Source organism: Pangasianodon hypophthalmus, chromosome 17 (assembly GCF_027358585.1).
Source record: "Pangasianodon hypophthalmus isolate fPanHyp1 chromosome 17, fPanHyp1.pri, whole genome shotgun sequence".
Taxonomy (NCBI): Eukaryota; Metazoa; Chordata; class Actinopteri; order Siluriformes; family Pangasiidae; genus Pangasianodon; species Pangasianodon hypophthalmus.
This window is the reverse complement of record NC_069726.1, coordinates 14,718,929-14,942,102: the sequence shown is the minus strand read 5'-3', so window position 1 is coordinate 14,942,102 and position 223,174 is coordinate 14,718,929. Positions and strand designations below refer to the sequence as shown.

The 223,174-nt window shown below is 37.8% G+C and overlaps 11 protein-coding genes and 1 long non-coding RNA gene across 19 annotated transcripts; 8 read left to right on the top strand and 4 right to left on the bottom strand.

The window, feature by feature from the left end:
* The first annotated feature begins 1,199 nt into the window (after positions 1–1,199).
* proser1 (proline and serine rich 1) lies at positions 1,200–11,181 on the top strand. Of its 2 annotated transcripts, XM_026941967.3 has the most exons (12): positions 1,200–1,781; positions 1,958–2,023; positions 2,828–2,896; positions 3,017–3,111; positions 3,221–3,314; positions 3,666–3,776; positions 3,879–3,962; positions 4,092–4,170; positions 4,740–4,832; positions 5,905–7,249; positions 9,126–9,267; positions 9,447–11,181. In XM_026941967.3, the coding sequence occupies exons 1-12, from the start codon at positions 1,737–1,739 to the stop codon at positions 9,591–9,593; spliced, it is 2,370 nt and encodes a 789-aa protein (XP_026797768.1). In that variant the 5' UTR covers positions 1,200–1,736; the 3' UTR covers positions 9,594–11,181. The 2 variants fall into 2 exon arrangements, with proteins under 2 accessions (XP_026797768.1, XP_026797769.1); XM_026941968.3 differs by lacking the exon at positions 4,740–4,832.
* Positions 11,182–12,846: 1,665 nt separating this feature from the next.
* On the top strand, positions 12,847–18,814 carry stoml3b (stomatin (EPB72)-like 3b). Its single transcript, XM_026941675.3, has 7 exons — positions 12,847–12,985; positions 14,939–15,039; positions 16,043–16,115; positions 16,545–16,627; positions 17,492–17,695; positions 17,858–17,992; positions 18,278–18,814. The coding sequence occupies exons 1-7, from the start codon at positions 12,937–12,939 to the stop codon at positions 18,464–18,466; spliced, it is 834 nt and encodes a 277-aa protein (XP_026797476.3). The 5' UTR covers positions 12,847–12,936; the 3' UTR covers positions 18,467–18,814.
* Positions 18,815–19,122: 308 nt separating this feature from the next.
* Positions 19,123–26,798, bottom strand: LOC113543478 (solute carrier family 46 member 3). The gene is made up of 7 exons (XM_026941707.3): positions 25,893–26,798; positions 25,429–25,640; positions 24,016–24,702; positions 23,102–23,348; positions 21,970–22,053; positions 19,759–19,915; positions 19,123–19,418 (listed from the first exon to the last, which is right to left on the bottom strand). Exons 1-7 carry the CDS (start codon positions 25,915–25,917, stop codon positions 19,316–19,318), a joined length of 1,515 nt encoding a protein of 504 aa, XP_026797508.3. The 5' UTR covers positions 25,918–26,798; the 3' UTR covers positions 19,123–19,315.
* A 168-nt stretch (positions 26,799–26,966) lies between these two features.
* Positions 26,967–87,441, bottom strand: mtus2a (microtubule associated tumor suppressor candidate 2a). 2 transcript variants are annotated; one of them, XM_053241224.1, is made up of 15 exons: positions 86,240–87,441; positions 61,063–63,118; positions 60,090–60,363; positions 56,102–56,308; positions 44,379–44,537; positions 40,464–40,562; positions 37,115–37,404; positions 35,588–35,654; positions 34,749–34,963; positions 34,019–34,124; positions 33,831–33,904; positions 33,572–33,670; positions 33,379–33,498; positions 33,101–33,201; positions 26,967–32,390 (listed from the first exon to the last, which is right to left on the bottom strand). In XM_053241224.1, the coding sequence occupies exons 2-15, from the start codon at positions 62,875–62,877 to the stop codon at positions 32,042–32,044; spliced, it is 3,975 nt and encodes a 1,324-aa protein (XP_053097199.1). In that variant the 5' UTR covers positions 62,878–63,118; positions 86,240–87,441; the 3' UTR covers positions 26,967–32,041. The 2 variants fall into 2 exon arrangements, with proteins under 2 accessions (XP_053097199.1, XP_053097200.1); XM_053241225.1 differs by having other exon boundaries at positions 33,101–33,198.
* On the top strand, positions 46,365–49,335 carry LOC113543606 (uncharacterized). Its single transcript, XR_008304464.1, has 2 exons — positions 46,365–47,884; positions 48,366–49,335. It is a non-coding gene; the product is annotated as an uncharacterized LOC113543606 (long non-coding RNA).
* Positions 87,442–88,096: 655 nt separating the features above from the next.
* On the bottom strand, positions 88,097–104,575 carry slc7a1a (solute carrier family 7 member 1a). Of its 5 annotated transcripts, none has more exons than XM_026941773.3 (12): positions 104,387–104,575; positions 98,280–98,709; positions 97,174–97,332; positions 96,808–96,979; positions 96,148–96,281; positions 94,719–94,941; positions 93,665–93,804; positions 92,239–92,341; positions 91,719–91,924; positions 91,352–91,503; positions 90,226–90,334; positions 88,097–89,993 (listed from the first exon to the last, which is right to left on the bottom strand). In XM_026941773.3, exons 2-12 carry the CDS (start codon positions 98,647–98,649, stop codon positions 89,806–89,808), a joined length of 1,956 nt encoding a protein of 651 aa, XP_026797574.3. In that variant the 5' UTR covers positions 98,650–98,709; positions 104,387–104,575; the 3' UTR covers positions 88,097–89,805. The 5 variants fall into 5 exon arrangements, with proteins under 5 accessions (XP_026797574.3, XP_053097382.1, XP_026797577.3 ...); XM_053241407.1 differs by lacking the exon at positions 93,665–93,804 and adding an exon at positions 93,224–93,360 and having other exon boundaries at positions 104,387–104,572; XM_026941776.3 differs by lacking the exon at positions 104,387–104,575 and adding an exon at positions 100,800–100,999.
* Positions 104,576–106,894: 2,319 nt separating this feature from the next.
* On the bottom strand, positions 106,895–126,729 carry paxbp1 (PAX3 and PAX7 binding protein 1). Its single transcript, XM_026941818.3, has 18 exons — positions 126,295–126,729; positions 123,463–123,585; positions 120,495–120,674; positions 120,160–120,378; positions 119,764–119,867; positions 119,002–119,219; positions 117,242–117,431; positions 116,213–116,336; positions 115,471–115,573; positions 115,185–115,300; positions 114,669–114,868; positions 114,238–114,385; positions 113,826–113,947; positions 113,184–113,260; positions 113,022–113,088; positions 111,447–111,593; positions 111,173–111,327; positions 106,895–107,554 (listed from the first exon to the last, which is right to left on the bottom strand). The coding sequence occupies exons 1-18, from the start codon at positions 126,587–126,589 to the stop codon at positions 107,437–107,439; spliced, it is 2,706 nt and encodes a 901-aa protein (XP_026797619.3). The 5' UTR covers positions 126,590–126,729; the 3' UTR covers positions 106,895–107,436.
* Positions 126,730–133,112: 6,383 nt separating this feature from the next.
* LOC128320991 (ferroxidase HEPHL1-like) lies at positions 133,113–134,437 on the top strand. The gene is made up of 3 exons (XM_053241483.1): positions 133,113–133,208; positions 133,496–133,715; positions 133,903–134,437. The coding sequence occupies exons 1-3, from the start codon at positions 133,113–133,115 to the stop codon at positions 134,040–134,042; spliced, it is 456 nt and encodes a 151-aa protein (XP_053097458.1). The 3' UTR covers positions 134,043–134,437.
* Positions 134,438–136,793: 2,356 nt separating this feature from the next.
* On the top strand, positions 136,794–158,281 carry hephl1b (hephaestin-like 1b). The gene is made up of 19 exons (XM_034312502.2): positions 136,794–137,037; positions 138,121–138,365; positions 143,452–143,664; positions 144,970–145,194; positions 145,316–145,570; positions 146,470–146,641; positions 146,806–146,936; positions 147,235–147,366; positions 149,122–149,327; positions 149,506–149,650; positions 149,862–150,074; positions 151,771–151,978; positions 152,815–152,954; positions 153,090–153,218; positions 154,129–154,235; positions 155,223–155,442; positions 155,601–155,740; positions 155,889–156,048; positions 156,993–158,281. Exons 1-19 carry the CDS (start codon positions 136,865–136,867, stop codon positions 157,064–157,066), a joined length of 3,288 nt encoding a protein of 1,095 aa, XP_034168393.2. The 5' UTR covers positions 136,794–136,864; the 3' UTR covers positions 157,067–158,281.
* A 4,232-nt stretch (positions 158,282–162,513) lies between these two features.
* Positions 162,514–176,857, top strand: slc43a2b (solute carrier family 43 member 2b). 2 transcript variants are annotated; one of them, XM_026941742.3, is made up of 15 exons: positions 162,514–162,622; positions 163,216–163,429; positions 168,474–168,759; positions 168,844–168,899; positions 169,005–169,081; positions 170,687–170,779; positions 171,005–171,138; positions 171,578–171,774; positions 171,974–172,117; positions 172,319–172,336; positions 172,872–173,001; positions 173,464–173,596; positions 174,979–175,052; positions 175,168–175,291; positions 175,519–176,857. In XM_026941742.3, the coding sequence occupies exons 2-15, from the start codon at positions 163,270–163,272 to the stop codon at positions 175,678–175,680; spliced, it is 1,788 nt and encodes a 595-aa protein (XP_026797543.3). In that variant the 5' UTR covers positions 162,514–162,622; positions 163,216–163,269; the 3' UTR covers positions 175,681–176,857. The 2 variants fall into 2 exon arrangements, with proteins under 2 accessions (XP_026797543.3, XP_026797545.3); XM_026941744.3 differs by lacking the exon at positions 172,319–172,336.
* A 1,994-nt stretch (positions 176,858–178,851) lies between these two features.
* On the top strand, positions 178,852–205,180 carry pitpnab (phosphatidylinositol transfer protein, alpha b). The gene is made up of 11 exons (XM_026942079.3): positions 178,852–179,029; positions 182,689–182,719; positions 193,839–193,984; positions 194,113–194,204; positions 194,851–194,858; positions 195,451–195,525; positions 195,626–195,709; positions 197,103–197,180; positions 197,266–197,376; positions 199,858–199,980; positions 202,339–205,180. The coding sequence occupies exons 1-11, from the start codon at positions 179,013–179,015 to the stop codon at positions 202,384–202,386; spliced, it is 813 nt and encodes a 270-aa protein (XP_026797880.1). The 5' UTR covers positions 178,852–179,012; the 3' UTR covers positions 202,387–205,180.
* Positions 205,181–207,545: 2,365 nt separating this feature from the next.
* On the top strand, positions 207,546–222,206 carry inpp5kb (inositol polyphosphate-5-phosphatase Kb). The gene is made up of 12 exons (XM_026941704.3): positions 207,546–207,677; positions 210,258–210,356; positions 211,182–211,290; positions 212,355–212,471; positions 212,621–212,796; positions 213,360–213,471; positions 213,612–213,721; positions 217,412–217,619; positions 217,883–218,020; positions 218,194–218,277; positions 218,371–218,475; positions 220,105–222,206. The coding sequence occupies exons 1-12, from the start codon at positions 207,631–207,633 to the stop codon at positions 220,174–220,176; spliced, it is 1,377 nt and encodes a 458-aa protein (XP_026797505.3). The 5' UTR covers positions 207,546–207,630; the 3' UTR covers positions 220,177–222,206.
* The last annotated feature ends 968 nt before the right edge of the window (positions 222,207–223,174 follow it).

Here is a 223,174-nt window from a genome sequence, read left to right as displayed (position 1 = left end):
ATGAACACAATGAAGATATATTCTCAGAAAACCTGCTTAAGAATAAATTGCAAGGGTAGTATCTATGAACAATTTTGAAATGGACTTCTTTAAATTTACTCGGAATAAAAAATCTGTGAGGAAAGGTCCATAAGTTTTTCAGATCAGAGTCTGGATAACAGGTCCTCCATTTAGATGGAGGAAAGAACATTTCTGATAAAGAAGTTATTGCATTTTTTATCTAATACATAAACTCCATTGAATGCAAGTGTAGGGAAATGGTTGTTTACACAGCCATAATATAAATGCACTTTAAACAAATACTTTTACTCATCTTATTAAACTCCCTTAGTGAGATTGTTACACCTTTTAAAGACACGAAATCAGGAAAGGAAAGAAGGTCCCCGTGAGCATTGAATAAATCAGAAGCAAAAAAAAAAAATAAATTTGATTCACTCATTCAATGAAAAAAAGTGATTTGTTACCAGACAATATATTTTCATTGTTCCAAATAATACACGTGTGCAGGGAGAAATTATGTTTAAAAGCAATCTTTCAGGATTCTGTTTATGAAAATTTGAGAGTTTGATAGGTAATTTACTACACTTAAAGTTACAGGACAATAAAAATTTAAGGCCACCACAACATTTGAAGATTAGGTTAGGGATCTAAAACCAGGGTAACTCATTATTAGATGAGATTAGATTCTTAATCCAGTTAATTTTGAAAGTTTGGTTTTAAAATCTAACACGTTAAGACCACCCTCCTTATAATTTCTCATCATAGATTCCCTTTGAACACATTCTGTCTTATTTTTCCAAATAAAGCAGAATAGCAGAGAGTTAATAGATTTGATAGTTTTTTGATCAGCATAAAGGGGAAAAAGCAGGATAAACTAGGCGTGATATGCCCTCAGCCTTAGTCAACAGGACTCTCCCATAAATTGTCAAGTCTCTCTGCAGCTAGCAACATAAAAAATTCTTTAATATTATCTAGCCTTGGCTGAAAATTTTGATGGAGACGGTCTGAATCTGATCTGCAGATATCAACCCCTAGATATTTTACATGACGTTTAATACCATCAACAGAATTTTTATTTGAATTATGTACATATAAAATTTCACTTTTGTTGGAATTTACTACTAATCGAAGCTTTGGAGAAAAGATTAAATTCTGTTTTGTATTTTTGAAAGTCAATTTTTTAAAAAAAAATGAGAAAGGGGTCCTAACACAGGAAGTGGTTACACACTTGGACCTCCTGCAGCGAGAGGCTAGACAGCTAGCATAGCTAACAACAGATGCGAAACAAACAAACGCGAAAAGTATGCTTCTGTGATTCAGCTGTTTTGTGCAGCAGCGCAGATGCATCCGGCGATATTCCTGTAATCATATGTGTAGAAGAGAAGTACAGTATATCATCACAGTTATGTTTTTGTGTGACCTGCAGTCATGTTATCAGGCTAGCTAGTCAACCAACAAATCAATAACTAGCTAGCTGACAAGCCAGCTAGCAAAATAAACGGTTGTTCTGCCAAAATGAACTTGCTGAGCTAATTAGGTTAATATTTTGGTTATGTATGTAATGTATTAATGAATTGCTGTTGTAGTAATCTATTGGTTTTGGTTTGATGACTTTTCTTTTCATTGATTGCTGCTAAAATGCAATAGCAGGACTATTTTACATTCACTGAATTTTAAATGAACGACCTCGAAGCTAACTTTAAATCGACCAGTTTGTGATTGAGAAGCTATTTAAGATGGATAAGAAATCTTTTGACATCGTTTTGGACGAAATAAGAAAGGTAAAAGCACATTTTTACGATTTACACCAACCCCTAAAATGTGATGCAGTATGCTAAATGCATGAAACCTGTTACGTTTTTTAGTTTGCACTATAAAAGAGAAAGGAGCTGTTTTTAACACAAGTTTTTTTTTCCCTTTTCTTTCTTTCTTTTTTTTTTTTCTTTCTTTTTTCAAGTGTGTTTTGACAGATCAGCGGATTAAAGCAATCGAGCAGGTGCATGGATATTTCTCCAGTGAACAGGTACAGCTATAGATCATCTCTGAACTGCAGCATTCATCAACTTCCTGTCCTGGAGGTTTTAGTGATTTCCCTGCTCAAAAAAACACAATTTGATATGTAAATCGAATTGTAAATCACCAGGATTAGTTGGTGTAAGATAGGTTCTGTCTCAAATGGTGCACCTGCTGTTTTGTGGTTTTGATTGGCACGTACTGGCTGTAGGATGCCCCATTTCTCATTTTTTGGTTGAGAAGAGAGTTCACTAACCCCCTCTGTATGATGTTAACATTTATGTTCTGTTTGGGTTGAAACGACACCTTTTTACCAGTACTTTTCCAAAAAAAAAAAAAAAAAAGATATTCTTTGCTTTATGTGCTGTAACATGTATAAAAACAGTAAAAAGTCAATAAGTAGGTGTTATTTTATCCCTGCAGTAGTAAGGTGAAATAAAAGTAAATGTCGACCACTAAGGTAATGTTACTAAATGCCCTATTCCTTCACTAATCTCTTCTACTCCCAACTGTACATACACACCTGTAATTGGGGGAAAAGGACATATTGGATATTTTTAAAATGACTGTATAATATCATGTAATATCACGAAATATCATGAAGACTTCAGAACTGTCCCAGATGCTTGTACTTGCTTCTTCAACATACAGAATTTGAAAAGGTTTAGGGTGCTATTTGGGCGTTAGAGTAGGGAAAACTCCAAACATCTGGAGTCCAGCCCTCCCGAACTGAAATTAGGAAATGCTACTGTAGTGCTTTGGCATATGATTTGCTGTGAAACTAGTGCTGATACCGTGACTGTTCCATCTTTAGGTGATCGACATTCTGAAATACTTCTCCTGGGCAGAGCCTCAGGTGAAGGCAGTGAAAGCATTTCAGCACGTAAGTTCAAGATATTTTGTTAAGATTTTAACACAGTGCAGGTGTGAGATGTCCTTGTACAATACAATGCAATGCAATGGGGTAATAACTGATTCCTGAAATCTGTTTTGTTATTTGCAGAAAATGGTGGCCATCCCAACAACCAAGGTTGCAAACATCTTGAACACTTTCACATTCTCAAAAGACAAGCTCATGGTGCTGGAGCTTATAGCTCTGTAAGTGATTTAACTACATAAAATACAACATGCTAATTGTTTGTTGAATGCATTGTTTATCATCAAATGCAAGTATCTGTTTTTAATAGCAGTACTCTTTCCGTGACAGGAATATATCTGATGCCCATAACTACTTACCAGTGGAGGAGCAGTTCCGCACTCACCTGGCAGAGAAGAAACGTGCACGACGTATCCTTGAACAGGTAAAACGTGCAGTCTGCTAAAACTTAATGCTGTAATTAAGTTTGTACCTGTCCCATTTTTTCCCCATTTTTTTGGATGGAATTTTAACTATATCAGCATTGCTGTGGCTACTATAGTCTTAGCCAAAATGTTTCTGCCAGGCCTAAAGGCAGAAATAATGGCACAGAGACTGATCCAAACATTTGACTAGCTGAGGAAATATGATATTCATTCTTACTTTGAACATTTAGGAAGATCATGGTTTTGCAGTTTTTCCTTTCAGCTTGTTCATATGTGATAATTAACTGTGCACTAAAATTGTGAACCAGCAATACACACTAAATGCATGTGTGGTGTGAAACTCTGTTCAGGTGTGTAAGGTGGGATGTAAAGCCCCGGTGGCAATGGTTTCCTCCTGTGGGATGATCCCTGGGAACCCTTATCCTAAAGGCAAGCCCAGCCAGATCACTGGAACCTTCCCTGTGAGTACTGCTCTCTAAAAGTTTAGATTTCTTGAGCCTTTGGAGTGTGGTGATTGCAAGAACAAAAATCATGTATATGCAACACTTTCTGCAAATATTCAGGGATTCCCTCCTAGAAAAGAAGGAGAGGAGGTGAGTACAGAAGGGAAAGGGATTGCGAACCGCATCATTGGACCCAGCAAACCGGTGAGTCTCTTCTATCAGCCACTTAGTTTCTTATTATTTATGCTATTTTGTTGTCACTGTGATATTTCATTTGATTTGCTGAAAGACATGAGAAACAATCTTAGCGTTTGTGGTTTTATTTTTTAACAGTCTCCATCGACCTACAATCCGCACAGGCCTATACCTTACCCGATTCCTCCCTGCAGGCCACATGCCACCATCGCACCAAGTAAGTTTTTCTTATATAGCCAAACAAAGGCCCTTGCACAGATAGACAGCAAGTGTAACTGCAGGAGAGAGATGTGACCCAGCATAGAGAGAAAGAGACGTTCTGTGTTGCTCCTGACTAAAAAATTGATAGGAGGCTCTACTCTAGCTACACAGATATACTGTCTGATCCATATTAGAGAGGAGCAGAGTGAGAACCAGTGAGTGTAAGAAAGAAGCAGGAGGTGGGTAAAATCTCACTATGACTTCTTTGATTAAGCAAATGTAAGTGAAATATATAGACGATTCTCTTTCTTGAGGGGAAAAATAGTACAACAGGGAGCACTCTTTCCAAAGAGAAAGTCCTACTATCCAGAGAGTGAGAGAGACCTAAAGAAATGCGACTGGATAGTCAACAGTTCTCCTCCTTCTAGAAAGACAGACATCTTAATAAACAGTGAAGATGAGGTGATTTAGTGAATGATAGTAGAGTTGTATAGTAGAGCTGATCTGTATGTGTTAAACTTGGTGGCAAGACGATATCTTGGAGTGTTGTACCCGGAATCCAGTAGGTTCTGTTCCCCTGCTCAGGTGCGTACAACAACGCAGGCCTGATGTCAGTGGGAGGGGTCATTACAGCAAATGTGCCCCCTCCACCCTACACTGCCACTCCAAAGTCAGCAGGTACGATAACTGCTGCTGCTACTGCAATCACTGCTGCTCACTGACATGCTAACTTGCCCTCTGCTAACTGCGCCTGTGCTAACTGCACCTACCCTTTTCTAGCACGCAGTCCTTGCCTCCTGCACTCAGCATGCTGCTTAATAGACCTGAATGATTTAATCAGAGTAATTTGAAAGAGTGCATTTTTTTTTATCACTATAGCTTTGATTCTAACGTAGTCTACATTAATAACGTTTAACGTGTTAAATGTGTTAACATGTGTTAACATGTGTACATCACGGCCACAACCCACCTAACACAAGAGATCTGAACTAATTTTGGCTTTGCAGTATTTTACATGGCTGCTAATTTGACCTCCAGTATCCACAGAAAACTATGGTGTGGTGTTGTTTTACAAATTTGTTTTCTCGATTTAAAAATGAAAACTAAGATAATCCTATTCCTTTCTCAGTATTTTCATAATTTGTCATAACACTTGTTGCATTAAACACTGAAATGTTTTAAATTGAATGTGGTCCTAGCACTTCATTACTGCTAAAACAGGTATTTGTAAGAACCCTTAGGGGTAAATACATGGGGATGTGTATTTTGGCTGAAGTTTTCATGGAAGGTTTTGATTGAATTAGTAATATAATTAAAATTCACTTGGATAATTTTTCATATTTAGTAAGTTCTTGGATTTAGTTGACATATAAATACTTGTTAAACCTGACTGAAGGAATTGTGTCATAAGGGGACACTGTAGCATCCAAAATGTCAATACAAACTTTGAACTTTGAACTTTGACTTGAGACACATACAGACTTTCTGGCTTGATTTTCTGTGGTTTTGCTAAGTAGGACAAGATTTCTTTGCTATTAACATTGGTTCCTTTTTCAGCCTGTAGGTTTTTGTAGCGCTTTAATACTTTAGGTGGTGGTTTTTAAAAAAGAGGTGATACTGTGGTCAACTAAAAAAGCATTTATTTTAAAGCTTTGCATGTAGCGCTTGTGCCAGTAGACCTCATCAAATAGATATTTAATTTCATAATTTCTCTGTCTTGCCATTAATAATTTCCTCATGTTTATTCCAGCTTATGCTCGACCTGCCAGTCTACAGAATCCTGCCTCCGGTGTCTCAGCCACCTCAACTGTCTCACCTACCAGTTCGGCTCCTCCTACCCCTGTCAGCTCCCAGCCTCAACCCACCACTCCAGTCACCCCCGTTTTCCCTGGTGTGGTCTCTTCTCAGAGTCCTGTTACCCCATCTCCTGGCCCTGCCCCAACTTCTTCAGTTATCAAAAGCCCTCCTTTGCCTGCTGGCTCTCCTCAGGTTACACCAAACCCCAGTGGTCATAGCACCCCTACTCCCACTGGCCTACCGCCTTCTGGCAGGAACACTCCCTCAGTTATCAGAGCCCACACCCCTTCTGGCACACCCGGTATACCACCCCCACCTTATGGGACATCCCGCTCGGGAACACCATCAGGCATTACCACTCCCAAAGCAGCAGTGGATCCTTCTCAGAGTATAGCACTTTCCTCCTCCAAGGTCTTTCTGTCTTCTGCTGAGCCTCATTCAACTCCTACTAATCCAAAATGCTCTAACAGTTCAGTCATTCGCAGTTACACACCAGCAGGAGCGCCACCTGGACGTTCCACTCCTTTACAGGTAATGGGTACCTTATCCTCAGGTGCCCCAGTGGCCCCGTGTACACCCAGTCCCAAACCATCCTCTGGCACATCTCAGCCTGGCACAGCTAACCCTGCCTTGTATAGTGACCAACCCTCAATCTCAGTGGTCCAGCATGGTGGAGGCAGTGGCAGTAACAGTCCAGTCCCCTCTGCCTTCAAAGGGCCATCATCCAGGTCAGGCACACCCTCACTCAGCTCACTAGTGATGCCCAACTCAGCTGCCCTGGCTCGTTCTCTGGGCCTGAGCCACAGTGCAGCCTCTCCTTTGGGCACTCTAGGCTCCCAGCCTGGAGGCAGTCCTGCCACCCCATTCCAAGGCATCTCTCCCTTTCCTACACTGTCCACAGCATCACCTCTTACTGGCGCTCAATCTTCCATGCACTCTTCAGTTTCTTCAGCTCCACCAGCTCCTTCCATTGCATACTGTGACCCCACTGGGGCTCCCTCTCCTTCTCCCTTTGGCCTTGGACTCACCACAACCCCCTCCATGATCCCGGGCTTGGCCCCAGGTCAGAGCCCTGCCTTCCCTGGGTTTGGGGCTTCAGGTCCTCCAGCAGCAGGCAGTCCTGTGCTTTCCTCCTTTATGGGGCTCCCAGGTGCCTCTTCCTCAGTGGCCACAGTGGCTCCTCTCCAAGCAGCTGCAGTGGCGGCAGCAGCAGGTGTCCCCTCCACCTCACCTGTGCTTCCTGGCTTCGCTTCCGCATTTAGCCCCAACTTCAACCCCACTTTGGTGAGCCAGCCAGGGTAAGTGTGTGCAAGTTTACAACACAGTTTATCAAAAGTTACAAATGATATCTGCGTGGTCTTTAGAGCAATCTATAGTTTTCTGTTACAGTTGAAGGTACAATAAGAGTCAAAATAAAAGGCACGTCAGGGTACGTCATGTAGCGTTGATTTTGCATATCAATTAGGTTAAAGGGTAACTTAAACTTTCTATGGTTCTGTTTGTCGGGAAGGAGCATTATTATCTCTTAGATTCCAAGTTTTATTGGAGTTCAAATTTGCCAGGGCAAAGAGCAAACATTTAGACTGTTGTCCAGTCTCATGCAGAGATATATACACCCCTCACTCTCGACACTGAATATGACATGGAGGGTTGATAGAGTGGGAAAATTAGTCATCACTGACATAAATCATGTCAGGACTTTTTCCATCCTCGGTGTGAAATTACAACATATAAAAATTAAGTTAAAAACAATCAGAAATATTTTAGGGAAATATTAAAAAGTTACAATAACCTGGTTGCATAAGTGTGTACACCCTTTCGTAATTGGGGATGTGGCTATGTTCAGAATGAACCAGTCACATTCAAAAGTAATTAGCATTTATCATCTGACTAACCCCAAATAAAGATAAGCTGTTTCTGTAAGATTTTCTTCACATTTTCTTGGTTTCGTCCAACTGCTGAAGCCATGGTCCACAAAGAGCTTACAAAGCATGTATGGTGTCTCACTTGTTGAAAGGTATCTATGCTGAGAGGGGTATAAAAGAATTTCCAAAACATTAGATGTACCACTGTACACCGTAAAGGCTATCATCGACAATTAGAGAAAATGTAGCACCATAGTGACATCACCAAGAATAGGATGGACCTCCAAAATTTATAAAAGGATATGACAAAAACTTACCAGGAAGGCTGCCAAGAGACTTATGGCAGCATTAGAGGAGCTGCAGGAATGTCTGGCAAGTACTGATTACTCTCTGCATGTGACAATATTCTCTCATATTCTTCACACGTTTGGGCTATGGGGTAGGATGGCTAGATGGAAGCCCTTTCTCACAAAAAACATCCAGACTAAATCACCCCAAACCATGTTGCAAAATGGTTATGGTCTGATGAGACCAATTCTAAAAGGTATAATAATTCCATAATTCTAAATGGAATTACATCACCAGAAGAACACCATACTCATGGTGCAGCATGGTGGTGGCAGCATCATGCTTTAGGGCTGCTTTTGTTAAGCCAGAACTGGGGCTTTTATCAAGGTGGAGGGAATAATGAATAGATACAAATACCAGTCGATTTTTGTGCAAAACATTCAGGCATCTGCTAGTAAGCTGAAGATAAAAAGGAATTTCACCTTTCAGCATGACAATGACCCAAAGCATACATCCAAATCAACAAAGAAATGGCTTAACTGAAAGAAGATCAGTGTTTTTGAATAGTCTAGCCAGAGCCCAGACCTGAATCCAGGGTGATCTGATGTGGGCTGTGCACAGGAGAAGCCCTCAGAATATGATCTAGAATGTTTTTGTAAGAAAGAGCGGGAAAATATTGCTAAGTGAAAATGTGCCATGCTGATAAACTGTTACCTACAAAGACTGAGTGGTGTAATAAAATCACCTTCCATAAAGTATTAATTTATGGGTGTGCTCCCTTATGCAACTAGGTTATGTAACTTTTTCCTATTATTGCTCTAAAAATAGTATGATTGTTTTATACTTAAGTTTTATATGTTGTAATTTCACAATGTGGTTGGAAAAAGTTCTGACATGATTGGGGGGGTGATTATTAAATTACCCTTTTACCTAATTTTACAGTTTACATAGAACTGGTTGGATTAAAAGTATGTACTTATCTTTGAGATTTGTAAGCATTGGTTTTGTTGTCTGTGTTTAGTGGTGGTATTCAGGCCCCAGGAGGGGCTGCCTTCCCTGGACTGCTGTCATTTCCTGCAGGAGTTCCTGGTTTTTCCTCCAGCGCTGCTCCTGCAGCTCTCTCAGGCCTCCACAACCCAGCTGTCCAGTCAGCTTTGCTGCAGGTACCAATGACCTATAGGACACAATTCATCAGTTTACAGCAAATCTAATGCATTTTACTGCAGATATTCCTGATAGTCACACACTGACTATGATGAAATATGGCATTTTATGAAACCTTTTTTCCGTTTTGGGTAATGGCACACTGGTCTTCTTCTAATGTGCATGTCTTGATGTTTAGGCTCATTCTGCATCAGCGTTGGAAAGCTTTCCTCCTCAACCTAATGGCTTCAGCAGCTACCCTGCAGGGACACCATTCCCCCCTCCAGCTGCAGGAGCACCCTTTACCCTTCAGCCCAGTCTACATCCACAGCTGGGCTGGCAATAATCAGTTATAGGATGCACTGTGATATTAAACATCCACAGTAATATCATGGACACTTCAAAATACCATCATTACCCTTGTGGCATCTCTTCTGGGGAACGTTGTCTTGCTTTATATGTTTGAAAGCGGCATTGCATGCAATAACAAATGTAACAATTCAACTTAAAATTATTATGCTAGTATTAAAAAATAAATTTTTGTGATTAACACTGTAACACCAGCTGAAAAGTGTTAAAAGAAAGGATAAAAGAAAGTTTGTGGTTACCCTGAAAGGAAGACTCCACCCTGAAACACATTAAAAACTTAATGTCCCCGAGTGCAATCCAGCTATAAGAAAGTTGTGCTGAGTTACGGAAGATACACGGCTCAGCTAGTAGGTGACCCACAAGACAAGCATAATAGCGTTGATAGCGGTATTAACACGAAAATTTAACCTTTGGGAGCTGATCTGTTTAAGCAGAGTGTAGAGGTAAGGACAGGACAGCTGGATAGACTTAAGGACTAAAACGATCTTTGGGTAGAGATGAAGCAAGGGCTGATTCCCACTGGCAGTGGCATTGCAGTTAGGAAACCGTTAGCCAAAGTGAAAATAGAGCATGTTGAAAGAATTTGAAACTAACAAATGTTAACTCAATTTCATTATAAATAAATCTTGGACATCATTGAAGATAACATGTTAATTATACAGATTAACATACGAGTCATTCAAGGTGGATTTTTCCTTTAACAGAAACACAATGTTTTAAACGGGGATTTAAAAAAAAAAGTATGATATGAAAACTAAATATTGTTACAAGCGCTGAGAAAAGAAAGCACTCAGAGTTAGAGTACCTCATTGGGCTGAGTGGGTGGAAGGGTGCATGAAATACCGAGTGTGACATTAAGAGCTTTCTCAGAATTAATGTGGTCTTTAGTGAGTCAGTGAGTGTGTAGGGGGCGTTGTTTTTTAAATTTTTAAAAAATTTTATTTAAAAAAACACAATGTTCAGAGCTACCAGACAGTGAGAGGGAGTAAATTGAAAATGTCTTTTTTGATCTGCAGCTCTCTTACATATGTGCTAAAATAAGCAATGATAATGATATAATTATTTGAACATAAATCAGAAATGATGGAGTGTACGGGATTAATACTACCGTATTGTGTGGTGTTAATTTTGTTTGTTTTTTTTAATTCTATTTAGAAGTAGGACTTTTCCTTAGTTTAACATAACGATGATGTTTTTGAACCACCGAACCATGTTCAAACTGTGAAGAGGACTATCTTGAGAGTTTCCTCACACTTTCCTAAAAATCTGCGCAAGTTAGAATTTCTTCTATTGGTAATATACTGTATGTGTAAATACCCTTGAGAAACGAAAGCAGCTGTTAAATGTGTGTGTCGGGTTTTGATTATTTTATTTTATTTTTAATTTTTTTTTTTTACTTACTTACTGGTGTCTGTATAGAAGGAATTGGGTAAATAATATTCCCTGGACTAGTCATGGATTCACACGTGTTTTTAGATGAAGTTGATGACTATCAAATACTGTACTAGACAGAACAGTAGGTGTAGGCTGCTTTATTTCATATGAAATAAATACATTTTTTTCTACATGCCTGCTTTTCAGTTAAAACTGTTTAGATTTTGTACAAATTTAGCGCTACACAATGCAACATGCACCAATAACCACTAAATATATTTAATTGGAATTTAATTAAACATCACTTTCAGGACATGAGGTGATTCGTGAACCAACTTGAATCAAACACTATTCAGGATCTCTTCAGTCACTGCTTGAGAATGCTGGATGTTTTTATTCTATTTACTGTATATTTGTGCCTTTTTATGGCATACATGGCATTATGTGTTCAGGTTGTCTACGTGTCTGTGTGTCCATCCGAGATTCTTGTAAGTGCAATAACACAAGAATTAGTGGTTGAATGATTATAGGATTTATATGGAATTATTACTGTAACCAACAGATGAACTGATAGGATTTTGGAATTGATCCAAACAGGATCAGGATCACAGCAAGATCAAATTTATGAGATATTTTTTTCTACAATAGCTTCTGTGCTGTTTGTCATACCAAGATATTACGTGCACGGGTGCAGCTCTGACCAAAATTTTATGAGGAATCAATAGTGATAATGTCGTAGTACGTCACATCCTGTATTGTAGGCATGTGATCATGAGTCACAGAGGCCTTTTCACCTATTACTGCATGATATTGCTCTGGTGTGCAAATTAAATTGAAATGAAGCTTGAATTGTAACGGTAAAAATTAATTCCAGTTCGAGAGTTTGTTTCCCCACATTTTGCTGTTCCACTACAACAAATTCCAAAGATCAAAGGAGTTAATACTCAGGCAAGGGACTGTAAAAATGGAAGGAAAAACAAATGGATCTCAACAAGTTTCAGAAACAATTTAGATACACAGAAGAGAACCAAGGACTAAGTATATGTGGAAGAATAAGCCACTCTGCTATATCAAGTGTGTGTGTGTGAGAGAGAGTGTGTGAGAAAATACACTATATGGCCAAACGTATGTTGACACCTGATCATGACACCCATAATGTGCTTGTTGATCATCCCATTCCAAAACTATAGACATTAATATGTAAGATTTTGGTGAGTTGCCCATTCAGCCACAAGAGCATAAATGAGCTCAACACTGATTATCAGATGAGGTGGCATTGTCATTCTGGAATAGGTTTGGGCCCCTTAGCTCCAGTGAAGGGAAATTGTAATGCTACAGCATACAAAGACATCCTATACAATTGTGTGCTTCCAACTTTGCCACAACAGTGTGGGGAAGGTCCACAGGCATCCACAACCTTTTGGCCATATAGTGCATGCAAACTGAGTGGTTTCTGTCTTTAACTAGTCTGTGCCTTATTTGAAAAGCTGGACTCAAAGATAAATAGATCTTATTGGATAAAGCAGGTAAAACTGATATTTTCTTAACATTCTAACCTTTTTTTTTTTTTTTATACGCATTAGTGACTGAACCAGTGGACAATACATATCCTGCTGATCACCAGATTTTGGGAAGCATGGAAAATCAGAGGGAGGGAGAAATACTAGATTTAATATCTGAGTAATGGATGGATAATTAACCCAAATAATTTCACAATTCTAATCAAAGGAGAGACTACATTCATATTTGTGGAGGTATTAGAGCCTTTCCGGTAAAAACACCTCGAGTCACGAGGCACTTTTTTCCATCTGATATTTCGTAATTTGCACTCCTGCCATAAAGCCACACCTCCACAGTCCGTAGTGTTTTAAAGCAATGACCGTTTCCCTCAGTCCTAGGTAGCACTACTCATACAAACCTCTACAGGGACACCTTGCTATACAGACATGGGCGATCAAAGAGACAGACAAAATGCAAGCACCCAAGACTTAATTGGTAAGTCAATATCAAATTTTCTATTTTACTTATCACTCTTTCTCTTTTTCTGTTTACATTTATGCATTAAAATGCACTGTATGCATGATAATATGCTTGTTTAGTCTAAACTTTTATCACGGCATGTTTATTTGGCTTCTGAAACACCTGCGATAGCAAAGTTTATGTGTTTTTATCTAAGGATACATATCACATATCTGTATATATAGTTCAGGAATATCATTATTGTGGTTGTGATAAGTATGATTAGAGACAGTACCATTGCACTTGACAGTACCATTGCACAAATCAACATTTGAACTAGCTCAGAGATCATGAGAAGCAGTTATAGAGTAAGAGAAAACCTACTTTAATGCTTCTTTAGGACTACGTTTAAATAATTGTTTTCTGTATCTGTCTGCGTACAAAACACAAAACAGTGCAACTAATTTGAGTTTTTATTACTCATGATTATATATAGTACTGTATGTAATTACGTATTTGTCCTTGTCTTACATTTTTTGCACTTAAAAGACAAAAGCATTTGTTTTCTAATTTTATACTGAAACATAGATAAGGGGCTAAATGTATCACTTCCCTCCACTCAGCCTTGATAAGACAATGTACAAAGTTGATGGAACTAAAATCTAACTACAGGAAACTACAAACATAACTATGAAACAAATAAATGTGAGTGTTGTTGACTATTAGGTTGGAAACTCTGCCTACAAAGCACACACTGTACGGGAAAGGGTTAGACATCTAAAAAACACATCAGCGATCAGACCAACCCAATTTATGATTTTACTGTATACTTAGCAAACAGTGTTCTTTCTAGGCCATCAGCAATTCTTCAACTTTACACCCACACATGCAGATACACATGCCGCATGAACCCTCTGAGGCTTCCCTGGTAACATGTTTAATAAAAAAAATAACAGAATGAAAGGAAATAGCACTCTTGGAAACATATGGGTGTAAGTGATATTTAGGGCAAAAGACTATTAATGTACAGTACATAAATAAAATATCTTAATAAGATCTTTTAGAGCTAAAACTATACATGAATATTCAGCTCCAGTCTTTAATTATACATGAATGAATTTAAAGATTAAAACTATCAGGCCAAAGAGTGACTATAGTTTATTTGGCTCTCCTGTAAAGTCTTAAAAAAATATTATGCTATATGAATATTAAATCTTTGACATTACACAAAAAGTTTTTTCCTGAAACTGAGAAAGGAACAGAAAGGGCTGCTTTATAAAACACATCCTCTTTAGCAGAGCCTGCACGCACAGAGCTCTGTCTGTATCATAACATGATAAACACAACAACCATAAATCATGTTTATGACAGGAACTTCTCACACCATGTGACTTGCTCCATAACCAGAGCATGCGTTTGAGCCTCGTGACTCAACCAGGGCTCAAAATATTCACTGATAGGAAGTTGTGAAGAGAAAAATGTAATAAATAAATACAATAATAAAGTATAATGTAGTGACCTACTGTAAAATTATAGGTAAAGGTATACAAAGGAGGAGCATATATAAATATTAATTGACAACCCATTTAATAAAATGATTTTTAAAATATTGTTCTAAAAATCAGTAAATTATGTTTCATCATTAATATTTTAAAGCAAAAGTATTCAATCCACAGACACTGTACAGATCAATTGGCTAATTGGCTTACAGCATTGAATTCGGGGCTGTGAGAATCAAGAGAAAATGTTTAGAAAATGTACTGGTTATTCCACGATGAGACTGAATACCACTGATCCATAGGAAGTGAGTTTAAAAATTAAAATGCAAAATGTGGCTCCCTACATTTCTTTTCTATTTTTATAGATTATAGAGAAGCTTTAATTGACTATTCTGTAGAGATGAAAATAGTATGAATGCAACTGACACGGAATTAATCCTTCTGTCTGTCTGTCTGTCTGTCTGTCTCACACACATTCTCTTGTTTACAGATGATAACCAGGGCCTTGGTGTATGTGGATGGATCCTTGTTATTCTGTCTACTATTTTGGCAGTGCTGTCTTTCCCCATTTCGATTTTTATTAGCCTCAAGGTACACAAACACACATTTTAATGGAACATGCAAAAATTATATGTTTAATTTATCTGACAAAATATCAAAAAGACTTACAGATACACAGAGCTGTTTTATTCTGGCTATTCACTCTAGATGCATGGCAATAAGCATAAAATAGACAAAAAAGTAGAATCTGGAATGCAAATGCAGTCAGCTTCAGAATTACTGGCACCCTTTGAGTGGACAGACAAAAAGGATTTTGTAAAAGAAACATGAAATTAAAAATCTCCCATAATGCCTTTTTTTAATATTAGTTTTCTTCTAAAAGTATGTGTCAAAATTATTGACTAAAGAATAATAATGAAAGAATATATACATGCAGCCTTGAAAATGTTTTTAATTGCTCTCAGTATGCAACAACAGAAGCTCTGTTGTTGCCTTTTAACACATTTACATAGGTAAAATCTCTTTGGCATCCCTTACCCTGAGGAGATTTCAACAGAAAAAAAGACAAATGGTTGTTAGGCTGCACAAGTCATGTAATGGGTATAAAAATATATAGACATTAAAAAATACCATTAAGTACAATCAAGGCCATAATAAAAGTTTAAGCAGTCTGAAACAGTTGGAAATAACCAGGAAACAGAGGCATGAGCAGACTACACAGCTGTATGGAGCATCATGAAGTTGTAAGCATTCAAAATCATTATTAAATGCCTCATGCATAACAACAAGCTGTTTGGAATTTGGAAGAAATAAGCTTTTCCTGAGAGGATCTCACAAAATGCATCACCTGAACTTTACCAAACATCATTAGAACTGAAATTACTACACTATGAATCTCAAAGATGTATCCGTACATACACAATTGTGTGACCTATAAAATATTGAATGCTTTTTACTTATCAACGAACATACTGAATCTTTTATTTATTAGTTTTCATTTCATTTCATGGAATGTTAACCTATTGGAATATGTGAGCATATCATTTCCAAGCATAATAAAAAAAGACAATCATATTCTATTATGCTTTTATAGATTGTTAAAGAATATGAACGAGCTGTGGTATTCAGACTTGGCCGCATCACAGCTAGAAAGCCAAAGGGACCAGGTAAGCCAGTTTACTACTTCCAGTATTATAACTTTTACTACTTCTTTTCCAGGATTGCATGCCTTTCAGTGTTTAACAAGCATATATAGTTGAAGCTGTTATCGAATGTTTGGATGGTGAGCTCTCCAAAGCTTAGTTCCAGTGCCACAACATTTATAGATGGGTGACCACATAAAGTGTCACATAAATCTCTCTAACATGTAACTTCAAAATCTCCCATATGTGTTGAACTGGGTTGAGATCTCATGACTGTGAAGACTATAACATTTGATGTACATTATTTTCATACTCATCAATCAATTGTGGATGGTCGCCCGTGTGTATATTAGCAGCCTAAAAATTACTATTAAAATAAATGTGTGATTAAAAAAAAATTAATAAATAATGAACTTTTTTTAATGAACCTGTTTTTTTCCTTGCCACTTCTAGGTATATTCTTCATCCTTCCCTGCACTGACAGCTTTGTAAAGGTGGACATGAGAACAATATCATTCGACATTCCTCCTCAAGAGGTAGGTTAGACTGAGGATCCAATCATGAGCATAGGACAAAAGCACATTCAAGTGTACAATACATACTGTACAATCATTTAACATGATAAGTGATTTAACACTAGACTTTACACTAGAGGGTGCAAGCAGACAGAGCCATGCCTCTAAGTACAGAAGTTATATACTTCATGACACCACTTCTACATTGACTTTATAAAGATAAAAGCATCAAAGGCACTGGCAGGACATTATAACACATACAACAAGATCATCGAGATATCATTCAGGCAACTTCAGTCTACTGTAATAAATTGATCAATTATGTACAAGAACAATATAAAGCGAGAATATTTTTTGTTAAACCCCTAGATGCAGAGCAAAAAGTCCACAGGGTCGAATGGGACCTGATCCAGCTTCTCCTATCTGGGTCAGAGTCAAGGCCAAAAAAAGGGGGTGGAGAGAACTTGTTAATTTCAGTCTAGATAAGTGGGTTTATTGTGTCGTTTCGTGTTGTAAAGGGTTGCGTGGGTGTGGGTTAGAGGTTATTTTTAGTATTAGGATTATCAGAGGAGTACTAAATATTAAATATTAAATAGCATTTTTAATATACGGGGCAATCATTTTTGAGCAATGTTTGCATCTTTAGACTTATACACAAACTGGTTAATACAGTATATACTTAAAATGTTTTTTTTTATTTTGCTGTCATGCCATAAAATGCAACGTAATATTTATTTGAGAAAGTCCCACTAGTAATCCTGACTTTAAGGACTCAGTGCACCCATTTCACCCCTTACAAACATGCCTATGCATACAATACAGGTATATTAAATACATTTTGTGTTTTCATGTTACTGTCCTCCCTCATAACCCTCTTGTTCATAGATTCTGACAAAGGACTCGGTGACAATAAGTGTGGACGGAGTGGTGTATTTCCGGGTGAATAATCCCATTGCCTCCGTGGCAAATGTCAACAATGCTGATTACGCCACACGCCTGCTTGCCCAGACTACCCTGAGGAACATTCTGGGCACCAAGAACCTAGGTGAGGTTCTGTCAGACCGTGAGGCTATCTCTCACAGCATGCAGGTGAGAAAAAAGACAAAGGTGGGGACATAAATACATTTGACAACAGACTCCTAATAGAAATCTCTTTATTGATCCATTTAGCATGGAATAATTTACTAATTTCTTATGTCTTCATTCACATTTTTCTTACCATGCCTAATGCAACCCACACTTTTCCTGCAGATGATTTTGGATGACGCCACAGACTCTTGGGGCATAAAGGTGGAGCGTGTGGAGATAAAGGACGTGAAGCTGCCTCAACAGCTTCAGAGGGCCATGGCAGCAGAGGCTGAGGCAAGCCGCGAGGCTAGAGCTAAGGTAAGAGTCTTCAACCTGCAAGAATAAAGCTGATGTGTTCTAGTTATTCTGGCATGCATTCATTTTGGTCCTGTAATATTCTGATGGGATATTTACCCTTAAAACAAACCACCAAAGTAAATGAAATGGAGGCAGCAGTTTATATTTCACTACAAATATGAAGTACAATAGAGTCTGGAGTAATCCTCATCAATCAATCATTAAGCTTATTGCTTTCTTATCTTCATCAATCAATCATTAAGCTTATTTTTTTGAAATATTAAACTGTGTCTTTTATTTGTACAGGTGATCGCAGCAGAGGGAGAGATGAACGCTTCACGTGCTCTGAAAGAGGCATCTCTGGTGATCGCTGAATCTCCCTCTGCCCTACAGCTACGCTACCTGCAGACCCTCAACACCATCGCTGCTGAGAAGAACTCCACCATCATCTTCCCACTGCCCATGGACATGATTAGTCACTTCATGAAAAAGTAAAATCCGATACTGACAGACTCCAGATGGTCACTCACAAATATGAATGTTTATATTTTACGCATTCATTAAGAGGACTATGTATTACCTTGAACTTCAATGACAAAAGATTTCACGGCTTAATGTTTGCAGGGCTATGTATTATTGCTGATACTGTGTGATGTTCTGTGAAAACGGATCCCCAAAGAGACATTAAAGAAACCCAATAAACAGTTTAATTATTTTAATATTTGCTACATTTACAGCTTATGTATTTACAGTCCCCTCCTAAAATATTGGAATGGCAAGGCCAATTCTTTTGTTTTTGCTATACACTGAAGATACTTAGATGTAAATATCATTAAAAGAAGGCTGAATTTTGAATAAACAAAACAAAAGAATTGGCCTTGCAATTCTAATACTTTCGGAGGGGCCTGTATGCCACATATTTTACAATATTACTGGATATACTGGTTATCTGTAGGTAATAGATTTACTGTATATTACATTGGATTATGATAATATGTGATATATTAATGACCTTACAATGATTAGTACATTATTTTTAAAATAATAATTATATATATTTTAATATATATAAAAATATGTCTTATATTATCTTTTTTATATATAAAATCCTATGTAATTGAAAAGCTTGATACATTAATAAAATAGAGCAATGGTCCAATAATTAATTAATTTTTCAGTGACACTGTCCATCAATATTACATCACAGTGAAATGAATGACTGAAAGATTTTCACAGTTTCAGATCTAAAACATGCTAAAACATACACCATTTAACATGATTAATGCTGTGCTTATGTTACTAAGTGCACTACACTGTGAGTAACAATTTGTCTCAGTAGTTATGCTAGTGAGGTATCTCAGAGCCTGTGCTGTCCTCACTGTCATCTTCAGAGGTCAGAATTTTGGACTCCTCCTCCTTCATGTCCAGTCGCAGCCAGAGCATAACACTGAAAAACATAATTAGAGGAAAATTTGGTATATAGAATGCTGATGGCTTTCATATGATATTTAACATGGAAAAGAATAAAAGTTTTTAATCAGTGTATTATTAGCATTAGCAGGAGTGCACTAATCAACCTGCATCAACCTGCAATATTGTTAGCTGCAGTTACAGAAAAATGATCAACACCTTCTGCACAATCAGATTTGAGAATCTTTGAGACTTCAACGACACAGTTGCATAAGCAAAAACACTGCAAGTTAAATAACATTGTTTTTGTATAGAAGGCATGAAGTAATATTGCATTCTTAATAAAAGAGAAATGCATCTCTAATTTGTTAACTCACCCAATCAGTAACACTGGTATTAAGCTAAGACCAGCAGCTAGAAGGAATGTGAACCCAGAGAACCAGGAGATGGTAGCAGCATAGATGCTACTGAACACTGGGAATGCCACCCCCATACTCAACATTTCCATAAAGGCCATACATGCAAACACAGCACCTATAGATGTGGTGGAGAGAGGAAGAAAGACACTTAAATGACCATCTGGAGAAGCAGCAGATTTCTGTCCTCCACTGAACAGTGCTGAAATGAGAGGAGAAGGAATGGAGCTGATAGGGTCTATCCTGTGCACCAGACCTCTCAGTGTTGAGATCAGTCCATATTACACTTCAGTGATGTACATTACAGTACTGATTATCTTATGTTTCCTTGTTTCTTGGAATTCTATTGGTTATCAATGTGATTGGTGTTTTTCTTATTTTGCTGCATTACAACCTGGACTTAAAATAGATTTTTATTTGGATTTTACAAAATGGACCCAACATAATAGTCCAAATTGTTTAAGTGGAGTGAAGAAAATACATTGTTTAAAAAAAAAAACTGAAAAGTTGGGAGTGCATATGTATTCACCCCCTTTGCAATGAAACCCCTAAATAAGCTCTGGTTCAACCAGTTAACTTCAGAAGTCACATTATTGGTTGATTAAGGTCCACCTTTGTGCAATCAAAGTGTCACATGATCTGTCATATGATGAGATGATAAATGATAAATACACCTGTTCTGAAAGGCCCCTGAATCTGCAACACCACTAAGCAAGCATCATGAAGACCAAGGAGCTCTCCAAACAGGTCAGAGAAAAGTTGTGTAGAAGTATAGTTCAGGGTTGGGTTCAGGGTTAATATTCCAAACATCCCAAGGAGCACCATTAAATCCATTATAACAAAATGGAAAGAATATGGCATCACTACAGACCTGACAAGAGAAGGCCATGCATATCAGAGATTTCAACAAAGACACCAAAGATAACACTGAAACAGCTGCAAAGATCCACAGCGGAGATGGGAATATATGTCCATAGGTCCACTTTAAGCTGTACACTCCACGGAGCAGGGCTTTAGTGGCCCCACTCTGTGAGTGGCCAAAAAAAAAGCCATTGTTTAAAGAAAAAAATAAGAAAACATGTTTGGATGTTCCGCCAAACATCATATGGCGGACTCCCCAAACACCAGAGAAGAAGGTTATCTGGTCAGATGAGACTAAAATTGAACTTTCTGGCTATCATGAGAAACGCTATGTGTGGCACAAACCCAACACTTCCCATCACCCTGAGAATACTATTCCCACAGTGAAGCATGGTGGTGGCAGCATCATGCTGTGGGGATGCTTTTCATCAGCAGGGACTGGAAAACTGCTCAGGATTGAAGGGAAGATGGCACTAAATACAGGGCAATTCTTGAGGAAAACCTGTTTCAGTCTGCCAGAGATTTGAGACTGGGATGGAGGTTTACCTTCCAACAGGATAATGACCCTAACATACTGCTAAAGCTTGGGTTGGGGTACTTATGCACACTCAAGATTTTTGTTTTTTGTCTTAATTATTGTTTCTGTCACAATAAAATATATTTTGCACCTTCAAAATGGTTGACATGTTGTGTAAATCAAATGGTACAAACCCCCCAAAAATCAATTTTAATTCCAGGTTGCAACGCAACAAAACAGAACAAACACCAAGGAGGTGAATACTTTCACAAGGCACTGTATTTATTGACCATTCTCAAAATTACTATTTTTTTCCTAGCCTTTGAAGAAGGTACACATAGGTCTTATATAAGATTTTTCCCAATTTTGTGTAATTTTGATTTCACAAAAACATAATGTAATATAATAAAATAACCATGAAATAACAGCATAATCTCTTCTAAATAAAAAAAAAATCAAAACCGAGTGAACAGTGAAACACACTTGAAAAAATGGTGTGAGAAAATATTTTTGTAATATAAATATTGTACATTGTATTGTATAAAATATTGTAAAGATTTATTGTATTACCGTATAGGCTACAAGTGTGCACGGTGGAGCCAATGCCAAATCCTGCAACACTGGGTGCAAGGCAGGAGAATTCACCCCAAATGGGACACCATTCCATCGCAGGGCACCATGCACACACTCAGTGCAATTTAGCATAGCCAATCTGCCTATGCTTTTGGACAATGGGAGGAAATTTGAGAACCTGAAAGAAACCCAGGAACTCGGACAACATGCAAAACTCTTACCTTGTTCAGAGCTCAGCACCAGTTTGGACATCATGGAGCGCATCACAGGAGCAGGCATGATGGACAGGAGTAGAGGAAGTCGCACTGCAAGGCCACAACACATTACTGCATTACTGCTGCACACTTCCTGCATTACTCATGCATTTTTGCTGTTTTCTTTACTGTCCACCTGTTTGTTTAATTAATAGGTTATGTATTTGTGTCTACCCATCACGGCCCTAATGGCTCCCTTATGATGACGTTTTTAGATATGCCATTTAAAAAAAAATAATGTCATGAATAATGTCATAAAAACATAATGAATGAATAGGGCAGTATGAAGCAATGACATGAGTTTACCTGCGCTAAATCCAATGCAACAGCAAAACAAAAATTAAATAGGTATGTGGTCTGAACAGGGCTACCCAGTTAACAGCTGATGGTTCCAAATCCATTCAGAGTATGCAAGCCCACTGAGATTTTATTTTATATTGAAGTAAAATCACTGAAATATATATATATATATATATATATATATATATATATATATATATATATATATATATCTATAGCCTAATTAATCATTGTTGGCTTTGCAAAATACACAATCATTTCTGTAATACATAATATTTATGGATCCACATTCCCTTTTGATTGGTGAAATATCTTAAACAGTGGCCTATCTCTTGTAATTACTATGTAAATGGGCCGTCTGGAGGTCCTACATCTGTACCTGGAACATTAGCTAGCATACAAAAAATAAAACCTAAAACCAATCTTTGGTGAACTTTGAGAGACTAAGAAAATATTTTGGTGAACTAGAGAGACTAAGAGAATATTTTGGGGACAGCACTCACTTTGTTAACCAGGATATTATGGAATGGTTCTTAAACACATAACTGAAGGGGAACTAAATGCTAATAGTAAGAAAACCTTCTGAGTTTGCTGGAAATAACCTGAAATGACAGTTGCTTTATGCTTATTAGTTTCAGAAAAAAAACAGTAGTATCTCTTCTGGTGCAGTAAGCCCATTTTTACAACAGCAGAAAAAATAAGCTTGGTGTGTGCAGAGCATCCAACAAGATTCAAACTTGTTTTTCTTTTCATAATGTCCATCCATCTCCTCTCTCTCTCACTAGTTTGTTTTACTCACCCAGAAACATAAGCAGTGTGGTCTTGGCAAAGGTGGCCATGAAGAAGCCAGTGGCCACACTCAGTAGTCCAAGCAGAGTGATGTGAGCATCAGGCAGCCATCGTGATAGCAGGGACACACCAGCAAAACTGCTCAGGTAGATCAGAGTGTTAAGAGCAGATCCATAGCCAATGAGCACCTCACTCCAACACAGCGGAGGATTCAGCTCATACAGGAGAAAGATGGACATGGCACCTAATTTGGAAACCTGAGGAATAATACTAAAATAGTATTACTAATAGTAATAGCAATACTAATGGTAACAACTATTTACAGCAACGTCTATACATTTAAAATGTGTGGGAAGAAAACACCACAGACAAGAAGAAAAAAAAGTATAACCTGAAACACAAAAGGAATTGGAAAGGAAAATAAAAGTAAAAACAATATAGAAACAATAAATAACAATACTTAAGTAATACTACAATAATTATTAATAATGGCAACAGTAAATTAATCCTATCCTGGATTTTACAATCTTTACAATATTTTATACAATATATATATACAAGTCAATACAACACTGTATTAAAACACAATGAGGCAGTAATTGAAGATCATAAAACTGTTTGAATATGAGATTTATGCAGATGCTCAGCAGTTAGGAGCTTAATCAACAATAAAAATGATTTTAAAAGGTTGTTTCAATATTCTCTATACTACATTTACTCATTTAACCACACATTCATTCCAATGCCATATACAGTATATTTGATTGGAATTGTTTTAATTCATTTCTACATTATTTTAACTATTTTGCTGTATAAAAGTCATAGTATGAAACACTATGTGAATAATATTAGGATTTTAATCAATTGTGTATGTATCATGAAATCCAAACCAAGATTTAGATTACTTGGCTATGTTTTTATCACCTTGTAGAAAACAAAGGCACTCAGGATGAGCAGCAGCACTGCATTTCGTCTCCTTGTAGAAGCTGCAAAAAGCAAGTAGACACCATGAAAGCGCCTGGTCATAACCTGAGACGTAGCTAGTTGAGGAGACTCAGCAACTGCCCTGTGGCTGGAAGAGCTCTGGTTAGGGGTCAGATTTTGTACTGAAAGACCCTGAGGCTCCTTCAGGATCCCCAGCACATACATCAGGTTGAGCAGATGAAGTATGGATGCTGAGAGGAATGGCCAGCTGAAGCCAGTGGCTTGAATATAGAACCCAGTGCAAAGGGAGCCGAAACCAGACAGCACACCTAAGACCATGTCTAGACGAGCCATTCGAACAGTCTTCTCTCTTTTACTATTCTCAGCCAGGTCTTGTCCACAGCAGTCAGCCACGTAGGAGAAACAGCCTCCAATCAAAGTGCTTGTACCCCCAAAAAACCCAGCAAAGAAAGCAGCACCCAGAAGGTAGCTGAGGCTGAGTGAGTACTTGCTCACTATGAAGCAAGTGAGTGTGAAGAGAAGACTGCCCACCAAAGGGGGCACCATGGCCACCTTGCGGCCATGGGAGTCACTGTATGACACCAGAAACAGCGAGGAGACCAGGCTGGGAAAGAGGAAGCATAGCTCAGTCTGGATGAGGAAGTGAGACGTCTCCCTCTGCACAGCCTGCCACACAACCAAGTGCAATGAATTAGCTGAGACTGCAAAGAGATCAAATGACCAATAATTAAAACACCTAATGGGCCTGTGTACAATCACTCTGTAGAACAAGTTCTAAATGTGAGCTTATATAGGTACAAAGAAGTTATAGATATTCAGAGAATAACTGGATTTAAGTGCTTGGCATGGGTTAAAGACAACAATGCTAAAAATGGGAAAAACATGTAATATGAATTAATCCACATGGTTTCACTCTTGCAAATACATAACAATATGCACTCTTAGTTAACAGAGGATTAGGGCTGGGTTATTGTTCTTACTATTTTTTTTAAAAGATGAAATCCAACCACATTGTCCTAGTTTGTTTGGATTTAAATGATTTGAAAGATTAGATTAAATGAAAAAAACTCAACTTTCTTGTTTTGAAATTTCCAAATTGTGTTGTTATATTTACAACTCCCTATTTATTTATCTGTAAGCAGTTCTTGGACATGAAATTTTGCTTAAGTTTGCTTTCCATTTAACCTTCATTTAAAAAAAATTCTTTATATACATATATATTTGAGTGTATAAAATTATAATGTTTCATTTACTGTTGTTTTACTGTATAACAGTGCAAACCCTATTCATCTTTTACCTATTATATAAAAAAGTTTCCAAAGTGACAAAATGAACTTTGTAACTATGATCTTACAGGACAGGGAAAGCCTAAGGGCTGTGTGTGAATCCTACCTGATGAATACTCAGATTGGTGTAGTTGTTGGAGCAGTGAGACTGGTTTACACTGACAGGAAAAGGAGAACCACTCAGCTGTTCCCACAGCCTCCTGTAGACATACTGCTGTAGTAGTGGGTAGGTCATAAACATGGCAAAGGCATGCAGACCCACCACGGGCTCGATCACAGTCACACACCCCATCTCACCTCCTGTTCTGCAGTCAGGAACTGTGGAGCGACAAATAGCAGAATTTAAATTAATATTTTGATACAGTGCTGTCTGTGGAATCTCCAATTCATATTCAACTACCTACAAACATTTGCTAAACTCTAAGAAGCTTAATTCAGAAAATGCATCTAAATCTTCTCACTTCATATAGGAATATAGGAAATTAGATTGATCCAGTTAAATAAACTGCATCTGACAATAATACATACCATGAGAACACTATGAAAACATATCAGTGATGTGATTCTTACCTGATGAAACTAGAATGCGATGCATTTCCACCCATTTCCACTCTTCTACTTCTTTACCATACACTTTACCTCCTTAATTAATTCATAACCTTTATGTGTTACATTCTTATTTCTTATTCCTGTGTAATAGATGACTGTCTCTTTAAACAGGTGAGCTCCTAAAGCAAGCAGAAGCAAACACTGCTCTGCACTGCACTGCTCTGACGCTCTGCTGACGTTTGTTTGTAGAGGAGTTAATCCCCAAAGAAATACTCCTCTGTGTGTGTGTGTGTGTGTGTGTTTTTGTGTGATCACTAGAGGGTGAGGGGTGAAATGAGATATGCCGACTTACAAAATGGCACAGCATAAAGCGTGAGTAAAAGTTGGCTACCTACATTGAGAATTAATTCATAAAACTTGCATAAATCTTTTATAAAGTAATGCTGAAAGATGATTTACGGAAGGCTTATGTTAAAACTCGTGAGGAGATTTTTCATGTAATTTTCATGTGGTGTTTCTCATTTCTTTAATTGTACGTTCTCGGTTCCATTATTTGTTTTCTTTCCCCACATCTTATCTCCTTCCCCTAAGGACGAGAGAAACAGATGCAAGAATCCACCATGGGAAATGTCTTTTTCAAATGAGATGCTCTTAATTACTGAAATGTTAAATCACTGTCACTTATTGATACACTTTAGCCAAGCTATACTGCCTGTTCTTGTCCATAATGTAGAGCTAAATAAAATTAATCACTTACTAAATAACATTCTAATAACTTATATTTTTCCTTCATAAAGGCACATTTATTGAGAAACATCTGTCAACCTTCTGAGCTTTTAAAGAAGAATTAAAAGTATTTTAGATGTTGTCATTTTAGTGTCAGATAGATCAATACTGTAAAATATTGTATTGGCCATAATTATAATACCACATGTAATTCTTATTTTTCCCTTAATTTTAATTTTCTGGAGCTCCTGTCACTGAATTGCCATGCTTTGTATATGTTGTCCTCAGTGTTAAGAGGATAAATGAAAGAAAAAAAGATCACACACACATAAACACACTCTAACTCTATTTTTACTACTGTAATATTTTATTTAATATCCACCCCGCCCAAAGTGCATACAAATGTTTTGAGATATAAATACTTTCCATTCATTAAGATTAATAGTAACTAAGCTACAGTTACAGATACAGTTACAACTATCACAAAAGAAAGATTAAAAAAGCACATACACAGAAGAGAGATGATCTGCGCAGACAAACATGCACTGCTGATTCCTAAGACACAATAAATATTATGTACACAAGTGGCTGTAATTTCCAGTCACCGGAATAAGGAAGCAGAATGGAAGAAAACAATGATGGTGAGATTCTCCACAAACATGTAGCCTGTGTGCAGTGATGTTTTTGTTCTTAGTGAGATTTGAGATTTTGTTCTGTAGAAAAGCTTCAGGCCCTGATCCAGGTTTTACCCTTCGTGCAGTAGCACAGAGTTGTCAGTAGTTGTCAGAAACTGAGGTAATTAACCCCTTAAACTCTTGGCTTATTAATCAGTTATACGTCTTAAAGCATATTGTTAAGTAACTTCTATGAATTATTCAGTTACTACAGTAAAACTAATAGGAAAGGTGAGGAATGTAAGTTCGTACACAGAAACGTGTCCTGGAGTTTAAGGGGATAAAATATTTATCATATATTGATCATATATTTATAACATTTATGACTGTACATAATATTATGTAACATTAGTATTATAAAGTTCCATCTAGGTGAAGCTCAAATGCCAGACAACAGTAGGATGTTACTAAAGTGCAAATCAGGATGTTCTGAGAGGGATTCTTTGGGTAATATTTCTAATATTTTTATATTTCTCATCACAGCTTGGTTGGTTCGAAGGTAGAAAAGTTTCTTTGTTCAATACTGATATTTTGAATCACTCATTTATTTCCAGTTATATATAGAAATTTAGTATGTTCATATTGAAATATGTAGCTGATCTCTAAAAACATTCTGATTTGAGAATTAAAAGAGGTTGTTTAGGTTCTGGAGGGATTTACGATATAAGAGGCAGAACACAATCTCTAAATGATCATCCGTGTGACATAATGAAAACAAATGAACTTAATCCAGCAGTGATCCTTATGAAACATTCAAAGAACTGCAGTAATATATAATAAAAAACCTCCTCTGTTTTTGCTGTGGTACAGTAAATCAAGGCACATTAATCCAATGTGTATTAGGTTCAGTTGTTCCTGAATGATTTTAAATGTAGAAATATTTATTTGTAATAATCCATATGCTGGTATAATAACTGTTGTATAAGAAAAAGTACATTATATCCAAGTTTAAATCAAATTTTTATAAAAATTTACTTAACTGTCTTCTGAAATGTTTTCTAAAAGCTACCTGTAATGATGATGGCTAATTTATAGGTCCTGCTGTGCACGTTTGATGTAACCTTGTGACCATCTGTGATAACTGGGTTATGTTAGCAAAAACAGAGGTTTTTTTTTTTTTTAAAGAATTTCAACAACAGAGATTGACTACATATCACTGACAGAACATTGTAAAAAAAAAAATTTAAAAATTAACGAGTCAAGCCGCAATACAACACGCAGTTGTACAATGAATTAAAACTCAAAACAATCAAAAATATTTCCATACAATGTAAAAAAAAATAGTCTCTAACCAAAAACATTCTCATTCCTACAAGAGTGTGCTTATTAACAGACCAATCCAGAAATCATAAGTTCTGTACGCTTTATTTAAGAGAGCAAACAGAACACAGCTTTTTATTCTTGTTAGCTGTTCTTGAATTAACCTATGAAAAGCACCAACAGACATTGATATTATAGAAAAAATACCAGTAAACATCTGACAATTTTCTTTAAGAGCAGTATCAAAATTGATTACGGAAATTGGAATACCTTTGAAACAGGTAAATATATGATCTAAAACTGGACATAGAAAATTTCCAATTTTAAAAATTGTCTGGTGTGAGTTATCAAAAATGAGTAGATGAATCTATTTTTTTTTCTCACCTAATGTTCAGTTCTGAAATGCAACATTTTCTTCACAATTCACACTGTGTAACATTTTCTTCAGTCTGGGTAAATTATTTGCTCAGTCTGTGTAAATTATTTATTAATTAATTTTCATCAGGTGGAATTTTTATTGCTATAAATAAATTGACTAGGGCATGGGTCAGTCAAGTGTCAGTCAGTAAGTACTAAAAACATTCTGGGTGTATTTCTAAATCGAATGAAACATGCTATTTCATTATCAGAAAAAACTCCACTATCTAAAAAAATCCCTGAAAGTTAAAATACAATGGCATTTTAAGACATTTTTAGGCTACATTCCCTTCTAGTTTATTTATACAGAGAGGATAATTTCTATAAGTAATGCTACTCTACACAGTTAATAATAAGTGTTATTATAAATAGAGATAAAACAGCTTCAGTTAGTCAACATTACAATAAAAAATTTAATTCGTCTGTCATTCTCAACTGACAGTGTTCTGTTAGTAGAGAACAACAAGCTTACCGTCAGTACAGCAGTACACATATGAAAAGTGATTTTGGCTCACTACTGAGGTGTAGATCATTCCTAGTATTATGTATATGGAAGCTTTTGGACCAGAGTCCTAGTGTCTATATTTACTACAATCCCAAGTTTCACAAAAGAAAGCCTACAAGGCTTTTACGACACATGCACATAGCAAAATTCCATTACAACACCATACAAATATTACTATTAAAAATGACAAATAGCAACCTTTACAAGGAGAAGTTCTTGTAGTATCTTTATACACTGCCTGTCTGCTGTGTGTGGTGTGTGTACCATATACTGAGAGACAGAACTTATATTTAGCCGGTAAGAAAGTTGAGTAGATATGTAAATGGCGACTTGAGGGACATGACCCTGAGCAGCAGCCATTACAGACAAGACTGGAAGACCAGAGCAAGTGCTGTGTTTAAAAATGAGCTTATTGAATGGTTTGAGGTTACACAAAATTGACATTTACAGACAAAACTGTTGACCTCCAGTGTTCAAGCAAACGAAGTACAGCCAGTTATAATGTTCTTAAACCTCTGATTTTAAGTTGAAGCTTGGCTAAAGCATGGTGTCATAGACCTCTGGCAGACCAATATAAAGACCTGGATACACTAAGGGTAAAACAATCATATTTTGAGTGTTACACACAATTTCAGTGCGGTAAGCATTATGACAAATAATTAGTGTGATACTAATATTCATTCTGACAGCTGTTGTGGGATCTTAATAAACATTAATGATATTCTGATATGAAATTATATATATATATACCTTCTCATGTTTGAGATGTATAAAGGTACAGTTTGAAATTTCTGAAATTTCAAAGATATTAAAAAAAAAGGAACTTGTGATTAACCATCCTCTTTGTTTCAGTACTGTCTTTGTTTCTGGCTTCTGTTTATATTCATCTGAACTAGAAATGTACTCTGTCTAATCAATGAGGCATTTACAGTACATTTTAAAGACATGGGGATCAGTGGGTGGTGTATATGCAAAGCTGGTCATTGCCTAATTACTGTCTGAAAGCATGATCTGAACAGCGCAGCTACCCAGGCCACATCAGCAATTTTGTGACCTCTTGAAGGGCCAAAATCTAAGGCTTTTATGTTTTTTTAAATGTATTATCACAAGTGCATCTGTTCTCTAATCTGAATATGAAACTGAGTCAACTTACCATATTTATTTTTGTTTCATACTGTAATGGTGACAAAAATGTATTGATTCATACTACACTATCTTTAAAGTAGCTGTCACTATCATTATCTTCACTTATCTTTCCATCAGCTTCTTTTTTCATCATTTTTGGAGGCTGCTACACTGGGTGATGCATTGCAGTATTTGAAGGCAATCATTATCTTGAAGGCCACTTAGCACTAGACATGCTTCTGAAGGTTTTTAGATGTGCTTCATATGCAGCAGCAGAATTTTTAACCAGCGTTCAATCCACCAAGTCTTTTAATGTGAGCCCACACACCCTGTTGTGTTTGTTTTAGGTGCTATCTCTATTAAGACCTTAAAACTCCACTTTCCTTAAACTTATAACTTATATAAACAGTATAACTTAAAATTATACTGTATAATGATGTCATGATTGTGAAACCTTTAGTTGCAGAGCAATACTGTACATATAATAGCGATAGGAAATCAGAATAAACACAAATATGCAAATCTTCTATAAATGGCCCAAAATTGGTTGTCCCTATTCCTTATGTTTCACAGATATTTAGGCAATAGCTTACTTTGTAAAAATTCAGTTATGTCAGTGGTGTGAACAGAAGTGTGTGGTGTGGATTGAATGTATGATTACACTTATGCAACGTATTTGGTATAAAATCTAGGTCATTCTGCTCCAGTGTGAAACGTGTAGTAGTATACTAAGATTCAATTCTGATTTTTTTTTTTTTGCAAGTTTGCACAGACCTAATGAAATAAGGCAGCAAGGTATACTTAGCCCACAGACCCTTGAGTTTGAAACCTGTGACTCCATCTTTTCTTCCAACAGTGCATCCAGAATTTAAGGTCTGCCAGAGACCTGAACAATGCCCCAAGCAAAACTGTATAATTGTAATGTCTAGGGATAAAAGTACAGTAACAGTAGAGTTTACTATTACATACTGAGTGAGATCAAAAAGTGATGAATGCTGATAACCTGCTGGTGTGCTGATCACTAAGAAGGCTGAGAAAGTGTGGGTTGGATACAAAAGGCTTCTGCTGTAGTATATTGTTGTGTTTGGCCCCTCTGTGTCCTGCCTTAGTATGAGCAGGGTGTAGGATTTAAATGCACTATAGAGTACTATAGAAAATTCACTGCTCATAGAGACACAGTTACACTGATTTAACAGTTGTGGTTGACATATCAAAAAGATTTTGGGTCTGACATTCAGAAGTATGGACACAATCTGACAGTCAGAAGCTCTGTCTGGACACTTATCTCGGACAAATGCGGACATTTTTCAAACTCGCTCCATGATTTTTTTCCCCACCAAAATCAATGGGTAACAATCTTAAACACGACACAATTATAGCACTCTGAAAGACTGAAAAACAGGAAAGAGTGATGAAACAGGAAGTATAAATAAGAGCTGACTTGTTCATTGTTTTCAAAGAGCTTATCTGGGTAGTGTGTTGGCATTGGGGACTCTTGCTGGGGAGCTCCTGGCTGCTGGTGAGGCTCTGTGAGTCGGAGTACCCGGGCCAGGAGAACCCACTTTATGTGAAGGAGTGCAGGGTCCAGGTGAATACGAGTGTGTGGGAGTTCCAGGGCTGGGAGAGCCAGGGAATGGGGGATTTTCAAACCCTGGGAAGAAGACTCTGTGGCTGGGGGAGGAGGAGGGAGAGAGATGGGGACTCGTCTGCAGAAGCCACAGCAGCTCTTCATTGTTACGGCTCAGACGCTTCTTCTCATTGGACTCCCTCTCCACGTGCTCCTGCAGGTTAGCGTTCTCCTCCGAAAGCTGCCTATGATAGGCATCACACACTAACAGTCACACTCACACAGTACATTTCAGAGTGCACTTCATCGCTACATGTGCTGTTATCTCTCTCAGGTAACTCCTATATAGCTTCTTCTACTTCTTCAACAAGACGATTTCAGCCTTCACAAAGTAACAGTTTTGCTGAACACAGAGTACTGAAAACCATGTCCAGAGTTGGCAATTTAAGTCAGCCTTTAAATTTAGAATGTATGTCAACAGATACACAATTTATCCATATTTAGAGTTGTGTTATGAAGGTGTTTAACTTCAAAGTTTTAGGGCGCTGTTTTTGTGGTCACACTACATATGGACAAGCAACACATGTATATTTTTGGAATCTTCTGCATATATGTACTAATCATGTCTGAATGCATTACAAAAAATAACATTATGTTTAAAGAACTGAAAAATTAGTTTCTCTACAAAAAGCTATTAGAAATATATCCTGGGAAAATTAAAAGTACTGCAGTGCTTTATCTAACAATTTCAATTTTATATAAGGACTAATTATGTAAGGACTAATTTTTATAAAATAATGCTTTCTTGAATTATAGGCAACAGGTTCAGTACAATTTTGTGTATAATAGCAGTTTTTGTCAGTGTACTCAAACAGTTCCAACTGTAAAAAAATCTATTTTCATTATTTAATGAAATGTTAATGAAGACTGAAAGGTTATTGCTGTTGAGGATTACCTGGACAGGGCAACATTGCGGTCGATGCGGGCCTTCAGGTCCTCGTTCTGCTGTTGTAGAACCTGCACCTTCTCCTCCAAGTATATGTTCTTTTGGGCCTGCTCAAATGATCAGGTAACCACAGGGCTCCCCATTAAATTCTTATACACTTCACATACATCCACTATTCCATAGAACAATTTTGTTAGAAGATGTGGGTCTTACATGTGCCAGTGTCTAACCTTCAGAATAGATCATCATAAAATATGCCAATATTGGAACTTTATTTTAGAGCTTACCACTTTCTCCAGGTGGCAGATCTTCCTCTCCTGGTCATGTATCTGCTGGTTCTTCATCTCCAGAACCTCCTTCAAGCTCTTAAGGTCTTGCTCAATGTGCTGGTATGGGGCAAGAGCATCCTAAAACACACAAATAAACCCATTAGAATCCTCACAAATCATTTAAATGTGTTAATGTTTGAATAAATCGTACCAATATCTGCTCATCTGCGCTCTTCCTCAGTGCTTCTTCAAAGCGTTTGGCTTTGTCTTGTAAGGCTCGGTTCTGAAACGTCAGCATGTCAACCTGATCCTAAAAGACACACACTTCACTGTAAACACCTGAAATGGTTTATCTTAAATCTGTTAGAGTCCAACAATGCTTAATGTCACATCAGCAGGTCACAATATTAACTGATATGAGATTTAGGTAAAAAATCTCAAACTTGTCAGTTAACTGCATGTGACCTTACCTGAAGGGAGAGTTTATGCTTTTCAAAATCATTCTCTAGAGTAGCTTTCTGTTTTTCATGGGCTTTCCTCAGGTCTGAAGTCAGGACACAATACAAGCAAGACATAAGTACAGTGATGCCATTGCATTCCGAGTGCAGCGAGATACATCAGGCCTAACAGATAAAATTATCAAAATGTGAACACACACCTCGCATGGTCCTGGCGTGCTCCTCCTGTAGACTTGCCATGGTCATGTTATGCATGGTTCTCAGGTCTTCCAATGCCGACTCATGTTGAGCTGTTAACTCTTCAATCTGCAAAGAAACAAAAGAATTTTAGACTTAAACTGATATTCCCATTGTTTTTAATTACAGTATATTTTTACAGTATATTGCGTCTTTGTATCTCTTTCTTTTCTAACCTGCTACATATACAGTATGTGATGTACATTTTCAAGTTCTATTCTTAGCTGTGCTCTTTCCTTTGGGAGATGGCAAAAAAACAGGATCAGCATATAAGGCCAAAACCTTTACCTAGAGAACTGCTTAGAACTGCATACATGTCAAAAAGCCAGCTGTCTTTATGTTCTCTTAGGGTCAAAATATCTCATAATAGCAATTGTTTTTAAAATAATTATTTTCATATTACAGAGATTACATTCAGGTCTTTTTGACCTGAGGGTAAGAAGCTAAAATGATTAGTCTCGGTTGTATATTCTTTCCAATTCTTATATGCATGTATATCTGCTACTAATTAAGATGAAGAAAAATATATTGTGCACTGCTATACTGGACAATTGCACTGCTATAAACTCTGTTGTTGCAAAGCAGTGAACAGAATAAGAGAGTTAAATAACCATAGTAGTGGCCTTTCATCAGTTTAATTGTAGTCTTAAGCAGATCACAAAAACTTACACACACATACACACATACACACACCTGCTCCTGTTGCTGGGTTCGCAGTTCCTCCACATGTGACTGGTGCTCAGCTCTCAGGTGGTCTGTGTCAGAGGCGTGCCGTGTTCTGAGCTCTTCCTCCAGAGTGGCAAGCTCAGCCTCCTGCTGCTCCTGGAGCTCTTTCAGCTGAAGCTCGAAACTCTGCTCCAGCGCAGACTTTTCCTTCTGCAGCAGCTTCCATCGTGCAGCAGTGCAGGCTGGCCATCATGAGGGAGAAAGAGGGCAGACTCAGAATATATATATGTATATATATATATATATATATATATATATATATATATATATATATATATATATATATATATATTTTGGTTGAAAAACTAGGGTCAGTTTTTCTCCTATGCTGATCAGTTCTGCTACAGTATTTTTTGAGTGTTAAATTAGATCGGCTGGGTCTGCATCCGGACTGCAGTCCACCAGTTTATGACCCCTGGCCTATGATAACCCACCAACCTAATCTCTTCAGACATTCATTAGAATTCAGACAAGTAAGTTAGTATGATATATTGGATTACATTCAATTTCATACTAATAAACTAAAAAAAAAAAGAATACAACTTTCACCCATAACAATAACCTCTGAATCTTTTCATACAACTTGAATCATGTGAATTGTAACAAAGTGTAGAGACACATCTCACAGATGCAGAATGAATACTAGAGCCTACAGTCTAGTTTTTTTTTACTATTTACTGTTATTGTAGTAATGAAGAAAAGGTCAAAGTTTTAAACTCACATATGGTTAGAAATGAAGAAATATACAGGTGCATGTATGGTATGGTTTACACCCAGACAAACTGAAAGAATTACACAGAACTTACCCACTTCCTCCTGAATCCGGCTGAGCTCCAGGAACAACTCCTTCTCTTTCTGCTCAGCATTTTCACTCTGAAATACACACAAACACACGATTGCCCATCCCCTCATCCCGAGTGATACGCCTACTTGCTTGCCAGCTCATTACTGCAGTGTCAATGACAGCATGGTACTGACTTATATTTTATTCCATTACATGCTACATATACTATCTCAACTATACTACACTGCATCCTACTGCTGTAGCTGCAGGCTGAAATACTAAACTGATACTCATCTGATATAATAAAGCTTTTGCTGTGTGTTTAACATTTCTGTTCATTCTGTCTCAAGCTTCATCCTTCCTCTATATTAAATGAAACTTGATTACTCCACATTAAAGACGCATTTCCCGCTCTCATAATGGATAGTCGAATATCCATTGAATAGCTTTATACCAGTATTAGGCAGAAGGCACATACAGTACATAATAAGAACAAGGCTTTATTTTTAATCTCATTTTAGACTCATTTGAATTGTCTTATTATATAATAATTATATTTACAAGCATATATTTTATAACTTATTATAATGCTCTCTGGTGAATTGAAAATACAAACTGTTGAGTGGGAGTGCATATCTGCATAGATGCTGGTGTGTGTGTGTGTGTGTGTGTGTGTCTGCCATCTAGATCCATACAGAACCTGATTAGCATAAAATTAACTGTTTCATTATAAGGGTCCTGGAAAGCCACATGTGTATTTTTCTTTATCTAACACACCAATTTCAGTCCATGAAGGTCTTAATAATTATCTGAATAATTAAATCAGGTATGTTGTGGCTCTCCAGGAGTGAGGTCTGACACCTTCAGGATAAACAACACAAAGAGCTATGGAAGAACTAAATTATTCAAACTGCACTGTCCTTTGTGAACACCAGAGGGCACCATATAAAAGCCAGCCCATGTGGGTTCTGTCTAATGCTCACAGTTGATTTTTCAACACAGTTGATTCAAATTTGATATCAGCTAAGGGAAGGAAGTCATTTCTTCATACTTTCGTGGAGGCATTTCAACAAATAAAAATTTGAGTGCAGTCTGAATTGAGCAAGATACTTGAGAATGTTGTAGTGGAGAACAGAAACTCCATTTTGTTTTTTTAATGTCTGGAAGAATATCGTAATATAATATAACAAAAAGCCTCAATGTAAATATTCTTTGTACTATTAATATACTATACTTAAGAACTGTCTAATCACTGAACATCCATAAAGAAACACAAGCAATGCTTAATGAAGGAAATGTGCTTGTTAAAGTACAGCTAACTATTTCATGGCTGCACACAAGGCAGACAAAATGACCTGCTGTCACAAGTAATATTTTTCATGTATTTATTTGTCAGGCAACTTCATCCAAAAGCCTAATACTGCACTAGCACAATTTGTAACAACATGTAACCTATAAGTTAAAGATGACCTGTTTAACATACGTTTTTCTTTGAGATCCTGTGTGATTTTACTGAGTAACTTTACATACTGAATTCTGCTATCAATACCTTCAGACAGAAGTGCTGGGTGCAGATGGCTAAGACATCCAGACCCAGCATGGTCCTCTTCAGCTCAGCCCGGAGAGCCAGCAGCTGTCCATTCTGCTCTTTGCATTTAGCCTGCAGCCGCAGCACTTCCTCGTCTCGCTTCTCCTGCTCCTCTCGCTCTTTCTCCTTCCTCTGTGCCTCTTCTTTTTTCTTTTCTGAGCCTGGGGAGACGCTGTGTCCTGTAACTGGCACACTGGAGCCCCCAGGAACTCCAGGGACCCGTGTTGCTGCTGCCCTCTGTCTCTGCAGGACTGGAGAGAGGAGACCAGTTTCATGCAGAAGGTAAAGCAGGTGTCACAGCTCATAAACTGTGTTTCTCTCTGAGAACCTGCTGAGTTCAGTTTAACACAAATCTCTTTATTTGTTTGTTAAATATGAGCTGTAAATAGGCCTCTTGTTCTGCAGGGAAAAAAAAACTAATTAAAAAGGCTCTGTGGACACAGCAGGTGGACACTTTACCTTTCTGCATGTCATAGAAAAAGGCCACAGGGTTCTGCTCCAGCAGAGAGTATACACACCCCTATAGTGACATGTGTGTGTCTGCACCCTATTGCCCTAAATGCTTCACCACATGTCACAAAGTGCTTTTAAATCTGAACTTTGGTTTTACTTTGTATTTTGTGGCTGCAATTTTGATTTCAACATCCAAATTTGGGATTTCTGCCTGTTGAACCATTGAACAGCAGGCAGCAAGAAATCCGTCTTAACAACTTTAATCAAAATTTGTAAATCCATTACTGTTATACTGACTGATAAACATGCTTGTACATTAACCTCCATACACAGATTACAGGAACATAAGTCAGAGTGACATAAAGTGCTACAAGAGGGCTCATGTATTTCTGTAATGAACACACATCTACGTCTACCGTGTGTTCACACACACAAACACCCACATGTACATATAATACACGCCACCAGAATGGTTTGCCCTACAGTCATGGAGTCATCTCTATGACAACAGAAGAAAAGTCTTGGAGTCTTAGTAATAAAACAGGTCTAATAGAGGGGTAAAAAATGTTTCTCACAACTCAGAGGTGACAATGTGACAGAAGCTTTTAAGGAAAGAGATGCCACTCTTATGGGGGAGAGAGAGAGCGAGAGAGAGAGAGAGAGAGAGAGAGAGAGAGAGCATCTACAGGTTCATCTGCAGGTCAGCTCACAGATTTATACACTATTTATTTTATTGTAATATAGGAAGTCTAGTAACACTTGATGGTATGTACACTATATAGCCAAACATTTGCAGACACCTGACTATCACACCCATATGTGGTTCTTCCCCAAAATGGTGTCACAAATTTTGGAAGCACACAATTGTATAGAATGTCTTTGTAGGCTGTAACATTACAATTTCCCTTCACTGGAACTAAGGGGCACAAACCTGTTCCTCTTCCCCCTGGGCACATTGTCATTATCACATGAAGACATGTTTTGCCAAGGTTGGAGTGGTAGAACTTGAGAAGCCTGTACAGAGCCCTGACCTCAACCCCACTGAACACCTTTGGGATGAACTGGAACCGTGACTGCCCCCCAGGCCTCCTCTCCCAACATCATTACCTGACCTCAATAATGCTCTTGTGGCTCAATGGGCAAATCCCCACAGCCACTCTCCAAAATGTAGTAGAAAGCCTTCCCAGAGGAGTGGAGGATAACAGCAAATTGGGACTAAATCTGGAATGGGATGTTCAACAAGCACATACTTTATGAATGTTATGGTCAGGTGTCCGCAAACTTTTGGCCATATAGTGTATAAAGTAAATGAATGTTAATGTAATCAGAGTCATAGCCCCACTGTAAGCCGACACTTAATCCATGAAAATGTCAAATTTCAAAGTGCAGAACCCCTCTAAAACCTCAGATGGGTAATGTACAATATTATACCAGGAATCCCTCCTAAAGGCCCCATCTTGCTAGTGTGTGGCACTTGTGCAAGTTCATTTTGAATTGTCACATTTGCATAATGAAGAGAACCTATCTGTCTGGAAAACAGAAAAGAAAGGGAAAACAAGAAGAGGAAATGAGGCAGAACTGTGATAAGTGATGGCAATAATCTAATAATGAAATAATTAAGAATGACAACTGTAGGCTAAGCCATAAATAACGTAATGCTAGCCCAACATCCTTCTGTCAAGCAAGCTGCTAGGTATTAGTTGGCACTCGGTTTGAAGCTCAAATGTTAATTATTTAGCGAGAAATCATTATTATTATCATCATTGTTATTATTTTGGTAGAAATCATCATTCGTCTTGATAATTTTTGTCATTTTATTGACAATTTGTCTTGATAGTTTGCTATATACAGAGTACGCAGAATGATGCTAACACTTTCAGACAGTTATCTTATAGTTGGTTCATTGTATTGAAGCATACTATATACCTATATGCCTATAGTTTGGATTAGGGAATTATTGTTTTTTTTTTTTTTTCTTATCTGAAAAGCAGACAGCCTCTTGTATAATCCCTGACTAGAGCTAAATTAAAATACATGTGCATCTTATAATAACTATAAGAAAGGTATCTGTGTAGCAAATGGCAATAAAGAGAGAAAAAATGCCAGGACAGCCCATTGCAATTTCCTACAAGTTAGTAATGAAATGTAATATTATGTAATGGATTGTATTGCAAAGTATTATTATGTAATACAATATGGTGTAATGTATTTACTAAATGGTACAGTTGGTAGTACTTACAGCAATCACATAAAGAGGAAATGAGGATTGGTGGATAGACGGTGAGTATTTCAGACAAGAGGGATTGTGAGCTTTGACTTGATTGGCTGACCTGGACCCCTGTGGGGTAAAACTGTGCGAACAGAATAACCATGTATTTCCCAACAGATGCAACTCAATTCCATATATGCTCTCCATCTGTCCATTCCAAGTAACATTCTGAGTTTTGAAGTAAATCATATGCTTGTTACCTGCAATTCATGTAAGGCATATAGGGTTTTAGGGGCTGTATTGGCTTACGTTGTTTTTTCATGTACATTATAACTATGGGAATTGTAGCCTAGTTGCATCCTAGTTTGTGACCTACCGAGCCAATATCAGAATGTATTTTTGATAGACTTCAAAGCACTATTGTAAGTCGCTCTGGATAAGGGCGTCTGCCAAATTCCATAAATGTAAATGTAAATGTAGCCTGCATCTGCGTTGTGGTTATGTATCAAATTGAACTTTTAGTTAATTTTTTTCATGTCTTAACTACGCCCTGGAAATATATTGTTTTATAATCAATGCTGATCACAAAAAAAAAAAAAAAAAACCTGAATGATGAGGTTGCTGAAGCAGGAACGATCTTTTTCTCACCTGGTGACTGAGGTTTCGGTGAAACAACAGCCAGACGCTTCGGGGATGAGAGCGCCGAATGAGAGCCTTCAGAAGTCTTCTGAAAGTCTTTGCGGGAACCTAATATGCATAAAAAGTAAACAGTCAATAAAAAGTTAGTAAAAAATAGTGAAAGAAGAGGCTGCTGTGTATTTTAGCTGGACACATAGATGTGTCAGAGAGCTGCAGTTCTGTAGACACATTTCTCTGTCCTTCTCTCTCTGTATTACTCCATGGCTGTGGTACCAGAGAGAAAGATCAATTTCAATAAGGTGCAGTCAGGCACTAAATGAGGCAGTCTCATGCTCCTTTAATACCTTAGCCTAGCTGGAATGACATGCTGTGACCCTGACACACACTACTGCACTCTAATACGTCCCTCTACCAGCACTCGTTGTGCCGATTCCACAGTAGCTCTGCTATGAAATTGCATCACCACATCATATGCACTGTGTGACTCAGGCAAGGCAAGTGCATCATAAATCAGTCACTAAATTCAAGCATTGAATTAATCTAATAATATTACCTCATTTTTTGGACATAGCAAGCAAAAGACACAATTTATTACTTTGATTTCTTTATTATTAACAATAATTAATAATAATAACAACACCATTTCTTTTTTTGGTCCCAAAGCTCCTCATTACTGTTAACTCATCTCCACATGAAGCAAACAACCACACAACTAGACCCCCAGGCATGCGAGCACTAAATCCAGATGCTCCCAAAACCCTAACATCATCAAGTACACCCCACACTATCCCCTCAAAAATATATCCCAACACTTGAGGCAAGAAACTGGTGTGAATTTAAGTACTGGAGCAATTCCTAGATTCCATCCTTTTCAGACCCAGTGAATATAGTAGAGACTTTGAAAAGTTCTGTAGTAATTATTGCCAACAGCCACCACAAGCAGCTCCTGCTAAGATTCAAACCCATTTCAACACTTCCTGCTGGGTTAGCAGCTCTGGCAGCCCTCCCTCCCCCTGACTCTGGAGCTCCTATATGGCCACACACACTGCAGGAACAGGAATCTGTGCTTAAAGATTAATGGGCTGAAGAGTGAGAGTGGCATAGGGCTGATAAAAATATAAGATCCAGGTCATGTTCCTGCTGTCTATGCCTTTTGTTTATTATTGTTTATAAAGTAGAAAGCAAATGTTTAGAAGATGAGCAGAAAGACCCTGCAGCATCAATAAATATTCTTTCACTGGGATAAGCATAACTGATAGGGGGAAAAAAGGAACACACTGGGTAGAAAGACAAATGACAAGGACAAATACCAATAATAATAATACACTGAGCTTGGTTGGTTATAGGTCTTAATTTAGGCTTAATAATATTGTTTTTGTGTGTACATTGCATACAAAGAAACAAATCAAGGTATCAAAAGCTATCAAAGCACATTTATGTCACCATGTGAATTATTAGAATAAATTATTCTATAATTAAATTAATAAATTATTAATAAATTAATATGATTGATGTTTTTCTAAAGAGTTTGGAAAAACATTTTGATGCTCTTACTTATGAGGAGAGACTGAGAATTAAACAGGAGGCCAGGCCAAAAGATAAAACAGAACATACACATATGTGCTTCCCCTATTTTCCCCAAACTACCAGCCATCACTGGTCTCTGGCATGCCAATTTTATGTACAGGAGCATGAAAAAAATGACAGTATCAGCATTATTACTGTATGTACACTATGCATACACTTGTGGGAACCTCACCATCACACCCATATGTGTTCCTTCCCTAAACTGTTTTTCACAAAGTTGGAAGCATAGAATTAATTAGACTGTTTTTATATGCTGTAGCATTACAATTTCCCTTCACTGGAACTAAGTGGCCCAAACATCTTTCAGCATGAAAATGCCCCTATGCACAAAGTGAGCTCCATGAAGACATGTTGTGCAATGGTTGGTGTGGAAGAACTCGAGTGGTCTGCACAGAGGCCTGACCTCAACCCCACTGAGCACTTTTGGTATGATTGGGAACCCCAACTGCACTCCAGGCCTCCTTGCTCAACATCAGTGCCTGACCTCACTAATGCTCTTGTGGCTGAATGGGCAAATCCCCACAACCACGCTCAAAAATCTAGTGGAAAGCCTTCCCAGAAGAGTGGAGGTTATTATAACAGCAAAGGGGGACTAAAGACTAGAATGGGATGTTCAAAAACACATATGAATGTGATGGTCAGGTGTCCACAAACTTTTGGCCATATAGTATATATATATATATATATATATATATATATATATATATATATATATATATATATGCATCTAATAGTACACACAGGCTTAATGATCATTTTATGTGAAAAGAAAAAAGGAGATTGATTAACAACCAGTGCAGGCAATTTTATTATACTAGACATATTTAGATCACCCTTTTTGTTTACACAATATTTAGATAGTCCAGAGTAGACACTCTACAGTCAGTAAACCCCATATAGACTGTTAACAACCTGTCATCAGCCAGCAAATACACTCATTTTAAGCAATTTGTCAACAGTTTATGGTTGTTGATGTTAAGTAAACAATGTATACACTCAACATCTCTCTTTTTTCTTTCACATTATTTCCAGTTTATGGTTGTCAATGTTTATTAGATCATCTGTAGTCTATCAGCTTTTCTCTGGTCCTGTCAGTTTTAAAAGCAGTTCACATGTATTCTACTGTGAACATGTTGTTGAAAGGTAGATAAACATTTTTGGCATGCAGTACATACAGTATACTCCTGCTGCCTGTTGTGATGTCAATGCCTGATCCTGATACACTTCTACTGCTCCTCTCACCCTGCAGACCTGCCTGATTCATCCTGATGCTGTACGTCTGATTCTCTGGAGTTTTCTGTACTTTTGACTCACTTTCTGCTGCTATGGATGGTCGTTCATGGATACCCTATGTTTTGTACTTCCAAAAAAACAACATATGCCCAAGACTCACCTTTTCTTCGGTTGATAATCTTACTTGGAGAATGTAGACTTACGAACTGCTGTAGACTTATGAGAATGTAGACTTATGAACTTATGAACTAATCATAAAGACTGTGATACTCATACCAAACATCCTTTCAACACACTTAGTTCTGTTTGCCTTTACTCTTCTACTATAGACTGTAATGATTTATAATCCCACCACGTGGTGTCACTCAGAAGAGGATGGGTTCCTTTTTGCATCTGGTTCCTCTCAAGGTTTCTTCCTCAGGGAGTTTTTCCTTGTCAGTGCCCCTCTGGCTTGCTCATTAGGGATCTAAATATAAATCTACATCCATATGTCTGAAAGGCTGCTTTGTGACAATGTATATTGTTAAAATCTTAGACAAATAAAATTGTACTGAGCTGAAATGAAGCAGATAAAATGTTGCCCCAGATTTTATCATCTCAGCAATATTGGAATAATAACTCTTCACAGCTCAGCAGGTATACACCATTGGTTACTCCACCCACTGCAATGCCTGTAAGATTAATGACATCATGGTTGCTGTGGTCACTGGAGTCATTATTCATGCTTGACAACCTGTCCTTACTCTTCAGCTTGACACTTAGTGACAATGATGTGCCTCAATAAGAGAAGCTCCCATAGGTTTGCAAACCTCCCATCTGCTGGGCAGCCAACCTCTTTTCAATCTATACACACTGCAAAAAACCCTTTTAAAATGCAGCTGCCAAAATTTGCACTTCAAACTTGATTTCTAAACACAGCCTTCAAGGTTCTATCTTGAAATAATGATAGATACTATTGATTTAGTATAGATGTAACCAGTTGGCTGGAGGGGAGGTTTGTTCATGGCATAAATAGCAGTATTTCTGGTTGTGTGGATTTAGTTTTTTTTTTCATCTTCTTATCATGGAAAGTAAAAGTTCTCAGGCTCTTTTCCATGTTCTTACCGACTGGAGAGCCTGGTGGAGGAGGCAGCAGTGGGCGGCGGGTGGGTACAGGAGTGCTGGGGGGCTGTGGGCTGCTGCGGCATGGCACTCTCTGCCCCTCTCCACATGAAGCTGTAATCACCCTGTGGAAAGGGGGGTCATCGCTCACATTGCCAGGACCTGTTAGCAAACAAACAAATAAAACACATCAGTTAGCACCTTATTAAACAGCACCAACAAAATAAGGCACTGGAACCAGTCTTATCAGCCTTTCCTTAATCCTGCTTTCACTGACAGCAACTCCATAGCTTTCATTTGCATTTCTGCTCTTGAAATCATATAGTGCACGTCAGTAACCTCAGTTATATTACTCAGCATGCACTGTGTCCTAAACGAACCTCTCCATTTCTAATACATTGCAGGTGCTTTTGTGTCATGGTGCTGTGAAAGAATGTACAAGTCCAATGTCTTTATTAGACATCACCATGGTAGCTGGAGTAAAGAGAAGGAGTGGATCACCTTGACCTGTTGGTCAGTCAAAATCAAAGAAAAAAGCAGATGAACCAATGCAGACAGAATGATATCAGCCCCTGCTCCTATGAAGGATGCCTCCTTTCAAACACACCAGCATATGCCACATCCTAGTGAGCATTGTGTGGAACTGGGTAAGCAGCTAAGAGTCATAGCGGTACAGATTTTCTCACTGCTATACTTCTGTGTAATTATCTAAATGGTAGTGACATTTACAGAACACCAAGGACAACAAGACTCTATGCACGTCCCTCCATAACACTGCCAGAGGAATAAAGGCTGAAAGTTATGCCTGACAACGCAAAATCAGCTTCCATCCAGTTGGACAGCATATGAGTTCTGTGATCAGGAGACAAGAGTTTAATTTCCTGTCATAATAATTCCCAATTACGCACTCCCTATTATGCATACTGTAAATGTTTGGCGAGCTGTGAACTGGCCAGTGGCTTAATAAATGTTGGCACACAGAAAAAAGACACAAAGAGCCCAACTCTTAAGTTCCCCAGAGGAAAAAATTAAATCCTTAATTAATGTTAAACTAATACACATTCACTCTCATACACATGGAGCATACGAGTTCTGAAGAGAACCAACCGCAGAGATGACTCTACTTGTAACGAATGCAAAGCAGCGTTGACATTTTCCTTATAATGAAGACAAATGCACAAGTGAATAAACACGCAAGCTCCTGTTTCTGACTTAGAAACACATGATTCATAATTTACTATAGATGGCATTTTTAAGGAAATGATAAACATATAATTTGATTTGGTGGAAGCTGTATAGGAGAAGAAAATTATGCCATCAGCATTTTTTGTCTCAGGTAGAAGCATTTAGAGAACATGCAGTGTGGCAGAACAAAAGGAAACAGAGTCTCAGGAGAGGGAAAGAGGGGGAGGGGGAGAGAAAGACAGAATGAAGATGAGGTATCGGTGGTGGGGTGAGGAAGAGGGGAGTAAGCTGATCACTATTGAGTGTTAAATGTACACAGTTAGAGGAGAAAAGGTGAGAAAAAAGTAAACAGAGACAAGCAAGAAGAGGGCTACAGGGATATATACTCTATGAGGAGGATATAGAGAGAGTGAGAGAAAGCAACAACTAGAGGGTAAGAGAGAGAAACAGAGGTGGTGAGACAAAGAGAGAAACAAGAGAAGGAATGAGGTGGTACACAATTTGAGGATTCAAAAGACAATTAACACAATTAACACAGACAAATAAAACAAATTAAAAATGGCAAGATTTTGACTTTTGGACATACAGATGGAAACATCAGTAATGCTTTTCCACCACAGCAGGTATTCCAGTCTGGCAAACACACCGCAGACGTGCCACCATAAGAAATAGGCTGCCATGCATTATTAACCATGAATCATCAAGCCAACACCCACCTTGAAATGACAGTGAGATGCATGATGATAAAGATTATGCAAAGCAAGCCATCTACTGCCACATGTCAGCACGGTCACCAGAGAGGAAAGGAGAGCATCGGGCCCCCGGCACACCAATTACATACTTCAGTCCAACTCATGGCAAACTGACAGGCAACCAAGTGGTAATTTCATCAAAGGTGTAAGCAGCAACTCCAAATTAAGGAGAGAAATAGAGGAAAAGAGAGAAATAGGATTGGAATGCTGCTGAAAACCAGCTGTTGGAATGTATTTGAAAAACAATTTACTCAAGCTAGAGTAGCGTAAATAAGTTGTCACTCTGTTTCCTTTGAAACATTTAAAACTGTAGATGCCTTATAAATTGGGCCATGGATTCTCATTTCTCTTCACTGTCTCTGACATTGCTGCTGCTAAGCACTTGGCGCATTTGATTGGGTCTCGATATGGAATTATTTAAAATTTGCACATACTGTCTTTTAATTGGCTTACAGTCTTCTGGGGTGTTAAATGCATTATTATTTTTTACTCTGTTTATTATACTAAAAAAGTACCATTACCGTGAACCACATACTCAAGTACTATAATGAGAGTACATGTAGTTTGTTACTTTCCACCGCTGGTGGTAACCAAAGTCAAATAACAAAAAGCAGCATATTTAGAACACTCAGCAGGTAGAACTGACATGTCAGAGAATTGGAAAAAAGATGACAGTAGAAACAATACACGTCAATTTAACATATTCTCAGAGACAAAGAGCATACATCCACCAGAGTATAGCACAGTCTCTGCCCTGGCAGACTGACAGAGAAAGAAAGTCTCAGTGGAACAGACACTGCGGAAGCAGCAGAGCGGGGTTTGTATGAGGTTTTGCAACCGTACAATGTGGCAGATATCATGTGTATGAATGCCATAAAATCAGATGACAAGAAAGGGGTTAAACACAAAGACTGTGGAGGTCTGAATAGTACAAAGTCTCTGAAAAAATCATTTTAGGAGAATATCACACCCTTGAGATGTGTACATGACATTATAGCATTTATAGCAACCTGCATAAATCCAAAGTGTAGACCAGCATACAGAATGCCATAGAGAAATAGCCATAACTGCTTAACAGATAATGGGCTAAAAAAATACTTGCAGTGAAAAGTCTTCTATTCCACCAGCCAGTACATTATGTGCACTGAACATACACTCCTGGGCAAAAAATGGGCACAAAATGGCAAAATTTTAAGCTTTTAAATCATTGGTCAGGAAATTAGCAAGAATTAAACAAATAGATAAAGGACTATCTATTTGTTTATGGGATAGTTTTTCCCTTTGATTTCTTTAAATGTTGAAGCCTTGTGGCCCTTGATGGGCTGCATCAGGTGTGGCAGATAACCAAGTAATGACTAATCTTTTAAGAAAAAAAAAACATCCCAGAAATTTTTGGAAAAATTTGTACACCCAAATATGTGTTCGTTTGAATTTTCTAATCATTATCATAATTTTACCTTTACCTTTGCATACAAGAAGACTTTATAAGTGAATTTCCCTGTTTCTAGCTTTTCCCCAAACAGTTCACTGCAGCAAAAGAAAACCAGCAAATGGTGGCACAGGAGCTCTCAGGTGTGCATTTGTTTAATTCCTGCTAATTTTCTGACCAGTGATTTGTTGTTAAGATTATTAAAAGCTTAAGATTTGCCATTTTGGGCTTGGCCCAATTTTTTTTTCTTGCCCAGGAGTGTGCAACACTCAACCTATTGGAGGAAATAACTACTTTATTCTAGGCTAATGCTACACAGAAAAAGTAGGGCTATACGGACATTGGCTACCTTAATAAGTAAGGCACTGGCAGCAATGAGCTGCTTATTATGTTTAAAGCTCTGAAAGGTTTAGCTCCTGAAGGAGTATTTTCCATCCTGAGCACTTCTCTCGTCAGAGGAATGAGTACTATTAATCTAGAGGATCACTCACAGCTCAGCTGGTGGAAGATATTTTCTTACATCATGATTAAACTGTGGAATAGTGACATTCCTATACTTCTAGTTATACATTATTCAGTCATTGTAGATCGTGTAATTAAAGTACTTTCTCATAAATACTGCAGTTTCATCCTGAGAGGTTGGGGTAATGTGAAGCAGGATAACTTTATGAGTCAGTGGAGCTCTAGTGGTGAGTAATGCTATAATAATATGATTCATTTATATTATATGAATTTCTTAAACCCAGTGTAATTTTACAAAACCTGCAGACAGCCAAACTGCAATATTCCACAGACACAAACAAACCTTTCACTAACACATGGGGAAAAAAGTATGTAAAGAGGAATAGGGATTAAGGATGGGTAGTCATGTAAGCAGGACTTTGTAAGCAGGACTTTGACAAGTGGACTCAAATTGGTTGCCAGTGTAGCTGATGGAAAGTAGAGTAGCATGAGTTGATATTTTAGTATGGCTGAGGACTCTGGCAGCTGAGTTTTGTATATAATGAAAACATTATTAGGGTTTAGCTAGAATGCCAATAAAAATTTAATTAAGACTTTCAATATGAGGGAGTTGTACAGGGCCAGTGTTTCAGCACCATATGATTTATTTGTGCAGGTGGACTGCATCTTAGCCGTGTGTGAGACTCTCTCATAGAGCTCTTTATCTCCCTTCCTGTCAGACTAAAGCAATAATACAGAAGCGCAGCAGAAACACATGAGCCAAAACACAGTTAGGCTTTTAAAGTTGGAGAACTCTGGCATTTCTCATTTCAGGGAGCATGCGTATATACATACATGTATGTATGTATGTATGTATGTATGTATGTGTGTGTGTGTTAGGATCTGGCTATAGGCTCCAAAGGCTGTTAAAATGGCTCATGATCCAAGGAGGGGATTGGATTAAAGCATGTGGAGTAATTTGTCCTTTCTGTCTAGAATCTGAGCATCAGACTATTGGAGCCCTGGCCTGGATGGTCCTACTCTGCCTATGAGAGCAGAGCCAGCAGTGTCTGAGATCTTTAGTCATGCACACTGCTGATGCTTTGGCCACTGATGGCTAATAAAAGTATTTGCTCTGTCATGGCTCAAAATATTTTAAATCATCATGTTCTGCTTATTGTCACATGGACCAGGAGCTATATTTTTATATAACTATATGTTTTTATGCAATAGACACACAAAAACAACTTCATAAAAGGTACTTGGAACAAGGGATGAACTCAGAACAGGTGCACACATTAGGTAACAGATCAATGACAAGACATGAGAGGAAAGAGGACAAGCACATGGCAATGAAAACAAAAATTACATGCTTGTCATGATTGGAACCACATCAGAGGAAAATTCATGACAATTTTGACATGGACATGTCCTAAAGACACCTGGCATTTTGAAAGGTTAATAGTTCTAAGCAGTTCCTGAAAAACACATGTTGGGCTCATGCTAATTCTTTCATTCTGCCTCTCAAATGAGAGATGAGTAAGCCAGAGTGGGCACAGCACAGCACAGCACATATATAAACAGAAAAAGAAATTAGCAATTTAATGTACCAAGGATCAGGTATATGCATCAGATCAGACATGCAGACTGCCCACTTTGTCTGAATCCATAAATACTAACTAGAAAGACAGAGAACGAAAGTGCAATGGCGCTAAGTAAAGTTTATGGTTTGTCCAAAGGAAACCACATCACATGTGCTGTTGTTGAACAACATTTCCAACAGAAATCTAACAATCCTTTAACAACTAAAATAATGCACCATGACTTAAATCATACACACTACAGTGATAACATTAAATATGCACAGAATTCTATGCTTTCAGTCCACTTCTGATATTTAACAAGTGCACATACTGTATATGATCCTGATATGACACCACAATAAGCAGTTGATTAAGCTGGCTTGTGTGTGTGTGTGCTGCCCTTGAAGAACCATCTGTTCTCACCACTGACGATGACTCACACAATCAAGTGTGTGATAGACTTTCCACTCTCTCATTATACGTTAACACAGACAATCCTCACACAAACATTGTCCTCACTTTTCATTTCTTGCAACATCCTTTCTAGCTCTTCCCACTACCTCTCTACCCTTATACCCCACCCCCTGGTTCTCTCTTAGTTCTTTGAGTGGTAATGTGATGTACAGGCTAAATTTCACTCTGCATGCAATCATGGCTATGCAATAGGCTCGTATAGCGAAAGGTTGGATTTGGACAGCATAACTATTCATTCACATTAGACATGACAAAGTGGTTATTTGATTAAAACTTGAACCCATATCTGTGTTAGTAGAAACTAATTTAAATGAAACTCATATCCAATAAAGATATCCATCACCAAAGCCTTCTCCCCATAGACTTTTATTTATGAAAGATAGCCACAAAGCCACCTGGGAGTTTTGGTTAACAGAGAGTCAATATCTTTATAGAATGACTGTCGGACCTATGCTTTACCTCTGAAACACACACTTCCCAGAAAATCAATCAAAATTGTTTCACCTTTTTCAATCAAAATTGTGTCACCTTTTTTGTCAAAAAGGCCATTCTTTCCTGTCTTCCCTGGTGTGTGAATGTAAGACAAAGCCCACCTATCAATGCTGATGCTGTGATGAAGAACTTGAGATTTTTATGAAGAACATTTTTATAACTGTGCTCATTAAATCTGCTTGGAAAGCACAGTGCCTTTTTCCCACTAAACAAAAATACAGGAACCTCTGGTACTCGAACCAAGGTTTTTTTTTTTATCATTGGCCATCAGTACATTAGCAAAGGCTCCAGTTGCATGGTGAATGTGAACTGGCTGCTCAAGATGCATAAATGTTTAATTCCTCAAAAACTATCCCTTAATAACCTTTGTGCACAAATGTCATGTGTTAGTGTAATGTTGATAATGCCCTTACTAAAATGGGCCAAAATTAGGCTACAAATAATTAAGTGGGTTGTTACCATGGCAGATGAGTGTTTGGCGATTATAACCTGGGTGTGTTTTCTTTAGAGAATAGCGCAAAATAATCAAAACATAGGCACAATTCATTCATTCAAAAACACAAAATGGCATTAAAAAAGCATTAACAAAGTACATTGCCTACACATATTATGATTTCATGATCTCAATTTTGTAATTCACTGTCATGTTACATTGCCCAATTTTCTACATTAGCAAAATATACAAAATAGTCCATATAAAAGTGCTAATATTATATATATATATATATATATATATATATGGAGAACATATTGTTCAACAATATTGATCCAGTGGAAAATAATCATGGTCCAATTGAACAATATGGAGAAAATAAAATAGAACTTATTTCCTTTTTGGTACATTCCCCCACAGTTACAAGTGTTCCAGCCTGACACGAATCACAGCAACACGACAAAGTGTATACAAGAGCCTCAGTTATATCTCATGATACCTCTGTGCAGGACTGTCTAAATTTGAACTTTTCTTCAAGTCCCTGAGGTCCTTACTAGTGCAATAACAGCTCACATTCACACAGATGCACACACAGTGAATGGCCATTGTGTGCACTGTAGCACAGAATAACAGAATACAATACCTGCCAGCCATTTGCTCACTCCCCTGACATTAAGTACAGGGATGTAAGAAAAGTGTGTTTGTAGTAACAGAAAGAGTAAACTGGTCTACCAATCAGTCCTGCACATTCACTGAGAGCTCATATGTAGAGTAGAAAAAAATTAACACTGTAGATACACCCTGAGAGAGAAGGATAAATAAAGCAAAATGACTTTGTCTGATGTAGTGAGAATGTAAGATGATAACAGCATCCTGAAAGGTTTGAATAGTCAAGTAGCAGCACATCATTTTTCTTTCCTCCTCTCTCCAGTCAATCTTGTAGACAAACAAACAGTGGGGGTGAGTCCTCCATCATTGCATAAAAGGTTCTGTGGCCAGAGGATTCGTTAAGGTCAAACGATGCTGGAGCCTTTCAACATCTCACAGCAAGAGGCCAACTTCAAACAGAATCTACAGTGAAGACATTTAACACTAGCTAACTAAGGTTTCTATTACATATTCACTGAGACTATATATACAGAGACTGTTCAAAGAACAAGCACATCCAAAATAATAATACATCAGAGGCGTGGATTAAAAAAACAACCAATCCACACTGGTTTAGTTAGTGCCAACTAAAATACTTCCACAAAAGGGTGATATTTTAAACTAAATGCACATTATACATGCACACAAATCAACAAATACCTAACAGGTACTCACACTCCAATCATGCCAATTAATTACATACATACACATTCAAATTACCAACAACTTTACTAACAATAGATTTCCTAAATTATTAGGAACAATAAGTATCATTAAAAAAAAAAACAGACACAATCCAAGACTATTCAACGATTAGTCTTCCAGAGCTTAAATCTTAAATATTTTTTAGATATTAATTATTTTAGATTTGCATTCATTTCTCAAACCATTGGACAACAATAGCTGAACCATATACAGTATATTTTCCATTCAGATGTGCTTCTAGGGCTAAATATACCCTAGCTTGCTTGATGTAGTTCCCACCTCCTTGCTAGAGCCTATTCAAAATATTTAACATCTAGTGCCTATAAATGGTCTTCACGTACAGTCAGGAGAGTGATTCATTTGGCATTAAAAAATGCAACATTTAGAGCCTATATTGTAAGTGCTACAGACCATCAGCAGACAGTGTGCTGTTGACAGTGAGAGAGTGTGATGATGATCATGATGATGTGAACTTGATAAGCTTGGTAATGTAAACAGTGCCTTAGTAAAAGACAATAAGAATAATGATTTGCAACACCACTTTATTGCATGAAAATATCTTTCTGGACTGTTCTCAATTACAATTTAGTACTGAATATGTTTATGTTTATTCCACTGTAGATCACTGGGATGCTTACACATTTATGTTACACATATTATATTGTATAATTGTCCTATATACTTCTTCATCATTCTTAAAATAATGCAAAAATGGGCACAAACTGCTACATCACTATATATGTGTATGTGTATATGGATAAAAAGATGTTAAAACTGACCTGATTTAATTTAAGAATAGTCATTATGGATACCATGATTACAGTAGTAATGATGGTAGTTAATGGTATAATAGTGAGGATTTTGTTGGTGAAAGACTATGACAGTGATTGTTAAAGCAAGGTGACTCTAGAGACAATGTACAGGGTGTCCCAAAAGTCTCTATACATAGGGGAAATTGTGTCTGAAATGTCACTTACTCAACATTAATTTATTGTTTATAGAACTCACAATCGTGTTAAGCTAAATATCAGCATGGCTGAATCACAGCTGTGCCAATATTCAGTAAATAAGAGTAGAGGTAGAAATGCCAGCCTTTCAGCATTGTGTGTTAGTTCTGGCACTGACAGTTCCTAAACCTCAGTTACATCACTCCGGTTCATAATTGGTCTAGAGGTCTAGAGGTGTGTGTGGGATTGCTTATTAATCTTGCTGATGCAGTGATTTTGGTAGAAGTCAGCTAAAAAAAAAAAACACTGACTCTACCTTTAACATGCCTACACAACATCTCCCTGTCTCCCATCTCTTTCAATCTCTCTGAAACCACAGTCCACACATATCATATAACATGCAGATGCAGTGTGGCATGGTAGAACAGAGTCGAGGACTGGATCAGCATTAAGAGGGAAGTACGAGATCAATACTGAGTTAAGGCTCAAGCAGGACTGGCTGTAACGACAGCTTAATCAATCTGCCTGCTTCTGCAATAATATTCCACACTCTCCAATTCAAACCCATTTATCCAATTACAAGTCAGCCTACCTCTATCAGTTCAGACTCACAAATCAATCAAGCCTCATTCAGTCTCAGGGACCTGAACTCAGTGGAAACTAAGGTGCCTTTGACAATCCTGGATCAATAATTCACACCATTACAACCAGGCCAAGATACAATCCAGTAATATGAATGCTCCAGAATCTCTAGAAGATTCCCCATAAATGCTTCTGTTTGCTTAAGGAGATAGATGAACTGATCAGTGGGATGTTCTCATAGGGTGTGTTCTCTGTAAATAGATAAATCAATGCACACAGTCATCATTTGAACAAATGTTAATCAGTGACCTAGTATATGTGATTGCAAGCAGAATAATTGGATCAAGTCGTACATTGCTAAATTAATACAGTAAATAGAATTGTTAATATTAAATGTTTTAGTTCAATTGTTTGAGAATTAGGTTTTTGCAGGTTTAGTCATATTCTATGAACAATATCTTAATATAGGCTTATTATAGACTATGTTTTAGGTATTTATTATTTTAGATTTGCAAACTAGTGGACAAAAAGCTAGACCATATACAGTATCTCAACCATTCAGATATGCTTCAAAATCTCTGGGGGTTAAATATTGCTTGCGTTGTGTTATGGCCACATGGGTGACATTATGTGATATAATTGCATGTTACTGGTACAGTCTGCTGGCACCACACATCAATTAAGCAGTGTTCCTTTTTTTCTTAGCTACAGGCCAATCAACATAATTAGCATCTAGTGCTTATAATTGGTCTCAACATGCAGTCAGGAGAGTGATTCATTTGGCCTTAAGCAATGCAGCATTTACAGCCCAAGTTGGAAGCACTACAGACAAACAGCCCTCTGTGTTAGGTTTATGTATGTTCCATATAAGCTACTGTGTACTTTGTTATGTGAGTATGTTGAAATGTAAGAATTCTAATCCTTCTTGCTGAGCAGCTTATATGAGGGATAAGAGGACTTTATATGTAAAAGGAGAACCACATTAATTATTTATGAGATGTAAACTGTGATATATATGGCAGAAGTATTTTTCTGCTGACTTTGGGTGATCTTTAGTTACATTGAGTTTGCATTCTCATGTTCAACCTACCAAATGAGAAGAAAAAAGCTGTTCAAATTAAATCCCATGTTAGAATCTTTGCTCATTCCAGTCTCTCACACCTTACCCAGCAATTTCACACAATGAGTCCCCCCCCCCCCCCCCCCCACTTTTCCATTTTTCACTTTCTCTCTGTCTTCCTACTCTTCTGTGATAGCTAAGGGGTTCCTCATCCTCAGAGACAAGTGATGATGATGTAATTCGTCCCGTGACTCATTTTGTCTTAGACTCTATGGGACACAGTGACGTCAACTGTATCCAGGGGAAACACATGGTGAAGGAAGCTAACCTTGTGTCACTTAGGGACAAAAATCCATTATAAACCCATCTACTACAGTACATTTACATTGAAATGCCAGTTTATTATTTATACCAAGCCTGTACCTAACAGCCATTCTCTAACCTGTCCATTATTGCAAATGGCCTAAAATAACCACCACGGTCCAGATATTATTTGTGCAGTAGATCATTTTCAGCACAGCAGTGACACTGAGTTGATTATAAAACACCTCAATGCCACAGAGCAGTCTGTCAACTAAAAATATCCAGCCAAGAGCAGTCTTGTGGTCAGAGACTGACAATCAATGATGAACAGTATGTGTATGTGGAAAAAAAGAGCTATAGTCTCTAAGTGTATACCTACAAGGTGATTCAATGGGTAGATATGTCTAATAAAGTGGCCAGAAACTGTACACAGTTTTTAAAAGGCCAAACAAAACTGCTGTTAAAAATACACACACAAGCAATCACCATGTCCATGTCATTGCTGTGCTGAGAATGACCTACCACCCAAACTTCAGCTGGTCAGTGGTCCTATGTGGATTCCTCCTGATTTATAAAATGGGAAAAGGGGGCCTGAGGTTAAGCAATAGTAACAGATGGGCTAATTTTATGTCCAAAAAACTGGCAATAATAAATTATATTTAGTAAAAAATTAAAATCTCTCAGTAACTTACGATGTGCTGGTCTGCACGGATCACTTCGTGTGCTGTCAGTGGAATTGTTGCTGGAAACAGAGGACACACTGGAGCTGCGGACGAAGCCAAAGGCAGCAAGGCGTGCTGCGGGGAGGCGGGAGTAGCCAGGAGGTCGGAGGCCTGATGGAGCTGGCTTGGGCAAAAGAGATTTAACAGCCAGTCCTGCTGATGGTGCCTTCCACTGGTCTAAAAAATGAACAGAAAGGGTTAGAGGAAACTAAGGCACAGAGTATCTCTTACATATCCTGTAGGAGAGCAGTAGGTTTATCCAAATATGTGTGCATGTCTATGCTGAGTGCATTAGTTGGCTCCAACTCCTTTTGGTCATCTTGCTTACGTTTCAATATTGCCTGCACTTATGGACAGCAGCTGCATTGGTCTTGTGTTACATTTTTTCCCTCAAAAAAGCACAGAATTTTATTTCATAGTTCCATCTGGCCATTTTATTTCATAGTTCCAATCTTTCTTTGTTATTAAGTTCAGCTTCACTTCCTGCATACAGAAGATATCTCTAGCAGCTCCTAGTGCAAACAGTCCTGGTCTGCATCACCTCAACTGCTTAGTCCAGCACAAATTATTGAATTGTCAGCACTATATGACATCTTGCATTGCATAGAAATACATATTGCACTTCTCTGAGCTATTTCCCCAGTGAAAGCTGTAAAAGCATGCTCTAGCTCTGGTCTGCTCTAAAGGGTGTTAAATATAACAGTGTCAAGAACTGAAGGTCTCCAACAAACCTTGAGCATAAATTATGTGCCCAGGGTCTTGTATTGGGAACATGACAACAGCCTTCAAGCAAACCTCCTCTTCCCAAGTAAGTCCCCTCGGTGTGAGGAACAACTAAACACTTCGGCTTAAGCCTATTGCTGCAATTACAGTGTTCTTTAAATATTATTACTTGTCACACTGTACAAGATGATCAGTGCACTCTCAGTGTTGGTCCCAAGCCCGGATAAAATTGGGGAGGGTTGCGTCAGGAAGGGTAACCAGCGTAAAAATTGTGCTAAATCAAAAATATGCGTACCAATGATCCGCTGTGGCGACACCTAATGGGAGCAGCCAGAATAGGAACAACAGCAACACTGTACAAGATGATCCCAATAAAATATTGGTCAAATTCTATAACAGACTGTATTATAACATATGTTATCCATGTCAGATTATACAGTCAGGATAACCATAGACAGACTCATGCAGGTAACAGGCTCATATAAACAGAAACATTCTTCAACATAAGTTTGAGGTAATAAGGATATTTTTCAAAGTATATTTTGCCATTGCCAGCTTTATATTTAACTGTTTTGTGAGTTTCGCATCATTTTCTGCCATCTTCCCATTGGTGGCTTTTAGACAAGCATCATAGCAATGGGCACACTGAAATTTTAATAAAAAAAAATAATAATCTGACCCTTTTAGAACATAATCAGCTGTCTTTAGGCGCAATGGCACTAAATCAGCTGCCAATAAGCATGTCATATTTTTGTGTTCTAAAACTGCCAATCTCATGACCTAAGAATTCTTTTATGATGTATGATTTTTTGTCTGCAACAACAAAATAAATTCAGAATGAAAATCGTACATTGTAAATGCAGCTTAAGACCAAGAAAGGGAAGGAGAAAACATATCTGTACACATGCAACATATCCACAGGGGTGAAGTTAGGTCACCTTTCTAAGGAACAAGCTGGCCATATATTAGGCAATGATTTGGGGCAGCTACGAGTATGATCCCCTTCTGACTCCTGGAAATAAATCATCTCTACTTCTCCCTCCCACAAGCCATGCTACTGGAGTGCTGCATAATGCATTCTGAATGAGCAACCCAAGAGGGGCACAAATCACGACCTTTTCTCACTATTCCTTTCAATCCTACTCTCTGATCCTATCAGTTTAAGAAAAATGCTTTGTGCATATGCTTGGATGTGGTGCACACACACATACAAACACAAACACACACACAAACACACACAAATTCACACACAAACACATCAGGATTTTTAATGAAACTGCAGCCAGTTCTCTCCTTGGAGCAAAAGTTGTGATCATTAAAGATAAATGTGTTCCAGCTTCCTCCCTCATCCCCCCTACTATCTTTCTCTCCTCTCCTTCTGCCTCTCTCTATAGACTAGAGGGGAAACCAATGTCTCATAAACATTCATTTCCAAACCTTGTGTTACATGCCTCTGCTTTCCTGTCTGAGCAAACAAATGTTTCATAATGCTTTGCTATATTATTACCTTCATATGCATTTTGTCTTTTTGTAGGACAGATTTTTGATATTGTAAGACTAAGCAAAGACAGTTAGACACTCAGAGCTGAAGGAAATAGCCTTTCAGTCTTTTCCTGAGCTAATAGGTGTCATTTGAATGTGAGGCTTGGAGTGAGAGAAAGACAGAAATTAATGCAATTTTGATTATGGAACTTTGAAATTCATTGATTTGTCATTAAGCTTTAAATTGCATAAATGTATCACTTCATAGCAGCACATTTCCTGCTAGAATCGCTGCTGTAAAGAGACAAATATATTTAGGATTTAGGATTGGAAAAAAACCCTTTTTAAACAAGTGCAGCCAGCTGATGTTAAATAACGACCCCCCAATTTAAATAAAATTTAAACTAACTCTAAATATGTGCTAGCAGTTACAGTGAAACTATAGAATCTGTTCTACTTACTAGGTAATTTAGATATAATGTTAGAAAATATATGCTCTGATAAAACAAATTCGGATGACACTTTTCTTTTTTTCTTTTGTTAAACATTAAAAAAGGTGGCTAGTGACTAACTGGAGGTGTTGGTCAGTTTCTCTATATTTCAAACTTTTGTATTAGTAGTTTTTATTTTCTATATTTTTAAAAATCTGTTGTGAGTTTTAGAGTGCTGTTTAAGATCTTGTGGAATGAACACAGTTACACTGCAGCAGGCCTGCATTGCATGGGCACTGCTACTTGATCAGTCAGTTACAGTAAGATCGAGCTAAAAAACAAGCTCTTGTTGAGAGGTTTTGCTCTTTCATCTGGTATTCAGGTTGTTACACTAACAACCTTGGATTCTATCTTAATGTGTGCACTCTCCACTGTGAGATTAATATGCTTGATGGAGAACAGAGCAGCACAACCCACATTACAAAATGTTTTCCACAACTAGCTTCCAGTGGCATTTTTCCTCAGGAGAGGGCAAAATTCCACTGTATATCCTGTAGCTTTAGGGTCTAATTTAAATCAGTCCATTCAGAAAGGTCCTGTAATTACTATATATATCAGCAATTGAACATAGCAGTTGAAAGCAATTGAAAATCTGCTGTCTGTACACATCACTATTTACGTTAGTGTGCTGTATCCTGTGCCACTGTAGAATGCACTAGCAGAACATAAAGGCAAATATTGCCTCAACTGATGTTGTTTAAGTATTATTTACTTTTCACATCACAGATTTGCAGAACCTCTGGGGCACACGGCACAGGAAAAAACTGTATTCTGGTGAGGGCATAATATGATAATAATATGCAGATGATGGACCCCATGGCTCCATGATGTGACAAGGTTAGTTTGAAATGATGGAGTTGTATGTGTGTAATTAGAACCAAGGTGCGGAAAATATTTCATAAAATAATTCACCTTTCCAATGTGCTGGAAAACTCAACAGCACAATGTAAGGATGCTTCTGTAGCAGCCAGAAATTCATCACCATCTACACTCCCTCAGAGAATTCAGCTAAATTCTGTCATGGGTAACATCCCATCACAGAACATTTTCTCCCTTGGCAACCTAATAATAACACAATAATGATTTACTGTACAGTTAATAAAGACTCCTGCTCGGTATCTCTAACCTTTTCACCTCCATTTTAACACATCTCTACATCAGACTCATCCCTTTCTTGCATTTCTAATTAATTCCCCCACCATTTGCTTATTTGCAGTTTCATTTATGTTTGGTACATTGCAGTAAAATTAAACAGGCATCACCTGAAGCCTCTGGTGGGCTTTGAGTGGATGGGGTCACTAATGAGGTGGCTTGTGCAGTGACTGATGGGGTCACTGCCTGCACTGGTTGACTGAGAGCTAGAGGTGACTTCTGCACTGTGAAGATCCTGCTCTTAGCAGCAGCAGCAGGGGATGGAGACTTGCTGACAGCACCCAAACCAAGCTGGGGTCTCAGGGTTCGAGGAGGCTGTAAAAATCCCCCTGTTTCTTGAGTTACTGTCTGGGATTCTGATAGATCCTTGCTTCCAGAAGCAATCTAAAATGATGCAAAAGATAAACACACATAATTATAACGCAGTTGTCTTAAAATGTATCCATATTTTTCATTCATTCTCATAAAATCAACATTTTAGATGGCTTATGTGTCAAGATCACTAGTATGTAATATTTAGGTCAGCACTATTTCAGTGATGAATGTGGTAGGAGGCTGACAAATTGTGTCTAGCAACAGAAGGGCTACAATAATTGATAACAATAACTGGTATATGATAGGTTATTCTGATGGAAAAAAAGGCCAATGATGTACCTAATAAACTGGCAAGTGTTTCCTCTAATGCATAAGGCAGTGCTTCTCTTGCTTTTTCTAAATGCCATTTTTATAGTCATCATAAACTGTCAAGTACCCCTTAGTGTCAAGCACTGGCTTCATGTCTACCCTGTTAACGTAGATTTATTTCTGGTTGCTATAGCTTTCCTAGCAGCAATCAATGCTTGAAGTCTCTATTAATTTTCTCAAGGTGACCTCTTAACTCTAGCCACTATATAATTATTACAATTCATTCAATTATTCAATTAATACAAGGTAAATTTATATAGATATTGCTGTACTATTAGAATCACAAAATGGAACAATCAACATATCAATTCTTAGATATATAATTTAGAATCCACATAGCAGTACATCCTCTCAGCTCTTGAATACATAACCTGCTTTATTGGTGTGGAAGTTCCTTACCGCTGCAGGCAAATATTTGTTGCCTAGAGAGCCATAGAAGTTGTTTGTCCTCCCTATGGCTTTGTGGGGCATTGTGTGGCTGGAAAGCTTTGTCCCAGACACCATTGACTCAGGAGATATATAACGAGCCTTCTGCAGCTCCTGTCTGTACTTGTCATATAGCAGGTTAGAGGCACTCAGCACTGGAGCTCCAGGAGCCTCGTCTGCTGGTGTTTTGGGGTTTGGAGAACTGGTGGGGTTTGAGAGTTTGGTGGGTAGTGCAGAGACTTCATATGGGCTATCAGTGGCCTGGGGCTTCATCTGTGGGCTCTTGCGTATATAGGTGATGATTTTAGGGCGAACACTTTTAGGCTTTGGGGGGCACTTGGGTGGAGAAGAAGTTACAGTAGAGCTTTGTTGGGGTACAGGGTTTTGAACATTCATGTTGATGGTGGTTTTGACTGGAGGTCTCAGGCCAAAGCCATATCCTTGAGAAGCACCATAACCCAGCTGAGGGCCTCTAGAAGGCACTCGGCTTCTCCCAGGAGACACTGGAGGACGTCTCTGAGGAGACCCCGTACTCTTAGGAGATGGGGGCGTTGAAGGCCTGGTAGGGCTGCTGTAGGCTCTGCGGCTCAAATGACTCTTCCTGTCCAGGGGACTGGCAGCATTCTCAGCTGAACCCTGCCTTCTGATGGTGGAGCCCACCTTGGTAGAAGTCTGGCTGTGTTGGATCCCTGAGCCTGAGCTAAGAGACTGGGCATTACTATTATTCTGCACTGGATCCTTTAGGTCCGGCTGATGGATGCTGTTTTTAGGACCTCTGTCTGAGGATGGGGAAAGCCGATCTTCTCGAGGGGTGTCTTTATATGCCAGATGTCCTGAGGTTAGCTTTGGCTCCATTCCTGGAGAGAGTGGACGTACAAGCTGCCTGCAAGAAGGTGGCACTCTTTCAATGTTTCTCTGGAATTTGGAAGACAGGACATTCTCCTGTCTGTTGTAGCCTTTGTCTGTACTCCAGCATGGCCTGTCTGTCAGACAGTCGCCATTTTCAGTGCTTGATCTATGCTCATGTGTTGGATCCTGAGGCAGTACTGTAGAACTATGATTCTGATCCCTCTTTCTGGGTTGCTCTTTGCTTTGTGTGGAAAGGATAGGGGATTTATTTGTGGCTGGCTGCTGGAACTGGCACTTCTCTGAGGTAGGCTTGCTGGGTAGGGAAGAAGGACACTGTGTATGTCCTGCACTGTCAAGAGCACTGGCCAAGCTTCCACTGAGGTTGCTCACTGTTGAGAAGGTGGGGACAAAGACATTGCTCTCTGAGTTACTACGTGTCTCTCTCAGGCTCCTCCTTCCTCCAGACCGAGAGGCAGACGTCCTGAGGTCCAGAGGCTGAGTACTTTGTTCTACATCAATATCCTCACTGTGGTTGGCATTTTGGTCTCTCTTGCCCAAGTCACTGGCAGGGTCCAAACTTATGAGAGCAGACTGTCTCTGACAAAAGTTTTTCTTTGCACAGTCTTTGCTTCTATCGTGATCTCTCACTTCTCGCTCTGTTAGAAAAGCTTCCATCTCCTGACACTCTAATAATTCAAACTCTTCAAGCTCTGGGTCCTCACTACGGGCATGTGTGCCCCAAATAATAATCCTTTCCTGAGTGCTGCTGTGTGACAACAGGGGAGGTATTAAACTGCCTCTCTCAGTGTGGCTTTCCTCCATAGGGATTTGGTTAGCATTGGCATCTCCATCAGGATAGAGGAAAAGCTGCTTGTTGTTGTTCTTTATTTCCTTGTGCATACTGTCACAAGGACCCCCTATGTTCTCTTCCCCACTCATGTTATACAAGTCCAAGGATCTCTCTCAACAGCTTCTCACTGCTATGGGATCCATTAAAGGCTTCATTCCCCTCTTGGCTTTTATGTTCAGTCATGGAGTGAAAACTTAAAATCTGATCTCACATCCTTCCCATCTTTGTTGGAAGTTAGACTTTTGCTGGGTCTGACGTTCTGTTCTTTTCTCAGACATGGTGCTTAATTTTATTTCCAGAATTAATGAGAAACATTACCAACCATCGTGCCTAACCATGCGTGAATAGAGAGAGAGAGAGAGAGAAAGAGAAATAAAATTAGATACAAAATCACCATTCATATCTGTTACACATCTTATATCTGAACATATAGCCTACATGTATTAATAGCAGAAAATACTAAGCTTTATCAGTTAGAGGTGCTTGATCTCCATTTAAATATTCCTATTATTTGCATTGTGAAAATAAAACACATCATAACAGCATATTTCATATTCTGCTATAAACAATGATTTTTTGTTTTCTTCATAAGTAAACAATATGTAAACACTTTTTTATTAGAAGTGTTTTTTTTTAATAAAAAAGGTTATGTTTTAAGAATTCTGTCAGATATACAAGCATCTTTATCAGTTTACCATGAGAAAAGAAGTGTGATTTCATCTGTCTAAAAAAAGTTAGCAGTCTAGATAAAACTTTCCAAGAAATTCATATATTTTGTTTGCTCTTAAATGAGTTATTTGTTGAATGTGTTTAGAACCACATAGAAACACCAAGGACACAAGAAAGACAAGAATATTGTCCACTGCAGGAGGCTTTTACCATGCAATGGTATTCTGTCATTTTGAATGCACTGTATATTAGGTGGGTTTTTAATGAATACAGTGTATAAACATTATTTTGTGGAATACTTAATTTTTACACTTTTACACTTCTACAGGGTTACGTGTTTATATTAGTGGGATAAAAAATTAAGAAGATGCCGCAATCTGGGAAGAAGTTGCACACTCAAATTAAAGGAAGAGAGTGGATGGAGACTGGGGAGACTGATAGCACCATCCGTAAGAAGGACAGATAACAAGACAATGATCCTCACAACAAAGAAGCACAAGTCAATCAACTTTCACTCATTTCCATTCACTAAAGGTTTCAAGTAGAACCCATATAAAAAGCCAGACACATTATTCATCCAAAGTGAGGAACCGTTTATCTAAGAGTGTATCACTTGTATTGATAATCTAGGGTTAGGGTTAATGTTTACATATATGGCATTAGCTTAGAGACAGTACCCAAATTCTACTGCAAAATGCTGGAAATGTTGGAAAAAATGTCTTAGGCATTATGATATAGTCAACAGCCTCAACGCTCAGCACCCTGTTAATAAGGAACACAATATTGATAGTACAAATTGTATCATCCTATTGTCCTTCAACTTATGCCAGGTCGAAAGTTAGGTTTTCCAGACTTTAGGTCATGTTCTCCTTCCTTGTAAAAGCATATAATCACGTCTTAGCTGAGTAGGCTGACAGGGATATGATTGGTTTGTCATAACACAGCTGGCTTCCCTAAAAATGACTCACTGTGCATGTATCGGTCACAGTGTCTTGAAATATATGCTAAACTATGCTTATCACCGCCTAATTGTTAGATGTCTGCAAACTCTTCTACTTTGTCCCTGCTAGTAAATCACATTTTGCTGCTAATGCATAGGAAACGTTCACTTCATGGCACATAGGAAAAACCCAATGTAACTAATTCATCATGCTGCAGTCTCTACAATAAAACCAAAAGTAGTTAAGACTAGTCTATTTTTGTACTGTATAAAAAGGTTTTAATGAATGAAATCTTGGCACCCACAAAATATGCTAACATTCATTTCATATCATTTGACCAGTGATGAAACTAAATTAAAATGCTATTTGCATGCTATTTGATCATTTGCATGCATATAGTATTATATTTGTGTGCCTGACAATAGAAGCCATTTGTCAAGCTAGTTCATATGCTGAACTGTGTGAATCTTGAAAATGAGCAGGTGGTGTTTGTGTCTCAGGATACCTGCTGCTAACTTAGGACACAGCAGACATGCCAGGAAAAAAGATAAAAGGAACGAACGTCTTCCCAGTGACATAATGTAGCTCTGTCGAAGTTAAAGGAGCGGTTTGTAATTTTAAACCCCCATAAGGAAAATGGCTATTGGAATAAAAACATGGACAAGCCTTCTCACCTTTTCTCCACCTGCCCTTGAAAGAAAGACAGCCACTTTTTTCTTCTATACATTCATAGAGAGTATTGTGAGGATGTTTTCCTTGCATAGCCTAGCTTGTTAGCATGCTGGGACCAGAGTGCGTGGTCAGCCATGATACAGCACCACAAGAAAAGAAAGGGTTAAGGGACCACAGGGGCAGCTTGACAGGGCAGTGATTTGAGTTATTGACCTTCTGATCAATAGGCCAGAACCTTAACCACTGAACCACTGAAGTTTTTGCTGACTATAGATCACAGGCAATCTAATTGATGACTATAAATGAGTTGTGTATGCATCAAACAAACAACTAATAGTGATGAAATCTACAACACTGACTAGCACAGATTTATAGGGGTATCAATACATATTGTGTATCAAATTGGTGTTTTTAATGCAATAATTTTGGCACTGTGAGCTTTTTATTTAGACTTGCACCTGTGGCATGATAGTCAGTCAGTAAAGTAAAATGTTTTTATATAAATGACTTTTCGAGCTTGCTTGCCTCTTTAAGCTTTGCTCTGGTCATGGCCACTTACACACATGCTCAGCTCATGGCTCATGGGGTAATGGAAAGAAAGAAAGATCACATCAATATACAGGGAAACAGGGCTCAGGTGTGGTACTTTAGTCATTAAACCTGTAGCTCGTCCCCAAACACCACCCTCGCACTACGACTCTAGCCACTCCCCCACCTGTTACAGTTAGTTACACTGATTGCCTGATAGAACATGTGATTCTTATGAATGTACACAAGGAAGAGATGCAGATGGTACAACCCCAAAATAAACAAACCAAGTGTAAAATGCATTAAATGCATCTTGCACTGCATTTAAATGTACAGTACAAGATTCATTCATTAGGTTAGGACTTGTTACAAGTGTATGCAAAGCATCCAAAATATAGGAGAATCATTGCAGAGAAATTCCAACAACAATTAAACAAGCGGAAAAATACATCCCAAAAGGGCTGCCCTGAATTTGCTGCAAGTCCGTGCTCAGCCGGCTTCCTGCTGCGTATAAAACACATCCGCGCAGCTTGTAATTACATCACTATCCTCTGCTTTTCCCACCTTTCATCTTACAATTACACCATCTTTATCATCTCTCACACTTTGTTTTCACCTCGGCAAGAAGGGAAGCAGAACAGAGAGAGAAGCTCAACAGAGATAGTGGAGAAATTAGAATAGCAGAGAGATAAATAAGAAAAAGATACAGAGCAGACAGTAAGACAAGAGAGAAACAGAGAAAACAATTAAGCAACATAGAGAATGAATAAGAAAAATATAGACACAGAAAAATTGAAAAACAGAGTAGATGGAGGGGAACAAATGATGACACAAAAGAAGAAAGAACGGACCAGACAAGGAGAAGCAGCAAAGCATGCGCTCTGACATTCAGTATGGTCCTTTGGTACTGATAGATGAATGAAAAATGATCTTTAAAGGCTGGGAGACTCACAAGGGGCTGAGAGAACATAACATGTTATTTTATTAATAACTATGAGAAAGTAACTCAAAAACAGAATGGATTATATTAAACTGTGCTAAAATTTACAGTACATGTTTAAGCTCTTGCCTTTTACTGGGACACTAAAATATTCTAGTTGCTTTTTCTTGTCATGTGCAGACTCTCTTTAAGCCCTTATTATCTTTATAAAATTATTATGTTGACATGGCATTGCACCATTTGCTATTAACTTGTTTGGTATTGATTAAAATAATTGAAAATAAATGAAATAGTAATTGGAAAAATTATATAAAAAAAAAAAAAAAAAAAGGCAAGTACGATAATTAAAATAAAATACAATTTTAATAAACTTCTAACACAAATAAAATTTAATTACATCTTTCTCTCAATTTTTATTCTCTTTAAAGTATCAGGGCAACTAGCCAGTGGTCTTCATCTAATCATGGTAAACAGGAAGCCCTTTTTAAATCATTTCATAGAGAACATGCTATTCCAGTAATTTAACCACAAAGTCGATATGAAAATCAATAGTCAGTGAAATATGAAAGCATGATCAATATTCACCATACAAAACATAGTGTGTTGTAAGTCACTACACTGCTACACAGCTATAATGGCAATGAACCATAAATGTATTGACCATGGCCAATCAGGAGCAATAACAATAATCTTGCTTTTCTGCCATGTGCCATTTTATTGTTTGCTTTCTCTCATGTCAGGGACCAGGGCTAATCACGGTGATATGGGTAGAGTGGGCAGGCCACAGAGGAGTCCAGTGATGAGACAGGATATGAGGAGGAGCGTGGGGTTGCTCAGAGACTTGGCCAGGTTTATAAGCTTGTTTGTGTAGTGGCAGACACTCTCTGGCCCTCGATGGAGCTAATTAAGCTTAGCATAAAGTTAGCAACAGAGACCTCCTGGAGCTGAGGTGTGGAGTGCTGCCTGAACTTGTCTTCAAAGCAAGTCTTCACGTTTTCCTCTTAACACATTTCTTTGATAGCTCTCTCACACACGTTTCTTCCATTTTCACTGAACCCAAACATAACCATGTATTAGGTTTTTCTAATGTATTGGGGTTTCTTTTTTTATCTGAGGAAATAAATCATCTGCTGTCCAGTCTTTCTTATAAGGTTAATTTCCCTATAGATTTATGCAATTGAGTTGCCTGTAAGGAGTAGCAGCATTGGAAAGCAAAGCATACTGATATAGCCACAGTCAGCCTCAGTCTGTATCTTCTGCACTCATCTGGTTTGGACGCGTCTGGCCAATTCCCATGTTGACTAAACCCCACTTAATAACATTAGGCAATAAATAGCGGGCATTTCTTCAATTACCCAATCAATGCAATGAGTTCAAGGATATGGTGCTAATTAATTGAAAGCATAAGAGCTCTCAGCATTATTGATGAGACTCTATGCTCATCTCCATATTTCTGCTGTCACTTAACCATGGAGCAAGCTATGTGTGGAAATGGGAAGAGCAGTTAAGCTACACTACTGCACACAACCTTAATTCAGCGAAACTGATGGTAATTGAAGAGACACTTTTTCCTGTCTTAGACTCAGTGTATGCTTGTCAGTCATTACCAAGGGCAGAATTTTGGGGCAGAGACACAAATGAGTGAGACACAATAGCAAAGAGATGTGGCTCAGTGTGAGAGCATGGTGTAACTAGGGAGAATCAGGAATATTTGGCTTCCATTAAATTATTCCTGAGTTTGAAAAGAGGAAATAAACTATTACTTATCTGCAGAAATGATAGGTGTTAAAATATGCAGCAATGTTGCAATATGTCTTTCCATTTACTGTATGTTGCTGTTTCAGACATCATGCTGACATCATGAGACATCTTTAGTTTGGCATACTAACCTATATTACAAATCTCATATCTGTAAAAATGCAGTTACATATAACCAGAAAAAACACACATTGTAATAAAAACAGTTGTCTGAAAGAAAGTAAAAGAACTGGTAATAAGCTATTGGAATATTCATAAGCTATTACAGCTGAAAGAGAAGTGTTTAATTGAATAATTATCCTAAATCTTAATAAATGCTGATGTATTATGAAGGTATCTTAATGAGATTTTAATATTCAACTATTTTAAAAAATGCCATATAAGGTTGACTTGTAGATTTGAAATTATACTGGGTTTCTAATTTTCATCAAAATGTTAAAAAGCAAAGCTGGTATTCTGGAGAAGCCCTTTATACAAATCATTTTTGCAGTACTTGCAAACTGATATTTGTTCCCCATCACACATTATTTCACACTGTACTTCTGTCAGGTTGTTTTCCACCATTTGTGGAATTTCACAGTGTGTGAGAATTTGATGTTGTGACAAGTGCATTTATTCCTGGTCTTACAACCATCATAAGATTGGTCCTCTTACTTATTACAGGTCCACTTAAAAGCAAATAGCAACAACCCCTGCAAGCCCAGCTAAATCTACCAGTCTTGCTCAATGCTGCATCTTTGTTAGACTGATCTCCAGCCTTGCCTTGCTGCTCCTATTTTCTGAAAAGCAGTATAGCTTACAATACAATTATGCCTTTATTTTAATATCAGAAGTTTTTCTGCTCTTTTGTTAAAAAAACAAACAAAAAAAAAAACATGTACACTGTATACTGTTCTCCCCATGTCCATGTCGTGATTTCTCTGGGTTATCCGGTTTCCTCCCACCTCCCAAAAACTTACCGGTAACTAGATTGGCAACTCTAAATTGCAGCTAGCTGTAAATGAGTGTGACTGTTATAATTGCTATAAGTTAAATGTGTTTTGCAGGCATTCCACAACATTAAATGTAACTATAAATTAATAAATAGTGTTGTGTGTTGTTCTTTAATACCAAAAAAAACAGTGTTGGCAAATTGCTGTTATAAGAGGAATTAAAACTTCAAAATGTTCTATTATTGGAACATAATCCGTTCATGTACAGCTGTATCACACCACACTGTTGTTGACTGTTTTCCTATACAATACTACTACACTGTGTTTTATTCCTTATTTAAGTGAGGTAAGGAGTAAGTGTCAGTGAATGTACCACAGTGAAACACTGGATTTGGTGTGCAATAGTGAATTCTGAGTCGGCATCCGTTCTCACTTTAACAGAGCGGGACCCTCGCTGCAAAGAGGCTGGCCTTCGAAGGGAGTACAGCATAGCCATGATCACTTTAGCATGAACTAAAAAAATAAACTTGATAAACTGTCCCACATTGCCTCAGCCAATTTGACTCCATAGTCATGAACAAATTTAATTTTTCAAACCCATTCTGATTTGTCAATGAGTTTTGTCAGTGCTGTTGCACTGAAATGCTGAGAATGCATAGGAAAAAGAAACCTGAAGTTTGTGTGCAAGCAGGATGAATTTGAGTGTGTGCACAAAATTTCACATAATTTCAGCTGTGTGTTTTTTTCTGCATAGGCTAAAAGCAAGCTATTTGACTTCAGTAATGAGAGTAATACCACTGACTCAAGTGTTCAAGTGCTATTCAAAATAGGGCCAAGCAACTGAAGCAGATCTATGCATGTTGGCAGCTTACAAGCAGCAGATTGTCTCCTCCAAACTCACTGCTACATTATGGCAAGGCCATGTCATAGCTAGTGCTAATTTGCACATTCTATCACATTTATCCTTACATTTTGTTTTGAATCAAAGCTATATGTTCAAATCATGTTAACTTTAATCGTCTACCAACATTTGCAAAAAGAAATTCAAACAGCCCTCACTCCAAGTCTACAATTAACTGTGTGTCTGAATGACACTAATCAACACTTATTTTATTCTTATTTATTCATCTTCCACAACCAAATGCTGTGGTTGGAAGTTGTGTGAGAGATAATTGGCACCCTTCTAGTAGAGGACGGTAAATATTTGCATTCTGCATGCTGATGAAAGCAAGTGCTCCATATTTTTTGTATTGAGTGTCATCTGGGCCATCTGGCTAATAGCAGCATACGCAGATGCACAAGAGTGAATGAGTGAATGGGTCAGTCAGTGACTAAAGGAGTCAGTTGGTAACTTGCCTTATTGCTCCTCCTCTGTACAACACAAATATCATACCCAGTGACACACTGCCTCACATTTGTGCACTACGTGTATGTAGGTGTGTGTAAATGTGATTGGACATTAAAAAGGAAAGGTTGTTAATATGAAAGAAAGCTACGGGTCTGTGGTGAGGATGAAAACAGCATGTTTTTCATCATATTATCCCAAGACAGTATTACAATACAGAACAACATAACAATAGTACTCCATCAACCCAGTGCATATTACCAAACTGATTACACTAGAATCAGTCATGAGGTACCTACATACAGTAGCAGCATCTTTTATTCTCTTCTAGTAGAATTGTGTAGCTTTATAATGCAGACAGGGGGTAATATAAAACGAGGGAATACTTTGAGACTTGAAATCCTGTTATTATGAAAATGATTCCTGGGGAAATGCCTTTTGGGTTTGGTTGCCATGACAACAGGGTGTCTGGGCAGGTGCTGGGGAGCTTTTCCTCAAAGTTCAAGATTAGTACTGGGAGAAGTTGGAGGCTGGACAGTGAATGGTTTCAGCTTCTCTCTGATTGAGAAAATCTTCCTCTATTAATCAAGAGGGACTGAATTGAAAGGGCTGTATTTGGTGCTGGTTTGCCCATCTTTTCTTTCTTGTGTCAGGAAGACACAACCTTAAAGGCTTGCACAATTGTTCATACTTTTTACTTTTACTCCAGCCATGGCTCCTCCCTGGATAATTTGGCTATTTTCCCTTGTCTGTTGTGCTCTCATTACCTTATATTTATATTTACCTTGTTAGCTTATATTTAAAAGTGGATGATAATTTTCCTCTTATTTCTCTCTGTTGAATTTATGAGCTTGGCTGTGCATAAAATTGAGGGCTTCTGGAAATGTCAAAATAAAACTAATTGGCAATTTCATCTTCCTGCCTCCAGCTACCCACTGGTACAGGATTATATTCTCACTGCTCCTCAGACACTTCAGCAATATTTACCGAAAAAAGAACAGACATCTCTGAAAGAATGATGGAGGTTACAAAACACTTTATCTCCAATGAGGGAATTTGGTCAAGGACAGCTATTTTTAGATCTTTATGGCAAAGTGATGTGCATCATCAAGATAAAGGTGAGGCCAGTGAATTTTAAGACTGAACAATATGTTCAGTAAATTCTCAGTAAATGGCAGTTATCAATAGTATGTTTGTTTCCTCTTAAAATGCAGATTAAACTTTTGAGGGTATATATTTTTAATACTGTTTGCACTGTTACTGTTTATTACTAAACTGTATGAAGACAATTTGAACCATGTGCTATTTTGTTCATTCATTCATTCATTCATTCATTCATTCACTTTTCTTCCACAGCTCCTGTGGGATCTGTGGTGGCAACAGGATAAGAAAGACTTCTCTATCCTTAGTCACAGATTCCACTTCCTCCTGGGGTCCCCCCAGACGTTCCCAAGCCCACTGTGAGTCTTAGGTCTGCCTTGGAGTCTCCTTCCACTGGGAAAGTGGACAAGAGGATATCCGTATCCAAACTCTGATACTACTGTATAGTACTTTTCATAATCTGACCACACTGAATCATCCTTTATTGTCACCATCGTAATGTTCACTGTGATAATTACTGGCCTTTAATGTCTCCAATATCAGAATTGCAGAAAGCAGCAGACAGAGAGGAAGATTGAGTTTCACAGAAAAGGAGAGTCACTTGTCACTGAGCGATTGATGTTGTCATATTACCTTGATAGAAAAAGGTTAACCACGTTTTAAATCTGAATAATGGATTTAGAATGAGCAGGGAGGTTTTTGTCTCACAAAGCGTGCTCATAGAGAGTTGTATGGATCATCTCACTGTTGACTGGACGGAGGAGAGCTGGAAGAAGATGAGGTGATGAGAGGAGGAGATGAGAGGAGAGGACAGAAGAAGGATCACCATCAAGATCCTGCAGCTTTTCATTGTACACACTGATTGCACATGAGCTCTCACTGCTGTGGCCCGGGTTCGATTCCCGGCCAGGGAACCAACCCCAGCCACTGGGGTTGCATGCAACAGTGTGCTCTCAGTACCGATCCCAAACCTGGATAAAAATTGGGGAGGGCTGCGTCAGGAAGGGTATCCGGCATAAAAACTGTGCCAAATCATATACGTGGACAAATGATCCTCTGTTGTGACCCTTAATGGGAGCAGCCGAAAGAGGAACAACACCACCACCCAATGCTCTAATACCATCAACATACTCATAACACATGGTATCCTCTCTAATACCTGACTGAAAACATGTATACCCCAATTAAAAACTGTTATCAAACATATGACTATCGAATACTTTATATAACCGAACACCAAATCGAATTTGTGTACTTTTTATGTTTGCTAGTTTAAAGATGGTTTAGGTTTAATTTCCAAATATTAGTAAAATTACAGTTCCTATCCTAAAACCTGTGATGAACATCATTAATAAATGTCCAGGTTTATATCTTTAGAGCCTGTGACAAGTTATGATTCACTTTACAACATTTTAATGTACTGCATATACTTCAAATACACAACAGAGTTACTTAATCCATATTTTATTCTATTTGTACAATATAACAGGTGTTATATGCACAGTGTGTTTACTGTATGTGTGATATTCAGCAATGCATCATGGAGAATTAGGTCAATAATCCATGCCAAATGGACAGCTGGTGTATTGACCAGGAAATAAATTACACTTGACTTAATACTGACCACTGTGAGAATAATGTATTACAATATCAAGAAAGATTTCAAAATATTGGTAGGAAAAAAAAATCTTAAAAACAAAACAATACAAGCAAAAAAAGGGGAAAAATTGAGCTAACTCATTGTACTATTCTACCATTGTAACGTTTTTAAAAAAAACCTTTATTCCATGCTATAATATTCTAAAATATTCTATAATATTAGTCTATACATTTTGTAAGCATTGGCCCCAAGAGTAAACAGCGATCACCAGTGATTGGTATAGTGTGCATTGAAGAAAGATATTTGAGAGGGAAAAAAAGAAAGGTCATATGGTAGCTACACAACTGGCATCAAAAGATACGCACATAACATACTTTTACATTATTGTTGATTATATTATTGATTATATGATTTGATTTACACATGCACTGATGTGAGTTTCATCGTTCAGACACACCAAAGATCAAACTGATAAATGTAGAACCTTTCTGCAGAAATTTGCATATGCTAATTTTACATTCAAATCTGACATAACACAACATTAATAAGGACCATTGTTCCCTTTTTCATCCATAAAGGAAAGCAACACACCAATAAAATATTTTAATTGTTTATAAAATATTTGTGTCTGGGTGCGAAACCTCTATTCACCCTGTACTTTCTCAGCCTTACTCTTCACCTGACCTCTTTCCAGCTCTTCAAGCTAAACCTGATTGAATCCATATTGCACAGACACACGCTGACACACACTACTTCAGCCCAATGTCCTGCTCCACTGCACAGCACAGAGACCACCACATACCCTCCCCACACATACACACTCTCTAAAGCCAATATCCACCCCATTTAACATCCATCCTTTCCTCCTATTCCTCCATTCATTCTAACCTGTTTTCATTTCCAATTAGTGAGAGCTTCTAATATTATCTCATTTAATTGCTTTGGGGTACCTCAAACCAAAACACACTGGAATAGTGCATTTATGCTTACTGAATCACAAATGAAGGGTAGGTCAGAGTGTTAAGGACAGGCATGAGGGAGACAAAGAGACTTATCAGAGCCGATGAAAGCGCAGCCTCAGCAGCTGCAGTGCAGATGCACAACTCATTGATCTGAGAAATCCTCTAAATTCCTCTCAGTTCACAGACACTCAGTGACCTCTGGAAACTGGAAACATGGACCTGCCTGAGACACTTAAAAAAGGAAAATGGTAAATGAAGTAAATGATGGTGTGGGTGTTACAGTAAAGCCCAATTTACAGCCACACACATGTAATGTAATATTTTTTCATGGTTAATTATGAGCATCCACATACGGTGGACACTTTTCTTTTGTCTGTGTGGTTACATAGTGGTCATTACAACCTTGTGAGGAAATCTTTGTTCTGTTTTGTATATGACTGTGGGTCATATAGGGATGTTAGGCATGGTTTAAGAATAAGAAGATGAAAAAATAGGAATGAAAATGCAGAGATGGCACGTGACAGTAAGGACAATTCTATGAGAACATTACAGTTGATCCAATACAGAGGTCACTTAAGCATCACAGGCATATATTCTTTAAAGTTGAACCAATATAACTCTCACTTTCAATCACATCAATCAAATCAGATGCCCATCATGTCAGGAATAAGTGGCAAAGCACGTAATATCTGTTAATATATTGTATAGATTTGGGCCTCACAGCACAGTGGAAGCACCACCATATTGAAACAGCTGGGAAAGTGCTTCTGGTCTCTATAACAAGATTTCAGTCAACACATCCTCCTGCTGAGCCCTGTAAGCTCCTTGCCACCAAATCCATCCTCATTATGTCGCATGTACATCCATTTATCAAGCACGTAATCAGTAATGCGTTTATCAGAAAGGCCATGCTGGTGTGAAGGATACAGAGCAAACAGTGAGACCTTATTGCTGTGTGACCCCCTAATAAGATTTAGGAAAGATAAACAGAGATTCAGCAGGCAGCATGCACCAACAGTGTAAATTATATGAAGATGCACAGGAGCATTTTATCCCTTGTAATAATAACAAAAATAAAAATAAAAATAAAAATAATAATAATAATAATAATAATAATAATAATAATAATAATTACTGTTATTGCTCATAGTGTTGAATACATGAGACCTTCTGGATAAAAATCATTGCTATTCAGACTGCATAGACTAATATTTGGAAATGTAGAAGCAAAACACATTTTATGGTTCACTGCTGATCAAAAAATATCAACCCTCTTATTATGAACACTTTCCTTTAAAGGGGGTAAATGGCATTAAAGATAGCAAGTTGAGCTTGGTATGAACATGGAAAATTGGGACATGTGTGCCTATTAATAATTTAATTATCAGAGATAAAAGTGTCACTCAAGTGAGAAAAAAAATCACAAGGATCAAATTCTGTCACAAAGACATACAGAATTTGAATGTTGAGCTGCTCAAATTCATTAATTGACTTTTTTATTGCATTCCAAAAAAAACCCCTTTAAATTCTACTAATCACTTTCAAAGTCCACAACACAATAAAGCATGTGAACACATTTTGCCAGAAACACTTTACACACATGAAAGTTTGGCAGTCCGTATATTCAGGTGGTGTTGTAAGCTGTGCACTTCTGGCATGTGTGTGTGCCATTATGCAGTGCAAAAACAAGTGCAAAGACCCACCCACACATGCACACACATACACACACCCACACCCACACCCGCACACACATACATACACACGCATGCGTGCGTGTCAACACACTTCCAGACAATAGGAACGTTGTTGCCTCTGCTGAGTTTTGACATCACTGTACCACACTGAGAAGCACATAGCACGTGAACACACTCACGCACTCACGCACACACACACACACACACACACCTCACCTTTCTGCTCACAGTCATCTTTGTTTATAATGGCGTTTTTCCAGCTCTGCTCACCGCCCACTATCTCCTCACACATGCTAACACATACTGAGATGATGAAAACCCCCAAAACACACACACACACAAAAATCTGCAACTATCAATAATCTTCAGTAATGCACTAAACTGGGTTTCATAATTCTAATACTAATTCTATTTTGTGTGTGTGTGTATGTGTGTGAGTGTAAATATGCTTGACTTCCATTTCCCTTCGGGAATCAATAAAGTTCATCTATCTATCTATCTATCTATCTATATTCACACCAGCACCTATCGCTTGCCCTTGCATGAAGAAACCGATACACTAATTAATAATAAAATCGCTTTTGGCACACATTGCTGGGACAAAGGCAAAGCGTAGAGCCCTTCCCCCACCTCCTGCTCTCTCTCCCTCTCTCTTTCGCTCTCTCTTGCATATAGAATGTCTCAGGATGGTGCAAATTATTAAATACTAAATACACAGCCAGACACTCATCCACTAGAGTGAGCTGAGGCCAGCTTTGTCGAGACTCTTAGAGGAAATATACAGTCTACACAACAAATCATTAGTCTTCAGTGCCTTCTTCTATAACTCTGAGACCACCCCCCACCCAAACATAATCCATGCCGACTCCACCTGACAGATGTGATCCTGTCCCCTTTGTCCTGGTGCCTGATTTCTCTCCCTTACATACATAGATCTTCATAAACTAGTCAAGTTCTCTGTAACCTAAATCTACACCACAGTCATGTTGCATATGAGACTTCCTTTAAAACAGATGGGCCTTCAACAGTATTATGACAGAACACAGCAGATATCTTTGCAAAATCTGACACTGGCTGCCAGCTCTCACAGTCCATCAAGTGAAGCCACAACAGGACTCCACAATGCTCTTCTGCTTGAGCCTAGTGAAAGGGTAGTATGACTGTAAGTTTTCTGTCCTGTTTAATCACCATCAGTAAAGGAATACTACAGTGTTTTTCAATTTAATCTCCATATACCATATTTGTAATAATTGCGCAGTTACTAAAAACAACAAATTAAAACCTGTTGACAAGTATAATGGACGTCTTAAGGCAGTGGTTAAATTCCATTAATAAACATTCATAAAGTGCAACTGTAGCATAATACAATTTCAAAACTGGCCTCCCATCAAGGGTATATTCCCACCTCACACCCAGGGTTTCTGGGACAGGCTCTGGATCCACCATGGCCCTGCCAGGAATAAAGCAGTTATTGAAGAATTATACTCTAACAATAAATATATTAGGCTGGGACAGGCATGAGAGAAAGAACCACTTTTCCCTGGTCAGTCTTGCAGTGGATCTGGAACCTATGAGTGTAAAGTGGGAATACACCCTGGATGGGACACCAGTCCATCACAGGGCACCATGCACATAAATCTAGGGGCAAGTTAGTGTACCCAGTCCACCTATGGCATGTTTTTGGAAAGTGGGAGGAAAATGAGAAAGAGAACCCAAAGCAAACCCACGATGACACAAGTAGAACAGGCAAAACTCTGCATAGAGCTCAGGATTGAACCGGGGACCCTGGAATTGTGACCTGGCAAGGCTACCCACTGTACCACCCATTTACTGACTGCACCCAAAAAAGATTTTAATTATAAGTAAGTGAGTCTTGAGTAGACAGGTTGCTGTTCTTTACTCAGTAACTTCTTTACAGAAATTACCGTCAATGGAAACCACCTGTCCACTACAATTGCGCTAGCAAGAGATTCAGTTAAAAATGACTGAAGTATTCATTTAAAGATTTATTTATTTATTTGTGTATTTATTTATTTTAAAAAAAAAACAATAGTTTTAGTATCACAAAATTGGTAGCTGTGAAATTTTCTTGGTTCCACCAGTACAATAACACAGGATTGTGTTTTTTTTTTTTTTTTTTTTGCTGTTAACATACTGATGGAGGTACATAGCTCCTAGGAGGAAAGCACCTGGAGAGTTTAAAGCTCTCAGCAGTCTGGACAGGGAGTGCAGGAAAGGAGGAAAGACTGATCTAATAACCATCCAGAATTTATTAAGCTTTCTCATTTTCACCCTGCGCTCTCTCTCTCTCTCTCTCTCTCTCTCTCTCTCACACACGCACACACACTCACTCTCTCTCTCCCTCTCTCTGACCCTCCCTCTCTTCCAGTTTATGTGTGTGCATAAACAAAATATCATGGTTGAACACACACAGAGGTGTTTCTGCAGCATGCAAAGAAGAGGGGCAGAGATAAAGAAATACTGCAATGAATCTGCACCATGTACACAACAAACATGAACTCACATACACATGCAGTGGGTTTGGACAGTATTCAGACCTCTTCACTTTTTGTACACTTTACTGTGTTATAGATTTCATTTTAATTTAGATTAAATGTACATTTTTGGCCATCTACACACAATAATCCATAATGAGAAAGCAAAAATAGGTTTTTAGAAATGTTTTGCAAATTTATTAAAAAAAAAACAAAAAAAAAAAACAAAAACTGAATGCTGTAATTTAGATAAGTATTCAGACCCTTTATTCAGTGGTTTTAGAGGCACCTGTAGCAGCAGTTACAGCTTGAGTCTTGATGGGTAAGTCTCTACAAGCTTCCCACACATGGGTTTGGGCTGTTTCTTCCTGGAATATCCTTTCAAGGTCAATCAGATTGGATGCAACCTCCCAATGTATATTCTATGGCATTCGAGTCTGGGGTTTGGCTAGGCCAGTCAAAGATATTCAGATATTTGCCCTGAAGCCATCCCAGCGTTGTCCTGGCTGTAAGCTTCAGGTTGTTGCGACACAGCAAAATCCCCAGTGCTGAATTAACAACCAGAATGGTGATTTACTGGAGTTCATTTGTGTCCAATTAGACATACATAACACTGTAGGGTGTTGATTAAAAAATCTGGGTGTTGATTCAACACTGGGGATTATGCTGTGCTGCATGTTGAAAAGTGAACCTTCACCCCAGTCTGAGGTCATGTGCACTCATGTGCAGGTTTTCTTCAAGCTCCTCTCTGTATTTAGCTACATTCACCTTCTGACCAGTATCTCCATCAATGCCGCTGAGAAGCACCACCACAGCATGATGTGGTCAAGTTCATTAGACCAGATAATCTTTTTCCTCATGCTCACAGAATCATTTATGTGCCTGTCATATGCCTTTTACTCAGGAGTTGCTTCCATCTAGCCACACTACCATAAACGACTGATGGAGTATTTCTGAGATGGTTGTCCTTCTGGCAGGTTCTCCCATCTCTGAGGATGACTTTTGAAGCTCTGTTAGAGTGACCATTGAGCTCTTGGTCAACTTCATGACTTCTAGGCCGGTTACTAGTTTGTGCCTTTCTAAATTATGTCCAGTCAATTGAATTGGCCACAGATCTAAAGTTCTAAAGACATCTCAAGATAATCAAAGCAAACAGAGTGCATCTGAACTCAGTTTGGAGTTCCTTAGCCAAGTTTCTGCATATTTAGCTAAATTATATATTTCAGTTTTCAATTTTAAGAAATTTGCTAAATTATCTAAAAACAAATGTTTGCTTTGTCATCCCGGGTTATTGTGTTGATGGCCAAAAAAGTTCATTTATTCCATTTTAAATAATATCAATAATACAGCAAAGCATGCAAAAAGTGATGGAGGCTGAATACTTTCCAAAGCCACTGTACAGTATATGTAAATTCACATGTTTGGCACAGTGCCTCATGTCACTTCTGGAACACAGACAACTTAATAGAAGAGATAGAAGACCCCCGAGTACACAAAGAGACCCTCACAAAGCAAAACAGGAGGGACACAATGGTGAGATGACACAGGCTGACAAGTGGACCTGCCTGTATGTTAAATACACACCACACTCAATGAGAAATACAAACCTTCATCACTGTTCCTCACTAGTGAGCCGGCAATCCGGTTCCTCAAACCAAACCCCTTAATGTCTGCCATCACACCACACCAATGCATCAGTGTACAGAAGAAGAGCAAGGCTAGATGTGAAGCTGATGGAAGTTAAAAGGTCTTTCTTTCCTATAATTGCCACTTCTCTCCTACACTAAGCATGACAAAAAGCCATAATCTTCACGTTGGCATGATTAATTAAAAGTAGAATGATTCTGTTCATTTACATATGAAAGCAGTAAGATTGAAAGAAGGAAAAAGAGGAAAGCAGAGGTGGTCAGGGAAGGACATTAATGGACAGAATGTTAGAAGAACAGTTTGCTGCTATCGAAAAAGCAGACGCTATTGTCTAAGCAGAAGAAGCTGTACTACACAGACTACTATATAATATACAAGCTTTTCTAATATACAGCCAAGTGCAAAGGTTTGCATACCCTTAGGAGAAAATGAAGAAGAACAAAGAAATGTAGTTTACTCCAAAAAGGCATTTAGTCATTCTTCACAGATTGTAATAATGTTTTAATGTTTTATATAAATTTTTAAAGCTGTTTTGTTTTTAAATGCAACAAGTATACTCTAATAGCGATGCCAACCCTTTGCCTTTAATACTTTTTTTTATACCCTCTAAACAACATTTGTATTTGGGATCCTATTACTTTTAACATTCAATCTTTTCAAACTAGTTTTGTTAATTATCACTTATGGTTTGGATTGTTGTAGAATACATCCTCATTTCATAAATACATACATACATACATACATACATACATACATAAATAAATAAATAATCAAGAACTAAAGGTGAAAGCAATTTTTGCCCTTGAATCTATGATAAGGGAACCTGATTTTCTTGTTTGGATAAAGTTTATATGGGTGGATATAAGATCATGATACAAACACTAATTGTGTTTTAATTGCAGTAGTAATGATAAGCACATTCCCCTGACACACCATTGATCTCATGAAGACACTAGTGATCTGTTAGAAATCCATCAAAGATCTGTTAATTAACTCAAAAACCAAATAAAATACAATCTTACGATCACAACATTTGTTCAATTTGGATAAATACTGTCTGAGAAGAGAGGAGTGGAGATGAGAGCACAAGAAAAGGAGAGGAGAGGAAAGCAGAGGAGAGGAGAATAAAAGTAGAGGGGAGGACAAGAAAAGGAAAGGAGAGGAGAGGACAAGAAAAGTAGAGGAGAGGACAGGACAAGAAAAGGAGAGGAAAAAAGAAGGAGAGCAGAGGAATGGGAAGGTGAGGAGAGGACATGGGAAAGAGAGGAGAGGAGAGCAGAGGAGAGGAGACGAGATGAGACGAGACGAGACAAGAAGAGAGGAGAGGAGACAAATCAAAAACACAGGAAAGTAGTTGTAGAGGAGAATCTGTAGAGCAGTTGTTTGGCTCTCCAGAGGCTATAAAGGACTTTTCACTCTGTGAATTTCTTTTATAGAGGAACAAATAAAAATATTCACTTACTGAGTGATTTAACATAAAAAATATACTTCTGGTACTTAATATCATATGTTCAACTATGAACTAAAAACCAATGAATGTATTATTAAAGATAGGGTTCGGTTTCATTTTCAGTGCAGTACTTACATTGATACATTTTGGTTCTTTTAACTGTAAAATTATTACTTTGTTTTTATTTTAAATAGTCCAATATATGCATATATAACATATGTGCCTGATATATCCCAATATATCTTCCTGGGGTGGGTAACAGGGAGCAACGTCTCCACACCCAACCACTATTCCCATGTGTGCAATGCCCTTTGCACAAAACAATGTGCTGTATATGCTGTACAACATAAGACATTAAAAAGCATTACTGACCTACACATTTTTGTAAAACACTTACAATATTTCTAGCCTACTGTCTACACCAGACATTCTGGCTCAAAACAACTTGTATGAAATAGGCATCAGATACTACTGTATCTGACACTAACATACATCTGATACATATTATTGTAAGTTATATTTTCTACCTGCTATGAAATATTAAATTACACCTGGACAGTGACCCATGAGAAGCAAAGATGAAATTAATTTTGACTTCTGAGGTACGTCCAGAAAAGTGTCGATAAAATAGTGCAGTTCTCTTCAATTGTTTCAACATCTAGGATGATTACCGAGTTAATCATATTTAAGACTATGCTTGCTTAGAGAAGATGGAAGAGAGAGAGAGTTTAATCATTTTGTTTTCAGATCCTCTTACAAGACATATCAAATGAAACCAGGCTGGTGTGTGGGATTGCATTCTGCAGAACCAAGCTTTCATCATGTGGGTATAAGCACAAAATCTGAAACTTCAGCCAGAAAAAAAACAGCAATGCAGTTCAAAAAACAACGCCAGAGAACCAACATGATTGCACTCCAGATGCAATGACAGCATCTCTTTTCTCTTAAAACAGCAACCACAGGCATGATGGAGTCACTGAGTCACTGAAACACTAAACCAGCTCCAAGAGCAGTACTGGAAGTACAAATGCAGAACAGCACAGAGATTTATGTACCTGCTTCCCTATGTACATGACATTTAAGTAGAATTACACTGGTTAACCAAATACAAATCATTCTTAAAAAACAAAACACAGTATATCATTCATGCTTAGTATGAGTTATCCTGGCAGCACAGGGTCAGATTTTCAAATTCTTAAGAATTTTCATGAACCAATCAAGGTGAAGGTTAAGGTTAAGGTTAGAAAGACAGGCAAGGTAACAGTCTTATGAAGTCTTTTTGTTCAAGTAGGAATTTTCTATTCAGTTGTGGTGGCTGTCAGAATATACACTCACTAGCCACTTTAATAGGTACACCTGTATCCCTGTTCATTCATGCAATTATAAAACCAGCCGAACATGTGCCAGTAGTGCAGTGTATAAAATCATGCACACAGAGGCCAAGAGCTTCACTTAATGCGGCTTGAACAAGCCAGTCCAAATGAAAAATGCTGAGACAGAGAACTTCATTATTGCTTTCATTGCAATATTGCTATTGAGTTTTTTGTTGTTGTCGTTGTTGATTTGATATGTGCTAAAGCTGACATGAGCAGAGTCCTGAGCTGAAGTCAGCAAATAGCAATAATTAATAGTGATGAATTTGAGACAGGATCTTGAGGAGGAGACTAGAGACTTCACTGAAGCATGGTGCTGTACCGTGTTGGACATGTGTTGGGGGAGGGTTCAGGAAGATACAGTGGGGTAAAAGCCAACACAGAACAGGCGCAAAAAAAAAAAAAAAAAAAAAAAACACACACAAAACCAGGGAGCAGTGGAAGATTAGCTTTCTGTGCTCACATTAACCTCTACAAAAGCATATGAGGTGCTCAACCAACCAAAAATATTTATCACATATCCAAGAAGAAAAGGAAATCTCCCCATGCTGCAGAAGATCACTCTTTATTTGTCTAACTAGATGTTGTTGGAGCCCCGAAACATGCTGGGAGTTCCATTAAGGACATCTCCATTCTGGTCCTGCATGTGGACATTGTACAGTAGATTCTATTTAACTGGCAGGTGGATCACAGGGTGAGCAGGCGGCAAAGCCCTTCTAATCTACTATAATCATTAACATAAGTCACTCTGCCCTCTTTGTCTTTATGACCCTCGCTCCTTCTCTAGCTCTCAGGCTTCCCTGTGCATTGGCTTCTTTTACTTGTCAATTAGCAACCCTTGGGACAAACTGCTGTGCTATGATATATTTCCAGAATGAATGATGAAAAGCTTAATTTCTTTCTACTCCTATTTGCTGCTCTGTATTTCTGCACTGTCCCCTATGAGTATATGTCCAAAGTAAAAGCTGAGACATATAAATTTTCATAATATCCACTCAGGGGCCATACATCCTACCATCACTGACAGCAACTAATAAAAATCCAGGTAATGGAAAAAGTAAAAGTGGTGAAGAGGGTTTTACTGCATCTGCTCACACACAGATAGTACTTGAGAAGGATTTTGCCTTTCATGCACCTGAACTCACACATCCTCAGCTTCACTGCCAGGTGATGCAAAATGTGACGATGTGCATCATGGAAATGTGCGATTCACACTGCAGAAATCAGCATTTTATTCATTAAGCATCTAATGTAATTGCACTGTTTGAACACCAGAGATCCTAATCTGCACAACCCATGTAATTAAAGTATATATAGAGCAAGCTGGTCACATGATCACATTCTATTGTGGAGAGCCTGTGCCATTACCAGGAATCATCTGCACTTGTGAAGTGAGACCAGCCATGTGCCACCGCAATCTACAGTGACCAAGAAAGAGGCTGTGGGACCCGGGCATTTTAGCCAACTTTGGAGCTCTATTACTAGTTAAAATGACACCCCAGGTGCTGCTACGGAACTCATTATGTTTCAATTGATCATTTTCCCTGGGTCAGGGGCTTTGTTATTTCAATCAAATGTTTGGGAGAAAGTACAAATTTATTATTCTTTTAAGATACAGTGAACATGTAGTACATTTCGTTTACAATATTAAACCTCTGCTCATAGCAATTTTTGATTTATTTAGTTTCGTACAGCCATAAATACACATTGTGTTGTACTGTATATGTTTTAGAAATAAATGTCTTTTCAGTCATAATTTTTATGAGAAATTGAATCAAATCATGAAGCAAGCAGCAAGCCACGAAATCATGACTGGAGCGTATCGTTACACTGTGTGTAGGTAACACTCTTTGAGACAAAAAAAAGAAAAAGAAACGGCTCTTTGAAGTGAAGTGAAGTGACCTGTGGCCAAGTATGGTGACCCTCGGGATTTATGCTCTGCATTTAACCCATCCAAGTGCACACACACAGTAGTGAACACACACCGTGAACACACACCCGGAGCAGTGGGCAGCCTTTTTGCTGCGGCGCCCGGGGAGCAGTTGGGGGTTCGGTGCCTTGCTCAAGGGTCTCACCTCAATCGTGGTATTGAGGGTGGGAGAGAGCGCTGGTCATTCACTCCCCCTACCTACAATCCCTGCCGGACCTGAGACTCAAACCCACGACCTTCAGGTTCACCTTCGGGTTGCAAGTCCGATTCTCTATCCATTAGTTTGGAAAAGGTTCTGCCTACAATCCTTTCTGATAAAGAAACACTATACACATAAACTCTCAGAAATAAAGGTACCAAACTGTACCTTTCTTTGTCACTGGGGTCAAGGGTACATCTTTTGTACCTTTAGTATGTATGTTCACCTGGAAACAAGAATACGGTGTAGCTTTAAAAATAATTTATCCTTAATGATCATTGATGTACCACTGAGCACTACTCTATAAATCAAATTAAGGGTACACCACATGCACCTTGCCATGTTATGTATCACCCAAACTACAAGGAAAAGTATAATTTGGTTTGGTACAATAGAGTCTATAACAGAATCGAATGTACTAAGCCAATGACAAGATGAAATATGACATCAAATAACATCACATTCTTACAGATGAAGTATTTTGAATGCAAACAGGATATTTATTGTGGGCCATAAATTATTCTCAAGTAACAATATTCACCTGAATAACTGTTGATAAATGAAGGAATAAAATCACTTTTTTGGTAGTAGTCTCAGACTTTCTGACACTACTGTATATGTTATATTGTTATATTCTTCTGGTCTACTGGTTCTACTGCGAAAAAAAAATCTAAACAGAAGAAAAATGTACACACTAGATCACAAACAGAATATGACACAACTGTGCACTTCTTTCTCGTGGTTTGACAATTTCGATCTGTTTATATGCTGCTAGGAACTTTTACAGAATGCAAAAGCCCCAGACCCCTGCCGTCTTTGCATTTTTCCTTTGTTTGATCCAATTTTTTTTTGTTTAAAATAAAGTTAATGCAGCAGGCGAAGTGCGATTCCGCGCCAGTGCATAACAAGCTCTCTTTGTTTCCACGGGCAGCCTGGACGCCCCCTTTTACCGCCCACCAGTCTAACGAGGTGTCTTTGGTGAAACAAAGAAGTGCAGCACACATGCACACACACCGCCGTACACACCAACACACTCATGAGCAGCACTGAAGGACCATGTGGACACGGTGCACTGGCTCATCTAAGCCTATCACTAGCCTATATATATATATATATATATATATATATATATATATATATATATATATATATATCACTTATTCTCACAATTTCAGTCATGCATCCAGCTGCAGTCATCAGTAAATGAACACTTACCTAAAACCAGTAAAACCCCTCTTGGTTCGCCGAGGTGTGAGCTGGGTAAAATGCCGCGATGTGATGCTCTAAACTGAGCATCCTTTCCTCCTCCTGCCCACCTTTCTCTCCTCCCTGATGCTGTCTCAGGTCCTCTTCACTGTAGCGTGCTTAAACTGCGCCCTCTATCGGTGAAAGCCCCAAACAGCACAAATATCCTCCAGGAGCGGCGCGCGCGTTACAGGCAGCCCGCCGTCTCCTATCTGTCTGTCTTCTTATGTGTTATCTGTTATCTGTAGTCCACTGGCATGCAGAACAAACCTGTCTGAAATTTGTCTATTTGAACAAACTGTAGTGGTCAAAATATAGGCCTATGCATCGTTAGGAACTCATCAGATAAGTTAATATTTCACCTACACTGTATGGCCAAAAGTATGTGGACACCTGACCATCACATCCATATGTGGGTCTTCCCAAAATTGTTGCCACACAGTTCAGGATTTCTTTGTATGGTGCAGAACTACAATTTCCCTTCACTGGAACTAAGGGGCCCAAACCTGTTCCAGCATGACAATGCCACTGTGCACAAAGAGATGTCGATAAAGACATAGTTTGCCAATTTTGGAGTGGAAGAACTCAAGTGACCTGCACAGAGCCCCGACCCCAATCCCACTGAACACCTTTAGGATGCATGATCCCTGACTTCACTAATGCTCTTGTGACTGAATGAGCACAAATTCCCACAGCCACCCTCCAATATCTAGTGGAAAGTCTTAAAGGAGGTTATTAAAGCAGCAAAGAGGGAAGTAAATCTGGAATGGAGTGCCAAAAAAGACAATGTGGGTGTGATGGTCAAGTGTCCATAAACTTTTGACCATATCGTGTATGTTGTAAAATGATTTGGTCTCCCGTGTTTCTGCAGTAAGAGCTGCCACACTTACTAAACCTTTTGTGGCTCATTATGAACATTTTGTTATATGTAGATTTAGTTACTTTGTGTAAGTTGACGCATGTAAAAGAGAAGAAAAAATGAAAAGGTAGAAGGACTGATGAACTCAAGGGAGTATATGGCAAAGTTCTTGGTTTTTTTTAGAATAGCATTAGCATATATGCAAAATGTGGTTAAGTAGCGTTCATGTTAATATGAGGACAATACGGATCTTCTACTGATTTACAGTATCACTGGAAAAAAGGAATGGGAATATTCTTTTCTTCTTCCAAAGAGTTTCAGAAATTTGGAATATAGAGATTCATATATAATCTCTCTCTCTCTCTCTCTCTCTCTCTCTCTCTCTCTCTCTCTCTCTCTCTATATATATATATATATATATATATATATATATATATATATATATATATATATTAAGGTAAAGTGTAGTTATAGTGGGCTGTTATAGTGATATAATGGGCTGAAGGAGACAAAATAGTGTTTTTGATACTTTACATTTGTTCAAAATGTCTTTTACCTTTAATTTCCATACATACTTATTTGGAGATGTAATATCAGTGGGACACATATGATACCTCAGTAGCAGAGTAACCTACATCATCTGTTACCAGGGTTCTAAGTTTGTATGAAAGTGTGTATAAAGTGTTCAAATGCCTCATCTGGGGGTGGATTTGAAAATAGCTTGTAGCCTAATATTATGGAAAGTGAACAGTCCAACATAAAGAAGTTAACTAAGTTAACAATTTAAAGCAATATGAAATGCATCAAAATTAAGCAAATCTCTTGTGTATAATTTACAGTACATCTGTACTTAATTACATTACAAACCCCTTAGTACTGTAATGGCATACTTGCACATAATTATATGACCCTGAACAGGCAGTATGGCTATTCTTGTAATATAAAGATATAAAATAAAAGAATAAAAATATAGCTAACATAATTTTATTTACAGTACCAAAGGTACTGTATATGGTACAAGGTACAGTGATTTGAGCTACAGCACATCTCAACTATTTCAGGATTTTATAGTACACAAACAAAACAGCAGAAATGGTCCAAAAAACAAAAAACAAATACTCTGTTCTAACATGACAAAAAAGAACAGTGAGGTGTAAACAGCATTACATGATTTAAACCAAGAAACATGTACACACTCAATGGGCTGTAAGATTACTATAAATCTAGTTGTTCTCTACAAGGGAAAAATAATTCAATAACTCTGGTTAAGAAACCTGAATTCCACTCACAGCTCAGCTGGTGGAAGACTGCATCTAATATGAGTTGTTTTGCAGATATTCTACAACATCAAATGTATCTATAAATATATCGATTAGTATTAGGTGTCATTCTTTAATAAATGTAGTTGTTGGAAAATTACTGTGGTATAAGAGGAATAAAACACTTTGGGATATGCTTCATTAGGATGTCGTTCATTACACCACCCAATTAAGTTTTATTCCTTAATTATAATACCACATGCAATTCTTTACTGGGCTTAATTACGACTAATGAAATCTGTGGCCTTTTCAGTGTGGGGTAATGTCAGGTGAATGTGGTTATAATATTACAGGTGATGTGGTTATTACATGACTGATACTAATTTTTATAAATTTGAAGTCATTTGTAACTGTAGATCGTAGATTACCTGATGCATGTTATCACACATACTTTGTTTAATCTTTTAATCTTTGGAATCTATGTAAGGCACTTAATTTATCTGTGTTAGGAAACCACAGGAGTTTACCACAGGGGAAAAATTATGTCAATGTCTGCCATATCCTCATTTATCATGATTAATCTTATTAATATCTTCAACAATAATCAGCAGCTTATGGAGAAGTTTCTATTACCCAAGCCTGACCTAAAAGGTTTTAGTCCTACAAACTCTGTTCAAATATTCTTGAGATGACTATTTAAATTAGCAGCCTCAAAAACTCTACATGAGGCAAATAAGTCTGTAAAGAGCATCAATCTTCCATTTGTGTTCAATACCACTCCACCAGGTGGCACTACCAATAAAAGGTAGCGAGGGCTTTCTAAAAATACCTGTTGTACTAAATCTGGATCAGAGCAGCTAAGGCTAGCAGATAACGTTTCAGAAACCGAGTGTGGTCTTAAACAGAATATTAAACAAGGAACACTAAGCCATGTGTGAAGTAGATTTCATTATTAAACAAACTAAACTATTAAATAGAGGTCCAAGGAAGGCAAAGTGTCCCTGATTTGGTTGCGACACTTGTGTGTATGTAACATTCTAATTCAGTTGTAACGTGTGTAATTTTGTAAATGTGCAATCAGATGATGAAGGCTGCCATCAGAGAACACAGTGGTCACTGTCTTGAACTGGACACTCAGTACATAACTGAACCTAACAACAATTTCTAAGTTGCCTTCGGACAAAATGTCCTTTAACTGTTCTTGTTTCTTTTTTGGTTGAAAATTAGAATCCCAAAAATCACTATCCAACAACAGGGCTCTCAGCCTCTCATGAGGAAGTGAGTTATCTAAATCAACCACAATGCTGCATCTCCTCATGCTCAGTCTGATAATAGTTTGTGCTCATCAGCGGCCCTGAGTGTTGCGGTTCAGAGAGAAGGTCAAGCAGGCAGTACTGAAGCTCATCTGATCCTCAATATCATATCTCACCGTCTTCATCATCGCCATCCTCCTGTCTGGTGTAGAGGAACGCCTCTTTTTCAGGGGACATGGCATCCCGGGGAGTACTGGTGGATTTACACACATCAGGCTCTTCGTCTGGACTGGAATGAGTCAGAGCACCTTCTGAGCTGTGCCATATTCCATAGCCAAAGTAGATAATAAAGCCTGGGAAGTAATGAGCGATAATGAATGGAAAGTGTGTTACTGAGCATATTGAGGCCATTATAAATACTCCTTTTTAAACCCTTATGAAAGTTTTGTACAATTTTTCAAAGTTACATACAATTCAATTAAAATACTATACAATTCTAATCCAAAAAAAAAATGACCAAGAACATAGTTTTACAAGTTTCCTGATTAGAATATGTTTCTCTTTTTGTATAATAGTCACACATACCAATTAACATCCACACAGAGAAGCGTATCCAGGTCCCCCTGTCCAGCTGCATCATCAGATAAACATTAACAAACATGCTAACCACAGGGAGGAAGGGTAACAGAGGCACCTGCAAGCCAAAATGTCAAATCATTAAAATGATGCATGCATAAGTGATATTTAGTAGTATCACTATTACTAGATTTGTAACATAAACCTGAAGTTGTGTCAGGACCATTCTACTAAATGCCAAAACCACTCACTCAGCCCACACACACTGGTAATATTTGGCACTCTGTTAATTAACCATCTGCTTTGGCAGGGTTGTTTATCACGTTTAAATAATTCAAATAAGTCTCAGTGTGTATTTCTTCTATACATGTGTCACTTGTACATCTCCTTGCAAATGCCTATTTTCTTTTTTTTGTCTCAATAGCTAGACTGTAGCTTAGCTAGACACACACACACACACACAGTGCTCTTGCAACACTGAATTGCCTTATGTTTCTTGCAACAACATAAAATTAATACAAAATAATTAATTAACAATAATTAATTAAGGGAAACACTGTGGTGCAGTGGGTAGCACTGACACTTCACAGCTCCAGGGTCCCTGGTTCAGATTACTGTCTGCTGTTTTGCATGTTCTAGCAGTGTCTACCATGTTGGTTTCCTCCAGGTTCTTTGGTTTCCTCCACATCCCAAAAAGATGCTGGTACATTGATTGGCTTTGTTAGATCGACCCTAGGTGTAAATGTGTGTGCGTGGTGCCCTGCAATGGACTGGAGTCTGATCTGGTGGTGCATTCCCATCTCGTGCTCAGTGTTCCTGGGAAAGGCTTCGAATACACTCTGACCCTGAACATGATAATGCAGTTACTGAAGAATGGATGAATGAAAGAATGGAGAGGGTAGCAATGCTCCAAGGTCCCTGGTTTGAAACCACAAATTTCATGCCTTATCCATATGTGATTCATACCTATGACATCATGACACTTAAGGTCAAAAAAATGGTCCAAACCAAAAGTGTAAAAATGTCAGGATGCGATTACATGTGGATTGCTGGAGGGTTCACATTTCCCTCGTTCCCATAATTCTTCTTTGAAGGATAACAAGTAAAATAGTATAGGGTGCACAGCCTTACTCACCTTAAACGAGAGCTTGCTTTTACTCTCCGGCTGCCTCCAGATGATGAAAGTGAGAAGGAGACAAACCATGGCAATCACAGTGAGGGTTGCTATGCTCCAGCTGGCAGTACCACCCTGCACAGCCACGATGCAGAAAGCCAGGATAAGGAAACCTGCAGCCCACATACACACAAAACAGTGTATTGCGTACATTTGTGTGTACACCTCAACATGCAGTTGAGTTTACTGTGTGGCTACAAGCAGATCATCCTTAGCTGGAATAAAAGCTAACGTACTGTAAACTAAAGTATGATGCAGTGCTACTGAGAAAAAAAACCAGGGCAAAAATGATAAAAAGGAATCATTTTGTCCATCAGTCAAGTCCTACCAAGCAGGCTTGCGCAGACATTGACGGCAGAGCCAGAAAGGCCAGACGGCTCTGTGTTGATAGGGAAAAGCAGCGTTTTGAAACTGAATCTCTCCTCCATGCCAGGCAGAATGCCCATACTCGTAGTACTAAAGGATTCTCTCATCTCCAGCTCCTCGTGTGTGCTTGCCATCTGGTAGCCCTGAGTCGGCTGATCTGGTTGATACCTGAAACACAAAGACTTTTCACCCTTAGGTTTTTTCCACAGTGATCACATTTGAGCTAAGCAATTTCTCAGTAAGTTCTCATCAATAATGGGGTTATTATTTGTGGATAAATATAGTAGTTAAACTAAACTACAGTTTCCAAAATGTAAGTACTGTATATTATTGATATTGGACACCAAATGTTGACTTAAAACATGACCTACCACTATTTCTTAGTAGTAGTAAATAGAAAATTTTTGTGTAAAATTTATACTATTATTAAGGGTAGTATGTACTGATAACTCAAAGCGCACAAAGGAGGTGACGCGACTCACCTGAGCACCAGCACACATGCAGCAACCAAAGTGTAAGCCAGGAGCGTGCCGATAGACATAAGATCAACCAGATCCTTTAGGTCAAACAGGAACGCCATGACAGCTGTGACACAGCCACAAGTGCACACACATACACATTATTCAGGATTGGGAAGAAAAAAGTCAAACAGTACATGCTCCGTAGATGGATATATTTTTAATAAAAGAAAATGATACTTAATCTTATAGCTTCCAGTTATTTCACACAAGCAATACAAAAATATAACACTGTAAATATTCCCACAGCAAATTGGACAGTATTTGTGACTAAACAATAATATCTGTAAATAGCGTTTCTACATCACCTAGTGTTACCAGGAACATTTTAAATGTAGAAAGTCAATCATGTCAGTTGTCCTTGTAAATTTCCAAGGTTTAAAAACACAAGCACAGCCCATTAAAGACTATCATCCACAGGAAAGGACATAGAGTAAGATGAATAATTGACCTTGTTTTTATCTCTGTTTACATCTATCTGTAATGTCATGGGACAACTTTCCATGCTACATAGTTTCCAAAGAGCCATATTCTCTTACAGTGTTAAAAGAATTCTGATCATTCTTTGTGCAAGGCAAAAGTGAAGTGCCTCTTGACCCCCAGTGAAGATTTAAACATCACCCACGTATTGGAAAGACATTGTCTTCAAAAAGGCTTGATTTTGAAAAAGAAAAAAATGGGAAAACAAGGTGGCTACTAAAAATAACTGGTTTATCAATCCCTACCATATCAAATTATACCCACGAGTGCAATCTGGTTGATTGTGATTTGTCATGACTACCATGGAGTCTAAACCACTACAATCCTTTGGCAAATTTACAACTTAAAGGAAACCACTCCTGTCCTAGAAAGGTCTAAACTCTCTGTTTGTGGTGTAAACAATAACATGGTAACTATGACTACATCAGAGGAAATTTTCCACTCTTCCTCTGGCGGGCTCCGCTCTTACCGGACAATACCCCTGCAGCCATCGTGGCAATGATGGGCGTCTTCCTCTTGCTCACACGTGCCAGAAAAGAGAATAGGAGACCATCTCGGGACATGGCATAGATAATACGAGGGAGAGGAAACATGGAACCCAGTAGACTGGGCATGGGAAAATTGGTGAGGGGAGGTGATGGGAGGTGTACATTATAACAGACACAAACAGAAATGGAAAAAAATAAGCCTTTGCGGCAGTTGTGGGAGACATGGAGTCTATCATTTAAAAATGTGTCAACACGCAAACAAGGTTTCTGACTCCAACAGAGAAACCAAACAGACTCCCAACACCAACTACACATGATGAGATACTGCATGCACCATGACAGTCAGAGCTCAAAAGGACAGCTGAATTGAGTCTCATACTCAGGGCCAATGCAATGTTAGTAGTATTAAGAGCCTTTCTCACCCGCCAAAAAGCCAGATGTTAGAGTAGCACGTAAGGGAGTTTTTGTTTTCGGGTTGATTTCAGCCATGTATTTGAAGATGAGCCCGTCATCTGCCATCGCCCACAAGACCCGAGGCGTTGGGAACATGGTACCAATCAGGCTAGCATGAGAGATTGGGGAGGAGAAGAGGCCATGCAATGCATGTGAAAAAGTGACAAACTGCATTCACTGTCCTATGGCAAAGTGCATTCACAGTCAGTGATGAAACCCAAACAGCAGACAATGCCACTGTGGTTTCATCAGAATAAGCAGTGAACAAAGAGACACACAGTTCAGTGCACTTAAAAATAATACAACTTTTGCTTTTCATAGCAAATAAGCCTATGATTACATTGCTCAGAAGACAAAGAGATGCGTTCAAAACATAAACATGATTTCTGGTTTTCTTTTTCTCAAATCCATTTTTATGAGTAACTATAAAACTTAATTATTAAATTATTTGATCAGTACTTCTTTTTATACATTTGTGAACATCTGTCACAGAAAGGAAAATTTATACCATCATATAAGAAATTCATTATAATGGTTATTAATGTATGAACAGACATGTTTTTAAAATATATACTATGAAACAATTTATATAAGAAGTAGTATGATAGACTTTCCTAAAAAAAAAAAAATAATAAGAGAAATCAACTTAGCTTAAATAAAGAACAAGTAGTTAAGCACTATGATGCATATTTTTAGCAAGGGGGTCATATGTACAACCTCAGACAAATATACACATGCAATGCCATGCATGCATGCACAGGGCACAGTGCCATATCACCTCCTTCCACTTCCTGTTACAAGTACTGTACATTCATGCGTAATGAGATTTTAGAAAATTATTAATAAGTTTAATCCAAATCAATTTTGAATTAGAGGTTCTCTGTGTTGCCAGATTTAATATGATGTATCAGTTCCTATTTCTGAAACATAGAGGAGAAAGAGGAAAAGGAAGTGGTGCTGAACTGAATTCTGCTGTTCATACAACATCCGATTCCATGTATATAAGCTTAGCTTCATGCTTACCTGGTGGAGAGGGCACACAGAGAGCCTACAGCCACTGCGTAGGTGGCTCCCTCCCAGCCTACATATTTAAAGGCCACAGGAATTGGGCTTTTCCTATCCAGCATATAGTACGGCATCATCATAGTGAGAGCAGCTGAAACACCAAAGTAGGCGACGAAACAGATGAGGAGAGAGGAGACGATGCCGATGGGGATGGCCCTCTGAGGATTCTTCACCTCCTCACCTAGGAGATATTTAAGTGACCTATGTGCAAAAACTGCAATGTCTTCACTGGCATCATATGGCATGGAACAGTACAATGAGTTCAGAATCATTTCTAATGAATGACTCACTGACAAAAGGCAGGTCTGGAAAGCTGTAATGCAAATTGTTCAGCCACATAGAATGTACGCATTGCAAATACAAACAGAAATGTTCCCAGCTTAACCTCTGAGAAAAACTGGCACACACACACACTGCTGGCATCAAATAACCTTTTTTTTCCCAAAAGCAATTAGAGTTGAAGCATCTGAACCCTATTCTTGTAAAAGGTCTCAGGGAAAGTATGCATCCTGAGGGGCTATTCTATGAAGGTAGACAAAGAAAAAAACTCATCAAATCAAATTTTCATGCTTCATTTATTTCAAAACATGCTTTGTGCTTTACATAATGACAACTGGTCTGTGAATCCAGCTTTGTGAGAATGTTAAAGTACAAAGTAAAAAAAAAAAACTTGATCAAGTTCACATTTTAATTAATGTATCATACTCCATAATTAATTAACATGTAAGTAATTAATTTTATACCCTCTGGACAGATCATATTTTCTCATATTTCTGCTCATATTCTTGGCATTTCAGTTTTTCCACAATTAAACCATTATCAGCAGTGGCATCTGCAACATGTAGACTTTGGGAGATTAAGCCAGATTTGACAGTGAGCTCTGTGTATTTTCTGGCACTGGTGTGCAGTCTGACTACACTCACTGTACTTAGGATAAGATATGGGAGAAGACTGTTGCTGCCAAAAGCAAAATAACATAGGAAAAGCCAAATGCCTTTATGGAGGGGGGTTGGGGGAGAGGGGTATGAACCAGACCCAAACTCAGCAGTGTGCTCTGGGAAGAAAGACATGCCCAGGCAAACATAAACCCAATTCCACCAATCAGAGCTGAAAACACAGGGGTGTGAACATAGCTGAATGTAAAATATAGGGCCAGGGGTCAGCAAGTGCTGGAGAAAATGAAAGCTGTTAAGAGAAAGGGAACTGATGCAGAACAATATAAACATTTAGTGTGGAGATAACCAGCCATAATTCAAAAGCAACTGAACAACATGCTACTATGTCATAAATTTGAACTTAGCTAAGTGCTAGTGAGCCTGTTTTTGGAAAAACATTACGTGATTAGGAGTTTCTACTTCCATCCACTGTCTCTTATACACTTACTCACCTGTTGTGGCAATGCAGTCAAACCCAACAAAGGCATAGAAGCAGGTAGCAGCTCCAGAGAGGGCTCCGGTGAAGCCAAATGGGAAAAATCCACCCATTCCCAAGCTCTCAGCTAACTCCTTGGACTCTGTTGTACTTTTCAGGGAGGAGAAGCGAGAACAAAGAGAACATTATTTAACATAATATGTTAAATGTAGTTCTGTTTGGTCAGAAGATTGACAAGCTAGATTTTATTGTATTTTTGTTTTATTAACTAAAAAGTGATGGGGAGGAAAAAGAGAAACTGGCATATACTGGAATATACAACTGCTTATACCCACTGTAATATAACTGATAATATGTCATTTGTGTAATATGATGTGTTATTCTTTAATAAATAAAAAAATATAATCATTGACTGGTTGCTGTGGTATAAGAGGTCTTGGAACACAATTAACTTTGGGTTGATAATGGCCCTCTGCTTCACACTGGGATGTATCGCACCACGCTATCGATTATTTTCCTAAAACAGCACACCCTGTTGTGTTTTATTCTGTACATATTCCCATAAACCCCACACTACATCTCTGATATAAGCATGGAAATAGCTTTAGAGTTGATGATGAACCTGCTGTACTGGGAAGCACAACAGAAAGGAGATCAGCTTCTGCATGCTGCTCACTTGAAGCCTGAGGAGTTGGTGGCATTGAGAATCTCATCAGGATTCAGTTGCCAGTTCTTGAGTGTGCCTTTGACCAGGCCTGATACCACCATGAACAGCAGCACCAGGACATTGATGCAGGTGAAAACCTTATTGACAGTGGCTGACTCCTTCACTCCAAAGGCCAGCAAGCCTATGTAAAAAAAGGAACAATCATAATATTCATATTATAATAATCTGATTCCTTGTGGTACACAGACATCACCTTAATCATAGAAACTGCAGCAATTCCATAGATTACTTTTGAAATAAACTCACACAGTATGTGTTTGTGTAAACTGTGTTTGTATTACATGTCTTATTAAAGCTGATTAGCCATTGAAGTACCTGTGAGACACAGAATGATGGCCACTGCGAACATATCCGGGTACTCAGCCAACACACCTGGGACCTTCATGCTCATGTACTGACGACAGAACAACTCAATTTGTTTGCCGATCAGCTCATCAAATGTGGCACTCCAGGCACGAGCTACACTGGATGTGCCTTTCCAATTAGCACAGGATGAGAGAAGGTGCAATAAAATTATGTTGCATGGAAACTGTTCAAATAATACAAAAAGTATTTTATAAGGCTAACTTAATGAGAACAATTCATCAGAGTCTCAATATATGTCCAGGAAAACAGAATATAAAATAAAGCCTAAATTAGCCTAAATTCAACATTTAAGTTGTTTTATACACTCATAGGCCACTTTAATACCTTTATATACACTTACTATAATAACTTTAATACACTAACACCTGTACCCCTGATCATTTTATGAAATTTGAAATTATCCAATCAGCCATTCATGTGGCACAGCAATGCATAAAATAATGCAGATACACGTCACAAGCTTCAATTAATGTTCAAGTTCACCTAAACTGGATAATTAACAGTTGGAACAACATCATCTGGCCTTCTGCCAATCCTTAATTGTCAAATTTGGGTAAGTCTGTGTCCACTGCAGTCTAAGATTCCTGTTCTTTGCTGACAGCAGCAAAGAACTGCTGATGTGGGCCCATCTGCCTTAAGGTTGAATGTGTTGTGCATTCTGAGATGTTTTTCTGCTCATCATGGTTGTAAAGAGTGATGATTTGAGTAATTCTAGCTTCCTGTCTGCACAAATCAGTCTGGCCAATCTTTTGCAGAACTGCCACTCACTGGATGTTGTCTGCACCATTATGGTAAACTGGAGATTCTGCTGCATGTAAAAATCCAGGGGGAACAGTAGCGTATGAAATACTCAAACCAGCCAGTCTGGCACCAACAATCATGCCAAGTGTACATGGCTTCCTATTAAAGTAGCCAGTGAGTGTATATGCACTTATATTTTTAAATGTACAGTACATTGTTATTTATATACATAATATCCACTTTATTAGTTTTAAATGCACTTAATGAAAAATTGAACTGTAAGTCTGTATAAACCTCTGTATGCATGGCCCTACCTATGATATAAGAGAGGATCAGATTCCAGCCAGTGATGAAGGCCCAGAGCTCCCCCACTGTCACGTAGCTGTATAGATACGCTGAGCCTGTCTTGGGTACTCGTGCCCCGAACTCAGCATAGCAAAGGCCAGCAAGCACTGATGCCATGGCAGCGATGAGGAAGGACAGCACTATGGCAGGCCCCGCATTCTCCCGTGCCACTGCGCCGGCGAGGACGTACACCCCAGCACCCAGAGTGCTGCCCACTCCCAGAGCCACTAGGTCAAATGTGTTAAGACATCGTGAGAGACGAGAGTCTTCCAAGCTGCAATCCACCACTTTCACCCGCAGCAGCTGCTTGCCAAAACTCAGAAGCTTCTGCAAACCCATGGCTCCTCCAATCCAGTTTGATCTGGCCTGACCTGATCTGTTTCCTCACACACAGCCTACCTATGGGAATGCCAAGAAATGAGTAATGGAAGTGAGATTGTGTGCAATTTTAATATATTGGTTGCCAAAGGAATGATTGAACAGCGTGTTAACATTTCAGAGTTAAAGCATTTTCAGCAAAGGGATGTTTAAGCCACACTATCTATTTCATATTTCAGTTTGCATGTTAAGTTCTTTGACTGATTTAGGTCCTTGGCACATGTTAGACCATCATTTATCATTTATTGCAGATCAGCATTAAAAAAATGGAACATTTTGTGCTTCCAGCTCTAGAGTATGAAATGGCAGCAGGAAGCGGCTGTGCAACGATTTATGGATTCAAAAATCTCCACTCAGAAAACAACGCAATTCACGTTCCCTTATATAAGAAGGCAGGTGAATGAACTCAACCCAAAACAAGCAAATACAGTTCACCTTAAAAGCAATTCTAGAACAGCAATGAGTCCATGTAGTCAAGAGAAAGATTACAACAGAGCCAAATGATGCAACACCAAACGCTGACTATGTAACATGCTATAGAGTTTGTATGCTAATAGCCACAAGTAATAGGAAAAGAGGAGGAAAATCCATTAAGTGTGTTAACTACTACAGAAGCTAAACTATTTTACTCGTTTTACTCATTTTAAGCTTTTTTCATTAATTGGATAAATTAAGAGTACAACAATGCAGCAAAATTAAAGCATTTACTGATTATTCACAATTACTTCTGTCCTTAAACTTGATTAATGCATGATTAAGAGATAAAAGGATAAAGTGATGCCATAAAACAAAACAACACAGAAAGGCCCTCATCCATTGGTATTTTAGATGAGAAAATGGTGCTATAAAATATGTCAGAGAGTAAATGAAAGCCATGTTTAGGGTCTCTGGCCCTTTAAGATCTCCCATGTGGAACATACATAGGCCTGGACAAACCTGTCAGAATTATACTTGCTTGCGGTCAATTTTTTGTACATTTAAAATATTACTAAAAGCTGAATTAAAATAAGATTAGAGTTATTAGTAATTGTAGAGTTATACTAAATGCTCACACTGTAAAAGTGTTAATCAGAAATGTATTTTTTTTGCCTTAGAGTCACAGAGAGTTTCTCTTGTGTTTCAATAAGACATGCCTGCAGCAAAATGCAATCCTCAAGCAGAAGCAGAACAGCTGTTCAGAACAACTGAAAAAAAGCGATAACACAAATGACTGGCAACTTGACAGTTTGCTGACAGAAAAATCCCTGAAACAAATCAAGTTCATGCACATTTGGGGGAAGCCAAGCAGCCTCAATAACCTCTCTACCACAGCAAAGAAATGAGGAATATAAGAGCTTTACCTACTGTTAACAAGTACAAGATCTATGTATGAACTCCTGTCTACCAACGACCTCAATCTCCCTCACTGCTGCCCTACAAATAGCACATTGACACATCACATGTTCAAGTTATTCCAGGCAGACTCTGTGTATATGCGTGTTCAGTGAGGCACATTCACGTCTTCAACTTCCAAAACCATTCTAAGAAACACACACTCGCAGAAGTCACTGGGGCCATGTTTAACTAGAGAGCACAAAAGAACAAATGAAAATGGCTGTTGGACTCGAATAAGTTGCAGAAACAGAATAGAAAGAAAGCCAGTATATACTGAAGTGACCTCAGTGGGGTCCAAAAGTCCACACTGAAAAACTGGAAATAAACTAAAAGTATAATTATTTAATTATTTAATAATTATTATAATTATTTTGAACATTTTAAAACAAAAAAAAAGGAAATATTGAATATTATGAATATTCAATATTCAAGATTATGCACTATCTCTAGGTCACTATTTAAATATAACCAAATTTGTGATATTAACCATTTTAAATCCTTTGTAGAAAAGATAAGGTTTTCCTTGTGTCTTATTCTTTCCACTGAAGCATGTGTTCAGATGAAACTGCCATGGATTTGATTTAATATAGATTGACTCCACAAATTTGGGGAGTCCGTGCCAGCTGGACTACTACTTCTCACTCAGGTAATGGCTGATAATATAATTTATAAAAAAAAAAAAAAAATTCAGTGGTCTCAGACACTCCATTAAACATTTTAAGTTCTCTTAAAAATACCTTCATTCTCAGTTGTATTTAATGACTGCTCAGATAGAGTATAGTCAGTGACCATATGTCACTTGAGGTTAAAGACCCACTCGCAGATGACCTCTTTTTCAGCCAGATCACACTCGCACACTCCAGACATCCAGAGAACGAAACAGCATGGCACGACATTCCACAGAGGGGATATGAGGCTGTGTGCGGTGTTCATTTATGGTGATCATGGAAAGAGCTGAGGGCTCTAAATCAATCTAGACAGTTCCAGCTGGAACTAATAGCAAGGTAGATAGTTGAACATCTAACATGAGCAGGGGTGTGGTGCGCCACTCTCCAATCATTTTGCAAGGCTTTGTTATGGTGTATAACATGCAACACATGATATCAAGGTTCTGGTTAGGTCACTTTTAAAAACCCTAAACACAAAAGTATAGCAAAACTTATTATGGTGTTCTCATTAGTGAAGGGAAAGTAATATTGTAAAATATATTCATGAGCTAATGATCCAATTACAGGAGCTGTTTGACTGTAATATGTTGGTCGAAACCATACGTAGCTGTCATCTTACAGACTTGGCACTTTTAATGTAGTTTGGAAGACTAAATAATTTGTGAACACACTCAACTTAAAACCAAACACACACCCCCATCTTTTAGACCTTCTACTGAATGTCACCATTACAAGATTATGGCAGTTTTATGATGCCTGACTAAGAGTGGAGGTAGAAAGATCATAAAGGAATATTTCATCCAGTCATCATGGTATACCAGTATTATACCTGTGGCAATGACAGTGACCTTCCCATCCACCAATCCACTCACACCAAACTTTTAATACTTTACTTTAATACCTGACCAACATATTTTTAATGCCATAGGTGTAATTTGTGTGCATATGTAATTAAATATCAAGCTTATATTACATTGTGTAAATTATACAAGTAAAGTAAAATATACAGTGAATATTCAGGCTCTATTGCAGTCACTAATGCTCTAGTCAAATTACAGATATGGACAGTTACATATCTTGGAAGGTCACACAGATTTGAACAGAAGCTCAATTTCCAGCTCACATGGGGATCAGTGCCAACCGCTAGAAGGGTTACCCATATTAGGCTTCAGGTCAAGTTCACACAATACTCCCAACACAGAAAGACAAATTAGCTGTCTGACTTTCAGAGTGACATTAAATATATACAGTGGTCTCCAGAATTATTGGCACTCTTCATAAAAATAAGCAAAAATGATTGTATAAAATAAATATTACACAGAATCATTCAAATACAATAATCCTGAAACAACAGGATAAAATATTTATATTTGCTTTAACAAAAATCATTCTAATGAGAAATTTTTTTTTTTCAAAATATGTGCCAAAACAACTGACACCAAAATCAACCTTTTTTGGTCATGCACAACATCAGCTGTTTGGTGACTAAAGGAGACTGCATAGAAGGAAAAGCACCTGATACCCACTGTAAAATATGGAGGTGGATCATCCATGTTTTGAGGCTCTTATGAAGGTTGATGGCATCATGAATTCTGCTAAGTGCCAGGACCAAACATCCAAATTAAAGAAACACAAAATCTGACTGTCTAGGAACACTGAGTGTGAGGTGGGGACACAGCCTAAATGGGACATCAGTCCATCAGGAGATACGCCCCGGATCCACCGCTACCCTGATCAGGATAAAGTGGTTACTGAAGATGAATGAATAAATGAATGAATGAATGATCTCAAACCTGTGGTCTGAATGCAATAGTGGAAATAATTCTAGAGGGCACTGACAAAATAACAAAAAGGCCTATAACCAAGCATTTTTTCTGGATCAAGATAATAAAATAGTAGACAGTGTAACTACCATGAAAGAAATTTTGATCTTTGAGTGTGACACACATCATCTAACAGGCCAAGATTACAGTCCAACAGTGTCTTTCATAGTGGAACAGGACTGTAGTTCAAGTCTTGGCAGTGGAACATGAAGGAATATCAGATCAGTGCAACAAGTCAGCCAAATTCTAATCCAGGGTGATAAGCACTTATCTGCCACTATCACTCATACCTTCTTATTTTGTGTTGTTACAGCTTTTCTAATAAAGCTCTATTATTATTTCTATATTATTTCTATATTTGATTCAATATGGAGATTTTTTATTTACTAAGATTTAACGAAGCGTTTCTACGAGGGTGAGAAATGAAAACCTTAAATTGCAACATAAATTAGAGAAATAGACATTTTTTGTTTTTCTTCTAGAGGATTCCAGACTCTCATTAAGCGCTGGAACACTTGCACTGAACGAAACGGAGATATGGAGATGACTTCTCTGACACCTTTATGTAATAAAAGATATAAAAGATTAATGTTTTCATTTGACTCACCCTTGTAAAATTATGTTTCTACACTCATAAAAGCGAAGCAAAATCAAAAGCTCAGTATTGCTACTGCATACAAAGATATACTGTTGTACTTAAAAATATGTCTGGGAAAGCAGCCATAAATATAAATACATAAAACATAAATATAAACGGCTGCTCCTGGCTCTGTAGTATTTTAGGTAAATCCTGTCCTAGATCCAAATCCTATTATAAATAGTACTTCTCTCACAGTGTAGCTCCATATGTAATAACCATTAAAGATGAAAGCATTTTATAAGCTTCACCAGCATTGCCCAAACTCAAGAGGTCAGAATTGTTCATGTTTTCTCAAAAGGCTTGAAACACTACAGGGTATATCCAATACTTGTAAAAGTCATATAAACACAGAAGTCAGACCTGCCCTATTCCAATTAAAAAAACTATTTACAGCATGATCTGTGTTGTTGTGGACACAAAGAAGGGATGGAAAACTTAGATCTTTACGATAAACGGTTCATTCTCATGTTTCTGAATGGGAAGCATGCATGAAGGGGACGGTGGTAAGGTCACTGAATCCAAAGATTTTAAAATAATATTTACACAGAACACAGCTAAAGAGCAACGGCCCCAGGCGCGCATGCGCACTGTCAACTTTACAGCCAGAGTTCACAGTAACCAGCTGCATTTTCTCAACTAACAGTTTGTAGTGTAAATACTGAATAAGATCATGTACCTGGTAAAACAAGGCTGAGTGAGTCATTTTATTTGTATTGTTAGACCACTTGTTTGTGGAATTATGTCGTTTTTAAAGGTTAACTTTTTCTTGTCAGTAAAATACAACTTTACAGAAATAACTGATGTCAACAAAGAGTGTTTGTCTGTTGTTATATGGAAGGAAAACATACTTCCCACTTGTAATACCGGCATTTTAAGATGTATAACCCTAGCACAGGCTGCTGTTTTGTATCAGGAGGCAGGAGTTGGCTTATGGAGGTGTAAAAGTGCATTAAACTGAACTGGCAGTAGCTACAGGACGCCACCTCCGGTACGAGTGAACCATTTTCTCCCGTTACACCGCTTTACTACAGCTACCTTTCAACACACAGGGCTGAAATGTTCTCATACACCATGTGGAGCAAAAGCTTCTGACTGACCCACTGCGTGCTTTAAGCTAAAGACATAAAAACATCATGTAGAATAAGCCAAGTTAAAGAGCCAGCGCTTTTTGTTTTGATAGAAACGAGTCTTACCTGGAAGCCAGTTTGCGCCACTAGCCAGTGACTGTACACTCAGAAAAATCTCCTCTCTTCAGGAAAGACTGTGTGTTTTGGAGGTTCTTTTTTTTTTTTTTTTTTGAGGAGCTCAGTGTGTGATTTAAAAAGAGGCGTCGACTTTCGCCTCTTTCTCCGTGTTTATAGGAGCGCTCACCAACTCCGCCCGAGCTTTCTTACTGGCGAGGAACTTGACTAGCTGCAGATGTCATTACATGCGCCCACTAGCCACAATATTATGTATCATCACTCATCAACCTTTCTGTCAGGTGCGTACTACACAGGTGCACATTGTAGGTATACAGTAGCCCATCCATTGCTATGAATAATTTGATATCCCTGGGTGACAGCACCTTTGCTCACACCTCCAGGGTTGCGGGTTCGATTCGCGCCTCTGCCCTGTGTGTTTGGAGCCTCCATGTTCTCCCTGTGCCTTTGGGGTTTCCTACCCCAGTCCAGACAAACACGTAGGCTGATTGGCATCTCTAAATTGTCCGTATTGAGTGTGTGTATGATAGTGCCCTGCGGTGGGTTGGCACCCCATCCACGGTGTCCCCTGCCTTGTGGCCCAAGTCCCCTGGGGCTCCCCGTGACCCTGTGTAGGATAAGCAGTACAGAAAACAGATGGATTTATTTGTTATCCCTCTACCCCATCCATCAACGCAAAGAACCATCATAGAACCAACACTCACCAGATATTATTTGTGTTTTGGTGAACCATTCTCAGCACAGCAGACAAATGGATATGGTAGTGGAATGCTAGTAAATGTTGTGCTGTGAATATATCCTGAGTTCTGAGATTTTTTTTTTTTCCCCAAACACCTTGTCACAACTATGATAAGAAACAAGCTAAAAATACAGTTGAGGCCAAAAGTTGACATACACCAATTCTAAAAAAATTCACAATTTTTCACAACTCGACACATTTCATGTTGCCCTACATTGCCTGTGTTAAATCAGTTAGGGTATCTACTTTACTTCCATAAGAGGTCATTTCAAAACAATAGCTAAGAGAGAGATTTTTTAGCTTGCATTTACTATATCAGATTTTCAGTGGGTCAAAAGTTTACATATATTTCGTTAGCATTTGGTGGACTTGTCTATTAGTTGCTTAACTTGGGGATAGCCGTCCATAAGCTTGTTGCAATACTTTGCCAGAATTTTTGCTCATTCCTCCTGGAATATAGGTCTCAGCGTTTTTTAAAAACCACTCCAGTTCTTTCAATTTGTTGCCTTTAAGCAGGACAGTAGGATCACTGTCCTGCTGGAAGACCTAGTTGTGATCAAGTTTTAACTTTCTGGCTGATGTCTTGAGGTGTTGCTTCAGTATTTTTAATCCTCCTTCCTCATGATGCCATCTATTTTCTGAAGTGTACCAGTCCTTTTCCAGCAAAACACCCCCTCAACATAATGCTGCCATTCCCATGCTTCACAGCTGGGTTGGTGTTCTTGGATTAAAAGTCTCACCCTTTCCCCTCCATACATAGCGCTGATCATTATCAATGGCAGAGTGGCGTGATGGAGTCAGAGTTGCAAAGTTCCCTATACCAGCACATCCCACAGTCTTTTCTTCCCCATATACTACAACAGTTTGCCAACCATTACATTTTTTAAAACTTAATTAATTAATTAATTAATGAACAACCTTTACAATGTAACCACTTAGTTATATTTAATGTAGTGGAACAACCATGAAACAAATTATTACTTATGTTATAATAGCTAAACAGTCATTTCCTCACTAGCTTCTCTTTTTAAATCTCTAAGTTAATACCAAAAATAAATGCAGCTTGTCATTTTACAAAGAAGCTGCAAAATGTATAGTCCTCTATCCTGAAGACTCTCCTGTGGCAGAGAAAGTTACTGCTTTACCTTTGACTGTTAGAAAGCACCAACACTGAAGACTTCTCTAACTGTTGTCTCCACACTATACCGTATCAATGTTTAGGTAGCACGTTAAATAACATTTTTAAATGTGTTTTTTAGGTTTAGATTATGAGGAGTGTCTGCCATACAAGTCCTTTTGAAATGGCTGTTACTATAGAAATGATAATGCCTTACAAGTGCATTATTATAAACCTGTGATTTAAATTACAGTGAGCACTCTCTCAGAGCCGCTGTTACAGAAAACACATCAAAGCTTTCTGACCACTCGGATTTGTGAATTTAACAGCACTGTGATATAGCACAAATTATTCATGGGAAATTGGGCCGACAAGGTAAATGTGTCAAAGACAGTGGCCAGTAACCCCTGAAAAGCTGCTGCACTTTTACACTTCTACCACTACCACACACACGAACACACAACTGCCATGTCAGTGTCATTGCAATACTAGGAATGGCCCACTGTTCAAACATCATCTGGTCAGCAGTGGTATGGCTGATCCTTTTCACTGAGGAATGCTGACAAATTGTAGACTTAGTACCTGTTGTTGTATACACATGCAAAAATACAATGACATTAAAATAAATTCCAAATGACATTGCTTTCAACAGAAACTGATTTTTATTCAGGTTAATAAAACACTCTGAATCAAAATATGATTTAAAAAATGCACAAAATATTTGTCATTTTAAACTGGGGTGAATGACTAAGGTGTGTGTGTCATGCAAGCAAAAGGAGCAAGTGCTAATCTACAGCCAAGCTGCATCCGGTCATACTGCAGCAGATGGGTATAACATGTCACTGACAGCTTTAAAAAGTTGATGATTCACTGGAATAAAACTAAATCTGGGTCTTTTCCATTTAAATGGATGAAAAGCCCACAAATAGGTGAGTTATGAGTTTAAACAGTCCACTGCAGATTAAAGCCCACCTCCAAACACTGTAAATTCATTCGTTCTCATGTAAATTCTAATGTATTTCGACCTGAACACCAGAGCTGCATACCACCTCAGAAGGTTGAAAACAGAACAAAAAAGAAATTCTAGAAGCATAGACATGTACAGTATCCACAATTTATACACAGTGCACCCTGAGGGCCAGTCAAGAGTCATTTTGAACCAGGGCTCCTCAAGGTAGTTCTCTCTCATTTACTCTCCAGCAAGGTCTTAATGTCTTTAATTCCATGCTCTGAGGCGACAGCGATCACATGATCCAAAGCATTGAGTCGACCCAGAAGCTTCACCACCTCCTTAATGTGTTCCCTGTGTAGCAAACAGAAAACAGTAAATTCACAGTAAATTTTTGACATAGTCCTATATAGTCCTATGTAGTAATCACTTGTTTAATGTCCCTTGTAGAGACTGTGATATACTTCCACATGACATTTTCCAGTGTTGCTGCTCAAACTTGTAACTGTGGCGGTCCAAAGAAACTTTTCTTTACATGAATAAGTGAGTCTACGTTAATTTGTTTCTGGTGCCAGACAGGTTACGCCTACCAAAGAAAAACAATCAAATTAAGATTTACCCAGATAGCTAAAAGCCACCAGTTACAAGGAAAAAAAAAAAAAAAATGTTTTCTCATCTTTTTATACTAAATTTTTTTATACTAAATGTTAGCTGTTAGTCAAAAACCCTTTAGAAATATTAAACAAGATCACAAAGTTTCAAGAAACACTGGATTTGTATTGTCTTTTAATCAAACATAGAAATACAAAAATAAATGTGACTGCATTGACTGGCATTCTAAGGCTCAGTACCATTACATCAGTGGCTCCCAATCTTTTTACTGTGGCGTAACCCCCCCAGGCATTTAACACCCTTCTGCGTACCCCTTCTCTCACACTTGGACAACAGTCACACAAAGTATTTTGAAACCGTGCACATGTAACACATTTAGCTTTGTAAAATAACTCCCTTTTACAGCCTTGAGCCTTTTGGCACAAAGGCTCTGGGTTACTGATCAGAAGGTCAGGGGTTCAAGCCCCTGCACTGCCAAGCGGCCACTGTTGGGCCCTTGCGCAAGGCCCTTAACCCTCTCTGCTCCAGGGGCGCCGTATCACGGCTGACCCTGCGCTCTGACGCCAGCTTCCTAGCGTGTATATGTATATGTGACAAATAAAAGCTGCTGCATCTTCTTCAATCATATATATTTTAAATAAATTATTCACAGATTAATGAGATGAGTGTGCTTGATATGACTTTCGTAACTCTACAATGTTTGGTTGTATCAGAGAGAGTTTGAATCTTAAATTGTTCTCTATGCACAGTCTGTGTCTATATTTGGTCTTCATGCTAGTAAGTGCTAAGAACCCACTTTCATAAAGGTATGTTGTCGAGTAGGGCAGTAATGTCTTTACAGTGTGATTTGCCAAGGTAGGATACTCTGCAGGCAAGGCTATCCAGAAACCTGGCAGTGACTTTTGTCTGAAGGCAATTTTCAAAGAGCCACTTGTAGAGATTTCAGCGAGACACTCTCACTCAGAAACTGGCAAGTGTGCTGTGGGGTGTTTCATTATGCCACACTTGACTGTCAGTAAGGCTGAGCTCGTTTGCTAACAAATAAATCATGCAATGACGAAAAGGCCACTGTGTTTTTGTTGCTAATGCAGTTAGACCAGAGAGTCAACTTTCTAATCATGGCCTCAATTTTGTCCTGCACGTTGAACAATGTTGTGGAAATTCCTTGTAATCCGAGGTTCAGCTCATTCACCCAGATAGGCCAGTATTGTGAGCCACTCTTCATCGTACAAGAAGTGACACTATTCAAAAGGATGGTTAGTTAATAAAAAAAAAAAAAAAAAAAAAAAAAAAAAAAGCTTTAAGTTCGTCCCTCAATTCAAACAGTTGCTTCACTACCTTTCCCCTGGATAACCCATTGCACATCAGTATGGAGTAACAGTGTGACGTGGTTGCTGCCTATTTCACTGCATCATGTAGAAAACAAACAAGAAATCAAGGGCCTTGCTTTAACAAAGTTTACAATTCTCACAGCATTGTCTAAAACTTCCTTCGGACGGTCAGGCATTCCCTTGGTGGCCAGCACCTCTCTGTGGATGCTGCATTGTACCCAAGCCACACAGGGCACAACTGCTTGCACGTATGTTACCACTCAACTATGATTCCCTGTCATGGCTTTTGCTCCATCGGTACAGATACCCACACATTCTGCCCCCAAAAGTCCATGTGACGTTACAAAGCTATCTAAGGCTTTAAAAATCTCCTCCCCAGTTTCCCTTCCTTCCAGCGGTCTGCAGACGAATACATCTTCCATAACTGAACCTTCATGAATGTACTGGACATATACCAGCAGTTGAGCTAAGCCAACTCCATCAGTTTATTCATCAATCTGTAAAATGTAGATTTCTCTGGCTTTTAATGACAATAGTTGTTTTAAAACATCTTCTGCCATATCAGTGATGCGATGCGAAACAGTGCTGTCTGATGATGGCATCCTCTGTATTGTGTGTTTTTTTTTTTTTTGGCACTTTCCCCAAGCATTACACCAGCTATATCAGCCGCAGCAGCAACAATTAAGTTCTCCACTATAGTATGAGGTTTGCCCATCTTAGCCACTCTGTAACTCACCATGAAGAATGCTTCCAGACCCTTCCTATTAAGGTTTTCTGATGCTGTTATAAGGCCCTTACTACTCGAGTTGTCTTAGTTGTCTTTCAAAAAGCTCTGCAGGTTTATTTTTCAAAGTAGAATGCTTTTTTTCTAAACCCCTGCCCAAAAATGCTGGTTTCATGCAGTTACATGTGCAAAAGTACTCTCTCATAACACATTGTGGCTGGGGATTTTCTTCATTGCCAATGTATGTAAAGCCCATAGAAATATATTTCTCATCATATTTACGCTTCTGATCGTTTGCTGGGGAAAGTGAGGTGGTGTTTCGGATGCATCGCTGTCATTATCAGTGTGAACCGGGCTAGTAGCAATGAGTGCGCTCACACTTGCTACTGATGCGCTGTTAGAGGGACCTGGGGTACTGCTGTCAGGGGATTGTGGATCAGCTGAGATGGTGGGAGTAGACCTTCTCTCTGTGGCTGTAGGCCAAGTTCTTTGTAGCCACTTATCTATTCTAATCGTGTGCTGGCGAGAAATGACATGCGGTAAGATGCGCACTTACGCATGACGCTTGAGCAGATGCATTTTTGACCACAAAAGATGAGGTAATTCGATTGGATGTCATGTATTTGACCTTTTACGGTACTACCATTTTGCTGTTTGTACACTAAAGGGGGCACAAGTTATATTTTGTCTGTGAGAAATCGGTTTGAATGTTATTTTAGAGTGGGGTAGAATGTAACTCAGTTTGGGAACCACGGCACTACATTATTAATCAAACTTGGCCTATGAGCCAAACATAAATGGACAGATTTTATTTCACATTAATGAACTCAACATTCTCCACTACCCTGACAGAAAGCAAAGGTTCTGCATATTTCAAGTGGGATAACAGAGTCAACATGAGAGCATTGGCCAAAACATTACTTATGTGAGATTGGAAAAAAGGGGGTGGGGACTCCAGAGACTCCAGAGACTCCAGTTAATATAGGAGGGTTCACCTATGCTCCAATGTTAACATGCGGAGCTCCTACGCAAAATGGCAGGTCTGTGTAAGGTAAGCGTTGTTATGGTTACAGTGTGCATATTGTGTTAACAGGCTATTTTCCCCTATATCAGCACAAAAAGCTCTCTAGGCAGCACTTTTTTGCTATACGAAAACCTATTGTAAACATCCCTTAATGGATTTCTTTCTAATGTGTTCCACGTCCATTTAATACAGTGCCTCTTAATCACTTGCGCTATATGTTTGTTTTTTTTGCTCTAGCAACTCAGTTTCTATACAGGTGTAAGGTCTGACAAAAACATCACCTTGCTATCCTCTTGTCCACATCAGAAGCTGTCAGGCTGCTACGATACAGTGAACTGGCCATGTGCTTCATGTAGCGGCATAAGTTCTCCAGCTGTGGCAGAGTCTGCTGACCTTTCAGACTGCTGAACCACTGCACAGGAAAACACTCCACCACCTTGACGTAGCAGTGAGAAAAGAGAATTTCACAAATTGTACTTATGAAAGCTAATAACCTTTAACACAGTAAACTGCAGTTAATTGAACGTGTTCAAGTGCACACTGCATGGTTCATACCTTCCTGCATTTCTCCACGCTGTCCTCCCCGACATCTGTTGACTGTAGTGCTGAGAGAATGTAGCGATTCAGTGTGCTGTCAACAGCAAGCTCCTTCAGACTGTTCTGAGAGAGGATGCCATCCCACTGCAGGATGTTCCCCAGGAGCTACAAAGAGAAAAAGAGAGATTTCCATTAATTATAATTGGAGAAAGACAGACATTATTTAAAAATAAATAGTGTTACATTTAACTATCTACTTCAGTTACTATTCTTTGATAGATGTGGTAAAGCACTTATTACTTTGTGGGTTCATCACAAATTCTACCTTACTCAAATCGACTATGACAGGAGGGTCTAAAATACAGCCATCCCACAAAATCACCCTGTGGACTCTAATTAAATTAAAGATTTCAAGGAGAAGAGCTAGTCTTAATTATTCCACTAGGGGCAAAACAGAGCAATCACCTTATCTACTGACAAGAGATATTACATAGTACCATGTACACTCACTGAGCAATTTATTAGGAACACCTGTACACCTACTCATTTATGCAATTATCTAATCAGCCAATCCTGTGGCAGCAGTGCAATGCATAAATGAGCCAGCAGCTTCAGTTAGAGTTCATATCAACCATCAGAATGGGGAAAAATGTGATCTTAGTGATTTTGACCGTGGCATGATTGTTGGTGCCAGACGGGCTGGTTTGAGTATTTCTATAACTGCTGATATCCTGGGATTTCATGCACAATAGTCTCTAGAATGGTGCAGTAACGGAAAAACATCCAGTGAGCGGCACTTCTGCGGCTGGAAACGCCTTGTTGATGAGAAAGGTCAACAGAGAGTGGCCAGACTGGTTTTGAGCTGACAGAAAGGCTACAGTAACTCAGATAACCACTCTGTACAATTGTGGTGAGCAGAAAAGCATCTCAGAATGCACAACCTTGAACCTTGAGGCGGATGGGCTACCACGTCAGGTTCCACTTTCTGCCAGCTTTCATTGCCATGAACAACTGAGGCTGCAGTGGGCACAGGCTCACCAAAACTGGACAGTTGAAGACTGTAAAAACATAGCCTGGTCTGATGAATCTCAATTTCTGCTGAGGCACACAGATGGTAGGGTCAGAATTTGGCGCCAATAGCATGAATGGACCCAACCTGTCTTGTGTCAACAGTCCAGTCTGGTGGAGGTGGTGTAATGGTGTGGGGAATGTTTTCTTGGTACACTTTGGGCCAGTGTGCGGTGGCCTTCCCAGTCACCAGACCTGAATCCAACAGAACACCTTTGGGATGTGGTAGAAAAGGAGATTCACAGGATGAAAGTGCACCTGAAAAATCTGTAGGAATTGTGTGATGCAATCATGTCAACATGGACCAGAATCTCAAAGGAATGTTTCCAACATCTTGTGGAATCCCATGCCATGAAGAACTGAGGCTGTTTTGAGAGCAAAGGGAGGCCCTACCCAGTATTAGTGCAGTGTTCCTAATAAAGTGCTTGTGAGTATCTATTATATATGCATTCTTATAGTACAACCTAGTTACAATATTACTGATGATTTAAAAATAGCAGACAGACAGGTGTATATTCACACTACCTTCACACAGGACCAGAACTGCCTTTGGAAAAAGAGATAAGGACTTGAGTTCTTGTTTTCCATGACACTAAAGGGAAAAATTGTAAATAGATCAGCCAAGGGATTTAATGTAGAAGATCTCCAAAAAAATCTCTTTGAATATAATAGCTGTCTATAACATACTTTTTTGGAAACAGTGGCATGAAGATGTCCTCATCTAGTGTCCGTCGTGTACGTACAACAATTGTCCTCAGCAGCTCCTACAAACATAGGACAAAATTCAGCTTCAGCTTAGAAAAGCAGGAATGCAAAAAAATCATTAACCATTGGGTTTACACCCTTATAGGAAAATAAAATTAGAACATGAAGCTACTCCAGTTCATGAGTTTGCTTACTGTTTTTTATTTTCATTTCTTTAAAAACTTAGATACATGTTTTTAAGTTTATATTTAATAACTATTAGTGGTGTATCAATCATTCATACATTAGCTATCTCACTAGGTACGTAAACGCTAGGCTAAAAAGTGATAGCTAACGGAATTTTCCATAGTTGTCTGCATCAAGTGAATCCCAACAGAGGGTCTGATTCTGTATAGCCATAGTCCTTACCTTTTCCTGATTGTACTATATGATATACTACATCACATTAGAGTTATGACAGTCTTGCACTGCACTGTGCTGTATTTTGCTCAATTTTGTCAATGTTTCCACCAAAAAGGGATCCTGATTCTGGTTCGATATGTTCTGTTACTACTGATAAACATGTATCCCTCTGTGTTGTTGACCGTGTTCTAGATAAAACAGAGAAATACTCAGTTTTCTAACCTGTGTGTTGCGGTTTTCTCCATGTAAAATGGTAGGGTAGCCCTTTATTAGGCGCCGCATGAAGGCCACCAGCCTGCACGTCTCACTGTGGGACAATGGATCCCACACCTGCTCCGCTAGCACTGAGAACACCAACCAGTACAGGAGACACAATGGAAAATTACACCAAGATAGATCTCCCACTCACTTCTTGATGTTTACTCGTTTATTATGAATATAATTGCCTCATTATAATTCATTATAATAATGATGAAGATGATGATAGATTTTTAAAACACCTACAATTACTGAAAAGAATTCCACAAAACACAAAAACAACTGTATTAACTTATAAGCAGATCAGTGCAGTTTTAAAGGAGAGACTAAGGCTGTAGATGGAGAATCACTCAGACCAAGAAGGAACTGGACTGACCTGCGAGTTTGGGGAGTATCACTCTCTCAACGATAGCAGGCAGGAGACCGCTATCAATGTCCTCCTGGTGCTCAGTGCTCTGCTCCTCATAGCCATAGAACAGCAGAGTCTCAAACCATAGCATGTACTCAAAGTTTGGGCAGTCCTCCTACACACAGAAGACACAATGTCATCAACTACTCAAATCCAAATCACTTACACTTTCACTGCACTGACAGTGTTTGGCACACAGAAGATGGAATAAAAACTTAAAACTGTGGTTCTGCCTTGTTTTATTACTATTATTAGTATTTTTTTATGTTTTAAATCACAGAAACACATTCAATGTATATAGTTTAAGTTCGACCATTATTGAAACGAATTTTTTTTCGCATTGCATACCATAAGTTATATCAGTAGCAGGGTTTGGGTAAGAAAGGCGAGATGTGTACCTCCAGAGGTGACCATGGGATTAGCTGCAGCCGGATCAGGGGGTTGAAAAGTTTAGGCAGGCACAAGCCTATGTAAGCGTCTCTGTAGCATGTGAAGTAAAGGTTCTTCCACACCTCAAACCGGGACTTGATGCAGTCTAAGGAATGAAAATCATCGATGACATCCTCAAACACCTTCTTTGATTCTTTTAAAATACGATCTAGAGGAGAAGAGATAAAAGTGAAAAGATGCAAATCTGTGAAAAATATGAACAGAGGTCTCAGGAAATTTAAATGCTTTTCAGACATCGACATTTAACAGAATATAAAACCAATATAATTTAATGGGTGTATCTTACAAAAACAATCCAAACATTTTTAGCCAAAATTCATTGTCTATGTTACAGACATAATTCAGAGTTGATGATTTTATTTCTCAATTATGTACAGAAAATGAGGTATTGACTGCAAAACATCCAAATTAAGAAAAAGCACCCAGATTCACTAAGAACGATTAAGGCGATTTAAGACGATTACCTCTCTCTAGGTCAAAGCTTGTTGCGTCAGTGGAGGTCTCCTCGTCATCGCTGGACAGTCCCTCCTTGTGTTCGGCCCTCACCCCACTCTGTTCTCGAGCCTGTCTGCGGCGAGCTCTGCCAAATACACACAAACACAGCCCTATTACTTATATTCCCTAATGATGGATGATCCACAACATTAAATTCCAAACAGTGCACAAAAGCAGTGCTTTAAAAATAAATTATTAATGTATAAAAATATATATATATATTAAAAAAAAAAAAGTCTAAATCATGTAGCGGACCTCCTGGCCTCACGCTCTGCTACCCTCCTCTGCCTGCTGAGCTCCTGATAGGCTGCACGGTCTCTGCCAAAAGGGTCCAGATTTGGGGCCATAACAGCCTTATCTGCAATAGACAGGGGACATATCAATCTCCCATTCCAGATATGTTCTCCAAATTTACAAGAATTTACATTTTCTACCTACATGAACATTCAAAATTTATGAATATTATGTGCCAAATTATGAAATTCAATATTAATCATAAAAGTTATTAAAGTAAATATGATAGGGTGTTTAAGAAGGTTACCATGAATTAGCTTAAAAATGTATGTTCAGGCTCTTATGTAATCTGTATTACATAACCTCGCCCAACTGACTGACTCATACTTACTTACGTTGCACCTTAGCAATGTTTCTGATGTGACAGTTTCACACTGGTTCAGTAATTTCTCACGAGAACTGAACACATTGTCATTTCAGAACCGAGTGGTCATAAGCTCTTTCATACACACACAAAAACGCACAACGTAAGTGGCACACAGTGTGCCCGCTACTGAACAGGAATTGGTCAGTGTAAAACAAGTCCACTAAAATAAAGCTTGTGTTTAGCTGTGCCATGATTCTGACATCAGCAGCACAGTGAGTCCTGACAAACAGGGCTGGGACTAGCAGTCTGGCTAAATGTGGCTGCTATCGTTCAGGAGGAAAAGGAAAATAATGAGGCCATTCAAATAAATAATAAAAACCTTCAAGATGGACTGACTTGAAAGGCTCGAAAACTCCGCTGATTCATCTTTAATATCATCCTGTCTTCTCTGGACTCGCCGCACCGCCCGTTGCCTTAGTAACTGGTGCATTGCAGCCTCCAGCTCCAGAACAGCAGGCACCTGAAAGATACGATAGGTTATGTGACGGCTGCTCCCAGTTGAGGAGTTGGAGAGCGAGAGAGAGAGAGAGAGAAAGAATGAGTGGCTCTGGGGCTTGGTGCATTCTGCTGGGGCACAGGAGAGTCAAATGGCTAGTCTACTTCTCAACTTTTAGCAAATACAGGCATTTTAACAACATGCTATAACACACTTCATTCATCATCTGAACTTTTACCTCTGCTGCATGCTAGCAGGTCTACTAGTAATAAATTCAATCGCTTCTACTCAAACATTTATAGCTACTGATTTTTGTGCCGCAGCAAAGGCACTGAGGCACCATAACAAGTCCTCATGTGTCCTCTTTCGAGCTGAAATTAAACACATGCTGTTAACAAGGTGCTATGAGGAGCACAGCTGAAGGAAGTGCGATATTTGGTGCCCCACTCTCAGTCTGATCTGCTGTGGAAAAACGAACTTCAGATTATCATTACACAAAAATAAAACAAGTGCAGTAGCTGACAAATTCAAAGGCTAGCCAAATATCAATGCTAATTTAATTTATGTATTGAAATTTCTAATAATTAATTAAACAATTGAGAGGGGGCTTAAAAGGCTCACACTTGAACAAGTAAAAAGTAAATAATTATAAGATGAATTGTTCTGTGTGAGATTTTTGTGTAATATGAAATACATAAATTATAAAAAAAATTATAAATGTGTGTGTATATATGCATAAACGTATATGGCAAATAAATGCTATGACAACTTTATTCCATGCAATTAATCAAATTGTGATATTTATGGTTAGTCCCAACAATACTACATAATAGAAAGGATAAAATTTATTTACAAGAAAATGTAAAATAACATCAGCAGTCAAGCTTACATGGTGGGGGAAAAAGAACAGTCTCTAAGGTTTTTCTTACCTTTTCACTGAAACACTCAAGCAAGTCTCGAACATACCCTCGCATTTCTTGCAAGAATTTATATTTCTCAGCGGCATGCTGAGAGGAGTCCTCCAGCTGCAGGATGCTATTGTCGGAAGCCTGCAGCTCCTCCTGGATCTGCTCATAGCGCCGGGCACTGGCATCACGGCCCTGACGCATGGAGCTCAGCCTGGCATACAGGAGACATGCATCAGAGTCCACAGCTCAGAGCAGTGTGATACACCTGAGCCTGTGACTTCTACTCACACACTTCCACAGGTTTACATCAAGTTTGTCCGACTCTGTTCTTGTAGCTTTGACACACTGCAAACTTAAATTCCTATCCTTAAATTTCATGGGCACATGAAAACAGTATATGCAAAATACCTCACATCCAGGTACAATATCTATGAACATCTATGAATACAAAACATAAGGACCAGCTTGTGGTCTTGTTGGTCGTATAATTATTAAATAGAGGTTACACCAGCTTTTTGCTTCATTGCTTTCTTATTTTTGCTTCACTGCTTTCTTATTTTTGCTTGGCACATATCTGGCAAATAATAAATAGCTTAATAAAGCTTCCCCTTAGAGATTTTCCTTACTTGTGCAAATAGAAGCTATATGGAACCTGGAAGCTATGTAGAACATGACAAACAATGGAGTAAGTAATGATGTGCCTCCTGTCAGTCATTTTACAGACACTCTATGGGTCACCCAAAATCCTGGAGGTGGAGCTTAATGAACATGGGCAAGAATGGGGGAGTAGGCTAATTAAGAAAAAAAAGAATCATTCAAATGTAAAACCCACCTAACCGTTAGAGACGGTTGGGGAAATCTTGGGGGGGGAAGACTACTCTTACGTAACGTACCTTTAATTTAAAAAAAATAAATAAAAATAAATAAATAAATAAATAAATAAATAAATATCACATGCCTGTAATCACCAGATTTTGATACTTCAGTATCAACAACAAAAAATAAAAACGTTCCACAGTTGGACTACGTTGTACATCGTGGCATTTAATTTTTTTTCTTTCAGTATGCAGTCTATTGTATACGTATGTTTAATTTATATTAAGCATTTTATGCTCCTGCATAGGTAAATAAGTTGTTTAATTTGTTTAAAGCTTTTTTGTAATGTAAATAATAAAAGCAGTTCATAAACTTCTGTATACAGATGTCAATAAATATCTTTTACTGAAGTATACAGTTTATGTGCAACGTCTGACAGGAATCGGACTGCAGACTGGACATGTACTTGTGTAATTTTTTAACAACTGCATTAAATAAGCTTATCCGATGCTTACCTATAAATCCAAACATTTCTGTAGATTATAGTTATATCTCAGTTCAACTAATGTGTGTTTTCTCATTTGTTTGTCATTACCATGGAGTCTTGTTTTTTTCCCCCTCTCTGCCTGCTAGGAATTTCACGTTGACACGTCTGAAAATGTGCTTTCCCTAACATTATTGCATTCTGTAGACTCTCTCGCTATTCCAGCCTCTAAGAATGAATATGCACGTAGGGAGGAAAACCCACAGGTGAAAAGATGACAGTTCCAGAGAATCATTTACCGCTTTGAGTGAAGTCCAGCAAGTCACTGTGTGGTGTTGACATGTCACTCTCTTACTGGGTTGTAGTTGCATTCCAACACAGAGCAGTTATATGTATTGAACATAGCTGTGTTTTACTCTGCGTGGGTGTCAGATTAAAGTAGACAGGGGAAGTGGGAAAGAGCGAGTCGCTCTGAGCCTACCTGTCCATGAGCCGTTTCTTTACCAGAGCTGTAGTGATAGGAGTAAGGCTGCTGCTGGGGACTGGGTAGGGCACGGTGTTCTCCGCTTTCATAGGTTTTACACTTTCTGGCCCGAGCGCTGTGTATCCGTATGGCATGCTATATGAGGCCGCGTACTGCTGGTTTTCATAGCCAGTTTGGTAATACATGTTCGCATCCTCTGGCTGACTGGTTTGGACCTAACAAGCAGCAAGTGGGAGTTAACAGGTTCAGTAAATTAACTTACATCTAATTTTACTAATTAAAGTCGTCAAGCTGGCTTCTAGGAATAGGGCTTAGGAAAGTGTACATAGGGCTTAGGAATAGACTACATATAATTAGACTAAAAATAAATGGACACACAAACATTATGAAACCAAATAAACAATTACAGAATATGAATAGGAAGCTTGGGATTTAATGCAAACAAAATCATGATCTAAATTTTAGCCCTCCAGTATTACCATTAAATAAGCCTAATTAAAAGAATCCATTAATTGTATCCCCAATTAAAATACAGTTAATTGTGCAGCTTTGTGGACTGCTACTTGCAACACATTGAACGTTTACACATGAAAGTTTATGTAGAAATGTAGGTATTTTTTTAGTCACTGTGTGATGACTTTCGTTATCACTTATGTTTACTAGCCTTGCAGCTTGTGCTCAGAATAAAACAAGCATGTGTCATCAACATTTGAGGAAAGAGAAAGCAGTTGGATGGAAAAAAAAATTTAGGGAGCTCACCTGAGGGATGCTAATGCCTTTTCGGATCTGCTCCTGCTCCCAGCGACTGACTTCCTCATCATGACCTTCAGTATTCAAGGCCTCGTCATCACTGCACTCAATACCTTCAGCATCACGCACACATCGTTACTCTCAATACTTCACATTTACAACTGACCAATCACTTATTTAACATCTTCAAACAAACAACGTTCTATCTTTTTGAAATGAACTCAGTACACCAAATCAGAATAGATTCAAGATTCGAAGTCTGATTCAAAGGCCACACATGCACACCAATGCATGAGATTATTAGACTCACTAGCCTCAGAAAACCCATTATAGAACCTATCAGAGATTTAATCACAGACCTATTACACCAGCAAACATTTGTACACAACAATACAGCACATTTACCGATTTCCTCTGCTATTTTCTGACGCTGGCTCTTCTGCTTGACACCACTGAACACGATCCTCTTCTCATCTTCATCATCACTTCCACCTTGCTCGTCCTCACGGGCCAGCCGTTTACTTGACGCATCCGTCTCCACAAGTGGAGCATCGCCTCCAAGCTCCCGTGCCATCTGCCGCCGTTTACGGGCCGCGTGAATGAAGGCTGCATCTGGAATCTCACCTGCAGAAAGAATTTAACTGCCAAATGTCTATACACCCACTTCCTGAATACAGCATGAAGCATAAAGCTTATTATTCAACGAAAGGAAAAAAAAAAAAAACACACACAAAACAAACCTGGTCTGAGGGAGCTGAGGGCAGACAGAGTCTGAGAGAAGTTTCCTCCCCGCCTGGTTTCACTCTCTTCATCCTGTTCATCATTACTGTCCACCTCCATCTCACCTTCGCCTTGTTCACTGCTGCCTCTGCTGTCCACTGCCTCCTCTTTAACAACCGCTCCAGACAGACACTGAACACCTTTTAAATAACAAAGCCCAGCTGTGTATATGTATATGTGTATATATATATATATATATATATATATATATATATATATATATATATATATATATATATATATATATATATATATATATATATACACACACACACACACACACACACTGACCACAGTTTCATAGTGCAGTTATCATATCTCACACACAGGTCCAAGTCTGTGACCACTAGTGAAAATGCTTCTATTTTGCATCCTTTTCTAATTTAATACAACAATTTTCATTACAAATCATATAATTGACAACAACTTGAGTGATATGAAGAATCTTTGAAATATTTACAAGAATTTAATAGTAGAAGTTTCTTAGTATGTGGTATATCCCCTTTCTGCTTTAAGGACAGTGTGCACTCAAGCTGGCATGGACTCTACAAGTCCACAAGTAAAACCTTTTGATCAATTTTAGATCAAATCCATCAGAGTGTCGCCTGAACAAATGCTTAGAAGAGATTAGGCATAAGGAAAAACTGACATTTTGTACAAACCAGTTAACATGTTCAATATGTTCCTAGCAAACATCAGAATGAAGAAAAAACATGTGATCTCTGTGACTTTAACCATGGCATGGTTGTTGGTGCCAGATGGGCTTGATTTCAGAAACTGCTGATCTACTAGGATGTTCACACACAACAGACGCGAGAGTTTACACAGAATGGTGCGAAAAACAAAAAATATCATGTGTGCGCAGGGTCTGCAGGCTAAAACATCTTGTTGAAGAGCTGGGCTACAACAGCAGAAGACCACATCAGGTTCCACACCTGTCAACTAAGAACAAGAAACCAAGGCTCCCATGGGCACAAACTCACCGAAACAGGACATCTGAAGACTGGAATAAGACCAGGTGACTGTCCAGTTGGTTTGAGCCTGTGCCCATGATAGCCTCAGATTCCTGTTCTTGGCTGACAGAAGTGGAACCCAATGTGGTCTTCAATGTGGTCCCTACCTTTAAGAAGGGGGGCTGGAGGGTGTGTTCCAACTTTAGGGGGATCACATTCCTCAGCCTCCCTGGGAATGTTTATGCCAGGGTACTGGAAAGGAGGGTCTGGATGTTAGTTAAACCTCGGACTCAGGAGGAGCAATGCAGATTCCATCCTGACCGTGGAACAATGGACCAGCTCTTTACCCTCAAAAGGATCATGAACAGCTCATGGGAGTTTGTCAACCAGTCTACATGTGTTTTGTGGACTTGGAAAAGGCATATGACTGTGTCCATTGTGGGATCCTGTGGTGGGTGATTCGGGAGTATGGGGTGCCAGACCTGTTATTACGGGCCATTAGGTCCCTGTATACCCGGAGTGAGAGTCTGGTCCGCATCGACAACTTCAGGTGAGACTTGTTTCCGGTGCACATTGGACTCTGCCAGGCCAGTCATGCAGACATTGTACCAGTCTGTCGTGGTGAAGAGTTGAGCTGAAAGGCGAAGCTATCAATTTACTGGTCAATATACGTCCCAACCCTCACATATGGTGACGAGCTCTGGGTAGTGACTGAAAAAATGAGGTTGCAGATACAAGCGGCAGAAATAAGCTTCCTTCTCAGGGTGTCTGGGCTCAGCCTTAGAGATATGGTGAGGAGCTCGGACATTCAGGGGGGCTTCAAAGTAGAGTTGCTGCTCCTCTGTGTTGAAAGGAGCCAGTTGAGGTGGTTCAGGCATCTGTCTAGGATGCCTCCTGGACACCTCCTTAGGGAGATGTTTCGTGCAAGTCCAAAGGGGAGAAGACTCTGGGGTCTACCAAGGACTAGTTGAAGAAATTATATCTCTCGTCTGGCCTGGCAGTTTCTGGGTATCCCCATGGAGGAGGTGGCTAGAGAGAGGGAGGTCTGGGCATCTCTGCTTAGAATGATGCCCCCAAGACCCAGACCCAGATAAGCAGAAGAAAATGGATGAATGGATTCTGCCTAATATTTTCTAGGTCCCCCTTGTGCCACCAAAACAGCTCTGACCCATCAAGGCATGGAATCAACAAGACCTTTGAAGGCGTGCTGCGGTATCTGGCACCAAGATATTAGCAGATCTTTTAAGTCCTGTAAGTTGGGAGGTGGGGCCTGCATGGATCAGACTTGTTTGTTCAGCACATTCCACAGATGCTAGGTTGGATTGAGATCTGGGGAATCTGGAGGCCAAGGCAACACCTTGAACTCTTTGTCATGTTCCTCAAACCAGTCCTGAACAATTTTTGCAGTTTGGCAGAGCACATTACCCTGCTGAAAGAGGCCACTGCCATGGTGGTGCCATGAAGCAGTGTACTTGGTCTGTGCCATCTCTTCCTCAGGTAAGCGACGCTCACGCACCCGAACGTCCACATGATGTAAAAGAAAATGTGGTACATCAGAGCAGGCCACCTTCTTTGTTCTCCACATGCATCAGTGAGCCTTGGGTGTCCGTGACCCTGTCGCCAGTTCACCAGTTGTCCATCCTTGGACCACTTTTGCTAGGTACTAACCACATACCGGAAACACCCCACAAGACCTGCCGTTTTTGGAGATGCTCTGACCCAGTCGTTTAGCCATCACAATTTGGCCCTTGTCAAAGTCGCTCAGATTCTTATGCTTGCCCATTTTTCCTACTTCCAACACATCAACTTCAAGAACTGACTGTTCACTTGCTGCCTAATATATCCCACCCATTGACAGATGCCATTGGAACAAGATAATGTTATTCACTTCATGTGTCTGCGGTTTTAACGTTATGGCTGATCCATGTGTATAAAATGGTGACTTGATTTGAGAATTTAACCTTATGTTACGTACCATCAAGGCGTGTCTGATCCTGCACAACATGGCTGCTCTTTTCCTCTCTGTACTCCTTCTTGAGCTGTTTGACAATCTTCTTACTGTGATTGGACTTCTTCACTCTGAACACTTCAGTGTCCTCTGGAATCAGAAGGTAAACAGGTCACTATAACCAAAAATGAGTTATTATTCAGAAACAGTTTGAATTTTGAAAACAAAATGTTTTGTTTTATAGATGAAATGCTGTTACTAATAACAGTTTTAACTAATTAACAATAATTGCAGATTAATTCAGTAAAGGTAATTACCAGCTTCTTGGTTAACACACAAAACTAACAGGTGAAATACCCATATTAAGTCAAAATCTCCAAATACTTTAACATTCTACAACCAAATATCTGCATTTTACTACAGGTCAAGACTCGAGAGGCTTCAGCTCCACTACAAAGGTAGTTACTGTAAACTGAATTATTGGTACCCTTCAAGAAAATAAACAACAGTGCTACAAAAAAAAGTATACACTGTATGTATGGCAGGTTTTCACTGAACCAAAAAATGTATTTTAAACAACTGGAATTTTCTGTCAAAGCATGGTAAACTATTGATAAAGCTATTGATACCCATAAATAACAAAGAATATTTTTAAATATCAACTCTGTTGATGCCTTTACAAACTGTGAGGTTGTGGACATGTAAAATCCTTCTCATCCATCACAATGGGAAACCGAACTTTCAACCCAAAAGAGACAGATGGCTGTTCAAGTAAGGAAATAAAGAGCAAAAACTAAACACAGCATTCATGGCCACAACCACTGTGACAGTGGAAAATTTTTACCATAGAGTTTGTTAGTTTTGGGACATTTACTGGACATTCTCTCCTTAACTGCAATGGCATACAATCAACAGCTTACAAGCCTAAATGCCACCTACTTTATAAAGCTTTGCTGCTTCTTTTAATTTTTCTTTGGTTCATATCAACACTTTGTTTCTATAGAGACCAAAAAGTCTAGTGTATATGGAACCTCTCTGTGAAGATGAAGTAAGTGAGCTGTCCAGTATAGCATCACAGAACTTTTAGTTCTAAGATTGTCACACAACTGACCCTAGACTAAATGTGCTGCTTTTATCTAAGAAAATTATTCAGCAGAGATTAGCAAAGACAAGCATTAACTGGAGATACAGCAAATAATGAGTATTAAAAAATTGAGACGGTTCAGTTAATATCTTCACAGCAATGCAAGAAGCCTCTGAGAAATTGGAACTGTGTTGTTCTAAAATTTTAAAGGTCCCATGAAAGCAGGAGAAGACAAAGCAGAAGTGATGGAAATGGAAGAGCAGAGAAATTATGAAATGGAATTGATGGAAGTGAAAAAGGAGAAAGACCTACATGGTTGAAACAATATATGTGTATAGAAAGGAAGAAATAGTTGAACCGGTGGAGGTGGAAACCTATGAACAGAGTCCCACCACTTTCCCTCTACTTGGGCATGCTGGAATGATCCAAATGACTCTGAAGGAGAGATGTTTTCTGCATCAGAACTGCTCACATCCATACTTGAGCATGACATAGCAATGTGTAAAGGTACATTTTTCTTTTCCTTCCTAACATTTGGTTAGACCTGGCCTCGCCTTAAAAACAGCTATGCTGCAGGTGAAGCTCTGGGCCACATACTGCCGGCTGTTGAAGAAACCACTCGCATTACCATCATGACCCAACACAGCTTCAACAAGTAAAAGCCCCAGCTACTGCTCAGATTCACATAATATTTTTTTACATGTGATATGAGGGCAGAACACCACATCTCATAGCTGAAACCTTGGCCAATGACTTGCTGAATTTGCTGAGGGTGCAAACATGATGTGTTACATTAGAAACTGAGAATAAGAACATTAGAACAAGATAATCAAACTCATGTGTTACTCTTAGTCTATATTAATACACTTTACTATCTAACTAACTCACCATATACTATTATATTATGTCAGCTACTACATTTCAGTCATTTAGATTTCTGGGCAACCAAAACACATAACAGGGCACATGTCAGGTCCATTTCAGTTGCCCGGTGGGCTAGCTAATACATTTATGATCTGTCCACCCCTACCTTCACTCCATCAGCATGTACAGTCAAAAACGGGGACTACATTTATGTAAATGAACCATTAATACTCAACGTAAAACATAAGGGTGGATCATTCATGTTTTGGGACTGTTTTGTAACTGGTGGATCAGGGGACTTTGTGAAGACTGGATTGTCTATTAATTTAACTGACTACCAGGATATTATTAGGTTACAATCTGACTGTACATGGATCCTTCAAGACAATGAGATGCTTGTGTTTGGTCAATCAACAGTTACTACAGGAACACAAAATCAATGTTTTTACACCATAAACCTAAGAATATAAAGTAGCCTGAAATGCTGTGCTGGAAGAGTAGTCCAAGATCTACAACTGTCTTCAACCATGTTACACATTACAGTCTCCTTGCTATTATTCTCTCCAGATTGATCATAAACAGATGATTTTGGACCTGGCATTTTGTAGGAAAAAAAAAGAACAATAATTTGGACAGCCTATATGTTTTGAGTCCAGATTGACCTCTCACTGCATGTGTTGTGTATATTCACGATGGGTGCCAATAATTCTGCAGCTGCGTAATGCAGACGCTAATGTTAGTTAGCTGTTTAGCTTTGTAGTGCACAGGCTGAATCCCAAATAGCTCCTGGCTCCTTATAGAAATGCACTTATACTGAACACGGAATACTCATTTCTGTAACCTATGTAGCGCAATTAACGGATATTAAGGGAGTTGTTCAGAATTCAGTCCTGCTACTTTATTTATTATACCTTCTTCGTCGTTGAAGCTGAGTAAGCTAGCTTTAGGTTCTTCTCGGCCTTCCTTCTTCTTTTTCTTGTCTTTTGGAAGCTTCATGGCTCCCGTCTGAACTCCATTTCCATGACTATTGACAGCAGTATTTGCGGTAAGCGTTTCTGCGGCGGCTGTGTGTGAGCTGTCCCCTCCGGGCCCGCATGGCTGCGGCTGCAGCACCTCCTGACTCGGCTCATCCTGGACCTCTTCTTTTTCCTCGTCGTCAGAATCGTTCCGGCGTCTGAAATTGCACCTTTTCGCTTTCTTAAACATTGCGACGCGGCAACAAATAGAGCTGCAGTGGGACGTGCGGGTTAATGCGAATTATTTCTGCAAGGCGCCAAAAACAAGCCTAAATGATTCTCGAAATCCACCATCTTCCCTGTTCGTTGAATTACTTCTTCTTCAGCGACGTTTTGAGATCCGAATTTACACAGCGGAGTCAGTGCTGCCACCTGGCGGAGAGCTGTCAATAATACAAAAATATGACCACAACAGAGTAGAACTTCACGCCAGCGGTCATCGATGGGGATGCCAAGTATAGCCCTTCTTATTACTTATTTGTATGCCAGAAATACCATTAAAATGTACTTTAACACGAAAGAAGCTACTGAAGGATTTTTTTTGACCTTGCTGTGACCTTGACTCTGTTTGGATCAATTCCAAAATCTACTCAGTTTATCTGCTGGTTACAATGATAATTCCACATAAATCTTACAAACATTCAACCACATGTTCTTGAAATATCGTGCTAATGATCATCTTGGACAGATGCACAGATGGACACACACATGGACACAAGGACGGACTGATGGTAAAAAAATCATAGCTAGCCAAAATGGGCGTTGAGATCCCGAACATGTGTAAATAACATCTCTGTATGACAAACAGGAAGGAAGTTATTGAAGAACAACTATTCCAGACATTTGACCTTGCTGTGACCTTGATATACACTATATGGTCAAAAGTTTGTGGACACCTGACCATCACACCCATATGTAGAACTTCCCCTAACTGTTGCCACAAAGAGTTTAAGCATATAATGTAGTATTAAGAATTCCTTTCACTGGAAATCTTAATTTTCACTGTTCCAGCGTGACAGTGCCCATGTGCCCAAAGCAAGGCCCTCAACCCCACTGAACACCTTTGGGTTAAACTGATACCCCGACTGCACACCAGGCCTTCTTGTCCAACATCAGTGCCCAACCTCACTAATCCTCTTGTGGCTCAAATCTCCATAGCCCCATTCCAAAATCTATTGGAAAGACATTCCAGAAGAGTGGAGGCTGCTATAGAAGCAAAGGGAGAACCAGCTCCACATTAATGCCCATGATTTTGGAAACAAAACAAGCACATCTGGTTGTGTTTATTAGGTGTCCACATACTTTTGGCCATATAGTGTATCTTGAAGCATGCAAGTGAAGATCCAGATATATTGGACAAAATTTTGCAACCCCATAATTTTGCATAAATTTCCTCAGAATTTATCTTCAATAAACAGAATTTCAAGTTATAAATGAGGTGTAGGTATATCCTGTTTTCCTCTGACTCTCTTGGTCTTCAGCATTGATTTGAAGAAGGCAGTGTGACAAAATGACAAAGCTGAAAAATGATAAAAACATGTCAGAAGATTAGACAAACAAGCCGCCAGAGTTAGAACAGACATGTCAGGAAGAATATGCGAGGGCTACTGGGCTATTGAGGGGGGTTAAATAATGCAATTGGATAGATTCAAAACCTTTGCAAATAAATTATTAGAGATTAGTTACATTACATTTATAAAGGGAAATGCAAATGGTAATATCACTATGTATATTGGAAATATTTGGCCTTTTTTTTTACTTGTGTTTTATTAGCTGTGACAAATCATTGATAGTAATAATAAATCTGATAGTAATAATAAACCTGTGAGTTGTCCTAAGGGGATGCAAACCTTTGCCACAATTGTACACACAGACACACAGATGCAAAGACACAGACACACAGAAACACTGAGTAATGTTGTTTGTGTGCAGATGGTATGCAGGCACTGTTCAGTGTTTCAGTGTGTGCTGGGGAGACAGATTCTGTCACTCCTCTGAATGGGACAATGAGGAAGTTCTTCACTGCAGCAGAGCTGGTTCGATTGAACTACGCTCCATCAGGGATAAACAGTTTGACTAACGTTTCACTGACTGAAAGTGGGAGGTACGGAGCTGCGATAGTCTCTATTCAGACTATTTTAAAATGACTCATCAAAGTGTTTGAACCTGTTGACACCATGTATAGTTTTTGTCTAGAATTTCCTCTTGCATCATTCAAAGATGAATGCTATACACTACCTACTTTATTTTTTCACTCTTCTTAGCCATTCAGAGCTGTATTTTGGGAGGAGTTTTGGTCATCTTGGTGGAGAATATGCAAATGTGGTATATAGAGCTTACACTGATCACACTTTTACCAAACAAATCAGCAAGGATGCACACCTAGGCATACTAGGTACACACCCCTTTCAAAATTTTTTTTATTTTGATTGCGTATTTGGTATAAAGTTTAACGAGTTATAGGAATAAAGAATCATGTGAATGAAAACATTATTACTATTACAATTATTACAGTTATTATTATTATTATTATTATGATTATTATGGGGATTATAACCAGAGATACTGATGTACATTCCAAAGCATATGAAATATGTCACAGATACGGTAGTTATATTTCCATATATCATGCAAACATATCATGCAAACACAGTAGTATCATTCAGACAGAGAGATTTTATGAAGTACTGTTTTACTTATATTTGTTTTGCCCTCTACTCTACTATTTATTTTTGTTCTTCCTCAGGTCCTGTACTAAGAGCTGAGGTGGGGGATATTTTACAGGTCACATTTCTGAAAATCAAGGATAACAGAAATTACAGCATCCAGTCCCATGGACTCCAATACGCAAAGTTATCTGAGGGAGCTCAGAGGATGGTGAGAAGACAATGATACAGAACCACAACCAAGCATCTTTTCCTTATATTGTACACGAGAAGCAGCTGGTAACAAATATACGTAAGTTAAAAAAATATAACTGTTGTCTGTTGTCTTAACTAATTATAACAAGAAGCTATTTCCATGTTTATATATTTTTTTACATTTATATTTAACTCTCAGACGCAGAGAAAAACGGATCTCACGTGACATGCATTTGCATTATTTTCCAACAGCATGACTGATGTGCTTTGTTATGCAGAACAAAATATTCTAAGTAGACAAAGTGAAAAATTTAGCACTGTGCACTCAGGAGATTTTATGTAATCTTTCCTGATCCAACTATAAATTATTTCATATAAAGAGGTGGCACATTGATCAATCAGTTATAAGGCTGGACAAAATGGTATATACTGTATCTTTTACTTCTGATAGTTTTTTACTCTTGATAGTTAGTCTTTCAAAATTAAGTCCAGGGGCTGTCTCTCTGACTTACTATACTATACTATAGGCTACTATCTAGTAAATTCTTAGAGTAACCCCATAATAGGCAGTTGAGAGTTGACAACATACAGTTATCTTGCATAAAGTTTAGCAGCTCATTTTGAGTGGTTATAAATGTACCTTCAACTTTGTACGAGGTAATATCATTAACCAGGGTTGACAGGTTTCAGCAACATTTCTAGCCCAACTACATCTCAAAAACCACATAAAAGACCTGAAACTAGCCCCAAAATTTGGACATTGGAAAAAGGAGACTTTTTTCTCAGGCTTTCCATGGGGAAACAAATATTTCACATGTATTTCTGGCGTATGGACATTAACCACTCCATAATTCCCTTTTCACTCTCCCAATATTTGCAGTGTGTCTTACAATACAAATGGTTCAGTACATCACAGACATACTGTCTGGACGTTCGCATTTTGTGGAATTATTAGATTTACTTTAGATTATTTACTATAAAATAAGATGTCAGAGTTATTCTAAACTAGCCTAAGCTGGCAACCCTGTCATTAAGTGTCCTGTCCACTCCTCCTCTCATAATGTTCACAGCATGAACACGGGGCAGGAAAGATCCTGCCCCTGTGGATTACCATTAGAGCTTGTTACAGTTCCATTCTGACCACTTAAGTGTAATAATAACTCTATGGAAGCTAAGTGGGGAATCTACAAACTAGAGAAAATCAAAGGAAAATCTGTCAATTAACAACATTTTTAAAATCGTTGGTCACTATTATTATTAATTATTTTGACGGAATTTAAAATAAACGGAGTATATGGAGATTAATATTTGTTGAATAGCCGATATAAACGGTGTCCCACCTGCCCCTGTGGACAAACCACCACTGCTCAGCATACTAATGCTAGCCAGAGCTACAATTATATAAGATAAGATAAGATAAGATAAATTTTATTAATCCCCAAAGGGAAATTCTGGTAGTCTTGTAGATAAGTAAGAAAGAAAGTAGTAAAAAGTAGTGAGAGTAGTAGAAATTAGGGAGAGTAGTAAAGTAGTGAAGTAGTAATGTAAAGAGAGTAGTGATTAGTCATCTGGCATTGGCTAAGGTGTTGTAGAGCCGTCTATATAGCTATATATATATATATATATATATATATATATATATATATATATATATATATATATATATATATATATATAAAACTCGATATAGGTGTTATATAGCCGTCCTGTTTTGGCTTAAAGGAGCAACAGTCAATTTTGTACTAGTACAAATAACCTGGAAAATACGTAGAACATGATAAAAATTATTGTTTAATGGCATCAGCACAAGTGTATTATGTGACTGAGAAAACCTATTACAAATAATTACAGTTACAACTACAAGATACATGGGCAGGAATGGGAGGACGGTTCAAAGAATAAATAAATCATTCCAGTGTTGTTGTACTTCACCTACTTAACCACTAGAGCCTGACTAATACTAAGACTTTGAGCTGCTCTGCATTGAGGGGTGTAAGAGCATTAGTTAAACCCACTGGACTGTTGAACTGTGAGTGGCTCATATGTTATATATACTTGTGTGTCTGGTTGTGTGTGAATACAGGGCTTTTTGAAGTGAGCTGCAAAGTGAGTGACCATTATATGGGAGGGATGAGGCAGCAGTGCAGAGTGAAGAATTGTGGAGAGACCTCGTCTGCTCCTCCCACTGCTCCCACAGCGCACTACTACATCTCTGCAGAAGAGCTAGAGTGGGACTACTCACCAAGTCGCACCTGGGAGTTCCAGAACTTCAGCACCACAGTAACACATACCTGTCACATGTCCAATACTAACACATTTTCCAGTGAGATTGGAAAATCCTCAGATTTTTCCACGAGTGGGTATAGCTTCCCATTTCGTAAAATAATAAGAAAAATCACTACAGTTACAATTTTTTGACAATCTGACCAGTTTGCAATCTCAAAATAATTGCCTGAAAGGACTTACTAAACAAACAAATAAACAAACCAACAACAACAACAAAAAATTGTCTTTACTTTACTATACTATGTGCTCTGCTTCTGTATTAAGTCAGAATCCATTAGTTTTTTCCCTAATAAATAAATAGACATGGTGTTTTCATTCACTTCATTCTTTTCATATTGATTTTCTGAGTCCATTCTTTTTTGTTGATGGCTTTATTATTGTTGCAGTCTTTACTGAACATGTAATGGATACTCTGCTTCTTAGTCCAGGCAGTGTATTTGTGGGAATGGTGAGAACAGGCTTGGCTCCAAATATAAAAAAGTGGTTTATAGAGAGTATACTGATGCCACCTTCAGGACCAAAAAGCAGCGGCAGTCTTCAGAGAAACATCTGGAAATACCAGGTATAAAGATATGATTCTCTATCTGTTCTAAATGCTTTTGTTGCTATTAGTTAACTATCATATAGTGTGTCTGTCATCTGTAAAGCAGTCACTCTATGTATGTATATGTGTGTGTGTGTGTGTGTGTATGTGGGCATATTTTGTTAGGTCCAATCATCAGGGCAGAGGTCGGTGAAGTTCTTCATATTACATTTCTTAATAAGGCTAGTCGTCCATACTCCATCCATCCCCATGGAGTGAAGACCTCACCTCAGAATCCAACACCTGTGTTGCCTGGTGAGGAATCCTCAACTTCATATTGCAAACCGAACCTACAGCAATGCTTTATAAGTTTTAAATGCCTTGCTATCATAAGCCAAAATAGGCTAATAAATAATATGTTCCTTACATATGACATAATATTGTAAATATATAGTATCCTGTAAATTTTTTTTATTGTGAATTTATTTTGGCTTTAAACACATAGTAGAGTCCAGAGTCTTTATTTTATTAGGCTAATAAATAATATGTTCCTTACATATGACATAATATTGTAAATATATAGTATCCTGTAAATTTTTTTTATTGTGAATTTATTTTGGCTTTAAACACATAGTAGAGTCCAGAGTCTTTATTTTATTAGTTAATTATACTAATACAATTTAGTAAAACATCTCAGGCAATATTACAAGTACATTTACTCAAATAAATATTTTAAGAAAGCAGCACTAGTTATGGTAGTGCATCATGCATAGAGGAACATACTAACTGACTTACTTCCACTGATAAGAGATGACAGCAATTAATACTATGTATTAAAAGTATTCATATGTTATCATTTGTATGCAAATAATTGTATATTTAATTTCATACAGTCATCTCTCAGGTAAAACATTGTCTCAGTTGTAAATACAATATTGTGAATTCTACATAGTGATGAGAAATACATAGTTTTGGATAAAACGTATTTGAATGAAAAGAATGAATGTTTAAATAGAAGGATGTGATCGTTAACTGCAGGAGGTATGTACCGGTGGATTGTTCCAGACAGTTCCGGCCCAGGAGTCTCTGATCCAAACTGCATCACATTTGTTTACTACTCTGCTGTGAACTTCATTAAGGTGCTCTTTATATTCCATGTTCAATGATTCATTTTTAGATTAATATTCAGAATGCAAGGTGTTCTGAGGAAATTCAGATTCGATATCTAGCTAAACAAGTTAGCATGTCATAGGGAAAAAAACAGCTACTTCTTAAAATGATAAATGGCTGCACACTTTGTTATCTAAAACAGAAGTTCACAATCCAGTCAGTCCATCAGATGTCCACAATCCAACCATTCCCTGTTTGTTAGTTTGTAATATAGTTGCTGAACAAATTGATGTTTGTTGTTGAATTGAATATTTAGGACACAGTCAGTGGGCTAATTGGACCCCTGGTGATCTGCGGGAAAGGGACGCTAAACTGGAGAAGACAAAGACTGGATATTGATAAGGAGTGTGCTCTTCTTTTCTTTATCTTTGATGAGAATAAGTCATGGTACCTGGAGCAAAACATTCAAACCTACTACAACAGCTCACACCCTTTGATCAGAAATGAAGACTTTGAGGAGAGCAATAAAATGCATGGTGAGACTTTACCACTTTACCTTCATATTCTTGACTACTTACCAAATGACCCAGACCACAGGTGTTTATTTTATATCTTTATATACCTCAAAAATTATTTTAAAATATCTAATATTGTGGGTCCCTAATCGGTATATCCAGTGAGTTCTGTGCTCATTCCTCATACTATTCCTCCTGCTCTTTTCAGCAATTAATGGCAAGGTGTATGGAAACCTTCAGGGAGTGGAAATGCAGCAAGGAGAGACAGTAAACTGGTATCTGCTTGGGATGGGCAGTGAAGTGGATCTGCACACAGTGCATCTATATGGCCAGACCAGATTATGCTAGTCGGGATTCTTTAGCATGCTAATGAAACATATTAATTTTTATTTCTTTAACCAAAAGTGAACCAACTATAAACAAAGTTTCTAAGGTTTTATTTCTTTAATTCTCTTCCATGGAGCAGACAAGCCTGCGCCACCAGGCCGATGTGTTTGACTTGTTTCCAGGCACATTTCAGACACTGGAGATAGTGGCAGAGACTGAGGGAACATGGCTGCTGCACTGCCATGTGGATAACCACATCCAAGCTGGCATGGAGACCACCTACACCATCAAAAGCATTAGAAACTCCAAGTCAGGTAATTTTTTTTTTACTTTACTACCAAAACATCACAATCATATCTCAAAATACTTTCTTTTAATCAAAACACCAGCACTTCTCTTCTACCAAGAGTGTGAATCAGGACACAATGACCAAAAATACATACAGTTGTTGTACAATATACTATATATTGCTACATTTAAGAAGCCACAGCTGCATAGAGTGACTGACCGATAGTCCGTAGTAAGTGTAGTAATGGTTTCAATGTAATGACCTATTGCTAGAATTAGAATTTTATGTAGCAAACACAGAGAACTAACTAACTAACTAAATAACTGATGTATAAAGTAAGTTTTTTTGTTGTTTTCTTAACTGTCTAAACATGCAGAATTTGGCTCAGAATGATTTTTGCAGATATTCTCAAGTGGGTTTGCTGTTCTATTTTCTTTGTAATAAAATTATTATTATTTTTTTTTAGAAAAGCTCTGCTGGTGTTTATTCTGGGTTCACTGTGTGTCGTGTCATTAAGGTATTTTTTGTAAAAGCGCAGAGTGATGTTTTTGCTCACAGGACAGAAACCTGTCTGCACTGGCTGAGATGGAGAGATGATGAATTGGTACCTGAAAGCGAGTCTCCAAACTGTGTTTTTTTTTTTTTCGTTTTTTTTTTTTTACACTTGTGATGGGGCCATGGCTTAAACCATTATTATTATTATTTTTTTAATCATTTCTAGATATTTTGTCACATTATTTGTACTAGTAAGAAATTAAAAATATTAACCATTGCACCTTTAATGTGCTTGTTCTACTATGATGTTTTTTCTACAGTAACAGCTCATACATAGGAACTTGTATTGTTGGTGCTCCACATAATCTAAAAGTAATAATAAACAAATAAAAAAATGTGTTGGTTGTTTTTTTTTAAATTATTTTTGTTAGGAGATGTTTAGTTAACATCTATGGAAGGAGTCTCCAGTGTCAGCTGCAAAGTTTCCCACATGTTTTTTGGAGAATCTGGTTCTTCTCTAAAATGACAAGCTGCAGTTTTTGAGAGAGAGAGAAAAGTAAATGCTGGTGAAGGAACAACTGTGATGTTGATATAACAGGAACTAACTTGTCCCGTTAATTTATTTTTAAAATTTATTTATTAATTTATTTTAAATTAAGTTAATTAAATCTGACTATAAACTGTTAAAATGTGTTAAAATGTTTATTAATAAATTAAACATTGTAATCATTGGCGAATCACTGTGGTATAAGTGGAATAACAACAGATGTGCTGTTATATGAAAATAATCCACTTTGGGATGGTATAACCACACTGTCTTTTGTGTGTTATTCATTACACGTAGGCGGAAAAGTGACTCCCTTTTGAAGTGGACTGAAAATGAGTTTATGACTCTATCACTGCATGAAATACCTTCTTGTTGAATAGAAAATAATCTGCATGTTTGCTTACCTGGTTTCTTTCATACATGTTACTCAAAAATGAAATTAGACACTCTGTATTGTATGGGCCAGTTTGGGATTTGTGGTATAGCAATCTATTAGATGATATTCCTACATACTAGGTGCAATTCATACCTCTGACCCAGAACATTCAGTAAGGCCATTTTTTTCATTGTCTATATTTAGTTTTAAGGTGCCGAGTTACTTCAATATATAATTTGTTGGCTAACATGGCTAACTGCTACCAACTTAACATCCAAACTCTGAGCTTGCAGGCTTTAAAACTCATTTGAAAATTGGTCTTTAGAGATGCAGTGCCTTTCAAAAGTGTTCAATCCCCATAAAAGTCAGATTTGTCTGGATTACAAATGACATGCAAATTGTTCCAGCCAGTATTTTAATTGCAAACTAATACATTCTTAAAGAAAATTTCAAAAAATGGTAAAGTCATTATTTATCAGCATTATATTTATTTTTTTGGGAGTGATTTGAATCCAGGTTCTTCAGGTTGTTTGGATGTTGTTTGTTGACTGCAATTGTCAGAGGAATTCAGATCAGGACAATTCAGAGACTTGGCCACTGTAGAACACCTTATATATATATATATATATATATATATATATATATATATATATATATATATATATATATATATATACACACACATACATACATACATATATATATATATATATATATATATATATATATATATATATATATATATATATACACACACATATATACATACATACATACATATATATATATATATATATATATATATATATATATATATATATATATATATATATATGTGCCCTGTGTGTGGTGAGTTTACAGGTTGTCCCCTTGCTTTGGGGGTTTCCTCCAGGTACTCCGGTTTCCTCCCCCAGTCCAAAGACATGCGTTGTAGGCTGACTGACATCTCTGAATTGTCCATAGTGAGTGAATGGTCTCTCTTATTGGTCTGTGCTTGCTGTGCTGGGAAGCGCAGTTCCTCATACTTTAGGGATGGTTCACGTTTCACATAGGCTGAACTCTGTATTCATCTGTCACCCCGCTCAGCATTCTTACCTTTCAGTGCACCTCACAGCTGGCACGCTGCAGTCCACACTATGGACTTTCATATAAATCAGTGGGGTTTATTTAGTGTAATCAGTTTTTGCACTCTCATTGGACAAAATGAAGGCATCACACGGACTTTCTTTATCGGGATAAGAGAAGAGAACTGGGATTATGCACCAGGCAGTTATAATCACATCACTGGGAAACCAGCTACTCAGGATGAGTGAGTTTCAATATTTTGTCATTTATTTTGTGATATTTTATTATGTCATGTTTGGCTCAATATATCGATATTCTATCATTATATCACACAGCCCTACCAAAAACAAACACTGAGATAAGGTGCTATGTGATATAACTGAAAAGGCAATATGTTATTGAATAGTATGAAACTTATTTGTATTTTTTCCCCAAAAAAATTAATTTGCACATTTAAGATTCTTAGTATCCTTAAAAGCTAAAAGGAAGTAGGGTATTTAGCAAGTACTGAGAAATTATCCCCTACTTAAGGGAAAGTAGCTGAGAGATGATGTGTTAATCTTACCTAAATAAAAGTGAAAATATTTTAATTAGGTAAGATTAACACAAAAAACAAAAAAAAATGCAGTCATGTGAAAGTTAAAATGTTACTCCTAAGCATACTGTCATTGACCAGATGAGAGAAGAAAAGACCTTAGAGATTTGAAGGTCTAAATAAAATAATAAAATGTAAGGAGTAAAAAAAAAAGGTTTCTTGGAAATGTAATTAGTACTTAATTATTCCATTTCAATAACACTAAAGTAAAGTATGAATACCCTCAAAATAATACTTACATGCAGCATAGTAATGGAATACAATTTCAAGTATTTTTCACCCTTGGATTCTATTCCTATAATCAGTTTGCAATCCATTTCAGAAAAAAAGATGCATTTTAAAGACCATTTAAAATAGATATATCCACTTAACCACCATTTAAAATGCATAACCACAGTTTCAGGTGCACAATTCATTGTTATGTTCCCTTTCAAATGAACAACTCAATGCAGTTGTTCATTGAGCCTTCACTTCAATGCAGGCTAATGTAGTACATATGTAGACATGATTACCAGTTCTCTTGCCCCAAAATATTTATAAGTGACTTATTAATGTATATAAGTCAAATATGTAACAGTACACAGGACAAGAACACATAGAATCATATAAACCACATTTACTTTCACATTTACTTTACATTTACTTTACTTTCACTCTTTCATGCTTATTATATGGGGAAAATAAAATAACGTACCAGTATTAGAAACCATTGTGCTGTTCATTGTGTTCTAGACATGCATCCCTGTTCCTGCTTCAAGGTCCCCATCGGATTGGCCATGTGTATAAGAAAGCCATATACAGGCAGTACACGGATTCAACATACACACAGGAGATCCTCAAACCCGCTTGGCTGGGTTACCTGGGGCCTGTGATTCGGGCAGAGGTTGAAGATGTCATAGTGATCCACCTGAAGAACTTTGCCTCCAGAAGCTATTCAATTCACACACACGGAGTCCACTATGAGAAAGACTCAGAGGGTAAAATATGTCTGCATAATCCTTTTAAAACACATTGAATATACATTAAAAATATGTAGTTTTAAAACTGAACTGCAATAAAGCAGAATGAAGGCTTTGTCAATATACTGAAACATTTATTCAGTAGATCAGCTTCATCTCTCATATAATGCTTCAGGGCCAACAGCACTAACTGGTTTGGTTTTGTACTCGAAAACAAAACCCCTTCCCCTTGAAGAAACAGGGTTGCGGTAAAGTGAAAAATCATGAAAGACACTTTGCGTCATAATGCAGTCATTATCTTCTATGTAGGACATCCTGTTTCTTCAGTTTACTCAAATGATCTAGACTAGACACGATAAGGTCTTGAAAATGACTAGGCATTTTCTTTATCTTTTATTGTCTCTAAGTCAGTAATTTTTTTTTCCATTACTGCACTGACACCTAATATGGGGGAAGTCATATTACCATAAAGTTGGAGCTCAGTTAGTGCCATTGTTGCTCCTTTGGACAATGGGACGTTGAACTGAACCAGCCTGATAATGAGCCAACATCCTACTTTGGCAAAATTGATTTCCTTGAGACTGATGAGACCATGAAGTATCATAGCATTTATATGCAAAAACATCTAGTTTCAAGATGGTGCAATGCTAGTGGCAGCTGATTACAGCAGCTTCTGTCTTGAGAGACGTTATATCTTACCTATATTACCTATATTAGGTTTTTCTACTTACATATGTCACTTTTCGTTTCTTCAGCTCTTCATTTTCTTATTTCTAAGTTGCAGTCTGTTTATTCACATAGTTTTTATTTATTATGCACTATATGCTCAGAATGGAGAACCACAGGGAAAGTGTCACTGTACACATGCGATCATTTGCTGATGCTCCAAAGATCTGCGCCACTCTCTGGAATGCGGTTTAATATTTCTGAAGAACTGCTGAGACCGTACAGAGGATACAGAGCTGGATCCAAAACAAAGGCAAAGAAGAGATGCTACAAGCCTTTCATTCCCTACATCATCACGGGAAACATTAGGTCTCTTGGCAATAAGAAGGACGAGCTCAAAACAATGATTGGGAACCAATGATCAAGGAACCAATGAGGAGGGTGCAGAAGGCGTTGAAGGTGAGACTGAGGGAGAACAAAGAAGCCTACAGGAGGAAACTGGAAGGTAGGCTTCAGCAGAACAATGCAAAGGAAGTGTGGGCTGGCATGAAGCAGGTCACCGGCTTCAAAGCGAAAGAACAACCATGGGGGAACTCTATAAAGCAATAACAAGCTGAATTTGTTCTTCAGCACAACACCCTCCCCAATATCTCCTCTACTCTCTCACCACCACTGTTCCCCAACTCCACCCAAGATCAAACATTTTTTCCCTCCCTGTCATCTACACCAATTCTCCCCTTCTCATCTCACAACTGTTCACCTCCTTTCATTCCACAGTCTTCTTCATAAGACTCACAATTCTACCTTCCCCAATTACCCCCCACCTAACAGCCATCCTCAAGGGAATCACAACTCCAATACCCCCCCCCCCCTCACCCCCCTTGGAGAAGCTGAAACTTGGGAAAGCTGCAGGACCTGACAGAATCTGTCCCAGGGTTCTGAAAGTTTGCACCAACTAGCTGTGTGGGATCCTCCAGCACCTCTTCAACCTGAGTCTTCAACAGGAGGTGCCAGAGCTGTGGAAAATATCCTGCCTAGTTCCTGTCTGAAGACATCAACTCCCTCCTCCCTGAATGATTGTAGACAAGTAGCCCTCACATCAAATGTAATGAAGGTCCTGGAGATACTAAAGCTGTTCCATCTCAGACCTCAGGTCAGCTCTTTCCTGGATCCCCTGCAGTTTGCCTACCAGCCACAGGTAGGCATGGACAGAACAGTCATATATCTACTGGAAAAAGGCTCACTCCAATCTGGACTACAACACCACCACAGTGAGAATCACTTTCTTTGATTTCTCAAGCACAATTAACACCATCCAACCTCTCCTGCTGAGAAAAAAGACGAGAAAAATGCAGATGGACTCCTGGGTCACTGACTACCTGTTGGACAGAGCCCAGGTTGTACGGCTGGGAAACTGCCTGTCTGAGCGCCTGTTGAGCAGCACTGGAGCGCCACAGGGAACTGTGCTCTCTCCCTTCCTCTTCACCCTGTACAGTGCAGACTTTCAGTATAGGTCAGATCTTTGCCACTTTCAGAAATTTTCTGATGACTCTGTGGTGGTCGGGTGCATCAGGGATGGACAGGAATAGGAGTACAGGGACCTGGTCAACAACTTTGTGGAGTGGTGTGGGAAGAACTATCTGTTCCTCAATGTGGCCAAGACCAAGGAGATGGTGGTGAATTACAGGAGGAAGAGGACTACAACCAGCCCCATTACCATCATGGGTCCAGATGTTGAGCTGGTTGAAACCGACAGATACCTTAATGTCCAGGAGATCGTTTGTACGAACAGCGAACACACCATACAATAGCTCTTCGCTGTGCTGGGACACTATTTTGCATTGAACCAGTCTTAGGATCTATCTATCTATCTAAATTGTGACGCTGTCAAAGCAGCCACTGCAAGACACAGAGCCAGTGAAATCCGTACCACAAACAAGCAAAAAAAAAAAAGCACAGAAAAAGTAATTACTGTACACACAAAGACATGCAGTATTATTAAAACCTATTTTTACCTACCTACATCTGCTTTGTCATTCTATTGTAGGGTAAATGGGTCTCATTATAGAGGAAGCTCTAGAAATGAAAGGTATATACCTGCAATATAGATGCTTCATTGTAAATTTATTTAATCAGTCTCATTAGTTAACCAGTCTCAAAATATCAATGAAGAAAAGGCTGATGCCACAGTAGTTCTTGCATTCTCGACTATCGTCTTTCTTCAAAGCTGACATGATGACAGCCTTCTTCCATGTTGATGGAATGCATTCCAAACACCAGATCAGTTGCAGGAGCATGCAGAGTTGATTCAGTAGGATGTCTCCTCCAGCCTTGAGCACTTCAACCATGACTTGATCCATTCCAGGAGCCTTTCTATTCTTCAGCAATTGACTTTGATGTGTACCACCTACCTAAACATTGTTGCAGACCAAGTACACCCCTTCATAGCAATGGTATTCCCTAATGGCAGTGGCCTGTTTCAGCAGGATAATGCGCCCTGCCACACTGCAAAAATTGTTCAGGAATGGTTTGAGGACCATGACAAAGAGTTCAAGTTGTTGACTTGGCCTCCAAATGTGGTAAACAAACAAGTGCGATGTCCATGGAGGCCCACCTCGCAACTTACAGGACTTAGAGGATCTGCTGCTAAGGTCTTGGTGCCAGATACCAAGATACCACAGCACACCTAAACAATATTAGGCAGCTGCTTTTAATGTTATGGCTTATACATATATATATATATATATATATATATATATATATATATATATATATATATATATATATACGTGGCCACACCTCTTGGTATGTGAAACGGCAGAACAATGGGAAGAAAAATATAGCAGGGATTTCAACATCTGGATGGCTGGCCATAGAAACTATAAAAATATTTCTGATTAAAAAAATAGTTCCGAAGTACAATATCGTTAATGGGAATAAGAGATGGGATCTTATTTTCCTGGACATAAATGGAGATCACTGACTGAGTTTCCATATTTGTATACAGTACTGTGCAAAAGTCTTAGGCACATGCAAAGAAATGCTGTAGAGCAAAGATGCCTTCAAAAATAATGAAATTAAATGTTTCTACATTAAAAAAATACTATAAGAGCAGTAAACAGTAATAAATGAAGTAAAGTCAATATTTGGTGTGACGATCCTTTGCTTAAAAAAATAGTAGTCTCATGTACAATTTATTCAGTTTTATAAGGAAATTAGCTGTAAGTTTTGCTGAGCATCTTGCAGAACCAGCCACAGTTCTTCTGGAAACTTTGACTGTCACACTTGCTTCTTATTTTTGCAGCAAAACCCAGCAGCCTTCATTATGTTTTTTTTTTGTCCGAAAAGTGGTCTCTTATATAATATGCTGCTTTCTTTACTAGGGTGCCTAAGACTTTTGCACAGTACTATATATATATATATATATATATATATATATATATATATATATATATATATATATATATGCCTGTGCGCTCAAGTCAAAGTCAACTTTATTGTCAATTCTGCTATATGTACAGGACACACAGAGGATTGAAATTTCGTTTCCCCCAGACCCATGGTGTGAGAAACCAACATAACAAGACAAGTAATTAAAAGAAGTAAAATAAAATACAATTCAAGAAAATAAAATAAAATATGTACACTTGCTCCATATTGAAACATTCAATTTATGCCTTTATGGTGACTGTACAACAAAATTGTGTTATAAAGCATTCCTTTATCAACGTTCCCCAGGTCAAGAGCTGCAACATTGAAAAGTAAACTAAAAAAAAAAAAAATCATAAAGTCAGGATTCTTTAGATTAAACTCTGTTGACGAAATTCTGTTGATATAAAATGCTTATGTACTTTATCAGCCCATCCATTTAAAGTCAAAGCTTGTTTCTATGAATAAGATAAAGCAGTATTTCCAAGAATTTCCAATTCTGAGGATTCTAGACAGGTAGGTAAGAACATTTAAAAGGGTCAACACATGGCTTAGATTTGCAGTAGTAGTAGGCCACTAATCTCTTTTATTTATTACTGCTGGGCTATATGTTTTAAGTGCTGCCTTTACAGAGATACAAGTAGTGTAGGAATGTAAACTATAGGAGTACAAGTCATATACATTTGCCACTGTTATCCCAGCGCTCATCCTACCCAAGCTCTGTCTTCCACTAAAACTGCCTTTTTGTTGTTAGAACTATTTTTACATGATAAAGGAAATATTTGATATTAAACTCTAGGATAAAATATGATATAACCCTCAGTTTAATTTTACGTTGAAGTTTGGTTTAATCCACTTCGATTAATATCTAATAATAATGATTCAATCTTGTCCCAAGCAACCTGGCAGTCAGTAAAGTCTTCAGCTTCAGTATTTGTCTTTACCACTGATATCCCATATTTACAGCAATGTGCAATGCTAGAACTAATTGGTATGTTTTGTGTATTAGGAGCCCTATATCCAGACGGGACCTCTGGAGCAAAGAAACAGGATGATGGTGTTCCTCCTGGTGGAATTTATACTTATACATGGACAGTAAAGCCAGAGTTTGCTCCCAGTCAGGGAGATCCCAACTGTCTGACTTGGGCTTACCATTCACATGTGATTGCCTACAGAGACATCTCTTCTGGACTCATAGGAGCCATGCTGACTTGCAAGAAAGGTACAACTATCAGCCACCAAACAATGGTGTTATTGCATATTACACCCATCCATTCTTTCCATTCACTTACAGTATGTGTACACACCTGCCAACAGGCGGATATACCAGCATGTGAAGGGCTTTTGTGTGATTGTTTTGGGAAATACTGTTTATTCTGCTAATAATTGAGTATTTTAATATAACTTTTATATCATATTGGTATAAAATTTAAAAAGATCACTTGAGTCAATGTATATCCATAGACAAGTGGTAATAATCTGAATATTGGCTTGTGTCTCTGGATTCGTTACTCATTAAGTAAGACCTTGGCATATGTATACTATTAGGGGTATAACACAATGCCATTATCTGTGCTCAAAATATTTATATCTCTTTTCATATTCAGATTTAAATCAGAAGCAGACATGATCTACACCAAAAAGTGTATGCTTTTTTTAATTAACCATGGCACTATGCCCTGGGAACACTAGGAAACACTGAAAAACCCAGGGCCGCTGGAACAAGAAGACACTTCATTCACACAAACAAACAGCAATTTGCTAAACATTACTTCTCAACCAGATGCCCTATGGAACTATCTGACAAGCTTTGTATCTTCTATCTAATATGTCTGAGTAAACAAGCTAACTGTTTCACAACAGTGATGTCTTTCCCAAATCAAGAAACTGTTATTTAGGCTACAGTTGACAACAATAATAACATCTAATAACACTTTACCAGATTTACTTTGTGTTTTAGTTTTGTTGTGTTCCAGAAAGACCAGAAATGTTCTCTGGCCACACTATCAGGATATATTGTAAAACTGGGACACACTAGTTTTCATGGGGTCCTTCAAGTGGCATTTCATTATAATACCCAGATGATTTTTGAATAACATTGGAGAATGATCATTTAGAAATGAGGATAAACATGCAACGAACCCACAAGTTTTACAGTACTTGAAAAACTAATTACTTTTTTGGAGCGTTACACCACTGTTAACATTTTTCCCCAGAAAGGACTGAGAAAAAGGGAAAAAATTTCTACCTTTTCCTATGCCCAATTATTTTGGGCTAGTTTCATGTCTTTTGTGTGGTTTTGGAGTAGCTGAGGTGGGAATTTTGCTGAAACCTGCACATTAAATTAAAAATCTCGTGCTTCCACAATTTTTTTAGTTTTGTCCAGTGGGATCCACAAAAAAAAAAACAAAAAAAAAAACCTTGAATACTTTGCCTTTTGTTTGGATCTGTATTCATTTTCTGTTCAATCCAAATAATGTATTCCTATTCAATTACACCCCTAATACTCATGGTCTGTTCCAATCAGGAATCCTGCAGCCTGTTTCCGAAGTGAACTACTCCCAGGTATTTTCAGGGGTTACCTACTCTCAGGTACGAAGGACAGATGTTGATAAGGACTTCCTCCTATTGTTCAGTGTGGTGAATGAAAACCTGAGCTGGTACCTAGATGAAAACATCCAAACGTTCTGTTTGGAGCCAGCTGCTGTCGACCCCTCTGATCCAGACTTCCAGCACTCTAACCATATGAATGGTAAGTGTTTTTTTTTTTGTATACCAATCTTTGGGGTAGTTTTCCTGAATGCCATAAAGAGAGGTGAAATTCTGAAAACTAATACTATCCATAGTATAACAGTCTTCATCTTCTTTTATAGCTATTAATGGATATGTGTATGGGAACCTTCCTGGGATTGAGTTGTGCCAGAATAAAAAAGTTTCATGGCATTTTATGGGCATGGGCAATGAGGTGGACATCCACTCGGCATATTTTCATGGGCAGACGTTGCTGATTCACGGACATCGTGTCGACAGTGTCAGCCTGTTTCCTGCCTCTTTCATGACTGCAGAGATGGAGCCCTTAACAGTAGGAAGATGGCTACTGAACTGTCAAGTTAACAGCCATATGCAAGGTACACTTTCAGCTTTGAGGATGCATGACGTGAAGATCCAGATACTGTATATAGGACAATATACATTTTGACTGAAAAAAGAAAGAAATGTTCATCTATTTTACAATTTATCTACCAAATGAATAGAATTCCACATTGTTATGTGGACCTTGTTTTCCCATGACTCTCTTAGTCTGACAAAGCTGACGTATTGCATAAATTGTAACAAATATGTCAGAAGTTTGGACAAACAACTTGCTAGTGTTAGAACAGAGATGTTGGGAAGAATGTGCAAGGGCTACTTGTGGTGGGGGTGTGTGTGGATTGAATATTGCAACTGAGTAGATGCAAAATATTTGCAAACAAATGAGATTAGTTACATTAGTTAATGTAACATTAGTTATATATAAATGGAAATGCAAATAATAATATTGCTATTTATATTGACTATATATATATATATACACACAATATTATAAATATTGTAAAACATATATTTAAAAAAATGCAAACAAACATACAAATAAATACTTTAAAAATTGTTAACAAAATTTGATTTATACTTTTTAAAAATTCTTATTCTTTAAACATTCCCTGTTGGATATGTTAAGCAGACTATTATTCTGAAAACGGTTTTGTATTTTAGGCGATTATTTCTGCCATATTGTGTATGTACATTCTGTGGATACAGTATATTTTGTAAGTACCATCACAAGATGACAGAAATACCAAGACTGGAACATCATTGTGCAATTTCCACAGGCATGTACTTTTTGCCTCAAAAAATAAATGCCTGAGATTTGGCTTATCTTTGTGTGCACTATGCAGGATTAAGCTATACAACACAGAAAACCTGTGTGTGTTGAGTTTCTACCCAGCTGTGGTGTCATGCTGGAGAGAGTAATGTTGTTTGTGTGCAGATGGTATGCAGGCACTGTTCAATGTTTCAGTGTGTGCTGGGGAGACAAACTCTGTCACTCCTCTGAATGGGACAGTGAGGAAGTTCTTCATTGCAGCAGAGCTGGTTCAGTGGAACTACGCCCCATCGGGGATAAACAGTTTGACTAACATTTCACTGACTGAAAATGGGAGGTATGGAGAGGCACTAGTTTCAGTTCCTAGTTTCTATTTTATAATGACATTATATCATCATAGTGTTAAAACTTCTGTTGACAGTTTACAGTTTTTGTCTAGAATTTCCTCTTTTCAAAGATACATGCTATACTCTATCTATGTTCTTTTTTTACTTTACTTAGTGATTCAGAGCTGTATTTCGGGAAGGGTAATGGTCGTCTCGGTGGAGAATATACAAAGGTGGTTTATAGAGCTTACACTGATGAAACATTTACAGAAAATATCAGCATGGATGCACACCTGGGTATACTAGGTAGACATCCCTTTTTAAATTTTACATTGATTGTGTATTTGGTATATAAAGTTTAGCCAGGTATGAGAATAAAGAATGATGTGAATGAAAACATTAATATCAGAACAATATGGGGATTATAACCAGAGATCATGATTTACATTGCAAAGCATATTAAATGTCACAGATACAATAGTTATATTTCCATATATCATTCAGATACCGTAGTATCATTCAAATAAGGAGATTTTGTAATGTTCTGTTTCATTGATATTTGCATTGTCCTATTCTTTACGATTTGCTTTTTTTTCCTTCTCAGGTCCTGTACTAAGAGCTGAGGTGGGGGATATTTTACAGGTCACATTTCTGAACAAAGCTGATAGAAATTACAGCATCCAGTCCCATGGACTCCAATACGCAAAGTCATTTGAGGGAGCTCAGTATGAAGATGGTAAGAAGGCAACAGTACAGAACCACAACCAAGCATCTTCTCCTTTTACTGCCCAGTTATATTTTGCTGCTGTAATTTAATATTTTTCCTATATTTCAGATGAGAAGCAGTTGGTAACAAATATACTCAAGTTAAGGTTAAAAAGTATTCCCCCTTTAATGTGCCTTAGTACTTAAAAGTGAAAACTGAATGATTTAAATTAAAATTATGTCTCTATTAAATATGAACTGACTACAGGTGGTGTGTTGGGTGGTGCTGCAACAAATAGGCAGTCACTGTGCAAAAATTACTGATTGCTGTATCCATATATGTAATTTGATTGGATGTAGCCCTGGCTCATGAGCATAGATGTTGTTGGGGCAGGACAGCATTAATAAGGACATAACCTCAAACGGAAAAGTCAAGAGGCAATGACATATGCCTTATACTGCAGACTACCATCTAGTGAATTTTTTTAAGTAACCCTGTAATAGGCAGTTGAGAGTCAACAAACATACATTCATCCAGCATACAGACTAGCAGCTTGATTTTGAATGGTATAAGACATAATACCTTTGTTCAGCTGTGTTTGAGGTATAATAATTAACCAAGGATTACAGGTTTCAGCAAAATTGTCAGCCCAACTACATCACAGAAACTGCACAAACAACCTGAAACTAACCCAAAAGTTCAGGAATTGGAAAAGGGAGACTTGTTTCTTCTTTTTCTCTGCCTTTTCATGGGCAAAGTTTTTCACATGTATTTTTGATGTACAGACATTATCCACTCCATAATCCTTCTTTCCCTCTCCTAATATTTGATATGTATTTTACTGTAGAAATGGTTCTGGATCATAGACACACTGTATGCTATTTCAGTTTGCCTTTTTTGTGGAAATTTATTAGATATAATTCTGATGATTTTGCTATAAAGAAAGATCTTGGTGGGAGTATTTTTCAACAAGCCCAAAGTGGCATCTCTGTCATTAACTGTTCTGTCTGCTGCTTCTTCCACAATGAAATTGCCCCTGCCCCTATGGGCCTCTATTAACACTTGTTGCAGTTCCCATCTACGGAAGTGCACCCTGTCCCACAATTGCACAACACCTAGAAATGCAATCAAATCAGTGGAACACCAGCTTACATCTGTCAAATAGTGACACAAAAAAAAATTGCTGTTCACTCAAAAAGAGGTACTTAGTATTTCAGCATAATTTAAAATGTATGAACTGAATGGGGAATTTTTGCCCGTGTGGACAACCTGCCAGTGATTGGACATTTTAGAGTTAATAAATAAAGTTAATTTGTGAAACACAACTGATTAAAATGGTAGCTGTTTTTCATATAGATTAGACCAAATGTTAAACAAGTGGAATTTTTTTTATTCCATTAGGTAAATTATGACATTTTTTAAATCATACTTTATAATAGTAATGAAGTACAATTACATAAGTATTTGTAACCTCTCTAAATTAGCATACATCACAAAATACAGTCAAAGCTCACCTAGACATATATGAAGGCAAACTGTGCAAAATTACAGCTTGACTGCAGATTGATAAGATTTTGCACTGGTCAACTCATACAGAGCGAAGAAGGATAGAACGGAGTTAGCAGCAGCTATTCCTATGAATTTGTTCTTATGGAATTCAACAAAACTGTCCTAATTGAGGGCACAGTGGCACAGTGCCACAGCATCTTAACTATCATCTTAACTAATGATAAATAGATATTTCCAGGTTTATTTTATTTGGAATCTTTTATATTTGATTTTTAGACACAGAAAAAAATGGATCTCACGTGCAGCCAGGAGATTCCTTCAACTACACATGGCATGTGAGAGAGGGGCCATCTGACAGTGACCAGGCCTGCATCTCTTACCTGTACTTCTCCTCAAGTGACCCCATCAGAGACACCAACTCTGGCCTCTTTGGACCTCTGCTTGTGTGTAAGAGAGGTGTACTGAGCTCCAATAATATCCGGGTATGATTTTCTCTAGAGTTTTCTGTATATGCATACCAAGGAAACAACAATGTGTATATGAACATTTAAGAATATAAACATTTTGATTAGATGGACTGATCGATTATGGCTTCATAAGGTGTAATTCATGTAAAAGACATATTTGAACATATTCTTAATTATTTGTTGATATCTTAAGACGGATGTGGACAAAGAGTTCTTCCTGCTCTTTTCTCTGATGGATGAAAACTTGAGCTGGTATCTGAAGATGAACATTCAGATATATGGGACAAATGAATCAGACCCAGAGAATGTAGAATTTCAGGAGAGCAACAAGATGCATGGTAGAATACACACTCATATTACTTACTCATTTCATACAACTGAATTTTGAGTTTCATTTTCACTGTGAAAATCTGGGTACTTTTAAAGATTTTGAGTTATTCAACATTTGTATTTCTTTTAGACAAACTATTTTTCATTAATTACAGTATAATAATATATAATATTCCATGCTGGCTAGTTTTATCTGTGTGTTTGGTTGGTATGGTGCAGCGGTGAATGGCTACATGTACGGGAATCTACCAGGGCTGGAGATGTGTGAAGGGGAACGGGTCAGATGGCACATCCTAGGACTTGGCACAAACGTGGATATGCATGGGATATACTTCCAGGGAAACACCTTCCGCAGAGACGGCATCACCCGCGACACCCTTGCTGTGTTCCCACACACAGCTGTCAGGGTTTCCATGCAACCAGATACAACCGGTCAGTCATGCCTTTAGTGCATTTGTTTATACGAGTGTTCTTCTTTAAAAATGATCATTTGTCCAGGTTCTCCAGTTTCTTCCCACTGTGCAATCAGGTGCTGATAAGTCAATTGGTGGATACACTAAATTGCACATAGGTGTGAATGAGTATATACATACAGGTGTGCAGGTGTGCACCACTGTAATGGTCTGGCAGGGTGCATTCTCACCTTGTGCCCAGTTTTCCCAAGATAAACTCCAGATACACCAGGTGATACTTCAGTTGAGCAGGATAAGGCTGTTGCTGAAGATAAATAGATGACTTTCATTTCAAGCAAAATTACAAACAGTTCAACGGAATTTACCAGAACCACCTGTTTTGTGTCAGACATTCAGTGTAAAATTCACAAGCATGAAAGTGTGAATTTGCATTATTGACTAATAGTGCAACTGATGTGGCTTTGTTAATTGCTTTGTAACGTGATGCCGTAAAAGCATTGTGAAAACGTGAAATATTATATACTACTACCTGACAACTATAAATTATTTCATAAAAAGATGTGGCACATTGAGCGGTCAGTTGGAACCAACCATCTTGGCTGCATAAGATGGTGTGTATACTCTTAATTTTGCACTTTTTAAATATTTCTTTAATATCTATTTTTTTACCACTACAAATAAACCACAGGTCAGGGGAAAATGCTAACACCATAGGTTGTGGGATGCTTCAGTGTGGACCCAATTACAGAATGAAATCCCCTGCTTGCTTATAAATAAATGTGCAAAATTCTGTAAAAAACAAAATTCAATAAATTCTGCTTCACATTTTGCTTTACAGATAAAAAAAAACAAAACTTTGTTCTGCTGTACATACATAGTTCCACTTTTCTGTTACCTAACAGAAAATAACTCAAATGGCTTTCCATGGGGTCATGTTTTCCCACAATATGTTAGGTAGCAGCATGACAGATAAGCTAATAGAGCCACTGTGGCACTGGCAATTATGCTATAGAGCTTAAGTTGTTAGGCAGCAGTAATAATGTTATTGTGTCAGTCACAGATACAATAGTTACTGTATAATTCTATTAATATACAGTATGTGTGTAATATGTGTAGTGTATGCATGTATTTTTTCTACTCAAACCACTAAACAGTAGCTCTATGGCATGAAGCATGAGCTGATTTTGATGGATCAGCATCAAAAATCCTTCTGGTATTTCACTTCAAATCTGTTTTGCCTGCTCTGTTCTTCAGATCTCCAAATCTTATCATTTCAGCCAAATGATAGCATCATGTAAAGCAACCATTCTGAATGACACTAGTCAGTGTTACACATATTCACTGTTAAACTATGATAAAAGACTCATGGTGTGAGCAAGTGGTCTGAGACCTCATGAATGCTAAAAGTTCCAGAAAGAGAACTGAGTACCCTTTTGAGCCTGCTTTTACTGAGGCTATTAGCAGCTAGTTCCCTTTCAGATTTCACTTTAACAGGACTGAATATGGATAGTTTAAAAAGAACTATATGAAAACACCCTAAAGCACTTTTAATGTTAAAGTGTAGAGTATCATTGACACTCACCTCTTCTGTCTTTAGATTTTCAGCTGTACTTCACTGGTGTGTATAAGAGCATTAGTTAAACCTACTGGCCTGTTGAACTGTGAGTGGCTCATATGTTATATATACTTGTGTGTCTGGTTGTGTGTGAATACAGGGCTTTTTGAAGTGAGCTGCAAAGTGAGTGAGCATTTCATAGGAGGGATGAGGCAGCAGTACAGAGTGAAGAATTGTGGGCAGAACTCGTCTGCTCCTCCCTCTGCTCCCACAGCGCACTACTACATCTCTGCAGAAGAGCTAGAGTGGGACTACTCACCAAGTCGCACCTGGGAGTTCGAGAACTACAATGCCACAGAGGAGAATAGGTATACACAAACACATACATAAAACTCAGGTATCTAGACAAACAGAATTAGAAGCCCATAAATGCTTTTTCTTTCTTTCTTTCTTTCTTTCTTTTGCACTGAACAATAAATTCTTGACTTAGCACAGAATATCATTATGCAACAGAAAATGCAACTATCATTTTATCAAGAAATCCGTATTCTATGACTATGGAAGTTGGAAGTGCCCCGAAACTGATATGGACAGTCTCCTTTTCCTAGTAAATTGGTATGCCATGGCTTGAATTTGCATATTGGAAGACAGATATGGAAAGTATTTTGTGACATAATAACATTTACCTGTTACAATACAAACACATACAGTGCCTTGCAAAAGTATTCATTCCCCTTAAAAGTCATCAAAACTATCTGGATTACAAATGACACAAAGATTGTTGAATGAGTTTGCAACAGAAATACTGACAAAAACAATTTGTATATTTATCATTTGTTATTCAGACAAATCTTATAAATTCTCAGGGGGTTAAACTACTTCTGCAAGCCTCTGTATTTTCAACTGAAATTATAAAAGCCTTTAACCTTCCAAGATTTGATTAAGCTTCCCATTTCATTAAGTAATTACAAAACTGCTACAGTGATAATTCTATTTTGACCAGTTTGCAAACTCAAAATAATTCACCTAAAAGGACTTAATAATTTTAAAAAACTGCACATTCTCTGCTTCAGAAATTACTAAGTTTCGTAAACAACTGTTTTCCTTACGAAGTAAATATATAGATATTTTTAATAATGCCAGATATTGTTGCAGTTATTGTTGCAGTCTTTATTCAATATGTAATGGATACTCTGCTTCTCAGTCCAGGCAGTGTATTTGTGGGGACTGGTGTGAACAGGCTTGGCTCCAAATATAAAAAAGTGGTTTATAGAGAGTATACTGATGCCACCTTCAGGACCAAAAAGCAGCGGCAGTCTTCAGAGAAACATCTGGAAATACTGGGTACAGTGATATGGTTTTCTAACTGTTCTAAATGCTTTTGTTGCTATTAGTTAATTATCATATAGTGTGACTGTCATCTGTAACTCAGTCACTCTATGTGTGTGTGTGTGTGTATATGTGGGCATATTTTGTTAGGTCCAATCATCAGGGCAGAGGTCGGTGAAGTTCTTCATATTACATTTCTTAATAAGGCTAGTCGTCCATACTCTATCCATCCCCATGGAGTGAAGACCTCACCTCAGAATCCAGCACCTGTGTTGCCTGGTGAGGAATCCTCAACTTCATATTGCAAACCGAACCTACAGCATTGCTTTATAAGTTTTAAATGTCTTGCTATGTTAAGCCAGAATAGCTTAATAAATAATATAATAATATAATAATATGTTGCTTATAATTGATTTATTATTGTATATATAATATCCTTAAAGGTTTACTATGTATTTATACTGGCTTTAAACATATAGTAGATTCCAAAATCTGAGTCTTTATTTCATTAGTTAATTATACTAATGCAATTTAGTAAAACATCTCAGGCAATATTACAATGACAATTACTCAAATATTTTGTTTGGAAAAGCAGCAGTAGTTATGGTAATGCATCTGTCAGAGTTCAGAGTAAGACACAAGTGCAGGTACTCAATGCTTTTAATAAAGTTGGCAAACAGAACAAAGCTGTGATTCAAAGACGTAGTCAGAAAACAGGCAAGGGTCAGGCGATGAACAAACAACATTAACTAGGGCAGGAAAGATGAAAAAACTGATTATCAGAACAAGGTCAATACCAGAGAAAACGAACAACGTAACAAATGGTTTAGTAACGACTGGCACTAAGTGACATAGAGTGTATACATCGCAGTGTCTGTATGGTGTGAGTGTCCTTTTAACTGTGAGCGTAGCTGTGATGGTAATTGAGTCCAGGTGTGTGTGATCAGTAATCAGGTGAGAGTGAACATGAGAGAGTCATTATGCATAGAGGACCATGAGATGACATAGAGATGACTATATATATAATTTCATGCAGTTAAAAAATTGTCTCAATTTTAAATACAATAATGTGAATTGTATTTAAACTGTGAAGGTAGTAATGAGAAATATATAATTTTGGATATAATAAAAAGATATTTGAATGAAAAGAATGAATTTTTAAATAGAAGCATGTAATCGTTAACTGCAGGAAACATGAGTATGTACCAGTGGATTGTTCCAGAGAGTTCCGGCCCAGGAGTCTCTGATCCAAACTGCATCACATTTACTTACTACTCTACCGTGGACTTCGTTAAGGTGATCTCAACATTGATTTTATTATCAATTACATATATTGTTCTTTATACTGTATTTATGTGCCATGTTTTAGCAGCGATCAGTCACATAAGATGCCTAAATGGGTGATTAGAGATCAAAACCTTAATGATAACATAGGCTTTTAGAAAAACAAATAACAATTTATGTTTAACTAATAACTGTGAATGGAACCTGCATTATTGTTTTGTTGATGCAATTCCACTGGTATTAAATCTAAATGAAAACTGTTCTTTAATTTACTGAATAAGACCTGCAGTATAGTGGTAATGCTTCACAGAGTGGCAGCAGTGAGTAATGATGGGCATTACAATGTGATTCAATACTAAATGAGTGAATATTCTGATGAAAATCTCTAAAAAGCTAGTGACAGGCATCTGTTCATCACACAAGAAATGAAAGCTAAACATCAGACATCAGAAGCTAAACATTTTTGTCATATTTTGAGGCACACATAGCCTGAACAATGCAGAATGGGTGCTTGTTTTGTGAGGAAAAAACAATTCGTTTGTGCTTGCGAATCCATCTGTCTTCAGAAAAGCATTGATTCATTTTAATTCATTCATTACACTATATGGCGAAATCCCAAAGGTGTTCTTCCACACCAACTTTGGCAAAAGGACCTCACTTTGTGCACAGGTACACTGTCATGCTGGAATATGTTTGGGCCTCTTAGTTCCAGTGAAGGGAAATTGTATTGCTACAGCTTACAAAGGCATCCTATACAATCGTGTGCTTCCAACTTTGTGGCAACAGTTTGGGGAAGAACAATATGAGTGTGATGGTGAAGTGTCCACAAACTTTTGGCCATATAGTGTATATTACACCATTACTGATGATACACAGTACACAGTATCTGATGTCTGATACACTGCATCCTGACTATATAGACTATTTTTGACATTATCAACTGAACATGGTATGACAACTTGTTTGATGTTTGCTGTTGGATGGTGTATTGGGTTTTAGGACACAGTCAGTGGGCTAATTGGACCCCTGGTGATCTGCAGGAAAGGGACGCTAAACAAGGGAAGACAAAGACTGGATGTTGATAGGGACTTTGCTCTTCTTTTCTTTATCTTTGATGAGAATAAGTCATGGTACTTGGATCAAAACATTCAAACCTACTACAACAGCTCACACCCTTTGATCAGAAATGCAGACTTTGAGGAGAGTAATAGAATGCATGGTGAGACTTTACCACTTTACCTTCATATTCTTGACTACGTATCATAGCTATTTACCATAGTTGTTCATTTTATAGCTTTTATATCTATACAATTATTTTAAAATACTCAAAATTGTGGGTCCCCAGTCAGTATTGTAATATTCATCCTGATTTCTCAGCAATTAATGGCAAGGTGTATGGAAATCTTCAGGGAGTGGAAATGCAGCAAGGAGAGACAGTAAACTGGTATCTGCTTGGGATGGGCAGTGAAGTGGATCTGCACACAGTGCATCTACATGGTCAGACCTTCACCTACAAGGTGATAATGAAACACAACAGGTTATGCTAGTCATGATTTTTGCTAGTCATGCTAGTCATGATGCTAATAAATAACATAAAAAGAAATATTTCTTTTTTAAACCAAGTAACTGACCAAATTCTTTCTTTAATTCTCTTCCATGGAGCAGACAGGCCTGCGCCACCGGGGCGATGTGTTTGACTTGTTTCCAGGCACATTTCAGACACTGGAGATAGTGGCAGAGACTGAGGGAACATGGCTGCTGCACTGCCATTTGGATGACCACATCCAAGCTGGCATGGAGACCACCTACACCATCAAGAGATCAGGTGATTTTTTTTTTTTTTTAATTTTTTTTACTCTCTATCCAGAAACCCACAAATGACACATCAGTTAATTTCATGACCACACTTTTTAATAAAAAAAAAAACACCAGCACTATTTCTCTTCTACCAAACACACAACAACCAAAAATCACTAATTAACTGATGGCATTGTGGTAGGATCACTATATGATATTGATGATGTGGTCCATTTTTTCCCTTTAGTTTGTTTTGCATTGTATTTGTTGATTTTCTCTTGGTTGCTCCAGAAACGTTTGGGCAGATCTTGACTGAATGCATTAAAAACACACACACACACACACACACACACACACACACACACACACAAAACTTGATTATAATCTTTCTGAACTCACAGTGGGTCGCATTGTTAGATTACAGATTCTAGGATCCCTGGTTAGATCCAGAGCATAGGTTATTGTCTGTGCAGCATGTGTGTGTGGGTTTCCTCTGGGTTCTCTGGATTCCTTCCATCGCCTGAAAACATGCCAGTAGGAGAATTGGATTAGATTAATTGCCCCTTGGTGTGAATAAGTATGTGACTGTGTTGCATGGACTGGCATCCCATTCAAGTAGACCTCAGACCCAGAACATCCAAAAGTTATAAGCTATAAAATGATACAGTTTGGTTCATGTAACAAGACAAGATCTAGACCAGGTTAGACACTAGTGTGGGAGTTTATTTACAAGTGATTGCAACATAACTTTTTATAGCTACCCTGATTGGCTGAGAAAAAGCTGAAGGTGTTAATATTCTAGCAAGGGAAGTCAGCGCTGCATGTTGGGACATAAAGTTTGTTATGGTCCACATAGAGAGCTGAGTACTGGGAAAGCCAGCTTTGAACTTGTTAGCAACTGTAAAAAAACCTGTAAAATGTTTAGAAGAGATTGCACAATTGTTTTATGTTTTATATGAATATGTGTTTTAGGTGCCAGTGCTGTGACTCAACACCTGGGCATAGTCTCCATCTTGGCCTTTATCTCCACCCTTGGACTAAAGTGATGTTACCTGAAGTATAGTTTATGGATACTTTATAGACACGTTATAGGTTTCTTTAAAATAATACATATATGTCTATTCCATTTTGGTGGTACATAATAAATGGGAGATAATAAGATATAAACCAAAATCTTAGTTATATAGTCACTTACACAGAAATTCCAAAACCTTGACAGCAATTTTATAAATCTTTTCTTCAGTTAACAAAAGAAAAACTTTTTTGTTAAAACTTTACTTGCAGTTGACCTGCTACACAAATTGCAGATCTCCTAAACGCTTTTGCATTACTGTAAGCACATTTAATCCAAAAGCACACTCAACCTTTCATTATCATTCAATACACATCATTCCACTCAGCACAATGCAAGCCGAATGAAACAGTCATCACGGATTAAGCGCAAGCTTTAATGTTAACACATACTGTATTTCTAAAGTATTGCATGCTGAATACATAGATAAAAAAGTACTCAAGTGAGCTCTTTGGAATGTTTGATGATATGAAGTGGGGCCAAAGAGAGAGGGAGAAGGTAGAGGAGGAGAGGCCAAGGAAAAGGAAGAGGAACAACTAAAGAAATACATGCAACTACTTATGAGAGAAGCCAGACAGACCAGACATCTAAACCTCAGTCACTTCTAAATCACTTCAGCAATCAGGATGGATGAAGAAGACTCTCTATCTCTGTCTTGTATTTTCAGTTGTTTGGTTTTGCCAGACAGAGATGCATAGTTAATTGATTTTAAGTTTTCTGATTCGTCTTTAGGGTTTAACTGTTTTATCTGTTTAACTAAAACATGACATTCCAATGACTTACAAATCTTAGAGAGCACGGGGTAAGATGTGTGTTTGCTATAAATTATACCAAGTCTCACTGCAAGTGATTATACCAGCATAATTCATTCCAAGATGAAAATAAAAAGAAAATTCAATTCACTTTCTATTTTTGCAGAAAAACGTATCTTCTGTGTAGTTCTTGATGCCATATGCAATCTCTTTCCTTTCTGAATCATTGATAGCATTAATAACTTTTCTTTTGATGTACATCAAAAAAAAAAAAAAAAAAAAAAAAAAACAGATGTCACCAGCCAGGTGTAGGGTGAATTACCATATATTGGGAATATATAGGAATGTCTAAGATTTCTTGCCATTAATAAAACTAAATACTCTGACATGTGATCCTTTTCTGAAGTCCTCAAAGTGATGATGATCTACATGTGAAGGAAAATGCTTCTATCACATTCTAAAGAAGCATGGCTTACTGAGAACCATTTTTAATGATGTTTGGTAATGTGGGGTACATAATTTCATTGTGTAGACCATTATGTAGGTGTAGGTCTGTACTTTCATCCTCAATGAAAGATAAATATTTTTAAATATGTGTATGTTTAATATAATACATATTCATGGCATCAATGAGTAAAAGATCAAAAACAAGAAAAATCTTCAAAAGAATTTCATCAGCATATTCTAATACTAAGTAAATATTACTATATATTAGGATGTTAGTCTCAGTGACATTCTATAATTAGTTTCTTACAGCAATAATAAGGACAACAACAACAGGTAATTTTTATGTTGTAGAAAATAAACATCAACATCAATATCTAAAATCATACTAATACTACTAAATTAATTAAATAATGAATATTTGTACATTACGTATACAATATATGCTGTGTACTGTAAATTATGTATATATGTATCATAAATATGTGGAAAAGAAAGTTTATATAGTCAGAGCTTACATATTTTTAGGATCACCACACCCCCTTATAAGATTTTACCTGAATTAAGTAATGTTATTTCTATCAAGCAGTTCTAATGTAAGGGCTTAGTAATATTAGATTTGACTTTCACTTATCAGGCCAGAAAATAAAGGCAGGAAAGTTAAACTGTCCCAATTTTTCTGAATATATCTAAATTCAAACTATCTTTTAGAGTTTTTAGAGTTTAATATAGTGATAATGCTATTCTTTTGTGTAATACTTAAATGTCTATTTCCTGTTTCCAGCACAAGTCCTGCAGTAGTGCTAGCTCCCCACACAGTGGCACTTGTGGGTATCAGTGCCATTATGACTTACTTTGATTTGTTTCTTTCAAAATTATATTGTTAAATAAACCAAACAACGTGGATTAAGTTTGTTGATTCACTACTTACAGTGGGCTAAAAAGCTGAGTGGTAACATCTAATATCTCAGTGACAAAACAGGGAGGAGGGTGAATTCAGGTAATATGAGACATATTATATTATGATAGATTGTTTACTACCTTGTCTTGAAAAACAAAGAAAGAATTTCTGTTTCTGTAATTGGTAGACTATTACATGGGATTTCAGAAAAAGATAATGTCATAGGATATTGACAGGTAGGCTATTTTCCATCAGGTGTTTCACAAAAGGCAATAAATCTGAACTCGCCCTAATGCTGAAGAGTGCTATAAAGAAGCATATAAAGAATGATTACCTGGCTCAGGTGTAGGAACTGTGGGTGTAATGATCAGATGATTTGGATTGATGCATCAATTTAAAATGCAACGATTGGAAAGAAAAGGCAACAACCATAAATTAATTACTTTCTATTGAAATAGATTATAAATCGATTATTATCGAAGTGGACAGACAGCTGGTGTGATAAAATAATTAAATGTTTTTAAACCAATGTGTAAATAGGCTAGCAAGCAGATTTGCCTGTAAAACTAATCTTTAACCCTTTCATGCATAAATTATTTATATGTATATCCAGACCCTTTAAAATTTTCTCTTTAATTTCCACTTAAAATTGCATGATTTATGAATTTTGATTCTGTCTAAATATTATGGAAATTATAAAGTAAATTGATTGTGTAAAAAAAAGGTAAAAGTGAGTTTTAAAAAAAAGGCTAAAAGATTATGCTGAAATAATAATTAAAAAAAAATCTTCGAATGTCCAAAATGTTTAAAATTCAGGTCAAAAAATGTAATGTTGAAGACAAACATATTAGAAAATATCATTTCTGAATAGTACATTTACACAGTTTAGGATTTTTGCATGAAACTTCAAGTGAAAAAAAAAATGTTTTTTACATTAATTATTTTCTTAGTTATATATTTTTACATTTTTGTACAAATCTAATAAAGATTGAGAACAACAGATAGTCTAGAGAGCTACAGAAGTTTATGTTCATTTACAGTAATGTGATTTAGGTAATCTGCATCTTATATTTTCCTAAAATATAAAAAATAGCCGTAAATTGAATGTGGACACTATGTATAAAAGGGTTAAGATAGTCCTTCTCTACATCATCATTCACAAATTAACAGTAGGCCTACCCCTGATTCTGAACAAAGTTGGTCACATATCAGTTTGAGGCATACCGAGGCTAGTAAATCATATTGTATTGTACAGTATCAAAGCACATTCAATATAAAAATGATGAATCGTTGTCTTATGAATTGAAATTGTATCATACTGTAGCACATTCAGTAGTATCATCAAATATCGAATCATTGCCTAAAGAATCGAAGTCTCATCATAATGTAGCAGATCCTGTGGTATTGTCAAATATCGAATCAATACCTTGAGAATCTTATCGTATAGTAGCAGATTAGGTGGTATAATCAAATATCGAATCACTGCCTTAAGAATCTAAATCCTATCAAATCATGTGGAGCCTGAGGTTTACATCCAGCAGGAACTGTACCAGGGTTAAATATTGAGGTTGGAAGACCCCGGAGACAATGATCGAGGAGTTGTGCCTTCCTAAAAACCACAGAACCACTGATGAAGGGATGCTAAAAAGGCATTTCATAAGTCTGTAGGCCTCAGCCATATCCAGCTAGTGTACAGTGAAATGAAACAACGCTCCTCCAGGACCAAGGTGCTACATAAAACAGCACAGACCTACAGGAGACAGGTGTGTGTCTCAGGTGTGTGTGAGTCTGTAGGCCAATGTTAAACAGCAGACGAGACTGCGTGAAAACAACAACCTGTGGTTACAAAACCGTCTTAGAAAAAGTCGCTGTTTAAGGAGCGTTTAAAGACCTGACGTGTCTGTGCAATTCATCATGTAGGCTTTCCAGAATAAGCTGTTCTTTCAAGGATTAGACCGTGTTTGTAAGAACGACCTTAATGCTCAGGTTTGCCAGTAAAGCACCAGCAAGAGCGCACGAGCTCCAAGCTTTTCTCATTGCAAAACTAACACTGAGCCAGCATGTGATCTTGTTTTCTATGATTCTGAATCCACAGAACTCCATTTTATGCCTCATTGTTATCACTGTCATTACAATCCCGAGACATTGCTAACAAAAAGCAGGTTTAAGGCTGCTCGCCGCCTTCTCATGCAGTCCACTGTTATTTTGAGTAAAGACTCTGATTAAAGGGTGAGAGATCTGACTTCCGGAATGATTAAAACCTAAAGAAAAAGAGACGGAAAAGAATGCAGGCTGTAGTTAACCGTGCGATAAGGATGAGTGATTGTGCTGATCAGGCTGAACGCTGGTTGTGCAACAGGTCATCAGGCAGAACAGTGTTGTGCAACACGTGAACGACTGACATCATCATCATCATCATCATCACTTCTCGAGCGCGCAAAGCCGGAAGGTGAAACTTTCAAACTGACAACATGCCGACTTTTACAGGGCTGAACTTACTCTCTGATCCTAGTGACATTTCCGCCATCCTGCAAAGAAAAAAATGTCGAAGTGAAAAGCCCTGACTAAGCCCACGTGTGGAGAACAAGCTGTTGCGTAAAGCTCTTCTGGGCTGGTTTTTTAACCTCACGCAGCATTTCACTTCTGTTATTAGAGCTGTTTTTCTCTGCTTTGCACGGACAGGAAAACATTTTTGCTGCTTGTTTTGGTTTTTGCTTATCTGAAAGGTTGCAATATTGCACTATATACAGTCTGTTTCCACAACCACTGACCAACAGCTGTTTAATACATGTCAGTGTTCTAGGTCCATACGAGAAGCAGCCCATAAATTAGCATTTTAATATTAATTTAAGATATTAAAAGTAAGGTTATTGCCTCTTAATATACTGATCTTTTCGCATAAAATGAGACGCAGCCGAAATAGACAAATAAATAAATTATAGACTGGTTGACGGGCCATTACCACATAAAAAAAAAAAAAAAAAAAAAAAAAAAATATATATATATATATATATATATATATATATATATATATATATATATATATATAATTTATTTATTTATTTATTTATTACGCAATAAAATCCACATTTACCTCCATGTCCAGCAATGATTATTATTATTATTATTATTATTATTATTATTATTATTATTATTATTTTGGGACAATTTTCAGTGCCTCATATTTTCTATTAAGTTACTGTAGGCTACATGAGTGTGTGTATATACGGCACATTACCTGTTAACATTTAATCGGTGTACTTCCAGACTCCTCACTGATTGGCTGGCAGCCTCCACAGTTAGCCAATCAGAATCTCTCGGTGTTTTTTAGGCTTGGGCGCCTATAAATCGGGGCGAATACCCGGATGGAATTTCTCGAGCGGTGAGAGAGCACGAGAGAGAGAGAGGGAGAGCTGCGACCTGTTTCTCACAGGTAGGCTTTGAGCCCTTCTAAAAAGAAATGTAGGCTGCATTTAGAAAGTGTAATTTTTATTAAGCATGGACATGCTACTAATAGGTTAAACTGGTATCTGGTTTAATTATTATATCAAGTCGTGATGTAATGTAAAAAAAAAAAAAATTGAAAATTGAAAATATATAATAGATATAAGAAGCTAACTTTTAAGTCCAGTGTTTAATTGTTTTATTAGTTATGTTTGTAATTGCAGAAAAAAGCACATTTATATCATTACTAGTAGTATTACTCAGATGTATGAGATTACAGAAATTAGTATGCAAAGTTTCATGAGTTGCTGATTTTGTTCTGTTTTACAAAGAACCATAAATCTGATCTACCATAAAGAAACTTTGAAAAAAAGGGAGATAATCTTGCAATCACTTATACAAATTCTAAAGGCCATAATGCCTCTGATGACCAAAGTTGACCATAAGGCTATTTTTGCAGGGAAAGAAATAGGTGTGATCACTTTATTTTGTTGTAATGCTTTAAAGTTTCAGTTTCCCAAAACATATCTAATTCTGTCATCTGTCTTATAAACCACTGTCACTTCTCTCTTTCGGTTACAGATCTGAGCTGGTGTGTGTACATCTGTCCTCTCGTAGACCGCTCTCTTGCTCACTATGGCTCCTACACTATCCACGGCGTTTGCTCGCCGCTGGTGGATGGCAGTGACGGCCATCATTGAGAACCTGCTGTTCTCCGCTGTACTGCTAGGCTGGGGCTCCCTTCTCATCATGCTCAAATCCGAAGGCTTCTACTCCTATCTCTGCACAGAACATGGTAAGAAGGTCAAGTTCATTCAGGTCCTAAGAACAAGTATGCAGTAACAGAGATGCACGTAGCATGTTTTATTAAGTTGATCATGTCTTGGTAGTGATAAACTTAGTCATGCTGTAGATAAGGTTCCATGTGTAGGTTGAAAGGCCTTGTTTGAGTTACACAGTGCTGTAAATCAACAAATCAACACTTATTCTCTTGCATTTAAAGAGTGTGGAATGCATTGTGCTACAACAGTGCTAAAAGGCTTTTATCAGATCATCAGCTGTAAACATGCCATAAAAGCCCTTTGTGCTCTTCTTCACCACGGATGAGGAGTGGGTTCATCCCCCATGAGCCTCTCCACTGGAGATTCTTAATCAGTGTATCTGCATTTACAGCGCTCTATAGAGCTTTGGAGACAAGAAGGTATTCTACTGGAATTCAGTGACCTAACCAGTTCAGCCATAAATCGAGAAGCCTAAGGCTGTTAAATGTATGCAGCCTTAAATAACAGCTTAATAACAGTTTAACTCTGTGTAAATTGGTGTTTTTCAACTTTGAAACATTCTTGTTTTTCTTTTTGCGTGACGCTGTATCAGACTTATTGACTGTGTCTCAATTGATTAATTGACTGAAGTATTGACCTGATGGCTCAGCAGGGTCTAAAGACTGCACCTGAACACACCCTGTTCCTGAAATTTTCTTTGGTTTCCTTGAATTTGAATTTGAATCAATGAGAAACTAAAACCTGATAAATCACAAAAGTCATGCTAATGGCCACAAAAGAGCACAAAAGAAGCTGCTTATGAATGGAAACAGTAGGAGACATATTAGCTGGGAGTGTTCCGGCTACAGCCATGGAGACCTGCCCAACATTATCTCTATTAGTTGGTGCTTAAAAACATTTGGAACTTTTTAAATACACTCTTTACTGTCTAGGTCCTACTGATTTAGGAGTCTGTATTTGGACAGAATGCCTTTTTTTTGCTATGTCATAGACATATCTACAGCTGTAATCAATCTATATTAGCTATAGTCACTTGAAGATAAAGAACAGGCATCAAGTTTTATCAAGTATTAATCAGATGAGTTAATTAATTCAATCTGATTTAATTCATTAGAGGTCTTAATGGCAGTATATAAACTCAAAATCAACCAAAGAAACATTAAAAGGCAGGGCCATCCTGCTTGTAGGTCTCTTTTGTAGAAAATGAAGCTTGATGCCTGTGACCAAGCATGGGAGGAGCCAGATGGTCTAATAAACACTTCCTTGGTATTGCAGTATGATAAAAGCTCTCATGTGGTGCCAAAGTTCCAGTATTGCACATAGTATACAGCTTCCTCAGCAAAAATGTTAGAGTGATACAAGCCTTTGCCCTCGTCTTGAGTATATCTGAGTCCATGGTGGCCTCATGTACCATCTGTTCCTGATTTTATCAGATCTGGCCAGCACACTGTACTGGCAGTAAATAAGAAAGGACACTATCAGTTCTTTTTTTTTTTTTTTTTTTTTAACTCACTACCTTTCAGCTCTCTCAAACAACTGATTTACCAGTTACCAAATTGTGAGGCTTTCAGAAGAGTTCAGACAAGTGTACTGTATACTGTGTAATGTGGATTTAGTGTACTTAATAAACACATACATATTCTGTATTACCACAAACTCCATCCACCTTTTGCTTTTCGTAAGTATAGTTAAACTGTATAAACTGAACACTTAGTGAAATCCCTTTAATCATTCCGAATTTTAAAAAGATATAAAAAAAATGTACAAAAAAATACAGTAAATTACATTAGATTACAGCTTTATCTTCCTTTCAAGTAGGTAAAATTAGTACTAACCTTGTTCTAAGTATCACCCAAGACCAGCAGGTCAAAGAATTTTAATAAAACACTAGAAAGAAAGAAACTGAAAGGGAACTGAAACATGATATAACTGACTGTTTTACTATGGTTATATCTTTTACTGTTAAATAAAAGCAGATTCTGTTGAAACTTATGATATTGGTGATATTTTTTATAAGAGCAGTAATAAAATGTAAGATATGTCACATATAACCTTTTTTAGGATCTGCTGCATGTAGCTAAATTCTGTGCCAGTAGCAAAATACTGAGTGTTAAATCTCCTATTTTATGGATGTTGGTGTAAGATTGAATGATTATGGGTTTAGTCAATTACTAAAGGACATTAGATAAAATCCTAAAAAGCAGACTACGTCTGCTTAGAAAATATGATCTTGTGCTGAACTTTCAAAGTGATGCTTACTGTCAGGAGAATGTCAGTTATCTTGGCACATGAGGAAAGCAGGTGTAACTGCACTATGCCCAGTTCTAAACAATTTATGGCACCTGAGTGGGTGCCAACACAATATTGCAAATAAAAAAGACATTAAGACAGGTGATGTTTCCTCAGCGTGCTGCTCAGTCACCTGGGCGGTGCACAATTAACATTTAAGTGCATCTGAGCATTCCATAGGTTAAACTTTCATGGTTAAAAGCATGACTGACCTTTCAGAAGTGTGACCCAGCAGTGTGTGCAGGGATTTTGGGCCACATGTGCATCTTTTGCTTATCTAGCATCACTCTGCATATCTTTTAGTAAAGTGTGTAAATGTTTTCATCGGTCAAATTGAGCTAAAAGTTTTTGTCAAATTTAAAAACAGAGCTGAAAACAACAAAATGGTGACTAGACTGTGAAAAAGTGTGTCCTAAGCCCAGCATGTGTTAAAAATTCCAGTAATGCAGCTCAGCCACTGCCGCGGATCAGCTACCATTCTTCCTTTTATACAGCGGTATTTCTTTTGTCTTAATTGAATGGCTAGACTTCTTTTTTAATTTAAGGATTTGTTTTCAAAAATTCACAAAATTTTCATTAAATTCATGTATGTAACTGAAATAAATAAGTTACTTACACTTTACAGAATAAACCATTAATAAAAGTGCAGTAATTCACACCAATTATACAATTTGAAGTCTATCAATCAAGATTTTCATTAGTGAATCTCATTATATGTAAATTTATAAAAACTCAGGAACTCGTACCAGAAAGAAGCATTTTTCTGAACTAACTGGATTTTCATGACTACTACATTTCTTATTTAAATGCTTTTGTGAATGATTTACAGATAAATTGATTTATATCAAGATTGAATAATGAGGCCCATTGTGAATGTTTTAGAGGCCTTGATCTCCATTACTCGTTTGTATATTCAAAGCTCTTTTTAATTTTCTGAGATGTCTATCACAGTTACTTTTCTTGGTCATGTTTGCAAATGAGCCTACCAGCAGTTACACTAAGGCACAGGCGATAATATATGAACAGCTTGCAGTTTTCTGTAGCCAGAGGAAAGCTTAGTAAAGTGGCGTTCTGTTGGCTTTAGTGCTAGTCCTAAGAGCTAACACTTTTTTCCCCATGTCAGCTCAGTCTGAGGCCTTCTGCTGAGAGAAGTAAGTGGAGTTAGTTCCAGTTACAGGCGGATTGATTGTGTAACAGACCCAGAGTGCAACAGCAAACTCTTCCAGCAGTGTGCAATAAAAGAACAGCAAATTGGTGCCTTCCTCCTGCCTATCACAGCCTTATCTAAGTCTTTTACTGAACTGTCCATGCTAATCAGCACTTTACAGCTGGAACAAGGTCATATGGTAAAGCTAAAAGGTAAATGTTTTGCTCTTGTTGTACATTTTAGTATTGGTCACATTACATGGCTTAATTAGTTTTAATTATAATGATGGTCTGTCGGATACAATAAAATAACCAGCTATAAACAACTATATCTTCAGATTGGACAGTCAGATTGGACAGTCATAAATGCTAATATATACCTAACAATATTTTATAGATAATAAATAAGAAATTATAAGTGTGTGATATACAACACGAACATACCATTTCTCACCCATTAATTTGCTCTCTTGTTGTACGGTTAAATTGAAGTTCAGAATTAACTATGCTGCTCATTCCTAACTCGTGTGCATATATTAGGTATGTTTGCATATTTTGTGAGGGTTTGATTTTTCCAAGAACAGCTGTGCAGTTCCTGGAGCAGCATGTGAAGCAGTGTGATCGAACAGCTACTCCAGCTATAAACAACTAAATCTTATTTCTTTTGTTTGACTCATGTACTCCATTAAATCCATCTGTGCTGGGTCTATTTATCTCTCATTCTTTGCTGTAGACTTTTTCTTACTTCTTCTTACATTTGCATTCAACAGCAGAAACCATCAACTGATTGTGAAGATGTTTTTGTGCTGTGATTGTAGCTGCTGAAACAGGTGTTAAAACTTAGGAGTGGAAATAGATTTTCTGAATGTCAAAAACATGAATAGCAAGTTTGGACAGCTCAGGCTTTTTTTTTGCTACAGTGTGAAAGCCAGAACTGATAATGGTTTGATAACTGTCCATTGAAAATCGACTGTCTTCTTTTCAGAAATGATCAAATGTAATTTGTTTGACTCAGGCTTGTGATGTTCTAAAGTCCTATTCACAATAGTTAAAGAGTTTTCCTTTGATATTAACACAGAGTTTTTATATGAACTAGTTACAAAATCATGTTTAATCTTCCACAATATGCTAAGCAGGTGTAGCTGTTAAATACACCCCTTGAAACATTGTACATTTAATAAAAAAGAGGCTCTTAGGAATGTTCTAGGAAACACTAAAATGTTGACCTTCTCTTTAGTTCAGCTGATAACTTGCACTGATAAGTAATATTTTATAGATAATAAAATAAAGCATAGTTAATTCTGAACTTCATAGTTAATTATAAATAGAATTAACTAAATAGTTAAATCTGAAAAGCATAGTTAATTCTGAACTGCATAGACTGAACTTCAGTTTAACCACACATCACGAGATCACTGTTCACTATACGATTATCGCAATCCTTGTTCCTTTCCCTGTCACACTATCTCCCCCTTTATTTCTGCTACAGACCTTATTTTGAGTGCCTTATAAATGAAAAAAAAAACAGAGAAAGAGAGAAAAGAAAGAAAAAAAGAAAGGAAAAGAAAGAAAAAAGAGGAATGAATTTGCTAAACTTGTGCTTGTTCCCATTCTATTTTCCAGCCAACAGTTCCACTTTCAACATCTCTATGAAAGCGGTGGCTCCACCAGCAGAGGTTGAGGAAGACTACATGTATGAGGACTTCCCACATGGCGATGGGGTAGAGATAGTTCCTCTGAAGCCGGTGGATGAGCCTCTGCATTTGAATGGCTGGCTGATCTGTAAAGAGCAGGATGAGATGCTAAACCTCGCCTTCACCGTCGGTTCATTCCTCCTCAGTGCCATCGCTCTCCCTCTCGGCATTGTCATGGACAAATACGGGCCACGCAAACTCCGTCTGACTGGCAGGTTAGTCCCATGGTCATTGATTTTTGATTGATTGAGGCTGTAAATTATTATTATTTTTTTTGACTGCCGTCCTTCTTATTTCAGTGCCTGCTTTGGCTTGTCCTGCCTGCTTATCGCCTATGGAGCCAGCAACCCCAGTGGTAGGACTATTGCTAATCTGTCCCACATCATCAGTACATTAATTGGATATATTGGTGTGTGTGTGTGTGTGCAGTAAACTGAAAAAGGCGCTGTGTTTGTTCCAGAACTTTCCGTACTCATCTTTATTGCGCTGATTTTTAATGGCTTTGGAGGAATGTGCATGACCTTCACTTCCCTCACAGTAAGTGTGTTTTACTCTCATAGTCTCATTGCTGTTGTGCTGTTTGTTAAATTCTTTTTCATTATAGTTCTCCTCTCTTGCACACTCCCCTTACAGCTCTTTAGAGTTTTTTTCTGCCCTGTTTCCCTTCTCTGGCCACTTGGCTGAGTGCTCGAACTTCCCTTTCATGAAGACCGTCAGCCATTAGCCATTAAGCATGTTACCAAAGGCTACGGGGTGATGAATGAAGAGAGGAAAGAATGAGAGACTTTGTTTTCCTGTTTTCTAGCAACTGACCCTCTCTCGCTCTCTCTCTCTCTCTCCCTCTCTTGCTCTCTTTCTCTCTCTATTAGTGTACAGTAGGTTAATTATTAGGCCCATCTCTGGTTCTTACTTCTCTTTCTCATTCCTGTTGACTGGGTTTTGCTGAGGCATGAGCTATCCTGTGTTAATTCCTGATTGAGCAGCAGAACGCTGACCTGGCAACGACAGCCCAAGGTCATCACCACTTCCAGGAATGCTTGTGGAGTTGTGCAACCTTGACGGCATCTTGAACATTATGACTGTTTTTCCATTGCCAAGCAACCTTCTCAGAGTAGTGACTGCAAATTAAATTTGGAAGGGTCACTTTTATGGTTGCAGAGGATAACAGTACTGAAAAGAAAGTATTCAGGGTACTAAACTACTAAAAATTGTGCAAAGTACCAGCATTATTAACCTGCTCCTGTCAGACTCATCATGTAGAACACCTACACACATGGAGCTGATTATTGTATGAATTTATCCCAATAATCAAATGCCAACAAAGTTTAATAACTATCACAAGTAACTATGTATTTGCATTGTAATACAGTAATACTTAATGAGTTGTAACTTAGTGCTAATATACTCACAGCTAGTATAACAGTAGTCATTTATTATTGAGTTAATTTTGAGTTCTGATGCTTGTTAGCTTGACTGGCCACTTGAAAGGGTTTAATCTAAATCTCGATAGCTTAAAATCACGTAAACCTATAAGTAATGTTAACTTGGACCTAATGTGTTCTGCCCTTGGAGTCATGAATAAAACAGCTCTATAGCTCCAACAACAACTAACCAAGACATAAAGCTGAAAAACTATCACTGTAAGCCAAGTTAGGCCCAAGCAGAGACCCAACAACTAATGTCCTTAATTCACACTATGACCAGAAAAAAAGTGCTTGTCAAATCCCAATCACAGTTTACAAATTGAATTAACAATATTTTCTTTAATTCTCCTTAACATATGTGCACTAAAACTGTCAAACAGTTAAGAAAACAAACAACTTTAAATAAATTTAAATAAATTCATGCTCCATGCACTGTCACACTTCTCTGCTCTCTCAGGACTCAGGCTCTTTAATATTCTACAGTTCCAGACTAAAAAAATCCCTCTTGTTTTGCTGTTAGCCCTTAATTACCCCATGTTTCCACTCCACTGAGCAGTTCACGCAGCCCAGAGCTGTTCCGAGATCAGTTTGCCATGCTCTCACACAGTGATCCACGCAGAGTGCTAGTGTTCAGATGATTAGAGACAGCAGGAAGAGTTGTAACTTGCACTAAATAGATAAAATAATAGTTAATATGATGTTTTGTCTGTCTTTTTAGCTACCCAACATGTTTGGAGACCTGCGTTCCACCTTTATTTCACTCATGATCGGTTCCTATGCATCCTCAGCTGTCACTTTTCCTGGAGTTAAGGTTTGTGAACAAATTACAATCAAAACTACATTCATACAGCATGAAATTCATGATAATAATAATATTTAGTCACTATTTGGATTTCTGTACAGTGTACTGTTTCCATCCATTGCATACCCATTATGCTGAGAAATCACACCTAGAAAAGACCAAAAAGGACAAAAAGAAAAACACATGTCAGATGGAAGGTCAAGGTTTCATCGTGTTTTATTTGTCTCTGTGTAGGTGATCTATGACTTGGGAGTGAACTTCATCACTATCCTGGTAGTGTGGGCAGTGTGTGCTGGCCTTGTCTTCCTCAACTGTTTCCTCAATTGGCCTCTTGAAGCCTTCCCTGGCCCTGAAGACATGGACTACACGTAAGACATAGGACACATAAGCATGCACACATTTTTGTTAAACATGTTAGCATAATGTTTCCTAATATGGTAGTAAAATGTGGATAAAAATCACATAATGCAATAGTTTTGCTATGTATTATATTTTCCATTTCACTGCAAGTTATATACTGTATATAACTGTGCATGTGACAAATAAAAATCCTGAATCTTGTACTGTATTTGAATAGTGTATTGCAGTATATTAAACAAACTGGTGAACTATGATGTGTTACTGTACAAATTTGACAAAAATGTAAACAATTTTTGGCTCATGAGAATCCCAAGTGGATTGTTAGTGTGTTTGCTTTCATATTCTGTGATATCAGTATTGCAAAAAAAACAGTTTGGGATAATGAGGAAAAAATGATACATTGCACAGCCCCATTTCTTACCTGTCATTTTCTGGTCTTTTCTCCAGTGTGAAGATCAAATTTAGCTGGTTGGGTTTCGACCACAAGATCACTGGAAAGGAGTTTTATAAGCAGGTGACAACAGTGGGCAAACGATTAAGCACAAATAACTCTCCGACGCAGAAAGAGCTGGCCAACAGTGAAGGTCACAATCTCTGTCTCTCCACCATGGACCTGGAGGTGCAGTGTGAGCCTAAAGAAGAATGTAAGAGTCAATGGTTTTAATTTCATTTCATTAAATATATACATAAGAGCTTGCAGAATCTGTTACATAGTGTAATTAAGGTAGAAGAAATAATTTGTAACTACACAGTGGGATATTGTCTAGAAGAATATGGAACAATAGAATAGATATACTGTATGCTGTTGTGATGATTAAAGTGTGTTGTTGTTCTTGGTTTCAGCTCAGTCCTTCATGCAGAGCATCTTCAGCCCTCTGTTCCTGCTCAGCCTGGTCACAATGTGTGTCACTCAGCTGCGACTGATCTTCTACATGGGAGCCATGAACAGCATCTTGGAATCCATGAGCCATGGAGACCTTGATACAGGTGCATGAAGATTAAATGGAGAGATTATTAGAGTTTTTTCCCGTGTATGAATTGTTGCAGATGGTGACAGTGGGTCAATAGCAGTTTCATGGTAATTAGTACTGCAATGGTATTTTGTGGTTCTTCCAGTGGCATTGACTGTTCTTTTCTTCTGTTCCTCTTCCTCGTAAATTCATCATGCTTCTTGGACTGTTTCTGCAGTTGAGAGAATGGAGTTGGGTAAGAAATTGGTGGTTGTATATAGGGATGGGTGGAATGGTATCAAGATTGAGATAAATTACATCATGATACAATTTTATGTCAGTATCAGGGGTATTGTCAGTACTTCAGCAGCACTGACTAACCCCAAAATCACTCACAGTAACAACTAACATCTTTTTGGCATTTTCAAAATGTCTGTTTGCTAAAAAATTTCAGCAAAACAGCAAAATATGATACATATTGTACTGTATTGTGGTATGATATTTTTGCCATATCACCCACCCCTATTTATAATCTAGCCTAAATCACAGAGATTGTGCATTCAGCTGCTTTGCTGATCCAGCAATTAACCTTCACCCATACAGGTTGCTACTGGACAAAAACACTCCCGCATTCCCAGCCGTCCTGCTTTTTATGACATTGGAAACTAAACTCATTAATGCTAACCTTGACTCATTCATTAACCACAGTAGTTACTGACTGACCTCTGATTATTCATTATAATGTACTATACACTGATAAATATTCCTCTTTCTCTCTCTATTACTCACAGTGAGTCTGTACTCCTCTATTTTTGGCGTGATGCAACTGCTGTGCCTCTTGACCACCCCAGTCATTGGTCAGATCATGGACTGGAAGCTGAAGGATTGTGATGATGAGACTGATGTGAAAGATGCCAGCAGGTGAGTCGGCATCATACATCAACACACTACAATACTGTTCTGATACATCACTATATAGTATTAATACATAATAGATCACATATTAGAATGTGAGCATCTATAATAAAACTTTGATATAATATGCTAAATCTGTGCAGCTGTGTGGGGGTCCATTACATCTTCAAATACACACTCACAAACAGCAGGTCTGCAGTTACTGATCTGCCTGGCCTCAATGTTGTCCAAGCTGTTCCCATGCCCCTGGTTGATATGTTTTTAGCTGATATGCAATGGATTCAATAATCTCCTAACAGTCCTTTGTAAAGGAAGTCAACGAAAGATATCAGGCCAAATTAGCCACAAAAAACACATCCACATATATGAAAAAAGTGAAGTTTTGATTTTGTATTCAGTATGTAAATGTAGTCTTTCTGAATGACGTATTCTCTTTATAAATCTTTACTCTTTTGCTTTATTTCTCAGAGATCAGCCACAGCCTAAGCAAAGGGACAGAAAAATCCAAAAGATAACCAATGCCATACGAGCCTTTGCCTTAACTAACCTCATCCTTGTCGGTTTTGGCATCACCTGTCTTATCCCTATCCTCCAACTGCAGGTAAGTGAATGCAAACCTTTCTGCTCCCAGAAATGAAAAACTGTTCTTAGATGACTTGCCGATACATGAACACTGTCATGAATCAGAGGCAGGTGGATGTAAGCACGAGCTTAATCTTTAATAAAGATTATTATTAAACTTTATTAAGGATTATCCAAATGGGCAGACAGAATTGTGGTAAAAAACAAGTAGAGGCCTTCAATACAGTGAAGCCAAATCAAAACCAAGAAAACAATGAGGTAATAATGCTTAGAGTTAGTACTGGAAAAGATGGCAAATCCTCACAAAGAACAGACTGCTTAAATACACAGCTTATTAAGAATAAACAGGAAACAGGTGTGTTATTGTTCAGGTGTGTGTGAGCGTTGTAAAGTCTGGGCTGGATTTGGATCAGAATAAAGAATGGAAATAAGTGTGACAAACACTCACCATAAGCAGCATAAACCTGCTCTCGAATTATTGTTCCCTAACCTTTAATATGTAGTATTACATTTTTGCCAATTTTCCCTATAACTAGTAAATCATTCTCCTATAAATTAACATCACTGCCTTGAGTCTGCAATTTTTGTTCATTGTCTCCTCCCAGAGGACAAAGTGACCAAATGTTTTACAAATACCACAGTATTAATAATTGACTTGTCTATATACATAGTTAGATGGCTTGAAATGAGCACCCTGTTAGGTCTGGGTTGTATGTGTCCATGCTCTTGTGTGCTTTCCTCATTTCCATTCTCCCAACTGTAAGATTTCTATACAGTTTATCTGTTCTCACCTTGCAAAATCTTAACTAGTCCACATGCAGTGATATTTCAGTGATAGTTGGTATGAAAATTACCAGTCAAGTAAAAATGTAACATGCAGCATGAAAGAACCATAAAGGGTGCAAAAGGCAAACAGTCCCAAGAGGACAGGTTATGATTGTCTTGGCTGAAACAGCTATCTTTAATATTTGATTACCCAGCTAACGTTTTGCCATGGTCGTGGCTCTTATGATAAGGTAACAAACACATAATTTGTAGATGGAGGGTGTCGTCTGTTTTATGGCCGCAAGTGTGCCAGATTCATCCAATTGATCAGGACTGACAGTTGCACACACATAGTGTCCTTGTGGTAATGTGTAATGGATTGCTGTATGTTTGTTCCAACAATACGTAATAAATTAATGAAAGAATTCAGTTTTTAAATAAAAGGTGTTGCCTTTTTGGATATTGAAAAGACTGACTTTCTGCAGTGTTAATGTTATGCCTGGCATAGGATTAAGCAATAAAATATAAAGATGCATTCATTAACACTGTAACTAACTTACATTCATTGGATTAAATGATACATTGAAAGATTAGGCGATTTAAGCTCTGATCTTAACCAACATTCTCTCTCACCAGATGCTCTCTTTTGTTCTGCATACCATTGTCAGAGGTTTTATCCACTCAGCTGTTGGAGGACTTTATGCCGCTGTGTAAGTTTGCTACTTTTAAGTTAAACTTTAAGACAACTGCCAGAGTAGCACTTCTTGTTGTAATGTAGGAATTAACCATTCTTATGGATGTGCATATTTGTGTGTTTCTTTACAGCTACCCATCTTCTCAGTTCGGAACACTGACGGGGATGCAGTCCCTGATTAGTGCCCTTTTTGCCCTTCTCCAGCAGCCTCTTTTTATGGCCATGATGGGGCCGCTGGGGGGAAGTCCACTCTGGGTATGAACACACACACACACACTATCAGAAAGAACTGCACTGTTAAAAAGAGTAATAGTAAGAATCTGCAGCCTGTGGAGTGTTGTGTTCTCAGACCTCTAAAATTTGTCACTACGTACTCACACTCTTACAAGCTCACTTTCACATAGTGTGTAATAAAAGTGGTGGTGCAGAAATTGCTTAACCTCTTATTCTTTTTCTCCTCTGTCTTTGTGTATCTGTTCCAGGTGGATGTGGGTCTCCTCGTCCTCAGCATGCTTGGTTTCCTGTTGCCCCTCTACCTGCTGTGTTTCCGCAAAAGTCTCCAGCAAAAGAGGAAAGAGAAAGAATACGATGCCAAGATCTACATCAAAATCAATGGCAGTGAGAAGACAGAAGCCTTTATCTAGATCCAAGCCAGACCCAGAAACTGAAGCAAGGATATACAGAGACAGAGAGAATGTGTGTCATTTTTATTATGACATACACATTCACATACACTCATGCACACACCTCTTGCTTCGAGGTTCAGCGAACTAATAATGCACTCTTGAAAACTGACATATCATCAGTGTGAACTCATGCTGACAACAACGACAGAAAATGAGAGACATGTAAAAAAGAAGTGGAAGTAGTGAAAAGCTGTGTGTTTAACTGTATATTTTAATACCTTCCCTAGATTTCTAACCCTCTCACTGTGTCTGATGTGTGGGGAAAAAAAAAACCTTTGCACATTCATGTTCTGCTGCCTAACACTTGGTGCCTTACTGATGTGCTTTTAATGACAATTTTGGTAATGAGAATTTTATATTTGTATGAGTTTATAAGGATGCATTAAACGAGCTGGTCCATATGAGTTGGCTGAATGAATTATGAATAGTAGTACCTACATTTCTGTTCCACTTCCATTTAGAGCCTCATTCAGAAATTCAATAACAGCAAAGATCAATCAAGAAGTGCATCTTAAACCCAGTAAGTGCCTTCCTTCTATTGTCTTTGTATGGGCTTAAAAATCCTGGCCTGTGTCACTCCCTAGAGGTAAAAGTAGGAAATGCTAAACTACAAACCCCGCTAGCGCGCTGTACTCTTCTGATGCACAGCACCTCAGGGAGGCAGTATTTGACCCAAACCGACATATTTCTGTCTGGTTGTAGAGATTATAACAGGTCCAGTAAGAGGTGCTATGGAAGATCTACAGGGATCTTATTTATTTACAATGATATATTGGATTACATTTTTTTAAATAAAATAATGTAATACAGAGAAGCATAAACCATAAACATAGTTGCTCATACATTTTTTGGTCTGGAGTGAATGTTTGCTACTTTGGTCCACCTTTTTTTGGGAACTATGGAACTTTTATTTTATACATACCCTTCAAATCCTCACATTCCCCTGCATCTGTTCCTTCTGAATTGTTGGAATTCTGTTGACATCTTATGGACTGTATTTTTTTTATTGTCAGACAGGGATCATTAATGTTAATGATATTAATGTGTCCTTTAACATCAATAGCTTAAAATAAAAGTACAAAGATTTAGGAGATGTTTATGCTATTTAAAATATGATAAAAGTGCAATGATGAAATGCTCTGAACTGTGTATTTATTTGCTCTATTTCTTAATTCTAAGCTTTACATCTAAGTAATATGCTTCACCCTTTTTAGTTTGATAACCAGCTAGCAAACTCCTTTTTTTTGAGTTATTGCTATTATTGCCTTTACTTTCTTTAATGTAATTGTCTGTAAATGTCAGAATATACTTTCCAATTAATCTGGAAGATAAGAGAAAGTTTTTTTCTATAATTATTTAAAAGACATCAAAACAAAATCATTCTGTCAATATGGTAGCTAAATGCAGATAATGGACATTTTATGAGAGGTATGGAGCTTTACATGTGTAATATATTTAATATGCTGTTAAACATAAATGATCAGATGCAAAATAAAAGCGACTGAGTAGCTGATATAGCTTCTGAAAAATGTTACAGTTATTAATTTATTCAATTAGTAAATAGTCTAAAGAACAGTCGGACATAATACAACACAATACAACTGCATTTCGTTGTCACTGTACTTGTACTGACTATGACAATAAAGTTGAACCTAATCTAACCTAACCTAAATTAGCTCTGCCATTGACAGATGACTTTCTCATCTATCATTGCTAATTGTTTCTATTACGATTATGTTTGTGATGATTTTATTCTGCTACCACATGGATTGTCAATTAAGTGAGGAGTGTTTTCATGACAGTTTGCTGACAGCACAAAACAATGATGTCCACCCTCTCATTTTTAGGTCTCCTGACAAACAAACTGTTTTCAGTGTTCAGTGTGTGTATTGATCTGCCAAAAATAAAAAGCCCATAATTACATAAACATTTGAGAAAAAAAAAAAAAAAAAAATATATATATATATATATATATTATATATGGGATATATTAGGCAGCAATTGAACCGTCAGTTCTCAAAAATGTTGTGCTGGAAGCAGGAAAAATGGGCAAGCGTTAGGATCTGAGCAACTTCGACAAGGGCCAAACTGTGATGGCTAGACGACTGGTTCAGAGCATCTCCAAATGTTACTTTGACATGTACTACCTACCTAAACATTGCTGCAGACCAAGTACACCCCTTCATGGCAACTGTATTCCCTAAGAGCAATGGCCTCTTTCAGCAGGATAATGTACCATTCGTAAATCCATGATATATCATACTATGTAAACAATGTAAACAATAAAATATGTATTGCAACTAATATTGTAACTAATTCTATTATTCTTCAGTTAATTGGCTTGGTTAGCTTTGTTATTTGCGCCCACCATTTACAACTCCTGAACAAACAAACCAACAGACACAATCTTCTTCTTTTATTATTATTATTATTATTATTATTATTATTATTATGTGGCCCTGGTATGATCTTGAGCTCGGGTTACTGTCCTACTCCTACCTATTAAACATGGTGGTAGGTGAACTGGCTAATATAAATTATTTCACCAACATTTCATTTTGTTTGGAGAGAGAATAGCAGTGCGAGAGAGAGAGATAGAGAGAGAGAGAGAGAGAGAGAGAGAGAGAGAGAGAATATTATGCAGGCATGATATAATGCTATAAACACATGCAGGTTTACTGTTACATAATTTCTGGCAGCTCTTTAGTGGAGATCAGTAAGCCGTACAGTCCACCAACCAAATGCTATCCCTCACTGGCTACAGTTTATATATTAAACCTACAGACGCTTTAACACAAAATCCCCCATAGGTGTTCAAATGGGATAAGACATATAATATAATGTAATTATAATATATATACATACATATATTTTGTTATACTGTATATATATATATATAGATAGATAGATAGATATATATGTATATGGACTCCACAAGACCTCTGAAGGTGTGCTTGATCGGATTGAGATCTGGGGAGTTTGGAGGCCAAGTCAACACCATCAGCCAGGATCTTTGTATCCTGGACTCTGAATACATGTATATCCAGAGCCCCCCCCCCCGCCCCCCAGCGCGTGACGTCACGCTGCCTACGCCATGGCTCGGGCTTGTGTGATTAGGGCGAGAGCGCCGCGCCCCCTCGGCCCCGATCAGGAAGCGGAGCGGAGAGAAAGCGCTGCTAGAATGACACAGAAGCAGCGCTGAGCTGTAGGACAGACTGCGGCTAAACCGAGGACCAGCTCCAGCACGGCATCACAGCGTCATCTCACCAAAACACACAGCAACGACAAAAATGCTCATCAAAGAATTGTAAGTAGGCGTTTTTTTTGTTGTTGTATGTGTGTTTTTTTTTAATTCCTCATTGACGTGTTGGGAAAAAAGAAAAGCAGCATCCTCGGGCTGAGCAGCGCAGGTGGACTGGCGTGTCTCTGATCCAGGCCATGACTTACTTAGACGTCAGATCGCGTCGAATGTATAGCAGCTTTTTGACTGACACTCTGTCCGGATGTACACTACTGACCTGATCCTGATAGTGACACTGTCCAGGCTGCGTTCATTTACATGTCGCTTGTCATTTTCCCCTAAATCCTCGTTAGCGTGAAGACAGCGGGGAGGTTTAACACCTCGTTTTTTTAATCTGCTGTATTCATCTTTTCTTCCAGAGCAGTTACTGCATGTCAGTTACTGATATACCGTTAGTGAAGAGGAACCAGCTCGATATAAACCTACTACATAATGGCACACTGTGTCCCTAAAGTCACTGTATTTTAGGAACTCGGTTTTTATTTTTTATTTATTTATTTATTTTTATTTTTAAAACTTCACATTGCTGACATTTCGTTACATCTTATTGTAGCCTATATTAGCCTATAATGCTACGGCGCTTGTTCGTCCTTTTTGAACGTGTGTAATCTGAGAAGCTGTGTTTGTTGGTTTAGCATCGAATGATGCTACATACGCAAACATACCGGCATCCTGACGTGTGGAAATGAACGTGTTCCCTCCTTTAGGCTACCAGCGGGGACATATGGTTTATCAAGGTCATTAGCGAGATGAAGTTATCTAAAAAAAAAAAGGGTCACTCCTTTATAATATCAAACCTAAATTAGAATACGAGAAAATGTAGGATACATGTTAAATACCAGCTCGTCAGTATTGTGTCTTTTTCGTGTGGAGCCTGAGGAAGGCTAACTAAGACCTGCTCGTGCACGGAGCACAGTCCGAGTCTGTGATTGGTCCGTTCAGGCTCGTGCGTTATCGATGAAACGCGCTCAAGGACCTACATAACCTCACGCGCCCTGGAATCCTGAGCTATGGCTACTGAGGTCGTAACCTGCCACTGTGACGTACTGTGTAGTATTTGTCAGGCCTAGTACACGGGATGTGACGTGAGTTTCTAACAGCTTCTGTTCTTCAGGTCATTCACGCCATAGATTAAAGGTCACGAGCTATAGGGATTAGAATTTTGACCGGATGTAAGCAGTTTTACAAAAGGGTGTTTTAGTGTTCCGAAAAGAAAAGCTTGCCTTTCTTTTTCAAGAAATAGTGAGAAATGAATAATTTTCAGTAAAAACTTTGGATGTAAATATGGTTAATTTAGCACATTGAACAAACGAATCTATTATAAACCCAATCAAGATTTTTTTCTGCTTCTTAGCTTTTCTGTAAGTGAAACCCTCTTTTGAAGGGTTCTACATAAAATCGTTTTCCCTGAGGAACTCTTTTCGGTGCTACATGGAACACAACTGTCAAAGAATGTAGATTTACTCATACCTTTTAAATTTGCATGTGTAGTTCAGGGCAGTATGGTGGTGCACCTGATAGCATTGTCCCCTCACAGCTTTAGGGTCCTCGCTTAGTTCCTGAGCTTCAGGTTACTGTCTTTGAGAAGTTTTTGTTCACGTTCTCCTCATGTCCGTGTGGGTTTCCTACAGGTTCTCCAGTTTACTCCCACCTCCCAAAAAACATGCATGTAGGTGAATTGGCTACACTAAATTGCCCATAGGTGCAAATGATTGTGTGCATGGTGCCCAGTCATGTACTGGGTTCATTCCCACCTTGTGCCCAGTGTTCCCCGGATAGGTTCCGAATCCAGTGTGACCCTGACCAGGATAAAGAGGTTACTGAAGATGATTTAATGATATGTAGTAATATGTAGTTCATGTCTGTATGTAGGCTATTTGTGAACACATGTCTCTGCGTTTTTAGGGTTGATTCAATTATTTTATTACTTTATTACTAGTTATTTGTTTTAGCGCAAAATACAGGACTGGCTTTTATCATGCGCTGTCCATGGTACCTGAGTTTGCTTGGTTGGTAGCTCAGGTTAAAACAAATTTTGTTCATTTGCATGGAAGCCAAATATAATATTATGACTCATACCTTCCTGACAGAATTATGTTAATTTGCTTCACTTCAAGGTCACAGTTATATTATGCTTTTAAACATGTTTATGGATTTGGAATTTGGGCATGTAATCATGTTTGTGGTTTTGTGAAATTTTTGTGCATCAAGATGAAGCAGTGATTTCTGTCTACTTGGCCCTCTTGTGTTAGACCCACTTCATGTTCAGAACCCTGATGTGTTCTTTGCTGGACAGCACCATCACCTGTGTAATTAACAAATGTGTAACAAAATGGAATCAAAGGGAGCCGTACAATAAGTAAATCCAGCATTTAGGCAGCTGGGCACTGTGACTCAGGGAGATGTTCATAATGCAGGAGATTGTGGTGTCATATAGGCAGAGAAGAACAGAGACACCGGATCTCCTATAGTGACCGCTAGTGACTGTGCAGGCTATAGAGGTGCTCAGGCAGAGAAGGTGACTCTTGCTGGTGTACAGTCAATTTTTGCATCACAATGCCTGCAGCCTTAGACAACCTGAAAGCACACTCTCTGACTATGAGCACTGGAGCTGAACTAGTCAGCACACTTTGTGTCAAACGTGTGGCCATGTATGGCGGTGAAGGCACATCTGGGAGAAGTTTTGTGGTGTTTGATGTTATAAGACAGACAGGAGTGTAGTTGGGAAGAGTCTAAAGCCAGTGAGCTGCTGGTGTCGTCTTACTCCTGAAGAGTATTGATGAAAAATGCAGGCAGTACAGAATGAGCTACACTGCCAGTGCCATTAAGAAGCACAAATAGCATCTTTAAAGTGCTCTTAAAAAGTTCTGTGTAAGAGACTATTTGAAAGTCTAATTCGTAGATTCTGACATGCCACATAAATGGAGCTAATGAGTATAGGATCACTAAAAGGTAGTAAAACAGGACTGAATTGGGGCCATTTTGGAAAAGTGTTAAAGATGGAATGAACTGAAGTTGGTCCTGGCATAAGGAGTGAATAGTTTAGCCTATGACCATCAAGATTTACTCAGCCAGACACCTATGCATAAATTGTTTGCATATGCAAAGTATCCAGACTTCACTGTCACACTGGCATGACCTGTCTGCATTTCTCATGTCACTGGTATAAGAAAAGGAAATCTGGTTGTGAAAAACTATGGTAAAAATTATGATCATATCCCTTCAACCTTACAGAAATGCTCCAGTTTCAACTAAATGTTAATTAAGCAAGCAAGTAGACTTAGCACTATGTGCTGAGACCTGCCCCTACATTTGATGTACCAGAAGCTTTTTATACTCTTTAACTTCCAGTAAGGAAAACACCCTGAGACCAGGCTTTAGCATGGATGCAGTTAGACTCCATATTATTTTGTAGAACTGTATTGACTAACATGATGATGGTCCACATATCATCCACATAATGATGTAGATGATAGTGAGGCCATTGGTGAAAAGGATGAGGCAGTGATGGTGGTGATGGAAACAGTGAAAATAGTGAAATATTGCTGATGATAGAGGCAGTTATAACAACGGTAACCATATCAGCAGTGAGGAACATAAACGTTAGGTCAATACTTTTATGCTGGCTGGTGTGTGATCTGTATTTTTTCCTCTTTTCGTTTCAGTCGAGTGATCCTACCCATTTCTGTGGAGGAGGTAAGTGCTAAGTGTGCACTCATTTTTGTGTATGTGTGCGTATGTGGTGTGAAGCAGGATTTTGCACAGCGAATTCATTATTCATACTGACTGCAAAAAAATCCTTAGAGTTATTATTTCGTTGCTTGTCTACAAAAGCTTGCCTCTGTCATTTCGAATCAGATCGCTCTCATGCATGTCAGTGAGCTGTGTATTAGTCAGCTCTACAGGGAGCGAGTCCTTTCACTTGGTCTTGCTGTGTGTTCTTTGTACACACTGTAAAAAACGACTAAATTACTGCTTACCTATCTGTCTGCCAATATTAAAAGCTGTGTCAGCAATTTTAGACTCATCAGCAACTCTCTCTCTCTCTGATTTTATAATTTAATAATCCAAATTTAGCCACACACTACACTAGTCAAGACATGTTTTCAAATTGCACACCTTTTCCCCTGTCATTAAATATTATATTCCTTTCTCATTTTCTATATTCCTGTCTCATTTTCTATATTCCTGTCACTGGCTCAATGTCTCCTGTGATTCTTTAGCATGTCACTCAATTCAGTGGTTGCCTGGTGTTGAATAGCCAATGAGACATCTGATATCACTCCGTGTCCTGCTCTTTCTGTTTCTCTCCCTCATGCTCCCTACCTTCCCATGCATTCATTCCAGTCTTTATACTTTCATACTTGTCTTGCCCTGTCAGTCACTATGTACAGTATAATTACGATAATTACAATTGTATAATTGTCCTATTCAATCTAGAGTAATATTTACTGGCTTGAATACTGCGAAATCCCCTCCTGTTGATGTATCAGTATAACTGAGGGGTGGATTATTCAAGTTTTTTTTTTCCTCTAATTAATGCTGAGGGAATCCATATATTAATATCCAATATTAACAGAACAGAAAGGTGTTGACAGGAAACTGAAGGTCTTATTGGATATAAAAACATAATTTTGTTTACGTCACTTCAATTGTCCGTGTACGTGATTTACTTGAGCAACAGAAATGAGTTATCATATGCCTTTTTACTTTTTGCTCTTGCACAGTGATATCTAGCTGAAAGAGTACACAAAAGAAGGACTGTAAGCGGTAAAAAAAAAAGTAAGCGGTCCCAAATGATGACAATGAGTACTTTAGTAAAACAAAACAAAACAAAAGAATATATATATTGCGGTATATATTTACAAAATTAAATGCAGCTACATGGGTGACAAGAGAAAAGGTAAAATTAGCTAGCTACATATAGTATCGTTAGCTAGCTACCACCCAACTCAGTGTGATTTTTATTTTTTCCAGTGTTTCTCCACAATTTGGCCACCTGCCAATTCCCACTCACCAGCCAGCTCTCCCCTATCACACAACAAATACCAACTGGGGAGGATGAAGGCTAGCATGTGATTCCTCCAAAGACACATGAAGCCATCCAATCGCATGTTTTTGAAAGGCTACTCCTGCTGAGTCACAGGGTGGTGCAACCCACTCGGAGGAAATCTGCCCTGTTCCGCATATATGAGCTCACAGATGGCCACGATTGGCTGGTGTCACTGTGATTGACAGGGGAGTGAGAGTATATCTTCCCTTCCAACCAGACAGCGTGGTGAATTTTGCTCCCTTGGCTCTGGGCCAGGGATGGCTTTGGCATCAATGGGATTTGTACTCGTGATCTCCCCTCTCATTTAACATTCTGGGAAACAGTACAGAACAACACCTCTTTGTATTTACTATACCCGCTTGCAGTGCACTTCACAGGCATATTAAGAGAATCTTTGATAAATTATCTTTGACAAAGAAAACAATTATTATACCTAAATGATGAAAACACTACATCTGTAATGACAGCTAAGATTTTGGTGGGGATTCCCAATGATTGTAAAGTGTATTTGCATATAGCATGTGATAATTATAGAAAATTGTGAATTCTGCAAAATTATGAGATGTTGAGGCTGAGAGATGCAATACTGTGCTATGTAATCCAGTGCCCTGACAAATAACCTATCAAATGCTAGCTTTATGACAGAATGCTTACCCCTTTAAGCTGCTTATACCCGGGCTAATGCCTGCACATGTGAGTGGGAGTATCTAAATCTCATGCATGGAATATTATACAAACTTTGATTTTACACATTAGACAACCTGAATGAAAATAACAGATACTAGATATTTAGTATATAGTCACGGTTATTCTTGACTGCAGTGAAGAGACGTTAAGCGATTTGATAAAAGGTTATGGAAAGAGATTTTTCAAATTAATAATAAGCATGTGGTCCATGATTCAGTATTCAGTGTGGCTGTTGTCTTGTTGTAGCCTGTTCTGAACAATTGCATAACATAAGCTCATGGAAACACGTTTTTTTTCTGACTTTGTAAATTCATAAAATGTGTAAACGAGACAGTATAGAAGCATCCTGACTGGTCTAGAAGTTCACTCAAGTGCAATTACTCATGTCTGCATATAGTTGTAGGGTGAGCTTCAAGATTTTCATTTTTAATTTCAGGACCTCTTTGTGTACATTATGCATGCAACTATACTGTATGTACAGTACTGTTAAAAAACACTGTAGAATTTACATTAATTTACCAGCAGCAGAATTAGGAAATTAATTAGGAAATTAATTAAATATATAACATTTGCCTGAGGCTTTTATCCAGAGTGACTTACAGGCCAGATACAACCAAGCAGTTGACAGTTAAGGGCTTTGCTCAAGGTTCAACCATGGAAGCTTGGTGGTGCTGGTAGATGAACCCACAACCTTCTGATCTGTAGCCACCACTAAGCTACAACTTCCCTCAACTAGCTTGCACTGATTCGCTTGCACTAAAAGACTAATTTCAGCGCTTTACTAAATCAAAATTTCTGCTTGCATATAAACATACAACAAAAAGGATTTATGTTCACCTAAAATAGTCGCTACAATACATGGCACAGAAACGATCCAATAATTTTCTGATGTCAACACAAAGAGAATATTTACCATTCTCACTCCCATCCTACAAAACGTGACTCTTTCTGGCATTTTACTGTAAACCTAATTTCCCAATTGTTTACAGTACAATCCTGTAAAATATTTACAGCAAGATTCTGTTGCTGTAAAATAAGCGCTGTAAATTTACAGCAGTTTTTACAGTATCCTGTACTGGATCTGTGTAGTCTTAATGGACTACTTTCAGAGGTATGTATTGCCATAATAAAACATTTGCATTCATTTTCATATTTGCTTACCTGGCAGGTACCTTTTAGATTTTGGAAAGTTGGTCAGATTACCAGTGTGCAAAGTCCTCACACAATAAGATCAGCAGCTTTAAATTAACACCTCTGGTGTAGATTGGAGAGAGCTGGAACATCGTGTACTTTGGAGAGCAGTTAAATTAAAGGTGTTAATTGAATATTTCGCTTCACAGAATGAGTTTTGTCTGCTGGTTCTGTTTTAAGCTTGAGCTAAATTAATGTTTAAATGGATTCGGAGCATCAGCGTGGTTAATAAAGGACTGGTTTACCTTCTTTGTCCCTTCTCCCTTCCACTCCACTTCATTTTTTAAGAGTATAGTATCTAGTTTGTTCAGTGTGCTGATTTGTCTGTTATTGATTTGTCTGTGAATGTTTTGGACAAGTAGTCAGGAATCTATCCAGAGCCTCAGCAGACTTAACTGAAAAAGAGTTTTCAGAAATTTAGGTTATTGTTATATATGGAGTGCTCCTGAATGCATATTAGTCAGTGGTATTATATAATATATTGCTTGAAGATGTTTTCAAGATTATAATATAGATTCAAAAGACAGACAGAGAGAGTCTATTTGCTAAATTTACCTGTAGCTTTTTATTCCTTTGTTCATCTGAAAGCCTACTACTCAGTTGCCATGGTCAAAATTCTACTCACTGTTCCCTACATTGGAAAATTGGGAGTACAAAATGGAATGCTATTAAAGAGAATAAAATAAGTGATTGAAAATGATTTGTACCTAATGACAGTAACTGAATTAACTATATACCAAAAATATATGACTATAGAAATGACAAATAATCCACTCCTTAAAAGATGTCTGATGTCTGAAGGCCATAATAGCTTGCTGTACTCGTCGGTGAAAATGTGTGTGAATCAAAGTAAACAGCAAAATAAAATGGGTGTTTTGTTGCTCCTAGGGTATGTTGCTGTGCATTGCATATCATGATGCATTATGAGATTGAGATTAAAAAGGTGCACTGGATATTCCACACTGTGTATTGGCCAGCACTACAAAATGGCAGACCCCCAAAATATAGTGAATAGAGCATAGTTTTGGGCACAGCTAATGAATTATTCAGTAACTGCAGCGAAACTGGTAATAAAGGCATGTAATTATGTAGGTGTGTGGGGGCATTTTGCTGGCATGGTTTGTTTCCACTTTGTCATTAGAGGGATGGGGCGCTGCAAATAAGTGCAAGGTTATTCTGACTGATGACCTTTATCCTATGATGACATATCATCCAGCGTCAGTTCTGGAGACTTGTAGAATCTATGCAAGGCAAACTGAAACACTTTCTTTATTTGATCCTTTAATTTGTTAGCTGTTTATATGCACATTAAAAAAAGACCAGACAACAAATATCAGCATTGTGGGAGACTTTCGATTATGTTGCCATCTTCTAAACAACATTAATCAAAGGCTCATAGTGAAAATATATAAATCAAAACTGTTTTTTTTTAATGCACGGTGGCAATAATACACATATTTTGTAGGAATTGCATATTTATGCAAAAAAGCAAAGTTACATAACAGTTCACTCAGCTGATCGTGACAGGATTTTTTTTCTATCTGGGTAATAAAGCTGACAGGAATGGAGCCAGAACCCAAAGCCTGATCTTTATTTCTTTGGAGTGAAGGGGCATATTAAACCAATAAATCATTCACGTGAGAGATATATGGCCCTGTAGACTGAAAAAGAGGCTGCAAATGCACTTCTCTTTGCATCCTTATATGTTTCTCTCACATTTCTTCCTTTGTTTCTATTTCACTATATTTCTTTTTATTTTTCATTCTCAGTTCTTGTACATTTCATGATTATATTGCTCCTCATTCCCTCTTGCCTGTGTGAATATGTGTGTATGTGTGTGTGTGTGTAGGTGTGTGTGTGTGTGTGTGTGTGTGTGTATGTGCTGCACAGTGACATGCAGTACTAGTGGACTGGGATTGGATGGAAGATGTAGCCTTTGATTGGTTGGAACAGGATGATGCAGAGAATGATGTTGGTGTAATATCTCAGGCTCAGTGATGTCACACGCACACACTCACACACACACACACACACACACACACACACACAAATAATGTTATTTTGTCCTCCTATACAGACCATCTGAACATCTAAATGTATATTCTTAATAGTCATCCTGTACTCTCTCTCTCTCTCTCTTTCTCTCTCTCTCATTTGCCATCTTCCTGTCATATAATCCTTGACACAGCACTAAAAATAAATGCAACTGAAGATGCTTCTCTGCACTCCCTGCTGTTTTTTTTTCACATCTCCTTGGCCAGTGTAGTGTGGATGTTTGTGCTAAAAATAGTCTAGTCTGAATTGCTTCCTCTGTTTCTATGTTATAGATACACACATGCACAGACCTGCGCAAAAGGTCTTATTGTCTACCTTTGTTTTTCTATTTTCTAACAATAGCACTTTCATATGTGTTCTTAGCTCAGTTATATATTCGATACTAAGAGTGATCACTTCAGAATTCATGCATTATCATTAAAATTTTTTCATCACTCTTAGCTTGTGCATATCACTGCTGGCTTCTGCACTCACACATCTCTCAGCACAAAAGTGCCAAAATATGTGCAAAAAGATCAAAGCCTTGCCTTTTTGGATCTGCTTATTTTGCTTTTCTTCTTTTAATAAGTTTGAGGGTGTCGTTACTGATTGTACCACACAAGTTTAACATGAACTGCAATTGGATTAAAATGAAATGTGCCTTCAGGGAAGAGGGTATCTACTACCACCAGAACAGCACAAAAAATGGTCAGGTATTTTTATGGGTTGTATTTTTTAATTTTTTAAGAGTTTTTAATTTTTTTTCCTATTTCATTCCGGTAAATTTACATGTTCCAGTCTGAGCACAAACACAGAGTCTTTTTAGTGTATAACATAATAAACTTTAACTAACAGTTAAACAAGACATAGATTGATCTATTTGTTGTGACAAAAAAGTGTGCTCCATTGTAACATGAGTGTTGTTGACATGCTCAAACATTAAGTAGAAGCTAGCAAGAAACTGCATAAAATGTAAGCTAAAATTCTGGAATTGCAAAATACAGTGTAACACTGAAATAAATGAGGTTGATATATGACTCACAATGAATGTTCTTTGCATGTCCAAAAATTAGCATGTCCACATTTTCTGGTTTTAATCTTGACTACTCAGAGGTGACAAGTTTCCTGCTCTAAAGCTGCAGAAGCAGCAATTTCCTTCTCCCTCTTTGTTGAAAGACAGACATTGTTATATATGATGGAATACATAAATTATAAACAATTCCCTGTATTCATGTTACACAGTGATTAATTTGTGGGCTTGCTTCAGTTGCAGACAGACCTGTGCGAAGTAAGCTCACTTTTAATGCACTCTAACACAGCCATATTGTCTACGTTTTTAATGTTTTAATGTAAAGTATGCATTTCAGTGGTTTTAGAGCAAGGTCAGATCTGAGATCAGCACACTACAAAAATGTTGTGATGGCTGTGAGAATCACCTGAACACCAAGATCTTTCAACAAATTCACATAGGAGAGTATGATGCCCTACTTGCATCTTTCCATTTCCTCTTCTTGTCTCATATATCAGACCACATGTACACCATAGCTATCCACTTGGCAGGTTGAGAGTACAGTTGGAGCTATAGTTTTCCTGTCCTCTAAAGCTGGAGATAGTATCCTCTCATCTCATCTGTTCTAACTGGGTGAGTACTGTATATATTATTTGCGTTACTGGCACCATTTTTCGTAGAACACTTCATGGCAACTGTTAGCATTGCTAGCCTTATTAGCTACCACTCACCACATTGTTCACGAAGTTCTCTATGAACTTCCAATGTGTAGCATTTCCTTTCTGCTTGGTAAGCAATGCTTACTTCCATGGCACTACATCAAGTTGCGCACTGCTGCATGCAGATGTACTGTTGATTTTCTTGTGAAGCTTACAATATTGCATCATGTGTGGCACACACAGCCAATACAGTACTGTCATACTATTAGTACTGTTACTGTTGTGCTTAGAAAAATTGTGATGGTTTTCATTCAATTCAAGATTTGAGAGGATTATGCTGGTTCTTTTTAATATGCTAAAGTGGTCAAATGTACAAGCCACTCTGCAGGACTGGTTCACACTGGCAACTGCAGGACTGGTTATTGTTGCTGGACAAGCTCAATGCATATTTTATGTCCCCTTCCTGGGTCAGTCAATTCAATTCAAAGCCAAACCATTCGGCCTCTCTGTAGGGTGATTTTGAGATGTATACAAGTGGCTTCTATGTGTCCCCATCAAGGAGCAGGCTATTTAGGACCCATTCACCCTCCTCACACAAATTATGGCTTGGTCTCAAGGGTGAACTCAGAAATGAGGTTCCTAACACTGAAGCAAGCCACACAATTCATCAGCCACGAAGGCCACAAACCAAAATATGTCCTTGTCTCAGTGAGAGGAGCACCCAGAATGGGTAACACAGATCTGAGAAATGTTGGGCAACGTGCAGGTGATCTTCATTTGCCAATGCCATGTCAACACATTGGTGATTGTGGTTCTCCCTGGCAAAGCTGGACAGTTCACTGGGACTATCCTCACCATCCACTATGCATATTTCGTCCTTGAAAGCTGATTCTTCCCACATTGAACAGAATTCTGTATCCACAGAGTCAAATGCCACAGAGTCCTGCTTGTTCCCTCGAGATGACAGGCAAGACTGTTTTACATTACTGTTTTTTTTTGGGTGGTTGGAGCACCTGGTGGCTTTTTGCCTGGACAAATCTGCTGTCTCCATGAACTGAAAGATTTGGCACTCTCAGCCAGGTCACCTGTCCTTGTGGATTTGGCCAACTGTGCCCCAGCAAGGAAACACTCCTGAATGTAAGAGCCACTACTATAAATGTTTTGTATACCCTTGGAGGATGTTCTCTGAGTGGTGTGCACCCCATAGCCTGGATTGGGTGTTTTTTTCTCCAGAGGCTGCTAGACAGTGGCAAGACCCCATCTATTCTTATGTTGTGAAGGTGGCTGCACCGCAGCACTATGGATAGCATATTTTTGGGGTCTAATAAACTTATTACATTCTTTCCTAAAGGGCCAAGGTGCCTCAATCTGTCATGATTCTCTAAAAGCCATGTGTGTGATCTCCCTCATGTGCTGGAGTCCCTTAAGACCCCTTTTTACAAGCTTATGGAACTGAAAGGAGCGCCTCTGAAAACTGCATTTTGCTAGTGATCACTCTGGCGAAAAGAGTAGGATAACTGCATGCTCTGCCGATAAGCCAGATGACTCTAGGTTGACCTCGTGATTGAAACTGGGATTCTTGCCCATGGTCATATTGTCCAGTTGTGTGAATCAAACAGTTGTCCTTGCAGGGTTCTATGAGGGTGAACCTAGAGAGCATTCCGTTTGGTGCCTGGTACATTCCATACTGTAATCTTTTCACTCATTTATACTTTAAAATGTGTCCTGTTAACATGTCCATATAACATTGTTGACATAGGTTATCCAGGTGATTGTCACCCCCATGATGGTTAGGAAGGGTAAAATAAAACTCTAGTTACACAAGTAATTATGTTTCTGTGAACCCTGGATTACGTTGTTATCCGGAACCAGCACCGGCCTGGTGAGAACTTGCCCGAGAAGGTACCAGGGAAAGATAACTGCATGACAAAGGTACTTAATGGAAAGACTAAGATGTAATATGCCACTATGTGACTTTGTTAAAAGATTTTGGCATGCATGTATATATATCCAAGACAACAAATATTAAATAAAGTTCAGTAATTAAAATAATTAGAAAATGGCAAAATATTTTCAATTATTGACACTGATACTATTAAAACCCTAAATTCCATAGACATACCTCATTGCCACACAGCGTGTTCTTTACGTGGTTGGTAAAAATCCTTTTTCTCTCATATTTCACTGTAGTGTAGTAGCTCCATCCAACTGAATACTTGAAACCTACTATGTTTTGGGAAGGAACATTCAGTGGAATCTATGCAAAAAATGAAATAGCCTGCCACAATAGCACAACTTGCAAGGACACATTTTAGTGAGGCCATCAGTAAGAGCTCTGTAACATTGACTAGCATTAACCTAGCCATTAGTAAAACAGCATTTAACCATACTGTAATAGGCAAAACAACTGATATGATTGAAGTCACCATAAATTAAGTATGTGTTGCTATTTTATTAAAATATTTCATGGTGACAGTAACAGTCTTAACAACAGGTGCAGTGTGAAAGTTTTCTATATGTCCGGTCTGCAAGTTTGCATTGCTGAAAGTCTAGAATTAAATGCAACTTTTATTAGGCAGTAAAAAACATGTAGATTAAAAACTCAGTAGGTATGAGTACTCAGTATTAGAAATGAAATTTGATAATCACTTATAATTTTATTGTCATTTTTGTTACCTCCGTGTAAATAACTGTAAATAAGTTGATTATGTATATGTTTTCAGTTTTAACCTTTTTTATTTTGATTGTATTCTGTTGATGGGTTTCTTTTAAGAAATCATTCAAATTAATCAAATCTTCAGCTTTTCTTATAGATATAGAATTTTTGAATATTGGCCATTGTTCAGCCGAATGTTCAAAAACCACAATAATCTGTAGTTGCAGCTCTAGTATCCAGCTGATTCTGCTGGATACTTGCATGTTGTCTCATACCTGATTAATGTTATAGAAAGTAATTCAGCACTGGCACTAGTGCCAGCCAACCTTCAAAGTAAATAATCTTGTGTTGTTAGGTCATTTATTTTATTGCCACTACAATTATTGATTGTCTCATAAATTTGTGGCTCATGCATGCTATTGATCTGGAAAATATGTGCTTGCAGGTTGGCTCATGGCAGAGGTCTGTTTACACTTATAACATGTATGGATAATCTGAACTGTTATTGAATCTGAGCAAAGTAATGTGTTGAGCAATGAGGCTGGGTGAATGTGAATACAGCCTAAATATAGCCAAAACACAAGCTGAATCACTGCTTTTGGTTTAGTAGCAGTTTGATATTAAGGGATCACAACCCTGCACAGGTGGATGTAATTCATAAACTCTCAATGATCCATGAAAATTGTTGGTTTAATATCACAATTGCAAGTGGTAACTGGTTAAACAATATGGAAATGTAATTTGTCGTGAAGCCATTCTTGTATTTATGGAAACTGAACACACTAAAAACACGACACACTCTTTGCCTAATAGTAAGAATTAGTATTTTTAATTTTGTTGCAGTAACTCAGTGACTGAGCCACAGAGGGAGGAGCAATATTTGATTGTTGATCTCTTTTGCACTGAAATGTAAATTCGGTATGATCTCAAAGTTCAGTGTGAGCTTGTATGGTCTTTATCTGGTATAAAACATCCGTAAGATTTCTCTCAGGACTAATTGCAAAGGGTTGCCGCAGAGTGAAATCAGCTTATTGTAACAAAGCCTTAAGTCCCCCCTCACTAATATGCTTGAACTCATTTGCACAATTACATTTCTGTTCTTCTTGCTCATTTCTGCATTTGTTTTTTAAACAATCTTGCCTGGTTAGTGAACTGTATGTGATCTTAGGATCTTCTGCACAATGTTAGAGGTGATTAAGGAGTGAAAGAAGCCTTTGTTCAGCATGCACAGTGTGTGCACTACATGAAATAATGGCCAAAGGGGAGAAAATAGAGAACGGGGAGGGAGAAAGTGAGAGAGACAGCAGTCATACTCGAATGATGGAATTAAAAAGCGATATTGAATTTATGTAGACTCAAACGTCTTCTTAATTGAAAAGTATTATTTGGGTTTCTGTATTTGTAATTATGAATTCCAAATATCACAGAGATTGTTTCATTGTTTTGAGCTGAAGCTGCTGTCTTATTGTGTCTATATGTGTGTGTGTGTGTGTGTGTGTGTGTGTGTGTGTGTGTGTGTTGTACAGTACCAGGTAGGTCAGCTGTACTCAGTAGCCGAGGCAAGTAAGAATGAGACAGGGGGAGGAGAGGGCGTGGAAGTTCTGAAGAATGAACCATATGAGAAGGATGGAGAAAAAGGCCAATATACACACAAAATATATCACCTGCAGAGGTGAGTTATCACATGCACACACACATACGTGTAAAACACGTGTATCATATATACCACGTGAGAGACACACTGTGTCACACAAGCCTCTTTTCAATCCAGTTTTCTGTTTTGCTGTTTTTGTTTTTTAGTAAAGTTCCATCATTTGTGAGAATGCTAGCACCAGCATCAGCTCTCAACATTCATGAGAAAGCCTGGAATGCTTACCCATACTGCCGCACAGGTAGCACACACACACACACACACACACACAATCACCTACTTCTATCTCTCTGTTAAATAATTAACTGATTGAGCAGAGTGGGAGTGGAGTTACAGCACAGGGAACTGAGGTTACCCTGATGGCACACACACACACACACACACACACACACACATGCACACACCTTTGTCTTACTATCCTTGTGAGGAAATTCCATTGACATAATTAAATTAATGCAGCTAATTAATGCTATGCTACAACTAAACCTAGCCCTAACCTTAACCTCAATTACCTTTTGACTCTTTCAATTTATAAATAAAATAATAGCTGCATTATTGTTAAAACAACAGCAACAACAATAACAAAAGTTTTCCTTGTGGGCAGCCAAACCTCCCCACAAGTTCAAAACTGTCAGATATTCTTATCCTTGTGGGGAGGTTTGGCTGCCCATGAGGAAAACCATTGTTGTTGTTGTTGTTGTTGTTGATGTTGTTGTTGTGATATCCTCCCTCCCTTATGCCCACACACACAAACTGTTTTGTAAATTTTTGTGTAGTATATACTGTACATGTGAACATACACTTTATAGAGAAATGTACTGTAGATACTATAAAATATATCTGACGTGTCCTTTCTCTTTCCTTATCATTGCTCCCCCTTTCTACAGTAATCACGGTGAGTAGATGACCACCTATACTTCACTTCACACATACACAGGCCACTGCGCACACACACACCAATAAATGTCAAATATCACTTCATTGTGATGTACAGTCAGGTCCATAAATATTGGGACAGTGACACAGTTTTGGTAATTTTGCCTCTGTACACCACCACAGTGGATTTGAAATGAAGCAGTCAAGATGTGACTGAAGCGTAGACTTTCAGCTTTAATTCAAGGGGTTTAACAAAAATATTGCATTAACCGTTTAGGAATTACAGCCATTTTTTACAGAGTTCCTCCATTTTCACAGGCTCAAAAGTAATGGGACAAACTAATATAATCATAAATATTAGGATTATTTTTATTACTTGGAGGTAAATCCTTTGCAGTCAATGACTACCAGTTATGCAATATTTTTGTTAAACCCCTTGAATTAAAGCTGAAAGTCTACGCTTCAGTCACATCTTGACTGCTTCATTTCAAATCCACTGTGGTGGTGTACAGAGGCAAAATTACCAAAACTGTGTCACTGTCCCAATATTTATGGACCTGACTGTATTTTCTATACTGTGTACTAATAATAACAATGCTCTTATCCTGCAGAATGAGTACATGAAAGAGAATTTCCTCATCAAGATAGAAACATGGCATAAACCTGACATGGGTCATCAGGAGAATGTGAGTACTCTTTATTTGGCTGAAAGGTCACTGCTGGGGTCACCCTTTCTCAGAGGAACTGAATGTGACTTCGAGTGTGTGTTTTGCTTGGCCTGTGCAGGTACACGGTCTGGACCCTGACACCTGGAAGAAGGTTGATGTGGTGTATCTTGACATTGCTGACAGAACTCAGGTGGAGCCAAAGGTAAGAACGAGAGTCTTGTCTGGCTGAATAAAAAAAGGAAGAAAGAAAAGGTTATTATTTCTCATTTTAAACCCCCTGAATATACAACATACAGTTGAACAGTCTTGAACATAAACACATTCACATGCAGTCAGGAGGGGTCATCAGAGCTGGAATTGAATTTATTTTGGCTTGTCTAAAAATACATATGTCAAAAAACACAAATCATCATGGCTCAGGGGACTTATACAATTTCAGTGTAGATTGAGGAAAGTTACCAGAAAGCACAGGGGTAATTTTACTTAACACTGTGCAACTCATTGCAGGCCCTTCTTTCTTACTCTTGTATATACATTTCATATCTTATAGAACCTATTCTTGATCAATACAGGCTTGATTATATATCAGTATGTCACATATTAATGTTACTGCAAGAAAATACCCCACTTGTACTTCTGACTATTTTTGCCTGCATTGAAAGATGACAGTTTCCTGACTCCTGTTATGTGGTATTTTCTAATATATTCTGCATTGTTCAATAGCGTGTAAACAAGCTGATTTTTTCAGTTTAAAATGAGATAATTGCAGTGTATATCAGACTTTTCTCATGTTCAGAAAGTTTTAGAATACTATTATCATAGCAGAATAATCTACACTGGCATCTCTTTTAAACTTTTCTACACATAGTCCAAACATTTCAAAACATTGAGGTGTTCCCTAGCCTTTCTGAATTAAATTCATTGTGCAGAATAAATAAAAATACATTAAATCCATTAGCCTTATTTGTCTTTACCAAAACAGGAACTTCAAAGGAAATTCTGGCATTTAGTATGAGCCAGAGCATCTCGAGCATGAGAACGTGCTGCAATTTTATCAGATTAAGTTCTGGCTAAATTATCTTTAGATTAATGTGTGTTTTTTCTTCTAAAATCCTATTAACATATTTTTTATAACCACTATTTTGGTTTTGGGAAAATCCTTATAAAACAGTATAGTATCCCAAGTATATATGTACTGTGCTTTTTTATAGCTTAATAGCTGATGAGTTGAACTGCTTGAATATGTTTTAAACAGTTATGACTTAAGTATGTAATTATTTATGGACGACATTGCTGTGACAGCATTAGGTCTTAATCCTAGTCCAGGTGATCTCACACACATTTCCTGGTCTAATGCAACTGACCTAGCTCATGAAAGTCATGATCAGGTGTTGCTTCAGGAAATCAGAAACCTGTACAGGACAGGACTCCAAAACCACAGAAATAAATCACTAGACAGAGGATGAAGTGCCTGGCTCAAGGGTTCAGTGGGTTCAGTTGTCCCCACTCAGTCATGCAGCTGATTGAGTAAAATTGGAGACGTGAACATGTGATTTTGAGATGTAACGTGTGTGGTGTAATGCTGCCCTCTGCAGGACTACAAGCCAGAGGAAGATCCGGCCAAGTTTAAATCTGCCAAGACTGGCCGAGGACCCTTGGGGCCTGACTGGAAGGTGCACGATATACTATTTTAATATCTGTTCTTTTATTATGGCCTTCTTCTTTTTACATACATTGTGTGTCTGTGTGTGGTTGCAGAAAGAACTGCCCAAAAAGACAGACTGTCCGCACATGTGTGCCTACAAACTGGTAACGGTGAAGTTCAAGTGGTGGGGACTGCAAAACAAAGTGGAGAACTTCATTCAGAAGGTGAGTTCTGGTGCATTCAACTCTGAGGCAGTGTGTGTTTATGCCTCAAATTATCCTTTGTGAAGCCTGCATCCTTTCAAGCTGTCAAGCTCTAAATCAACTATGAGGTCAAAGACAAGTGCAGATGAATTAACACATGAAATTCTTAGTAATTTTTAAAGCAATTCCCACAATATTTCAGTGTAATCTCAGCAGAATACTAACATTATAACACTGCAATGAGGTAAGTTGAGGCTAAAGCCTACAGAGCCCAGCCAAAAAGTCACTAGCTTCTTGAACTAGCAAGCTGTGTAAAACAAAGTGTAGATGACACAGAAGAAATAGAAATAAGAGAGCAACTTCATTCCTACAATGTGTACAGTTTTGGGAAAGTTACTTTGCAAGTGTAACTTCAAAATAATTTCAAAATAACTAAGATACAGCTGAACTACCCATTTGCTAAAGTAGATAGTTGCACTACAAGCTACTTTTTGCAAGAAACAGATAACATTACTTGACAGTAAAATAACAACCATCAAAAACTCTTGTTTCAGGTAGTTTTCGAAAATATCTAGCTAGCTAGTTTTGTTACACCACACCGCTACTTGCTGAAAAGTAACTAGTTACTACATTAATTTGAAAATAGCTCAGCTACTGCCATGCTACTAAAGCTAGTATCACCACTTAGCTCAGCTACTGCCATGCTACTAAAGCTAGTATCACCACTTAGCTCAGCTACTGCCATGCTACTAAAGCTAGTATCACCACTTAGCTCAGCTACTGCCATGCTACTTAAGCTAGTATCACCACTTCTTGTAGCCAGCTACTATCCAACATTGACTGTAGGTTAGGTACTGTATAATATTATGAATTTTAAATGAAATACTTAGGAATTATGTTATTTTGATCATGTTAGCTAGCAAGGAGTGTATATACTATCTGCTAGTTATCTTTTCCCCATTTTATACTTATGGCTTAGAAAGTAAACAACATTGGTCCAGGTCATTTTTTTTGACAGAATTAAAATGGTGTTGTCCTTCACTTTGTTTAATCCAGATTTTACTTTCTCTTACTGTGCGTTTGTTTTTGAAAATTTTCAAACCTTCACCCCATCAAACTATTGGGATATCACACAGCCAATTTACATTTATCTATAGCAGTGTTGTGGCATATTTTAAAGTCAGAAGTATCTGAAGTTACAGTTGCTATTTCTAAGTTGCTATTTCTAAGCACTTAGGGAGCAGCTTAGTGCACTAAAGCAGAAGAAACACTGCATGCTATTTTGAGCAAAACAACTTAAAGGAATCATCTAGTGTTTGTCAATGGTATCTCTGTCTACGACATCTGTATGTGCAATTTCTCTGGACAGTAATTTAGACATGAGAAAAGAATGGAAAACCTATTTGCTCAAAATGCAGTTGTAAATAAAGCATAGGAGTAGTTGTTGAATTCCTTCTATAAAGAAAGTTTTTTTACGATGAGACAGATATAACAGAATGCAATACAAAAGCTGTTCTCACTGAGAAATATAGTTCTTGCTGTTCTTTTGGCTGCTCCCATTAGGGGTCGCCACAGCAGATCAGATCAGGTTTTACATCGGATACCCTTCCTGACACCACCCTCCCATTTTATCTGGGTTTAGGAGTGGCACTGAGAGTGCACTCCCAGTGGCTGGGTTGGTTCCCTGCCCAGGAATCAAACCCAGGCCATGGCAGCGAGAGCACGAGATCAAGTTATTTAAAGTTACTTAGCCACTAAACTACCAGGGAACTTCATGAGAAATATAGTAAACAGGAAAAATATTTTTTATTACTGTTCTTACTGTGTTAATTACTTATTTACTTACTTACCCATTGCTAACCTGGTAATGCATAACCACAAATATTCCACTTACTGAAAGTGTAGATTATACAGATTTACAGCTTAATTTTAAAACTTTTAACCAAAAAATTCATAAGGCCATTTTACATAAAATGTAAGTTCTGTGTAGATTTTTTCCCTCCATCTTTCCACATTTCTTCCCCAAGTTGGTTACCTGCCAATTCACACCCACCAGGTAGCTCTCCCATATCATACAACAGCTACTAACCAGAGATGCTTCTTCTGAGACATGTGAAGTGTGTCATGGCAGCATAAAAGAACAAAGCGCTATCTGCCTTCTTCTGCATACATGAGTTCACAGATGGCCAGGATTGGCTAGTGCCAATGAGATTGACAGGGGAGAGAGAGTAATGCCATCCCTCTCACCAGAGAGATGTGGGTCTTGAGCACATGTTTCTTTGTGGTACATGGGTAATATAACAGTGCTATATATATATATATATACATATATATATATATATATATATATATATATATATATATATATATATATATATATATATATATATATATATAAACACATTTATCTGGATATATGTGCAATTAATATGCACATGCAACACCATTTATCAACTCTTGTTCTCTTATAGTCTCCTTCTACTTCTCTGTCTTTGTCAACAGCAAGAGAAACGCTTGTTCACTAATTTCCACCGGCAACTCTTCTGCTGGATTGATAACTGGATTGAACTGAACATGGATGACATTCGCCGGATGGAAGAGGAGACCAGGAAGGAGCTGGATGAGGTGAGTGACAGAGAAAGATAGATAGATAGAGAGAGAGAGAGAGAGAGAGAGAGAGGGAATATGTGTGAGGGAGAGATATACAGCACACACCAGACCATTGCTCTGCCATCTGTATATATCTATTGGATTATGATACTGATTTTTCTTCTTCATTACGCGTATTCCTAATATGTAATGAACATGTTATTTGTTTTTTAAATATGTTCATATGTGCTTTATAAGCTTTCTTCTTATAGAGAAAAGGGAAAACAAAAATTAGGTTTCTTGTTAGTATGGCTCTAACTAACAATTTCTGTGATGAAACATGACTAATGTGACTGCTTATTGGAATACTCAGGTTTATTTGGCTGTGCCGCCTTCTAACATGTGAACCCCAGTTAACCTGAAGCTTGGTTGCTAAATTATTGAGTGAAGCTGTTAATGGGCCACAGAGTGTGTGGACAAAAGCAGCAGCCTAGCAGAGCAGGACACAGCTAAACTAGTCAGATGTTCTCCTCACATTTTAGCAGCTGTCAATAAAATGCCTCTGTAGTGCCTCAGGCTCTGTAAATATTTATTTATTCTTTCATCTTCAGTAACTGCTTTATCCTGATCAGGGTCATGGTGGATCGCAGGAACACTGCAGGGCGCCATGCACACACATTCACACATTTATTCACACCTAAGGGTAATTTAGACTAGCCCATTTGCCTACCTGCATTTTTTGAGAGGTGGGAGGAAACTGGAGAACCTGCTGGAAACCCATATGGACACAGGAGGAACATGTAAGACTACACACTGACAGTAACCCAGGCTCAGGATTGAGCCAGGGACCCTGGAACTACCCGCTACACCAGTGTGCTGTACATAGTTACTTAAATATTGGACTAGTTATCCACATAATTCTGTTGCATATTTTCATTTAAAAAAATGCTGCATATTTTCATACATACCCTGCTCATATAACTTGATGGGACAGGTTTGTCATTGTTGTTTACCGTTCGTCTACTCAGAAACTTTATAACCTTTGTATACTTAATGCAGAGATGATGTTCTTGTGGTTTCAGCAAATAATATGACATAATTGCTCAGAAGATGAACAACAGACGTTGTGTGGAGGCTTTGCTCACTGCGTCGTGCACATGGCACCTGGGGGAAATCTGCAATTGAACATGCTACATGACAAAGTGTGTGATTGGAGCATTCATACATGACAGCCAAAATGAAACTTCAGAGATTATGTGAGCTTGTAAACTTGTGAAGTTGGTTTCAGCTTCAACAACCCTCACAAAATTAATTTCTCTGAAAGTATACTGTGTATACTTTTACTCTGTCGTTTGCTCACTGGTTAGTTTTATGAGACGCCTTTGTTTATTTATCACATTTAAATGCAATCAAATTAATTTGAGTAAAGTGGATTTGAAAGCTTTCCTACAAATACAATTTTAAATGCTTGCAAAAATGTATTGTGAGATTATTGTATACTTCACATAAAAACATAGGAATATATTTACTTAGCACCTCGTCTACTTATCTTCAAGTATACTTAAAAAGGGTAGTACAGTATATCAAATTTAAAATGTATTAGAGGTTGAATGATTACTAATTTTTACTAGTCTACCAGCAATTTAAAAACTAGTCATCTTTTCCTAGCTGAGTGGGATAAGTGCAACCCGCGGCTCCAAAAGTGCTCTTTCACAACGCACTGGTCACAATGAAATTCACTCTGCCACAGTGCAATGAATTTATTTACACTTTATTTAGCTTTAAAGGAGAATGAATATTAGCTGGGGGAAGAATTCCTTCAGGAGTGGACAAGAGTGGGATTAAAAAACAGCATTGTGCACACTTCTACAATTCATGCAAAGTGATATCAAATTGTTAATAGTCCATTAAAGCAAAAGGAAATAATAAAAAAAAGACTTTTCCTAGCATCTTATGCAGTTGACTGCTGAATTTGCTTTATCTGGTCTGAAATAGTTTCAGACTACAGTTTAACACTTAACCTTTTTTCCACCACGGCCAACTAGTCACCATCTCCCCACAACTGTGATTAGTGAATGTTTTAGTTGACTAGTCTATGCAACCCCTAGTAAGTATACTTTATACTATGTGTACTTCTCTCCAAGTAAAATGTTTTTTTTTGCAGTAAACTTGGATAAATATCAAGTTGTATACTTGAATTTACTGTTTCACAATTTATCTTGTTTTTGGAAAGTCTCTACTTGCATCTTACGTATCTCTAATTCTTGTCAGTAATGTTGCAAGCATATTGAGAACACTATGAGAAGAAAGGATGTGGATTTTGAGTGAAAAGAAAAGCTAAAAAGAGGAATAACAAACTTTTTCTTTCTGTCTCTCTGTTGTTCTCTTTCTCAGATGAGAGTGAAGGACCCCGTAAAAGGGATGGTGGCTCTTGAAGACTGAATCTGCTGTATATAGACGGAGTGTGCTGCTGTTTATATTGGTGTGTAACAGAGGTGCCGGCTACATTGCCGTATTGTGAAATTATAGGCTTCCCCTGTCGTTACTTGTTAGGAAAATTTCCCTCGAAATATACATTATTAATGACTTAATTCTATTTAATTACTGGCCTCATGTTACACAGTTGTGAGTTTTTAAAATCCTCATCCTTTGTCTTTCACCTCCTACTTCTTGATAAGTAATGTAATTTCAGTTACAATCTCGCTCACTGTCTCTCTATCACTCACTTATGTAATACTTGACACCAGCTGCATCAATTTTCAGACAAATTGGATGATAATTCCTAAAGGAAAATAAATATTCTGCTCCTCTGACCAGGCTGATAATAGAATATGAGGAATAAAAGATAAATAGCACTTATAAATAACAAAATAATCATTTCCCATGCACCATCACGAAAACCAACATAGCTGACACACCACAGAGAGACATTTATGGTAAGATAATTAATATGTCAAAATCAGATGGTGGTTCTGTATATATTCCCTACATATTGGGAGGTGAGTTATTCTCAGAGCTGTATAAACAGTTTTTCCAGTAATTACTCTTAGTAATTAATCTTAGATGTGTTTTGCGGACCAAGCTGACTCTCCTCAGTGTTCTGTTTTGAACTCCTTGTGATTGTCCAAATTGTTATTTTTAAATCTTATTATATTCATCTCACCTTCCCCACTGAAGCGAGAGCTCATTTGAAAAGTGGGCCTCCAGAATGACAGATGCTCATTTGTGTATTCAGAGGTCGAGGCAGGGTGTCAGTCTACTATATTAAATATATTCTTATTCATCATAAGGCAAAGATAGTCAGTAAAATAAGAACACTGCACTGATTGCTCTGTGCCTTCTTGAGCTTCAGAAGTCCATACAAGTTTACCAGCACATCCTTTGTCTCACAGAGCATGTGTTGATCAGTACATTGTGCTTCTCTATGGATCTTTTAGGGTGTTTCACAACCTTGTTTCATCCTCTGTATACAGAATTTGTGCTTAGTCATTCTCCTGTGCTCTATTTCTGTCGTCAATAAGTCCTCTATTTCCTTGGTTTTTCCTGTGCGTATGTGGGAGAGGGCAAAAGAGGGTTACAGAAATAAGGAAAGTATGTGTCTGTGTGTGCATGCAAACTTATGCTAGACTGTACATGGCGACATGGCGACATGGCGAGTTGAGACGACTCCGCAGATCCACAAAGCACGCCAGATTTTGACAGCGCACAGGGAAAATATCTGTTTCTGTTTATTTGTTTTTATTTCTGCCTTTTCATTGCTGTATACTAAGTTGCTCTGAGAAGGCAGTGGACTGTGCTTGAATGATAGCAAAGGTTTGTTGTTTGCATTTGAAGTCGTTGGCCCATTCTCACACTTCTAACTGATAAAAGGAAACTTTTATTCAGATTTTAGCAATAATGCTCACATTTCCATCTCATCTCACACTTTTTCTCAGTAGTAAAACTCATCTCTGTGTCTTTCAGTGATGTATTCATACTGTTCCCAGAACGTTGCTAAGTGTCAGCACTCGACTGGATTCAGGAAAGGATTCATTTGAGTATGGTTGTCTGACTGTATTTTCTATGTATAACAGAATATGTGTGCGTGAGTGTGTGTGTGTCTGAAGTTATATTATCAGTGTTAGAGGGATGTTTAAAATATGGATGGACAGAGGGTCGCACTCTCGTCCATGTAGCTGACTTTCACATTCATTCACATTCAACACTGTACAATCCCATTAGCAATACTCCACCACTGCGTCAGCCCTAAGAACCCTATCATGGAGCTTTTTGGATGTATGTATTGAATTGTACATAGTATATAAATATATGTAGATGAATATATTGCTATATATATATATATATATATATATATATATATATATATATATGTAGGTCAGACTGTCCTCCTGCCAGTCCATCAACACTTGTCTTACTCTTACACCATACTGTGGTTGCAGGATGGTATATTTTGAGGAAAAACCCTAATGCTGCTGTCGGTCCATCAAAGCCAATCTGAATTGCAGTAAACACACTGATTTGCTCTTTGCACTACTGAGTGCAGTTTGGTTCTGTCAGGACGAACAGCTGGAATGCGAATCAGTACTGAACCATGCTGTTCTGCTCTTGAAATCATAGAACTGTTAAATTGTTAACATAATGGCCTCTCAGTGTCCTCAGATTCCACCTCTTTGGCAGGATAGTGTTAAAAAATATATTTTTGTTCCCTGTTGTCGTCGTACCTGCAGTATGTCATCAGTCTCCGAGCTCTGCTGCTGCCTATTTTAACAGGTGAGGTCTTTCAGAGATGTCACCACCACTTTTTACTGATCTCAGAGCAGTTTTGCCATTTCTTCATTATATTAAAAAGGAGTGATTCAAGTCAGAGAAACTGGTCTTTGACCAGTACAGGGCAGCTTCTATCCAGAACATTTGTAATAAAACTGAGAGTCTGAATAAGAAGTGACTTAGAAGCAGAATATCAAATGACCTGATTCCTCGCTCGTACAGGAAGCAGATCATTGTGCAAAGAGACTCTCATATAGCTATGTTGTTATTACAGTTCTCGTTTTGTCGTCACGTTTACAAATCTGCTATTTTAGAACTAGAAATGGTTAATTTTTAAATGTTTTGGTTTAATGTCGCTCCCTTGCTTGTCATCTGTTTTTAGTTTCTTTTACTGTGAATTTGTGCCTTTTGTCATTTTATCTTCTGAACTACATGGAGATGTGAATAAAATAAATATGGAAAGAGAAAATGTGGTGGCCTTGAATTTTGATGATTGTGAATTTCAACACAAATCTAGTTGTTCCATTTTGTACACTGTTGTTAACTTCATGATCTTATTGACTTCACTCACTTTCCCACCATTATGGACAATCGAACAATGCAATGTCGGAGTACCTGAGTGTTTTATTCAGGAGTGTAAACCTGGTGAAAGTCAGTTAAATACGAAAGATAACATCATGAAAGCGTTAGGTACCTGTCCTATTAGTTTCACTGCATAATTCATAGCAGTTACTGAATAATATATTTTAAGATAAATAACTTAATTTAAGTTAAATTGTAAATATGCTAAAGTTGATGTCAAACTCTTGCTGGAATGCTGATGGAAAGGGAATTCCATATAATGACAGGGAATACAGAAGGCTTCGACCTTCATCATCATCTCCACTGTCATCAAAGAGAATCATTCACTTTTGTGTTGCCATGATGGCTGATATAACTGCTATAACATCACAGTGTTACACAATGTTCTGTCTGAGCAGACCAGAACATGGTGGTGTATATATGAAAACACATGAAACAAAACGAGGAGTAGCAAAGCAAGGTATTGACATGAACACGACATGAATTAGGTGACAACGATAACCAACAACAAAATCTAGACAATGAGTGCTATACAAGACGTGACTTAAATACTAGCGCTCATTATACTACAATGTGTATCAGGTGCAAAGGTGATGTTGTGATATGGTGAGTGTCGTGGTCAGGTAATATGCAGGGGCTGATGGGAATCCTAGTTCTGATGACACTATGATGAAGTGAACAGGGCACATTTAATAACATTACTAGTTTAACGAGGACATTTATTACACTTCATACACTTGGTAAAAGTAAATTAATTAACTTTGGTAGGGTGTCATCATGTTTCCTAGTTCTACCTTGTTAATATTGTTTTAGCCTAAGAAGACAGTTACAAATACAGTTTTCCAAGAGTGTCATTATGACCTCACTATAACGTCACTATAGTCCAAAAGGGTGCTAATGCTACCAAACAGCTGGTGTATAACTGCAATCTCCAATCACATTCTCTTTAGTATACTTACAACAAAGTGACCACGGCACCATCCTCTCATCTCTTGCCATACATGGCTGATCGTATAGGGCCCATCGTGTCTTCATGAATTCCCTGGTTTAATCGCCTTACTGTTTGTCCAACTCACTGTTTCTGAATGGTGAATTATTATTTAGTTAATTTTAGTTTTTATAATAGAAAAGGTCAATGACAAGGTAATTTTTTGTCTTACAAACTGAACACTAATGTACAGATTTTTTGGTGATTTTTCCCCATTTTCTCCCCAATTTGGTAACCAACCAGGGAAGGTGAAGGCGAGACACATGAGGCCAGCCACCTCATGTTTTGTAACCTGCTGTTCATCCTGTATCACAGAGTGGTGTCACACACTTAGAGAAAAGTGCTATCTACCCTCTTCTGCACCATACATGAGCTCACAGACACCTGTGATTGGCTAGTGTCCCTGCGATTGATAGGGGAGAGAGAATATACCCATCTTGAGAGCACAGCCAATTTTGCTCCTGGCCATCATGCGGGAGATTTGAACTTGCAATCTCTTTCTACTTGGGAGATCACAATCACAATCAGTTCTGAAATTCTTCAAAAAATGTTTTTACTTTCACTACACTACCCAAAGGAATATCCACAAATTGGAAGATGTCAGAAGAAATGTATGACACATGCCTGAGTAGTAAATACATCCAGTAATACTATTACTTAATCAGATCTTTTACCAATTTAGACATTGTAGAAAGGCCTTAGAGGGTTGCTGTAAGTGAACGGCCCTGTTCTGTGCATGGAAAAACGTATTGAAAGCCTGATAAGCCCTATGAAAACTTTGGCCTAATCAGGATTTGGATAGATGTAGTAAGATTGGTCTAAACCTGTGTTCACAAGGTCAGATTAGTCTAATCCTGCGTTCATTATTTGGAACTTGGCCAGTGTGTAAATTTAAATTAGATTTAGCACTTAAATTAAATGCATGCAGAACAAGTGGACATTTAGCAGTTATTTTAGCTAGTGATAAAAATAACTTACCCCATCCAACTTTACAGATTTTTTTCATGTGTTTTCTTATGAATCAAAATGTCTTTCTTGTTTAATTCTCAGTCATTGAATAGCCTAGTTCTTATCTGAGTTTTGACCATGCTATTACAAGCAGGCCTTTAACATTTTATAACCAGGAATGTTAGTCACTCACAGACACCGTTTTCTCACATTCTGAAACTCCATCCAACAGAGCCCATTGTTTCAAAGGCAACCATCAACAACCAATGAGAGAAGACATTTGAGCGAGACTAGCATGCAGGATATATGACAGGGTGTTTACTGTGGTCTTGTGCTGAATTTTCATTATGTGTAAAAGCTTTAGAGAGCATTTGGTACGCCGTGTGTGTTGCTGTTAGACAATGAATGCTGGGACTCTCCAAAGCAGACAACGACATCATGCATACAGGTAGGACCATATTTTTGGGCTCTTTAATAAGTTTAGAGCAACATGCGTCATGCAATATCCAACGATTCAACACGGGAACAATGCATTAAAAAAGAATTCTGGTTATTTATCTTTTCATTATGATTACAATAAGGGTTTTGTCATATCCATACACATCAGACAGAACCTGAAGCACTTCTGTGTTTACTTTGGGCTACAGTGACTATGTTATTATTATGTTATTAGCCACAGTAACAAATCTTGTTTGTGCTAAAATATAAAACAGTATAAAATGTCTGTCATAGGTATGTACAGAATCCAAAAAAAAATGGTTGTGAACAGGAAAGTAAACATAAAAGGAAAAATAAGATGAATATATGGCTGGAGAATCAAAATTCAACAACAACAACAAAATCAAAATCTTGAAATTAAAGTCAAAATCTCAGAGATGGTAATATATAATTAATTCAGATAATATATTATTATTATTATTATTATTATTATTATTACTATAGTTGTTTTGTTGTTGTAGTTGTTGCATGCTTTTAGAAAACAGCACCATCACTTTTATTTGAATCTAATTTTTATTCGTGTAAATGTGTCAGTAACAGGAGGGAGGAAGATTGTAAGCCTGTTAATGTGTCCAAGCAATAGCAGGGGTTATCAGGAGAATCAGCTCTGAATTTCAGTGTTAGAATTTCTATCGAATTAATTTTAATAGATGTTTGTGTTGACAAATAACAGTTTGTCTTAAATGGATTCTATATCGAAAGTACAGAAACAATCTCTTCCCAATTCTCCACTCTTCACTTATAGTCACACTAAACAGAGTTGTTCACTTTGAAAAAATACCTAAAAACTATAAAATGTAAAATACAAACAAACAAACAAACAAAAACCCAGCAACTGTAAAAAGCAGGTATTATTTTGGACTCCTTAGCCTCGTTTTTAACATTTGGTCCATATTTCCAGACAAGTGTGAGTTTTCTTCCTCTCTTTGACTGAGCTGAAAGGAAATAATCACATTACTAGTGCAAATATTCTTATAAAACTGATTTCAATGCCTTCCAGTACCTTTGTCCAAATACAGTAACAAAGCACTCAGCGATATAAAGATCAGTGTGTATTTTGAGCCTCTTACAGATCACACCAACTAATCTCAGTCACTCACATACATTCTTCCAAAAGCCTGTATTATTACTGCCACATAACTGCTGGGGTACTGTGGCGTCAATCTCAACCTGAAAACAGGCTTACACCACATGCCTTCTTTTGGAGTATTTTTCTAAGTGTGTGGCAAATTCGGTGGAGCTAAATGGACACCTGCTGAGAAGAAATGGAGTGCAAAATCAGGAAGTGACTTTCTGTGCTTCTGTGTGTTTTTGTAGAAGCTGTGTGAGTGAAAAATGCAAAAAGACATCAAGGAAAGAATAATCTCCATTAGGAACATTATAGGACTTCAGTCTCCTGAGATCTGAGTGACCTTTCCATTTTTGCTCAGCCTCAATATTAATCATTATTATCTATTCAGAACTTCCTCTGTGGCATTTTTGTCAAAAGTAGGACAGATTCCTGAAATAATTTTGGACAGTACCTCAAAGCATATACATTGTCCTTGGGCTTGAGTAAGCCTATAGAGCCTGGTGTTACTCAGTAGCTGGTCGGCGGTGCTAGTAAAATGGCGGTAGTAAAATGGCGATGGTGTTGGAAGGTACATGAGTGTGTTCAGAGAGCAACACCAGCACCAGGTCCAGCAGGATGTGTTTACGCCAGAGCCTCTTACAGCTGCTCATGTGTGTGGAGAACCTCAGCTCTGGCGATGAAGCCACTGAGGAGGTGTCCCACACCCTGGACCAAGCCTTCCAGCTCTGTGGTAGACACAGCAAGGAGGTTTTTTTTTGACTGTGGTGGATTTTCTTTCTTATTTCACCACTACTAATTAAATGAATGAGACCATACAAGCAAACCAGCTATATTCATAAGGGCTTGACACTTACACAGCATGCTCAGGCTATAACAGTTTGTGTTATACTATGCTTCTAGTGTTAATAAAAGGGGAAAAGCTTAGGTGGAACCAAGTTGCAAGACCAATTTTCTTTTATCAGTCCTTGTCCTTGTATCCTAGAAGGATACACATTCTTCAGCTTAAATGACAAATATGTGGTTAGCTGATTTAAACATATTATGATGAATAGCAGAAGTTTCACACTGAAGAATAATGCAATTACTCTATGTGTATCACGGTATGAAAATTAAGATGTTTGCTACTACACAACCCATGCTGATCATTGCAGTGCTCCATTTGTGCACCATTATGCATCATTTTATGGCCTATTTTGCCATGCTTATGGTTTGTCCCTTCATCATTCTGACACTTTCTGCTTTTGTTAAGCTTTGAGCTGTCCTTTGACTCAGATTCTGTAACTAGGTATGTTGGTACTCATGTGTGTTTGAGATGTCTGAAATATTTCAGTTTTTATTTTGAACCTTTACATGGCTCTTGTCCTTTTCTTTTCCTTTAATTTTCCTTGCGATAATTTCTCTCTCTCTGTCACTCTCTGTGTCTCAATTTCTCTCTCTCTCTCTCTCTCTTTCTTTCAGACTACATATAGTGACATGGAACGTTGGCACAGCAGATCCTCCAGTTGACGTGAGGTCACTGTTACAGCTTGACTTGGAGACTGATCTTTATGTGATAGGGTGAGATATTCACATACTCACAGAAAACAGGCACCAAACTGTATATTTCCTTGTCATTGGAGTGGTACCATCAATGGTACATCTTTTGTACCTTAAGTATATATCTTTTACCTGGGAAAGTGCATATGGTGTACCTTTGTTAAGCTTTTAGAGTAACCTTTCAAAGGTAGTACTTAAGTTCCAATTACCTACCTTAATTTTTTTCAAAGATATAAAGATACTTGCTATAGGTATAAAAGATTCTTAAAGGTACCACCCCAGTGACAAGGAAGAGTAAGGTATGGTAGCTTTATTTCTGAGGTTACATGATGTTGATATTCTCATATATTGTATTTCCGTTACTCGAAAAAATTTTTATTCTTATGGATTATATTAAGTTATAGGGTTTATTCTTTCCTGTTTTATGTTGTGCCTCTAATAACTGTGTAGTTACACATTAATTATATATGCAATTATGGTGTAAGTACTGTGGATGTATGCAATTTTACAACTAGACTGCAATATTATTTCTTTATATAAATTGACATGTATGCATTTCGGGTTCAATTTTGGGTTCGGGTTCGGGTTCAAGAAAAGTACACAAGCTTTAACAGGACATTCTCTTTAAGTAAATATACATGTGCAACAGGATGAAGCTAACTATATTTCTATCAACTAGCAATAACATACAATAAGATTTTACAATACCTTCCTTCCTCATTGTCTACATGAGACTAACTACCAGGAAATATCCAGTTAGTTTAAAACATAACATAAAAGTCCTGGTAATATTAACACTTATGTACTTTAACAAGCTAACACTGTAATTACACACATGTGTTGCAGTCTGCAGGAGGTGAGAGCCACTCCAGTGAAGTATATGTCTGATCTGATAGCAGAAGATTCATGGAGCCACCTCTTCATGAACACACTTGTACCAAACGGCTTTGTCAAGGTACAACACTGGACTGGGAAAATGGTTATATGATTAAATTTGGTTGTGATGGGGTGCTGTTATTCTGTTATTCAGTTGAAAATGGACTAGGAAAACAATAGACAGTTTCATGCAGCCCCTCATTAGAAAAAGAGAAAACAGTGGCCTCTTTGTATTTCACCAGTGGATTTGTGATGGAATCAGGATTTTGAATGGTTGACCTATTTCCAAGTAGAGTGATTAACTGTGTTTCAACACTGATGTCAGGGCAGGCCAGTCTCCTTCACCCTGATACTTTGCTGTTACTGTAGCCCTACAGAGAAATAAAACATTACAGTGACTGAACCTCAGGACTGGAAATTCTACAAAAGCTAAGTTAACTATAATTGGAACACAGTCTGAAGAGCTAGTATTCAAATTTATGTAAATATTACTGAACATGTAATTTGTTACTGCCATAGACAGAATAAACTTTAATAGTAGTGTAATAGTAACATAAACAGTAAAATGTAATATTTATTTATTTATTTATTTATTCACTTATCCAAAGCAAATGAAACAAAAAGGATTAATTCACTCCTCACATGTAACAGAAACCAAAAAAACCTACTAAGATAGGGAAAATAAGGTAACATTAGGGTAACATAAAAAATGTAATAAAATAAAAAATATTGAAAAAAATCCACTTCACTATATAACTTACACTTTGAAAAATTATCTGCTGCCCCAATAAAATCAATCAATCAATCAATCAATCAATCAATCAATCAATCAATCAATCAGTTAATCAAACAAACATACATATTATTATTATTTATTTTTTAATTAACATTAATAATAACAGGTAGGCCTAAATGCACATGAGCTTCTATGTATTATTTATGTTCAGTAGTGCACTATAAGGCTACCATTTGGCATACAACTCCAGAAAACTCTCATTACTCATATTCTGATTACGTACATATTTTTAATTAATTTATGGAAAAGATATACATTTGAAAAGTATTCAAATAGTATTCAAAAAATTGTTCAAAACCATTATATATAATACATATGCATTGTTGTATTTGTGTATATTGCCTTAGGTGACTTCTGTGAGGATGCAGGGTCTCCTCCTCCTCCTGTTTGCTAAACAGGCTCATCTTCCCTTTATCCGTGACATGCAGACCACATACACCCGCACCGGATTCTTTGGATATTGGGTATTACTTACAGTACACACGCATATACTTTTTCATTCTTGTCTTGAGTTTATGTTATAAAACTCTCAGAATTATTCATTATCTTTATCATTATATATCATATAGTAGGGATTATATAATGTATGTAAGTGATCTCTTTACCTTCACAGGGGAATAAAGGTGGTGTGTCGGTGCGGTTCTCCTTCTATGGCCACATGCTGTGCTTCCTAAATTGCCACCTAGCAGCACACATGAACTATGCTATGCAGCGTGTGCATGAGTTTGAGTACATCCTAAGCTCGCAAGATTTCGACTTCAACAATACACAACATGTGCTTGACCACAAGTCAGTGCTGCGCCTCATTCACTCCCACGCACTTACATATTCAACCACATTCTTATATAAAATGCAAATGCACCACAGTACAGACATACAAGCAGAGTTTTTATAGGGGCATAAACACTGTATATCTGACAGATGAAGAACAACTTTTTCAGCTGTGATAATGTAAACTAACTTGTTTTGTGGATGTTCAACAACATTAAGTGTGATTCTAAAAATAGGTATGATGTTGTTCTTCACTGAATAAAAAAATTGTAATAGTTGTGAAATTGCTGTGGTATAACAATAAAATTCAACACTCAGGGATATGCACTTACGTCGAAAATACTCAACTCCCAGTTGGTAACGGATGTAACACATTTCCATTGTTGATTATTTTCCTATAACTGCAGGTCCTGAGTTAAACAACTTATCCAAAGATTATTGTTAATGATTTAATCTACCTTAATGCTCTTTTTCTTTATATGCTTACATTTATATCCACCTTCATTCATACTTGTTGCACTTATACACTTACTGTGTACATATTTGTGTGTGTGTGTGTGTGTGTGTGTGTGTTTGTGCAGGGTGGTGTTTTGGTTTGGTGATCTCAACTTCCGCATTGCAGATCACGGCCTGCACTTCCTGCGCTCCTCCATCAACAGTGGTCGCTTCAACCTGCTGTGGAATAAAGACCAAGTGAGACACACACACACACACACAAACCTCTGTAAATGTCCTGTGGGTGATGTGGTGAGTAAATAATGTGTTTGCACTCTCATATCATGTCTGATGCTCCCATATGTATGTGTGTGTGTGTGTGTGTGTGTGTGTATTAGTTGGTGATGATGAAAAAGAAGGAGCCGCTATTGCAGGAGTTTGAAGAAGGACCTCTAGACTTCAAACCAACATACAAATTTAGCCGCTTCTCTGAGGCCTATGACATGAGGTAAAACCCCTCGTCACTCAGTAAATATACACCACACACACACACACACACCACACCTCCCATCAGAGAGAGCTTTGTGACTTCTCTCAGACTCAATACACTCAATAGTTTGGTTTTATGTAAGATGCCACTTTTCCAAGCTAAACTCCTTGCTCATCATTGTAAAGAGCACTAAACATTTCCATAACTCTCTTTACCTCATCTACACACAGCTCCAACAAACTTGCTCTAGATGTCTGTACTGTGACTGTTGCTCCTACAGGATGACCTCCAACAGAAACTGCAGATTATTTGGACATATTGTGTAATATTGCAATGCAGTAAGAGGCTCACTGAAGTAGGATTAGGGATGCTATATCCGCTTTCTGTGCTAGGACCTATAAAGTGTGTATTAGTTCCACTGCAGTAGGTATTAAGCTGTAAGTGCAGTGTGGCTGTATGTCTCTGTGGAGTCAGTAACCATGTTTCAATAATCATTTGCACAATATAATCACAATATTCAACCGGCACAATGATTATTCAGAAATTTCATTATCATCACTGCATTTCACTGTGACAGCACTTTTAGGGCAAAATTTGCATAATCATGAAATAAAGCCTGTCATGTTCTGAAGACAACATAATACACATAATTATGTTGCTCAAAATTGAGCAACGTCTATCACAACTATCCAATTTATTTGTCCAATTTAGTAACAAAACAGTTTAGCATCATGCAGTTATGTATAAACAGAAAACAGTCATTTCTTTTAGTATACTCTAGTAGACTATATTTACAGTAGAAAATAATTAACAAAACCTTATCCCACAGAACTTGAATCTGATTGGTCAGAACGTGTTTTTATATACAGTAACATCAATTCTGACAGTAGTGCTGGCTATAATTTAAATCACAGGTTTATATTAACATGCTTATTCCAGTATGTTATCATTTCTGTAGTAACAGCTAATTCACAAGGACTAGTAAGGAAGATGTTCCTCATAATCTAAAGCTAATAATAAACAGATTAAAAAAATGTTTTTATGTAACAAAGAAAAACATATAGTTTTTCTTATATATAGAAAAAAACTATATAGCATATAGCTGATTTGGTGAAGGTTTCTGTTAGGAAACATTTATTTAATATTTATGGAAAGATTCTCAAGTGTCTGAGCTTTGTAATGTTCAGTAGGTTTTCTGCCATGGGAGAGTCTTCAAATTACTTTTTGGTTTTTCTGTAACATGATGAAGAAAAAAGAGAGGTTGGTGAGGGAATGACTGCACATTACCTGTGACTATGACTGGTTAAAAATGTATGACGTGTCATTCCTTAATTGCTGGCAAATTACTGTGGATTAAGAGAAATAAAACACTATGGACAGTGCTGTTTTCAGTATGATAATGCATCATGCCACCCTGTTGTAGATTATTTTCCTGTAATAGCATGCCCTGTCATTATTATTCCTCACTTATTACCTAGTGAGCTTTAGTTTTGTCTGTGTAGTTTAATGAAATCACCTTTGTCTGAAGTTTGTAATCTTTGGGAATCAGAGACTGGGACACTGCCAGAGTGCGCTGTGATTGGTTGGACTGGTTAAAAAGTATAAATGTGGCACTTATGATTTAATCGACTGGAGAGATATAAAAGATTTATACCTAACATTATGGAATAAGATTCCTGCAGCGCCGCTCAACAATATCACCGCTGATCACGTTGGTAACACTTTATTAGAAGGGTAGCCTACCTGCCTTTATAATTAATTTACAAGGATTGCATAAATATTTCATAAAGCAATACTGGAGGATTTATGTAAGGCTCATGTAAAAACCTAAAGGTTTTTATGGAGCATATTGCTTTGCCTTTACATGAATGAGAGAAAAAGGGAAAACCCTCAGTTACATTATGGGTTGACTGTTTGAGACTGTATACGTAATCTTTTACATTTTATCTTATTTTATCTAAGAGCATATTCATGAAATATTGAGAATTTTTCTATGAAGTGTTCTGTCATCTTACCTTTTTGGATTTACTGCATCTACAACTAATAGGCGCATGGAATTGAATGCTTTTGGGCTGAAGTGCTCTTGGCTCATTTGCATGCAAAACTGCTATGAAGCATTATTAAAATACAGCTTCACTTATTTATGAATTGCATGTGGCAGCCAAAAATTATTTTAATGCCCTCAAACTAAAGTAGTAATCAAATTTGCATTTATAGTGCTGTTATGAAAGTGTCATGAATGTGCTGTTATTAAAAACAAACGAATAACTTTGATGATAAGGATAAAAAATCAATCTTGATCAATCGACCCATGATAATAATAATTGAGAGCTGTTCTCTTTTCACTTGTAAAACCTCTAAATTCACCTCACAACCTGACCTAAAAGCTTTCATAAATCACTTTATAAAATATTACTGCAATGCTTATGAATGTGTTATAAAGGCCTGATGTAAGTAACCTCCAAATAACACATTTAGCATGTTGGTTAATTAATTAACAGAAACTGTTCAGGATTAAAATATGAGTCTGCTTTTAAAGATCCAAGTCTCACTTATTTTCTTGCAGTTGTTCTTCTTTATGTTGCACAGTAAAAAAAAAGTACCCAAAATTATCCCTTCAGGTGTATTTGCTAAGTAAGTCTTTGTTTCCTTAGGCACTTGAATGTAGCTTTGACCTGTAGCACATAGTTCAAGGACTTAAGTTTAGATTTTATAGAGAGGAGGCTAAAGTCTGATAAAGTAATAAAGTAAAGGAATGGAAAACAAGCTTATGAGATCAGGTGATTTTTTTTTCTGATTCCTCTTATCTCACCTAGCATGCCAAGTAGTGATTAGAAAGTATGAGATGTCATTCCTTAATAAAAATAAATAAATAATAAAAAAAAATCATTGGCAAATTGTTGTGATATACGAGAATTAAAAAAACACTTTGGACAGTGCTGTTTTCAGGGTGAAAACCATGTAGTTAATTATTTTCCTATATATATATATATATATATATATATATATATATATATATATATATATATATATATATATATATATATAAAACATTATCTTCCTTTATATATTATTAGCTTCCTTTAGCTCTGCATGCCAAGTATTGCAATTATTTTATAGCACGATTCTTTTTTTTCTTTTTAAACTGGAATTGCATAATACATATATAAACCATTATTTCATGTACATCCATGGCATGGCATGTCTCTAGCCAGTCACTCTTAAAAAGCATCAAAGCACCAAATAACTAAGTGTGTTGCCCTGTTAATTTACATGGTAATGTAATATAACAGTAGGTTGTGTAATACAATAATGATTGAATATGTAGAGTGTGCTATACACCTTAGTTGAAACACATGAAAAACAGGCTATGTAAGACATATTTATAGCAATTTACTCCTTAAATCCACTAGGGAGCAGTGTTATGTCAGTTTTTACAGCCAAAACCTTATGTCCGATAGTATAAACTCAGTTCAAAGGCAGCCATAAAGAAGGAGTGGTTTGAGTTCACCTCTAAAGCTGGGTCTAGACGCCAAGATGTAATGAATTAGTTCAAATTTGTGTTTCTTCTTTCTCTGATTGATTTGGAATTGATCCAGTATGGAAAGGTCAAATGCACCTACATGGCTACAGCAATCTGTCCTGGATTCTGATCCATACACATTATTTATAACACTGTAACACTGTTATATGCCTATAACTGCTCAGCGGAAAGAAACGGAAGCCGGCCTGGACTGATCGGATCCTGTGGAGGATAAAGCCTAAATGCTCACAAGATGAGGAAGAGAGTAGCTCAACAACATCATCAGCAGACAAAAAAGACTTTTCTTTGAAGGTGTCACAGCACAAGTACACCTGCGACACATCATACGGTGTTAGTGACCATAAACCTGTCATCGGCACTTTCACCCTGGAGGTAAGCGCTGTTCTCACTGAACACTGAAAAAATGTGAACTGGTTATGTTAGGTACAGCAATTTCTATTTCAAATACCACCAAACATTCATCCTGTATATTTTACATGTGCAAAATAGAAGACATTTGCTGGACAAATATGTGCTCCATGTTAATATTCAAATAAATTAAATATTTAGTACAACAAAGCAGAATAGTGTGCATTGATATTTTTCCTGCCTTCATGATCATGATGAAGTTGTGTGATTTGTATCTTTGCTTCCAGATGCAGAAGAAGGTGGAGAAGCCGTTAGTGTGTGTGAGTGCTGAGGGCCACTGGAGTGCTGATGAGGACGCAGTCCTGACTTACAGCATCCAGGATAACTTTGCTGCCTGCACCTCGGACTGGATTGGCCTCTACAAGGTCACACAGTGAGGAGATTAAACAGATAGACAGACAGAATGGGACAGATTGAGATACACAGGGAGATCAAAAAAGAGAAATGGCAAAAAGAGACTGAAAAAGACAATTAGCATTCCTCATAATTGGGAGTGGGTGCTAAATTCTGTTTTATGCTGAATATTTCTTCCCTTTAGACTAACTTCAAGAGTCCCTCTGATTACATTACCTTTGTGTGGGTCAAGGAGGATGAGATTGCTGAAGTCAGTGAAGTGGTTCAGGTATTAATGGAAAACGAATCAAAGATGGCTGTTGTAATGTTTCATGTGTGCATTTTTGAATGATTTGTACATCTATTTTACCTGTTTTAATAGTTGAGAATGAATAAAGATGACCTCCCCTTGCTGGCAGGGGATTACATTCTGGGTTACTACAGCAGGAACATGCAGTCCCTGGTGGGCCTGAGCCCTACTTTTCAGGTAGGATCCATTATACATTATACTTACAAATCATGATAAGTAAGGGACGTATTCAGAGTTGGCGACTTAACTAGGCCACTTAAGTTTAAAAGATAAGTCAATAGATACACATTGGAAGTTATTAATCTAAGCAGGTGCTTACCTTGACTTTCGGGGTGGACCCTTAGATTATTTAAAATGCATATTTGCATTTTTGGAGCTTTTCTCCCATTTTAGAGCAAGCGCTTGCTTTTATGCCAGAAACATACTGATAAAACAGCCTTTTTTATGGGTCAGATAGTATTGATTGTACAACAGTTACTTCTATTCCACTAATTTAATTGGACAAGTGGCATTTCAGCAGTGTTGATATTTAGTATAACTGCATTGGTACATTTCACTGTTTGTATCACTCTGCTTATCTGTGTTCATTACATAAATTTCTGGGCTAAGCTCAAAATAAATATCTAATTGTAATTAAATACTGTATATTAATAATATATTGAAATTGTCAGTCGTAGTCATGACAATGACATTTTGTGATCTCTGCGAAATTGTCTCCATTATCAATCTATGATCCACTCACATTAATCACATTAATTGACACCACCGTTATATACAGCAGACCCTAATGCTAATGGAGAAGCAGGTAAAAAAAAAAAAAAAAACTTTTTACACAAAGTACTAGTAAGGTTTGCAGCAAGCACACATGATTGTTTGGTACCCGCAGCACCAGAAAACATGAATGGTATTCATGGATGTTGCAGCAAAACTGTAGATGATTCTTACTGTTAATTATTTAACAATGTCAAATTTACTGTATGTAAGGAATAACACACAATGGGTGTGTTATAGAAAAGCAATCAATGACAAGATGTGTTTTGCGCACATCCCAAAGTGTTTTATTCCTCCTGTACTGTAACAATTTGACAGCGATTATAATTTTTCATTTATTAATGAATGACACATTGTGCTGTTTAACCATTTATGTTACATTTAACTGTGGATCATTCCATGAAACAAGTTATTTCCTGTTATCACTTACAGTGCATTATAGCAGCTATAAATAGTCATTCCCTCACCAAATCACAGTTTATCTCGTTACCAAGATACTGCAACCCCTCCATCCTGAAGACATTCCTGTGTCAGAAAACTTACTGATCGTTATAAAGTGCGACTGGAGACTCCTTCCAAATGTATCATTACAGAAACCTTCACCATGGCATGCTTTTCTTTGTTAAAACATGTTTTTTAAGCTGTTTAATATTAGGCTTAGCTTATATTTAGTGAGTAACCTGTTCATGTGAAATAACTGGTTCTAAAGAAATGATAACGCATTAGAATGAGCTCATTAATATATAATATAATAACCTTTGCCTTGCAGCTGACACTACTGTCACGAAATTAAATATATAAAACTGTCAACCACCACTGAGGATACTTATCTAGAATACAGGATAACTGAGACTGTTTTTGATCATTTTGAGGACTGAATACTAAATAGGTGAAAAATAATCATCACTGTATGCATTTCACAAATATGATAAGCCTCCTCTTCATTTCATTTTTCATCTTAGACAAATCTAATGTAGTATTTACAGTCAGTTATGGAGCTGAAGCTCATACCATGCTTTGGTTTGTGTGTTTCAGATAATGGAATCTAGGTTTGCTCTACTGGAAGACTTGGTGCCTGAGAATGTTGATGGATTGCAGCCACAGTAACTTCATCCACAGATAAAAACTGAATGTTTAATAGTCAAAAATCTCAGACTAAACTGATACTGTACATGTACTGTACATTACTGTAGTGTACAGGCTCTAAGCATGGGAGCTGATCACACCACTATTCCTTCTTCTCCTATACGGTGCCTTCTTCATTGAGCACACAACCCATCCGCTGTGCAAAAACATACTCTTTAATAAGTCAAATGACAATCAGTGACATTTGGGCAAATTTTCCTCATTCCATGGACACAGATTGAAAAGCATATGTATAAATAAAAACAGGGTGAAAGCTCACTGAAAAAGGATGAGATTGGCTGAATAATATACTGAGTGTTGATGATTAGCCAGTAGTGTGTAGATATTTACACAAAGTGTAATCTGCAGTAGCTGAACTCAAAGTTCTAATTAAAGGAGTTTCAGTTGTGCCGACATCCTCTAATTCTAGCCAGAGTTCTCACAAATCAGAGCAAGGGGAAATCTGAGCAAATCTGTCATGTATAGTGGCCAGCAAATGAGAAAATTAGGAAAACCAAAATGTTACTAATTGAAAAAAGTACAGTCTACATCACTTGATTATTCAAGTATAAAAAAAGCCCAATTAGGCATCTGCTTAGTTCATACTGTATCAAGAATATTTGGCTCATTTTTCATTTTTTTATGAAATGAAAAACACTTAGAACATGGGACTAATATATTAAAGGCTGTTCTGGTAATACAAACTGCATGGGCCTGCATTGCTCATTAATCTGAATATGAGACTAAAGATGGTAAGATTTCCTTTAAAGTAATACAGTAAATACAGTACATAAGAGAGAGAGTGTCCAGTGAACTGACTCCTGGTGTAAACAATGCTGAAATACTTTATAAAGGTAGCATAATGTTATTATAATCAATCAAGATGGCAAAATTGTTAGGAACATGACATCCGATTTGCAAAGTCATGTGTGCAGTGCAATGCCAACCAGATTCTCATTCACTGTTTATCAAATTTTGAGTAAAAAGAAATGAAAAGACACTTTGTGACACTGTGCATTTTACATGTGAGACCCACATTTACAGCATGTGGTTTATAGGCTAATATACAGTGGTCTCATTCTTAGTGCGTGAATCATCCAGCATGAAAGAAAGCTCTTCATAACATTTGTAAATTTTAGACAGATTAGTGTGTATCTTATAGTCCATGCATTTGTATACTCTATTAAAGCATCTGCATAGATCTGAAAATCCTTCAGAATTAACACACTTGTCCAGTCTCAGAGTTTCTGTTTTCTGTTCTCATCTCATCAAACAGGAGCTGGTGTGAATTCCATTTTCTTACTAATAGTATTAAAATGGACATTTTTGTGTAGCATATTTTTTATGATTTTAAATTTGAAGACATTTGTCTAATTGTATTTTTAATGAAGAAAAGTGTTCATTTAATAAGAAATGTCAATACATTCTACAGGCTAAGTACTATTTAAATGACTTAAGAATATACCAATACGAATAATAGCAGCGGTTCTTGTTCATTACTCCCCACAGATGGCAGTGTTGCTACTTGAATAATTACCCAACCCCTGTTTTCAAACATAATCATTATTACCTTACAAATTATGACCAAGCCAATGAACACCAAAATCAGCGGTTGAAGGATTTTAGTTCTGTTATTGTGGTTTAGTTAGATATGATTATGTAGGTGACGGAGAAGGGCAGATGCAACCAGTAACAGTGCCACATTGTGTGTGTGTAGGATTAAGTGTGTTATCATGCTAGACAGAGAATGTGTAAATGGGTCGAACATTTCCTGCACAGAAAAAGAAAATGATATTGCTTGTGAACTCCTGGTGAACTTTCCCACTTATAGCTTGATCACAGAATTATAGAGTCTTTGTGGAGAATTTGCAGGATGAGATGTGTCTGATGCCCAACATGAAAGAACAAACACTGTTGTGCATAACTAAAGCACTGTTCATTTCAAAGTCCAGCATTTCTGCCCATGTAGTTAGCGAAATAACTAATATTCTAACAGCAGCCCTTTTAATCAATGTTCTCAAACAGATGTAGCACCCAGACGGGTAAGGTGCTCCAGAAACCCAGCACTCGATCAATTCTGATGTGATTTAACCTTCATGATTCCAGCACACACACGCACTCTCTCTCACACACGCACACGCGCACACACACACACACACACACACACACACACACACACACAGAGCTGTGGAGATGGTGTGTTGCACCAACTGGGAGTGTTTTCATGCATAATTACAGCCATAAATCAGCCTGAGGCACCTGCTCCGCTCCTCAACACACGCAGCCAGGAGAGCAAAGCTCAGATACCTCACCTCAAGCCTGTGTATCTGCCCAAACACCAGCAAATCAGCACGAGCAGACTTGAAGCTATGCTCCATTCCTTCATTCCCTAGGGCATTGAGCCTGTTAGATCTATCAGAGCTTTATCTCACACACACACACACACACACACACACAAACACACACACGTACAGGGTTGCTGTAAACAATAGGACCGTCATTATGAATTATTAGCCATGGATTTAACTCCCTAAAGTTTTGCAGAGAGATGGAGGGAACCACTAATGTATTCAATAAATACATTATAACTACAATAGAGATGGTAATAAAAAAAAAAGAAAATGCTACACACAAACAGCTACTTATGTACTGTTTAAAGCTCAGATGTGGACAAAAAACAGAAGTGCACATCCTTATTTAGCAACTTTAGCTAAATTGGTAGCCACTTACTTACCAGTAACACAGCACTGCACTAAAATTGTCAGCTAACGTAAATTTACTAGCTCATGTTATCCCTTCAGCAATACCTATCTGATGTTATACAACAGCGCTGTTGAATTCTCAAATCTGATTGGTCAGACGTTTCTATAACAGCAGCGCTGACAGAAGTGCTGGCTGTAATTTAAATCACATGGTTACATTAATGTGCTCAATAATAATATTTCTACAGTAACTCATTCACAGGTTGAAAAAGTGTTAT

What these genes read in the sequence shown, in the direction of transcription:
- proser1 (XM_026941967.3), top strand. Translation starts at nt 1,737, where the DNA reads ATGGATAAGAAATCTTTTGACATCGTTTTGGACGAAATAAGAAAG. An exon ending in AGATCACTGGAACCTTCCCT is followed by an intron (nt 3,777 to 3,878) that starts GTGAGTACTGCT and finishes GCAAATATTCAG; the next exon opens with GGATTCCCTCCTAGAAAAGA. An exon ending in ACATGCCACCATCGCACCAA is followed by an intron (nt 4,171 to 4,739) that starts GTAAGTTTTTCT and finishes TCCCCTGCTCAG; the next exon opens with GTGCGTACAACAACGCAGGC.
- stoml3b (XM_026941675.3), top strand. Translation starts at nt 12,937, where the DNA reads ATGGGCGATCAAAGAGACAGACAAAATGCAAGCACCCAAGACTTAATT. An exon ending in TCGACATTCCTCCTCAAGAG is followed by an intron (nt 16,628 to 17,491) that starts GTAGGTTAGACT and finishes TCTTGTTCATAG; the next exon opens with ATTCTGACAAAGGACTCGGT. An exon ending in CTATCTCTCACAGCATGCAG is followed by an intron (nt 17,696 to 17,857) that starts GTGAGAAAAAAG and finishes CTTTTCCTGCAG; the next exon opens with ATGATTTTGGATGACGCCAC.
- LOC113543478 (XM_026941707.3), bottom strand. Translation starts at nt 25,917, where the DNA reads ATGCATCGCATTCTAGTTTCATCAG. An exon ending in CCAATCTGAGTATTCATCAG is followed by an intron (nt 24,703 to 25,428) that starts GTAGGATTCACA and finishes GTTGTGTGGCAG; the next exon opens with GCTGTGCAGAGGGAGACGTC. An exon ending in CACACTGCTTATGTTTCTGG is followed by an intron (nt 22,054 to 23,101) that starts GTGAGTAAAACA and finishes GTGGCCTTGCAG; the next exon opens with TGCGACTTCCTCTACTCCTG.
- mtus2a (XM_053241224.1), bottom strand. Translation starts at nt 62,877, where the DNA reads ATGAGTGGGGAAGAGAACATAGGGGGTCCTTGTGACAGTATGCACAAG. An exon ending in CCGGATTCAGGAGGAAGTGG is followed by an intron (nt 34,964 to 35,587) that starts GTAAGTTCTGTG and finishes CATGATGGCCAG; the next exon opens with CCTGCACTGCTGCACGATGG. An exon ending in GAACCCAGCAACAGGAGCAG is followed by an intron (nt 34,125 to 34,748) that starts GTGTGTGTATGT and finishes GTTTCTTTGCAG; the next exon opens with ATTGAAGAGTTAACAGCTCA.
- slc7a1a (XM_026941773.3), bottom strand. Translation starts at nt 98,649, where the DNA reads ATGGGTTTGCAGAAGCTTCTGAGTTTTGGCAAGCAGCTGCTGCGGGTG. An exon ending in TGACTGCATTGCCACAACAG is followed by an intron (nt 94,942 to 96,147) that starts GTGAGTAAGTGT and finishes AATATCTCCTAG; the next exon opens with GTGAGGAGGTGAAGAATCCT. An exon ending in CTCTGTGTGGATGTTAATTG is followed by an intron (nt 89,994 to 90,225) that starts GTATGTGTGACT and finishes ATTACTTCCCAG; the next exon opens with GCTTTATTATCTACTTTGGC.
- paxbp1 (XM_026941818.3), bottom strand. Translation starts at nt 126,589, where the DNA reads ATGTTTAAGAAAGCGAAAAGGTGCAATTTCAGACGCCGGAACGATTCT. An exon ending in TTGAGTGTTTCAGTGAAAAG is followed by an intron (nt 116,337 to 117,241) that starts GTAAGAAAAACC and finishes CGTATCTTTCAG; the next exon opens with GTGCCTGCTGTTCTGGAGCT. An exon ending in GAGAAAACCGCAACACACAG is followed by an intron (nt 113,261 to 113,825) that starts GTTAGAAAACTG and finishes CTATGTTTGTAG; the next exon opens with GAGCTGCTGAGGACAATTGT.
- LOC128320991 (XM_053241483.1), top strand. Translation starts at nt 133,113, where the DNA reads ATGTACCGGTGGATTGTTCCAGACAGTTCCGGCCCAGGAGTCTCTGAT. An exon ending in CTGCTGTGAACTTCATTAAG is followed by an intron (nt 133,209 to 133,495) that starts GTGCTCTTTATA and finishes TTGAATATTTAG; the next exon opens with GACACAGTCAGTGGGCTAAT. An exon ending in GGAGAGCAATAAAATGCATG is followed by an intron (nt 133,716 to 133,902) that starts GTGAGACTTTAC and finishes TGCTCTTTTCAG; the next exon opens with CAATTAATGGCAAGGTGTAT.
- hephl1b (XM_034312502.2), top strand. Translation starts at nt 136,865, where the DNA reads ATGGACTTTCATATAAATCAGTGGGGTTTATTTAGTGTAATCAGTTTT. An exon ending in TCACTGACTGAAAATGGGAG is followed by an intron (nt 146,642 to 146,805) that starts GTATGGAGAGGC and finishes TACTTTACTTAG; the next exon opens with TGATTCAGAGCTGTATTTCG. An exon ending in CTACCGTGGACTTCGTTAAG is followed by an intron (nt 154,236 to 155,222) that starts GTGATCTCAACA and finishes ATTGGGTTTTAG; the next exon opens with GACACAGTCAGTGGGCTAAT.
- slc43a2b (XM_026941742.3), top strand. Translation starts at nt 163,270, where the DNA reads ATGGCTCCTACACTATCCACGGCGTTTGCTCGCCGCTGGTGGATGGCA. An exon ending in GTGTGAGCCTAAAGAAGAAT is followed by an intron (nt 171,775 to 171,973) that starts GTAAGAGTCAAT and finishes TCTTGGTTTCAG; the next exon opens with CTCAGTCCTTCATGCAGAGC. An exon ending in GATGTGAAAGATGCCAGCAG is followed by an intron (nt 173,002 to 173,463) that starts GTGAGTCGGCAT and finishes TTTATTTCTCAG; the next exon opens with AGATCAGCCACAGCCTAAGC.
- pitpnab (XM_026942079.3), top strand. An exon ending in TACCCATTTCTGTGGAGGAG is followed by an intron (nt 182,720 to 193,838) that starts GTAAGTGCTAAG and finishes TGTGTTGTACAG; the next exon opens with TACCAGGTAGGTCAGCTGTA. An exon ending in TGGAGAACTTCATTCAGAAG is followed by an intron (nt 197,377 to 199,857) that starts GTGAGTTCTGGT and finishes CTTTGTCAACAG; the next exon opens with CAAGAGAAACGCTTGTTCAC.
- inpp5kb (XM_026941704.3), top strand. Translation starts at nt 207,631, where the DNA reads ATGAATGCTGGGACTCTCCAAAGCAGACAACGACATCATGCATACAG. An exon ending in ACTGATCTTTATGTGATAGG is followed by an intron (nt 210,357 to 211,181) that starts GTGAGATATTCA and finishes CATGTGTTGCAG; the next exon opens with TCTGCAGGAGGTGAGAGCCA. An exon ending in TCTGAGGCCTATGACATGAG is followed by an intron (nt 213,722 to 217,411) that starts GTAAAACCCCTC and finishes ATAACTGCTCAG; the next exon opens with CGGAAAGAAACGGAAGCCGG.